Raw genomic sequence first — 279,645 nt, 5'->3', positions numbered from 1 at the left:
CAAACAATAATCTCTTCCTTTTGGAAAGAGAAGACAGAGTTATCCTTTTTAAATGAGCATCTTTCAAAGACAGATGGTTTGGTGGACCAGGGTAAAACCATATAAAAAAAAAAAAACATACGCGACATGTTGCAGTATTTTTTCCTTTCCGTATATTTGCATTTCAGTTCAACCATCAATAATCACTGTGACTTGTTACTGGCATTTTAAGGAAACCCTCTGTCTAATAAAAGGAGAGAAAAAAAAATTGCACACAACTGGATTTTTTGTTGTTGTAATTCCTAAATGGTCTCGTTTTATTCATTACTTGCTGGGTTTGCCTTTGTCCCTATTCCGCTTTTTAATTATTATTATTATTATTTTTAAACATGCATGATTTACAATAATGTTACTTTCTCTCTGCATGGCTTGGGGGGGGGGCAGTCGAATTCTGCTGCTGTGTATTCAACCCAGCTGAGGTTTCCATCGCCCCCTTCAGATTACTGGAAGAGATAATCATGTCATGCCCAGGAAGCGGACATTGGAATGAGAGACTTCAATGGAGTTTATGGTGCCTCGATTTTCCCTCTGAGATGACAACCTCATAAGTTGCTGCATTTTTCGATGTGTTTTCAAAGCCTAGGGCCTAAACAGGTTGAAAGCGAAAATAAAGAGCTGCTGGATAGTAGAAAGGGGCACCTGTTGACCTACATTTCCTCTGAAGAGGAGGACCATGCTGTTTTACTCTCGGATCTGTGGCTGCAGGGAGAGTTGAGAATTCACTGCCAAGTACCCAGTGGCCTCAATGTGTGGCTTTCGTTGTTGTTGTTCCATGTTTTTTTTTTGGGGGGGGAGGGTCGCTTCCTCGTTCAACTTTGATCTGCCAGGCATATTAACCTTAGAAGAGTGGAGCTTTTTAGGGAAGAAGCACAGCCCAGTGGGACCTGGTAGGAACAAAGCAAGGCTCTTCAACATTTCTGCGGGGGGGGGGGGGGGAGAGAGACTTTGGCTGGTTGCCTCCGAGGCGGAGCCTCAAGAACGCGGAAGGCGGAGCTATGAGCAGCTGAAAACAAGCTCCTTCCACTCTTGCTTTTGGCTCCTCCCCTAGATAGGATAGTACTCATTTCCTTGGAGATTCTGAGCATAGCTGTCAACTTTTCCCTTTTCTTGCAAGGGATCCTATTCAGAATAAGGGAATTTCCCTTTAAAAAAGGGAAACGTTGGCAGCTATGATTCTGAGTAGGTCAAATTTTCAGGTCAAACCCCAAGACGGAATTTTAAAACGCCAGGCTTGGTTTCCTTCCCAAACACCGCTGAATGGTTCAAACGGCATGTGTAGTCTTTTGTTCTTTCAAATTACTTCTTTCTTTTTCTTTTGAGGGGGCTGTAACATTGTTGTTCCAGATTTTGGAGGTGGTGGGGAGGGGAACATGATAGAACTGTATGAAGTTAATGTGCAGCATGTAGAAAACGGATCGGGAAATGTTTTTCTCCAATTCTCATAGTGCCGGAATTCGTGGACATTCATGAAACTCAGTGCTGACAGATTCGGGACGGGCCAAAAGGACTACGCACTGTGTGTAGTTGAACTAGTGGTTTGGTTCCCACAAGAGGCAGTGATGGCTACCAAAAAAAGGATTCGTGGAGGATAACTCTGTCAATGACTACTAGCTGCGATAGCTGCTTCAGTATGCTTGTGCATACCTGTTCATGGAAACCACGGGAAGAGAGAGATCTCTGTTGTACTCAGGTTTTGTGCTTTGAAGATACCTGGTTTGCCACTGAGAACAGGAGGCTGTGCTAGATAGACCAATGGCCTGATCCAACAGGTCTCCTGGGTTCTTACAAAGTAAGAGATGCTTCCTTTCCCCCCCCCCCCCTCTCCAATGAGAGTAGAGCCTGGGAGTCACGCAGTGAAATTGGCAGTAGATTCGGAAAGCCACACTCAATGCAGAAATCACTTAAAGGTAAAGGGACCCCTGACCATTAGGTCCAGTCGTGGCCGACTCTGGGGTTGCAGCGCTCATCTCGCTTTACTGGCCGAGGGAGCCGGCGTACAGCTTCCAGCATGACTAAGCCGCACGTGGCCAGCATGACTAAGCCGCTTCTGGCGAACCAGAGCAGCACACAAACACTGTTTACCTTCCCGCCAGAGTGGTACCTATTTATCTACTTGCACATTGACGTGCTTTCGAACTGCTAGGTAGGCAGGAGCAGGGACTGAGCAATGGGAGCTTACCCCGTCGCGGGGATTCGAACTGCCAACCTTCTGATCGGCAAGTCCTAGGCTCTGGTTTAACCCACAGTGCCACCTGCGTCCCCAGAAATCACTTAGGGCACTGGAATACCATGAGTGCTGGGTTTAAAATGAGATAAGATTAATTTGTGGTGGTTAGATCTAGTGGCCGAAAGCCATGAAAGCGAAGTGGGGGGGGGGGCTCTGATTCAGGACAGAATGCCTTTGAATACCAGTTGTTGGGGGGGGGGCAACAACAGCCCCTTATATTCACCTCTGTGGGTACCTGTTTGGTTGCAGAGGATCTGTCATAATGCGTTCAGAGTGGCTCAGTCGCTAGAGCCCGAGACTCTTGACTCTCAGGGTTGTGGGTTCAAGGCCGACGTTGGGCAAATGATTCCTGTGTTGCAGAGGGTTGGACTAGATAGCCCTCAGGGTCCCTTCGAACTCTGCAATTCTATGTTCTCCTTCTCAGTGCCACTAATTACCACCCATTCAAGGATACAGTCCACTATAGAAAAGAACCTGAATATGGTAAGTCCAAAGTTGTGTTCTACCTATTCTGGGGAGATGCAGCCAGGCATGTGACACTCATGGGGTAGCTACAGGTCATATGTCACTGGCAGCTGATGGGGCCAAAGGCAAGGAGATCAACAGTAGGTGGCGTCAGAGCCAACCAACTCTACTTCTGCCCCCATCCTCCTCTCTGCTGAGTTCTCCAAGGGAGACCCAGAGACTTCAGAAGGAAACTGACAGGCAGTGCCAGGCCCCGGGACAGGTTGTAAGTAAGGTAGTCAGGTGAGGACAAACCAACTGGTAAAGGTAAAGGGACCCCTGACCATTAGGTCCAGTTGTGGCCGACTCTGGGGTTGCAGTGCTCATCTCGCTTTATTGGCTGAGGGAGCCGGCATACAGCTTCTGGGTCATGCGGCCAGCATGACTAAGCCACTTCTGGCGAACCAGAGCAGCGCACGGAAACGCCGTTTACCTTCCCGCCAGAGTGGTACCTATTTATCTACTTGCACTTTGACGTGCTTTCGAACTGCTAGGTTGGCAGGAGCAGGGACCGAGCAACGGGAGCTCACCCCGTCGCAGGGATTCAAACCGCTGACCTTCTGATCGGCAAGTCCTAGGCTCTGTGGTTTAACCCACAGTGCCACCCGCGTCCCTTGGTACATTTGCCCAAATAGACCAGCATCCATGGTCAGATGTTGCTTTCTTGCTTTAGTTAGAGCAGAGCCACATCGAAGGAGGCAAGGATGAGATACAGGCTGCAAGGTTGTCCCTTTTTACCTCGGAATAAATATCTGCTTCACTGCTAGTTTGGGCTGCATGAACAATGGTGCACTGAATGGAGATCCTTCTAACATTTTGCAAGATGCTAGTATGTGAATGAACCATGTTTATTGGAGTGGGGGGAGGACGGGAACCGGGGCAGAGAAGAGGCGGGTGTATCCCGGCAGAGAGTGCTTGTCTGGCCAGGGCCCTGAAGCAGAGCTCTGTGCAAACCTTAAGATTTTGTTGCAGAGACGCCCGTCCTTTCCTATGCATCTATTGCAACGGGGACAGTCTGCCACCTAGTGCCAGCATCTGTGATTGCATGACTGCATTAAGGCTGCACAGAAATAGTAATCCGCTCCGAGCCTGTGCTGCAATGAAATGTTGCAATCTATGAGGAGCGCTTCTGGCTAGGCTGCCAGCCATACTTGCCTCCTGACAGTCCATTCCACCCCTCTCCTTATTTTCCTTTTCCAGATGACTGCTGTGCATGTTTAGTCCTTGTTAAGCTGTTCAGAAAATTGGTATCTGAAGAAGTGTGCATGCACACGAAAGCTCATACCAAGTACTAACTTAGTTGGTCTTTAAGGTGCTACTGGAAGGAATTTTTTTATTTTGTTTTGACTATGGCAGACCAACACGGCTACCTATCTGTAACAGAAAATTGGAGAGACTTTTTTGTTGCTACTTGGGCGCATTTCAGTATTCCCTTAAACATGCTGGCCTCTCCTGCTTGTGGCTTTGCTTTAGGGATGTGTGTGATGTCTATTTTGAACAGCAAGCTGCATCAGTTGAAGTCACCTGGCAAAGCTCTTTTTCCTCCTCCTGTACATCCAGCTCAAGGTTTTCTGGGAAGTGGTATGGGGGCTGTTCGGTCACTGCCAAGAACAGTATGCTGGCCTAGATAAGCCAGTTTGCTTTGGTTGGCTCAAGCAGGACTCTGGTATGATGACCTCAGGGTTGGACTACTGCATTGCGCTCTGCATGGGGCTGCCTCTGAAAGAGGCCTTTGAGGAGCGCAGAACATGGCCGTCCTGGCGGCTGACACAATTCGAGCCAAGCAGATCACACAACCACCAGTGCTGTCGAAACTGCGATTGACAATTCAAAAGACTGCTTTTGAGCAATAGAGCTCATTACAGCTCAGGACCACAATATCTTTTGGAATGCGCCTCAAGAGATGAACCTGCCCAGATGTTTAGACCTCCTTCTGAGGCCATTTTCTATGTCTCCCCCTCTGTGGGAGGCATGGAGGGTGGTGACACAGGAAAAGGGCCTTTTCAGTGGTGGCTCCCTGTCTCTGGAATGCTTACCTCAGCGAGATGTTGTTTGTGGCTACTAGTGTGGAGGTCACACCTTCCTGTGGCTGCTTATTATGGGGGTTGTTTTGTTACATTTTTATAGTACAACCTATTTATATTAATATATTTAAATGTGCTGTAAGTTGCTGGAGACTTTTGGTGACAAGCAACAAACAAGAAGAATAAGAAACCACAATAATTTGAATGGAGTCTCCATTGTCAGAGGTTATGACCCTTGTTACCAAAGGAGGCAGTTCCTTGTCCACTGTAGGAAGTGTGGCCTAGATGTAACTTTTGGTCTGAGGTGGCAAAGTTACACTTCCATTCTTACAGGGTCATTGTTGTCATTTTATGAGCGACAAAGAAAACTTTACTCATTAGAAAAAGCTTTGACAATATGTATTTTCTTTTAATCCATTGGTTGCACTTAAAAGATAAATAAACTCTTGAGCAATAAAGAAAATATTCTGCTCCTGACAAAAATAAGGCAGTACACAATATTCATAAAATACTATTATGCAGAAACATTATAATAAACAGGTACAACAAAGTTTGCACAGTTAAATTCGTTATTTTTTTGTGTGTTTTTGGTTGTGTTTCCTTTTTCTGTGTGTGTGTTTTTTTTACATAGTAAAGTGTCGTATATAATACATTCTCCAAAAATGTAGTGCACTATGTTTTCATTTTTAAAACATGGATGAACCCATCAGGGTTTTAAAGGGCGTTTTGGGGATTTTAAAGACTTCTTCACCTTTCAACTGAATGAAAATGCACACAAAATCGGAAAAGCGGTTTCCTCGCCTGCGACACTGTCTGGCAGAACCATGCATGTTTCGAACACTTAACTTGGCACAAGGAAGAAAGAGAAAAAACAACAGGACTAAGGGACAAACCGTGTGTGCATGCCAGCATTAGCCAAAAAAAGAGAGTCAGTTTCCTGATTTAAGACTTTCCCCTCTATTGCATTCCAAGGGGAAAGGAACAAAACAAACCCAACTAGCTGGAAGTCAGCGATGCTTTGGGGGCTAGCTGCCCCACCTCCCATGTCTGTTTCTCCAGCAGTTAAGAGTACTGGGTCAAATCCCACAACGGTCTATATAACAGAAAAAGCTGAAGAACAACGAGGCAGCATAAAAACTGAAAGATCCTCGAACTGGCAACAGAGAAGGAAACCAGGGCAAGTATACATAATTATTTCATGCATTTGTAGAATTCAGCACCTCGTTGGGCTCCACAGTTTGGCTGGTTGGTTGGTTGTTCTCTTTTTGAAAAGAAAAAGAAAAATCAAGGTTCTTAGCCCTCATTGTTGTGCAGAAAAAAACTGGGACTACCTGCCTGCTGCCTTTCCTTTCCCACTATTTTTTGGTGAGCTTTCTCTGTCCGTGGCTGGTTATCATGGTTTCCCTGTTCAGGGCCAAACACTTCAGGATAAAATGCTTCATAGGGGTGACATAAGTAGAGGGAAGCCTGTTTTTTGGTGCTTAACTTCCACAGAGCTTCCGCCGTGCCGCAAACGCTGGGAGGAGATGGGGCTCTCCGGTTTGCAGACGAGCTTCAGAGATATACAGGCTCATTTTCTGGCATAAAGTCCTTGGTCTATGCGCAACCTCAGAAGGATGTCCCACCTCGGTCTATGCCCAATCTCGTCACAGAATTTGGCGCAGCTTGACATAGATGCTGCTCGCTTAGAACAGGGAGGTGCTCTTGAAATACTGGCAAGAAGGTGGGGCGTCGGGAAGGATCTCCTGCAAGTGGGTAGGTGGGTTCGGAGATGGACAAGACCTTGCACAAATTAGGGGGCACACACATCAGTCTCCCTTCTGCCCATGCTGGCCACCGTTTGACCATCCCTGTGCTGGGAAACTCAGCGCAACAAACCGGAGAAACGAAAGACACACAAATATTTTTTGGCCCTGAATTACAGAGTCTGCAGTGAAGACTCTCAGGTGTGTGCGTGCGCACAAACACACACACACACCAACACACAACTTCAACTCCTGGTGGGAAGCCACCTTGTTTTCCCTGTGTGCTTTTTCTTCTCCTGGAAAGAACTCTCTCAGGTATTTACAAACATTATTACATGGAAGAAGATGCCAGTAAACCATTAATTGAAATGACAAGTGCAGGCAAATTCTCGTTCCCCCTTCCTCCCCCTAAAAGGGTGCAGGGCAGGTTGCAGTTGCAGTTGCTGCTGCTGCCGTCGCCTCAGGCAAACCCTCTCATTCCTCCTCTGTGTCTGCGCTCACTTGTTCTCAATCAGCGTTTGCACTTTGCAGACCAGATCTCTCGCGATCTTCAGGATCTCCTGCACGTTGTGGTGCTCTGCCATTTCTGCACAAAACACACAACAACAGAAGTAAGAGGATGGGGAGGACCAGTAGTGCGAGGAGCCAGAGGCAAAAGTGAGTGGAGGAAGCTGAGATTGCCTGGGAGTATACACTAGTGGCCAAAATTGTGGAAACCATTTGGAAAAAGTGCATTTCTGAGGTTTGTTGGCTCATAGCACCATTATTATTATTAGTAGTAGGAGTAGTAGTAATACCATAAAATTATATATCAATGGAAAGATAATTTAATGAAGAATGTAATGCAACAAAGTTTATTCACTTATCTGTATTCTATCAAAAGTTATAGCCATATAACCCGAAAAAGGAAGCACAACTAAGTGTTTGATATGCAGCTTTTTTTTTAGTTGATATGCAGTTGTGCTTCCTTTTTCAAACCTCAGAAATACACTTTTTCCAAAAGGTTTCCACAGTTTTGGCCACTAGTGTATATATCAGCTCCTTGTTTTTGTTGTTGTTGTTTAGTCATTTAGTCGTGTCCGACTCTTTGTGACTCCAGAGCACGCCAGGCACTTCTGTCTTCCACTGCCTCCCGCAGTTTGGTCATGTTTGTAGCTTCCAGTACACTGTCCAACCATCTCATCCTCTGTCATCCCCTTCTCCTTGTGCCCTCAATTTTTATATCAATTCCTAACGAGCTCAATTGACCAGTTAGCTAAGCTTTCACTAGAGGAATATGCAGCAAAACCTTGTTTGGGATAAGGCTATTCCAGCCCCATTACTTGCACACTTGCAACTTAGAGGACCAGAGCTGTCCATGTAAGATAGATTAATTTCTTCTTGCCGCAGTCAAGTTGCGGTTACCTGGCCCACCTTGCCGAGTCACAATAGTCCATAGCATAGTTTTCTGGACTAAATTTGGCAAAGGAGTTCTGGATGCTTTAACTGAAGCACTCCGTGCTCATGTAATGGCCATGCTAAAACTGCAGAGCACCCTTGGGTCGAGATGGCCTTCTAAGTGTTTCTTATCAGTTAAAAACGCTGAGCCAAAACAGCTGCTCTTCCAGCTCCTGTTCCCCAATTAAAGATATGGCTACTAAGCCCACACATAAAACAGATACGCTCCTTGCCTGCATATACCGATTCACATTAACCGCTGAGCTATCTTCACCTGGAAACTACAAAGAAAAACCCAACAGCCCCATTTTCGGAAAAGTTCCAGGTCAAGGAAAATGCTAGACTAGGACGCTGACCCTGCTGAGATGCAGAGGGTGCCTTTTTCTTGTTGCACAGCAACACTCCCATCACAGGAGCCCCTTCTGTACTCTGTTGCAGTTCATCCCAGAAACAAGTTCGCAGCTTTCAGCTTGAGATGAGAATAACCAGAAAGGAATGCATCACTTTATTTCCAAGGTGAAGCCTCGTACCTGCCATTGCTCGGGCATTTTAAGAAACAAAACAAACAACCAAAAAATGATTAGAAGAAGCGCAGTTTTGAAAGTGCAGCCTGATCTCTTGATTCAAGGTGGCAACAGGTTGTATCCAAAAACAAGAGAAATGTTTGCTCCTGGATCTCAGAAACCATCTGTGGCGTTTGCCTCCTAGGTGGGTCATAAGAAAAGGGTTAAATGAGGGTGATTGGCCAGTGGGAATGCAAGGGAGGAGTAAAAGTCAGAGTGGGAGGTTTTGAAAAGTCAGTTGAGGTTTGGGAATTGGAGAAGGAAGAGGAAGGAATAGGAAGTGGGTTGGTCGAGTTGTATTGTGAGAGAGTGAGAGGAATTGTTAGGTGGAGTCAAGATAGATAGTTGGGGATAATCAGTTTGAAGTTGTTAGGAACTAAGATTAAGAAACTGTCAAGAAAAATTAACTGAAACCATAAGCTTGTTCCTGCATTTTAAAATAAACTTGATTATTTGTTTATGTTAACAACTGACTGGACTCCGTGTGTCCTCGTGAGATACGGGGTGGTGGCAGCGGAAAAAGCAATCGCAGTGGTGGCACAGGGTCAATAAACCGTCAAACGTCCGGGGGCCCTGTGTGATCGCCACACCATCACACCAGATTTGGTGACAATCTTGAGTTGTTCTGAAAGGTTTGGTCTGCCACCTTGATTCAAAATGGTGTGTGGTGGTATCTGAACGCAGACAAAAACCTGCTCCTCTGTCTCAGGAACTATCATGCCCAACCACAGAGAACAGGTGGAAAAATAGGCAGCTTTCCAAAATACAGATGATCGGGACTGAATTCTGATCTGCTCCTGTCCTCCCTCTGCCCAAATCCCTTGCTTCCTAAACAAACAAATGAAAAGCTTTCCCTAAACGCCCGCAATCTTAAACTGAACAACATCGAAGTCCTTGAAAAAAGAATAGAAAAAGAGAGTGAAATTGCATTGAGCTCGGCTCCCTTACCATTAAAAAACTTGATGATATCAGTAAAGTCCATGTTGTTATCGCGGATAATCTCTCGGTAGGCCTCTACCAGTGCTAAGGCAATGAAAAGGACAAAATGTTCTGAAGAGATGTGCTTTGCTGCCCAAATAACTTCCCACACTGTAAAAACATCCTCGTACAACAATTCTGAAGAGAAGGAACAAACATTGCAGAGAGCATCCTGTTACTCAAGCGTACCATGGTCACAACAGTTTTCTTGACGACATTAATCCCGCCCCCACTCCCCTCCCCTGGGGAAAAAATTAAGACTAATAAAAATAATCTGTAATGGCATCTTTAGACTTGGAGGGGTCACCTGCCAGGGATGCTGTTGCTGCATCCTGAAACGGCAGAATCTGCACTAAGGGCTCGTTGGGGTCAGACTAGATGGCTCCCAAGATGCCACCCAACCCTTTTGGTCCCATGATCAACATGTGGCTCAAGCATCTCACCTCTCTTAAAATCCAGCAGGAACCAGCGGTAGCAAAAGTAGAAGTGAGTGTAATCCCCGTTCTGGTGCATCAGTTCAAAGAGTTCAGAATCCAGAATCTTTGGGGGGAAATGTGAAAACAACAACAACAACAACAGAGACAAAATGAGTTCCAGTTTTAAATATTTGACAACACAGATATCCGAGCGACAATACAGCTGTGCAATCAGGGGCTTGCAAGGTCTCAGGATTTTGAAAAGTGAAGATTTGGGAGCAGGCCACACCTACCATGGCCTGACCGTCAGGTGAGATTATTGGGCCTCCAACCCAGAGAGGGGAAGAGGTGGGGAGCTCAATGCAGAAGAAGGTAAGGACACAAGGCTTTTTTCGGTGAAGGGGCTGCAGCTCAGGGTCTGCACCAGAACCTGGCAACCTTTGGCACATGATGGGCTCCCAACTGGCCACCACATTGAAACAGAATCCCAGCCAGGTGCTCTGACTGGCACCACAATGCTCTTCTTCACACATTCTTCTCTCTCTCTCACTCTCTCTCTCTCCCTCTCTCTCCCTGCCACTCTCCTTTACAATCCTCTCTTTCCACCCTTTGGCGTCCATTCTTCCCCTCACACGAACCCCAGTCAACCAATGTTCATTATCTCTTCCAGCCAAGCGCATAATCTCTTCCAGATTTAAGTTTGCAGACACCTCCCTGCCCTAATGTTCCCTTCTTCCAGACCTGCCGGCCTGATCTCATGCATGTGTCTAAAAGTAAAGGTAAAGGGACCCCTGACCATTAGGTCCAGTCGTGGATGACTCGGGGGTTGCGGTGCTCATCTCGCTTTATTGGCCGAGGGAGCCGGCGTACAGCTTCCGGGTCATGTGGCCAGCATGACTAAGCCACTTCTGGCGAACCAGAGCAGCGCACAGAAACGCCATTTATCTTCCTGCCGGAGCGGTACCTATTTATCTACTTGCACTTTTATGTGCTTTCAAACTGCTAGGTTGGCATGTGTCTACTCAGAAGTAAGTCCCAGGGAGGCGTTTGAGCTGCGTTCACAACCCTGCTGCAGCACTTTCCCCCTTTTAGGGAAATGTGCTGAGAAATCAGAAAACTGTCTTATATCGGTGGCTGGGTATTGATCCATGTAGGTCAGAAGTGTATACAATGATTGGTAGCAGGATTTCAGAGAAGGGTCTCCTGTTTCTACAGGAGATGCTAGGGATCATTCCTGAGACCTTCTGCACATGCTCTATAGCCCCTGCAGTCAAAAACATCTGGAGAGCACCAGCTACACTAAAGCTTTGGGGGCGGGCTTTAATTGTGGGAAGCAATCATTGGTTTAGTGCTGCTGTTTGGGTGGATTGTATTTAATTTGGTTTCAGTCTTTAGTTTTGTGCCCATTTTAATTTTGCTAAACTGCCTTCAGCTTCAAATGGACGGAACAGGACAGCTAATTTTTTTTTTAACATAGGCATGCAAAGCCCCACCTGGATCAGGGACCTCATGTTTGCAAAATGTGTGTCCATGGCACCTCCGTTAGGGAAATTTTGACTCATTCTCTTCATGAGATGGGTGAAGCAACTGTAAGCCAACTCATCTGAAATCAAACACAGACAGAGGTTAATTTAAAACAAGAACAGTGAAGCAATGCTTTTTTAAAGGGTAAATCTGCTTTCTAATCAAGAAACAGTGTAATCCTATGTTTACTCTGATGTAAGCCCTACTGTGTTCAATGGGGCTCATTCCCTAGTTTTTAAGGTCTGCAATCCTAACCCCACTTGCCTAGAAGTCCCATTTAATTTAATAGGACTTACTTCCAAGTAGACATGTTTAGGCTTGAACTGTGAACCAGTACATCCATCAGTTATATTTATTTATTTGTAAAAAAAAAAAAAATGCTACTTGCCCATAGATATACAAAAATTCATACTCCATGCAAAGTATCTATTATATAATACACAGAAAAGAAATGCTTGATCTAAAAAGGAATGGAGGCAGAAAGAAGAAGAAATAAATAAAGGAAGACAGAAAAAAGGGAAAGGAGAGAGAAAAAAATAAAGAAAAAAGACTTTCAGTTCTCTGTCCTGCAGCTAAATATAGTATTCACTCATTAACACCCAACCATTCTGCCTTCTGTATACCAATATTTCTTCAAACTTCAATTCCAGATATTACAAGTTCATTTTCTCTCTCACGCAAAAAAAGTCCATCAATCAGTTGTATTTAGAATAAAATTGTTTCAGTTGGCCAAATCCAGCCAACTGGTGTCTCCATAACTGGGCAACTGCAGTGCATGGGCCAAAATCAGCAGAGCAATGGAAGTTCATCTTCATGTAGAGTACAAAGGAGCTAAACACACAGGCAGAGTTCTTCAGTAAAAGTTTACTGAGGTTTTTAAAAGCATGCAGGAACTTCCTGGATCCCCAACAAGGCAAAAACCTCGCTTTTGCAGAAGCAAAAACACATGGTATATACAGAAACCAAAATAGAGAAAAAGAAGACGACGAAGAATTCAGGCAGCACTCAGTGGCAGGTTTATATCTCTGCCTCTAAGCACTGACCTTGAGTTCTTACAGGACTCTAAGAATAACAACAGCTGTGGACATGCTTTGTCCAGAAAGCACAAGAATATTCTAGTAACTTCTAGTAAATCCCGGAAGATTCTGCATCCACCCCTGATAAATTGAATAATCAGAAAAGGTGGCTTTGGGATAGCTTACGTCATTGTAAGCTAAGGTAAACTATGGCTTAGCATGAACGTGCAACTGTGGTATAAATGAATATATATTTTTATATGGGGCTGCACAGATACCATGAAGACTTCTAACCTTTGTCGAGTATAACCATGAGTGGAGCCAGGAGGTCACACATTCCTTGGACGTACCCAACGTCTAAATGTTCCCAAACGTAACTGCAACAGAGGGAAGAGAAATGGAATCATACGCTTGAAACGTCTCTTAAATGAACTGCTTCCAATTAAAGGGCAAATTTGCAAAATGCAGCTTGGAACTTTGGTCGAGCCAAAACAAACTAGGATCTGGAGGAAGGTTCTCAAGAAGCTCCTCTGAACTTGGAATGTCCTCCTGAAAATTTGAATTCTTATTCTCCTAACAGGGTTATCGAACTATATTATCGTTATTCACTTCTGTAGCTCTCCCAAGCTCCGCCCCTTGCTCCAACAGGCTCCGCCCTCAAACTGTCAGGCTCCACCCCTGCTGAATCCCAGACTCCGCACCTGGGAGCATCCCGGTACCACTTACCTGCACATAATGTTCCGTAGTTTCTCCAGGTTCTCAGCAGTGAAATACCAATAATTCCGATCACACCTCTGTACATCTTTATCGATTCTGTGCAAGTTTAAGGCAACAGTGTCCAACATTTCTATCTAGAAGATACAAGTACACGTCACAGAGGTGTTGCTGAATAAAACACGACTTCTCTGTTGCAATCTGATATTTTGGAAACTTGAGTATGTTTTAAAAACACACACACACACACACACACACACACACCACTACTAAATTTTATTTATTATAATCATCATTGATTTATTAATTGCCTTCTGTGATGGGGGGAAGAGAGCACCACCCAAAAAAACCCAAGAGGTTCAAATGCATTTTTCATTGCATTTCATTCTTTCTCTACAGCCAACATGAGGACTAGTATCTTAGAATTCCTTTGGGAATTCTGTGTGGGACCTACTCAGTTCTGCAGTTCAGTGTGATTGATGCAGATCTGTCAAAACATAGCATATGAAGGTCCCCCCCCTGGACCAGGTCTAAGGTTCCCCAACTTTGAGCTAATGCAGGGGTTGTCAACCAGGTCCCTACTGCCCACTAGTGGGCGTTTCAGGATTCTAGGTGGGCGGCTGTGGGTTCTACGGCACAAGCTGAATCCTCCTTCCATCAAACACTGGTGGTTGGTAAGGAAATTTCACCATCAAGAACGATGCATTACTGGGCGGTAGGTACAAAAAGGTTGACTACCCCTCATCTAATGCATCCCAGTCCTTCATTTACATCAGGAACACGGCTTATTTCATTCTGTGTTCAAGTGCAAGAGCAACCCTTGTGAGGAGACAGCAAATCAACTGGACCCTTTTCTCCCATAAAAACACCCATTTGCTGAGCTCTTCAGCGGAGGCCCTGCTTCAGGCACCCTCGCTTATTGAGGCCACTGGGCACAGGGCCTTCTCTGCAACAGCACCCCAGTTATGGGCACATACTCCTCAACCTGCAGAACTTACAGAGTCATTCCTCTAAGCAACACTATATTGCTTTAGATGCCTGCTGAGAATTCTTCCGTTGAGGCCTGTCTATCCAGACTCAAGATTGAGATGCTTATATTTCTTTTCCAAAGTTTTGTTGATTTTTAACTTTGTTAAAATATGTTCAGCTTTGTTTTGCAATATTGCAATTTTGCAATATGCCCTGCCAAAAAAGAGGGCATTGTTTTAAGTTCGGGGGGGGAAAGAGAGGGCAGGAGATGGCAGGGCCCAATGAAACAGACCTAAAGGGTTCAGACTTTTTGGATCACCAAAATGCAGTATTCAGGGCTGTCCAAGAGAGTAGGATGGAAGAGTGAAGCTGTGGCTCTCTCTAGATGCTGTTGGGACTCCAAACCCCATCAGCCTGAGCCAGCAAGGGATGATGGGAGTTGTAGTCCGGCAACATTTGAAGGCCCACCAGTTGCCCATCTCTACAGGGTCCCTCTTACCTACCGTATAAGACGCAGAACACACAGATATGGCCTCCTCTGCAGGTTCCTTACAGTCCATCTGGGAACAGAGCTGTTCCTCAGTTACTAAGTCCTGAGGTTCCGAGCCCTTGGCTTGAGGATCCTGGTCAGAATCTTGCCTCTGTGGATCGGAGCCAGCTTCCTCCTCAGCCCCATCCTCAAAGCAGACACTCTGCCCGTCATCAATGCTGGACAGGATGCCCGACGTGACGGAGTAATTCCGGGAGGACGGGAGCCCAGAGTCGGGGGAGTCAAATTCTACCGACTGCTGCTGCTCCACGGCCACAATGACTGTTGGCGCATCGCTGCAGCCCCCGGTCAAAGATGGGTCTTCCTGAACCTTCAGGTCTCGCTCTACCGAGTCCATTTCATCGACGGATATAAACACCTGAAGGGCAAGATGTTTATCATGAAAGGAAGGAAGGATTAAACGAACACAGCAGGAAGGTGAAGGTCTGATGCACCACCTGATACAGTTGGAAGAACCGGACATGGAGGAAGGGGTGAATTTATTTCATGGGCACAAAACACCCCATGTATGAGATAAGGCAAGAGGTCCAAGGTCAGCCAAGCCAGTCGCTATGGCAATGGCCCAGTACCATCTATATAATAAGTGATTAAGGCATGTCAGCTCATTTGTCAGTCCATGAATCCCGCCCATGAGTCAGGGTCTGTGTTACGTTTTGGAACTGCTGGAGCAACAGAAACGCTTTCTACTTGTACAGTGGTGCCTCGCAAGACGAAATTAATCCGTTCCGTGAGGCTCTTCATATAGCGGTTTTTTTGTCTTGCAAAGCAAGCCCATTGACAGCTTAGCGGATTAGCGCTATTAGCGGTTTAGCGGCTTTTAGCGATCAGCTGTTAAGCGGCGGATCAGCGGATCAGCTGATAAGCGGCTTAGCAGCTTAGAAAAGGGGGGGAAAGGGGGGAAAAACCGCAGGAACTTGCAAGACATTTCGTCTTGCGAAGCAAGCCCATAGGGAAATTCGTTTTGCGAAGCGCCTCCATAACGGAAAACCCTTTCGTCTAGCGGGTTTTCCGCCTTGCGAGGCATTCGTCTTGCGGGGCACCACTGTATATATCTGTATCTGTATCTGCAAAGGCTACAAGCTTTATGTATAAATCAATGTCCAGAACTGTATTGCTGAAGCCTTATCCTCCACAGCAGTAAACTATTTTGGACCTTAAAACTGCCATGGTGTGGTGACTTGAACTTGGATGAAAAGTGGCACAGAAATATAATAAATCAAATCAAAATCAAATCAATCTGCTGGGGGAGAGGCTGCAAGCAGGCTGTGGATGGGCCTAGATGGGGGTCCAGAGCCAGAGCCAATGATGGGCAGGGTACCCTGTTCCCTCTCCCTCTCTGTGCCACCTCTTTCTCCCCATTCTCATTCCCTTCTTTTGCACCTGCATGAAACTAGGGCAATGGCCAAATGAAATTAGGCCTCAGGCCAACTGGGGCTCTCAGGCCTCAAGTTGCTGACCCCTGGTCTAGATCTATGGACCTTCGGTCTGACCCAGCAAGGCTCTCTGCATTATGGCACAGCAAAGAGGTATGTAGAACAAGGCACATTGCCTTACATCGTTGCTGATGGTGGAGTCCCTGTGGATCAACCGCTGGACGTGGCTGTCTATGCTGCTGCCAGAGGAGAACTTGGTGGCTGTTTGAGACTCCTTCTCCCGAAGCTTCACAATCACCTCGCAGGCTTTCCACTCGGCCATCACTTTCTGATACCTGAGCGCAATTTCCTCATCAACCTTCAGAAAGGAAGGGGGGAAAGGCTGTCAGGAAGTCATCTCTCGAAAGGCCTTGGGAAACTTCTGCAGGTTTTCATTTAAATATATATATATTCTTTATTTTAAAAAATCAAAAGTACAAAATTACAAGTGCATAGAGTGAGGTAAGACACACACAAAAAGAAGGAAACAAGAAATAGTATCCACGTAGAAAACAAGACAGAACAAATAAAAAATATATACTGTGTGCATTACAAAAAAAGGGGGGGGGCGGTTCTGAAAGGTTTTCACAACAGGGAAAGCTGAGGCTCTTCAGACGATGCTGGACTACAACTCCCATCAGTCCCAGCCTGCCTGGCCAGTATTGAGGGATGATGGGAGTTGTAGTCCAGCAACCTCTGGAGAGCCACAGGTTCTCCACTCCTGCCCTAGACAACAACCTTAAGCCTTGTTAACACCATTGAAATTAACTCGCAAGCTTTCTCAGAGGGCTTTAAATGAAGGCTTAACTTCTCCTCAGGTGCCTTTCAAATCTTCTGAAGTCTTCACTCTAGTCCAGGATCCACTGTTTCCTCAGCTCCACTGCAATCCATCACCACTGCGGCCTCAGCTCTTCCAAAAGTGACTGGGGGAGTCTTGCACGCCTCTCCTGCAGCAATTCTTAGCTTTTTCTCCCAAGTCAGGGATGGGAAGCCTGTGGCCTTCCAGAGATTGCTGGACTATAACGGGGCGGCCCGTCCCATTTCGCCGCCTGAGGCAAAACAGGAACATGCTGCCTCCTGCTACCTCAGCCCTGAGTCGCACGGTGGCAGCTTCCAGCAGAATCTCATTGAACACCACTGCCGGCACTTTTCCTCACTTCTGTGGTGGCAGTGGCAGGTCAGGCGCCGACCCACAGGATTTTGCTGCCTCATGGACCAATTGGCCACGCTGATGGGAGTTTTGAGCCCGAAACGCCCCTGAATTATAAACTCGTCTTGTCCATGCGCACCCGAGGTTCTGGTGGGAGAGAAGGGGGCCCAGGGTTGGGCAACATCGCCAAATGAAAGCTTTCAGAACCCTAAGAGTCACTCTTTGACTCGCCACTAATCTTATCTTAGCTGCAAGAAAAAGAGGAGGGGGCTAGCAGGCTGGGGAAAAGAGGCAAATTGTCCTCCTCCTCCAGACTTTATCTGCACACTTGTTTCCGGCCAAAAACCCCAAGGCCACACTGACCTTGCAGCCTGCAGCTGTTCCCATTTCTCTCCTGGGACAGAAATGAGAAACTTCAGGACTCTGCAGATGATCATTCATTTGTCATTAGCATCTTAACCTCCGCCAGTGAGCTCTGGGTAGATTCTTCCTGTTGCACATCTTTTGTCGATTATAACCATCATTTGTCACTCCCGCCTAGGGAATAATTACATTTTGGTTCGCTGTAGGGAGATGCTAGAGGGTTGCATACACATTGTGCTTTCACTTATATGTTGTTGTTGTTATTGTTGTTGCGAGCATTACCTGACATTTTCAGAAGGTCCAATTAACATTATTTGGTTTTCAGGAGCAGTTCACGTGCTTTTTATATTTTAAACAATTCATGTTTTAAATCGCAACCCTGGAGATAAATATAAGCACAAGCTGGGTCTGCACAGCGACCCACACTTTTTGCTATTTTCATGGGTGCTGCTCAGAAGCAAATCCTCTACCTTATCTCTTGTGGGGGGGGGAGGCAAGACATCACCAAACCCACCCTAGTAGTCTGGTGTACCCTCAGGAAAAACAATTTCTATGTTACCTCCGGGGGGGGGGGAGGGTAAAGGTTTTGATGCCAAAAAATAACACAATTCTCCTGTTGTTTATGTGGTTTTCTAATCAAACACAGATTTACCAAGCTAAATGTTATCCCATCACAAAAATAATGCCAGGTTTGAATTCCCCACACCCAAAAACCTACTTTTAAGACTCCTCACTGAAGCGGGTGGCACTGTGGGTTAAACCAGAGCCTAGGACTTGCTGATCAGAAGGTCGGCGGTTCAAATCCCCACAACGGGGTGAGCTCCTGTTGCTCAGTCCCTGCTCCTGCCAACCTAGCAGTTCAAAAGCACCTCAAGTGCAAGTAGATAAATAGGTACCACTCCGGCGGGAAGGTAAACGGCGTTTCCGTGCGCTGCTCTGGTTCGCCAGAAGCGGCCTAGTCATGCTGGCCACATGACCCGGAAGCTGTATACCGGCTCCCTCGGCCAATAAAGTGAGATGAGTGCTGCAACCCCAGAGTCGGTCATGACTGGACCTAATTGTCAGGGGTCCCTTTACCTTTACCTATAGGTTTCGCTCCCTAAAACGACATACCCTAATACACAACGAGGCGGCTTTGTTAGGCCTGGTCTCTTCAGGGTACAGTCTTGTTCCTGGACTGTAACCCTTCAGACTGGAAGCAGAAGGTTTCTCAGCCCAACTTAGAGGTGCTGTGAGCTGAACCTGGGGCGTTCTCTGTGCAGGGCTCTGAGACTGAGCCAGCAAGAAGCCACAATGAACTCCACACCCGGCTAGCATTAGCGCCAAAGTGATGTGCCAAGGAAGGCAGGGGCAGGACAAATTAGGAGGAAGGAGACTTGCCAAAAACCATACAGCCAGGTTACCTGCCTGATGTCAATAGGCAGGGAGTTCCAAAGTGTAGGTGCTGCTTCTCTGAAAGATTGGGGGATAAAAAAAATGAAAGAAGGGTGGTGCTGAAAGGCTACAGCCTTTGGGGTTGGGCTAGATGACCCTTGGGGTCCCTTCAAACTGTATGATTCTAACCCCTTTGTATCTCTGTGGTTCCCGTCCCTTGGGGGGTATTACCCAAGGGGTTGCCTAAGTGGTAAGGGGGCAGTGGGCGTAAATGACTCTCAGGCTTTGAAAAGCTGTTATTGCTGGATCGATGTCATCCATCTTGTTGAATTAATTAATTTAAATAGGTTTCAAATGGATTTTGAATAAATGTGCAGCTAATTGTCAGCGTTTTGTATTTTATTGCATCGTTATCTTCCTTAGTGGGTTGTGCAGAATAATGCTTTTAATAGGATTGTTGTTGTTGTTTAGTCGTTTAGTCGTGTCCGACTCTTCGTGACCCCATGGACCAGAGCACGCCAGGCACTCCTGTCTTCCACTGCCTCCCGCTGTTTGGTCAGACTCATGCTGGCAGCTTCGAGAACACTGTCCAACCATCTCGTCCTCTGTCGTCCCCTTCTCCTTGTGCCCTCAATCTTTCCCAACATCAAGGTCTTTTCCAGGGAGTCTTCTCTTCTCATGGGGTGGCCAAAGTATTGGAGCCTCAGCTTCAGGATCTGTCCTTCCAGTGAGCACTCAGGGCTGATTTCCTTCAGAATGGAAAGGTTTGATCTTCTTGCAGTCCATGGGACTCTCAAGAGTCTCCTCCAGCACCATAATTCAAAAGCCTCAATTCTTCGGCGATCAGCCTTTTTTATGATCCAGCTCTCACTTCCATACATCACTACTGGGAAAACCATAGCTTTAACTATACGGACCTTTGTTGGCAAGGTGATGTCTCTGCTTTTTAAGATGCTGTCTAGGTTTCCCATTGCTTTTCTCCCAAGAAGCAGGCGTCTTTTAATTTCCTGACCGTGTCACCATCTGAAGTGATAATGGAACCCAAGAAAGTAAAATCTCTCACTGCCTCCATTTCTTCGCCTTCTATTTGCCAGGAGGTGATGGGACCAGTGGCCATGATCTTCGTTTTTAATAGGAAAGGGATGTGTTTATAGAACCAAGGGAATGGGGCACCAATATAGTTTGAGAACCACACTGCCTTATCTGGTGAACCTGCACCAGAGGATGCATCAAGGACCAAGCCTCCCTAAAGAAACTGAGATTGGCCTTTGTCTGTTGGTGCACACAGCACAGGATTGCTGCCAAAAGTTCTTCTGCAAGCCTTTGTAATTCAAAATGCCCAGGGTGGAGCTGAGAGTGCAATGGAGACACTTTGCCGTTGAACCTCCCTGTCTTAACAGCATCTTCAAGCAACACTTCTTCCCCCACACCCACAAAAAAAGACCAGGTCAGTTACCAAGCATCTAAAAATAACCTGAAGTACTCACCCGACCCATCTCCTTCTTGGTCATGCCAAACTTGTAGTGTCCCAGCAAGAACGGCCACACCTCCTTCCGAATGTCATGCTGCACCCCACCATAGTAAACTTGCCGGAGGAGCTCCAACTCCTTGTAATTCTGAGCCAAAGAAAGGCGGGAGAGAGATTTGTTTTTTTATTATTATTATTATTATTATTATTATTATTATTATCATTATGAAGACTATTACAATGAGTTAAAGTAGAAAAAGAATACATAAAACATTTTAAAACAACATGACAGTAAAATATAATTAAAATTGCTATATAACATATACGCAAATGGATGAACTTACCGTTTCCCTCAAATATACATTGATTACTGGATCACAATGGTTTCAATAAATACCGTACGTTCCAAATATCATTACATTTTCCCACACATAATCTTTTGTCTGCAAGTGATCTGTTAATGGGCTGCAAAAGTTGTCACATCTTCCATCCATTGACTGAAAGAGGCCATATTTCCCTCTTTCCAATGTATCAGTATCAATCTTTTTGCAGATGTAAGGGCACAGAGAATCCATTTAACTTGCCCGGTTGCCAAGCCCCATATATTAGGTATATAATTTAAGCTAATGCTATGTTCTGGAAATTTTTAACTCTTTCCTCATTATCATAACAAAATAAAATAAAATCCTTCCAATAGCACCTTAGACATCTTTGTTTCAACTACAGCAGACCAACACAGCTACCTACCTGTAACTCATTATCATACTTATACAAGCAAATATTTTCTTCCAGAAATTTGCCAGCATCTAACACTGTATAAACAAGTGTTTCAAAGAAGCATGGATGCAGAAAAAAACAATGCAATGACCCCAAACTGAATGTTGAAATCCCGCACAGAGCAGGAACGAACTCCCTGCGTCATCAGCAGATGTGTGTGCTGAATTCGACTTTAGAATCGTAGAACTGTGGAGCTGGGACACTCAGAGTCATCTAGTCCAACCCCCTGCATTGCAGGGATCACAACCACCTCTCCACCTGCCGCACACCTGGCTTGATCTGTGAGGCAGGTAGGCATGGTTTAGAGATGGGAAGGCCTAAGAAAAAATGTGGGAAATTTGGGGGGGGGGTCCTAATTTGAGCAGTGGGCCCAGAAACGCCCCCCCCAGAAGGGGGTGTGTGGCTAGTATTAATAATATTAATTTATATTAATTTATAATTTATACAGTCGTACCTTGGGTTACAGACACTTCAGGTTACAGAGTCCACTAACCCAGAAATAGTACCTCGGGTTAAGAACTTTGCTTCAGGATTAGAACAGAAAATGTGCGGTGGCGGCAGCAGGAGGCCCCATTAGCTAAAGTGGTACCTCAGGTTAAGAACAGTTTTAGGTTAAGAACAGATCTCCAGAACGAATTAAGTTCTTAACCCGAGGTACCACTGTATTTATACCTCGCCCATCTGGCTGGGTTTCCCCAGCCACTCTGGGCAGCTCCGAACAGAATGGTGAGGCCTAGTGTGTCAAGTTTCATCCTTACTCTAAAGCAGTGTTTCCCAAACTTGGGTCTCCAGCTGAACTACAATTCCCATCATTCCTGACCGGCTAGCTAAGGATGATGGGAGTTGTAGTCCAACAAGAGCTGGACTCCCAACTTTGGGAAACACTGCTCTAGAGTATTTCTGGAGGACCTGCGGGGTCAATGACTAAAAGGCTCTTCGGTGGAGGCTCTCTTCCACTCCTGGCTGTCTGGGGCTATCATTTTCCTGCCTTCCTTGGGAGCATCATGAGGCATCTGATAGAAAACAATATACAAGAGAAGATGGGTCTTAATCTGATTCAGCAACATAATAAAAAAGGGGGGGGGGCGAACCCATCAACACTTAACCTGATTGCATCTCATAATGGTTTCTTAATGGCCTGTTATCATCAAGTGCATCTTCAATGGGCTAAGGGCTATTTAAGCAAATTGATTTCAGAGAATCTGCCGGAGGACTAGGAGCCTTACGGGTTCGAGCACCAACTCCATACATCACGGCGGCGTTCATGGAAGGCCTGTTAGCATTTCGACTCAGGACGCCATGGGCCAGAATCTTCCTGCTAAGACCAGGGGAATCCTGCCAGATCAGACGACAACAAAATCCGCCCACTGCCGTTTCCTTTGGTGGCCAGCCAGAGCCCGAGAGCAGGGCACAGAAGCAACAGACCTTTCATGCCATCGACATCTTCTCCCCCGGCAACTGATGCTCAGAGGTACACTGCCATGGCTCATGGAAGTTTGATTTCTGCTGTCAAGGTGGGACTCGTCATCAGAGCCCTCCTCCCACTCTGTGGATTTATCTACTTCCCTTTTAAGGCTGTCTAAGCCAGTTTGAAGTTTTCTTCTGCGGGACGCAGGTGGCGCTGTGGGTTAAAGCCTCAGCGCCTAGGGCTTGCCGATCGAAAGGTCGGCGGTTCGAATCCCTGCGGCGGGGTGCGCTCCCGCTGCTCGGTCCCAGCGCCTGCCAACCTAGCAGTTCGAAAGCACCTCCGGGTGCAAGTAGATAAATAGGGACCGCTTACCAGCGGGAAGGTAAACGGCGTTTCCGTGTGCGGCTCTGGCTCGCCAGAGCAGCGATGTCACGCTGGCCACGTGACCCGGAAGTGTCTCCGGACAGCGCTGGCCCCTGGCCTCTTAAGTGAGATGGGCGCACAACCCCAGAGTCTGTCAAGACTGGCCCGTACGGGCAGGGGTACCTTTACCTTTACCTTTTAAGCCAGTTTGAAGTTTTCTGGGTTGTTGCTGTTTACAATTGAGTGTGTATGAATTTTACGAAATAGATCAATAAGCCGGTGGTCGTTGGCCGCTTCCAAACTGTCTGCAAGGGAAAGTGGCCCTTAGAGTTAAAGTCTCCCCACACCTGATTTTATAGATAGATGGACAGAACGGAAAGAGGGAAAAGCTATTTGTGCGCATGTGCACTACATATGGTGTGTTTCTGTGTGCACATGCTTGAGATTCTTATTATATCAAGCAGCAGAGCATTTCTATAAAATCAATCAGTACAGAGGGCGGCCTCCTACCTTCTTGTCCTTCTGATATTTGCTCCAGACCTCTTTCGTCAGTCCCCCCGCGGCACTCGTGGGTTTGTCCGGAGGGATGATGGTGTGGCTTACCAGGGCAGACAGGTGTGTCCGGACGGTGGACAGGTGGCGGCAGTAGGCGAGCCCTGAGTTCGAGGGGGAGGAGAAAGAAAAGGATGGTTTAGTGGAGAACTGAACGACCTGCCACTTTATGAGTGCTTCACACGCTTTTTAGAAAGTTCTTTAAAAGGGCAGGATCTGGTGTATGGGGGTGGTGGTGAGGGTTTTAACCCTTTTCCCCAGTGCAGGTTAAGGACTGTAGGGCACCATATGGGGGTTAACCCTTCCGACGTGCAGGTACGGACCGCAGCGCATGGAGAGGGGGAGAATTGTAACCCTTTCCCCATTCAGGTAAGGACCACAGTGTGCTGTAAGGGGAGGGTTGCAACTCTTTCCCCATGCACGTTAAAGGACACAGGAAGGCACAGAAAAGGGGGAGGGTTTTGATCCTTTCCCCAGATGCTGGTTAAGGACCACAGTGAACCATGGTGAGGGTTGTAACTCCTTCCCCTCCCAGGATATGAACCACAGTACATGGGGCAGGAGAAGGGCTTTTAATTCCTCCCCCTTTAATAATAATTTTATTAGTTTTCAATTACAGTCCAATAATAGCCTCATTTTAACAATACCAATTTATAATACAATTATTAATATCAATTGTTCAAATACCAAATTATGTAATTTAGATAAAGTGCCCCCCCCCACGCAAATGCTGGATTAGATGGTTTGATGATTTTCTTTATTTCTGCGTTCCAAAATCTTATTAATTTCAATTACATTCCGGTCATCATCATAATCTCTCATACAACACCTGCAATATTAATAAACTTCTATTCGTGTGGACACATTAAATGATGTCTACAACTACAAGTGAGGAACTCAAAACTAAATCCTTGTTCTTCCAGTGTATGGCAATTATTCTGTCCGTGGTGTTTCTTCCTGGCCCTGTAAGATGTTATGTCTTTCTTTCCCCTGGCTGTTGCTGTTATCCGTCATGCCTTGGGCAGAGCTGATATCCCATTGTTGTTGATTTAAGAGGGGAAGGGCTTTTAAGACCCTTCTCTATGCATTGCAGTACCACTGAATAAAAAGGCAAAGGTAAAAGTAAAGGACCCCTGGATGGTTAAGTCCAGTCAAAGGCAACTATGGGGTGCGGCGCTCATCTTGCTTTCAGGCTGAGGGAGCTGGCGTTTGTCCACAGACAGCTTTCTGGGCCATGTGGCCAGCATGACTAAACCACTTCTGGCGCAACGGGACACCGTGATGGAAACCAGAGTGCACAGAAACGCCGTTTACCTTCCCACTGCAGTGGTACCTATTTATCTACTTGCACTGGTGTGCTTTCAAACTGCTAGGTTGGTAGAAGCTGAGACAGAGCAATGGGAGCTCACCCCATCATGTCAATTCAAACTGTCAGCCTCCTGAATGACAAGACCAAGAGGCTCAGTGGTTTAGACCACAGCACTATCTGCTCCCCTAAATATCACCCTTGAATATCACCCCATGTCCCAGCATGTTATTCACTCCAGGAAAGAACTTTCCATTGGTACCTGTTCCCCTCACAGAGCTACAATTCCCAGAGCAGTTTAACCATTAATCCCTGGGGTCCTCTAGGAATTGTAGCTCTGAGAGAGAAAGAGGAGTCTCTTTCAAACATTGGAAGACTTATTTCCAAGCAAAACACGATACATCTCAATTGGGACAGCGGACGTACAACGCTGCCCCCCCCCCACTTGCAAACATATACTTACATCCATAGAAGGCTCTGGAAATAATCTGTTTCTTCATGCTTTGGCATAACATTTTTAGAGGCGTCCTGTTGAAAGAAATATCCAAAGGCTTTAAACTGACAAATGCACATGTTAAAATTTATTTTTAGAAGAAACTTCTCAACAGCCTGGCATAAGCTTTCGTAGATTACAGTCCGCTTCATCAGATGCATGGTGCAGCTCCTGAGTTTATCATTGGAGGTGTGTGTGTTGTAAACAGTGAGGTTGAAAAGAAAGCACAGAGACAGTGCTGATTACACTAATTTTGTTTTTCTGTGTTCTCAACAGTTTTGTGAATTAACCCTCGTCAATCACGCGATTGCCGCCAAACCGTGCACGCTAGCAATGAGGGATGGAGGAGAGATTACCGTATTTTTTGCTCTATAAGACTCACTTTTTTCCTCCTAAAAAGTAAGGGGAAATGTGTGTGCGTCTTATGGAGCGAATGCAGGCTGCGCAGCTATCCCAGAAGCCAGAACTGCAAGAGGGATCACTGCTTTCACTGTGCAGCGATCCCTCTTGCTGTTCTGGCTTCTGGGATTCAGAATCCCCCCCCCCCCTTGTTTTCCTCCTCCAAAAACTAGGTGCGTCTTATGGTCTGGTGCATCTTATAGAGCGAAAAATACGGTAAATTCAGTACGCACTTAAAGCACAGATCTGTAAAATCTGCACTTCCCACAGCCGTATGCAAACTGAAATGCACTTATTCTTTGATATTTGCACTAACACAGAGAGCCCCCTCCAAAAGCAAGGTCAACAGATGGGCAGTTCATTTCACCTGTCGTGGATGCAGGTGCAGCAGCTGGGAACGTCGTAAGGGGAGCTGCCGGTTGAGCACGAGAGGCAGGAGGACCCCTGGCTGCACGGGTCCAGTTGCCACGACAACAAGCTGGCCCCAAACCCCTGCATCTCTGACGTGTCGCCGATATCTAGGCAAAAGAGAGAAATGGAGGGGAGGTGGGGGAGAGGGAGAAATATTAAGCGCTGTATGAAGCATCAGAGCGTCCTTTGGGCTGAGATTTGGAGGGGAGGGAAGAGGAGAAATATGCTGCAAAGATTTGCAGTGTTCTTCCCCTCCGATACACCCCCGACCAACACCAACAAGTTGCAACACTCTGATTTCTCCCTGCTTCTGTTTTGCTCCATTTGGGGCAAATATAGCTAGAAAAAGAAAAAGAAAACATTGCGACCCTGATTCCGTAAGCCACAGAGAGTCAGCATGGTGCCTTCCAGGTGTGTTGGACTACAACTCCCATCATCCGCAGTCAGATGGCTCGTAGTCGGGGATGATGGGAGTTGCAGTCTGTGGCATCTGGAGGGGACCAGGCTGGGGAACCGCCACCACTTTATTTCCCCTCCCTCTTTTTAAACCGGATGATGCCTTTCATAAACAACTGGCTGTCAGCTCATCCATGATGTCCATTAAGGCAAATGGCTTGGGCCCAAACCAGGCAGCCGTACCGAAAACATGCAAGCAAGATGCGGGTTGGCGAGGTTATCTCCCCACGGCTGCGCTTTCAGATTTTGGCGGGAAAGGGTTAGAAAATAAGAACGGAGGAGGAACTCCAAAACATGCAACTTGGCTAGCCGACACAACGTGTATTCACGATTCCAAAAAGTGGCCTGTTTCAGGGTGGGGTTAGAGCAGTTAATGGATTCAGCTATTATTGCAACAGAAAGTGTTAACAGAAAGGTATATGGGTTGGATTGGAGAATGTGGTTAGTATTATCCAAAAAAAAAGAAGCGAGAGAGAGATGTTATGTTCATGCTATAGAAGCCAAACTCCATTAAAGCAAAAGCGAGCAGGGAGGATAAAAAATGCTCTTCACCTTAATTCTTCAGGAAGGAGCTGAACAAGCCAGTATTTATGGCAACTTCCCCCACCCCAAATCCATTTGGCCAACCAATCTTAAAGGGGTGGGGAGTGTGGTTTGGGTTTTTCCTCCCCTTCTCCCCCCACCCCTCCACAAGACAAGAAAAAGACAGCTTTGGAAGGTCTTTATTGATTAAAAGAAACCATATCCTTTTAAGGTGAACCCCACAGAACCTAAGAATTCAGATGAAAGGTACCAGAACTGGTGAAGAATTAGAGTGAACAGCATCTTCAGAAACGAGAGCTCATTTTTGTTTGTTTTTGCTTTTTGTTTTTGTTTTAAATCGGGTTTCCGCAAATCTTCCTGATCAATGGCCAGATTTTCAGCCGCATGCAAGAAATGTCAAAAGGGGGTGGCAAAGAACTCAAAAGCAAAATGGAGAGCGAGGTGGGTGCAAGAGTGCTGTCATTATGCTGTCCAGAAGAATGATCAAGGCGCCAGGGGTAGGCTGGGAAAGGAGAGACTCTGGACTTCAAGGTCTTATGGCATCTGCTTAAGTAATGTGCATTGCTTGGCAGAACAACCTGTCAGTTTTCTCATCCTTGGTCCCAGTATTGCCTCTTGTAGCAGGGAAGAGGAGGGAGACAAAACTAGCATGAGTTGGCTCTGCCTGTCATTGGCTCTGGCGCCACCCACTGTTGGGCTCCTTGCCTTCTGTCCCATCATTTCCAATGTGCACTGGGCTCCTCTATAAACATTCCCCGTACACTGAAAACTAGGAAGTCAGGGAGACTTAGTCTTCTTCCTGACATGCTAATTTTATATGTGAATGGATTTTCTTCCCCTTATCCCTAAGAAATCATGTTCCTGACACTATAGATTTATTTATTTATGAGAGAGCGAGAGAGAGAGAGAGAGAGAGAGAGAGAGAGAGAGACTTTGGGGAAATTTCTTTTAAAAAAATATTTATTTTGCTTGTTTGCAATCAGATTTATATCCCGCATTTTCCTCTCTCCAAAGAGAGATAAGCAAAGTGGCTATAGAAAGCCTGCAGGACAAAACAAATAATAACCCAATTTTAAATGAGGTACAAGTATGGCAGCCCTGGCTGCCAATGTTGCTACTTTTCGGGTGTTTTGGAGTGTCCCACTCTCAGCCCTATGGAGGGTGTGTGTTCTGGATGCCACGTGGCTCTTGCGCACATGCACGTAGGTGTGTGGAGCTACTGACATGTAGGTGCACACGGGGGTTAGACTAGATGACTCTCGGGGTCTCTTCCAACTCTACAATTCTATGATTCCATGCCCTTCCCTGCTTGCTCATCCAGACAGCAAATGTTGCTGACCGAGTGCGCTGGAGTGACAAAGCATCAGGCCTATGGAAGACAAAGCAACCTCATTCCTGGGAGTGGGGGGGGGGGAGGGGAGAGAAATGTGGCCCTCCAAGCTTCTCCGTTTGGCCCTGAGAACTCAAGCCAGGCCACACCCTTCACTGGCCCTACTTCACATCACCCCTGTGTGTTTTCTGCCTGGCTGGGATGTGTCTTCGAACTCTTGACCATGCCTGTTACTTGCCTGCATGCAGGAGGGTATATCTGTAGAAACTAGCCCACTGTACAACAGGTAGCATGACTGCCTGTCGCTCCACCCCATTTTACCTCTGGCCACGCCCACCACAAGCATTTGGCCCCCAGAAGGCTTCCCAGAGGTGAATGAGGCCCTCAGGTTACAAATGGTCCTCCATCCGTGTTGGAATAGGATGGGAGGACAGAGGCTCGGGCTTTGATCTGGTGCCCCAATTGCCTTCTTCACCGTTTTGCATCTGCCCAGATACCAGTTGTCAGAGCCAGACTGTGGACAGATTCAGACATGCGGTAATGGTTTGTTATGGTTCTGGACAGTCAAGAGTTAACACTCCAAAAGCGTTCTTATTAACTGGGTGCACTGCCCACATGATCCAGGCATTTCCCTTTGATCTGTGCTCTGTGGGGGCTGAGCTCTCTCTGGAGAGCAGTCTATCTCAGAACGTGGGCAAGGTAGTTTCGTTTTTGTTAGAGACAGAAAGCTGCGAACACGCAGCTAGATTCTGCAGGTTTTCTTTTCTGTTTGTTATGCTTCTAAATAAAGAGTGTTAGAATAGAAGCACTGGTGTCCAGCTGAGTTATTGAAGACACTATGTCGACACAGGCAAGCCATTTTACGCTGCGTGTGAACTCTGCTATTATCCGGCAACTGAGAAGAGTGGCAGCGCGCGAGTGGAAGCTTGTGGGCACCATTGAAGGTTGTTGGAGTGGCAATAAATTCAGATTTATTGCAGGGCCGTTGCAGCAGACTCAGTGGGTCAAAGGATTTACGACCCACAAACTTTAACAATGGTTTTCCTGGAGTGGAAACTGGAGACCTGCGTGCCACCATCTTTGGCAGGGGTGGGGAGCTTGTGACCGTCCAGATCTTGCTGTGCTACAACTCCCATTGTTTGCTATGGTGGTTGGGAGTCCATCTGGAGGGTTGCAGCTTCACTGCCTACAGTATAAGCCTGGGTTTTGAGTAATGCTGGTACGAGAAAAGGCATTCGACCCGCAAAAAAGACTCGACTCTGAGTATTTCTATCAGGCCTGACCAATCTAGAAGCTTCACATAGGCTGCCAATCAGGAGGCCCGATGTTACACCCGCAGTTCCCTTGTCCACCTGAAGAGGCCTTTGCACACACCACCTTAGAGGCATGGGCAGGAATTTGGAGGGGCAGATGTGGGGACAGCAAAGTAAACCCTACAAACATAACAAAACATAACATAACATAACATAACATAACATAACATAACATAACATAACATAACATAACATAACATAATGAAAAAGGAAGGAACAGGCAAGTTGCTCTCTAAAGAAATTAGAAACAAACACAGACATCTGTCATCTCAGGTTCGACAAATGAGAGAAACCTTGTTTTAAAAAATGAAAACTGGGATTGTAGGGATTATGGGTTGCCCAGCAGGATGGGGGCAACTACCCCCTTCTTCACTGCCACCCCACTGTGGACAGCCATGTCTTCAAGCTTTTCTGGTTCAAGGTTCCTGAGTACTGAGTGCAGACTACCATCTAAGCCAGCCTTTCTCAACCTGTAAGTCCCCAGATGTTGTTGAACTACAACTCCCATCACCCCTAGCTAGCAAGGCCAGAGCTCAGGGATGATGGGGGTTGTAGTCCAACAACATCTGGGGACCCACAGGTTGAGAACCGCTGATCTAAGCAGAGAAGAGAAAGGAGTTAGTGACTGTAACGGAAACAGGGGACAAAAGAGCCACTGGTCTCTTAGGTTTCCCTTTTCCAAGACGGCCTCCTTGCAATTCCTCTGAGCCGGAAGGAGGCGCATCAAGGCTGCAGCAATGCCAGCACCGTTGCACGTTGCATGCGAGTGTGAGAAAGTATGTTTTGCTCTGGAGCTGCCAGGGGGTGGGGATGAAGAGGGAGTGGGGTTGCGGGGGGAGAAGGATAAAAACCTTTCATCCTTTTAGGATCTGTGAGGTTCCGATTGCAGATCATGGATAGCATTGCGTGCAGCTTGTCTTCGTCGTCCTCGTCATCGTCGACGGAGGCAGAGCGGCTGGCAGCTAAGTGGTGGTAGTTAATAGTTACTGCTCAAAGAAAATAGTGAAAGAGGAATAAGAAAAACAAAACGGGCATTGGGATCCACCAGTCAAGTTTTGAAAGGACATGTCTGAAGCAAAGGGAACTGGGTCCTCCCCTCCACAAGGGGGCAAACACAAGAGACTGACACCATGGATTGGTAGGAAAGGCCACCTTCCAACCAAAGGCCCATTCATCCATCACTAAGAGCCGAGCATGAAGGGCGCAACAGCTGGGGTTGGTGCTTCCAAAAGTTGTCGAAAGATGGCTTGCCTACTCAGCCAGTCAAGGAAGACTGCACACAATTGTATGCATTCCCCCACCCTCAATGTCACAAACAACCTTCCAGAATCACAGATTTGTACAGTTGGAAGGGACCATGACGTCCTTTAGACCAGTGTTTCCCAACCTTGGGCCTCCAGCTGTTTTTGAACTACAACTCCCATCATCCCTGACTAGCAAGACCAGTGGCAAGGGATGATGGGAATTGTAGTTCAAAAACAGCTGGAGGCCCAAGGTTGGGAAACGCTGCTTTAGACCAACTCCCTGCAATGCAGGAATCTCAGCTAACACATCCATGGCATGATGAATCATTGGACTACAACTCCCATCACCCCTAGTCACTAACCATGCTGGCTGGGACTGTTGGTTTTGGGAGTCCATCTGCATCTGGAGGGTTGCAGGTTCTCATTCCCTGTGGTCGATCCTTCCATTTTATTTTATTTTTATTTTTAAAAAGAGAGACGCATGCTGCCAATGACTGCATTGAATGCTGCAACTCACAATTTTCTGTGCGTGAGAATTTCTCATGGAAAATCACATGCAATGCCAATTTGCTGGTAAGTCTCTCTATCTCTTTTTTTAGACTAATTGGGTTTTTATTGTATCATATGTTGAAAACTCTTAATAAAATTGATATAAGAATAGAAGGCCACAGGTTCCCCACCCCTGACCCTGATGGTAGTTCATTAATTATTATTTTATAACGGCGCTGTATTTTATGGTGTGATCTATTTTTACGTTGCCTCGAGGGCAATTTAAGTCAAAAAGCCACGGTGCAAATGTTCTAAATAAGATTAAAAACTTCAAGGAAATCCCCAATGTCGCCGCTACCAAAGAAATTACCGTCATCTACGTAAAATGAAAAATCAAAACAAAGGAGGTTCTTACTGTTGTCATGCCTATGGCCTGGGTAAATGATCCTGAAGACGTAATCTGCAGCCGTCTCCATAGCCACCGGCATTTCTTCCAGATCCACAGACCTGTTGTGGGTGTTCCGTTTCCGGAGTTTGGGGAAAACTTTGCCCTACAATGTAAAACAGGGCAATCCGACAGGATGTGACTCAGAGAGAGGCTGTAGTTCTAAATCCCTCTCTCATGACACTAGATCTCAGGGGATACCCGACAAAGCAGTAAATCCAGAGCAGGCCAAAGGAGGACTTCCTTGCAAGATGTGGAAGTCAATAGCCGGAAGAGGTGGCAAATGGAGCAGGGCAGTCTCTTTATCAATGGCTAAGATGAAACCTCCATGTTCAGAGGCAGTCTATCAGTGAGTACCAGTTGCCAAGGAGCAACAACTATCGGAGAGGGCAATATAACCTTCAAGGCCTGACTGGGGGCTTCTGAAGAGCATTCGGCTGGTCACTATGAGAATAGGCTTCTAGCTTAGATGGCACTTTGGTGCAATCTAGCAGGGCTCTTTTTGGCCTCTCATGGAGAAGGAGGAATGGTCTATCTTGCTCTGGCTATTTTTGATGTGCAACAAGGGCGTGTCATCAGTTATATAGCCATAATGGCACCCCCCACACACACACACACGAACACACAAAGGTCTGGGAAGGCTTGGATATCCTGGGGTTTGCCGATTGCATCCTCAAACAGTCCAAAGTGACTAACTGCGGGTGGTGGACTGGACTGGATATCCTGGAAAAGGGCACAGCTGGGTGGCTGGCTCCCAAGCAGCAGCGCTCCACCCTACAGTGGAGCAGTTCTCAGCAGCTGCTTGCCAAAATACAACCTCCCCCTTCATGAAATATAACCGAGTACTAGTTGGTTGGGCGAGGTACATAGCCGTCGAGAGCTGGTAAGCATATGGTTGGTTGAGACTGGAAGAGAGACCCTGATTGGACACAGCAGAGTGGGGAACTGGGCAGGTCGATGGGGCCGCCCACCTATCAATTGCCGCTTGAAATTAAACAGTGCAGGTATAAGCAAGCTTTGAAGGCCCAACAGGGAGTTGATTGCTGGGGCTGCAAAGCACCTCACACAGCTTATGGGGACTCTCTGCATGGATCCCTACAGGTGCCGCTGATAGATGGGGAGCCTGTGACTCTACAGATGCTGCTGGACTACAACTCCCATCATCCCTCTCCATCGGCTAATGCTGTGGCTGATGGGAACTGGAGTCCAGTGACAACACAAGGGCCGGAGGTTACCCATTACTGTCCTGTCAGGTCCATATGGAAGGCGTTATTTGCCAGGCTAGAGGTCTCACCTTTCCCTGCTGGGACCACAGTGGAGGCTCCAACTGTCCACGGGGCAGAAGGCCATTTTCAAGGCAAGAAAGGAAGGCAAGGAGGTGTCCGCCAGGCGGGAAGTGAAGCGGGGGCCGCTGGATGCCATCTTGACTCACCAGAACCAACGTCCCCCCTCGCTCTGCTGCAGGAATGAATATGCCTCAATGTTAGCTCTGTTTACGTAAGTCAAGAGGAATCTAAGTAGAGTGGTTAATGTGGGGGGAAAACCTGGCCATTGTGCACATTCCTACCAGGCTTCAGGGAGAATGTGCACATAACCTTTCCATGAATCACATTTCCTGGTCAATATTCATAAACCCAAAAGGCTTTGGAGAACGTGCATATTGCGACTGAATTTTGTACATTCTCTTATCATTGTGCATAATCCCCAACAAGTCTTGGAGAATGTGCATAATAATAATAATAATAATAATAATAATAATAATAATAATAAAAATTTATTTATATCCCGCCCTCCCCAGCCGAAGCCGGGCTCAGGGCGGCTAACAACACTAAAACAGTGCAACATTATAAAAACATTATAAAAATTAATTAAAATCAAAATTGATGGCAACCATAAACTAAAGTTTTGTAAAGATTGCCGAAGGAGGGAGTCAGGCTGTGCCCTGGCCAAAGGCCTGGTGGAACAGCTCTGTCTTGCAGGCCCTGCGGAAGGATGTCAAGTCCTGCAGGGCCCTTGTCTCTTGTGACAGAGCGTTCCACCAGGTTGGAGCCGCAACCGAAAAAGCCCTGGCTCTAGTTGAGGCCAGCCTAACCTCTCTGTGGCCTGGGACCTTCAAGATGTTTTTATTTGAAGACTGTAAGTTCCTCTGTGGGGCATACCAGGAGAGGCGGTCCCGTAGGTACGAGGGTCCTAGGCCGTATAGGGCTTTGAAGGTTAAAACCAGCACCTTAAACCTGATCCTGTACTCCACCGAGAGCCAGTGCAGCTGGTATAGCACTGGATGAATGTGATCGCGCAGCGAAGACCCCGTAAGGAGTCTCGCTGCGGCATTCTGCACCCGCTGGAGTTTCTGGGTCAGTCTCAAGGGCAGCCCCACGTAGAGCGAGTTACAATAATCCAGTCTGGAGGTGACCGTCGCATGGATCACAGTGGCTAGGTCAGGGAGAGAGAGGTAAGGAGATAAACGTTTGACCTCCCCAGGGTGCAAGCCTGGGCAGTGTGTATGGAGGATCTGGGCTGCCCAGACAACAAGACCCCACCTCTCGCCCTCAATGATGTGCATATTGTGACTGAATTTTGTACATTTCTGGGCAATATGCATTTTCTCCAGTCAATAGGAAGGTGTGTTGTGGGCCGTGTAAGATTAGGCAGCAGACCAGCAGCAGCCTGAGGAGTGCAGATTGCACACTGCTGAACAAGAAATTGGAAAAGGTGGCATGTGTCTTGGAGAATCTGCATACTGACCGGAGAAAGTGCATATGGTCCAGAAACCCTCTGGAAGGTCCCAGATTTCCCATGACAAAGGGTGTGTGATACTTACGTTGCTGATGGCAGTGGATGCACACGATTTGGCTAAATGGCACAATCAAGGCATAGTCCCAGTAGATGCTGAACGCATGTAATAAGATAAGCAAACAGAAATACAAGAGGTGATCATTTCTTCAAGGCCCTGTCAACCCAACATAAATTTGTTTAATTACTAAAAAAAATAAAAATTGTCCAGTAGCACCTTAGAGAACAAGTAAGTTTGTTCTGGGTATAAGCTTTCGTGTGCATGCACACTTCTTCAGATACTTGTTTAATTACTGTTTGATTGATTTGCTTTTGTCAAGGCAAAGCACAACACACAAAATTAGTATCAGCACAAAGCACCCGCTTTGAGGCTAGAGGGGTTTTGCACATGCCCCTCTCTGCCCTCTGCCCAGGTGAGAAAGAGGCAGTATCAGGGTTCAAAGACACATCCTAGCCTGGGGAGCAACAAAGCAGAGCCAGGGAGGGGTGTGGCCTGCAAAGAGATCTGAAGGCCTGTGTCAAAGTGCGACCCAGTAATAAATCACACCATTCAAAGCTGAAGTTATCTCATAAAAAAAGATGTATTGCTTTTTTATGTATTGCTTTCTTTTTTGGTTTAATTGGGTGTTTTTTTTGTTGTTACTTATGTAACCTTTAAAATTTTAATAAAAATATTTTTAATAAAAACACAAAGCTGAAGTTATCTCTTTATTAGCAAAAGCACGATCTTCCCAGACTTGGCAGGAGATCAAGCAGCTCATTCCTAGTAATCTTACTCCATGAAAATCAGAGACTAAAGGCCTCCACCTCCCCACACCTGTTTATGTCTCCTCCTCTCCAGGACCTTCCCCAAGCAATCAGAGACTGTGCCTGCATGTAGCCTGCCACTGCTCCACCCATTTCAGCCCTCTTCTGGTTCTGGGAGACCAATGGGAAGGGGGGCTCGTTGCAACAGGAAGGAGAGACACCAGGGTCTCTTTACCAGCCAGACTCCCCTCTGCCTCTTGTCTTCTCCTGCTTCAGCTTCTGCCTCTGATTCTGGACTTCCCTCTGCCACCAATTCTCCCCGCTCACTAAGCCCTGTTACCCCTCATCTTCCGAAACCACCTCCTCTCCCCAGTCTTCTCCCTCTTCTCCCTCACTGTCAGCCCACCACCACTCCCTGGGCTCTGAGTCTTCTTCCCTTGGGGGTTCCCCAGCTGGTTCCTTTCAGCGTTCCTAGGTGTCCAGCCAGTCTGTGACAGCCAGGCACAGAGCCCCGGGAGGACCACATCTGCACTCCCCTCCCAGGCCTGAGGTTCCCCACTGGTGCATTACAGCGAATGGGGCGCTTGCCTCAAACAAGCCCAGTCTGCCCTCAGCCAGCCCCCCGCCTGCCAGACTTCTTTCTTACACCCAGCAGTTGCAAGGGCCACTACTGCGTCTTACCTTTTCTCAAGCTCCGAGTCCCCCAGCGTCCCGTTCATGAGCTGGTTCGGCGTCCATTTCAGAGTCAGGGAATTGGCCGACTGGTGGAGAGAGAGGTAGCCTGGGATGGCCTCCATGTCATCTTTCTGTTTGGGAAGCCAGCCAAATAATAAGGAGAGGAAATGGTTTAGGACAAATGTAGGAGAAAGAGAGCAACGTTGTGCACTGCAAAAACGAGAAGAGCCCTGGTCAGCCCAGACACTGAGGTCCAGCTCCAAGGGCCTTCTGGTAGTTCCCTCCCTGCAAGAAGTGAGGTTACAAGGAACCAGGCAGAGGGCCTTCTTGGTAGTGGCACCCACCCTGTGGAACGCCCTCCCATCAGATGTCAAGGAAATAAACAACTATCTGACTTTTAGAAGACTTCTGAAGGCAGCCCTGCTTAGGGAAGTTTTTAACATTTGATGTTCTATTGAGCTTTCATATTCTGTTGGGAGCCGACCAGAGTGGCTGGGGAAACCCAGTCAGATGAGCAGGGAATAGATAATAAATTATTATAATAATATTATTATTATTAGGGACACTGCTTCTGCGCATCCCATCCCCAAAGGGCCTCAAACCTTTCAACAGCACGGCTTTGAACTGGAAAGAAACTGGGAACAGGTGAGGCCCTGGGCTGCAAATCAGAAAGCAAGCAGAGAAAAGTCTTTTGCGCCCTCTCTCATAGCACTAGAACATTTTCCTCCAAGAATTGATTTAATCTTCTATTAACGCCATCCAAGCCATTAGTCATCACTGCCTCCTCTGGGAGAGAGTCCCGCAATTTAACTATGCCCTGACTGTGCGAAGAAGGACTTTATTTCATCAGTCCTGAATCTCCCGACATCCAGCTTCCGTAGATGTCCCACCAATTCTATTGTTAGGAGAGAGGGAGGTATAACATTTCTCTGTTGTTTGTCCTCAACTTCGAATGCACAGCCAGCTTCTAGGCAGCTGTGAAGGATCAGTAAGGCTGCGAGATGTCCTGCTGAGCACAGCAAAGAGACAGAGAGCGAGGGAGAGGAAAGGGGACCAAAAATAGGAGACATGTGATGTCAAAGCCGGGGTCTCCTTGACCCAGGTACCTAGATGTAAATGAAGCCAACATTCTGGTCTTCCCTTCATTGACTTGCATGAATTGGTGACTCATCGCAATGCTTCCAACCCTCTCTGTCCTGTTTGTGACTCATGTCTTTAAATGAATTCCCTTGTCAGTGTCCACTTCATATCTTTTAATTCTGACGTGAAGCGGCACATGTCCCCAGCTGGCTTGTGATGATGCACTTAACAGCCAAGATTCTGGAGAGATCGTGATATTGGCAAACGAGGTGAATTAATATATACCCCTCACCAGACTCTTTTCTCTCCTTCAGTACATTGTTGGGATTATCAAGGCGACAGGCTAAAAGTGACTTAAACTTGGGTTCATCTGCACTGCACATTTAAAGCAGTATCATACCACTCTGGACACTCATGGCCTGCCCCTAGAGAATCCTGGGAACTGTAGTTTGTTGAGGGTGCTGAGAGTTGCAAGGAGACCCCTATTCCCCTCCCAGAGCTACAATTCCCAGAGATTCCCATGGAGAGTTATTTGGGTGAAGGCCCAGCTGCTTAAAGGGGTATGATACTGCTTTAAAGGTACAGCAGGGCTGGGTAACATCTGGTTTTCAGCATTGCGATATATCAGTAGCTAAATACGTGATATGCTGATACAATGGAATCCTGGTTCTTGAATGGCTTAGTTGATGAACAAATTGGCTTCCAAATGCTGAAAACCCGGAAGTAAGTGTTGCAGTTTTCGAACGTTTGTCGGAAGCCAAACGTCCGACGCAGCTCCTGCAGCCAATCGGAAACTGCGCCTTGGTTTTAGAATGGTTTTGGGAGTCGAACGGACTTCCGGAATGGATTAAGTTCAAGAACCAAGGTTCCACTGTATATCACAGTATGGAATGTATCTCAGCTGCTTCTTTCTCTCCACCTTAGGGGAGGAAGAAGCAGCTGAGATACATCACCCTAGCCCTACTGAACAAGCCCCCATACCCCTCTAGCTCACGCAAGTCGGGGGGCAGGATCTGTATGGGGGCTTGCTGTATGGGGGCTGGGAACAGAAGCAGGATTCCTGGCACGGTTTCCTCTTTCTAACACCAATATGAAATGTCACCCCAGGCAGATGTGCTCCTCTGCCCCACGCCACACGATCCAAGCACTTACGGGCTGAACCAGGACGTTGTTCTTTCCATACAGCAAGTGCGTCCGGGAATTCTGGTGCAATGACTCGACGTAATCCCTAGCCGAGGCAGCAAAGCGATCCTCCGACATGCTTCCGCTGGAGTGCCGTTTCCGTATCTGGGGGGGGGGGGACACGTAAGGATACCGTTGCGTTGGCTGCAATGGGCAACTGTGAATAACCTGCTTTGTTGAGATAGGCGGCCTCACATTAATTATATTTTCATTGTTAAGTTGTGGTTATTCCTTGGCCCAGAGTTTCCCAAGCTTGGGTCTCCTGTTGGTTTTTGGACTACAACTCCCATCATCCCTTGCTAGCAGGGATGATGGGAACTGTAGTCCAAAAACAGCCGAGGACCCAAGTTTGAGAAACTCTGCCCTAACCCAAATGGAGTTTTGAAGGGCACGATCTCCTCATATCGATCTGCATTTGCTGCCACAACTTTTTGGGGGGGGGGGTGGGGGAGCACAGCAAGGAACGAGACTCAAGCAATCGCCTGATCCTGTCCCCGTGGTCATGCTGGTTCAATGGGCAATGGTGATACAAGACACCAAAGAGAAGTGCCCTTTTCTGGGGTGGGGGAAAGCTTCGCCCCATATTAGATTTCTGAAAGAGGAACAGCGCCGCATTTCGCAGCAAGGCCGCCATCTGAATTCCTCAGAAGGAAATCCTACTGATTTTGATGGGCTTCACTGTCCAAGGAAGAGTATTCAGAAGTCCAGCTATATTTTAATGTTCAGTTTTATGCTTCTGGAAGAAGAAGAAGAAGAAGAAGGAGGAGGAGGAGGAGGAGGAGAATAGCATACCACCCATCTGATTTGGTTACACCAGCAATTCTGGGCAGCTTCCAACAAATATAAAAGCATAATAAAACACTGAACATTAAAAAATTTCCCTATACATGCAAAAAGTGACTTTCCTTCAAGTAAGCCCAATACTTGCAGAGGGGGGAATTTTGTTGTGGGGGGAGAGAATCCCTTGTTGCATAGAAGCACAGCCTATGAATGAATGCACTACAATCCTCCTGCAGGAATTGGACTGGACGGCCCCTTGGATCACTTTTAGTTCTATGAATATATATATATATATTGCAGGTTGATCCCTATATGGAACAGCTGCACATTCCTCAGAGTCCCTTCCAGTTCTACAATTCAATGATTCTATAGTATTTCCAGTCTGAGGGGTGGGTGCCCCCTAAGGAGTCCCATCAGTGGAAGCCCTGCACAAGAACCTTTGCTTTTGCAATGGGCTTCCCACTCCCACCCCACCCCACTCTCCTCCCTCTGTGCCTCCCCTGCACCCCAAAATCAGCTCAAGAGGACTCAGGCGAAACCCCAGAACACTGCACAGGGGGAGGTTGTTCTGTCTGGCAAGCTGAAAAGCTCGCACGGAAAGCACGTTCAACATAGCACAAAGTTGAATTCCTCCCAATGCTTCCACACTGCATTTCAAGCACACCCTCCCCAGATAATTCTGAGAACCGTAGTCTGCCCCCCCCCCCGTACCCACAGAAATCCAATTCCCAGAGCCCTTAACAAACTACACTTCCAAGGATTCGTGGGGTAGAGCTGTGCTTCAAAAGTGCCCTAAACATACAGTGGGCATGCAGCCTAAATGGGTTATAACCATTTTTGGCCACACCCTTCCAGATATTCTGGACTTCAGCTCCCATCATCTGGCTGGGCCTGATGGAAGCTATAGCCCCCAAACATCTGAAGGGCCATGGGATGGAAAAGGCTGCGCTGCCACATCAGGGAGAAAAAAGGACCCACTCCTAACGCTGGCCGTTTGGACGGAGAGTCTTGCCGGCCGTGGGCTCCGTGGATGCGATGCCGTTGGACCAGTTCGTCAGCCGAGGGGTCTGTCCAGAAGTGGTCGGCTGTTTTCAGCTTGGTGTATTCCAGGGCACAGGGTCCAACTGAGAACAGACCAGAGAGAGAGAGAGAGAGAATGGAATTGGGAAACTCCTTTTGCCTTCTCAGGGGTGGAAGAAAGCCAGTAGCTTCTCCTCAGCTAAAGAGATCTAAGCCAGTGATGGGGGCTCCAGATGTTGTGGGACTCCCAACACCCATCATCCTTGACTACTGGGCCATACTGGCTTTGGCTGGTGGGATCTGGAGTACAAAGACGTCCGGAGGACCTCATCCCTGGTCTAAAGGAACAGGCAAATAAATTGTTTCCCAGGTTATCTCAAATTTGGGTACTGCTTGATTTCCACTGGCAGAAGAGCAACATCTTTACTTTTCGCTCAGGGAAACTCTTCAGGGTGGCAGGAGCTTCTCGGTGGTGGCCCTCAGATTACACAACTAATTGCCTGTGGATGTCTGCCAAATCCAGCATCTTGACCCTTGGCAAAACAGGATTTAAATACCTATCAGCCTTTATATCAGGGACAGCTAATAGTGGTGCCCTTCAGCTGCTGTGGACTACAACTCCCAGCATCCCTAACCACTGGCCATGTTGCCTGGGGCTGATGGGAGTTGGAGTCCAATAATGATGTCTAGAGAGTCACAGGTTCCCCAGACCCAGCTACATAGAACATATAACCCACTCCTCTTTTACCAGAAAAGGAAAATTGGGATTTTTAAATTGTTGATGCTGATGCCAAAAGCTCAGCTGTGCCTCAGATAGAGCCCATCGCTTCTCGAAACCTCCTCTCCCTTCCTCTCCCCGAATCCTTGCTCCTTCCTTTGGTGCAATAGCATCACGTTTCTTGACTCACGTTCATCATCTGTGCAAACGCCTTTTTGGCGAACCACATGGGGACTGTCAAAACAGCGCTCTTCCAAAGCACACAGAAATAACATTTGAAAGATGCTCACCCAGCAGGCAAGCCAAGATGGGCCCACAGACCGGATCTGCCAGCAGAGCTTCTCTCTCGTAATATTTGCTGGAAGAGAGCAACCACACAAAACGACCGGCGATAAAATAACATTTACCTTTCAATGAAAAAAAGGAGCACGGGCGTTAATGAAGTTTGCCGTGCGGAGGAGAGAGAGGCTCTTCCAGTTATTATTATTTAAACACAGGCCACGTTTTGAAAGGAGCGAAGCCTGAAACAAAAAAAGCAGGGCTGGCTTTCTTTCACAGGGGCCCCTGCCTTATATACCCTGGCAAAGCATTTGCTCCTTGAGCCTAGGGTTGCCTGCTCAGACTGGCAGCCGTTCTCCAGGCCAGAGTGGAGGCTGGTGCCTTACGGCGAATGGGAGGTATGCTCCACCAACCTCAGTTTGCCCTCATACTTCTTAGCTCAGCTGCTTAGAGCAGGCATAGGCAACCTCAGCCCTCTGGATGTTTTGGGACTACAATTCCCATCATCCCTGACCACTGGGCCTGTTAGCTAAGGATCATGGGAGTTGTAGTCCCAAAATATCTGGCGGGCCGAGGTTGCCTATGCCTGGGCTTAGAGCGTGGGTGCTGATAATGCCAAGGCTGCAGGCTCTATCCCTGCATATTCTTGAATCACAGGTGGTTGGACCTGACGATCCTCAGGGTCCCTTCCGTCTAAAAGGTAAAGTGACCCCTGACCATTAGGTCCAGTCGTGGCCGACTCTGGGGTTGCGGCGCTCATCTCGCTCTATGTGATGAGGGAGCCGGCGTACAGCTTCCGGGTCATGTGACCAGCATGACTAAGCCGCTTCTGGTGAACCAGAGCAGCGCACGGAAACGCCGTTTACCTTCCCACCGGAGTGGTACCTATTTATCTACTTGCACTTTGACGTACTTTCATACTGCTAGGTTGGCAGGAGCAGGGACTGAGCAATGGGAGCTCACCCCGTTGCGGGGATTCGAACCGCCGACCTTCTGATCGGCAAGCCCTAGGCTCTGTGGCTTAACCCACAGCGCCACCCGTGTCCCCCCTTCTGTCTACAATTCTACATCCCTCTGATTCTATGGTAGGAATGGTGGCATTTCACCACTAGAGGGAACAGGAGTCTTCACTCTTTCCCTAAGAGTGCTGATGTCATTCCCACCGCCCAGGAATATTTTCCTGGTTTTAAAAAAAAGAAGCCGTGGGCTGCCTTTGCAACTCCGTGGCCTGCCTTGGCTGCTGCCCATAAGGCAATTTTTTTACAAAAATGAAAGAGGCAGCATCAGGATTTGTTCGTACAGATTTGGGGGCACAGCACACAGGAGCCTCTCTTTAAGGCATATTGGTAACACGGAAAGGGAACTGGCGCAACGGAAGCCAGCTGCTCTGCGTCGACTAGTGAGAAGGAAAGCATCGTCTCTAGTTCCAGGGGTGCTGCTATTGATACTCAAAGATTATGCCCAATGCCAGAATAAAAGAAGTGTTTAAAAAAATCTAATCTAAAAAGAAACAGGAGCAAAGAGAAGAGAAGCAAAATGGAAAAAAGAAACAGAAGAAAGGAAAATAAAATAGATGATAGATAGATAGATAGATAGATAGATAGATAGATAGATGATAGACAGATGATAGATAGATAGATAGATAGATAGATAGATGATAGATAGATAGATAGATAGATGATAGACAGATGATAGATAGATAGATAGATAGATAGATAGATAGATGATAGATATAGATGATAGATAGATGATAGATAGATAGATAGATGATAGATAGATAGCTATAGCTATAGCTATAGCTATAGCTATAGCTATATCTATAGCTATAGCTATAGATATATAGATATTATAGATAGATAGATATAGATATATAACAGACAGATGATGGATAGATAGAGATAGATAGATACAGATTAGATAGATGAGAAAGAAAGAAAGAAGGAAGGAAGGAAGGAAGGAAGGAAGGAAGGAAAGAAAGAAAGAAAGAGAAAGAAAGAAAGAAGGACTCAGTCGAGTTGTGATTTTAATTTGTTTTAACTGTTTTTAACATTGCTTTTTAAATTAATATGGTCCATTCTGGAGTCTTAGGGTAAAAGATGGGCAATAAATCAAAATTATTACTAATGATGAGACAGCCTCCATTCATTGCTCTGCCCACTAGTGACACATGGCCTCTGAAACGTTGCCCAGAAAGGAATGCAGCCCTCAGGCTGAAAAAGGTCCCCCCCCCCCCAGCCATTGATAGCTTTTTTATAACGACGGCATGCGCCACTCGTGGCTCTCTTCCCTTTTGGAAAACAAAACAAAGCCAAGCTCCGGCACGTCCCTTACCTGCAATTGTCCACCACGTACTGCACAATCTTGTCCAGCACCCTTTCGATCAGAGCGGTGCGAACCCAGATGTGCTTGACGGCTTGTGGGGTCAGGGCAGGGGCTTTGCTCGTGGTGGACGCCTGCCTCTTGAGGGATTCCTGGCCAGCCGGCTGACTTCTCCTGCTATAGAGAAATAAAGAAAGCCCAAAAACTCTCAAAAAAGAGAGAGTTTAAAAGCTTCATCGCAAACACGGTTTAATTTGTCTGGAGAGGGACTGACAACTCTGTGCCCGCCCCAAATGCAAGGCCTGCATTCCCTCAAGGGGTCACTTCTGGGGGAAGAGCACCTATAAATGGCTGGTAGCCATTGACAGCCTTGTCCCTGATTTCGTCTAATCACCTTCAGAAGTCCTCCAAGCTGGTGGCCATCCCCGCCTCCTGTGGCAGTGAGTTCCACAGTTTATGCGCTCCATAAACTTCCTTCGATCTGCCCTGAATTGTCCGACATTTGGCTCCATTGGATATCTCCCTGTTCTAGCATTAGGCAGGTGTTTGAACCACACTTGTGATGTTGTTATGTTCACCCTGTGCTCGTGCGTTGACTGGAGCTACCATTTCCAAACCAGAAGGCCTAATTGGTCTGTTTTCGAAAGAGTGTCAAAGCAACAGCTGATAGGAGAACATGCTAGCAGTAAAACAAGCCTTACTTACATTAGTAAACTAATTTAAACTGGAGAGGATGGATGTGGGGGGTGGGCGGCAAGGAGGAGGAGAAAAATAATCCATCAGAAACATTTTTGCTCCCTCCTTCAATCTGCCGGACTATGGGGAAAGAAAATAAAAACCCTTATTTGTCTAGCTCAGCCTTTGGCAATATGGTGCATGCTCTGGACTACAACTCCCAGCAGTCCCTGGGAGCTGGGGCTGATGGGAGTTGTAGTCCTAAACATCCAGAAGGCTGTAGGCTGGACTACCCCACCTTATTCTCACTTGACATAAACTAGTAACCTGAGGAGAGAAAGAGGCGCTGGCTGATAGCTGAAACTCCTCACTATATTCTCCAGCTTTCTTAAAGGTGACCTGAAAAGGGAAAAAAGAAGGATGGATTCTTTTGAGGGTGGGTGTTTGTGTATGAGAGTGCACATGGGCACACTTGCACTTTTGGGGGTCATGCCTTTGGGGTCTGGGCTAACACAGACAAAACAGTCAGCACCTAGAACAGTGTGTTCCCAGGGAATTCTGGGTTAAACCGGAACAAGTCTCAGAGGAGAAGGGGTGCGAGAGAGATCGGCTCCCCCCCCCCATAACACCTTGCCAATTTGAGTAGCCTCCTAGAGCATTCACAAAAACAAAGGATGGCCTGATTTTGACAGAAACGATAAATATTGCTAAATAAACAATTGTTGTCCAAAATTGATGATACTGGAAAACTAATGGTACGGAATATAGCTATAATGGAGAAAATTATGCATAATTTGCGATTTTAGGAAGGACTAGAACACTTTTTAAAATGCTTTGGCATTCTTTTATGCCCAACCATCATTTTCAAGACAATCCTTGTCACCAGTTTAGCAATTCAGGAACTATACTTGATAATCTGATAATACAGATAGTCCTTACTTGGATTTTGTTATTTTAACCCCGTGTTAAAACCCGAGCGACTGTACTCATTTTGTGTGCCTATTTTATAGTTTTCTTTTTTCACCTTTTGATTTCTGTCTGCTGTTACGAGTTGTTCTCTCCATTTTATATACGTTATAAAATGTTTGTTTGTTTGTTTTTAAAATAAACACTCCCCCTCCCCTTTCAGCACTGATTTAATATCTGCTGCATAGCCATTGTGGAACCTTTTCACATCACCACATGGGCTATTTAAATATAAACTTGTTCAAAATGTGGCAGCACAGCTGAAGCAAATATTTAAACAGGGCAAGGAATAAAAGGACCCGAAAAACCTGTCTGAGATGACCTCTTAAGAGTGCAAGTAAGGTCTCTCTTAGCCTTGCAATGCGTGCCTAGAGCCAGTCTGTTAAAATGTGCTCCTGCAAATTGGCATCAAGGCCGGGGGGGGGGGGCATGAGAGTGCTGGGGTCCTTGGCCGCTGCGCAAGGATACCGCCCCACAACATAGCTGTCAACCTTCCCTTTTTTTGCGGGAAATTCCCTTATTCCAGCGCCGTTTCCCGCTGCTTTCCCGGATTGTTAGATATCCCGTAAACTGTCCCCGGGACAAGTGAGGCTGCTGATCCCTTATTTTCGAGGCTGCTGGTCCCTTATTTTCAAATCTGAAAGTTGACAGCTATGCCCCCCAATGCCAGCCCTTTGCAGTGTGCAGAAATCAACACGCTCCAGTCTTTCAGCTGAAAACACTGCAGATCTATCTCCGGGACTGGGCTGGGGGACGGGCGGGCAAACTCTGCAAAACAAGGTTTCGTCACTGAGCTGCGGACTCCCTTCGGAGGCGGACCTTAACCCTCACCTGCCTTCTACCTGCTGCAGCAGCTCCTGGGCTTTCCTGCACACGTCGCTGGCAACGTCGTACGTCTTGCCGACCTTGGTGAAGAGGGCGGCGATCTTGTCGGTCCGCAGGAAGCCGGCTGCCCGTCTCTTGAGCATGTGCAGAAGGCAAGCTTCCACCACCCCTGGGAGGAGAGAAGAAGGCAAGAGTGTCAAGGAGCAAACCCCACTCCGCTGCAGAGTTCTGTGGTCTCAGAGCAAACACAGGCTCCTGTTTAACAATAGGAGCAAAAGGACGGTGTAGTTCTGGTGTGGGTGTCCCCGGAAGCTCAGGGTGGATGGACTCAGTGGTCCATCAACCATAGCCAGGTATAAAATAAGAGCCTGGATGGCGAAGACTACAAGGCTACAAGATGGAGCTTCAGGAGGAGGAGCCAATTGCTTAACTGCATTCCATCCTAAGCTATGACCTGGGATGAGCTGGGCATACAAATGAAGAACTACCTCAGACTACCATCAGGCTCCTGTCGCAAAACACAATGACAGTGGCTGTGGTTCAGTGTTAGAAACTCAGATGTATAAGCTAGGTGCCAAATAGCTCCTTAAAGGTAAAGGTAAAGGGACCCCTGACCATTAGGTCTAGTCGCGGACAACAATGGGGTTGCGGCTCTCATCTCGCTTTATTGGCAGAGGGAGCTTCCGGGTCATGTGGCCAGCATGACTAAGCCGCTTCTGGCGAACCAGAGCAGCGCACGGAAACGCCGTTTACCTTCCCGCCAGAGCGGTACCTATTTATCTACTTGCACTTTGACGTGCTTTCAAACTGCTAGGTTGGCAGGAGCCGGGACCGAGCAACAGGAGCTCACCCCATCGCGGAGATTCGAACCGCCGGCCTTCTGATCGGCAAGTCCTAGGCTCTGTGGTTTAACCCACAGACCAAGGTTAAAGTTGTCAAAACAGAATATCTAGTTGCCATTTTGGGGCAAGACAGCTCTCAAGTCTTATTTTTTCAAATGATGGACTGACTATGATTGATTCTCTATTAAACATCCGGCTAGTTCAAGTGGCAACCTAAAGCTAGGTCAAGAACCTTGGCAACTTAAAAGAAGAAAAGTCACTTGATCCAGAGACATTGGCCTATTCTGACCTCTTTTTCTTAATGGTGATTGCTGCTGCTCAGGCTGCACAGAAAAAGCATTTTGGGTCCAGAAATTCATGCCCATTGTGCAGACAAAAAAGAGATAGAATTCTAAGGGAGAGGGTATTAGTGTGTGAAAACAGTCCAGATCCAAGGATTCCCCAGGCATGCACCTCCAGATGGTGGAGGTGTCAGGCTGGGACATCCTGGCACCCAGGCATCTTCACGTGGACAATAGCCAGGTGCAAAATGCGCCAAGCGCCAGGCTCATTTCAAACACTGCTGTTGCTTGCAAGCAAGGAAGAGCTCTTCATTCTGGCTAAGAGCAGGACAGGCTCAGCAAAGTCCAGAAGTCGAGATTCCAAGGCACACGATCAACGGAAGAGGTTCACAACCAAACAGAAGACGTCCCAATAGTGGACATGCCCCTCCCACCAAGCTTTTAAAGATGAGGCAGCATGAGCAGGACCCTCTTGCCCAGCTGGCCTGCTGTGTGCCCACATGTATGGCTCACCTGGGCAGGTGCATGAACTGATCCCACCTATGAAGGCAGCGCCTGGTTCTCAGTGAGAAGACAGAGCCCTGTCCCTTCCATTTCCTCCTTTTTCCCCCTATCTGAAGCTGCCAGGCCAGACCAGATCCGAGCGGGGCAGAAGGCTCCCATGGCAACGAGAGATTAGGGATTCAAACGCATCTGTTTATAGCCCACGTAAATTTCCAGTGTGCCCATTCCAAAGCATAAAAGGTAAAGGTAAAGGGACCCCTGACCATGAGGTCCAGTCGTGACTGACTCTGGGGCTGCAGCGCTCATCTCGCTTTATTGGCCGAGGGAGCCAAGTGTACAGCTTCCGGGTCATGTGGCCAGCATGACTAAGCCGCTTCTGGCAAACCAGAGCAGCGCACGGAAACACCGTTTACCTTCCCTCTGGAGTAGTACCTATTTATCTACTTGCACTTTGACGCGCTTTCGAAATGCTAGGTTGGCAGGAGCAGGGACCGAGCAACGGGACCTCACCCCGTCGCGGGGATTCGAACCGCCGACCTTCTGATCGGCAAGTCCTAGGTTCTGTGGTTTAACACACAGCGATACCCCCTCCCTATTTCCTTGTGGGTCTGCCCAAAATCCCTTCCTGGAGCAACAAACATAAAGGGCTCCCGCGGCAGACCAGGCGATACGGATTGAGATTCCTGAAGGACCCCAGCACTGCTTTTGATCACCCGGAAGCAAGAAGTGTTTAACAACTCTGAGGCACCGATAAAGAAGTCCGAAACGTGCTTGCAAAATTACTGGAGGCTGAATTTAGCTTTTCCACACACACCCCCACCCTTCACGATGAGTTCTCCTGCCGCTTCAGAAGATGCCCACGTATTGAATTCTGTAGTTACCAAGTGGACTGAGCCGCATCGCAATCTTGGCGCTTAACACCCATGGAATGTTTCATCCATGATCAACCCCAGTTGATCAGTGATTAAATTCAGAAAGGGAAGAAAGAGGCAGGGAGCACGGACATCTCAGAGACAGAATCCTCCGCCCCCCTCCCTGGTCGCTCCTCCATCCCCCACAGCCCTCCCAAAGAAAATGATAGCATAAAGCGGATTGCCTCTTTTCCAGATTGATCTGACCACAAGTGCTTGCCTTTGCCTGTGTCAATTACTGAGAGCAACCTCTGGGGAAAGAAACTCGCATTTTGCAGCCTTTTTTGGGGGGGAAAGGGAGGAGGGTGGGGGAGAAAAGCATTATCCATTGGGAAGATAGGCTTCATTTTGCTTTTTTTTTAAAGGAAAAAAAGGCTGAACATCTCAGACCCAAACTCGGAACATTCGTAGCACGGCAGTGGAAAAATACCAAGCCTTTGCATTCACACCCAGGCATGGCTGGAGAAAAATCACACATTTCATTCAAACATGTAAGGCGAGTGAGGGAGAGGAAACTCTGCGTCTTTTTTTGGGGGGGGGGGAATCTTTCTGTGACTTACACAGCTCCATCAATAAGCACCAAAGGCTCTGAGAAAATGAAGCATGACTCCGCAGGCTCTGTTTTCATTCTGTGTTCGTGAAAATTTGTGCTCATGGTTGTATTGGGGTTGGTTATAACGCCACTTTCCCTCCTGTTTGCACTTTAAAAGGTTTTGCACCCTGCATCGTATCTAATTGGAACGTGCCCTGAAGCTTCCTGCTGAAATCCGGTAACTTTTCATACCACAAAACGTTCCGGAGTTTTGTGTTCTGTCCCACTTTTGCTGCGGGCTCTCCTTCCTTTGGAGGTTTTTAAGCAGAGGCTGGATGGCCATCTGTTATGTGTGCTTTAAGCTGCGATTCTCTGCGCTGCGGCGGGTTGGACTAGATGACCCTCGGGTTCCCTTCCAACAATTCTATGATTCTAGGAAGAGCGCCCCTCCAGGTGACAATAATGGGGAAGACTCACAGGAATGACGTGCAGACAGGGCAGTATAAATCCAGTAGAGATCCACCACTAAGCGACCATTATAGCATCAATGACATGTTACTGAATACACATGCCCCCCCAAAAAAAGTCTAGAGAGGTCCTTACACCAGTGGGGAGAACTTCCTGCTTTTCTTACCCTGCCAGTCACAGCTCCCCAGTCTTAACCATATGGAGCTAACTGGGTTAGATGGGAGGAGGGTCTTTTCGGTGGTGACCTCCACCCACCCCAAATCATGGAATGCTTCCCCGAGTGAGGCCCTCCTGGTGCCGACATTACTGTCCAAATTTACTCCCAGAGATTCAGGCTGCATACACACAACACCTTTAAAGCATGTGGCATCCCTGGACACCTACTGGCACTGTGGTATGCCTGGGGTGGCACTAAAACATACGATCTGGCCATTCCCTAGAGTGGCACCTTTCTAGATGAAAGTCACCGCCTTGGAAAATCCCTAAAGCGGTCAGATACTCATGTGTCAGAAGCCGGAATCATGCATAGGTCAGCAATAAAACACTGAGTGAAGTTAACTCTTTATTCAAAGAAAGAAAACAGCGTGGGCCTAGTGATCACAGCAACTCTTCTCAGCAGGGAACTGTCCCAATGAGGCAGTCACGAGGAGTGAAAATCCCCGCCTTCCCACTGCTCTCTAAGGCTCCTCCTACCCAGTTCCTTCCCAAGCAATCTGAGGCTCCGTTGTCTTGTCTCTCTTTGCTCTGCCCTCTTCATACCTCTGCAGGGTCTGGGAGACCAGAGGGAAAGGGAGCTGGTCACAGCAGCAGGAGGAGAGCTCCTGGCTCCTGTTGCAGCCTGCCTCATCTCTGCCTCTTGACCTCACCCTCTCCGCTTCTGCCTCTGATTCTGGACTGCTCTCTGACATAGCCTCTTCCTGCTCATGAAAGCAAGAGACTCTTAATCTCAGGGTTGTGGGTTCGAGCAAAAAGTTACCTGCATTGCAGGAGGGCGGAATAGATGACCCTCGTGGTCCCTCCCAACTCTTAAATTCTATGATCCTAAACCCTGTCACCTCTCCTACTGCTGATACTTCTCCCTCGCAGTCTGCTCCCTCTTCTCCCTCTGACCACTGATCGTCGTCCCGCCACCAATCCCCTGGCTCTGAGCCTTCTTCCCTTTGGGGTCCCCCAGCTCGTGTCACTCACCACTTCTCTGCCTCTAGCCAGTCCATGATGCCATGCTATATACACAGTAACATCCCAATGATCTGGGCCTTGACAGAGGGGCAAAGTTAAGTGGACTCTACATTGGTGGCCAAAAGGCTAGTATTGCAATACTGGAAGGAACATAAATCTTGTTGCAATTCTTATCCACTATTGCAGCCCGTGAAAAAGGTACCTTTAGTGGCCGCCAAAAGAGAACAAACACTCGGAACATTTGTGTTCTGTACTTGGAATTATTTGCAAGATCTGTCCCACAGGCTCTGCTGGAGCCAATTCCCTCCCCCTTTTTCTTCTCTTCCTCTCTCCCTCTCGTTTATGACATCGGGTGAGGGGCAGGCAAATCTTCAGCTGAGCCAAAGGAGGTTTGCAGTCACCTGATCAGCGGGTTGTCAGGGGCCTGTACGGTGCTTTGCAAGCCCAGACAACACGTCGTTCTCCCATGTTGGGAAAACGTGACATCTAACATCATGGCAATTGCTTCAGGAACTGTGTTTTCGGTGGGTTTACTTTTCCAGGTGCGCTGAATCAAAACTCTCCCCTGTCCGTACTGCTGGCCCAGTCTTATGTCGCCATAAGCTCTCAACCGAGCCCGCCCCTGTCTGAGCACCCTTAAAACACCTTCATTTGCTGCCAGGGAACAGCCAATCTGCATGCATGTTAATTCCATTTCAGGGACACACACACACATACCCTGCCTGGAGATGGCTTCTGTGTCTGCAAGGCAGGCTCCAGATTGCAGCCAGTGCCTGTGTGGGCGGGAGAGACAGGATATATGGCTTTTTCACCTTCCGGGCTTCCCACACACAGCCTAGGCACGATTGCTGTCTTTGGCTTCCATCATGAGGTGGGGGCACAGAAGACTATCAGCTCCAACAAAATTAAAATTGGGGTGAAAGCGGGAAAGGCAGCTTGTCAGCTCAGTAGATTAGAACTGTCGGAAGGGCTGGATCCACAGAGGAAGGTCCCTGGGACCCTACAGAGGACCTACTTGCTCAGCATCCATCCTGATTTGCTTCAGGGTGTTTGCACATTTTCCCGTTGGTCAGTCGTTCACCCCACACTTCTCTGTGCCTTTCACTGTCACTTTCCAAACTGCAAAACATATATTTTGATGGGTGGGTGTTTTCAAGGCACGTCTGTTGCACTGTAGCCCTTTGAAATAACCAAGCTCCAGTATGGGCTTGGATCCCTCCTGGAAAGCACCTGACAGTCTGGAGGCGCACGCTGTCACCAACGCAAAGCAGGGTCCAATCCCTGGCATCTCCAAGTAGGGTTGGGATTCACTCTCAATTAGTAAAAACAGGATCTGCACAGGAGCACAGCAACTCATCTCCGGCAGGTCTTGCCCCCTTGAAATAGTTGCTGAGACTGAAGGTCCCCCACCTCCCCACAGCTGCCTAAGTCCCCTCCTCTCCAGGGTTTCCCCCAAGCAATCTGAGACTGTGCCTGCATGAAGCTAACTTCTCCTCTGCCCGCTTCATGCCTCTCCTGGTTCTGGGAGACCAGGAGAGTGAGGTGCTTCTTACAGTGGGAGAGGGAGACACCCATGCCTGTTCACCAGCTGGACTCATCTCTTTGGGCCTCCCTCTTCTTCTGCCTCTGAGTCTGAACTGCTCTCTGCCCCAGCCTCTTCCTGCTCACTAAACCCTGTTGCCTCTCCTGCTTCTGTCACCTCCTCCTCCCAGGCTTCTCCCTCTGACCGCTGAACACCATCCTACCCACCAATCCCCTGGCCCTGTGTCTTCATCCCATGGGACGTTCCCCACCTCCTGCCTCCCACCATTTCTCTGCGTCCAACCAGTCTGTGATACTTGGAGAACTCTGGAGGTAAAAAAACAACAGTGTCCTTGTTCACAACAATGAGAGTCCTTGTTTACTCACTGGCCAATACTCCTTATTCACTGTCCATGCCCTTCTGCAGAAGACTCCATTTTTCTGTCATCTCCATCCTGTTCTGTCATCTCCATCCTGTTAGTGCCATTGGTGGCACTAATGTTTCTGAATATCACTTGCTGGGAATTGCAGGGAGACAGAGTGCTGCTTTGCTTGTGGGCTTCCCATTGAAGCATCTGGTTGGCTACTGTAAGATGCTGGACTAGATGGGCCACTGGGCTGCCCTGGCAGGGCTCTGCTCTTAAGGAAAAGCTGGTAAATGTAAAGCCGGCAGTTTAACACTGGAGATCAATCCTGGATCCTCAGCCGGCTGACTTGATTAAGGGGCAAGAAAAGGAAGGGTGTCTGGGAGTATATTACATCCCTGGTCTCAGCAGGACTATCCTGCTATCCCAGCCTAACTAATGCCGAACATTAAGGAAAGCGAGTGGCCGTGGAATCAGCCTAGAGTCAGCACAACACCCGCGGAGACGGGAGAGGGAACTAATGAAATCGTACGTCAGCTGAGAAGCTGCCCGTCGGCTGAGATAGCACCACATGCATCAAAACAGAAAAGTGAAGCAAAGTAATAAAAACCTAGACTCAGTCAGGAGGGTTCTTCCTCTATAATTTAACTCCAGGTGACAATTATGCAGCAAAGAAGACTTAATTGGACTTTTCCTGCCGCAATCATGCTTGCTTCTCCCTTATTGCTTCAGGAAATCATTTCAACTACGACAGCCCAGAGCTGGCCTACGGCATGATTCTGTTTCAATGCAAGAATATTTCTGAAAAGCATGTCATCGCCGCCTTCCCAGAGCCCTGAATCCAGGAGTTCCTAGATCTTGACTCTCTGAACAGAGCTTCCCCTGCCTTTGAAACATGGCCCTTTTGGCACCTTCCATCCTGAGATAATAGCTCAGCATGTTCCAACTGGGAGATACCACATTTTAGGGGTGCACACTGTCCGCAATATTTTATCCAGACCCTGATTCAGCACTTCGGCAAACACCCCGCCTTCATCTGAGGAGCATCACAGGCTCTCCTATCAGGATCTGAGTCCGTCACCCCAAAAGCTCCCACATTTGTTATTGGGAAATAATATATATATATATATATATTTAATGGCTACAGCTTTTTTCCTCTTTTGGCAGAAATAGATGAAAATTGCAGGAATGCTAGCCCCTCCAAGTGGATAAAGTCTGCCAAATTACAGGCAAATAAATCTGGGGTCTTTTGTGCTGGAAACATTTAAAGTTGATTTGGGGTGAAGAAGAACTATCAATCAATCACCTTTATTGGCATAGGGACAATACAAAAATATATGGGTCAAAGCATAAAATTGGCATCTGTTCATAAGAGGTAATGCTTGAAGACAGAACTATGCAGACCTAATGAAGTTAAAAAAGTTTTAAGTGTCTTTTTAGGGGCATTATACAAATGTGATACTAGATGGCAATGGTGAGCATATGGCAAATTCAACTTATTTTTTAAAACGTGTTTTAAAAAAAGCATTTTTACAGCATTTTTTAAATATGTGCCTAGATTCCACCCTGGTAAAGATTCCACTTTGTGTCTGACCAGCCTATCAAGCAAAGGACATCAGCCTGGTATTTGGAATACATCCAAATCCAATACACTGATCCTAAGTGGTTTACAAATTGCTGGAATAAATAAAAATAAAACTACATTGCGCTGCCCCCAGTTTTGAAACGTTCCTTCCTTCAGGAGGACAGAGATGGCCACACATTTGTCAGGAGTTCCCTGTTCATATTCTCTATTTCCCCCTCACTTTTGGTGGTTTCTGGATGGACCAATTTTGGAGCCTCAAGTCTGTTTCGTTTTATGGTGCTGATTTATAGCTTTATAGTACTGTCTTGTTTATTTGCTTTATAGCACTGCTGCTTATATTCCACTGCACTCTTCATTGCGTTCTCTGATTTGCAATGATGTGACTTATTTATTTTCATGTAAAACTGCACTGGGGTCTCTTGTGACAAAATAAAAAAGGAGCATACAGGAACATTAAATAAATAAAATTATTTACACAGAGCTAGGAAGACGTAGAGCCCCACCCCACTCCATTATTCTGTTCTGCAGAGGAGCTTATTTGGGAGGAATTTTCCTCCTCATCACAAATACAAAGGTAAGATAACGGGACTTCTGGCTTGTCCGGCTGTCTTCCAGATTTGCAAAATGCTTATCTTAAGAAAGGGATGCCCACCCCTGCTAAGTTTTCCACCACATTCAAGAAGCTGCCATTTCCAAACCCTCTTGGTTTGTTGTTGTTTAGTCGTTTAGTCGTGTCTGACTCTTCGTGACCCCATGGACCAGAGCACGCCAGGCACTCCTGTCTTTCACTGCCTCCCGCAGTTTAGTCAAACTCATGCTGGTGGCTTTGAGAACACTGTCCAACCATCTTGTCCTCTGTCATCCCCTTCTCCTTGTGCCCTCCATCTTTCCCAACATCAGGGTCTTTTCCAGGGAGTCTTCTCTTCTCATGAGGTGGCCAAAATATTGGAGCCTCAGCTTCAGGATCTGTCCTTCCAGTGAGCACTCAGGGCTGATTTCCTTCAGAATGGAGAGGTTTGATCTTCTTGCAGTCCATGGGACTCTCAAGAGTCTCCTCCAGCACCATAATTCAAAAGCATCAATTCTTCAGCGATCAGCCTTCTTTATGGTCCAGCTCTCACTTCCATACATCACTACTGGGAAGACCATGGCTTTAACTATACGGACCTTTGTCGGCAAGGTGATGTCTCTGCTTTTTAAGATGCTGTCTAGGTTTGTCATTGCTTTTCTCCCAAGAAGCAGGCGTCTTTTAATTTCGTGACTGCTGTCACCATCTGCAGTGATCATGGAGCCCAAGAAAGTAAAATCTCTCACTGCCTTATTTCTTCCCCTTCTATTTGCCAGGAGGTGATGGGACCAGTGGCTATTCTTGGTACTTTCGCTTAAAAAGGGGAAACCAGCAGAAATGGGGTTTTTTTTCTACAAGGGTGGTGACTCGGGTGTATGGACATTCTGTTATGTTGTGAGCCACTCCTGCCAATGTTTGCTCCCAGAGAGAAAACTAGAGAGTGTGGTACTGCTCGTTATTTTCAGGATTGCTTTGTGATTCTCTCCTCCCCGCCCGATTTGTTGCTCTTTTCCTGCAATGTTTTAAAGGCCATTGTTTGACTTCTCGGACCATAGCTGGACCTCAAGACCCTGGGGATAGCGTGGGGGAGAGTAATGCAAACACAGAGGTCTCCAGCTTCAGAAATCAGGCAGCCAGAGGCTCCTAATTGCATTTGTAAGACAGAAAGGGGGGGAAATCTAATTATCTCCCCAGCACAATTTCTCTCCGCCTTCAGTAGAAGATTCACAAAAGCAGCCTCGGCAGACATCAGATCAGCAGACATGACAACCTTAATCTTCCCAGTTAACTCTTATGTAACTGCATCATATATATATCTTCCTATATACATAGAAATGTAAGGCTGTCGTCGCGCTGCCCCCATTGGAGGATTTGTAGTACCACATCACAATCCAGGATTTGCATCAAGATAAACCCAAGGGGCCACTAAAACTGAACTTAGTAGTTCTGCATGGGGTGGGAAGGGGAAGCTCTAGGGGTCAATAGCGAGATCACAGGGGGTTGGTAAGCAAAATGAGCAGGGGCACAGCTGTGTGTGTGTATGTGTCTGTGTCTGTGTGTTTCTACAGGTAATCTTTTTAGGTTTGCCAGGAACACAATTCTCAGCCACCAAAACAGGAATGTTTTTAGATTCTTCCTAAAAATTAATTATGAGGATTGCCCAGTCTGGCTTGTTAGAGAACTACATTGCAATGGCCTTTGTCTACAAAACAAGAAATACCTGATAAATTAAATGCTGTATTACATTAAATATAATAATTAACAACAGCCCCAGTGTGGTATAGTGATTAGAGAGCCATACTAGGACCTGAGAGACCAGAGTTCAAATCCCCACTAAGCCATGATGCTTAGGCCAGTCACTGCCTCTCAGCATAACCTACGTCACAGGGTAATTGTGGGGAATTAAATGGGGGAGAACCATGTACGCCACCTTAAGTCACGGCTATCTGTCATGGATGCTTTAGTTCAGATTCCTGCATTACAGGGGGTGGGGGTTCAACTAGATGACCCTCAGGGTCCCTTCCAACTCTACAAATCCATGTCTCCTTATAGTTTCTTAGAGAAACAGGTGGAATGTAAATGCAGTAAATGAAATCAAAATAACAGCCGCTGTCTTTTCATTTCAATACCCCATGTTTGCCAGAATATTCCTCAGGTTAGTGAGAGGGCTGCTAACTTCGCAACCTCCTTGTAGGCTTCGCTGAGACACCTGATTTGCCCCCGCAAATCCGCCCCTCGTTGCTTTGCAAAGAGAGACTTGAAATGCACACCAAATGAAGCCCCTGGCTTGTCACAAATTCTGGAGGCAGCTTTAAACCAGGCTGCTTTCCCTCTAGGCTGCCATCTCCACTTCCCTCCCTCCAATCTGTAAAACGGGTACAATAAATACCGAGCCACTTTTGCAGAGCTGCTGTAAACAAATTACCAAGATAATGCGCGCTGAAGTGCTTTGAAGGCCCTGGAAAACACCGGATAAATCCTTGAGTGAAGAACAATGCTTTATTACCATAACATAAATAAATAAATAAAATAGTGCTTACCTGGGCCCCTGCTGGCTAGAGAAAGGAGGTACAGAACAACATCCCAAAACCCTCCTAACAAAGGGAGTTGGTTAGGTGATACTAGTGTGCCAATCCGGTGTTACCACCTGATATAAAAGCTTGGAGACCTGGAATTTGCTGCCCCCCACCCCCACCCCACAGTTCTGAGGAGCATGCAATGGAGTGAAACAATGTCACATCCCTCCTGCAGTATCGCCAGACGATCAGCCTTTCGCTTATCAGCTTATCAAAGTATCAGCATGCAGAATCAGGCCACACCAGGCATGTCACTGCCCCTTTCATAAATACTTATCTCTTCCTTTCTCTGCAACTTTGCTACGGCAAAACTGCGAATGCATTTGGCAGGGTCTCCTAATGAGAATATATTGCCTTCGCCCGAGACCTGGGAGAGGAGACGGTGGAAGAAGACTGGAAAAAATTTAAGATTTATTTGCAAAAATATTGTAAATTGTATGAATGTTAAGCAGGATGTTTGATCATAAACAACTTGGCACCATTGAAACAGACGAAGTGAACTATGAAGATAAGTTAAATTCATGAAAAAATCAAATTTTTAGATAACTATTAGGCTAAGTTTAATGTTTTAAAGAGCAAAATAAACGTATCTAAAATTTTAAGATATAACATTGGAAAATTAGATTGTAAGGTGGGGATAAGGTGATAAATTGCTGGTTTAATTTCTATTAATTTGGAACGCAGGAGCGGGAGATGTGAGGAAGTCCAAAGAAGACAAGAAAATATGTTATGATATGTGATATCTTTGTATGTTTTTCTTTGTGTGTTGTAATCAAAAAACCCTTAATAAATATTATTTAAAAAAAAAGAGAATATATTGCCTTCGCATACTTCTACGATGAGCTAAACATGAAAACAATAGCCAGGGGCTACACCACAGGAAAATATTAGGTTTGGGGATTATATACAGTGGTACCTCGGGTTACATACACTTCAGGTTACAGACTCCGCTAACCCAGAAATAGTACCTCGAGTTAAGAACTTTGCTTCAGGATGGGAACAGAAATTGTGCTCCAGTGGCGCAGCAGCAGTGGGAGGCCCCATTAGCTAAAGTGGTGCTTCAGGTTAAGAACAGTTTCAGGTTAAGAACAGACCTCCAGAACGAATTAAGTTATCAACCCAAGGTACCAGTGTGTGTGTGTGTGTGTGTGTGTGTGTGTGTGTGTGTATTGAGCGATCAGTGAAGTTTTAAAGATATATACCCTGTGACTTGGACTTCAATGATCTCCTAAACCAGGGGTCAGCAACCTTTTTCAGCCATGGGTCAGTCCACCATCCCCCAGAGCATGTGGTGGGCCAGACTATTTTTTTTTTTGGGGGGGGGATGAACAAATTCCTATGCCCCATAAATAACCCAGAGATGCATTTTAAATAAAAAGGACATATTCTCCTCATGTAAAAACACGCTGATTCCCGGACCATCCGCAGCTGGATTGAGAAGGCGATTGGGCCGCATCCAGCCCACGGGCCTTAGGTTGCCTACCCCTGTCCTAAACCTTGATGGAGTGATCAGCGCCGTAGAGCAAGCGCAGCTGAATCTTTAATGCTACATTCACCGTCCTAGCCTTCTTCATAGCTCCTTATGTATTTTTAAAAACGATACACCTGTATACAAGTTCCCTGTGCATCTCTTGATCCTAAAACGATTCCTTGGCGGGGACGGGTTAACAGAGGTAAAAACAAACCATGCAAAACACGCACACACAAACTCCCAGTCGTGTAGCAAGGGAAGCCAGCTGGTTGCTCTTAAACACACAAACCCCGCCAGATTTGGAAACTGAGTTCAAACGAGAAAGGGCCTGTGATGGACTGGCTGGATGCAGAAAAGTGGGGGGGCATCAGCTGGGGAACCCCCAAGGGAACCCCCAGGGGAAGAAGGCTCAGACCCAGGGAATTGGTGGTGGGATGATAAGTGGTCAGAGGGAGAAGAGGGAGCAGACTGGGTGGAGCAGGTATCAAAAGCTGAAGAGGTAAAATGGGCCCTCTGGAACAATATGCACAATGAAACAGCTATCCTTCAAATTTCACTCTTTTCTGAATTTTGTGGCGCAGGTCTCCAAGCAACCTATGTTCGCGAAATGGCACGTTATTTGGGGAAAGTGTGCATGGAAATGAAGATATTTGTGAAAATAACATGCAAAAATACATACTGCTAGGGAAACTGGCTTGCAAAAATGTGGACATTAGTCAAAACTGGATATAAAAATGCCTCTGCTAGGAGAAATTTGCACTAAAATGCTGGTGACCTTTCAGGATTTATTTACCGTATTTTTTGCTCTATAAGATGCACCAGACCATAAGACGCACCTAGTTTTTGGAGGAGGAAAACAAGAAAAAAAAATATTCTGAATCTCAGAAGCCAGAACAGCAAGAGGGATCGCTGCGCAGCGAAAGCAGCGATCCCCCTTGCTGTTCTGGCTTCTGGGATAGCTGCGCAGCCTGCATTCGCTCCATAAGACGCACACATATTTCCCCTTACTTTTTAGGAGGGGAAAAAGTGAGTCTTATAGAGCCAAAAATACGGTATTTTTTAATAACAGATTCCTGCAAAATGTGAACAATGACAAATTGAGAGAACCAAAGTTGACAGATCCTTCCATCACTACTAAGAACACGCCATTCAAATGGCCTGCGCAGAACTGCTTTTCACCCCAGAAACTGAATAAAGCATGTTGCCGAACTTTGAGAATTACACCTGCCCCTTTTCACATATTGGGTCTTCTTGGAACACAAGCTCCATTAAAAAAAATTCACCCCCACCCACCCCCCATGAAAAAGGGAAGCTCGTTTAATACCAGAGTGGAGGAGGCGGGTCAGAGAGATGATTGCACTAATTGTCTCATTACCATTAGCGCCACGATCCTATTAGTCAGCTCAGAAAAAAACGGTTTGTTGATACACAAAGAACAATTAACCAATAATCTGCTCCTTGGCAGAAGAACACAACAGAGGGAAACAACCACGTCCTCAGGTGGCGAGAGGTATTTTAAAACATCAGGAGCACCAACAGCCGCTACTATGGCAACAAAACCGCAGGGGGAGGGGAAACGATTTCCAGATGTGCTCTGCAGGACCTGGCAAAATGTGGTGCATTCAAAGCGACAGGCCGCCACTCCAAGACAGAGCCCCCCCCCAATCCAGCACAATGTGCATAGCACCCCAGGGTGGGGGTCAAGCTTTTTTTGCAAACCAAGGCAGAAAACCTTGCAAGCAACTCTCCCAATCCTTGCTGATGAGAGAGAGAGAGAATACTAATAAATTGAGGAGGTAAAAAATTGCTGGCCTTTCGTGACGCCTCAAACCAGCTGCCAAGGGGAGCTGCTTCAGACAACCGTTTGATGGCTTTGGAGTAGAAGTTTGGCCCAGAAATCCATTTCCCTGAAACCAGAACCCCTGGGTCAACAGCTGAGGCATCGGCTGATGGGGAGCAGGTGGGGTTTGATCCTGCACTGCCTGTGCAGGCCAGTTCCCTGGGGACTGGTGTAGGCAGCCCATTCTGCAGGAGTTAACCCTCGCTCATCGGCTGGTAAGTGGCGCAGGAGTTAAATCTTGCTCTGTCTGGCAAGGTTCCATGCAAACCCCTTCCTCTCAGCTTCCACCTCCTAGCAAAGTTTCCCTTGTAGAAGTCCGCAGGGAAGAGGATGGGTGTGAGAATGAGCAGGATCTGCCTGCCATTGGCTCTGGCTCCAGCCATGGTCTGGGCTCCCTTCTACCCCAGAGTCCCAGTGAGTGTCCACAACCACTGCTGTCATTACCTCTGGCGCCACCTACTGTTGGGCTCCCTGCCTTCCACCCCACCAGGCCCAATTAACTGCATTATGCTACCCCCGGCAAACGGATATTTTATTTTAAACTTTTATTTATTCAGTTTCTATACCACCCTTCATCCGAAGACCACAGGGCTGTTTACAAGAGGAAAACACAAAAAAGACATACCAGAGGAACATACAATAACAAACAAAAAGAATAACAATGTCCGTTCTCCAGACTTTTCACAGAGGAGGCACATGAAGAAAGGCCTCAGATTATGATTGCAGGAGGCTGATCAGTTCAAATGAAATGATGCAAACAAATAAGCAAAATAAAAAATAAAAAATTGTATGTTTGTGTGTGTGAATTCTTACACATTTCAGGAAGTGGGGAAACAAGCCTACACAGCTTATTTTTAAAAAAACCTTTTATTAAAAAAAGTTCTCTCTCCTTCTCATAGGCACACTGGGAAAGAATTCCTTCCCTTTCCCTCTCAATACATTTCCCTCTGGATTTTGTGGTTTTTTTAATCGCCAAAGCCAATTCTGGAGATAAGCCTTCTCAACAGAATGTGGGCTTTTCAATTTGTCCACGGTTGTCTTCTGCATTTGAAAATTACATTCGGTTTAATTGCCGGTAATAGGCTTTTGCTTTCAGGCAGGGAGAGAGAGAGAGAAATGCGTGTACGGTTTAGAAAGGCTGATATCCACTTTGTGAAAAGGGGAATTTGAAAGGCAGAGGCTGCCAGAGACCTGGGTGTCAGCTGCACAGAGCAATTACGGCGGCAGTTCAGAGCCCCCTCTGCCGCCTCCAGATATGTCACAAGCCACGCTGAACTGACAAAACAGGGCCTATGCAAATATATTTAACACTGGAGACGTAAATGCCCCCTTTTTAACTCCCTGCGGCAAAGCAGACGTGGGAAACCTCTGGCCTCCTCAGATGCTAATGAACTACAGTTCCCATTATCCCTGGCCATCAGCCGTACTAGTAGAGAATGGAAACGATTCCCTTCAGCTCCAGTGAGAATGGCAGCATAACATTGAGGTTGATGGGAACATAGCCACTAGGAAGGGTTGGTGTAGATCAGAGGTGGGGAGCCTGTGGCCCCCCAGATATTGTAGGCCTTCAACACCCCTGGTCATGGGTCATGCTAGCTGGAGCTGATGGGAGCCATGGTCCAAAACATCTGGAGAGAACTAGGTTGAAGAAGATGGGTCATACACCAAGGGTGTGGAACCTGCGCCTCTCCAGAACTTGATGGCCACTAATTCCCATCAGTCCCAGCCATCATGACCAATGACCAGGTGTCATGGACTGGCCAGATGCAGAGGAGTGGTGGGAGGCTGGGGAACCCCCAGGGGAAGAAGACTCAGAGCCCAGGGAGTGGTGGTGGGATGACAATCAATGGTCAGAGGGAGAAGGCAACAGAGTTTAGTGAGCAGGAAGTCTATGGCAGAGAGAAGTCACGAATCAGAAGCAGAGACAGAAGCCAGAGAGCAGGGAGGCCAAGAGGCAGATATGAGTCAGGCTGGTGAAGAGGCCAGGGTGTGTCCCTCTCCTGCTGGTCTCCCAGAACCAGAAGAGGCGTGAAGAGGGAGGAGCAAAGACAGACATGATGTGGTCTCAGATTGCTGAGGAAGGACCTGGGAGAGGAAGAGGCTTAGGCAACTGGGGAAAGGCAGTGACCTTCTGTCCCCACAACTGCCTCACAGAGGCAAGATCAACCGGGTTGAGTTGCTGTGCTCACTAGGCATGACCTCCTGAGCAGATCTTGTTTGAAGGCTTAACTTCACTTATGCCATGTGATTTATTGTTGACCTGCTCCTCACACCAGGGATGGTGGGATTCAGAGGCCCACAATATCTGGAGGGCCACAGGTTCCCTAACTCTGATCTACACCAACCTTCCCTGTGGCATGAGTTTTCAAGCAACGCCTTTTCTGAGCATATCAGCGAGCCGTTTCCAGACTGGAGATGGTTGCTGGGACATCCACAGCTTACGTCCGCCACTACAGAGAAGGTCCTGTGCAGCTTCTCCACAACCCACACGGAAACACAGAGGTCGTACGCAGTTTCCTGGTCCCTGCTGGTAATAAGCAACGTGCTGCCATTATATTGTACCATCAATGGCTATTAATAGCACTTAATGGACTGTGCGATTCAGAGAATTTACCCTGTGCCAGCAGTAAAGATATTGCCAAAGGCTTGGTCATCTAATGACGACAGCAGTGTTTCTGTTGGCTCTACAAGATGGGACACAGAAGCGGAGCATATCCTGTCCCCATGGCCACATGGCCACATCGCTCCCTTAAAGGGCGTAACAGCTGCAAGTGAAGTAGCATGTGCCTCTTCACGCTGCAATGGACAGATCAGTCCAATCATTCCACTGCACAGCAGCAGCTGGCAGAGAGCTTGAGAAAAAGAAAAAGAAAAAGGTCACACAGAACAGAGGGAGGAAATTCGCCGCCAGATTCTCCAAGCTCGCACCAGCAAAGCCTTCCAGTGTTGCACATTGGTGGAACATGCTTGTCAGATGGTGGCGTTAAGAGTGAAGGAGGGGAGGATGTCATGCTCAGCTCTGACCCAGCGCCAGACACCGAGTCCTCAAAGGACGGATGAGACAGTCCACAGGTGGAGGACCCAGAGGAGCAGGCAAGGAACTGGAACCAGAGATACCCTCTGGTGGGTGACCTGCTGGGAAATCCTTGGGGCTGTCCGGGGATGGGCAGCCAACCCTTGTTCCTTGAGCATTGAAAGGTCCAAGCCAAGGAAGAACTTCACTGTCGGGGGCATTATGCCTCTGGACACGGTTTGTTGGGGGTCGCAAGTGGGAAGAGAGAGCTCTTGTGCTCAGCTCCTGCCTTGGGGCTTCCAGGTTGGGGCATCTGGGTGACCACTGTGAGCACAGGATGGCTAGACTAGATGGGCCTGATCCACCAGGGCTCTTCTTACATTCATCTATAGGTCCAGAGTCATCTCACAACTCAGGCGTAATGATTGTCAGCTCATGAGTAAAGAATCCCAAGAACTTGACCAGTTGCTAATTATTGAATAGACTTATGTCCTCACATCTTCCTCCAGTGGTGCCCAGGGCAGCAACACTACCAGCAGCTAGGGTTAGGGTGTGGACTTGGAAGCCACTATATAGAAGGTCTCCCTATTAAGCCTTCCAGAAACCACACAGGCCCCCGGCGCCTTGTACTTTGGGGCTGAGCTCCCATTTCTTATCCCCCTTCCTTGTGATATCGACTCTGGGCTGTTTCCTGATTGCTCCTGGATTATGTTTGGAAGCTAGATTGATTCTCTGTGCTTGAGATGGACTGGGATAGCTCTGCCGGTAGAGCATGAGGCTCTTAACCTCAGGGTCGTGAGTTGGAGCCCCATGTTGAGCAAATGATCCCTGCATTGAAGGGGGGTTGGACTAGACGGCCCTCGTACTCTACAATTCTACGACCCTGACTAGTTCAGACTATGCTGCACCTGGAACCCTACTCTCTTGGATAAATGCTTTTGTTGAAAGGCTTTCACCTCTTTGGAGCGAGACCCTGGCCCCCGAGAGCACCTCCTAGACAACAATGGAAGGGAAGAGGGCAGTTGTCTCCGAATCCCAGGCCTGGGATTTATCAGTAGCCCAGAGTCCTTAGGAGAGGGTTCCAGAGGTGGACCTTTGAGCCAGAGAAGGCAAAGTGTGGGTCACAGCAAGGGAAAGGCCCTGCTCTCTGCGCTGACCAAGTGCACAGCTGCCCTGCCCATATCACCAACCTGGGCTTATGGGAAGGACTGAGAAAATAACTCTTGTGTATTGTTTGGAACAAAGGCCTTGGCAGCTTGTGATGTTTTGAGCCAGCCAACTCTCTTCCTAGTTGGATATTATTTATTTAGGGTTTTTAACCTGACTTTCCATTCAAAGAGCACCCAAGGCTACCAGCAACTACAAAAAGAACAAGATCAGAAAATTACACGCACGCACAAAGAACAGAGCCTATTAGTCATATTCCACTCAAAAGCCCTCACTGGGTAAATATCAAATGAGCCAAAGCTCTGCTAAATGAAAGGAGAGGAAGGGTGTTCTCTAAAGCCTGAAGGATCCTGGAGCTTAACTAGAAAAGCACCAGATCAGCACCACGGACAGCTCCAGGAGACAATGCGGTTGCTTCCCTTCCAAAGGCCTCTGATACCAGTCACTGCTCTCATGCCTCCAGGGTTATTCTTGACTGCCAAACAAGATTCTCACAGCACAGGGGAAAACGGCTCAGATTTATTGCGGCACAAGCTTCAGGGGCTTACAGACAGACTGGAGAAAGTGGGCTGGGAATCTGCTAGCCTTTACGATGCTCCCAGACTTCATTCATAAAACTGATGGAGGGAAGCTGTCAAGCTCCAGCCCCAAAACGCAAAGGCAGCAGCTGTTCCTTGAAAAGCAAGGAAGAGGTCTTTATTCTGGCTGATAGCAGCTCAGGCTCAGCTGCAAGGGTAAGGTCCAGAAAACAGGACCCCAAGGAAGAGGAGCAAGGCAAGAGCTTTAGAACTGAACGGAAGCAGACTGAAGAAACCCCAACTGAAGAATCATGGCAAGAAAAATTGACGGACTATGCAGAACTGGCAAAACTGACATACAAGCTACGGGACAAGGATAACTGTGAGATGAGTGGGAACCCTTTACAAAGTATCTGAAGACGCAACAAAGTGAACTGGACTCCTTGGCAGGTTCTGAATAAACATTCACAAACCTTTTATTGATAATAATCAGCTAAATAGTTTGAGGATCTATACAACTTTGTAACATGCAGAAGACAGCAGTCTCAGAGAAACCAAAGACTGGAAGTGAGGGATGTCAGGGGGTGGGGGTGGGTGGGTTTTGTGTGGAAGGGTGGGGGGAGGGAGGAAAAACAGGGGGGGGGGGAACAAGGGTGATATGTTTTTGGATAATATGTCTTGTTTTAATTTTGAATAAAAAACCTTTTTTTCAAAAAAGAACTGAACGGAAGCTATACAGATGTCCCAACAGAGGACACATCCCTCCCACAGAGCTTTAAAAGAAGAGGCAGTAGACTCGCTCAAGGGACTCTCTCCCCCTACGGCTCCACCACGTACCTGCTGGGCAGGTGTGTCTGATCCCACCTATGTGGGATATGTGTTGATATGTGTTGGGATATGTGTTGATAGATACGATAGTGCAAGTTAATCGCTCGCCAGCTGCTAGCAGTTGCTAAGGTCTCCTAGTGAGGCTTGGGAAGGAATCCACTTCCCCGCACGGAATGTGAGAGGGTGCCTGTAATTAGTGTTTTTGAGCAACGGAGGTGAGGTTGGCTGTTGTGATCACACCTTGGCTAATTGAAAGGAGAACTGCAAAGCCTTTTCAACAGGTTTGGAAAAATGGCCTTGATTGGGGGGGCGGGGCGGATTATGAATTGCGTGTGTGTACGAATAGGCAAATTCTATGCTCAGGATCATTGGAATTTAAAATAAAAACTGCCAGTATTGTAATGCTATTATAGAAATCTACGGTGCCAACTGCACTTGGGAGTACTGTATAGGGTTCTGGTCGCCCCACCTCAAAAAGGAGTTGGAAAAGGTTTCAGAAAAGGGCAAGCAAACTGATTGAGGGGATGGGGCGATTCCTCTATAAAGAAAGGTTGCAGCGTCCGGGACTTTTTAGTTTAGAGAAAACACCAGTAAGAGGCGACATAATGGAAGTTTATAAAATTAAGCCTGGCGTGGAAGAGGTGGATAGAGAAATGTTTTTCTCCCTCTCTCGTAACACTAGTGGGCATCTGAATGAAGCTGAATGATGGAAGATGCCGGGCAGATAAAATGCAGCATTTCTCCATGTGGTGCATAGTGAAACTACGGAACTCACCGCCACAGGAAGCAGTGAGGGCTACCAGCCTAGAGGATGAGACACATTCATGGCTACAAAAGGCTTCTTGGCATGATGGCTGTGCTCTGCTCCCACTGTTGGAGGCGATCATGCTTCTGAATACCCCTTGCTGGAAACCACGGAGGGGGAGAACGCTCTTGCGCTTGGGTCTCGCTTGCAGGTTTTGCACCTGCATCTGACCGGCCATGGTGAGAACAGAACGCCGGACGAGATAGGACCAGCAGGCTCCTTCTTATGTTCTCATATTATCTATATCTGCTTATCTCCCCTCTCATCCAGCTTGTTGCGAGGCTCGTTCCCGTTCTATTTTTGAAAGCCGCCCCACACAAGAGGGTGAGTCACTCGCCTGCAAGCACACTTCTCCTTACCCAACAGTTTGGGCTCTTTTGATTGGGTCTGAGGTTTTGCCAGCCTCGCTGCCAGTCAGTGGGGATTCATTCTCCCATTCTTTATTGGGGCTTCCCGGGTGCCAGGGGCAGCGTTGATATACAGATCTGCCTTTGGAATCCCGGTGAAAGCAAGCTCGCGCCTCTCACTTAGTTTGCAAGAGGCTCCTTTATCATTATATTGGGGGGGGGGGTGTTGAGTCATGTTCTTATGCAGCTGCATTATTTTACAGTATACTTTCTGGATGCCTCACGATCATATTATAAAGCAGTCGTGTTCTGTGTTACGAATCAAGCACTGGTAGGATTTGTTTCTTTGCATTTTCCAACCTATTTCTTAATCAATAAAGAATCGGGTGTGGCCCAAGCAAATTTTTACTCTGAAAGGGTGGCCGAGAGAAAAAAGTTTGAGAACCACAGGTCTACAGTGAATGGCAGCAGCCCTAAAGCGTTGCAGGCAGGGGCTGCTCCCAGCATCTAAATGCAAACCAGAGAGCTAAGGTCCCTTCCCCAAGTGCTTTCTTGCTCTCCTCCACATAAGCATCACAGAAGAGGAAGTGATTCTCAGGGAGGTGGACAGGTGAGCTGGCCTGGCTTCACAGCATCAAGAAACAGCGTTAGAAATTCCCCAGGTGCCTTTTGCGATTGGTGTCAGTCCAAGGGCGACCACCAAGTTGGTGACTCTCGTCTCCATCTGGCTGGCCCCTCCGGTTTTCTTAAGCAGGTAAGCAGAAGAGCATATTTATTGCATTTACAGTGGTACCTCGGGTTAAGAACTTAATTCGTTCTGGAGGTCTGTTCTTAACCTGAAACTGTTCTTAACCTGAAGCACCACTTTAGCTAATGGGGCCTCCTGCTGCCGCTGCGCCGCCGGAGCCCGATTTCTGTTCTCATCCTGAAGCAAAGTTCTTAACCCGAGGTACTATTTCTGGGTTAGCAGAGTCTGTAACCTGAAGTGTATGTAACCTGAAGCGTCTATAACCTGAGGTACCACTGTATATCCCGACTTTTTCTCCAAGGAGTACAGTGGTACCTCTGGTTGCAAATGGGATCCATTCCAGAGGCCCGTTCGCAATGTGAAAAACCCGCAACGTGAAGTGCCGTATCTGTGCAGGTGCGTGGTGCGATCTGGCACTTGTGCACATGCGCGAAGTGTGATTTTGTGAAACCCAGAAGTAACTCTTTCCGGTACTTCTGGGTCGCCGCAGCAAACTTAACATGAGGTATGACTTTACACGGTTCACCTCCCTCCTTGGTCAGTTCCCTACAACGGCCCTGTGAGGTAGGCTAAGGGGCTGTGACTGACTCCAAGGTCACCCAGAGAGCTTCAGGACTGAGGGGGGATTTGAACCCCGATCTCCCAAGTCCTGGTCTGACACTCTAACCTCTACACCACACTGGCTCCCTAGAGCACTTCTGCTATGGGGCAGCTCTATAAATTAAGTAGGTAAACAAGCATGGAGAAAGCAAAATGTCACTTAGAGAAGGATCTGAAATATTTTCCTTGAAGCTTGAATTTGTTTTATTCTGGATTGTTTTATTTGATGTTTCAAAGTCTTGGAAACCATTTTGAGATTTCCCCCCTTTAAAAGATAGAGATATAGAAATGAAATGAATAATAATAATAATAAATTGCAATGTATAAAAAAGGACACCTAGACACTCTGTTGTGGTGACCGTAACCTAGGTTTAAGGTCCCATTTGGTGATTAAAGGTAAAGGGACCCCTGACCATTGGGTTCAGTCGTGAGCAACTCTGGGGTTGCGGTGCTCATCTCACTTTATTGGCCAAGGGAGCCAGCGTACAGCATCCAGGTCATGTGGCCAGCATGACTAAGTCGCTTCTGGTGAACTAGAGCAGCGCACGGAAACACCGTTTACCTTCCCGCTGGAGTGGTACCTATTTATCTGCTTGCACTTTTGATATGCTTTCAAACTTCTAGGTTGGCATGAGCAGGGACCGAGCAACGGGAGCTCACCCTGTCGCGGGGATTCGAACCGCCGACCTTCTGATTGGCAAGTCCTAGGCTCTGTAGTTTAGCCCACAGTGCCACCCGCATCCCTATTTGGTGATTAAAAGGTAAAGGGACCCCTGACCATTAGGTCCAGTCGTGGCCGACTCGGGGGTTGTGGCGCTCATCTCGCTTTATTGGCCGACGGAGCCAGCCTTCAGCTTCTGGGTCATGTGGCCAGCATGACTAAGCCGCTTCTGGCAAACCAGAGCAGCGCACGGAAATGCCGTTTACCTTCCCGCCAGAGCAGTACCTATTTATCTACTTCACTTTGACATGCTTTCGAACTGCTAGATTTGCAGGAATTTGGTGATTAGCTTATACTATATCTGAGTTTCTAACACTGTCCAGAAAGCTGCATTAAGTTTGACTGGGGTGGCCTGCATTTAAGCCTCAAAGCCGCACCCCCACTTTCCAGACAGATGCATTTGTTGCAGACAGCTCCCAGGCTCAGTGACCGCAGGCAATGAATGCCCTGAAGGCTGCTTGACTCCATCTCCTACAAGACAGACAAGAGATCAGGGTGTTGCATCGATTTTCGGGCCTCAGGAAGCACAGCGTCGCTCATTACCAGGGCTGTCAATCGACCACAATACTCTGCAAGTGTGCGGAATGTGGAACTGTGCACAGAATCAATCTGTCTGCAAAGCTCAGGCTTATTTGACTTTTTTTTAAAAGTGCTTATCAGGCTTGGTTTTAAATCAAGAGAGACCTGATTGATTTGCAAGTAGACAAAGCCATTTAATTGTTGATTCAGGCTATTCCCCTCGACTGATCCTATCCAGCAGAGAATTGGCTGCCTGGCTACAGAGGCTCCTAACCTGGTTGCGCTGTTCAATGGCAGGTCAGTGCAGGAGTAAGAAGCAGCCTTATCTATGATGTGATCATGGATGAGGGAACTGAACTGGCTTGTGTAACCAAGACCTGGGTGGGTGAATTGCTTTTCTGCAATGCAGTTCTCCAGCTAAGGAATGCATATAGCAGGGTAAAGGTGTTCACAAGAACGCATTAAAATGCACGTATTAGTGAAAATGACGTACAAAAATGCATCCTATTAGGGGGAATTGGTTGCAAAAATGTCTATATTGAGCGGAGTATATTAGGGAAATCTGCAATGAAATGCTGTGAATTTAAAGACTTAAAGAAAAAAGCTGGGATGGGGAGAGATTGCAACTGAATACAATAGGCAGGTTCATAATTGATCACTGACATTATTGATATTTACCCTAAGATTATTAAATAGTCACTGCTGTGATAATTAAGTACATTGGTATAATAATGTTTTCTAGAATAACGTGTTGATGTATGATTATGCTGCATTTCAGTTTTTACTCTTTTAGTATACATCTAATTGAAAAATGTAAAAAAGGAAAAAAGGGGGCAACATGCTACAACAAACAGACCAGATCACTTTGTCACAAGTGGCCAATAGTCCAGAGCAAAATGCACCTTGCGCCCGGCTACTTTCGAACACTGACCCCACTCATCTGACTGGGCTGACCCAGCTGATCTGGGCAGCTCCCAACAAAATATAAAAACACAATTAAACATCTTCCTGATACCGTAATTTGAATAATGTAATAATTTGAATGACGTTAAGAATAACCCTGCTGGATCATGCAAGTGGCTCATCTACTCCAGCATCCTCTTCTCACAGTGGCCAACCAGATGCCTGTGGGACACCCCCAAGCACAACCTGAATACAAAACCTGCACTTTCCCTTCCTGCAGTTTCCAGCTGCTGGCATTCAGAAGCATTACGATATATATGATACAATATCTTTATTGTCATTGTCCCATGCAGAACAACGAAATTGAAAAACTGCATAAAACTACATAAAAACTACAGAAAACTACTACAAAGCTACATAAAACATTCAGAAACCCCTAAAAACTCTGAAACCCCATTTTAAAATACACTATACTATAGAGACCCCTTATGCTGCGTTTATAACCAGAATTGCATTTGCGTAGAAGCTGTTTCTCAGGCGGCTAGTCCTGGCCTTTATAACCCTATACCTTCTTCCAGAAGGCAGAAGCTGAAAGAAATCATTTCCGGGGTGCGTACTATCCTGCGCTATCTCTGCCGCTTTCTTATGGCACCTGGCAGCATAGATTTGATCTAAGGTGGGAAGAGTGCACCCAGTTATTCTCTCTGCAGTCTTTACAACCCTGGATAGCATTGTTTTTTCCTTGGCCGTGCAGCTCCCAAACCACACACAGACTGCTGCTGGCATTCAAGTTAGAACATAGTCATTGTGGTGAGCAGCCCTTGATAACCTTGCCCTCCATAGATTTGTCCAATCCTCTGTTAAATCCATCCAAGTAGATGGCCATCCTTGCCTCTTGTGGCAGAGAGTTCCATAGGTTAACCATGCGCTGCGCCTCGCCGCCCTTCAGCACAACCATCCGACCTGCTGGGGATGCTCTGCATAAACTTTGCAAACACTTCCCATCTCTCCAGAGACTGCAAAAAGACATTCCTGGGGTACTGGGGAGGCAGATTGTAATACAACCCTTTTCCTAGGTGGGAAGGGCTGCCAAGCAACTAACATTTCAGGTGTTGTTAACAAAAAGCGAAATGAAAAAAGGTTGCCAATAAAACAGTCATTTGAAGCACAAGCCACAACTCCGCAAAAAAACGAACAAAAAAAAAAACCAGCCTCTGTGCCAGTAAAGAGGCCTAGCAGGGGGATCTTATTTTATTTCCTTAAAGTGGGGAATCAATCAAAAACCACTAGTGTTGAACAGCGGGTGTCAATCAAATGGAACAGCACTCACCTACCTCCGCACGGCGCTGAAGCAAAACATAAAATGATCCACACAAATAGTTGAGTAGGAGGGAATGTACTACATAGAAGGACCATGTGAAAGAGGTTTGTCCCAAATGGAAACTTTATCCATCTAGTGCCATGCTATATATCCACGATCCTCTCAACGAAAGAGATCAGAAACTGAACCTAGAGGTCTTTCAGGAAGCAGAAGGGGAAACCAACGAGGTGGAGACATGCAATGACCATCTTCAAATATCTTAAGGGTTAGTAGAGTGCCTGTACTTTCTAGGGGAGTTATTGTTATTAATTTGTTACTTGATTAGTCACTTTGCTCCTAAAAATGTCTGAAAAGTGACCTGCTAACACAACAAAAATACTAAAACCTAAAAAACAAAACACATGCTTCCATACAAATAGAAGACAGCGCCAGCAGATCCTGCCCCACCAAAAGAGGTCAGAAATACTTAAAAACCCTTCAAACTAAGGGCCAAGAGTGCCTTAAACTAAACTGAGAGGGCTCCAGGTGAGCCTCCACAGGGAGGACATTCCACAAGTGGGGAGCCACCACTGCAAAGGCCTTGCGTTGCCTCCCTCCTGCGGAGGGGCACACAGGGTATTCTGTGCCCACTGGTTCAAAACGGCTGGTGATCAGGGAGGGGCCATAGCACAGTGGCGGAACATCTGCCTTGTCTCCTAACAACGGCTCAGCAATAAAGTTCCTGGCTCTCTAAACTCTACAATCTGATTAAAGCCGGTGTATTCAACTGTGGCTAATGTAGTCATGATTTGCAACATGCATTCCAGGCACAGAACTTGTGGTTCTGTTGGGCTGCAAAGCTGTTGCAGCGCGCGCGTGCGCACACACACATACAGTGCATGGTAGTAAAATTACAAAGGACACCCTAGTTTACACCAGCTTGGAGCTCCAGCAATTTTGTTACTTACCACATAATACAGTGACGAAGCAACGGTTTGTCACTTGCTGCTTGATGCAATGATAACGCAACTGTTTTGTGCATGGCAACACAACAATTATTCACTTACCGCACAATGCAATGACGTGGCTGCTGTCTTCGTGCACAAACTTCCGGGTGACAGCTTCTTCCATGATCTGCTTCACCTGAACAGGAATAGATAAAGAAGTTTATGTGTGGAAAGCAACACTCGATGGGTCATAAAGACGCAGAGGGAGAACCTTAGAGAGTCCGGCAACAGGTTGGGCTGTTTGTCTAGGCAAGTTTTGCCCAAAGAGACTGCAGGTTTCCAGGCCTCAGGCAGAGTAAGTATCTTTCCCCACAACCTGGTACCTGATTCCTTCATGACAGGGGATGCCAAGCACTGAGCGCAGAAGTTTCACATGCAAATGTGCTCTGCTTCTCGGCTGCAAGACCCCAGCTCACTCGGCGGTGGAGCATCAGGCGGGCCTGAGAAAGCTCGGTTGGTAGAGCATTGTGGGTTGTGGGTTCGAGCCCCACGTCGGGCAAAAGATGCCTGCACTGCAGGGGGTTGGACTAAATGACCCTCAGGGTCCCTTCCAACTCTACAATTCCAGAAGTCTACAACCTGCTATTCCATGCAAAAAATAATAATCCAAGGATCAGTCCTCAACAGTATCTCCTGGTAGGGTGACCTAGACCCTGCAGAGCGGCTGCCAGTCAGTGCAGACAACAGTGAGATAGATGTTCTGATTCAGTAGAAGGCTGAGTTCTCTGTCCTATGTTCCCACTGACTCTATGAATGAGAGGAATGTATTGGCCATCTATCCCAATGGCACTGCAGAGGGTTGGACAAGATGACCGCTGGGGTCCCTTCCAACTCAACGATTCTATGATTTTATCCCGGTATTAACCGCTTTGACTGGCAAAGATCCTCCAGGGTCTTGGGGACTGATTTTCCCCGGGCCAATGTCGAAGGGGCCATTGCCAGGCTGCCCTCTGGTGCCCCCCTCATGCCAATGGGTGTCTCTGCCGATCCTTTATTTCCGCCAGATGACAGAGTGGTGAGCTCTTGCCACTAAGTCCTCTTAAGGGGGAGCAGTTAATTAGGAAAAGAGAAAAAGTAGCAGATGGAAAACTGCTGATTTTCCTCTGCTCCAAATCACCCCTCCAATCCTCCGAAAACAAAGCAGCTGTCTTGAGGGAGCTTTTATACCTGTTTCTGTCCAGCATGCAAGCCTGCTTTGATGTTCAGTCTAAGTGACAATCCCATGGCCCTCGCTGGTTTTTGCTGGGTGTTGCTGTGTCAGTGTATTAAAGAAAGCAGTGCTCTAACCCTGTGCGTTTGGCTGTTTTTCGACAGCAGCAGAACAAAAACAAACAAATAAATCTCCACCCTGCGAGGAGGAGCCAAGCATCCCCGAAAGATGTCTCACAGTGACCTTTCACGCCTGCCTTAGAACAAAGCCAAATGAGTGCAGGATCAGAGCAAATCGAACAGGAGGCCATGCAGGAAGGCACCGAGGGTTTCGTTTTTGTTTGCACTGACATTCTGCAGCAAGCACCACTGGGGGAAAAAGATGCTTCCCAGCACAGCTGGACAGAAAGCAAATTGAAAGAAGAATTATTTGCAAGCAATTGGCTTAAGGCAGAGGAGGGAAGGAAAACAAAGGAGCACACTGAACAGGCAAGAACCTCTGCAGGAAGAAGAAGAAGCGTGATGGCAGCGTTGCAAAGCTGCCACCCCCTTCGCTTGCTTTGGAAAACATTATTGTCTCTGGATCTTTGGCCAAGCCAAATGTGAGTGGGGAGCCACAGCCAGGTTTGCCTGTTTGCTTATTTATTCCTTCTTTTCCCAGCGTTCTGGCTGCAACCGCCATTCACCAGACAGCCAAAACTACGCCACCAGTCCACAAAAGGAATGGATCAGCAGACTTGAGATTTGCAGAAGCAGAACATTTTTTCAGAAAAAAATTCAGAGACACTGACTCCCGCCCCCCACCCCCCAAAAAAACCCCACATCCTATTTATGGGAGGTTGTGGTCTCTCCTTCCTTGGAGGGTTTTAAGCAGAGGCTGGATGGTCATCTGTCATGGAAGCTTTAGTGGAGATTCCTGCGTTGCAGGGGGTTGGACTAGATGACCATAGGGGTCCCTTCCAACTCTACAATTCTGTGATTCTATGATCAAATTCATTTGCTGGCTATGGAATGCTGGCTAAAGTCCCATCTGCACTACACATTTCAAACAGCATCATGCCACTTTAAATACAGTGGTACCTCGGGTTACATATGCTTCAGGTTACATACGCTTCAGGTTACAGACTCCCCTAACCCAGAAATAGTACCTTGGGTTAAGAACTTTGCTTCAGGATGAGAACAGAAATCGTGCTCCGGCGGCACGGCGGCAGCAGGAGGCCCCATTAGCTAAAGTGGTGCTTCAGGTTAAGAACAGTTTCAGGTTAAGAATGGACTTCCGGAACGAATTAAGTACGTAACCAGAGGTACCACTGTACTTTCAAACATGGCTTTCCCCCCAAAATCCTGGGAACTGAAGGGCACTGAGGGTGGTTTGAGAATCTCTATTCTGTCCACAGAGCTACAGTTCCCCAAAACGGTTAAACAATCGATCCCTTTTTCCTGGGGAATTCTGTTTTGGGATGGGAGCATGACAGCTGGAAGCTCCAAACATCTGGAGGACACCCAGTTGGCGAAGTGTGTTTTAGAAGGACATGAAAACACAGCTGGAGTCGCCCCCAAGTGCTTAACCAGTTCTGAGCCCAAGCGCTTGCTGCACAGGGCACTGAAGCCTGTCTAGGGTGTCTATCCGAAAAGGAGGAGGCAGTGAGGAGTAAAAACACTGCAGGATAAATCCTATGGGTTTCTCAAAAACAAGCCATTTGCCAGATGACTCTCGTTTCTTTGTTATGATAAGAGTTACAAGTTTGGTGGAACAGGTGGGTGCTGTGGACATTGTATGAAATAGCATCTCCCCAAAGCAGAATGCAAGACTGTTGGATCCTGAAACCACTTGAGAAGTACGTTTGCGGTGTGGGAATGTGGGTGGGCTGCCAAAATCTTCCCAGGTTCCTGCACTCGAGGGAACAGCGATGCAACACTTGGCAAGAGGCAGCTAGCTGCTAACCTGTTCTCCTCTCCCGTCGACCACGACCGGGCAACTTAAGAGGGGTGCAATGACTAGAGCCTGCCCACCCATAGCTGTCAACCGTCCCTTATTTGGCAAGAAACTCCCTTATCCCAGCACCGTGTCCCGCTGCTGTCCCATATTGATGATGTCCCTTAAATTTCCCGGGTTTCATGCTCGCCCAGCTCGGGGTCTTCTGCCGCGTGAGAGAGCACGTGCACGAGCTGCCACATCTCCGTCTCTCCCTTTTCCCCCTCAGGGGCGCATCATGAGGAGACGGGTGGCAGCGGGCGGGCAGGCAGCCCCTCTCTTGCAAGACTTCCGCCGCGCTGCCAGGGGAAGCCGGAGGTGGCAGCGGCGGGTGAGGAGGCGGCCTGAGGGAGGAGGAAGAGGAGGGGATGGGGAGGGACACAGAAGGGTGGTGCTTCAGCGGCTGCCATGGCGCCACAACCGCCTCATGCTAGGCTCGCGGGCAGCGTGGGCGAGAGTCTCTCTCCCTCCCTCCCTCTCTCTCGGGCGGGGAAGGGCCGATGGAACTCCTCACGCCAGGACAGCAGCAGCCCCGACGTGCTGCTTAGCATACCCTCCAACCAGTGCAGCATCTTAATGTAGTGATTTCCTCCTCTGCATCTCTTTCATAACTCTATTTTTATAAATCATTTGTCCATCCGTAGTTCAAATTTTTACTACAAGTTTTCTGCCAATCCTACCAATGTATGTAACTCTTTACAATAGCTTTTCAAATAAATGATAAACTTTCCCCATTCTTCCTGATTTCTAATTCTGCCTGTAAGCTTTGCCATCTCGATGTCGTTCATCAGTTTTGTCTGCCACTCTTCTTTGGTCAGAGTTGTAGACCCTTAGGATCATCTAGTCCAACCCCCTGCAAAACACAGTCAGTCGCAGCAAAAGCAGCATGGCTCCATCAGTGCCGGACTTCTGTATAAGCTAAGCAAAATCCCTTATTTTGGCTGCTGATCCCTTATTTTCGAGGCTGCTGGTCCCTTATTTTCACATCTGTAAGTTGACAGCTATGTGCCCAGCACAGCTGACTCACAGCCACAGAATGTGTGGGCAGGCTGGAGAGGCAACAGCGCCGTGTGTTGTGAAGGCCCAGCCAGCCATGGATCTGATCCAGGAGGACACGAAATCAGGACAGAAGCTACATCGCCGAGCAGAAGGCAGATAGCAGTCGCCAATACACTCCAGGCTTGGAGTTTGGTCCATCAGGGAGAAATCCATCACTGGAAGCCACAGAAGGATGGAAGAAGAAGCAGACGTCGAAGGCTCAAGTGCTCTTGGCTAGGGGCTGCAGAGGATTTTGGTTGGGCTTACTCTGCCATCAAGGAAGGAGCCAACAGTCACACAGCCAAAGTAGACAAGCTGGCCCAGAACCAGCACACTTGGAAAGCAAACACGGTTCAACCTGCATAAAGGTGAAAGGCTATTGGGAAATTATTTTATAATGAGTTTTTTTAAAAAAAAAATGTTTAAAGTAATGATTCCCAAGAAACCTGAGGCCTTTCTGTTAGGTGTAACTGGTCCAGAGCTTTCGAAGGAATAGTTTTAATTTGTTTAAGTATGCTACAACGGTGGCAAGAATAGTCTATGTGCAAAAGTGGAAAGAAGAAGTCCCAGCGAAAGAAGAACTGATACAAAAACTTATGGAATATGCAGAAATGGTGAAACTTGCCGGAAAAATAAGAAATCAAGACAACAAACTTTTTTTAAAAAAAAAAGAATGGAAATGGTTTATTGAATATTTATAAATAAACTGTAAACAGATAAGAACATTGGCAGGATTATTGTAATAATCTGCAGTTTTATAAGAATATATATTTAAAGTAGATGAATAAATGAGTAAATTAAGTTAATTTGGAAAACGCAGAAAATGCAAAAAATAAATTTAAGGAACCACAGAAAGAGGGGGAAGGCAGTCGAGCTTTGAAATGTTAAAATGATTGTAATATTGCTGAAATGTATAAAATTGAAAATCATAAGTAAAATAAAATAAGTTGAAAAGAAGAAGTCCCAATGAAAGAAGATTGGCTTATGAAGATGAAATAAACTGAGATGGCTAGACTGACTGATAGAATCAAAGAAGAAAATTTATTGAAGAATGGAAATATTTCGTGGAATAATTGATTTAAAAAAACCGTGATTATGTTAAAACATATGCAGGATTTAAAGTATAGCAACAGATGAGAATTGGTAGTTTAATAAGTTAGAATTAATATATGAGATGGGTAGAATATGAGAAATATAGCAGTTTTATATGGTAAGAAAAGAACACCATGGAAGGCTGGTGGGAAGTCAAGGGATATGAGAGATTTGCTTTGAGCGTTGTCTAAAAGAATTTGTAAAATCTTAAAAAAATTAATAAAAAGATTATGAATAAGAAGAAGAAGAAGAAGAAGAAGAAGAAAGCAACCACAGTTCAGAGATAGAGAACCTGCTTTGCAAGAAGACAATCCCAGGTGTGCAATGCCCATTCATCTCCAGTTAAAAGGATCTGCCTGAGACCCCAGAGAGCTACTGCCCTGTAAGTCTCAATAATCTATCTATTCTATTTATTGTGTTTCTATCCCACCTTTTCTCTAAGGAGCTCAAGGTTTATACAGATTGAAGTTGAATCCTGACAAGACAGAAGTACTGTTTTGGGGGACAGGGGGCGGGGTGGGTGTGGTGTAACTGTGCCACTAAAGGACCAGGTGCGCAGCCTGGGAGTCCTTTTGGACTCACCGTTGTCCATGGAGGTGCTGGTCAATTCTGTGGCTACCAGCTTCATCTGGTACGCAGGCTGAGACCCTACCTGCCCACGGACTGTCTCGCCAGAGTGGTGCATCTCTCGCTTGGACTACTGCAATGCGCTCTATGTGGGGCTACCTTTGAAAGTGACCGAGAAACTTCAACTAATCCAGAATGCGGCAACTAGACTGGTGACTGGGAGCGGCCACCAAGACCACATAACACCGGTCCTGGAAGACCTACATTGGCTCCCAGTACATTTCCGAGCACAATTCAAAGTGTTGGTGCTGACCTTTCAAGCCCTAAACAGCATCGTCCCAGTATACCTGAAGGAGCGTCTCCACCCCCATCGTTCAGCCCGGATACTGAGGTCCAGCGCCAAGGGCCTTCTGGCGGTTCCCTCACTGTGAAAAGTGAGGTTACAGGGAACCAGGCAGAGGGCCTTCTCGGTAGTGGCGCCCGGCCTGTGGAACGCCTTCCCATCAGATGTCAAAGAGATAAATGACTATCTGACTTTTAGAGGACATCTGAAGGCAGCCCTGTTTAGGGAAGTTTTTAATGTCTGACGTTTTATTGTATTTTAAATATTTTGTTGGAAGCCACCCAGAGTGGCTGGGGAAACCCAGCCAGATGGGCAGGGTATGTATGTATGTATGTATGTATGTATGTATAAATAAATAAATAAATAAATAAATAAATAAATAAAATTAGTGTTAGCATTAGGGTTCATGGCCAAGAGGAGATTTGAACCCATGTCTCCCTCTAACCACTACACTACACCAATAAGGCTGTGATAGATGGACAGACAGTCTAGCTTGCCATAAGCTAGTTTGCTACGCCTCTAAGTTGCTCCATCCTTGGTCAGATTTGTCTTTTTTCTGATAGCACAGGCCATCTAGAATGGCTCAGGCTGGAGACTCCAGAACAGCAGAGCTCAAATATTGCTTCAGAAACCAGTGGCTCAGAGGGACCAGGAGTCACAAGATGGAAACAGAACCTCCTTAGGCCAGGAGATACTGGCCTCCTCTTCTGCAGGGGCTTTTTGTTCCTTACGTCCATCTGGGGCTGCCCCATGGGCAAGTCCTTCACTGCCTCCGGCCTAGTTCCCTGAAGAAGCCTGACTTCCCTGCTGCAACCCCTCTCCAAGGACCATGACAAGCACCAGGAACGCTTGCAGAAAAAGGAACCTGAAGTGAAGTGGGCTTTTAAAGCCTGTTGAAAATCCTGAACTGATGGGGCCCTATAGAAAGAGGCCCCTGAACGACTAGGGCCACACCTGCCCCATACATCTGAAGCAGTGTTATAACCCTTTAAGCAGTCCTGGTTCCTCAAGCCACAAAAATCCTGGGGTCTGTCGTTTGTTAAAGGTGCTGAGGGGTGCTAGGAGACCCCTCGTCCCCTCACAAACTCCCAGAGTTCCCCCAAAAGAAAGAATGGAACTGTATCGGGTTGTCTTTTGACTTCGGAAAGGCGGGCAGTTTTCCCGGGACGCAAGCCAGTTCTCGGAGAAGTGGCAGGAGGCAAAAAGCTTGGCACGTTGACAAGCAGGAAGCGAGAGGGAGTGGAAATGGGCCTCTAAGTGGCATCGCTAAGGCAACACCTGGGCAGCCTTGTTGAACTACGGGGCGGCCCCCTCCCTGCTCGCTCGAACAAGCGGTGTTGTCTTAACCAGCTCCATTCCCTGTTTGCCTTGGCAGAAGACCCAGAAAGCACTGTCCTGAGATAATATAGATTTGTGCATTGGGGAAGGGCCAGGTTTTGAGGGGAGCGAGCAGAACAGAGGCAAAGGGCCAAGAGACCGAGACACCACGTGACAAGCAAGGGGACTCCATGTGGCAAGCCAGAGATACCACGTAGCAGGCAGAGACACCGCATGGCAACTGGAGACGCCACTTGGCAAGTCAGAGACACCTCATGGTAAACAAGATACTACATGTGGCAAGCCACAGACACCATGTGGCAAGCCAGAGATACCATGTGGCAACCAGAGACTCCATCTGGCAAACCAAAGACACCACGTAGCAGGCAGGGACACCACGTGGCAACCAGAGATGCCACATGGCAAGCCAAAGACTCCATGTGGCATCTCTGGTTCTGATTCAGTTCCAGGGGCAGACAAGAGCTCACTGCAGACTAAAGAAGTCAAGAGAATCCTTATGAAAGAAAGAAACGGGAGCAAAAATTGCTGGTGGCTGATTATTCACCCCATGCTCAGAACTGAAAACGATCCAGCACAAGTTTCTCTGTGTTTGGGAGTCTAGAGGATACAGCCATCCATCACTGCAAAGAGGGAAGCAACAGCAACAAGCAAAATGTCTCCCAGATGGGCACAAATCCACCAAGCATATTCTAGTCCAACTGAAACCGCAAATTGCACATTATGTCGGGGAGGACTGTGATAGATCACACTTCCCTGCCCTCTCGTCGAGGATGGGAGAATTACTCAGTGGTGGCAGACAGACACCCTTGGCATGCTGGCAGTATTTCTGATCATGGGAGGGGGGTGCCCCCCCATACCTGATTCCAGATCTAGAAACGTACCATGCATTAAAACCGCAAAAGTTTTAAGATGCTACAGGCAGTGAAGCAACACAATCCATTCTCTCTGAATCAGATGCAGGTTGTTGGAGACAGTTGGGCATTTTTGCTTTGCTTTGAACAAAAAACCTGTAAGAGACTTTCGCTGCCGCTCCCCCAAACTTCCGACCAGCTAGAGAATTATGATTCTGCCCTGAAAAACTGCCTAGAGATGCAGTTTGAAAAATGGGCACCATTCCTTTCATGCCCACACAGACCTGAGCACAGATGGGGTCTTACATTGGAGGCCCTGAACCCACTCCAAAACAGGCAGAAATCCATTTAATTTAGCTAATGGCTTCGTAGCTAATAGGATCTTGCTGCCCTGGATATAGGGAAGCCTCTATTAAAATTTCAGCACCTGGAGAACACAATGAAATCAGGGAAGAAGAAACATGGAGGTGTTTCTTTCCTGTGTTGTGAAGAGCAAGCGAGATACTAGGGCAAAATGAGGAATAAATAAGTGGTTTTTTAAAACAAAAAAGCTTACTTGTTTTAATATGACAGATTATTATAGGCTATGTTTTACTCTTGCTTCATTGATTTTTGTGTGATGCTTTGATGATGATGATGATGATGATGATGATGATATACCATCCTTCATCACAAGATCTCAGGGTGGTTCACAAGATCTTTGACCACTTTATTCAGGGTGCTGGGAACTATAGCACTGTAAGGGTTAAACTACAGTTCCCAGTATTCTTTGGGGGAAGCCATGCTACCTTGCATAGAAAACAGGAGCAAACAGGAATTGGAAATAAAATCAGGGGAGCCCCGCAACAAAATCCCGCAGTGCAGAATGCCCTTGTTCATGATACTCCAATCCATTCTCCCTCCTGATTTTCCATTCCCTACCCACTGCAACCTTCAGGTGACAGGCCAGGACTGGCAACTTGAACCAAGCCTGGAAACAAATTGGCATCCAGTGTGAATGGTGACTTGCCAAGTCTCAAAGCTGCAATGGCAATAGAAGCCAAACATGATAAACTTTCCGGTTCAGGGTCCAGACTCTAGGCCAGCCTTTCTCAGCCTTGGGTTCCTAGATGTTGTTGGACTACAACTCCCATCTTTCCTAGCCAGCATGGCCAGCAGTGATGGATTATGGGAGTTGTAGTTCAAGAGCATCTGGAGAACCAAAGTTGAGAATGGCTGCTATGGACCTATAAGCCCATCAAGGATTTGGGGTCTACACTAGAGTAGATATGTGAAGGCCCAGAAGGATGTGGGAGAACACAGACCATTTTTTTAGTCATGACTCTCTGCTCAATGCCTTCACACCTCTAGTCTAGACTCTAGTTTGACTATCATCCAGCCTGGAAACCCCCGCCCCCCAACTCCCCAGTGATTTTGGTGGAGAAAGATAGACATGGTGTTGGGATAAGCAAAGATATAAAGTACCCAGTGCCACCCTGTAAAGTGAGTGCTGGGGAGCAGTGCTAGAAACTCAGTTATATAAGCTAGGTACAAAATGGCTCCTTAAACCAAGGTTGCAGTCGCCAAAACAGAATGTCTAGTTGCCATTTTGGGGCAAGATGGCTGTAAAGTCCCCAGGTATGCATCTCCAAATGGTGGAGATGTCAGGCGCCATCCTGGTGTCCAGGTATCTTCACTTGGTTGTAAATGGTCAATAAAAAGGTAAAGGGTCCCCTAACCATTAGGTCCAGTCACGGACGACTCTGGGGTTGCGGCACTCATCTCGCTTTATTGGCCGAGGGAGCTGGCGTACAGCTTCCGGGTCATGTGGCCAACATGACTAAGCCGCTTCTGGCGAACCAGAGCAGCGCACAGAAATGCTGTTTACCTTCCCGCCAGAGCGGTACCTATTTATCTACTTGCACTTCATGCTTTTAAACTGCTAGGTTGGCAGGAGATGGGACAGAGCAATGGGAGCTCACCCTGTTGCTGGGATTCGAACCGCCAACCTTTTGATCAGCAAGCCCTAGGCTCAGTGATTTAACCCACAGCGCCACCTGCGTCCCTTTAAATGGTCAATAGGTAAAGGTAAAGGTACCCCTGCCCGTACGGGCCAGTCTTGACAGACTCTGGGGTTGTGCGCCCATCTCACTTAAGAGGCCAGGGGCCAGCGCTGTCCGGAGACACTTCCGGGTCACGTGGCCAGCGTGACATCGCTGCTCTGGCGAGCCAGAGCCGCACACGGAAACGCCGTTTACCTTCCCGCTGGTAAGCGGTCCCTATTTATCTACTTGCACCCGGAGGTGCTTTCGAACTGCTAGGTTGGCAGGCGCTGGGACTGAGCAGCGGGAGCGCACCCCGCCGCAGGGATTCGAACCGCCGACCTTTCGATCGGCAAGCCCTAGGCACTGAGGCTTTAACCCACAGCACCACCTGCGTCCAAATGGTCAATAGTCAGGTGGAAAAGGCACCTGGCTAATTTCAAACACTGCTGATGAGGGGGAAAGCTGTGTGGAAAAGTGGTGGGTGAGAGTAGCTCCCTGGCCAAAAGAAGTTTGACTACACTGGACCCCCTCCCTGCACAAAGACCACCTCTTGCACTCTTCTGGGAGTTGTGGGTCTGGGAGTTGAGTGGTTACCCAGGGTCAAAGTTGGATCGCCCATGTCGATCTGTTTCAGATTTGCAGAAACCCATAAATTAGCTGGAGAAAGACCAGCGAGCTTCACAACACTTCTCATCAGGACAGGCTTCCCCACAGAGGAGGTAAACGTCGGGAGGCAACTGAGCCAAATTTCTCGAGACATTTTACAGGCCTGCCTTTGTCTTAAAGTCAAGGAAATAAATTGCTTCCCAGTGGGAACAGCAAGCAAGGCCGCCAGAAAATCCAAGCCAGCAAATAAGTTCTTAAATGTTCCCCCAAGGACGAAGATTTACCTGAAACGGATCGGTCTGAGGCAGAGAAACATATTGCTCAGGAAAAGGAACTCAATTTTAGCAGTTTCCCAAGCAGGGCAAGGGCAACAATTTGCCGCACGCAAAAGCCTAATTTACTGCTTTGCCGCAAAAAGATGCAGAGAATTAAATGCCACGAGGGAAAGGAGGAAAGCAGAGTACACTTTAGCAATCGAAACACAACTATGTGGACAGGAAGTTGTTTAAGCAAAGGTGGGCTGGATGTTCCCACAAAGGAAGCTTCCGGACTCTTTTGAGGGGGTAGGTTTTCCATCAATAACAGGCACTCGGGGCACTACTGCCCTTCCAATGCCCACTGCTAGCGTTTGCCCTGAAACCACTTTTTCCTAGCGGTTGGCTGCCATTTAAATTTCCTAAAAATGGCCGCCATGTAGTGCCGCACCAAGGCATTGTGGGAAATCTAAAAGCTCCTCGGGTCCTTTTGCATGGCGGGTTTAACTTCTATAATGTTGCTTTCTTGGCTGGACGGAGGGCAAAGACGAGTGTGTGATAAAATTAGCTTACTCTGCAACAAGGTAAAACTCACATTTATTGCTCCACCCACTTTTGCACATGGCCCCCCAATTGACCTCCCAGAAGGGAGTGTGGCCCCCAGGATTCCCCAACATTCCTGTTTGTCAGGAAGCGGGGGTGCGTAGAAAACGCCTCAATTGCTGGCTGTGTTATATAAACCTTTATAAAACCCTCCATAAATGTAGAGGGGGGGAGGGAGGCAGAGGTCTCCTGGGAACCTGGGTGCAACTCTGCCCAAATCCTGGACCGCCCTGGGCCTAGGAGGACCCCAGAGATTTGCGCATATTCGGCAACTGCTTCATGAACTGCTGACAGCTGCCATCAGGCAAGCCATCTCAGCAGCCTGGAGAATCTTATTAATACACACAGCCTTGATTTCATTGGTCTGACTCGCTGCCATGGGCACAGCTGGTTTCAGAAAGGGGATGCGTACAGGCAAATTCATGAAGGGGGAGAGGACTAAGAATGAGCCATAATGGCTGCGTAGAACTTCCATGTCCAGAGGCAGTCTACCTAGAATCACAGAATCGCAAGAGTCGGAAGGGACCCTGAGGGTCATGCAGTTCAACCCCATGCAAGGCAGGAATCCAAGACAGACCTCTGCTTAAAAACCTCCAATGGAGGTAAATCCACTACATCCTGAGAGCGCCTGTTCCACTGTCAAACGGTTCTTGCTGTCAGAAAGTTCTTCCTGATGTTTAGTTGGATTCTCCTTTCTTATAACTCGAAGCCATGGGTTCAAGTCCTACGTCTGAATTCCAGCTTGCTGAGGACACCACCGGCAGAGGGCTGTAGCTTCTTGGGGTTTTCTCTGAGGCATCTACAATAGTTGGCCACTGTGGGACAACAGACTTGATAGGACTTTAGTCTGATCCTGCAGGACTCTGCTCTTATTAACAACGATAGCTAGAAATAGAGTCTCTGTGTTGAGGAGCAGTCTACCCCTTAACTGCGTGAGTTCGATAGATTTGGCTTTACAGTGGTACCTCGGGTTAAGTACTTAATTCGTTCCGGAGGTCCATTCTTAACCTGAAACTGTTCTTAATCTGAAGCACCACTTTAGCTAATGATGCCTCATGCTGCTGCCACGCCGCTGGAGCACGATTTCTGTTCTCATCCTGAAGCAAAGTTCTTAACCTGAAACACTATTTCTGGGTTAGCGGAGTCTGTAAGCTGAAGCGTCTGTAACCTAAAGCATATGTAACCCGAGTTACCACTGTAAATGCAAATCAAATCAAATTTCTTGCCCATCCCTAACTCTTATAATATGGGTTGCGGGGGTCAGGACAGGGCTACTGGCTTCTTGCACTGTTTATGTGCTTGCCGGAGGTATCTAGTCAGTCACTCTGAGATGCTGGACTGAATGGACCTTGGCTTCCTCCCAAGCAAACTCTTCTTATGCCTTTAATCTCGATTTTCACATCTTCCTGGAGAGATTTCTGGCTTGCACGAAGTTGCCTGGTGTAGGCTATGCATTGATTAGCTGGATAAGTCGATCCGAGTTTTGATTGATTGACTGAAAAGCGCCACCTTAATAAAAGCTCCGTCAGGAGAGCATGAGACTCTCGACCTCAGGGTTGTGGGTTCCAGTCCTGTACTGGGCAAAAGATTCCTACATCGTAAGGGGGTTGGACTAGATGGCCCTTGGGGTCCCATCCGACTGCACAATTCTAGGATTCTAAACATATTGGGCTACTAAGAGTAGACTCACTGAAAATATAAAATCTAAGTCAGTCATGGCCATTAATTTCAGTGGGTCTACTCTGAGCACATCTAAGCACTGGATACAACCAATAACATCTTTAAGATAATCATATTGCAATCCCTGATAAATCTGTGAGTGGAAGGGACTTGTGTGACTCTCACACAAACAGCTTCTTCTAACTCTGCCTTAGGAAGATTTGGAGCTCTCTCTTTCACACACACACACACAAACACACACAAATGGATGTGTTTTGGGGGGAACTTTTTTTTTTTTTTGCACCAGCTAAAAAAATATAACCTCCCCGGAAAAGATAATAATTCTTCTCTCCCTCCCATTTCAGAACCTCCGTTTGTCATTCATATGCTAATTTATGCAGCTCTCAGATCAATTAACTGATGGATTAGAACCCAGGCAGCTAATTCACAGCAGATCCCTTTAAATCAAGCTGTCGTGGCTACTTAACATGCATCAGGGGACACAGGGCTAGATGCGGCTCTTGCAATTTTTGAATGAATTCATGTCCCCGTCCCCCCCTCCACCAACACACTTCGATGAACACACACACACACACACATCAGCAAGGCAGAAGCATCTGCGTCACTGAGGACAAGGCAACTGATAAAGGGGGGGGGGAGGCGGAGAAGAGGAGAGAGAAAGCATGGAGATGAACCCTCTAGAGCCAGCTGCCCCCCCACCCCAAAAGCAAAGCATCCATCGCCATCCTAGAAGCCCCCTCCCCACCAAAGAACAGATTGCTACTCTGTGCAAGACTCACTAAAGGTGGGGGGGGGTGTTTGTGTGGAAATGAGCTGGTGAAGACTTTTGGTGCTTTCAGCCAGTATGCCAGTATGCACACACACACCCCTCAAAAATATGTATTCCAGACCCTCTCTTTTTACCATCTCTCTCCCCACACAAATAAGCAACCTTTGCCTACAGGGGACAAGGCTTTCCAAAGGCATTTGGGGAGGTGTTCTCAGAGTCTGCAAAGTGAATCAGCCAGTAAAATGCCTTTATTGTCTTGCCTCTGGCCAGGTCACAATCCCCAACGGTAGGGCTGGGAACGTCCCCTGCCTGAAACCCTGTTGCCAGTCAGTGTAGGCAATACTGAGCTAGATGGAGCAATGGTCTGAGGCTGCTTCCCTGGTTCTGCTCTGCTAGTCAGCCGGTCAAGTGATCTGCTTGGTGTTAAGGCAGATCCCAGGTTTAGTGCAACACTGGAGCAATCTTCCTCCCTGAGAGCAATGTTGTTTTAATCTGTGAGATCTTGGGGGTTCAAAGCAGCCCCCAACACCACAACCTCTGAGCTGGCAGCTCCTGCGCCAGTCCAGACTTACAGAGGAGTTCTTCCAGCTATGTGTGTCGCGGTGGTGGGAGAACGGCACTCTGCACACACCCAGAGACACTGTATCAGGCTGGCGACTGGTTACACAGCTGGTAGTAGGAAGGGGGAGGTCTAACTGAAGATGCACCGGGAAAACTGCTCTCTTCACAGAGCCGAGCGCTTGACAGCTGAGCCTGACAAACCCCAGGCTCAAATGCAAAACATCCCCAGCAGCTTCCAAACTGGGAGCAGGTTTGCTTGCCGGGTGTTTCAAAAGCAGAACCTAGGAAGAAAACAGATTCTAGAGTCTTAGGCCCCTAAGTCAAATCCAAGCTGTGGTTCTGTGTGCTCTTTACCAGAGAGTCAGTCCCATTAAATACATAGTAAGTACCATTAAGAATAAGGTTTAAGTCTCGCCTGCAGAATATATGTGAGAGCATGCACTTTGGGGGCACACACCCCATTCAAAGCACACACACCCCGCAAGAATCCTGGGAACTGTAGCTCTGCAAGGAGTAAACTACAATTCCCAGGATTCACATGGGGAGGGAGGTGCGCTTTAAATATATAGTGTTCACTGACAGACACAGAAAGAAAGAGTGTGTGTATGTGTGTTCATTTGAAATCCAAACACCTGCACCCAGTACATTGCAATATTGAAAGTGTGGGCAAAGGGGGAAAGGGGGCCTCTGAGCTTGAACAGAGTGCTTTTCCTTCGCCATTCGATAAACAGCATATACGGTATACACACGTTTTTCCACCTGATCCCCAATTCTGGGCTGAGAAAGCGAGGACGGGGTGGGTGCTGACCCCTCCGATCCACTCCAACCCCCAGGGGGCAGGCATGGCTGCCCATGAGACCTTTCTCAAAGCACCTCCTTGGTTCTTCAAAAACAAACCAAGCCCCCTTTCCGCACCCGAGATGAGCTCCGGCACCCCTGAACGAAACGCTCCCCAAATGCCCACAAACAAACCCCGGAATTGGGGTGAGAGTTGGATAGGGAATCTATCTGGGGGGCGGGGAGACCCAAAATGCAAAGGAAGACTCCAGAGGGAGAGAGATGGGGAAAATGGAAGATGGGGGGGGGGGAATCAGTCTCTTGGGAGGGACGACCCCCCCAAATTTTTTTTTTTTGCAAAAAAAGTGATCAGGACCCACCCACCCCTCTCTCTCTTACCTCCTTCTTCACATTCCAGAGTAATTTTTCCTTCACTGCATCTTCAGGGAGACTCATGGTGCTTCCTGGGCTGAGCGAGGGAAGGTGGCCAAAGGGAACTCTTTCCAAAAAAAAGAAGGAAATATAGAGATCGATCGATATAGAGGTTAAAAAATTAAAACCCAGGCAGCGATTGCAATCCCTGCGGCCGGTGCAAAAGGAGGGCGATGGGCGCTTCCTCGATCCGGCCCCAGCAGCGTCCCCCGCGCGGCCCCGCCAAGCCTGCGCTCCGCTCGGCGCTGCGGTTGCAAGAGGGCATTCCCTCCAGCGCCAGCCATCTTCCGAGCCCGCCCCCACATTGACGTCAGCCGAGCGGGGCCCGCCTCCTTGGCGGGGGGGGGGGTTCCTCGCTGGGGTGGAGGCGGGGAGCCGGGAGCCGGGAGGAAACGGGAGGCGCTGCGGGGGGGGGGCATTATTTGGTAACAATGTGCTTTTGTGAGGGCGTGTCGCGGGGGGTGGGCACGTTGCGCCTGCCTTACTGGGAGCTTGGGTTTCGCCGGGGGAGGAAGGAGACGAGAGGGATCCGGAGCATGGGTAGAGTTCTCGGACGCGCGCTCACGCAAACACCCGCCGCCTGCCGCTTGCAAGGGTTTGGGAAGCTGCTCCTTCAATACTAAGGTCTTCATGGAGGGAGGGAAGGTTCATTTTCTGTTTTTTGTCTTCACAACAGCCCTGTGAGGTAGGTCAGGGTGAGAGTCGGAGGGGACCCTGAGGGTCATCTAGTCCAACCCCCCTGCAATGAGCAAGCAGTGAGCAGTAAGGAATGAGATAGGTTTTAGGTTATGCTATGCTTCTAATAGGTTGTGTTATATTCTGGATTATGTATGTTTTAATAGATTATGTCTGAATAGGATGAGAGTGTTGGAGATACGTGCAAATGTGTATGTGAATCCGGTCTTGGGTGTTTGATTTTCGTCGTTGTGTATACTGTGTATATACGGACAATGACAATAAGTTTATCTATCTATCTATCTATCTATCAATGCAGGAGGTAAGGTAAAGGGACCCCTGACCATTAGGTCCAGTCGTGGCCGACTCTGGGGTTGTGGCACTCATTTCACTTTATTGGCCGAGGGAGCCGATGTACAGCTTCTGGGTCATGTGGCCAGCATGTCTGAGCCGCTTCTCGCGAACCGGAGCAGCGCACGGAAGCGCCGTTTACCTTCCCGCCGGAGCGGTACCTCTTTATCTACTTGCACTTTGACGTGCTTTTGAACTGCTAGGTTGGCAGGAGCAGGGACCAAGCAGAAATTTCCAAGTCTTGGTGCTTCAAGAACTCAGGGGTATAAGGCCCAGAACGCAGCATTGCATTGAAAAAGGGCTGTAGCTTATATTGTTTTGCACGCAAAACAATCAGGTTCAGTCCCTCGATTCCCCAGGTAGGAATGGGAGAGGCCCTCACCTGCAGCCTTGGGGAACTGCTGACAATCAGTGCATTTAAAAAAATAAAAAATTATTGAGAATATTAAAACTGAATACTGGCAGGGAGTTCCACAGGACAGGGCCTGCCACACTCAGGGCCTTCATGGGGAGAAGTGCACCCCCACCAGCAGCAGAGGAACAGTACCTGGGTCACCTGCAAATCAGGTAAGCGCCTTTGTTGACATCTTCCTGCTTTGCTTTGCTTCTGTTCCCCCTGGAGGGAGAGGAGAGACTTTTTCTGGACCATCCCTGGAGGACTCTGGACCCACCCACCACCAATTCGTAACAGTGGCCTTGACCCCAGACTTCTGGGTGAGTCGGGGAGGGGGGCTATTGGTTTGATGTGAATGGTTGAGGGCTGAGGTTTTGCTTATTTGCAAATTAGTGGGTCAGTGTGTAGCTTTGTTTATTGTTTTGAGTATTATTAATGCTGCTTCCTGCTATTTATATGGCTAGTATGGTTATTCCCATCACCAGCCCCATGGATGTTATGTTATATGAAATATTAATGTATTATATGATTCTCACCCCTTTCCCCCCTTATGTAATGTAGATCTTTTTCTTTTTTTGCTGCAAGTCGCTTGAAGAACTTTGAGCGACAAGCAACCAATCTCCAGGGTGCAAGCCTGGGCAGATCTGCATGGAGGTCTTGGGCTGCGCAGCTGTCAAGCCCCCCCCCCCCCTCTTCCTGGCTGATGTGGGCCAAAGGAAAGCAGAGCAAGATGTTTGGCACCAGCTTGGCTGCAGGAGTTGCTGGAAGGAGGCAGGCGAGACAAGTACAGTGGTACCTCGGGTTAAGTACTTAAATCATTCTGGAGGTCCGTTCTTAACCTAAAACTGTTCTTAACCTGAAGCACCACTTTAGCTAATGGGGCCTCCTGCTGCCACCGTGCCGCCAGAGCTCGATTTCTGTTCTCATCCTGAAGCAAAGTTCTTAACCCGAGGTACTATTTCTGGGTTAGTGGAGTCTGTAACCTGAAGCGTATGTAACCTGAATTGTATGTAACCTGAATCATATGTAACCCGAGGTACCACTGTAACTAATAAGTAATAATAATAATATTATAATAAATAACAATAACAATAATAATCCCCATCAGAAATCTCAGTGATTGAAATGGGGCATAAGAAATAAAGGAAAAATAAAGAGAATATTTATTTATCTATCACTCTTCCTCTGTTTCTGGTTTTCAGTGCTCTTGCTTATTGTGCCACACGTAAGAAGGAGGTATTAGGAGGCTTTGGGGTTTGCAGAAGCTCAGAAAAACAATTGTAGTAGTAGTAGTAATAATAATAATAATATAATGCCCCAAGAGGAGAGGGGAATATGCCCTAAAACAGCCGATTGTAATCTAGTTGTTGGGATGCAGGGGAAAGAAAACTTGAGTGGGAAATGGAATGGAGTATCCTAAAAAGGATCCCTCCACACCCTGCAGCTTTGGGTAGCCAGTCCCATCTGTCTTGTATCTTTCGTAAGTTAGGAACGGAGCTTCCACCCTCAGAGGCAATCTACCCCAGCTGCTCAGACACGTTTGGAGAGGGTCTGTTGCTGCTTTCGTGCTCGCCCAGAAGTACCTGGCTGGCTGCTTTCAGAAACACTGGGCAAGATGCTGCAGAGGGGCTGAAAGAGCTTTCCTCCATTTATGAAAACACAGGCATGAGTGGAAGAAGTGATCTCTCTCTCTCTCTCTCTTTCTCTCTCTCTCTCATGACCTCATCATCCGGATGCAGACAGGCGTGAATTTGCTGCTGCAGAATTTTATTTGTTTCTTATTCCAGACTCTGATTGCTGCCCTCTTGAGTTAGATATGGGTTCAGAGGAGGACAGCAAAGATGGCAAGTGGCACGTTAAACAAAGTTATTTGCAGCAAAGTCAAAGGGACCAAAGAGGTTTAGCTCGGGAAAGATGCGAGAGGAGCATCTAAGCCCTTCCTTCTCCTGGCATTCCTAGCTATTTCTTCACCTATTCAAACTCCCAACCATCGATTTCTCTTTTTCTTAGGACTGACGCTTTCACTGAGAACAGCAACGTGGCTCGTGTGCTCAGAACAGGGGTCAGCAAACTTTTTCAGCGGGGGGCCGGTCCACTGTCCCTCAGACCTTGTGGGGGGCCGGACTATATTTTGGAAAAAAATAATGAACGAATTCCTATGCCCCACAAATAACCCAGAGATGCATTTTAAATAAAAGCACATATTCTACTCATGTAAAAACACGCTGATTCCGGGACCATCTATGGGTCAGATTTAGAAGGCGATTGGGCCGGATCCGGCCCCCGGGCCTTAGTTTGCCTACCCACGGCTCAGAACATAAAAGTCGCAGAGTTAATACAGGCGGGAGGGATCCTTAGAGGTCAGCCTTCCCGCTCAGCACAGGAATCTTGCAACTTCAGCAGCCCTGAGAAACCTCCAGCGAGGGACAGCCCACACACCACCTCTGGGGTCAGTCTGGTCCCCCCTCGGAGTCAGCAGGGCTCTGGATGGCAGCTTCTGGGAATTGCAGTGTGGCATTCAGGGCCTGGTTGGAGGTTTCCCACGGGCATCTGGTTGGCACAGAATTGTAGATCTGAAAGGGGCCACCAGGCTCACCTAGTCTAACCCCTGCCGCTGTGAGAACAGGAGGTTGGAATATTCTGGCCAGAATTGGGGCATGCGGTATGTGGTCACATGGCTCTGGGCCCCCTCAATCGCGAACTTTCTCAATAAACATACAAGACGTAACCAGCTGTACTTTTGAATAAATAAGGAACCACTACTATGCTATAGGACGTGGGTGGTGCTGTGGGTTAAACCACTGAGCCTAGGACTTGCCGATCAGAAGGTCGGCGGTTCGAATCCCCGCAACGGGGTGAGCTCCCGTTGCTCGGTCCCTGCTCCTGCCAACCTAGCAGTTCGAAAGCACGTCAAAGTGCAAGTAGAGAAATAGGTATCGCTCCGGCAGGAAGGTAAACGGCGTTTCCGTGCGCTGCTCTGGTTCGCCAGAAGCGGCTTAATCATGCTGGCCACATGACCCGGAAGCTGTACGCCGGCTCCCTCAGCCAATAAAGTGAGATGAGCGCCGCAACCCCAGAGTCAGCCACGACTGGACCTAATGGTCAGGGGTCCCTTTACCTTTACTTACTATGCTATAAGATCCACTATCCTATAATATTACCTATGAGCCTGTTCTACTGACGAAGCCTAGGATGGCGAAACAAGGCTAATATTCAGGAAATCCTCGTCTTAGACTCTGTGACAGGATTCTGTGGAACTGTAACAACCCTTCATGTGGATTATTGGATTCTACGAACAGACAGGTGAAATAAACACTTATACATGTATGGACCTTATGCATGAACTGACTAGAGAGTGAACTGATCTACTGGGTCTTCTGCTTTTTTTGGTGAACGTTATGAAACTTCCATTGAAATTTGATACAATGAATAGTATTCCTTATTTATTCAAAAGTACAGCCGGTTACGTCTTGTGTGTTTATTATGTTTTATGTAACCACAGGTTTGTTGTTGTTTTGGTAAGGACTTTCTGTCAGTAAGAGTTGTTTGACAGTGGAATGGACACCCTCAGAAGGTTGTGGCCTCTCCTTCTGCTGAGGTTTTCAAGCTGGTTGATCATACACCTGTCATGTGTGATCTAGTGGAGATTCCAACATTGCAGCGGGTTGGACCAGACACCCCTTGGGATCCCTTCCATAGGACTCTATGGTTCTAGGATTCTTTGCCTACACTATTCTTTGCCTACACTATGCAAAGGAAGTGTGCCCCTCTCTTTCCCCTCCCCCCCTCTAGTTGAAAAACCAACCAATTCAAGGAATCAACCACAATTCCTTTCAATGGGCAAAGGGTCTCAATAATGCCAGTTCTCTTTTTAACTGGCAGCTGCTTGCTTTCCTAGGGGGTTGTAACCTGCTTAAAGTACTTCACAATCCAGAGTAGTTGAACCAGGAAGCTGTAAATAAAACAAATGGGGAGGAAGAGGGGGAAGGAATTAAGTGCTGTGTCAGTTTCAGGATGCCTAAGGAACATCAGTGACAAACCTAGACAGCATCTTAAAAAGCAGAGACATCACCTTGCCGACAAAGGTCCATATAGTTAAAGCTATGGTTTTCCTAGTAGTGATGTATGGAAGTGAGAGCTGGACCATAAAGAAGGCTGATCGCTGAAGAATTGATGCTTTTGAATTATGGTGCTGAAGGAGACTCTTGAGAGTCCCATGGACTGCAAGAAGATCAAACCTATCCATTCTGAAAGAAATCAGGCCTGAGTGCTCACTGGAAGGACAGATCCTGAAGCTGAGGATCCAATACTTTGGCCACCTCATGAGAAGAAAAGACCCTGCTGTTGGGAAAGAGAAGGGGACGACAGAGGACGAGATGGTTGGACAGTGTTCTCAAAGCTACCAGCATGAGTTTGACCAAACTGCGGGAGGCAGTGGAAGACAGGAGTGCCTGGCGTGCTCTGGTCCATGGGGTCATGAAGAGTCGGACACGACTAAACGACTAAACAACAACAACAACAAAGGAACATCAGTATCAAGGAATGCCCAGTGGGGAGAGCCTTGTTGTGCTCCTGTCCTGCTTTCCAGGTTCCCAGAACTGCCTGGACAGCCACTGTGGCAGCAGAAGAATCTTCCTTATGCTCTTAAAACAAAGTGATTTTTACTTCCAGTTGCATTTAGACTCCCCACATCTAAATGATTTTCACCATCCATTTCTCACCAGGATATACTGTTCGTGTGAGAAATAAACGGCCATCTCTCTTGGAGACGAAGGTGGAATAATGTTGCCACCTCCATGGAATGCTCAAGTGATGCGCAACAGCTACCGGATCTTTTTCACCTGATCCCTCCAGCTTGGCATCTGTGCAGCCAGGGTATAACATACATGCGTGTTTTTGATCTCATCCCCTCTTGTTCTTGAGGGATGCAGAGCAGGTAAAGGGATGTGCTGTTGCACCCAAGCAACAACTATCAGTGCAGGAGTGCACAGCTTAAAGCTACACTGGACTCCTCATCGAGCCCGTGATCCTATACAGAAGTCTCACAGTGTTCAGTGTTTCTCAGGAGACAGATGAGGTGATCAGGCACTCCCATTTCTTTAAGAACTTGCCATAGTTTGCTGTGGTCGATATAGTCAAAGGCTTTTGCATAGTCAATGAAGCAGAAGTAGATGTTTTTCTGGAACTCTCTAGCTTTCTCCATAATCCAGCACGTTTGCAATTTGGTCTCTGGTTCTTCTGCCTCTTCTAAATCCAGCTTGCACTTCTGGGAGTTCTTGGTCCACATACTGCTTAAGCCTGCCTTGTAGAATTTTAAGCATAACCTTGCTAGCATGTGAAATGAGTGCAAATGTGCGGTAGTTGGAGCATTCTTTGGCACTGCCCTTCTTTGGGATTGGGATGTAGACTGATCTTCTCCAATCCTCTGGCCACTGCTGAGTTTTTTCCAAACTTGCTGGCATATTGAGTGTAGCACCTTAACAGCATCATCTTTTAAAATTTTAAATAGTTCAGCTGGAATACCATCACTTCCACTGGCCTTGTTATTAGCAGTGCTTTCTAAGGCCCATTTGACTTCACTCTCCAGGATGTCTGGCTCAAGGTCAGCAACCACACTACCTGTGGTGTACTCCCAGCAAAATGGGGTGGGGAAATGGGTCACCACCAACAGGGAAAGGACAGTTAGTGAAAATCCAGAAGGTTGCAATGATGCACAAACTTACAGAATTCATGAGAGCGAGAGATGGTAAGCTGAGAGAGGAAAATTTAAAGATAAATGGAATCCTCTAACTGGATTTGGAAAGAGTAAACGCATAATAAATGTGGATGAATAAAATTGCTTTTCTGCATGGTGAAATATTAATAGTTCTACATGACAGGTGTTTATAATGTTTATATTTCACTATTTGGTGTGGTTGCCATATGTTTCTTGAGAATTAATAAAGTTTAATGAACAATAATAAAAATGCAGAGGGAATTTTGTTAACGTTCCTGAATGGAAATTAGATCCGAGTCCTGTTTCTTGTGGCAAGCTCAAACCACTTCTTCTAAGGCTGGCGTTGCCATCTGTTTGCTATAAACTTTCCTTACAGCTTGAAAACAACGACAAGGGAGCTTGGCTCTTCAAAGAAGCTTTCACTTCTTACTCTTTTTTTTTAACACTTCTCCTCCTGCCAAGGAAATTATTGCTATCTAATTGCTAGCCAAAAGGAGAAGCTTCCAAGTGAGCAAACACACTCTGAACCTCTGCACACTATCTCTGAAAACAGTCAAATATTTACGTTAGAAATAGTCACTAAAATATCATCAATCAAAAAAACACAAAAAAGTATTTAAAAATAAATTGCTTTAAGAAAAGTATATTTGGCCCTATGTCCTTTTTTTCCCCTTCTTTTTTTTGGTGGGTGTGGAAAAAGTACTAACTTTAAAATGCAAGTTTTGAGGGCAACAGCTTACAGAGATGTTTCAGCACCACCACTGGAAGTTTAATAAATAATAATAATAATACCCTGCCCATCTGGGGTTTGATTCTTTGTTTAGGACTCGATCAGCACCAGGGCTTTGTATCCTAAATTATCCTAATGTATCCTAAATGAGAGCCAGTGTGGTGTAGTGGTTAAGAGCGGTAGTCTCGTAATCTGGGGAACCGGGTTCGCGTCTCCGCTCCTCCACATGCAGCTGCTGGGTGACCTTGGGCCAGTCACACTTCTTTGAAGTCTCTCAGCCCCACTCACCTCACAGAGTGTTTGTTGTGGGGGAGGAAGGGAAAGGAGAATGTTAGCCGCTTTGAGACTCCTTAAAGGGAGTGAAAGGCGGGATATCAAATCCAAACTCTTCTTCTTCTAAATTGGGTGTCAATTTAGCATAACAAAACTGGAAAGATTATTTTATTTATTGAATTTGTTAGTCGCTTATCTTGCCCAGGGCAACCCAGATTGTGTCATCACTGTTATGTCATTTTAAATTCACTGTGCTTCTCTAGTATAGGGTATTGCAGAGCAAACTTGTTGGATTTCACGGCCATTTTGGCCTCTGCAGTTTGCTTCAATTTCCCTACAGTTACTCTCCCCCTGTGTACATATCTTCCAACTGAGGACAAGCATTCATGTGGCCTCAGCAGACCACAAAAGCTTATGCCACAATAAACCTGCTAGCCTTTAGGGCATGGCCAGTGGTCAAGGGTAATGGGAAGTCCATAATATTTGGCAAGCACCACACTGGCTAGCCCTAATATAAAGGCTAAGTTGAGCAACCTTTAGATCCAGTTTTCAAAAGGGCCAAGATGCTGAAATTTGGCAGACCTCCTCTGAAAGCAACTGGTTAGCTCAGCTGGGAGCCACCACCACAAAAGCCCTGTCATCCTGTTCAATGAAGGAATCATCAAGAGGTTCCCAGAGCAAAGCAACCATCAAAAGGATGACATTCTTCTGATGTCAGAAGCACCTGGATCTGAGATCGCCTGGGAAACCCTTTATTAAATACACATTTCAATCATAAGATGGGTCCTAAAAAACCTGCACATCCCAAAGATGTGTATCGTCAGCAAACAACCAAATTTGTTTCTGCTTGGTTTTTTTTAGCTCTCGCAATATCTCGTGGCTTCTATGCTGTTTGCAGACACTGTTGACAGGGAATGTAATTTAGTTCTTAAAGCAAGCTAGGAAAGAGCACTAAAGCACCAAGGAGACAATCGTGCAGCCTCGAGCAAATCACATTTCGCTCTTTTAATGGGATTTACTTCTGAGTAAGCTGGCTGAGTAAGCCAGGCATGAGCCGCTCTGCCAAGTACTTTGTGCAACTGTTAAACATGCCATTTCATCGCCAATCTCTAAACCGGGGCAGGCAACCAGCGGCCCGTCACATGCTGTGGAACTGAATCTCCCATCATTGCCCCATCCCTGCCTCTGGGGATTTTAAAGTGGGTTTTTAAGGATGTGGAATTGAGAACCAAGGAAGCTGGTCCTCAGGAGACACTGAGCCTTATTTAAACCAGCTAGCCCGCCAAAGTTTTGGAACACATAAGGAACAGAGGATGCGGTCTTAATAGGATTCAGATCATTGGTGCATCAAGCAGAGCATTGTTGACACTTTCCGGTAGCAGCTTCTCAGGCAGAGAAAATCCCTAGCCCTAACTGGAGATGCCAGGGATTGAATTTGAGACCAGCATCTAGCTAGCTCAGTTATTTTGCACTGATTGGAAGTGGCCTTCCAGGTTTTTGGAGGGTGAACATTCCTCGCTTTACCAGGAGATGCCAGAGGTGGAACCCGGGACCTTCTGCATGGCCAAGCACATGTGGGAAACCTTTGACCCTCCAGATGTTGCTGGAATACAATCCCCATCAGCCCCTAGCAAGCACAGCCAGTGGCCACGGATGATGGGAGTTGTAGTTCAGCAACAACCTGGCTGGACAACAGGTTCTCCACATCTGCCTAATGAGAACAGGAGGGTGCCTGCAAAGACAGAGGACCTCTATATGCTGCTGGACTACACCTCCCAACATCCCTGGTTGCTGGCCATTCTGGCTGGGGCTGACTGGAGTTGGGAGTCCAAATAAACATTTAGGAGGGATATAGGCTCTCTATCCCTGGGGGTTGGTACTGGATTTCCTCTGGAGTTTGAAGAATTAAATATAGAAAGGACTTGTGCATTGTACACTCAACTAGACAAGTCCCAGACCTTGCAAAAGTGAGGACAGAACAGGTATTTCCGTCCTGGTCATCAAAATTTCATGCACTTGCAATAAACATACAGGCCACCTGCAGCAGGCAGGCAGGGCCTCGGGTGAATTTCTGTTTAAAATGATTAGAGATCCCACCAATGTATAAAACGTTTTCCATCTAAGACCCACGTTTGTCTTAACGGGAAGAAAATTTGTGTTGAGAGGCTTGCATTCTTTCCTCCTGGGAAATGCTTATGAAAATAGCTCAAAAATAGGGAGAGAGGGGGCAGGAGAAAGAATGGTTGAGTTATGAGTAAGCAGTGATTGCACTCGGCTCTGATGTATTTTGAAGCTCCATTCTGGCACTGGGTGATGCAAAAAAAGGAGAACACATGACAGATGTTGAATTTGCCAGAAGACATCTAATTCTACAGCATTTTTGAAAGACACGGGGGGAGCGGAATATCCCTATTGGAACATTAAAAATAATCAAGGGGCAATTGCATCCATTTTTTTTTGCAAGTGGAAGGTTGGGTATTGCATACAGCAATACCGTAAGAATCCCCACTTTTTTTACTTTTAAAGAAAATTATATTGGCAGCTGTTGCAGTGAAGTCTTGAGCCCTCCCAAATAGGGGTGTGCATATAATATGTAAAATAAGTAAATAAATACATGCACAGGGTCATGCCCAAGCCGAGAAATCTAGCACAGGTCTCAGAATCAAGCCTCAGTTTTAAAACACCATCCCAACTTCATGTTTCTAGCCCTCATGGATATCTAGAAAAACCTTGAATGTCTCCATGCTCTTCCTAGTCAGCTCCACAAGCAACAGGTGGGCAAGACCTACAGCTGCGAGGATATGGGATTCTTGTGCCTTTCTTAGTAGTAATAATAATAATAATAATAATTTATTATTTATACCCCGCCCATCTGGCTGAGTTTCCCCAGCCACTCTGGGCGGCTCCCAATCAGTGTTAAAAACAGTACAGCATTACATATTAAAAACTTCCCTGAACAGGGCTGCCTTAAGATGTCTTCTGAATGTCAGGTAATTCTTTATCTCTTTGACATCTGATGGGAGGGCGTTCCACAGGTCGGGCGCCACTACCGAGAAGGCCCTCTGCCTGGTTCCCTGTAGCCTCACTTCTCGCAATGAGGGAACCGCCAGAAGGCCCTCGGCGCTGGATCTCAGTGTCCAGGCTGAACGATGGGGGTGGAGATGCTCCTTCAGGTATACAGGACCGAGGCCGTTTAGGGCTTTAAAGGTCAGCACCAACACTTTGAATCGTGCTCGGAAACGTACTGGGAGCCAGTGCAGATCTCTCAGAACCGGTGTTATGTGGTCCCGGCGGCCACTCCCAGTCACCAGTCTAGCTGCCGCATTCTGGATTAATTGCAGTTTCCGGGTCACCTTCAAAGGTAGCCCCATGTAGAGCGCGTTGCAGTAGTCCAAGCGTGAGATAACCAGAGCATGCACCACTCTGGCGAGACAGTCCGCGGGGAGGTAGGGTCTTAGCCTGCGTACCAGGTGGAGCTGGTAGACAGCTGCCCTGGACACAGAGTTAACCTGCGCCTCCATGGACAGCTGTGAGTCCAAAATGACTCCCAGGCTGCGCACCTGGTCCTTCAGGGGCACAGTTACCCCATTCAGGACCAGGGAATCCTCCACACCTGCCCGCCTCCTGTCCCCCAAAAACAGTACTTCTGTCTTGTCAGGATTCAACCTCAATCTGTTAGCCGCCATCCAACCTCCAACCGCCTCCAGGCACTCACACAGGACCTTCACCGCCTTCACTGGTTCTGATTTAAAGGAGAGGTAGAGCTGGGTGTCATCTGCATACTGATGAACACCCAGTCCAAACCCCCTGATGATCTCTCCCAGCAGCTTCATATAGATGTTAAAAAGCATGGGGGAGAGGACGGAACCCTGAGGTACCCCACAAGTGAGGGCCCAAGGGTCTGAACACTCATCCCCCACCACCACTTTCTGAACACGGCCCAGGAGGAAGGAGCGGAACCACTGTATAACAGTGCCCCCAGCTCCCAGCCCCTCTAGACGGTCCAGAAGGATGTTATGGTCGATGGTGTCAAAGGCCGCTGAAGCTTGCTCCTTCCCACAAAAATGTAAAAACATATATATAAATTTTTCCATGATTGTATGCAGGTTACAAGAAAATTAGGCCTGTGTGATACAGAATATTGTTTATTTGTTCTGTGCCAGGAGCACACAGATGTCATGATCCGAGTTACCAGATATATAACCCATTGCACGTTCAGCCAAACATGGGTTAACCAGAAGCAGCGACTTACCTTGGGTGAAAATTAACCACCATCTAACCACCGAGGGTTAACAACCCGCTAACCGCTGCTATCAGTGACCCCACAAATTCTGGTCCAGCCTATATTTGTGGGGAAGGAGCCCTCCTCCCTCCTACGCACCTCAAAGAACCTGCTGGCCTGGACCACGCAGGGGGAACCTTTTGGCCCTCATGGCTGCTGGCCATGCTTGCCGAGGCTGATGGAAGTTGCAGTTCCGCCACATCGGGAAGGGCAAAAGGTTCCCCACACATGGCCTGGGGAGTCTGCAATGAGGTCTGATTAAATAAGGAGGTATAGAGCACAGCCAGCAGTCATCACGGAGAATTCAACTCACATGCTCTTTGGCCACACCACCAAGGGGTGGCCAGGATAGTGGTGTTTGCCAGATATTCCGGACCACAGCTCCCATCATCCCCTGCTCCCATACAGTATGAACCAAGGCCTATCCTGGAAGCAGGGCCAATGGCCAGGGGCCAGTTGTGGTTCAGCAGCATGGAGCCAGTAGTGTCCCCCCCCCCACCTGGCCTAATATCTCCCTCCCCCCATCCTTGCCTCCATCTCCATCTTGCATACAACACTCATTGTGGTGTGGCTTCACTGCCACAAACACAATGCAGTATAAAAATGTGATTGTTTTCCCCAAACTGAACTGACTGGCAATCGAGTAGGGCGTTGCCCCGCCGGCTTTTCACTGTATTTCTATAGCAAATCTGCACTTTGAGCAAACAGTATAATGGATATGTCCCTCCACCACTGCCACCAATGTGCACTTTGTCTCACTCTACAAGGGGTCGTTTCAATCTCATGGCAAGAGCCATCTCTCTCTCTCTCAGCAGTCCGCTATGAAGGGAGGAAAAGGGATGGAGGAGCAGGGTGTTGGAGGTAGAGAGGGTGGCCTCACCCACTTTGGGTCATGGCCCGCACCCCCCAACAAATCAACTCGGAGTGAACATAACTCTGGAAAGCAAAAAAAAAAAAAAAAAAAAAAGGAACTCCTGCCCTCTGATCTAATGATAATGCCCACTGACCAATAGCAGATGTTTAGGACTAGAAACAGCACTTTGAGGCAGGCAAACTTGCTGGATGAGACCCCCTCCCCATGCACAAAACGCGTAAGCTCCTCAACCGGTTTGTGGGGCAAAATCGAAAAAGGCTGAATTTTGCCACACCCCCATTTCTCTTCTGCCTCTCCATCCCATGCAATCCTTTCAGGACCAGGGTAGAAGGATGGGCTCACTTTTCACCAGAAACCAGTCCCAGTTGGCTTTCCCATTGTTCCTTGGCAATACGTAACAAAATATTTAAGTCAGGGTTCGGGGCTGAAATTCTTCCAGCTCTGGCAAAGAGCATTCTGTAACGGATGTGTGTAGTGTTTGCCCTACGTAAGGAAAACTAGTGTTCGGCTTTCGCTTAGCATCCTCAGCACCTAGATTCTAAAAACCTAACAAACCAAAAAAGAGGGTTCTCCAAGCAGAGTCTGAGACCACCCAGCCCAAGATGGGTCCCCTCCTGCAAGAACCACTCTCAGAGGGGAAGGAAGGAAACGGCAGCTTCTTCTCGAGCCAGAAATAAGTTGTTCAGCAGCTTCTAGAAGAGAAGTTAAGTCTCAGAAGAACAATTACAGCCGGTAAGGTTTTGGAAGCTGGCATTGTGGATTGCAGGCCTTCAGAGCACCTTGATCTGTTTTGCCGGAATCAGAAGCCAAGCGCAGCTCCGGCGCGATGAAGGAACGCCGGCTTGGGCGCAGGGCAGGGACCGTTCCGAGCACAAAATCGTTCTTGGGGAGGCAGGGTTGAAAGTAGTGGAGGCGCAGAGGACAGCCCCCCTGCTTCGAAGCCAGCCAGACCCTTGTGGAAAGGGCGTCATCCCTTGCGAGCTCCCCCCTCCCCACACTGCGTGGGCTTAGTGGCCTATCTGCCGGTCGTCGTACGTGCTGTAGCGCTTGACGTGGATGCGCCGGACGCGGTCGCGCAGCTCAAAGCTGCCGTCATCGTCTTCGCTTTGGGAGGCCTGGGGGCGGCTCCGGCTGGTTGCCTCGAGCAAGGAGTTGTCGGGAACCCGGGGAGTCTCGTACAGCAGGACGTTCAGGGTCTCCTCGTAGATGCGGGCCTCGGGGAACTCAACCTGGAGGGAGAAAAGAGTCGAGGGGGTTACTGGGAGGAGCAAACGCACCAAAGATCACCCTTCTTCACCGACGTTTGTGGAACGTTTTCCCCAGGGAGGCTCGCCAGGCACCTCTGTTACGTATCTTCGAGCGTCAAGCAAGAATCTTCCCTTTTATCAAGGCCTTTGGCTTTTTACCTATGGCCTTTTAGAGTGAGTAGGATGCTTTCATGCATTATTATTTATTGAACCGCAATACCTCAAGGACCGCCTCTTTCCATATGAGCCTACTCGGACCATGAGATCGTCTTCTGAGGCCCTTCTTCGTGTGCCTCCTCCACGAGAGGTCTGGAGGGTGGCAACACGAGAACGGGCCTTCTCTGCAGTGGCTCCCCATCTGTGGAATGATCTCCCCAGGGAAGTTTGCCTGGTGCCTTCATTGTACACCTTTAGGCGCCAGGCAAAAACGTTCCTTTTTAACCAGGCCTTTGGTTGATCTGATTTACATCCTATACCCTTTTAAATGTGGTGGGTTTGGGGGGGGGCTATTGGGTTGTTGTTTTTATTTTTATTATGTATTTTGTGGTTTTATATCTTGATTTTATTCTGTGAACTGTGCTGAGATCCCCTGGTATAAGGCGGTATATAAATTCAATTAATAACAACAACAACAACAACAACAACAACATGCCGCCCTTCTGCTGTAGATCTCAGGACAGTCCACAGATTAAAAATACAAGATAAAAACACAGAATGCAAACAAGAACAAGAACAGAAAATAACCACCACCACCTATTTTAATGTATGGATTTTTAAAATACAAGCTGCTTTGACTTGCCATAGCAAAGAAAAAAAGCGACAAGCAAATTTAATAAATACTAATAACGGAGGCCAGAGGGAGTAAATCCTCTCAGCTATTTCCCCCTGCCCTGCTGCTGAATCTTATTCAAATAAATACAAGCCCAAGCTAAGGGCTTAGTTGCTTCCCCACCCCAGAATCCTCAGCTGCCTCCTTTGCTCCACTGTGCCAGACAGCAAGAGTGGAGCAGGGGTGCTGAGGGCAGGGAAAGAGGTTGTAGTGTCTGCCTTCGCCATAACTAGGAGCAGCAGAATCTCGCAAAAAGGAAGCCACCGCCGATCACAGTGACGAGATGCTTACATGCAAAAAGATGGGAGTACTTATTATTGCTTGCTATAGAAGAACAGCTATTGGAATTAATGGGTTTGGCTGAGATGGCAAAGCTGGCATGCTTAATTAAGAGAAAAATCACTGTTGACATTTATTAATGATTGGAAACCCATCAGGGGCTTTCTGCACAATAAGGAAAAAGAACCGGTGCGGTATCAGTTTTGAAGAATGAAAAAAGAATTGGCTATGGGAAGTGAAAGAGTTGAATGTTGTTATGAATTAAAAATTTTGCTCAAATTTTTAAAGCTCATAGACAGAAAATTGGAAGTTTCCTCCTTTTATTCTCCTCTTATCTATTTTCTTTTAATTTTCATGTTTAAAAATGCTTGATATTTGTTGCTTTTTTTGGTACACTGCTTTTTTATTTTTATTTCTGTATACTGTGTTTTCAAGCTTTAATAAAAATTCAAGGAAAAAACCAAAAAACGAAAGCACAAACATGTCAAATTGGAGCCCTCGGCTTTCCCCTTCCCCAAGGACTGGTTAGTTGACACTGATGTGTGAAATTTGGCACCCTGCTCTGCTTTTTTGTTTCACATGACATCCTCCCTGCTTCCGACTGTTGCAAGTCAAACGCAGTAGGGACAGTCAAAGCAAGACTGCCCAGAATTCCCTTGACTGCCTTTGGTCTATTGTTATTTTAACTTTTTGTAAGTTTTATATTACTGTTTTACATGTTTGTTGTTTTATATTTTTTATGTTTGCTTTTTACAATCAAGACGTGCACAAATCTTCTGAAATAAATTAATCTGGCAGGCCGTTGTGAGAACAGGAGGCTGGACTAGATGGGCCCCTTGGCCTGATCAGCAGCCTTGTCTTATATTCTTATTGGATTATAAAGTTATATATGGTCCAATACATGTGCTTTGGACCATATATAACTTAATAATCCATGTGCTTTGAGAGGGACGCAGGTGGCGCTGTGGGTTAAACCACAGAGCCTAGGGCTTGCTGATCAGAAGGTTGGCGGTTCGAATCCCTGCAACGGGGTGAGCTCCCGTTGCTCGGTCCCTGCTCCTGCCAACCTAGCAGTTCAAAAGCACATCAAAGTGCAAGTAGGTAAATAGGTACTGCTCCGGTGGGAAGGTAAACGGCATTTCCGTGCGCTGCTCTGGTTTGCCAGAAGCGGCTTAGTCATGCTGGCCACATGACCCGGAAGCTGTACACCGGCTCCCTTGGCCAATAAAGTGAGATGAGCGCCGCAACCCCAGAGTTGGTCACGACTGGACCTAATGTTCAGGGGTCCCTTTACCTTTACTTACATGTGCTTTGATATAGGCTCTTTCCCTGGCCTATGGAGGCACCGTAAAATCCTCCCCTGAAATTTGCCCAGAAGAAGCCACACAGAAAGGGATGTCCGTGTTGATAGCCCCAGGCCCCAACAGAAACCACAAGGTTAAAATACCTTGGTTTGCTTCTTCTCCGTAGCATAAACTATGGATGTGCAACAGACTTCGGCCAGCTTCCTCCCCTGACCGTAGAATGACCAACAACAGATCTCATCCCCGATCACGTCTTTGATGAAGAGGACTCTCCCGTTGAAGCTGAGGGAGAGCTTATCGAACAATTCTATGTTCTTCAACAAATTGTCATCGGAAGTGCTGAAACAATGTTTTTTTAAAAAAGAAGAATGACGTATGTGGATCATCGGCTTGTGACAGGCAGGGCCTTTTTGGTGGCGGCTCCCCTGTTTGTGCAATGCCCTCCCTGGGGAGGTATGTCGCCCACCCTCGTTATTGACTTTCAGGAGGATGTTAAAAACATTCCTGTTTCCCCCGGGTGTTTGATGGCTGAAAGACACAGTTCCTGGCAACCCTGAAAGCACTGGTTGAATGTTTTGACTGTTTTTGGAATGCTTTATAAAGAGAAGTTGCCATGATGTGTTTTCCGCCCTGGGCTCATTTGCAAGGAAGGGCAGGATATAAATTGAGTAAATAACCATTTTTTCACATCTGGATTCTGCCTTCCCCCCCCAAAAAAAGAGCTCAGGTGTCCCTCTCACCATTTTAATCCTCACAATAACCCTTTTAGGTAGGTTGGGCTGAGAAGATGGGTGACTGACCCAAAGCTGCCTGGCAAGATTCACAGCTCAGCAGGTATTTGAACCTAGGGCTCCCTAGTTGGAAACTTCAACCCCATTACACGATGCTAGTCTTCACATGCTAAACATCCCAAGCACAAGAACCCCGTCCTCACATTCTTTATCTGAAGGAGACCAAGTGAGCAGTGGAAGATCCGCTTGCCCCAGGTACTCAACAAGAACAGGCTGAGCATTTCCAGTTAAAATAAAAATTAAAAAGAAAGAAAAGAACTGGTAACAGGTATGGCCACGACTATAGGCAGCTGCTGCCAGTCAGAGTGGACAATGCTAGGATTGATGGGCAAATAAAATAAATAGGAAGCTGTTTATCACAGATCAGCCTATTAACTGCCTACCCTCCCCGGTATATTAAATTTAAATTGGGAGAGCTGTGCTGTTTCGTACAGCAATTAAATCAAACCTTTCCAAATAATAAAAAGAGAGAGAGGTTTGCTCCTGCTGAAACCAACATGGAATAAATATGAAATAAGCCCGGGTTCATCGTCCTTCACATCTACTACCAGAAACAATAAATTCAACACTGTGGGGAGGGTGTCAGATACTTATCAAAGTACTGTGAGAACAGGGTGCTGGACTAGACGGGCCACAGGCCTGATACAACAGCCTTGTCTTATGTTCTTAGGGAGACAGCAGAGACTTTACCTTGTGTAGGAATACTTGTTGTTGCTCCTGTTATACAGCAGCTTCACCACAGGCTGGAAGGAAGAGGTGAAATGTCAGAAATATAGAGCTGGAAGGGACCACAAGGGTCATCCAGTCCAACCCCCGGCAATGCAGGAATCATTTGCCCAACGTGGGGCCCAAACTCACCACCCTGAGATTAAGTCTCGGGCTCTACCGACTGAGGAAGAAGACGGCTAGGTCACGCTGCCCAGTCAGGGCCTCTCCTGGGCAAAGGGGTCTCTGGTGAGCCCCCTTCGTATGGTACTTTTTTGAGCCTATTTGTCAGTAGCAGCAGCAGCAGCAGCGGCAGCGGCAAACACACCCAAGGGCAGACAGGAGGCTCCCTGTTTCTTCAGAAACAGTAAAAGGGAACTTTTTTTTGTCTTAGGGCCACATTCCCTCCTGGCTAACCTCCTGAGGGCCACATGCCAGTAGTGGGCAGGGCCAGAGGCAAAGTAGGCAGGGCCACACATGCAACTATTGCCTTTGTGTAGTCCAGGGATAGGCAAACTAAGGCCCGGGGGCCGGATGTGGCCCAATCGCCTTCTCAATCCGGCCTGCGGGTGGAAAAAAATCAGCATGTTTTTACATGAGTAGAATGTGTGCTTTTATTTAAAATGCATCTCTGGATTATTTGTGGGGCATAAGAATTCGTTCATTCCCCCCCCCCCAAAAAAAAATATAGTCTGCCCCACCACATGGTTTGCGGGACGGTGGACGGGCCCACAGCTGAAAAAGGTTGCTGACCCCTGGTGTAGTCGGTTAGTTTCAACACACACTGACATGCCCCTCCCTGTAGTCTCCCCCAATGAGAATTTTTGCACTTCAAAGATATGTTCCAGCCAAGAAAAAACACTTGGGGGTGGTGAGGGATGTCTGGCCTGGCGGGAGCTTAGAGGGGTCCGAAGGGAGTTGTTTGGCTCCAGGGTCTGGGTTTCCCCACCCCTGGCTCCAGGGCACTGTGGAAAGTTAAAATGGTGGGGATCCTTTTGACCCTCTGGATGCTGCTGAACTACAACTCCCATCATCCTTGGCTACTGGCCACACTTGCTGAGGCTGATGGGAGCTGTGGTTCAGCAGCATATTGTCAGTCAAGGGCTCCACTGAAGCCTTCTATCTCCCCTTTCTGAGTCTTCCTGGGGTACCCCAACCCACGAATTCCCCATCTCTGGAAATTCAAGAACAAGACCTGGAAGGAAAAACACCCACTTTCATGGCAGATTCGATGAGCCTCTCCTCTTCTTTGGGTGATGTGATGACCGGGATGTTGCAGACGGGCTTGTACGAATCTTTCTTGTCCTGCGGAAGAGAATTGCAGGCACACAGGCAGGTGAGTGCAGGTTCGGTGTCCCCTTCTTTGGGGGACCACAGAATCGTAGAGTTGGAAGGGACGCCCCCAAAGGTCATCTAGCAAAACATCTAGCAAGGCAGGAATCTCCACTTAAAAGCACCCAGGACAGATGAGCCTGCAAAAGTCAATACCCAGCCTGAAAACCACGCTAAGCACACTTGCGAGGGGATAAGAGTTTCAAAGTTTAGCACTCTCTAAGATCCAATTGAAGAAGGTGGTTAAAAATGCACTTCATTGCCCTCCCCACACAGTTGCCGACTGTGTAAAACAGGTGTGGAGGAACCTATGCCCCTGCTGAACTACAACTCCCACCATCCCTAATCATTGGTTATGTTTGCAGGGGCTGATGGGAGCTGAAGTTTGGCAACAACTGGAGGGCCTAAGGTTCCCTGCAGCTGGTGTAAAAGAGGAATGGGGGACTGGAACCACACCCGCAGGTCTCTCACAATGTCGGTGGCCCTCAAAATCAGTGCAGGAGCTGGTCTACAGGGAGACATAGGAAGTACCACATTTTTCACTCAATAAAACGCACCAGACCACAAGACGCACCTAGTTTTTGGAGGAGGAAAACAAGAAAAAAAATATTTTGAATCTCAGAATAATTCACTTACAGTGAAAGCAGCAATCCCTCTTGCTGGTCTGGCTTCTGGGATAGCTGCGCATCCTACAATTGCTACATAAGCTGCATACACATTTCCCCTTACTTTTTAGGGAGGAAAAAGTGAGTCTTATAGAGCAAAAAAATACGGTACTTGCAGGAGAGACTTAGGACCTTAGGAAGCTGACTTATACTGAGTCAGACTATCGATCCACCTAGTCTAGTACTGTCTACACTGACTGGCAGCGGCCCTCCAGGATTTCAGCCATACCAGGAGATGCTGGGGATTGACCCTGGGACCCAGGTGCTCTATGGCCCATTCCTATGGCAGAGGCTGGGCAGCCATCTGTCAGGGATACTGCAGTTGGGGGATTCCTGCACTGAATAGATGGCTAGTAAGAGCTGTTCAACAGCTGAATGGTCTCCCTCGGGAAGTGATGGACTCTCCTTCCTTGGAGGTTTTTAAGCAGAGGTTGGGTGGTCATCTGTCATGGAGGCTTTAGCTGAGATTTCTGCATTTGGGGGGGTTGGACTAGATGACCCCCTGGATGCCCCTTCCGACCCTACAGTTCTGTGATTCTATGACCCCCAAGGGTCCCCCTAACGCTACGTGCATGCAGCTCTCACCTGCAGGGCAGCCTGGCAGAGGTCTACCAAGCCCTGGATGAGGTAATATTTGGCTTCAGCCATTAGCTCTTTGACCTCCTGCCGGTTCTTTGGGAGGGCAACCGTGTTGTCTCGGAGGTAACTTAAAACTGTCCCAAAATGCTTCCCGCAGCGATCGATGAGGATCCAGCCTGTGAGAGCAGGAGAAGACAAGACAGCTGCAATCTGAGCTGGCATCCTGTAGGAGTGGAAGCTGATCGACAACAGGCAAGAAAAAGCTTGCGCCAGCCCCATCCCTGGTTTAAATGCTTCTTCATTGTTATATTAAAACAAGAACAGTTAAAACGCAGAAAAATCTATCACTGGAAAACAAGTAAGCGTCGACAGAATTCAGGCTACAATGGTACCTTGGTTTACAAACTTAATCCGTTTCGGAAGTCCATTTTTAAACCAAAACCGTTCTTAAACCGAGGTGCACTTTCCCTAATGAGGCCTCCCTCTGCCGGTGCTCTTCCACCATTCGGATTTCATTCTTAGATTGAGTTAAGTTCGCAAACTGGGACACTACCTCTGGTTTTGCAGAGTTCATAAACCGAACAGTTCTTAAACAAGGCTGATGTAAAACCGAGGTAACACTGTATATATAAAATCTGTTTAAAAACATACCAATAATTACAATAAAAACAGCACAGCACCAGCCCTTTCATTAAAAGCAGTTTCCAAAATCCTGTTGGAGCAATAAAGTCTTTACCTGCCGGCGGAAGGGCAGCAAGGAGGAAGCCAGTCTGGCTTCTCTAGGGAGAGACTTCCAGAGTATGGGAGCAGCCACCGAGAAGGCCCTCTCCTGCATCCCCACAAAACGTGCCTGTGAGGATGGCAGGACTGAGACAAGGGCCTTTGCTGAAGATCTGAAACCCCGGGCAGGTAGAATTTATTATATTCTGTTTTATTTGATGCTTTAATGTGTTGTAAACCACTTTGAGATTTTTTAAATTTAAAATATAAAGTGGTATAGAAATGAAATGAACAATAATAGCACCAGTAATACTAAATCTCATTGCAAAAAAAAAAGTTGCTTAAGACATGTGGCAACCACAATCTAGGTTTGGCTTTTGCACTCGAGCTTCTAACACTGGCTGCCAGCACTGGCCCCTGGCTCACCTTCTTTGTCCGAAAGCACCTCCATCCTGCCGCTGAACATGGCCTTCAGCATGGTGTCATGCCGTGTCAGCACCTGCACCGTGGTGTAGTAGAGGGACCCGCCGACATTGAGCCGCACATACTTGTTGCCCAGGGTGCCGCCTTTGAAGCCGCAGCCCTTGGGCTTGGCTCCTGACGAGGGACAGGCGGCTGCCAGGCAGGTGTCTCCGGACATCTCCTTCTGCAAGTAGATGACAACTTTGCAGAGGGTGGGCTTGACCGACTCCGCCGTGGTTGTGGGGGGAGGTTGGAGAGCCACGAGGTCACTGGCTGGGCAAGGAGAGTATTCCCAGAAGCAGTCTGGCCCTGGAGCCAAGAAACTGGAGAGAGAAAGGGAGAGGGAGAGAAAATGAGAGACACAGTGGATGGTCCAGAACAGAACTTTATTTCTCTTTGCACAGGGAATAGAAGCAAGATTCCGATAATTCTGATATGAGCCCATGCAGGTGCCAAGGTTTGGCTGGCTTAGTGACCTAGCTTTCTGGGCTCAATGGACGGGATTGTTATCTGTCCACAATCCTGGGAGCCAATATTAAAAGGTGAGTGGTGGCAGAACCCACCTATCAGTCGCTTGACATCATTATGGTGTCAGATGATTGACGGATGGGTTGCCAAGGCACTACAGAAAATGCTCCCGCCTGGTTGCTACCAGCCATGGCCCACAAGGTTGAGGGAATCTGGGGCTCAGGTGAGGATGACCAGAGCCTGCCAGGAGAAATGTACAGAAGTTGATTGTCCCCAAGGGACCCACATCCCAAACCATTTGGGATGTTGCCGGTTAACGGCAGTGCCCTGAACGGAAGCTGGAAACCAAATGGCACATCAGCCTCATTCCATGCAGCACTTGCAAAAAGCAAGTGGCCAGCCCTCATTGACTGCAAGAGGACGAGGCTCGGAAAAGTGCAGACAACGCTCGTTGAGTTCTCCAAAGGCAAAGCTTCCTAGCAGGGCATCATTCTCAAACCTTATCCAAGAGCCATCTAGAACATTTGCTAAAGCCAGGTTTCTCACGAAACCAAATTGCTAGTCCTTGTGATTACAATGAGGGCAATGAACCCACTAGCTCCAAGTTCCCAGGCTGGCTGTTGAAAGCCCTACTGCCCAAGAAAAGGACAGTGTGGTCTCACCAGCAGAGAATGTAAGAAGAGGGCAGAGGAATAGGCGCCCCGGCAATCTCCATGTATTTGTTGCCCAGTGACTGCAGAGCTGATGGGCAGCACATTCTGGCTTCTGCCAACAGCCAGGGGTCTAATTGCCACTGGGTGGCTGAAACCCCAGAGGAAGAGCAGTTCAAGCCCAGTGGCCAGTGGCCAAGCAGCAGCAGCAGCAGCAAAAGCAGGGAGCTAGCTTCCCCTCTTCCCACCAGAAGGACCATTGAGAAGAACTTTCTGCCTAAGAACCAGCACTTGTGTTTGCTTTCCACCTCCTCCAGCCCAATCCCTTTTCCTTTTGTGCTGAGTCTCTGGGATCGGAAGCCTGAGGGGCAGCAGGCCTTTTCAGGAGAGCAAAAATACTTTTGAACAATACTTTGAATAAAAACCTTACAGGGGTGCCGCAAGGACAAATTGAGATGTGTAATACCTAAGCAGCTGCGAAAAGTTCTATAAAAGCTGGCACTAGGCAAAGAGGGAGGGGAACAGGGGAAAGGTACCTGCCTTTTCTAAGCTGCAGTGGTGCAGAGCGCCAGCCAGCCGGCAGATCAGTAAACTGCCGTCTGGATGAGACCAAAGTCCGCAACTCAATCCTCGCATCTCCAAACAGCGGCAGGAACCTGGGGGCCCCTTCCCAGCCTTCCAGGATGACGTAATGGGCCTGACTCAAGACTGTCCCACACAATAGAAGCATTTCCTCTGCTTCCCCATGTCCTCCAGTGCATTTTTGCATTTGTGACACACACACAAACTGGAAATGACTGAAGGCTTAACAAGCTTCTATTTCCAGCAGCCCCGTTTCCATATCCAAGCGTGGCATGCAGATGGCATTTGGGAAAGGGCGTGAGAAGCCTGCTGTACCGAGAATGGCCACGGAAATATTCGATTGCAGGGGAATGCAGAGATAAGTGACCTTTGGGAGAATGCAGTGGTTATAATAAACAGCCTGTGTGCTGTGTCCTCCAGCAAACTTGAGTCATGAATGGGTCCATGGGCCGATAATGCAATTACGCAGCCCAACACCAGACATTTTTCTTATGAGAACAGGAAGTTGCTTTGTACAGAAGTAAACCACTGGTCCATCTAGCACAGTATTGTCTACACTGACTGGCAGTGGCTCTCCAGAGTTACAATCCCTATTGGGGATTGAACCTGGGGCCTTCTGCATTCAAAGCAGGTGTCCTGTCACTGAGCTGTGGTCCTTTCCCTAAAAATAAAAGAAGAGTCTAGTTCTCATGCTTCTGGATAAAGGACTGAAATAAGTAAGCATTGCACTGAGACACTCGGAATATCCAAGAGCTGATGTAGTTGGTACAGAACAGGCACAGGCAAACTCGGCCCTCCAGGTGTTTTGGGACTATAATTCCCATAATCCCTGACCACTGGTCCTGTTAGCCAGGGATCATGGGAGTTGTAGTCCCAAAACATCTGGAGGGCCAAGTTTGCCTATGCCTGGTACAGAACATATTGATATGTAGATTTTAAATATTAGGCTTCAGCCTTCTGACCCAACATCACCCTCCCCTGAGGGGAAAGAATCTCAGCCAAGGCAGCAAGGAAGGCAAAAATTATATACAAATAGTAGCTTCATTCACCAAGTGCCAACGCTCACGTAGGAAAAACAGAACAAAACCAGGCTTCATCTCACACACCCATGTTGAAAAGGGAAATCGGAACCTTTCAAACTTACTTTCTCCACACCGGGATTTTCCCATTCTGCATTGTTGCCTATTTACTTAACTATCAAGGACCCATCCATTCATGTGATTTAATGAATGGCTGAAAGGGAGAGACAGATGTTAGGCTAACACTGTAAAAAAGGTCAGTCAGTTGAGGGAGCGTTGGGAAGAACCAAGGCAGTAATGGTTACAGGCTGCAGGAAAAGAATGTGTGAAAACTTTAAAAGAATATTAATTAAATCAGGGATGGGGGATGTTTTTTAAGTCAAGGGCCACATCCCCTGTGAGCAATCCTCAGAAGTCCACATGGCAGTATGGGAAGACCCAGATGCAAAAGGTGGAGGAGCAAGTAATGTAAATTTGTACTGTGTACACCCCCCTCTCTTTATCCTCCAGTCAGGGAAGCAAGAAGCATTCTTCAAGGACACACACCCCAGCCCAGCAAAAACACTTAAGAGTTGGGGGTGAAGCAGGACTGGTGGAGGATGCAGCCCCGACAAAGTTTCAAGGACCAGAAAGAGAGGCCTGGAGTTGTCACAGATAGATCCCAGGGCTGAGGTTTACAAGTTTAAAAAAACAGAGATCAGGGAATGGGAATGAATTGCAATAAGGTGCCCAAATGCAAAATATCTTCACTGTGATGTTTTCAAAAGGGAGGGTGAATGGCAGGTCTTCTTTCCCTCCAGCGCTCCATATTTATTTGGCCCTCTTGCAGGTCGGTAACAGCCAGCAGAAATCCAACAGGTGCAGCCTCCCCAGCCTCTCTCGGCCACACTGTGGGATTTCTATCGACCCCAGCTCTGCAGCCACCCGGCTCTCTTGCTGGTTTAAACAGCCAGCCAGGAAAGAAACCGGTGTCGCCTCTCCCTATCAGCGCAGCACCTGTGGAACTTCCTGCTCCCTCTTTGTTTGTTGTTGTTGTTTAGTCGTGTCCGACTCTTCGTGACCCCATGGACGAGAGCACGCCAGGCACTCCTGTCTTCCACTGCCTCCCGCAGTTTGGTCAGACTCATGCTGGCAGCTTCGAGAACACTGTCCAACCATCTCGTCCTCTGTCGTCCCCTTCTCCTTGTGCCCTCCATCTTTCCCAACATCAGGGTCTTTTCCAGGGAGTCTTCTCTTCTCATGAGGTGGCCAAAGTCTTGGAGCCTCAGCTTCAGGATCTGTCCTTCCAGTGAGCACTCAGGGCTGATTTCCTTCAGAATGGATGCGTTTGATCTTCTTGCAGTCCATGGGACTTTCAAGAGTCTCGTCCAGCATCATAATTCAAAAGCATCAATTCTTGGGCGATCAGCCTTCTTTATGGTCCAGCTCTCACTTCCATACATCACAACTGGGAAAACCATAGCTTTAACTATACTTACCCCTTACCCCTGTTTAAAGGAGCAACCAAGCAGGAGAAAGCAGCCATTCTTTATTTCCGCCTCCCCAAATATTTACCTCCCTTTTCCTCCATAGCTGACCTACTTCTGACCCCCCCCCCGCTTCCAATAGCCAATCAGCTCTCTCGGCCAAATTTACTCACCCACCAGCCAACTTTCCGCCCTCCCGCCCCACTTCCTTGCCCGCTAAACGCAAACACAACGCCACTTTCTCAAGCGGGCCCGCCCGCCTCCCCACTGGCCCCTCCAACCCCCGCCTGTTTACCTTACCCGACTGGCGAGTCAACCGGCGCTGCTGCTCCACGAAGGCCTCCGCCTCGCACTGGGAGGCGACGGGGGCTGAGCAGAACCGGCTGCGAGCGAAACCAGCCGGCCGGCGCGCCCCTCAAGCTTCCCAGACCCGGCCGAAAGGCGGAGCTGAGGAATGAGCAGCTCCAGCTACAAGCCGCCCTTCCCAGTCAGGCGCCTCGGCCTACAAATCCCAGCGTGCAGCGCGCGCCGGCAGCCGCCCGCGGACGGGACTACGCTTCCCAGCATGCACTGCCCATTTTGTTCCCCTCCTCCCTCGCCAGGCAAAAGCTTTGAGTCCAGAGCTGTCGATCGCCCTTTTTTTTTTTAAAAAGACCAAAGTAGTAGAACATGAAACACCCCACGCGGGGTGTTCATAAATGTGCAATTATTTGAGGTTTGTTTCTGATGCAAGGGACAAGCATGATTTTAAACAGTTTAAAATCAGGAGTGGGGAGCCTTGTTCATCTCAGGGGCCGCCATGGTAGTAGCCAGGATTTATGTTTTAATTGGGAGGGGGGTAGAATCTTAAGTTTTCTTGGCGGGGATACTGGAGTGGCTTGCCAGTTCCTCCTCCAGGTGCATCACGTTTGGTCAAAATTCTCCACTATGACCTGTTCATCTTGGGTGCCCTGCTCGGCATAGTTCATAGCTTCTCTGAGTTATTCAAGCCCCTTGGCAGTGATCCATGAAGGAGAAGGGGACGACAGAGGACGAGATGGTTGGACAGTGTTCTCGAAGCTACCAGCATGAGTTTGACCAAACTGCGGGAGGCAGTGGAAGACAGAAGTGCCTGGCGTGCTCTGGTCCAGGGGGTCACAAAGAGTCGGACACGACTAAATGACTAAACAACAAGAATCTTAAGTATTTTAAGTTGTTAAATATTTTAAGTATTTTATTGATTTACTTGGTCGGGAAGGCAATTGCACCCGCTTCCCCCCTTGGCTAATAATAATAATAATAATAATAATAATAATAATAAATGGTGTTAGCCGTCCTGAGCCCGGTCTTGGCTGCGGAGGGCGGGGTATAAATAAAAATTATTATTATTATTATTATTAGCCAAGGGGGGAAGCGGGTGCAATTGTCTTCCCGATCAAGTAAATCAATAAAATACTTAAAATATTTAACTTAACTTAAAATACTTAAGATTCTACCCCGTCCCCCAATTAAAGCATAAATCCTGGCTACTCCCACGGCGGCCCCTGAGATGAACAAGGCTCCCCACTCCTGATTTTAAACTGCTTAAAATCACGCTTGTCCCTTGCATCAGAAACAAACCTCAAATAATTGCACATTTATGAGAGCGCCGCGTGTATAAAGTATTAAACAATTGATTAAAATACAATGGTTCCCCGTTTCTCTGCAGACGTCTCTGGCGCCATCCCTCGCGCTCCCCCTCCTTGCTTTTGGATGCTTCCTAGAGAAACTACACTTCCCGTGATGCCTTCTCTCTCCTCCATCCCCCCCGCCTCGCTAAGTGGTACGTTCCTTGTGGGCGGGGCGGCAGGAGGAGGAGGCGGAGCCAGTGGCGGCGGCTGCTGCTGCTGCTGCTGTCGCCGTGGCAGCGGAAGGCCGCGCTGGAGGAGGGAGGGAGGGAGGGGCAGCGGGGAGCCACCTGGCGCGTCCGCAGGGGCTGCAGGTGAGCCGGGCGACGGGGACCCCATAGGGGTGGCATTGGGAGGCGGGGCGAGGAGGGTGGCAGGCAGGTAGCCCATGCCTGTGAGTGCCAGTTGCTGGGAGGACAGCAGGCAGCCCGTCCGCCAGGGCTACTTACCTGCCTTTGTGCCCATCCTCGTGGGCTTCCCTGGGGCACCTGCCTCGCTTGGCCAGCAGGCGATGGGGCCTCGGGTGGCGCTTGGGGTGGAATATGAGCCAGCAAAAGCTCGCCTTTAGCAGCTGCAGTAGCTAGAGACGAGCCTCCCTGTTCAGAGGGAATCTATCTCACGGGACCAGCTGGTTATCTCCCGCTTGGACTACAGTGGTACCTCGGGTTAAGTACTTAATTCGTTCCGGAGGTCCGTACTTAACCTGAAACTGTTCTTAACCTGAAGCGCCACTTTAGCTAATGGGGCCTCCTGCTGCTGCCGCGCTGCCTAAAAACGGCCCTAAACGGCCTCGGTCCAATATACCTGAAGGAGCGTCTTCACCCCCATCGTTCAGCCAGGACACTGAGGTCCAGCGCCGAGGGCGGTTCCCTCGCTGCGAGAAGAGCCAAGTTACAGGGAACCAGGCGGAGGGCCTTCTCCGTAGTGGCGCCCTCCCTGTGGAACGCCCTCCCATCAGATGTCAAAGAGAACAACAACTACCAGACTTTTAGAAGACATCTGAAGGCAGCCCTGTTTAGGGAAGCTTTTAATGTTTGATGTATTACAGTATTTTAATATTTTTCTGGAAGCCGCCCATTGTGGCTGGGGAAGCCCAGCCAGATGGGCGGATTATAAATAATAAATTATTATTATTATTTTGGGGTGGCTTTTTTTGTGTGGGCTTCCGATTGCCAGAGGGTTGGACGCTGTGGCGAAACAGGATGCCGGGCTAGGTGGTCTGGGGAAGCAGGCTCTGTAGGAAGGGTTAGGTTGGGTCGCAGCCACGGGTGGGAATAATGGAGCATCCATGTTCAGGGGGAGTGGCCCATCGGATAGAGCTGTGAATCGGCTGTTTGGCAGGGCTGCCCAAGCCCCAGTCTGATTTATCATCAGTAGAAACACAACAGAGCTGAGCTGTAAAAGGAAGGTTTCATCAGCTGGCAATTTGTGTGGGGTTTTTTTTTAAAGAGTTGTCTTGATTTTATTCAACTTATTCTTATGATGTGTTTCGTATTGTAACCTTGAGATGTGGTCCAAGAATACTTTAATAAAGTAAAGACACTCCCTCCCATCCTTCTAAACACACAAAGGTTTTGATGCTCCCTGCCACAAGGTCGGCTTCTATTTATTTATGTTATTTATTTCCCATAAATATGCATAATTACATAGCCAAAGAGGGGCCCGGTGGTGTGTCCCTTTGGAGGGAGTTCCACAGGTGCCACCAAAAATAGCTTCCTTCCTCCCCTGCTAGGCAACAACATCTACAGAGCTAAGGGTTCCCCATATTTGATTTATCTGAAGGGCAGAAGAATGGTAGGCCTTCGTTACAATTGTTAAATTGAGTTTAAAACCACATCCTGACTGGTGAAGTGGGTCTCGGCCCTGGAAAAATGTGGCAAAAATATTCTCAGAGTGGCTGAAAAATAAATCTCTCTGGGAAGCGTAGCTCTGTGAGAGGAATAGGCATCACCAAACAACTCTCAAACAACTCCTTACCAAACTACAGTTCCCATGATCCTTTGGAGGAAGGCACAACTTTTAAAGTGGGGTGATACTGTTTTAACTGTATAGTACAGATGAGGCCTTACTCAGGGCTTTATATGCCAATAGCACGGCCTTATCCTTCACCTGATAGCGTACTGGCAGTTCTTTCAGTAGAGTTGTTATGTGCTGTCAATAAGGCACCCCCTTCAACAGTCTTGCTGATCCATTCTGCATTGGCTGCGGCTTCTGAACCATCCTTAAGGGAAGCTCCACACAGAGTACATAAGGATACATTGAAATAGGGAAATGGGCGACAAGCCTATTGGGAACCCAAGCATCAAAGCCTATTGGGAACCAAGCATCAAAGCCTATTGGGAACCAAGCATCAAAGCCTATTGGGAACCAAGCATCAAAGCCTATTGGGAACCAAGCATCAAAGCCTATTAGGAACCCAAGCATCCCAATATCGAGGGATGCAATCTCTCTCTTTTTCCCTTCTCTCCTTTTTTTTAAAAAAAGTTTCTTGTGTTTGGTTATTTTGCACAGAAGCCTAAAAAGGATCCATCATGGCCAAAGATATCCTAGGCGAAGCAGGCTTTCACTTTGACGAACTGAACAAACTGAGGGTTTTGGACCCGGAGGTGTCCCAGCAAACGATTGAGCTGAAAGAAGAGTGTAAAGTATTTGTAGACAGTAAGTTCCCTCTCTGCTGAGCACAGGCCTGCATCTCTCACTCTTTTGTGCAACATTAATGTTTGGTCAAAGGGCTTGTTCACACACATTGCTTGACTGTTCACTGCTTGGAATGGTTTACTGGTGAATTCTGATTCAGAAATCAAGAACAGTCATTAGCAATGACAGCATCTTCCTAACTTGCCTATGTTTGTTTAATAACCATGGTGGGAGAGAGAGAACCCTGGTCTTGATTGTTTCTGTTCCTCCTTTCCAGAAATTGCAGAATTTAAGAAAATAGTGGGCAGCCTCATCGAACTTGTAGATCAGCTAGCAAAAGCAACCGAAAATGAGAAGATTAAGGTAATCTGACAGGGCAAAGTGATGTCAGAATAAGTAGGCTAGCCCTTTGTTGCATGCGCCTTTTCTCCGGTAATTTTTTTGTCCCCCAACAGACATGCAGCATCGTGCGACTACTGTTAAAACTGAACAGTAGTTCAGTTTCCCGGTTGGGAATTATCCAAGGCCCTTTTGAAGCACAGATTCATAACTGAAGAGGAGGCTTTCCCTCCTGAGAGAGCGAGAAGAAGATACCTCTCTTGAGATGATGCCTTCTGCAAGACATGCATTGTTTAAAAACCAGTTACCCTTTATTATTATTATTCAGAGCATTTATTTTCTCCTATGCACATTTCATTGAGTGACGCGGGTGGCACTGTGGGTTAAACCACAGAGCCTAGGACTTGCCGATCAGAAGGTTGGTGGTTCAAATCCCCGCGATGGGGTGAACTCCTGTTGCTCGGTCCCTGCTCCTGCCAACCTAGCAGTTTGAAAGCACGTCAAAGTGCAAGTAGATAAATAGGTACCGCTCCAGCGGGAAGGTAAACGGCATTTCCGTGCGCTGCTCTGGTTCGCCAGAAGCGGCTTAGTCATGCTGGCCACATGACCTGGAAGCTGTACGCCAGCTCCCTTGGCCAGTAAAGCGAGATGAGCGCTGCAACCCCAGAGTCGGCCACGACTGGACCTAAATGGTCAGGGGTCCCTTTACCTTTACATTTGACTGATGAAGTGAGGAATGTACGATTGCGTCAATACAATTTTGGGTGATGGCCCTGCTATTTTCAGATCACAGAATCATAGAATTGTAGAGTTGGCAGGGACCATGAAGGTCCTCTAGAATCTTTTGCCCAACATGGGGCTCAAACCCACAACCCTGAGATTAAGAGTCTCTTGCTGTGCTGGCTGAGAGACTTACAAGTCCGTGGCTGGGAAGCATCTTCTAAAAGCGTGCTTGGTTGTGGTCGCAGGAAGGCGTCATCCAAGTGGGGTATGTGTGTAAAAATACTTTTAAAAAGTTTTCTCCATCTGCAATATATGTGCAGATTAAAAGCAGCCACTTCATTAATCCATTGAAGCTCCATTCATTGTAGGTAAGATTTGTTTCATTGCATCACTAAGAATCAGTCCCCCCTCCACCCCCAAACTGGAGGGCTGCTAAGGTGCTCCGGGATCGCCCAGAATAACATCCCTCTTTCCGCAGGCAATTGGCGCCCGCAACTTGCTGAAGTCCATAGCGAAGCAAAGAGAAGCCCAGCAGCAGCAGCTTCAGGCGCTGATAGCCGAGAAGACAACACAGCTGGAAAGGTGCGAAAAGAAAAGGGATACAGGAAAGCTTTACCCATCTCTCATAACACCAGAAGCCATGGACCGCCAGAGAAACTGAATGTCAAAAGAATCAGGAGAGACAAAATACTATTTCACACAGCGCAGAGTTAAACTATGGCACATCCTCCCATAAGAGGCAGTGGTGGCCACCAATTTGGAGGATGATGATGATGATAACAATAACAATAACAATAACAATAACAATAACAATAACAATAACAATAACAATAACAATAACAATAACAAACAATATTTTATTATTTATACCCCGCCCATCTGGCTGGGTCTCCCCAGCCACCCTGGGCGGCTTCCAACAAAGTATTAAAATACAGTGGTCTGTTAAACGTTAAAAGCTTCCCTAAACAGGGCTGCCTTCAGATATCTTCTAAGAGTCTGATAGTTGTTCTTCTCTTTGATATCTGGTGGGAAGGCATTCCACAGGGCGGGTGCCACTACCGAGAAGGCCCTCTGCCTGGTTCCCTGTAACTTGGCTTCTCGCAGTGAGGGAACCGCCAGAAGGCCCTCAGCGCTGGACCTCAGTGTCCGGGCAGAACGATGGGGGTGGAGACGCTCCTTCAGGTATACTGGATGGCTTTAGAAGAGGTTTCATGGACCACAAGGCTCTCAATGGCTACTAGCCATGATGGCTTTGTTCTGCCTCCATTGTCAGAGGCAGTACACTCTGAATACCAATTTCAGGAAGCCGCAGGAGACGAGAGCTCTCTCATGCATGGGTCCTGCTTATGGGTTCCCCAACAGGCATCAGGTTGGCCACTGTGGGAACAGGATGCTGGACTAGATGGGCCATTGGCCTGATCCAGCAGCCATAATAATAATAATAATAATAATAATAATTTATTATTTATACACCGCCCATCTGGCTGGGTTTCCCCAGCCACTCTGGCAGCTTCCAACAAAATATTAAAATACAATAGTGCGTCAAACATTAAAAGCGTCCCTAAACAGGGCTGCCTTCAGGTGTCTTCTAAAAGTTTGGTAGTTGTTGTTCTCTTTGACACCTGGTGGGAGGGCGTTCCACAGGGCAGGCACCACTACTGAGAAGGCCCTCTGCCTGGTTCCCTGTAACTTGGCTTCTGGCAGCGAGGGGACCACCAGAAGGCCCTCAGAGCTGGACCTCAGCCGGTCATAGAATCATAGAGTTGGATGGGACCCTGTGGATTACCGGGTCCAGCCCCCCTGCGATGCAGGAGTATGCAACTGTCCCATTAAGGGATTCAACCTTGGCATGATCAGCACCACTCTCTAGCCAACTGAGCTGTCGTGTCTCTTTGAATGTTTTTACTTTGTGGGCGGCAAAAATGAGAGGATCTTGTGGGGCACCATTGAGGCTAAGATGCGCCCTGTAGGAGTCTTGCCACTACCTGCACAATAAATAAGCACAAATCGATACAAATAGTATTTATATCATATAGAGAAAAGTTCAAGAGCTTGACAGTTGCAGAAACGCATACAAAATCCCTCAAAACAAGGAATACTGTCAACCACCTGCTGCAGATCACTGGGTTGTTGTTTTTTAAAGTCCCTTTTTCAAGTTCATGCAACTGATTGACAGCTTCTGCTCCTTGGGAGAAAGGCGATGGCAAACCTAGACAGCGTCTTAAAAAGCAGAGACATCACCTTGCCAACAAAGGTCTGTATAGTTAAAGCCATGGTTTTCCCAGTAGTGATGTATGGAAGTGAGAGCTGGACCATCAAGAAGGCTGATCACCGAAGAATTGATGCTTTTGAATTCTGGTGCTGGAGGAGACTCTTGAGAGTCCCATGGACTGCAAGAAGATCAAACGTATCCATTCTTAAGGAAATCAGCCCTGAGTGCTCACTGGAAGGACAGATCGTGAAGCTGAGGCTCCAATACTTTGGCCACCTCATGAGAAGAGAAGACTCCCTGGAAAAGACCCTGATGTTGGGAAAGATGGAGGGCACAAGGAGAAGGGGCCGACAGAGGACGAGATGGTTGGACAGTGTTCTCGAAGCTACTAACATGAGTCTGACCAAACTGCGGGAGGCAGTGGAAGACAGAAGTGCCTGGCATGCTCTGGTCCATGGGGTCACGAAGAGTCAGACACGACTAAACGACTAAACAACAACAACAATTCCCAAGGGGTGTTTTTTTTGGGGGGGGTGTCAATCAGGGAGTTCCAAAGGTGCTGCTACACTAAAAGATCGATTTCTTGCAGTGCCGTAATGAGTGTTATTTGGCACCTGTAGCCATGCCAGTTCTGCAGATCGGAATGGTCAAGTGGGCATACAGGGGATGAAGTAATCTAGCCCCACATTCATGCAGTTGGCTGGTGGTTTCTAATTCTGGCTGAAATCTGAGAAAAACCAAACTTGGGAAGGGAGCTTTTAACCTGTGATCTGTAGCAGGTGGCCAATAATATTCCTTATCTGGGGAATGCTTTTGCACGTGCTTGTAAAACTCCAGTGCCAGCCTCTTGTGTTCATATAATGAGAGATACTGTTTGTATGTATTTGAGTCTTGCTTATTACACACTTTCAAATCTGAAAGCCCTTCGTGGCAAAAGCAGGGAGCCCGGGTGCCTAATCTGCAGCCTTCCAGGCATTGCTGAACTACAACTCCCATCATTCCAATGGCCAGGGATGGGAGGGAGGTTCTAGTTCAGCAACATCCCTCCTCACCTGTCCTTGTTCATCAGGAGCTTGGCAAAAAGGGCAAGCTTGTACCTTGTGCAAAGGAAGAGGTTGGTGAAGATGCCAGGTGGACCTCATTGGAGAGAGTGTTCCACAGATGTGGAGCCCCAACTAAAAAGGGAATTCTCCTATAGCGCCATTCTTGAAACCTTTCCCAAAGGAGGGACATAGATCTGGTCACTGAGCACACTGATTCAGACCGACGGAAAGCTGCCAAGGCTGTTCTCGTTGCGTAAAGCAAAATATGGAAGGTCAAAAGTTAGCGAGTCCTGACTAGAGCCCACTTTTTCAGACACGCTACGTGGGCAATTCCTGTCATCTCTTGACCCTTCAGCCATTTTGGCCAGCCGTGGCTGATTGGACTCGGAAGATGGCCGAGCTAACACATTTGCTCTGCTTTTTCTCTAGGTACCGCATCGAATATCAAACGCTGTGTAAAATAGAAGCAGACCAGAATGAATTCATCGACCAATTCATTTTCCAGAAGTAGAGAGAGAGAATGAGAGAGAGAATTTATGACCAGCACCAAACACACTGGGAAATCTTGAACCATTCCTATAGTCTAATGGGGTTTTTTTAGGGGGGGGAATGGGAGGGGGCAATTTTGACCTTTTTATTTTTTGAATTGACCAAGATCACCTCTCAAAAACGAAACAAAAAAAGTTTAGATCTTAAATACTCTTTTGGACTTACTTTAGGTCTGGCAATAAGATATTTCTAAAAGGTATTTAGGGACAGCTACAGCTATTGTATTTTTAAAGATTTTTTTTAAATGGCCAGTCATTTATATAGTCATCAGACTGTTCTGTGTTTTACACAACTTCCCATTGTTCTTTTTTTTTGGGGGGGGGGGGTTTATAAAAAAAAAGCCCTGTAAAATACTTTCAAGGAAATCAGGAAATAAATTATTGTTTTTAAAGACGCCTCATTTCCTTTTTAAGTTGCCCTTAGTACATTTGGGTGTGGGCTGGAAACATGATTGGGAGAGCATGTAAAATTAGCCTGGCATGGAAAAAGTAGGCATCGCTCGTGGTCCTTGTGACCCGACACTTGAATCTTGTACAATCTACTGCACAACTGTCCAATTCTGGACACTGCACTTTGAGGAGGAGATTGACTGGTGACCAAGATGATTAAGGGTCTGGAAACCGAGCCTTACGAGGCACAGCTGAGGGAGTTGGGTGTGTTTCGCCTGAAGGCTTGAAAAGTGATATTTGAATATGGCCACCATATCTACTGCTTCGGAAGGCAGAACCCCAACCAGTGGGTTCAAATGACAAGGAAGAAAGACCCCAATAAACATCAGAAGACCTTTATGAGGGCAAGAGCTGTTTGACAGTGGAAAAGGACTACCTCAGATGGTGGTGGACTCCCCTTTGTTGGGGAGATGTTGACCATCTGCCAGGGATTATGCGGCCGTGGTTCCTGCAATGCGGGGGGGGGGGGGGGGTTGGCCCTTGTGGCACCTTCTAAAACTACAGTTCTCCGATTACATCCTTCCACAATGTACTCACATTTTCCTCTTGTGGAACATCATTTTGCCAGTAAAGGTAAAGGGACCCCTGACCATTAGGTCCAGTCATGGCCGACTTTAGGGTTGCGGCACTCATCTCGCTGAGGAAGCCGGCATACAGCTTCCGGGTCATGTGGCCAGCATGACTAAGCCGCTTCTGGCGAACCAGAGCAGCGCACGGAAACGCCGTTTACCTTCCCACCAGAGCGGTACCTATTTATCTACTTGCACTTCAACGTGCTTTCAAACTGCTAAGTTGGCAGAAGCTGGGACCGAGCAATGGGAGCTCACCCCATTGCAGGGATTCGAACCGCCAACCTTCTGATCAGCAAGTTCTAGGCTCTGTGGTTTAATCCACAGCGCCACTCGCGTCCTTGCCATTTTGCCAGTGCAAGAAGTATAGTACAAAGTGACTTTGATACAACCCCTTGTCTACAGCAGGGATGTCCAACCAGTAGGTCGCAATCTACCGGTAGGTCCCTGGCTGATCACAGGATCCTTATCCTGTATGAAAAGTTAAGGGGGGGAAACTAAAAAAAACTGCAACCCCCCCCCCAAAAAGCTCAACAACTCTGGGCAATCCACCCAATGCACACTCCTCCTCCCTCCAATGACAATGGATAGATCACTGCCAGTTTTTTTTAATACTAAGAGTAGATCAGAGTCTCTTGGGAGTTGGAAATGTCTGGTCTACAATATTTGGTTTGCAAAGCAACAGCTCATTCCGACAAAGCTGCTCTTAATCCCCCGCCCTGGGGGAAAGGAGAAGCACACTGGGATAAGAATGAACCGAGGGGGTGTGTGTAATAGATTAGCATCCGTGCTCTTTCGACACACACCCAGAGGCGAAACAACCTCTTTTACCAGATCAGCAGGTTGTTTTGAGGGCAGGAGGTCTGTTTGGAAATGGCCAAATTCCACTTCCTCCTCGGTAAATAACGAGGGGCTTCAGTTATGTCAGGGATGGAGAACCTGGGGGCCAAAGAGAATTGGAATAATAGAACTGCCCAGTTGGAAGGGACCACAAGGGTCATCTAGTTAGTGCAAACCCCTGCAATGCAGGAATCATTCTGCCCAACATGGCATAACCCTGAGACTGAGTCACATGCTCTCCATCTGGCCCTGGGACTCTTCCCCAGAAAACATCCTTCACTGGCCCTGCTACACACCCTCCTCGAGTGTTGCTGCCTGACTGAACTATGTCCTTCACTCTGAAAAGGCTTCTTGCCTGTCTGGATGGATGGATGGGGGGGGGCGTGTTGGGTGACTGCATGTTCGCATGTGGCCCTCAGAAGCTTGCCCAGAAGAAAACGTGGCCCTCGTTCCACAACTCCCCCCCCCTTGAGCTATACATCCATCCACCTCACGGACACCAACACAAAAATTAAAAAACAAACATTTTATTGGCCCAGTTTGCAAGCTTCTGAATCCAAGGGCTGACTCCTTCCCACTCTTTTAGGAAGAATCCCCGCCGGCTTATTTCTTTTTCCTTTTATCCACCTGGTTATACCGGGGGCTGAGGAGCATCGTGAGAAGAATAAGGCAGGGAATCAGGAAGTAGGGGCTGTAAATGGCGCAGAGAGTCAAGCGTTCGTGCAGCGTCTGGGGCGCAGGGTGCTTGGACCGCGAGAAATCGTTGAACAGGACGTGGCTGAAGATGGGGAGCAGCGTGGTCATAACGTGTGTCGCGTAAATGATGGCTGGGATTCGGATCCATTTGCAGTTGCCTGGATTTTTTTAAGAGCAGAATTTAAATATTCTTCAAATCACACCGCACATGCACACACATGCTAATCCTGCTCAACAACTCTCCCTATATTATATTATTATTATTATTATTATTATTATTATTATTATTATTATTATTTGCCCATAGGTCTCAGGGCAGTTCACAACACAAAGTTACAAAATAAAGTCACAAAATACATAATAAAAATAATTGAAACAATTTACAATACTAATGTATGCAAACTAATAAAAAATGGCACTGCCCAACAAGCCCCTAACCTACAAATACCCAAACAAACATATAACATTTAAAACAATTTAAGACAGTCCCTCCCTCCTTTGCATCTCACCCAAGCCCCCATCCCCTCACAGCTCCTTCCAGCAGTGCCCCTTAGCCTTACAGTTCTTCTGCGTCCCTCCACCGCTGCTTTATTCAAACTTCTGCTGTGGTTTGAAACCACCAGTATAAACCCCGCCTTCTCTTCTGCTCCCTGCCCCACCGCAGCTGCATGCAATCCAAAATTGTGATGCGGTGCAAGAAGTCCTCCCACGGGGGCTGCATAATGACAGCCTTCGATTATTATGTCTATATGAAGATTTATTTGGTGTAACTGCGATCTACTCCCACTAAAAAGAACAACTGGCAGTGATCTACCCATTCTATTGACCAAAGTTGTTGAGCTTTTTTCTGGGGGGATCAATCAAGATGACATGGTCAACCAGGATCGACCAGGGATGCCCCTCGATCAACCAGTAGATTGGACATCCCCACGATCTACCTGTTGGACATCCCTGACATATAGCATAAGAACACATTAAAATTAACTACTGAAGTTAAAAATTATATATATATATAATTATCTGTCAAAATGCAGATCACCAATTGACTTCCATCAAGTCAATCAATGAAATTTTATTATTATTTTTATATTGAGATATTTGTATATTGAGATATTTGTAGAATAAATTCTTCCAACTTTTCTTCTTCTTCTTTCCTCTTTATTTCTTCTTCTTTTTTCATTTCTTCTTTTTTCTATTTTGTTCCTTTTTTCATATATATGTGCTTATTTGAAAATATTTTGCTTATATTTTTGTAACAATTATGCTAAATAATTTTCTTTTCTTTTTTTTAATGCAGATCAAAATGCTATTTGGGTGACATTAGCAAAAGCTGCTGAGCTATTGGCCATATTGTTCATGAGAACCTTAGAAGAGCCCTGTTGAGATCAGGCCAAAGGCCCATCAAGTCATAGAAGCATAGAATTGTAGAGTTGGAAGGGACCCCTATGGTCATCTAGTCCAACCCCCTGCAATGCTGGTATCTCGACTACGGCATCCATGACAGATGGCCTTTCAAGCTCTGCTTAAAAACCTCCAACGAAGAAGAAGAAGAGGAGTTTGGATTTGATATCCTGCTTTATCACTACCCTAAGGAGTCTCAAAGCGGCTCACAATCTCCTTTCCCTTCCTCCCCACAACAAACACTCTGAGAGTGGGGCTGAGAGACTTCAAGGAAGTGTGACTAGCCCAAGGTCACCCAGCAGCTGCATGTGGAGGAGCGAGCGGGGAAGTGAACCCGGTTCACCAGATTACGAGACTACCGCTCTTAACCACTACACCACACTGGCTCTGTGTGAGAAGGAGAGTCCACAGCTTCCGTTCCACTGTTCTAATGCCCCCTGCCAGAAACCTTGAAGAGCCCAGACAATACTGGGCTAGATGGACCAAGCTCCCTACATTCCTAATCACAAGTGCTTCCCCCACCCCACCCCACCCCAATTGGCGCACCAACCTTTCCAGAAGGCATAGGCTGCAATAGGGAAGAAAGGCAACTGTAGGAAGGCTTCGCAGACTATGAAGGCCCTGAACCAGGCTGGGGGGTCTTGCATCATGGGGTCCTTAAATGAAACCGTGTACCAGCTTGTCAATTCTTTCAGCTTAGGGAGAGAGAGGGGGGGGAAAGGTAATGTTAGCTGCAGCTAAACATAAAAATCTCCTGTCTCTTATTTTGACCACTGTTAATATGCCATCAGTACAAATGGCTCTTTAAAGATAAATATAAGCAAAAAGAATAGGAGGGAACAGTCACATAGCCGCAGGTCACAGCAATCTAGCAAGCCACGGTTTATTAGACCCTCCCCTCTTTTCTTGCCTACGGCTTGTTAAACCACAGTTTCCTGTTTCATTTGAACTTAATATTAATATTGGATTACAAACGAGGATATGAAACCAGGATCAGATCAGCCACCTGCCCAATCTGCAATCAGGAGATATTACCCACATTACTGGAGACTGGGAAACTGTGGTTTAATCTGGGACTACAATTCAATATCATATCACAAGGAATTATATTGTAACCTGGGGGGCAACTTTTGGCCTTGTGACGAGATCCTTCTGCAATATGCATTTAAGGCAGCACTCTGAACAGGGATGGCTTCCCAAAAGAACCATGGGAGTTGCAGTTCGTTTAGGGTGCTGAGAGTTGTTAGGAGACCCCCTGATTCTCCCCACAGAGCTACAATTCTTAGAGAGTGGTTTAACAGTCAAAGCTCTCTTCCCACGAAACTAGGAATTGTACCTTGGTGTGCGGGAATAAGGGGTCTCCCTAACGGCACCCTTAACAAACTACAACTCCCAGGATTCTTTGGGGGAAGGCATCGCTTTTCAAAGCGGCATGATACTGCTTTAAATGTATAGAGCATATGTGTTTTTGTTTCTTGCAGAAGAACGCCCTCAATAATAATCTTAACAGCACGATATTAACGGCATAATCTCAGGGATCTTTCAGCAAGCACTGCAGTCAAGAATTCAGGCACATTGACCTGAGGGCAAAAAGCTACAGGCGCAGAGCAAACACTCCACTTGGTTTTATAGCCCCTGGATTATAGAATCGTAGAGAGGGAAGGGACAATGAGGATCATCTAGCAATGCTGGAATATGCAGCGGTCCCATATAGGGATCAAACCTGCAACCTTGCAGGCCTGTTCAGGGAAGTTTTTAATGTGTGACATTTGAATGTATTTTTAATCTTTGTTGGAAGCCGTCCAGAGTGGCTGGGGAAACCCAGCCAGATGGGCGGGGTACAAATAATAAATTATTATTATTATTATTATTATTATTATTAGCCCCACGCTCTAACCGACTGAGCTATCCAGGCTGGAAGGAGAAAAGCCTTCTGCATGCTGACCACATGCTCTGCGATTGAGGTACAGCTCTTGCCCCTTTGGACTGTGTTGCAAGACGGAAGCTGCCGTCTTAAAAGGCACCTTGGAAAGAAAAACTACAACTAATCCAGAATGCGGCAGCTAGACTGGTGACTGGGAGCGGCCGCCGAAACCACATAACACCGGTCTTAAAAGACCTACATTGGCTCCCAGTACGTTTCCGAGCACAATTCAAAGTGTTGGTGCTGACCTTTCAAGCCCTAAACAGCCTTGGTCCAGTATATCTGAGGGAGCGTCTCCACCTCCATCGTTCAGCCTGGACACTGAGATCCAGCGCTGAGGGCTTTCTGGTGGTTCCCCCTCACTGCGAGAAGCCAAGTTACAGGGAACCAGGCAGAGGGCCTTCTTGGTAGTGGCACCTGCCCTGTGGAACGCCCTCCCAGCAGATGTCAGAGAGAAAAATAACTACCAAATTTTTAGAAGACATCTAAAGGCAGCCCTGTTTAGGGAAGCTTTTAATGTTTAATAGGTTATTGTATTTTAGTGTTTTGTTGGAAGCCGCCCAGAGTGGCTGGGGTATAAATAAATTAATTATTATTATTATTATTATTATTATTTATTATTAAAAACAGCACAGCAGACAAGGGCGATCCTTCGCTTTTTCTACCTAGAAGCAAACCTCACCCCACCCCGCGCCTTGCAGGAATAGTAATAAAAACTCCATTCCCCAAGTTTAACAAAGTACGGAAGAGATTGCAGCTTGAGCCACCCGTCCTCGGTTGACTTACGCTGCGGGGGTAAAATCCTGCCCCGGGGAGCGATTGCAAATCGACCAGCAGCGTGATGGGGATGTGAGTGAGGAAATAGAAGGCGAAGATCCATTCCAGGAGGCGCGTCGCTGCCCCAGCCGCCATCGCGTCTTTCTCTCTCGGTGCAAAGCAATGAGCGACTTCTCATCCGAGATCGACCCACTTTCCTCCCTCCTCCATTGGTTTCTCCAAGAGCGGGAGGGGTGTTTCCAGCCCCACTTTGCGCCCGCCCATTTTTAAAAGGGCTGCGGAATGCAAAGGGGCCGGGCCGCTTCTTGCAAAAGGAGACGGAGCTCAGCGCAGCTGCCTTGGAAAAGGGCTCGGGAGGCAGCAGACCCGGCGCAGGGAGGGAAGTTGTTGCGCGAAAAGATGCTGTGCCTTTAAAGCGCAGTCTGTAGTTCGCCTCCCGCAGAGTTGCAATGCCTAGCAGCCCTTTACAAACTACAGTACCCAGAATTCTTTTGGGGGGAGGGAAGAAAAGTGCTTTAAAGAGATAGCGTGTCTTTTTTCTTTTCATTTTAAATGCTTTTAAAACCGTATAACAAAAATAATCTACAGATATTAAAGAGAAAATGAAAAATACACACTCATTCATTCCTTGTTTGTTACTTATTCTGTACATCGTTTCGTAATTAAGTTTGACATGACCTCCGATCTTCTTTTAAATTCCCCCCCACAAAATTATAAACAAAACAAACAAATAAGCATGAATCATAACCTTATTAAAATTATACTTATTAACATTGTTAAGTGACTTCCTCGCTTCCCCTTGGTTGAATTTCCATGCACTTCCTTTTAACGGTTTTCCAAATCAAAGTTCTTATGAAATTTAACTAAAACATTAACATCCTTATATCCTTTAATTTTAAAATTAAACATATTGATTCATCACTTAACTTATATGAAATCTTAAGCCAATTAAATATCTGCAAGCTAATTCCAATTAATTTGACCTCCGATCTTCTCATTATGTTCCCGAATTAGATTCCTTAAATACACACTTATTTTCTTGGTTCGGCAGCACATATACTAAAATTGGAACGATAGAGAAGATGAGCATGGCCCCTGCCTGTCTGCAGCCTTCATTGCAGCTAAATAAGAATAGGATATTATTTGATAATAATTCATTGCACTCCAGGAGGCACAGAACTGTTGAGCTGGGGAGGGTGAAAGAAAACTTAAAGAGTGGTGGTGTGATTAATAGCTTAATGGTGCCCTGGTTAGGCTGAAAGGCAGCAGCTGGCCAATGGTCACCCAGGGATCTGAGCCCTGGTCTTCCAGGTCCTAGTTAAGACTCTAACCCAGCCTTTCTCAACCTTGGGTCTCCAGATGTTGTTGGACTACAACGGCCATCATTGCTAGCCAGCTTGCCGAGTGGTCAGGGATTATGGGAGTTGTAGTTCAAGAACACCCAAGGTCGAGAAAGGCACTTCTAACCTCTGTACCACAATGGCATCCCAAGGTACACACCAGAGTTTTAAAAGCATCACCAGTCACTTGGGTACCATCAAAACCACTGTGATTTCCTATTAAGTTCCCATCAGTGCAATGGGAAGCTGGCATAGCATAGCAACTTGGATGGAGCTCATCTAACCTGACATTCAGACAGTACGTCAATTCCTGCAATTAAGAGAGAGATCGTATTACTCTCTTGCCTGTGGTTAGGACCCAGAGCACACCGAAAAAAGGAAAACAAGACCTCACGCTATTTTCAAGATGTGTTCGATGAAGATGGGTCCATTAGGACGAACAGGGTACTGCCCCACCAACCTAAACTCAGGCAGGCTCCACCTGCCTGCTTCCTAAAAACCAGTCCATGGCATGGACTTCTCTCACAGTTTCCTCCTCCACTGCCTCAGTTACCTTTGTCAAACTCAGCAGTGCGGAGGATGGGGACAAAATGAGAATTGGTTCTGACTTTACCTGCTGTTTGGGCTTCCTGCCTTCTGGCCCACCAAATCCAATGGGCAGTTGTCACTACTGGCTGGAATAGCAAAGTTATGGGACGTACTTACCATGGACAATACAACTACTCAGCCGACAGCAATAACCAACCCCAAATATACTGACAATTTATTGGAAGTGTGTGGTGGGGAAAAACAACCCCCCAGATGGGTTTTTCGCCAATAGGATGTAACAAATCCTAAATGACCTGTGTTTAACCTCAATTGTTCCTTTATTAACAGCACACAAACCATCCTTTGATGTATTCTCCTTCTTCCTGTGATTTGTATGTTTCTAGTTTTACAACCAGACGGGCAAAGTTGAAGAGTCTTGGAGCATGGATGAGATGGTGATGTGTGGGAAGAGGTTTTTGGATGTGCGAGGCAAAACGGACAAGCTCCACTGTTGGCACTCCAAATCCAAAAGGTTCCAGAGGGGCACTTAAAATACGGTAAATGCCAGTTTAGAATAAATCCAGTTCAGAATAAATCATCCCTAAGAGATGAGGGTTAAAATGTTTTGATTGTTCAAATGGGGGGGGGGGGGGGAGTAAGACAAGGCAATGAAAGTGCCGTAGAATGTGCTTCAAAGTGCTGTAGGGGCAATGCACATGCCAGAGGAATTGTGTACAGGTTTTATATGAAAAGCACATTGCAGGGCTACAGCTCAGTGGTAGAGCATCTGCTTTGTATGCAGAAGGTCCTTAGTGCAATCCCTGGCATGGCCAGGTAAGGCCAAGAGCATTCCCAGTATGAAATCATAGTCTGCTGCTGCTGCTGCCAGTCAGAGTGGACAATACTGAGGTAGATGGGCCAACTGTCTGACTCTGTGTAAGGAAGCTTCCTTATAGGACGGAAGCAAGCAAGAGCAAAAGCTCCTTGACAAGCGAAATCCCTATGGTAGCCTGATGGGCAGTGAGGATGGAGAATAGTAGTAGCCCCACCCCCTTTCAGCTTCTATGGCCAGATCAGCCCCGACTAACCAGGAGGCCTTTAAGAAATAAACTCTACCCCCGAGAGGAATGGAGCCCTGCACAGGAAGGAAAGTCTCTACCCCTGCCCTAGAGGTCCACATCTTAAGTCTCCAGCAGCTGGCATGCAGCCTCTGAATGATCTGTTCATTTGACAACTCCATGTAGCAAACACAGCCCAAGTCCCACATCCAAGAACGTGGATTCAATATAAAGGAGAAGTCAGCAAGAGAATCCACAACCCGCCTCGGCCAGATGGAGAACAGAAGACTTAGTCACGGTGCTTCTTTTGTTTGTTTCAAATGTCACATTTAATGTTTCCACCACTGTACTTCAAAATCTACATTGTACAAAGTGACCCGCAAGTGTGCCACATTTAACAGACCAACCTCTGAGATTTTACCTTTCATACCAGTGTCTTCTTGGGCTCATATTTAAGTTAAAACACGTTTTCTCATTCATTCAAGTGAATTGAAATGCTTCAGTTGGTTGTTGTTGTTCTTGTTGTTGTTGTTTTTAATTCCTCACGAGCCACATAAAAAACAAAGATATTTCATCATCTTTGTTCGAGAAATTCAACGTTTGTCTCTTTCACAGCAAAATAATTACTTCATTGAAGTTAAAACTTCCAAAACATAACTTAACTAATAGTATTCAGTTCCAGCTCAGATCACTCTTCTTGAAAATACTCTGCTAAATACAGATAACTTACAATAACTTTAACAGTTAATTGTCCATGACAAACACCAAGGTTTCTTTTTCTTTCTCTCTCTCTCTCACTCTCTCTCAATATCCCAGACCAATGTTCAAAATTTAAGACCATCCATTCATTATTTCTTTGTACAGGTGAAAAACAGTCTTCAATTTTTCTTGCCTTTTTTAAATATAAAAGTTGGGAGGGACATTCAAGTTTCAAGTCTCCACACTGAACTTAAAAATAAAAATAAAAATCATGTGGAGGTAAACAAACCAAGTTGTATACTCCAGGAGGTAGAGGCCTTCAGTTTGTGTTCATATATATATATACACATATGCACAAAATAATTCAGTGTTTGAACAGAACACACACAAAAAAAGGAATTAGCCAAAACGTAATAAAAGTCATTTACTACTGTGACATTTCAAGACTTCCACAGCTTTGCCTATGGACACAAATACAATTAACGTAATTCGCTATGTGCTTTTTTTTTTTTTTGCATTTTTTGCTTTTCTTTTTCGCTGACTGTCCAGTGCAGAATTAAAAAAAAAACCCAAAACCCACAATGTTTCACAGACCTAAAAATGTGCAAGCTACTTCCTCTCTTGCGCTCTCTCTCTCTCTCCCTCTCTCTCTCTCTTTACACAGCAATGGATAGCAAGATTCTTTGACATTATTAGCCCCGGAAATGGAATTATTTACACACATTTGCAGATGCACGCGGGAGGTGGGGTAGAAAGGGATGGTTTATGTAAGAAAAGAGCAGAAAAAACTTCTAATAAAAATAGATTAAATATATATATATTTATATATATTTATTTATACCAGAGGAAGGGGGGTTAAAAAGGAAAGGGGAAAGGAGTCTCATCTCTCCCTAGTCACAAACTCATTCTTTCTACTCGCAACATCTGATTGGAAAACAGCACACAATCACCCCCACTAGTGAGAAGCTACGTAAAGGGTTCTTCTAAACTGCCAGATGACACTTGCCCACAGAAGCTGGGCTATTGTCATCAGGTGGGTTTCATGATTGGTCACAGTTTTTAAAACTTCTGTACTCCCTAAACTTTTTATTCTCTTGTTTTAGAAAAAAATCCCTAATCTTCAGGAATGGCTCAATATCAAAAATGACTTATCGACTTGGAAAAAAGAAGAAGAAGAAAAGCCCCATCATTTATTTATTTTTAAAGCAACTTCCCCACCAATTTGGTTCAAACCCTCTGTTTGTTCAGAGCCAAGCAAGATTACAGCTGCGCTACAATTCATACTTTAAAGACAAAACATGTGCAACTCTGGATAAAATAATTTTTTTCTTCTCCTAAAAGCACAACCCCACCCGTGACAGGAATTTTAAAAGCCTAGTTAAACATTTCTAAGTCTTATTCATATATCATACAAGGATAGTGGTTGTTAATTTAAAACTTCATTAGTAAAATTACAGTACAAGCATGATTAAATGTCCAGAATTGCAAATCCCAGAATCCAGTGGAAAGCTACATTATGTCTTCAGTAGTACATCTTCCACGTTACTCCCAGACCAGTGGAGATGGTGGCATCTCAGATGGCTGAGCGACCGTGGAACTGGAAGGCAGAAAGACACAGAAGATCAGCGTTCACCTGCAAGAGGCCACAGGAACACAGAGAAGGCCACGCCGCATGCTAGCATGGCAGTGGCACTTGCTACATGTCTGTGGGGCAGGGCGCGGGGGGGCAGGAGAGCCTTGGCAGCCAGAATGCACATACTGCGGAAGAAATATCGCCCCCTGATTCGAGAGGTGTGACTGTGGTTGCTCAGAAACAGAGAGAGAGATAGTAAGGCCATATGTTGCAAAAGAAGGATCTGCCTCTTAGGCTGTATACATTCCATACACTGAAAGCACATCCATGCCCACCAAGAGATTCATCTCAACTGTAGTTTGTGAAGGTTCTTCTGAATTCGGTGAGGTGCAAATTATAATTGTCAGGATTATTCAGAAGGGAAATGTGCTTTAAATGTCCCTTTGTATGAACGCTGTGCTCTTGCCTTACCTATTTCCCATCTTGGCTCTTGCAACCTTCCTCTCACATCTCAGTTCCCCTCACAACTCTCCTGTCAAGAGCAGGCTTACTCAAACTCGCCCCTCCAGATGTTTTTGGCCTGCAACTCCCATGATCCCTAGCTAGCAGGACCAGTGGTCAGGGATGATGGGAACTGTAGTCTCAAAACATCTGGGGGGGCTGAGATTGAGGAAGCCTGGTCAAGAGGCATTCAAACCCCTTGTTGATCAAGGTGTGTAACTTAATTCCTTCTACTGGCTTCCTATCCCCTTCTCTGCTTAACACCAATTCCTTTTCCTGGATGAGTGGCTGATTACTGCTTTATGGAATGCTTTTTGGAATGCTTCTAGCACACCTGATCAAGTCAAAGATTGTAGTGCCCTGAAAAAAACCCAAGGGAACAACTTGCCAAGTGCTCCCTGTTCCTGTTCAGTGGGGTTTTGCATGACAGCGGCTCTTGCTGGACAAAACCTAATCATGGTAAACATTAAAGCACTCAAATAATACGTTAGGTGCATGGCTAAAGTTGTTGCAGAGCCCTTAATTCAAATATAGGCTTCATTTTAAAAGTTGCTGCACCACTAAAAAAAAAAAAAAGGTGAATGAATACCAGATGTGATTACATACAGTTACCTAATAAAGCTCTTAAAAGCAGCAGATTGCGGGTTGATGCACAGAGGCACTCTGTTTCCTTTCTGCTGTTCCAAAATGAACTGATGGATTATTTCTGAAAAACAAGAAGTGATCGGGGATGAAAGGAAGCAAACCCGACTTCACACAAGCTGATAAGAACTGCATAGTACATTAGGGTTGTACAGGGGGGAAGCATGCAAAAAAGTCAAGCAACACCACTTGAGAAACACAAACATTCATCAGAACAGGATGTACTGCAGGAGCCCAAAGCTCCTCACCTCCTAACTCAGTTTGGTTTTTCTCAAAATATTCAGGAGTTCTACTGTGTTCTTTCTTTCTTTCTTTCTTTCTTTCTTTCTTTCTTTCTTTCTTTCTACTACTGAACAATCACACAAAGTGTAATTAGAGTGGTCACCTGCTTAAAGGAAACTTAAGTTGATTAACACCATGAGTCATGGTCAACTAAGTAAGGAAATCTCTACAGTAATTAAAAAAAAAACCTCTTTGCTCCGAACATGCCTAGGAAAAACAGCAACACCTTGTGGAGCAGAAATTTGCAAAATGCCAAAACATTCTCATTTTGCATGTATTTCAGAACTCACACATAAAAGAGGGGCACTTTTCATACATATGCTGTAGTAAAGGATGCTCTCAACATTATGCTCTCCAGGCACAATGTGCACACATATTATGTATGCCCTGCTTTATACATAACAACAAAGCAGTCAACAATAACCAAGAGGAATGAGACATTCCTAACCTAAAATACTGACCTTTAACCTGCCGAACAGAACTGAGGTTCTTTTCAAACGTATCATCGAATTTGGGATTCGTGATGGGTTCAAAATCACTGGTGTAAACTCTTCCAGTAGAGGTGGAAAAACAACATTTACACATACAGGTATGATATCGCAAACGCCCTTCGTCAAGATATGGATGAGCTAAGGCATCCTTAGCGGATATTCTTTTGGACTGGAATATGAAGGGAGGGGGAGAAAAACACAATTAATTATTTTAAAGGGGGATTTTTATTTGCTCACACGTATTCACAACATGCAAATATAAAACTAATCATTTTTTCTAACCTCTGTGTAGTACTACAAAAACCACTAGGAGGCAGTGTTTGCTTGAAATAGCGCTGCGAATAATTCAACTTTTCCCCACGTGGCGACAGGTGGCTCATAAGTTAAACCATATACTCTTCCGCACCCCACCCCACCCCACCAGAAATGCCTTCTGGAACAGTAGTTCCGATACTATTAAATAACTTTGTTGCAAATAGCCTCCAAGACTAAATTGAACCCCTGGACCCAAAGTGAATCTTATTAAGAGCGCTAGCTGTTTATAGATAGGTTGGATTAATATGTAAAACATATTAGGTGGGGAGAGAAAGAGAGAGCGAGAGATGGGGAGACATAGACATCCGTTTTATAGAGAAAGAAGGCATTTTCTGGGAGTCTGTACCTGTGAGGTTCCACTCGAAAATCTTAAACTCATCAGGCCTGTCTATTCTCCTTACCTCTTGGAAATTTTGAAAGTTCATGCCTTGCCAGAGGTGTGAGCCATTAGGGCACTGAGTGCAAGAGCTAAAGGACTCTTGTCCTGTGGCTTTTTTGCCTGCAGCCCCTGAGAGGATAGACCCCCCGCCCCGCCAAGTGCACTCCTCCAAAGGGAGTGTGGAAAGGGGTTGCCTTTAATATCCCGTATGGGAAAAGACATCCTAGGCAATCTGGATCTTCTGTGGAACCTGTTGCCCCACCCCTCAGAAAACAACACAGAAATTCTCTGAGGCTGAAAAAGAAGTCGAAGCTACAAAAGATCTTGCTGCCTGGGACTGCGGTGCTGCAGCTGCTGCTCTGGGCAAAGAAGCCCCTTCCCAAAGAGAGTATGCCAGCTAGCACGGGGTTATTGCTCAGCAACCATTTCTGATACAGTGGTACCTTGGGTTATAGACGCTTCAGGTTACAGTGCTAACCCAGAAATAGTACCTCAGCTTAAGAACTTTGCTTCAGGATGAGAACAGAAATTGCGGTGTGGCAGTGGAGGGAGGCCCCATTAGCTAAAGTGGTACCTCAGGTTAAGAACAGTTTCAGGTTAAGAACGGACCTCCAGAACGAATTAAGTTCTTAACCTGAGGTACCACTGTATTGTGATTGTAAGTTTGTATTGAACTGCATCAACTGTTTTGATGAATATGGTTGTTGTTGTTTTGCCTTGTAGGCTATTGTCTTTTTGGTACAATTATAGCAATAAGAATTGCTACTTTTTAATGCTATTATTTTCATATTGTGAGCTGCTTTGTGCTGAATGTTGTTGTTGCAAAACCATTGTAAAAGTATTAAAAGCAAAGCAAAGCAAGCCTCCGATGAGTTTGGTATGCCTTCTTGCCCCAGAGCTTCCCATACTGCTTGGTTTTGAGGGAGTGTGGTCTGCTTCCTAAGGGCCTGTTAACTCTGGAGCATTGTAAAGCAAAACAGCGACAGAATTCCTCTTTAGGGAGCCTCTGCCATACCTCTCACCACAGGCAAAAAAAACCCCAGGCATGCCAAATATGCTCTTCCAGGAAGGTCTGAGCAAAGAGATAGGGCTTTTTGGAGGAAGGAGTAACTCATCTGCTGTCAGCATTCCACAGCCACCCTCAAGAGTCCTCTAGCCACAGGCTGCCTCTCAGTATTGCTAAAATGAGGGAAAGCCAAGGATGCTTCATGGAAAGTGAAAAGTTGAAGCCAAGAACAAAGGGCTCGAGACCAAAGAGGAAAGCACAGAGCCCTCCACACAAGTGGCAAAAGGGAAGTGGAAAAAACCACTTGCTACAGAAAGGCAAGCGCCCACATGGTGCCAATCAAGTGTTCTGCCACCAACACTTAAGCTGAAGAAGGGAGCCCAGGATGAGTCACCAAACACCTTTGCATGATAGAATCCCACTTCCCTTCCGAGGGTGGCCGGTTGTAAAGATAGAAAATCCACAGCCGGATAGATGAGTTGAAAGGAGCTCAGATGAGCTCAGGCAACAGAACTGTTTTAAAAGCAGTGTTTGCTTGCAGAATGAAGAAGAAGAAGAAATGGAGACCCATGAAGATTCACAAGGGGCTATGGAAATCTGCAAATTTGACATGCACCTGTGTTCCAGTATGAAATGGGGAACTATGTCCACACAGCTTCATTGAAACGGTTTTTCACAGAGTGAGGACTGCGACTCATGCATGTGCTCTGTTTAAGCCCAGTGTCTCCTACTCTCCTTTCAGTGATATTGGAGCAGTTTCCCCCTTCACCTTCCCTCAAATGGGGATACTTGTGACCAAACAGTAGTTGTCACAAATCAATGGGTACAGGGTGGGCTTTTTGCAGTTGTTTGTGTGCCTCTTTCAAGATGGCTGGGCTCACTCCTTCGCACAAGGATGTGCTGATCATGCCCTGGAGCCATCTGGGCAAACCTCCTCGGGCAAGCTTTAATCATCCAAGAGGGGCAAGGGCTGAGGGAACATGCGGCTGGCTGCATAATTACAAGCACCTTGTCCATGTGACCAGGCTGCATCAGCCACCTCACCGGAGACTTCAGTGAATGTGGACATGGTGTCAAGATTGCTATGGAGCCAAGCGACCTTAACCCTCTGTGCACACACAAATATATTTTTTGATTTCCACCCATTCCCCACCCTTTCAAAATGCAGAACACGAAGCACCAACTCACTGGATCAAAGACCAACATCCTACAAAGGAGATGAACAGCTTCATGTGTAGCTTGGCTGGATAATGTATACAGGACAGGAAGGGATGGCTGTGAAAAGAAAGAGAAAATGGGCTGAGCCTCATCTGATACATGCAATTCACCCTTAACATAAAAACCCAGTGCAATTGTGCTACTTGTGTGAAGCCCAAATCTGAGCACAGCGGGACAGAAATGGGACAATGTGCTAAGCTCCTGTCCCCAGTCACCCTCCAAAATGTGGGAGAAGCGAGGTCTGCAGCAGAAAACCTCCATGAAGGGTTCTCAAGCAACTCAGATCCCCAATCATGCAGATTGTAACTCATGTGGGAAACTTTGCATGGGTAGTAGGGGTTCCCTGCTCACACCTTGCCCTTTCACAAGTGAGGGCAAGGCAGGAGGAGAGCTTAGCATGCCAATTTTGTCTCTCTGTGCTCACAGGAAAGTTTCACATATGAACAGAACACCTACAGACACCTAGAGAAGGGGTGGCTAACTTGCAGCCACCCAGATATACTACAACTCCCATCATCCATGGATATGCTGTCTGGGGCTGATGGGAGCTAGACTCCAGCAACATCTGGAGGGCCACAGTTTCCACATCCCTCTGCTAGAATCCACACAGGTATATAAGAAGAGCTCTGTGGGATAAATGCAAGTGTCTCATTTCAAAAACTCATCAGGCCAATCCCACCTTCATTTTCGCATAGCAATATGCATTTGCTTTTTCACAGAGCTGCTAGAAGACTTGATTTTAACTTTCTTAAATGAAGGCAAGCAGGGGAAGAAATACAGGAGACAACCCTGCTAAAACTGAAAAAAGAAAAGGGAAAGAGCTCAGAAAAGCTCATCTTGTATCTTTTAAAGTTATTGTTAAAATAGGCCTATTATCTGGAGCAGAATGTGGGTTCAAAACCCCTCAGTATTTTGTTTCATTCAATGAAGCAAGTTTCTAGGTTTTCTAGGTTATGGAAATGTGTACACAAAAGGAGATAAAGAGGACAGGTTTTCTAAGATTTAATCACTGCAGTTCTCTTAGAATTGTGAGGGTAAACTGGAATTAACACAAAAGTGAGAAATTGGGAAACTGAGGTTGGCTGTTGAACAAAACTTAAATCGTTATAACAAAAATGACCTTATTTCTATAATGAGTTAGATGGACTGGAGAAGCCAGTCAGGTGTTTTTGTTTGTTTGTTTGTTTTTGTTTGTTTGAGTGGCAGCCCTGCTAGCTGGAAATCCAAGGTCAGTTGATTCCTGCATTCCAGAAATCTGTCAGGTCTGGAGCATCTCCTCCCATTTTTGTTCAGTAAGGATTCCTGAAGCATAGAATCCGCGTAAGTATTCATATATATCCTCATTCTGAAGGTCATTGATATTGTCCAGTAATGCTGTACATAATTGGTAAATTCTATATATTTAAAGGTATGTAAACTCATCAACTTGCTGAGTGAACTTTTTACAGTCTCTTTCTCCCCCACCCTCAGACACGCATCTTCAGTGGGAAGATAACCTGAACCAAACCTACAGGGGTGTTAAAAGGTCATTGAAATAATGTTCTAAGGGCTTCACGCAAGTTATCTATCTACTACCTACCCACCTACCTACCTGCTATGTATTATTATTGTTCATTTGGAGGACATCCCTCCTTCCAATCACAATACTACTCTTCATTGTCAGCATAGTCTCTCCATGCACGCACATGCGCACTCAAGCGTACACACACATAGCATCCAATGAACACAGACATTCTTACTTAGAATCTCCCTAAGAAACATAAGAACAAGGATTATGCTATGTAGTATTTTAAGACCACAAAACCCAGGTTTTCATTTATTTTAATTTTAAGCTTACTATCTTAGTCACTCATAAGTTTCTTCAGAATGGATTTTGGTTACTCCCCCCCCCCCTTTTTACATACCCATGCTTGAGCTCAGGAAATGAAGTACTGTACATTGGTGCCTTGGTTCTCGAACTTAATCCATTCTGGGAGTCCGTTTGACTCCTGAAACCATTCAAAAACCAAGGCATGGCTTCCGATTGGCTGCAAGAGCTTCCTGCACTGAAGCGGAAGCTGCGTCGGACGTTAGGCTTCCAAAAAACGTTCGCAAACTGGAACAGTTACTTCTGGGTTTGCGCCGTTCAGGAGCCAAGCCATTCGAGAACGAAGGTACCACTGTACCTCTCCAAAGCTACTGTTGCTATTCACAGAACCATGTTTTGGGTGAAAACACGCATTATGGGTCAAGTTACTTTTGCTTCTTTCTTAATGTATATTAAATTCCGTTCACAGAACAAGCAAGTAATGCTGCCCTCTTTTTGTATAAAGACACTAGTATTTATTACATTGACAAACTGATTTTCAGCCAAGATGGACACACACCAATGTATTAGTTAAAGCCCATCACAGTTTAAGGTACAACCTAAGCCCATGGTTTGAGGGAGAGGTATATGAGGGGAGGAAGGCAGTGGCTGGCTTACTAGACAACCATTAGTTGTGGTCACCAACACACCCACCCCACCACCCTCTGGCAGACAATGGGCTTGGGAGAGAGGCATGGTGTGATATCACAAAAGGAACAGCAGGCGCCTCTTTTCCAGGCAGTGTAAAGACTCCTGCTACTTACTACCTTCTCTTCAAGTTTGCCAATATTTTTGGGAACAAGGATCTGCAGAAAGCCACACAACCTGTTTGCTGGGGGGCCAGAGCCGCTTGCTCCTAGCAAAATTATTTGTGGAGACTTGTGTGCATATGGCGGAAAGAGAATGTAGCCCCCAGGGCAGAGTTTGCAGCTCCTTGTTCTAGCTTCATGTTTGGTTCTTGCATTTTGATCTGCTCTTGCCAGAGCCACTTTATTCCTTCCGCTGAACCTTCAAACCCTCACACACACACCCAAGTCATTATTTCAATGACCTCCCTAGAAACAGAAGACTCTTCCGCACAATGAAAGATGTTTCACTAAATACTGCCAACATCTCTTAGGGCCATATGAACTACAGGAGACCAGGGACTACCCGTTGGAGATTATGGTGCGGAAGCATTTTGGACATTGGCCCTCCGTTCTCACCCTTCCTTTCCAGTGGCTCAACCTAACAGTATCCACTGTCCGACAAAAAGACTAGTAGAAGCTATGCTCTTCTGAGTCACTATGCATTGGATCAAGGATGCTGAGAGATTTCAGCCTGAGGGTGCCTGATCTTAAAATTAGAATGAGAGCACAAGGGGGGAGTAGGGGAAACAGCTCCAAAATTAAAAGTAATTTTCACAGACAAAAATAGCCCTGACCTCTTTATGCAAATCTAAAAGCCTTGCCATTTTCTTTTTTAAAAAGAACATTGCCTAAAATTCTGGGCTTTGAAGCTGTTTGTTCTCCAGCACTTCCTACACTATCATTTCCTTAGCATGGTGCTTTTTCTTTTTTTAAATAAATCATCTGCTTTCCTATGCAAATATAAAAAGCAAAGCTTATTACAAGAGGTCTAGAGTGTGCAGGTGCTGGGAAAAAACCATTAGGAGCAAAGAAAGGGAGGGGGGGAGGAGATTATATAAGAGTTTTCCTATTAATGGAAGATGATTAATTGTTATTGGTATGTGGGAGGAATATGCTGTATGCCAACCAAGGACTAAAACATACTCTGCCTGAAATATGATGAAGCAATCAAGCCTTTGCCTTATCTATTTATGGGAGAACATTAATAGAAAAGGTTGTGCTACAATAGCTTTACAGAAGCTGGCAAACTGTATTAAATGTTTCATGAAAGCTGTAGGGGAAGCTCCTTGGGCAAGACATCTTACACCTGCCACAGTTTATCCCCACCCCAAGCCAAAAAAGGCAAAAAAGCCAAGTGAGAATGAATGCTCTGCAGGGATGCAGAGGATGGCTATTGATTTATATCACATATTCAAACTGCTATAAAACCAAGCGTGTCTTATATGAAGCTGCATTGTGTAAGTAAAAGGGAAGGGTTACAGCTCATTGGTACAGAATCTGCTTTGCATGTTGAAAGTCCCAGGTTTAATCCCTGGTATCTCATCTTAAAGTTGGGTGGGAACCCTGCCTAAAACTCTGACCGAGAGGGACGTATGGTTCTGACTAAGTACAAGGCAACTTCCTATGTTCCTATGTCAAGCCACTAGTCCACTTAGTCTGGTACTGCCTCCTCCGACAGACAGGGTCTTAGGCAGGACCTTTTGCCCAGTTGTCCTTTCAGGGAATTATTTAACAAGTGTGTGCAAAAAATGGGATTTACCACTCAGCTAGCAGGCCTCATATCTCAGGAACTGCAAAATTGACCTTCTGCTCCCATTCATTGCCTCTCCATTGTATTCACACACACAATGATTGATCCATTCTATTATGGTTGCCTAAGGAAACAAAGTCTTTATCTACAGAGAGGTTTCCTGCCCTATTTTTCTTCAAAAGCTCTAATAAACTTATAATTCCTTAGCTGTATTATTTATGACCCTGCATGCACAAAATCATAGCTCTCTATACCCAATTCTATCAGAATTTCAGTGAATTCTGTTTTCCCCCCTCTTTTTTAAAGGACACAGAGCTTGTTTGAGAGCTGGGAATGTTCCATTTGAGCTTCACATTTATCAGAATTACTTGTGCAAGTTAACATCCTCTGCTAAAGTGATACATTTTCTTGAATGAGGCAGCTGCTCCTCTACAGATTTACAAGTCACTTTATAGTCTCCAAGCATTATATTTAATTTCCTTATATCTTCTGCGGATATGCCCAAGACACAGATGGTGAAAGAAATTGAGGTTAAGTGGCTTGTTTAAGTAATTGGATTGTATTCATTCTAATTTAGCCTAAGTGTTATTGTTCATATGCTACCATCAATGCACACGAACTCAGAACTTTCTCGTGGTTTGCTATGCATGGTTCACTAGAACCACACACTGCCAGCTATACCCCAGGTCAAGCAGACCTGCCTGCTTTCTCCAATAGAAACCTATTGTAACAGGCAACTATGTCTTGAATCCAGGAATAAAGAGTTACACATATGTTCTCGTGCCATATATTTAGGTAATTCACTTTGTAACTGCTGCCTGGAACCATTTCCTGCTCCTCAAGTGTCCTTGGTTTAAAAGGTACCATGCATTCAGAAAAAAACTAAATACTGCAGAAACACAGAAATGAAAGAACCTGTGAGGTCACCTAGTTCTCTAGGTCAGAAACTACTTTTACTGGCCAAGAGATGGGCTGTGAAGCACAAAGCCTCATGTGATGCGACATACACAGGGTATGGTTGGAAGGCATATGCTTCAGCACAACTAAAGCTCTAAAAAGTCTGGTCAGTGGTTGGGCTGGGAAACCACACAGAAGCACTAGGGGAAACACTCTGAAGATAAGGCAGAATGTAACTTAACTGAACTACACCCAAACTCTATTTTAGGATACTTTCTTATTTTATAATCTTTATTAAAAATATGCTGAAAATTGACAGAGAATGGAAATACCAAGAGCTAAGAGAATGAATGGTATACCAAAATACGGGAGTCAGCAATTCTGAATAAAATGTTTATGCATTTTTTTGGTGAAATAGGGTAGGTATAAAGTCAATGCACTGAACAGGAATTCGACCACTTAAAGTACTCTGAAATAATAAACATGGTTAAACATGAGGAAACCTGCTCCTTTTATTATAATGAAACTACCACAAAGTACACTAAAATTGTAATGGTTTGGATTAAAAATACTCAACTTGTTATCTTGACCTAGAGTTTTGTATCTTAAATTGTCTAATGTTTTGTAGAAGGATAAAGTGTTTTTGAAGAATGTATGTTTGATAATTTATATGATTAATATGTCTGAACTTCGATGTCCCACTTTTCTAAAATGTATTGCCTTTTGTCCAATTTCACTAAATGTATTAGTGATACAGCATAGTGTTTCATTGAAAAAATAATTAATGAAATGATTCCAAAAAGAGGATTCCTGGCTGGCCTTCAGTTATTTATCATTCAATCTTGTGCCCACTTATTGCAATGAGTATTAAAATCTTACATTAGAATAGGCCCAGATTAGCACCTCCATAATGTGCTTGCAGAATGGGGCTTGCTGGGAGATTCAGAGTCATAGTTTTTCATCCTACCTGTTTATGAGGACCCCTGAGTATGTGTGCCTTGGCGCCTTCACAAGCTGTCCTCATTGCTTCCAGTGACGGTGTTCCTAAGAGATCCGTGATCAAATCCAACTGTAAAGATGGAAGAAATTGTCCACAATTTTAATCTGGATAGAAGCATATTCTTTTCAAATAATGAGCACATACACACATTCATGGGTAAGTTTGGGATAGAGTCACTGCCGGTTAGTTTAGAAATACTGAGCTAGATGAACTCAGTGGTCTGACTCTGTATAAGGCAGATTCCCATTTTCCTAAATGAATACACAACTTTGCACAATCAGCCTCTTCCCTTCTATTCTCCACTTTCTGGTACTATTTGAAACTGTGGCATGTGTACATGTTTACACATGTATGGGATTTATATCTTGCCTCAGAACCACAAATAAACCCACAAAGATAAAAGACAGTAAAACCAGCAGATTAAAAGCCAACAAGAGGACATAAATTTCTATTAAAAACATGAGAGAACAGGGGAGACTTCACCTGGCTCCTAAAATTTGACAAGAGATGGTGCCAGGAAAACACATCCAAGCAGACCGTTCTACAGTTTGGGCATTGCCACATTGGATGGTAGACATCCACCTAGTCTCAGAAGGCTTTGTAACAAAGAAAGGCTCCTTAAGATTATCTTAAGTGGCAGGCATATTCACCTGGAGATGTATTGCAGCCATCAATGTTTATTTTAGGTGCCCAATGGGCTTCCTGGAAATAGTAACCTTTAGAGGGGGCTGGACAATCTTTTAAGGCAGGCATCCTCAAACTCGGCCCTCCAGCTGTTTTGGAACTACAACTCCCATTATCCCTGACCACTGGTCCTGTTAGCTAAGGATGATGGGAGTTGTAGTCCCAAAACAACTAGAGGGCTGAGTTTGGGGATGCCTAATTTAGGGATTCCTCAGGCCCCTTCAAAGAACTTCCAAGAACTCCATTGCCTGGAAGGTTAGAAGGATCTGAAACTCTCCGAAAACAATAGGGCTGACATGTCCATAGTCCCACAGGGTTGCGTCCACCTACGTTCTATTCAGACAAGACTATTTGAAATTAATAGACCTTAGTTAGTCATTTCCATTCATTTCAATGGGTCTCTCTGAGTGGAACAACCATGTGATACAACCCACGGTGACGCAAACCCCAAAAGAACAAAATACCGTATTTTTCGCCCTATAGGACGCACTATTTCCCCTCCAAAAATGAAGGGGAAATGTGTGTGTGTCCTATGGGGCGAATGCAGGCTTTTCGCTGAAGCCTGGAGAGCGAGAGGGGTCAGTGCGCACCAACCCCTCTCACTCTCCAGGCTTCAGGAAGCTATCCACAAGCCTTGGGAGCCCGTGGGAGTTCCCGCAGGCTCCCAAGGCTTGTGGACAGCAGCCTGCAGCACGAAACCTGGGGAGCGCAGCGGAGCGCACCCCAGGCTTCGGGCAGCTCTCCACAAGCCTTGGGAGCCCAACGCGACTTCCCGTCGGGCTCCCAAGGCTTGCGGACAGCAGCCTGTAGCCCGAAACCCGGGGAGCGCAGCAGAGCATGCCCCGGTCTTCAGGCAGATATCCGCAAGCCTGGGGAGACCGGCGGGAAGTCTGGGGGGGAAATAAAAAAAAATTTCTTTATTTCCCCCCAAAAAAACTAGGTGCGCCCTATGAGCCGAAAAATACGGTAAAAAAATTCCTTCCAGTAGCACCTTAGAGACCAACTAAGTTTGTTATTGGTATGAGCTTTCGTGTGCATGCACACTTCTTCAGAAAGCTCATACCAATAACAAACTTAGTTGGTCTCTAAGGTGCTACTGGAAGGAATTTTTTTATTTTGTTTTGACTATGGCAGACCAACATGGCTACCTACCTGTACCCAAAAGAACAGAAAGAGAAAAGCTGTATAGAGAAAGTGCCAGATGCACCTCTGTGGGGAGGAAAATACAAATGTTGGGGCTGCCAAAGAAAATCCCCTTTTCTGGGTCACCACCACCCAAACATCTGAGGACAGCAGGAGCACCAGGAGGGGCCCCTCTGCTGATATTAACACTTGAGAGCATCTGTAGGGAAGGAGGCGGAGTTTCAGGTATTTGGGGCCTAAGTTGCTCACCATTTTGTAGATACTAAACCAATGCAAAGAGTGGTAATTTTGCAAAGGTTTTGCAGAATGTGATTGTATTTGGCAGTTCTCCTTTATTGCCGTTGCCCCAACAACGTATTGCACTGATTTTGGTTTTTGGCGAATGATGAAGATGCATCTCTTCACCCTGGCCTTTGACCTGTGTTTACAGGACTCCCCCTATTCCTGTGACTGCAATTTGTTTTAACTGATTATAATTCTGAATTTTAAATGGCTGCAAACTGCCCTGGGACTTGTTGATGAAGGATAAAAATAATAATGAAAATAATAATGGGCATAGCAACCTACCTCACAAAGTGTTCCTGTGAAGGTAACAGACTTCAAAACGTTTTGCACATTAAGCGTGCTACATCTGAGCTTGATTGGTTAACAGCGATGATGAGTGCAATTAAAGTCAGGATGCAGCCTGAAAAACTGATTTAGGGCAGGTTTGTGTAGCCCAGTCCTGCTACTTTGACTGGCAACAGCTCAGGAACAGGTCTTTCCCAGTCTTGCTACTCAATATCCTTCAACTGGGGATGATGAGGATTGAGTCTGGACCTCTTGCATAAGGAGTGTGCATCCTACCACTGAGCTACGGCAGCAATCTTTCTACCACAGTGTTACGGATACTGGCCTGAATATACCATTGGCAGAATGCAAATGGCAGCAACCAAGTCACCATTTAGGTGGTAGGTTTAGCTTCTCAAACTGTGTAGTGGGATTCAGTGCTGGATCTACAAGTTTTTATATAGTGGGCAAAGGTCTGCTCTACTGCCCTCCAATCCTGCAGGTAGGGTAGGGGATGACACAAAGTGGATGAAGTCTTTCACTCCTTCATGTCACATGCAATTTTCTTTCTCTCAGCTGCTGAGGCGGGACAAACTGGACTCTATTATCTGAAGAACTGCACTTCCTTATCCCGTGCAGGTTGTCTGAAGCTATGGGTATACTTTGTAGATATTGTAGACTTCATATGAATGAAATCCAGTTGTGAGTCGAACGTTTTGGCTCCCGAACGTCACAAACCCGGAAGTGAGTGATACGGTTTGTGAATGTTCTTTGGAACCTGAACGTCCAACGCAGCTTCCACGGCTTCCAATTGGAAGCTCCTGCAGCCAATCGGAAGCTACACCTTGGTTTCCAAATGTTTTAGAAGTTGAATGGACTTCCGGAACGGATTCCGTTCAACTTCTGGGGTACCACTGTATTGCTAAACCTCAAATTCCATTTAGCCACAGCATGGTCTTCTTCACCAGAATCTGGCAGAAACAATTTATTGATAACACTGTGTTTACTTTGTTACATACGATCCCCAGCAAATTGTCGCAAAATCCCTTCAACTCTGGAGATGACAGGTTACAGTGGAAACTAGCATCCTTAAAATATTAACCACTGGAAGACTGTGACACTGTCAGTATATTTATCCAAGCATTTTTATATTCTATGAAAAACTTCAGAATAGCATTTCACTTTTTCTCAACCAAGTTTTTATTTTTTATTTTTTAAAAGCACTTCTAGTTTGCAAATTATCAGCCACCCACACCTGTCCTCGCAACTCCTGGACAAGATGGGCGGCCTTGGGCAAGCTTCTCTCTCAACCTCCGTTCCCCATCTGTCATATAGGAAGGATGACAATCTACCTCAGAAGGTTGCTGTGAGCATGAATCAGATCAGCAAGCTGCAAACTTGTTATGTGCAGGCAGGAGCTAAAGGACCCAGGAAAAATAAGAACCAAGGCTGTCGGCTCAGTGTTCTACAAGGGCAGAAGAACCATTGCACAAATGTTCAGGAACCCCTGTTTATTTAAAACATTTATATTCTACCTTTCCACCAGTTTAGGTCCCTCTAATAATTAAACAGAATTCCTTACTATAATAAAAATGCAAAGCCAAAGGGGCAGCCACCATTAAAGCTATGTATACATTTTAAAAAACATCCTATCACAATTAAATGCTGCCAAGCGCTTAACCCAACAAAGACATTTTTAGTTAGGAACATGGGAAGTTGCCTTTTATGTACAGAGTTAGACCAACACTCCATATAGCTCAGTATTGTTTACACTGATTGGCAGTGGCTCTCCAGGATTTCAGGCAGGGGTCTCTCCCCAGTCTTAGCTAGAGATGCTCACTGGGGATTGAACCTGGGACATTCTGAAAGCAAAGAATGCCATCTACTGCTGAACAATGGTCCCTGGCACAGAAAAGAGGAAGAAACCTGAGAAATATACCTGGGGAGGAAATTTTTCAAGTCTTGGTGTGACCACACAAAAGGACCATCACAGGAAGCCACCCCCCTCACCTCTGAAGGTGGAGAAACTTGGAGCAGGGCAAGCTCACATGAGAGGAGATGATACGTTCAGATGTGCTAGTTTGAGATTTTGAACTGTGAAGTTTAAACTAGTATCTGAATTGCATCAGGAAGTCATCCATTGTAAAGTCCAGAGAGAAAGATGGGACACTCTCCCTTATTTTGGACAGGGCTAAGCTGCTTCAAAGCATTACTTAAGACACTACAACTTCATTTATCCAACTGTCCACCCACCCCAATGGAGATTTCAGGATGTTAAGAATGACCAGAATTTGACACGCACTGAATTCCATCCACTAGAAGAGTGAGAGAGCCGGGCATCACTTGCTCATCAACAGGGTTAGACTGAAATGCCTTCATACCTGCTGAATGGGACTTTGCGCTTGAAACAATATTCTCCGTCCTAGCAATTCTGCAAATATACAGCCTACAGACCAGATGTCGATAGCATTGCTGTAGTGACGGCTGCCCATCAGGATTTCCGGAGCTCGATAATACTGAGTGACAACTTCCTGAGTCATGTGACGAGATTCATCTAATTCTTCCACCCTGGCCAAGCCAAAATCACAGATCTGGAAAGAAAAAAAGAAAGAAAGAAAGAAAGAAAGAAAGAAAGAAAGAGGTGAGTAAATACTTGGTATATATACAGATATACAGATTTAAGAATGGTGGCTGCTTTGTGATATCTGAATCTGCCTTCCTCCAAATAGTCCACATAAAACCTGGTTTGAGCCACACACATATGAAAACCAGGCATATGTACCTATGGGATGCACATTTGTTTAGCTAAATTTTTAACAGTTCAGGATTACCAGGATCTGAAATATTTCAGCAAATGCCTGAAACTTCAGATGGTGGCAAGTTTTCAAATTTCACAGTTGCGTTCATGCTAAATCTAGCTCTCCCAATATAGGGATGAAATGTTCACTAACTGTTAAGTCTTCTTTGTGTTCAGACTTCTTAGGTTTCTCGTGTTTTTGAGATTTTTTTGTGTGCAATTAAGAGTTTGTCCTACCAAAGTATTAGCTGTGTTCATGTTTCTATATACAATCCCCCTGGCCCACCAACTTCTACAAAGTAAACTAGACTGTTTGGGAGCAGGATTCTATCCTAGCCTTTACTTTGACAAGAGTTTTCCCTGCATATGATTTTTTAATTTTTGTATGGAGGAGCATTCAGTCGTAGAAGCCCCCATCTGCAGAATAAATTACTACAATCAAGACGCAGGTATTTTGCTCCATAAGAATGAGGACGAGGAAACCCATAAGTGAGACCTTTGTGCACATAGTGGATCTTAGAAGCAGAAGGGTGTGCAGATCAAGTCAAATCATTGTATGATTGATAAATATCGGGATCAATTTAGCTTTTATGCTGGATCAGATGGAAGGACCAGGCTCATGCTGGATTCCTGGGCTGCATTCCTACACCCACTCACTTAGAAGAAACAGGATGAGTAGACGTGCACAAGACTGTGCTGTTAATCTGCAGAGAAGAAATGCTCTTGGCTTCTGAGCAGGAGGTGGGGAGAAATTATAGTCCTCCCTCTTCTTCAAGCCAAGTCAAAGCAAGGCATTGCTATTCCCCAATATTGTACAAATGTGAGAGTGGATTACAAAAACTCTTGTGTTCAATGCCACATTCATAATGGTAACAATGTACCGGAATGAAAGGAAACAAACTTTTCAAATGAAGAGGCACCTACTTGAAGAGAATCAACTCATACTTATCACTAGGGATTTTTCCTAGGAAGTTCAGGGTTCCTGGGTTTTGCTTTAAGCATCTCAGAGCTACAGACAACAACCGGATTATAGAAGTGACCCCCTATTTCTATTTTTGAAAGAAATAGCAACACCTTTTTGGACCTGGGCATGGCATGTGCAGTATTTTTTATATAGGTGTGAAAAAACCCACCTTAAGAACACAGTTGCTGTTCACAAGTAGGTTCCCTGGTTTAATGTCTCGATGCAAAATACCAGCCGAATGTAGGTATTTCAGACCTGCAAACAAAAACAAAAAAGAGAAGCTGTAAAAAAAAAAGGCCCACTATGCATAGAGTAAAAGGAATTAACAGATCCTGGAAAGACATGCAAGGTGTGTGAGTGACTGCGTGACATAAGGCATGAGCTACATCTACATACAAAATATGACATCATATTTACAATGTTTTGTCATAAGGTGTTGAGCAGTTACATTCTTCAGACTTCCATTACGATGAAAAACTGACCTAGCCAGGCAACAGATATCTGTTGCAAAGCTCTCAATGCAGAATTACAGTTCTCAGTAATAGTAGCATTTGATAAGGAATTTCCAGCTTACTAGCACACTCTATATCTCCAAGTTAACATATGTTTGGAAGGCTCTCTTTTGGGCAGCAGACTATTTGGAGGAGAATGTTAAGTTATCAAAGAACAGAGTCAACACTCCAGTATTTTTCCCACATTAAAAGTAACGCAAAGTTTTGTTTCTTGGGGGGGAAATCTGCTCCTTACTTTTTTTATGAAGGCCTAAAATTTGTACATACAAAGTTAGGAGTTTAAGACATATATCAAGGTGCTACTATTAAGACTGACCATGGCCAAAAGGTCCCTTACTAGACTAACTCCAACTGGTTAAATATTTTGGAAGCTTTGGGAGATATGCAAGTCAAAATCAAAACCATATATTTTCTAAGTATGCCCAGGCGTGGTGGTTTTCATCAGAGTATGCATAGCTGAAGATTATGCAGGTTTAGTTTTATTTTTTTCTCTGAACACCAAAGACTGGGTTTGTTCAACTTAATAAATTCTTCCAAGCTGAACTGAACTTCAAATTAAAAGATATGGAGTTGTATTCAACTAAGTTCTGCTCAAAGTAGACCAACTGACGATTATAAACCTAAGTTAGGCATGCCCATTCATTTCAATAGGTCTAACTCTGAGCAGCACTAACATCAGATATAACCCATTATTTTCACCAAGTTTAAATGCTGGGACATTTTAATTTTGGGAGGATAATTCATAGGGAATGAATTAACATATTAAAAATGGAGCAGGACTGATCCATAAAGTATACCATTGTTGTTAAAGGCTTATAAATCGCCCAACTTTCCCCACATCACCCTTTGCCACATTTTAACCAATACACCATCCTTGTCCTCCCCCCCCCCACTTTATGGATGGTCCCACAGCTGGATTCCACTGTCAGAGGTAATGGAGAAGGTGAGTTTACAAGTTGCAATGGGGATAAGGTGGGATAAGGACCCAACACATTCATTCTGCATTAAAAACCAAAAACAAGTTACCTCTTAAAATCTGGTAAAGAAAAACCTTTACATGATCCGAGCTGAGTGGCTGAGGAGAGACAATAATCTTATGGAGGTCGCTCTGCATCAATTCTGTAACAACATATCTTCAATTGCACTCATTAAGGAAAGTACAGACAAATGATTTCAGCTCCTCAACTTGGTGCAAGAGATGTCTGAAAAGCTGTCTCTTCTTGTTCTCTTTTTCACATGATACAGAGAGTTAGCAAAGGCCAGAGTAGCAGCTAGTGGCACTTTATTCTACAGTAATTGTTATTTTGATTTACTTACCTACTTAACTCCCCAGGTGTGGGAAAAACCAAACTTGACTTTAGGGAAATTTAGTCTTACTATACCAGGCATGGCCAAACTTGGCCCTCCAGATGTTTTGGGACTACAACTCCCATCATCCCTAGCTAACAGGACCAGTGGTCAGGGGTGATGGGAACTGTAGTCCCAAAACAGCTGGAGGGCCAAGTTTGGCCATGCCTGTACTATACGGACTCAAGTGATCCCCAAGAGCTGACAAACCAAATTGCTTCCTTGTTTTGAAACCATAAACACATTTTTTCCTCATGTATACATGGACTATAAAGAAAAATCTAAGAAAGATGCAATCTTTTAAAAAAACCACACATACATTGCTTTCAAATTGCTCACATTCGGAAATGTTATTCCAATGAACAATAAAAATGTAGCCCATTTTTCAAGTAAAGTAACTTCAACGTAGAGCTCATTTCTTTACATTTCTGCTATTTTCAGAACCATCAGCAGTGGAACCTGTGCAATTCTTTTTGCCGATAAATAACTCTACCAACTCCTTTTGTGTGTGTGAAGAGGCACCCTGAAACTAGGCAAACAATGCAATCTGGGTGCACATCTTTAAAAGTTCCAGTTTTGTTTCTTTCAAATTGGCAGGCTCACATAGAGAAAGCAAGATAAAAGGAACCATTTAATAGACTGGCACAGTTGCAGAAAACGCAACTGCTTGTTGGCGATATACGGCAGTAGTTCAGCATGACAAAAATCAGCACCCCCTTCCTGCTGACATTTAAAGGTGGAGATGCAAATGAGCATCGGAAGCACCACAGACATTTACAGAGGGATGGCAAAAAACCAAATGTACTAAATCGAAATTGTTATCAGGGACCCAGCCTGCTTCTCTCATGCATCATCAGGGTGGGAACACAGCTGAAAAAAGCACCTGAGAACAGCCGATAGCTGCTGCCTGTTTGCCTGAGTCATACCTGCTTAAGCGGTCTGATTTTCCCCACTGTCAGCAATAAAGTGCTTGGATGTAACTACAAAAAAGAGCAAGATGGTATCCCAGTTTCACCTCCCATATCAATGTAATTGTCAGGTGAATTCTCTGATCCACAAGTTTGGCTGTTGACAAGAGTCTGGGAGGACACACAGCCTGAAGCAAAACCAGTGCGTCAGGATTTTCAGGAAACAGGTTATGCCTGCAGTGACAGAACTAGAAGAGTTCTGGGGAGGGAAGCAAGATGGAAGAAATCTGTTCTGGGTTTAAAAGGTCTTAACCTTTGTGGCTTAAAACGATGTGGCTTAGAACCCAAATACCTGCTCGACTATCAATCTGCCAGCCCACTGAGATCACCATCTTCCTCCAGGGTCCCCCACCATCTGAAATGTTACAGGTCATGACCAGAGAGAGCCTTATCAGCAGTGTCTCCTCATCTTTGGAATGCCCTCCCCAGGAAACACCTTGGCTACCAATCATTTCTGAATGCCAGGCAGAAAACGTTTGTTTTCCCAGGCTTTTAAGAACAGCTTGTGTTAGCATATATATAAAATCAAAGTTTTTATTTGAATGGATTGTTGCTATTTTAGTTGGCTGCATCTGTATGCTTTTTCTTATTTTCTATTTTTAAACATTGTACTTTTATTGTCTCTTACTACTTTTCTGTAGCTGCCCTGGGACCATGCATTCAGGATGATTCAGGATATCTATCTATAGATATAGATATAGGTATGCAACATAAAAAAGCACTTCCTTTGTCATTGTACTGCACACTTCAGAAAAAAGCAGAGTGAACCTCCACAAATGAAATATAGGGTACATGACAGTCACATAGTGTTTTCTAGATGAAGAAGCCCGGCATGTTACCTGACATACCACACCCACGCTATTTCATGCAACCCTTGAAGAGAGCCAAGTTGTCTATGCTTGTCTAAGGAGTTTTGTGTAAAGCGTCGCTTCTTTACATGTAGTCCAATTAGTGCCCGAATGACAGAACCCACTACATGCTGGCTTTTATATTATATGTGAATGCAGTCACTGCTCTCCCTTTGAAAAGCCACCCATGTGGCTTTTGCTGCAAACGGAAATCCCGTTTTGCCTGCAGCACTGTCCCATCAAATTAAGCTTGCAAAGCTGCTTCCCCGGTTCCCAACTCAAAAACAGTAGGCCTGTGATTCATTTCATGATGCTCAGGAAAGTAGGTTTTCTATCTCCCTCTTTTTTGTTCCTTGCTCACTACTCTGGACATTTTCAATGGCCGTAATAAAAATATTACTCGGCTGTATCTGAAGAAGTGTGCATGCACACGAAAGCTCATACCAAGAACTAACTTAGTTGGTCTTTAAGGTGCTACTGGAAGGAATTTTGTTATTTTGTTTTGACTATGGCAGACCAACACGGCTACCTATCTGTAACTATTACTAGGCTGTTACTTCTGCCAATGATGGCTGCTAGTTTTGACAACTGCATGCTATCTGCAGAATGAGAAGCAGCATGCCCCTGCACACCAATTGCTGGGAAACCACCATAGGAGAGAGCTACTGCCTTCTTTCTTTCCTGCTTGTGGGTTTCTCGTAAGTTGGCGACTGTGGGGAACAGGAGCCTTTGGTCTGATATAGCAGGGCTCTTATGTTCTTAACCACCTTCGCAAAGCCTGGTCTTATGGAGAAATTTAAGAAGGGCTTACAGAATCTGCTCAGGAAACATGATCCTATTGTAAAATCCCCAACCATATTAGCATCCATTGCATTTTTCCTCTTTTCCATACAGATTTTCCCCACCCAGTCCCATCCCCCCTGCCTGCCAATACACACACTATTCTAGAAAACCAGTTACAATACTCTGTGCTTTATTATGGTATGACATCCTTGTTTGGTTCTCCCACCTAAATCCTCCTCAACCTCAATCCCGAGCATTAATGTCTCCCAGATGTCTCAACTAGTTGCCATGCCAACTAAAGCAGCTTAAATTAAACGAGGGCCTGGAATGGCACCTGCACAGCTCCAGGTCTGCTGTGCATTAAAACAAAAACAACCCCTCCAAAAAACAGCTTTTGATAAGGGCTCAGAGGTGCTATTAGCTTCAACAATAACTATCTCATAATTGTCTCTGGATAATTTAACAAGGGCCTCTAAGCAAGAGCAAAAGCAGGCCTCGCTTGATTTTCCGGTTTCACAAGTACAGCAACCTCTTAAGCAGCTGGTGTCTGGATAGGTCAATGTCATTTGCCTTCTCCAGTGCTTATAATTGTTAGTAAGGCTTGGGGGGGGGCTCTAAATTTAATGTTGAGCCATAAATATCGTGGCCAGAGGACTTGCGAGGTTGCTCTAGTTTTTATACCCCCAAACAGAACAGCACTCCTGGATGGAAAATGCTGCTGACAGTAATAATTATTGAAGGAGCTGCATAAAATTAGAAGTATGAAACACACCAATTTGCTTCAAAACAGTTATCAAAGGCACAAAGCAGAGGACAGGAGAAGGGCCTTAATTTGTGCTGACTGAGAGACTTGTTGAAGCTAACAGACTATGCCATACTGACAAGCAACCCTAATGTACAAGCCTGACACATCACAACAGTATTGTTTGCAGTCCCCTTCCCTGAGATCTGCAAAGCTCAAAGAAATTCTTCCCTAAGCATGTTCCCTTTTTGCAAAATGTGGCATCTTATCACAGGGGTGTAGACACAAGCACACTGCCTGCACCAGATTCATAGCAGTGTCAGACTAGCCTTTAGAAATCCTAAATCAGCTCTCCGGCCATATCCAACTGTTGCTTGCAGCCTTCTGACATATTGTGGCAGATTCCGCCTAAGGAAAACTGCTCCATCTTTCTTTGGATGGGGCAATTCTCATTCCAGCAGCCAACTGCCCAGAAAGACCCAATGCACCCTGCAAAAGAGTGGACTATGCAAAACCCTGAAGAATATTACTTGCCTTACAGCAGTGTTTCCCAACCTTGGGCCTCCAGCTGTTTTTGAACTACAATTTCCATCATCCCTGACCACTGGTCTTGCTAGCTAGGGATGATGGGAGTTGTAGGCCAAAAACATTTGGAGGCCCAAGGTTGGGAAACAATGCCTTACAGAGTGCAATGGCACCAACTTCATGCGTCTCAAATTTCAGCTTTGAGTAGAAAATACATCTCTACCATGTTCTTAAAAGTCTAATTTTATGGATCATAAATTTTGTTTATATGTGAAATATAACAGAAAAAGTTCACGAGGAAAACTTTCCCCCCCTAATATAGTCATCATGTATCAGACTGCAGACCACGAAGACAAACAGTTCCTGTCAGTTCTCTTTAGTACAACAGTAAAAATCAGCATTGTGTGGCTCTTGGGACTGATTCTCATGTTGCATTTGTTTTCAGCTTGGTATGGGGAAGTGTTTCTATTTGGTAATGTAGAAGCAATCTAGCCAGCACATTTGTTTTGTCACATTTTTGACACTGCTCAAGAAGATCCACGCGTACAAAAATTATACATGGGATCTGACTCCTGTTCACCCACTTCAGCTTGTATATGTGTATAGCAGTTCAGCCCACTAACTTTCCCCCATGCTCCAGATTTACGTCTTCAAACATTAGAAATTACAGGAAAGCCACCCGAAACAACTTGCATTAATACGAAGAGCTTCAGTACAGATCTGACTCCTGTGCTTAGTAAGTAGAAGGCTCAGGGGTTGATTGTGGTTTAGCCTGATGATATCGTTGCTGCCGGGCTACTGAGCCATACATACTGCTGATGAAATGTGCACTTTGTGTAAAGCCCAGCACTCACGCGGTTCAGGCAATTTTTAACCACTCTCAAATGGAAGAGCCATAACACTTCAGTACCACTGCACCAAGTAACTCTGCGGTTAGACCTCCTGCGCTTCTAGATGTGAAACATCACGTAGCTGGAATAACACATAGGCCTGAAGCAATATCCAATGCTCAAGACACTGTGAGTGAAAACCACCACCGGCAGAACGATTGTATCACCCTAGGTCTCTTCATACAAAATTTTTCAAGGAGGCAATCATTAATCAGGGTAGAGCAATTTCAATAATTAAGAAAGAGGCTAGATAAATTAAGCTTCCAACTTTCTATTCCATGTACAATCGCACATACCAACTGAGCATTATAAAAATTAAAATGGACTTTTGAAATGGAATGTGGCTGCACTACCTGGGGCATAATCTAAAAATTCTAATCAAGTAGCCCACGTGCCTTTTATACTACAGTATTTATATATGCTTGTGGGATTGTGAGATTAACGATTTCTGTTTGGCTGTCTCTATGTTTGTTAATGGACACTTTGTAACTGTAGTTCTCTGTACATACTCATGCAAGGGGACTGAGCAAGTTCATTTACTTAAAGACTAAGGTCCCTAAAACTTTGCAGGAGCAAAGGCCAATAGATGCAAGTTAGTACAGTGTTTCTACATGACATAGATAGTATCTGGCTGAAAGTCTAAATTGTCATGATACAATTATAAATAGTATTTTGTATTATAGTGTTTAACAACAAGAATTGCATATTTCTGTTTCTGGTTGATTCTTTTACAAAGAAAAACTGGTTTGACAGAAGATCATGGCTTCAATTTGTATATGCTTTTATTACATCCAAATATCTGAAGATCAAAGTAATGTTTTGTAAATAATAAATAAATTTATTTTTTTAAAGATCATTGATTTTTACCGACTCAGTAGAACACAATCCCTTTATTATTTGTGTGCTTGCGTGAGCACACACACACACACTAACATGCTAGCATCTTTTCTCAACAATAATAATAGTATCAGCCCATCCATCTTGCAAGAGGATGTTTTTTTAGTATCTCTCTCTACGGAAATAAAAGCCTTGTCAGGAAAGGCTATTTTATGATAGCACCATAGAGCCCTCAATATAGCTTCCTCTTTCCACACAGATGGACAGAAAAAGGAATAAAATAAAGGGATTCACTTTATCACAAGAGCTCAGTTCCCCTTTGGGCCTTTGATAAATGCACTGGGACCATCAATAGGTGACGTTGGGAGCTCTTGGCTTCCATCAGGCACAAGCAGAAGTACTCATTGCTAAAAACAAAAACAAAAAACCACCACATACATCTTCAGGTAGTCCTAATCATGTAAACAAGCGACAACAGTGACAAGCTGAAAGCGCCACGCTTTCTAAATGGGTAGCAGGCCACCCTGACAGTTGGCTACAAGTTTAAGCGTATCACAGAACCAGAGTGTACATCAAAAGCTCAAATATTAGGGAGCAGGGATCTGTAGCCAGCTGGAATCCTGCCCAGAAGCTCTTTGTATTGCTTGGCTATGCCTATGGTAATGGGGAATGTGCCATCAATGCCAGCTCAGAGATGGATTAACTGGAGGTGGGGGCAGGAGAAGAGATAAAAAAAATCCAAAAATAGCTTTTCCAACCGTGCAGGACAAATTGCTAGAACCAATGTATTACGATTAGGGTTAACACCATGGGGAATAGAATGTGAATGAGTGAAATATAACTGGAATTGTGCTGCCAAACAGATTCTCTTGCAAATAAATAATAATAATAAATCACATACACAAACCAAAAACAATTCCCCCCATTTCAAAAGTAAAGACAAACAATGAGCAATATGCAGCTCAGATTTTTAAAAGCTGGATGTTGAGCCCTGTTGTGAAGCTTGACCAAGTGATTAATGAACACGTCAGTGGTGAACACCCCTTGTACTTGTGAAAGCACACAGGTCGACTAAGATCTTCTGCCAACAGCCAGATCATGCAAGCCACAGCTTTGCCCATTTCTCTTTCAAATGCTTGCTGTATTATGGGATGGCATTAAGCTGAACATCTCAAAGTTCTAGCCATTAAGTTTTAAACCTTGCACTTCATAATGCCTGACCTAAAGCTTCTCTTCTTTTCTTGTGCCACACTTCTCAATCTCTCCCTCCAGTTCAAATAATTTTATCTCGGACTCTCATCTTTAAGCTGTTCCCTATGCCATCTATCATTATGTGCTTAGAAGAGCAGCCCCTCCTGCAGTTTGCCACATGTAATGATCCTCAGCCCACCAAGAAGAATAGTAAAATGCAACTAGATACCTTCCTGTCATCTAGCAATAAACTTGATGTTTTCTGACTATGTCTAATTTGGACTGGTAGTGGGACTTCAACACCTCAAGTAGAGTTTCTTTAGCTGGAGATGTTGGGCACAAAACCAGGGACCATTTGCATCCAAATCATGTGCTAAACCAATGAGCCATGCCCCACCATCTTAGTTTTCTTTCCACCACCATTTGTCACCTACCAATCCACCCTCATCCTCACTTGTCAACCCACATCCATTTTACTTCCAATATAAATTAAACCCCCTGGCCTGGCCCTTTAACACCTTTATAGCCCCAAGCAGAACACTGCAAACCTGTGTACATGGAAGGAGACTAGAAGCAAGCCACCATGCAAGTTTCATTACTGAGGGTTGCACAGAAATGTGAAGAATTGTTAACACAGAAGTGGCTAAGGTTAGACAACAGTCCACAAAAACGAATGCCCTTGGCCTAGTTTATATTTCAACGTTGATTTGCAAGTGTCTTCATTCCACTATCAAGTTTTTAGGGTTGTTGTTTTTTAAGTTTACTCAGGCTCTGTGACAATTAGAAATGCCTCTCTCTGAATCAAAGTGTTCCTGCTAGAACTAATTACTATCAAACATGCTAAGCAATGACAGCCCTTTGAAGAAATAGCTGGAAGTCACCTTACAAAAACAGACTCAAACACCTCATTGTTGTTAGGGAAACCAAGTCTTAGACAAAGGGTGAAACTGCAACTGATAACATCCAAAAAACAACATGATGGTACAAGAATCCATTTGGGATCAATACCACCACATTTTTTTCAAAAGTACTTACATATTTAAAGCTTATTGAAAATTGTTAGTATTAGAAAACAAAACAACTTAAACGATTAAAAAATCCATTAACTGAAGCTGCATTACAAGGAAAGGAAGGCACACATATTTAGTATGTTACAGGGTAGGGGAAGGGTGCAGTTTCTTCTGTCTCTCCATTACAATTTCTTTTAGTGGAATGGAAAGAATGATGAACAACTGAAGCAAAGAAACTGATATATAGATATATAGATCAACACCAGCAGTTACAAAAGGGGTGGGGAACAAGTGGCTCTCCAGAGGTTATTGAACTACAACACCTATCATCCCTAGCCACTGCCAATGCTGCCAGGAGCTGATGGAAGTTGGAGTCCCAACAGTATCTAGAGGCCTGCAGGTTCTTTGGCACTGTGTTACAAGAAGCACTAACCAGCAGTTGTCCTACCACCTCTTGTTTCCATTGAACTATATGAAAGAAGGGAAACTTGGGAGGTGGCCAGGGGAAAAGGCAATGCTTCAGAGACACATTCAGCTGGCATATCTGCCCTCAGCATCTTTCCTGCTGGAGTTCACCTTGACAAAAAGCAGGGGTGCAAAGAACAAAAGACAGAAGGACAAAGCACTCAACTCATACCCTTGCAGGTGCCTCACAGAATATTTGCAGCTCTCTACAATTGCCTCATTTCAAGTTTTATCATGTGGGAGATGCTAAAAAGGGACAAGCCTGCCAATATTTTATTGTATCATATTCATGCCAGAGCTTCAAAACCTCACTAAGAAGAGATTGTGTATAGATTGACTTGAAAGGTAATAAAACAGAGATAGCATTGCCTACAGTACATATGTTCATTTGTTTATTTATTTTTGTCCTGCTATGATCTCTGGGTAAACAGTTCTTATTTTTGTATTTTTAGCAACAGAGCAAACGGTATGCATCATAATACCAACACATATAAATAACATGATCACTAAGGAGAAGGAATTATGAAGACTTACAGTACGCACAATGGAGGGATGAAAGAAGTACGGGGGGAACCTCAAAGATCACTGTTGGAAACTGTGCTTTTTAACTTGTGCATATATATGAATTAAGAGTAGAGAGTGAGAAGTGAGGTACCCAAATTCACTGATGACACCAATTTGTTTGGAGTGTTAAGAAAGTCCCAGGGTATAGCCTGAAGGCACCTGAGGCCACCAACTTGCTGAAACTAAGGAGGTGACCACCTGGGAACAACATATACACTGCCTTTGGCTCCATGGTGAAAGGAAGGTGGGATATAAACAAAAATAAAAAAGGACTGTGAGGAGTTCCAAAAGGGTATCTCCTAACTGGATGACTGGGCTGTAGTAAAATGGCAAATGTGATTCAGTGTAAGCAAGTGTAAAATGATGCACAGTGGGGCCAAAAAAAATCCCTTACTTCCCATATGTGCTTAAGGGGTCTGAACTGGCAGTGACTGACCAAGGAAGGAGATCTTAGGATTTGTGGTGGATAACTCAATGCATATGTTAACTCTGTGTTTGGCAGCTGTGAAAAAAGCTAATTCCATGTTGAGGATTGTTAAGAATGGATTGAAACTGCCAATGTCATAATGCTGTTATACAAAACTATGGTGTGACTGCATTTTGAATACTGTGTTCATTTCTGGAATACAGTGTTCAGTTCTGGTCGCCGCAGCTGAAAAAGGAAATTGTAGAGTTGGAAAGGAACAACCAAAATTATTCTGAGCTTCTGGATTGACTGGAAATTAGCCACTGATTTGCAAAGGGGCGGGGGGGGGGGAGGACAGCTCCATCCTAGACTTGTTTGTAGTATAATGCCACAGTGGGCTGTATTAGTCTTCTTTACTGTGAGCCAATGCTTCTCACAAGTTTCTGAAGTACAACAAAACCCTGTTGGACCTGACATAAGCAAACCATGAAGGAAATAATGAACTTGTTTATTATTGTGCGGGGAGTTGTACTGTTTCGCCACCTGCAAGCCCAGGGATGTGTTACACTAGCATATGGCCATTAACTTACTACTGGACCTATGGTTGCCACTGACCCTTTTTGCTTGGGAGTCCACAGTTTGCTACATTTGATGCATCACATTTTGCTGCCTCTGCTTTTTAAGCTCCCACAGTAGCTTGAGCAAGTTCGGTGGAATGGAGTTGGGACAGAAGCATGAAAATACACACAATGGCATTACTTTCAGAATTCAGAGTGTCTAGTTGCCCAAAGAGACAAAGCTGGAATAGAAGTAGATTCACTTTTTAAAGCAAATAATTTCCTCTACTCCCTTATGCATTCCAACGATCAGGACAGCCACCGCATGAAACTCTTGACAGCCAAAGAAATAATTAGTGACCTTATCTGGTTGTTTATTTAAATTTACGAAGGCTGCTTTCACTCTGGTCAAGAATCTGAAACCCACATAGAACCACCTTCTAAGCTGTAAGATCCTAGCACTATTCCTTTGTACCAGGTTGTGAGTTAATTTCAGTTTACAGTTCCATGTAATTGGTTTAATCAGCAGGGGAAATGCTTACATTGTCTAATATATACACCTTATTGCAGCTCTTGTTCTCATTGGACTGCGTTGATGATAACACATGTAGCAACACAGAACTAGCAGTGTTTCAATGTGAACTGTTAAAAGTGAATCCTAATAGTTTCACTTTAGCTACATCACTTGGAGAGTCTTTTAAATACGATGGAAATGCCTGAACAGATTAAGGTTTTGATCTCTTACACAAACTAAGATTTAAATAATTAAAACTTGAAAGGGTTTCCCCACCCAACTTGTAAATTGAGGAAACTGGCATTTCCAATTTTGTACACTGACATGCTTACAACATATCATTGCTCAACTTCCTTGCTCAAGCTCTTAGTGCATGTGGTTAATAAAAGAAAGCCAAGCTTCATTACACCATTGGCACTGCTTTCTTCGTACCATGCCGAAACTAGTTGACAAAGCCAGCTCAATGAAGTGAAAAACAAAAAGGCAGTAAGATGTCAGGGTCTCTGGGAAAAGTATTACAGTATTACTTCCATCTGGCTGCCTATTTCCCTACACTAAAAAAAATAAAATAATTCTTGCCCAACACCCTATAGGCAAGCATTCGTGACAATACAGGCAATATTTTATTCATCTGCCTCAGGCAAACATTTGCCTAGAGTGCAGATGGCCAACTGGCAGCTGCTCATGGACTGGGTTCCCCCTGCAAGATGACTTTATAAAGCCCTGAGACCTACCTGCAACCACACAGAGAGGGCCAGGGTAGAAAAGCAACTGGATCCTATGAGTGAGGACAGATCCCATCTTTTCTGTGATGTACAGGATTATAGGAAGCTGCCTTATATTGAATGAAATAAGATGACTGGAAGCATCTCTCCAAGGTTGTAGAGAGCAGCCCTACCTGCAGTTGCAGGGATCTAATCAGGGTCCTTTTTTGCATGTAAAATGCATGATGTCTGGTGCTCATCCCCTACTAAAACAAAGTCGGTTTACCCTCATCTCTACCCGATCCCTCTGTGGCCTCCCTTTCCTGAATTTTGGGCTTAGCTCCTTAAGTCAGAGATCTGTCTTCTGTTGCTCTGTAAGGCATCATGCACACAGTGCTTTATCAATATAGGTCACCAGCCATAGGCCCCAGAAACCTTCCCAGACACCCACCAGATCCTGCCCACCTCTTCTTTCCCTGCTGGAATTAAGCTTGCCGGATTACAGCACATGGGGCATTTTCAGAGAGAGGGAGTGCAGCTGAAGGAAGAAGCTACTCTCTCCCCTCCCCAGCTATTCCACCCCCACATAAACACACTGAAGACACCTCTCTCACACCATAATTAGGCTTCAAAGAAGCCTTTTTACCAACTACAATAGCCTTTCTTGAAGCTGAATTACAACAGAGTAGAACAATTTCAAGGGGTTTCCAGCTGTGACCTCCCCACCCCCCAAATCCCCCTTCCCTTGTTGCAATTAGGCTTGAGGGGGGAGCCTCCCATATATATAATTAATTATTATTTTTTAAAAAAATATTTTATTAAATTTTCATAGTACACAATATACATACAAGATCCCTTCACCAAAAAATAGTACACAAAAAAGCCAGAACAAATACACCAAAAAACCATATAGAAAAAAGGAAATAAAAAAGAAAAAAGGAAAAGAAAAAAACCAACCATTCAATACACCTTTTTTATATATAACTAACTGGACTTCCTCACATCTCCTTTACCCTGCATTATTTATATTAAAAATATCAGCAAATTATTACCTTGTTTCATACCTTATTTTGTACTTTCCAAATATTATACTTCTAGATTTAAGATAATTTTTATCATTTACTCATACCTTAAATTTAAACATATTGTTGCCTTAAATTTCGACCTTTTCTTACTTATAACTTAATTTTCTATTTTACAAAATCTATTTGCTGGAACTGAGATTTTCTAAATCGTGCAGATACTTAACATTCATACAACTTATATTGTTTTTGTAAATAGTCCTTAAACTTCTTCCAGTCCTCTTCCGTTGTTTCTTCTCCCAAGTCTCGGATTCTGCCAGTCATTTCAGCCAATTCCATATAATCCATCAATTGCGTCTGCCACTCTTCCAGTGTGGGCAAGTCTTGTGTCTTCCAATACTTTGCAATAAGTATTCTTGCTGCTGTTGTCGCATACATAAAGAAACTTCTGTCCTTCTTTGACACTTTCTGGCCGACAATGCCCAAGAGGAAGGCCTCCGGTTTCTTAACAAAGGTATATTTAAATACCTTTTTTAGTTCATTATAGATCATTTCCCAGAAGACCCTCACTTTTGGGCATGTCCACTAGAGGTGAAAGAATGTCCCCTCAGCCTCTCTACATTTCCAGCATTTATTATCAGACAGGTGATATATTTTTGCAAGCTTGACTGGGGTCATGTACCACCTATATATCATTTTCATAATATTCTCCTTCAAGGCATTACATGCCGTGAATTTTATTCCGGTGGTCCATAACCTTTCCCAGTCCTCAAACATAATGTTATACCCAATATCCTGAGCCCATTTTATCATGGCTGATTTAACAGTCTCATCCTGTGTGTTCCATTTAAGCAGCAAGTTATACATTCTCGAAAGAACCTTAGTCTTTGGTTCCAACAGTTCTGTCTCTAATTTCGACTTCTCCACCTGGAATCCTATCTTTTTATCCAATATAAAAACCTCTTGAATTTGAGCGTAGTGTAACCAATCTTGCACCTTATTCTTTAATTTCTCCAAGCTCTGCAACCTCCATTTGTCTCCAATTTTTTCTATTATTTCCCAATATTTCAGCCAACAGGCCTCCATATTGAGTCTTTTCCGGGCCTTAGCCTCCATTGGTGATAGCCATCTCGGGGTCCATATATATAATTAATTAAATGGGTATTTTATAGTACCCGTGACATTTTCTTAAAATTCCAAATCTTTCCCCAGGCTCAAAGGGTGGGGGCTGGGCTGGAGGCTGATCTAAAGCAAATCATGCTCCACTGGGTTGAAGCTGGTTGTTCATCGTATTTGTTTCCTCCTCCCAGGCCCCATAAATTAGAAACTCGCCCCCAAACCTTTGATTTTCATCATGAGTTAAGTGCAACAGAACAACACTTCCATCACCTCAAACCAACATCTCAAATGGGAGTCAAGCTAGGGTGTGGTTATAAGCAATGATTCATAGTGGAGGAGGGTAAAACACCCCAAAGAACGCCATCTTTTTAGAAATATTTTCCAGTGTCCATTGTGGGAAAGAACATATCTCTGTACAACAGAGTTTGCATTTTCTACTCAGAGGCCCTAGATAAGCTGCACTGGGTAGATCACAGAGGACTCAGGGAAGGCGATCCTTTCTAACATTCTGTAGGGCCCCAGCCATCTGCCTCTATCTAGAGGTAAAAGCAGCTAACCAACAGCAAAATGAGCAGACCTTGCCTTTCTCCAACAAGGGATACCTCAAGCATGCAATGCTGAATCACATTGAGGAACAGGATAACTTCTGTCTGTGCCAAAAGCATTAAGCATAGCAATGGGTGGGTTTGCCTATATTATCTAGGACTTGTGCCTTTTTAGCATTCTTCTCTGATGCAGTGTATGTTGCTTGCAAGCACAGATTATCTCTCTTTCAGTACACCATAAGGTCACGGCTGGAAAAATCCTTGACACCTAGTCTCTAAGCACCAGCACTGCATCTCCATTTTACCCAGTTTTTATAGGGTTGGTTCCTGATTCTTTTGGTGCCGAAGTATTTAACTGCCAAGAATTCAAATATCTGATTTTGGCTCCTAGGAATTTGAATATATTTTTAGTCCTTTATAAGGGTTACCCACTCCCACTTAGAGGGATTTAGCAATTAGGTTTTCAAGGAAATATTAAAAGAGTTATGGCTTTCCACCACTACAATCGGTGTGCCTCAGTAATAAGTTTTAGGTCTAAATGAAAAGTTTCACAAGAGCCTGCTTTGTAGTAAAAGTTTGACCTGCAGCAAATCATTTGATTAGCCCCATTCAAACACCTTCTGGCCATTTAACGCAGCCTACCTACCTTCTTGCCTTGCAATGCATACTCTCAAAAGTGATCTGGACAGTTCCAATAGGAACATCTGGATGCTTCGTCACCTTGCTTATTTCCACAGTTGTCATCTTATACAAGCTTTTCATCTCCTTCCAAGCAAGGCTTATACGAGCAACATGTGTGTTGTTATTATGTATTTTAAGAAGCAATTTGAGCAATGAGGTTTGCTTCCCCACCCATGCCTTTCCCAGTGTTAAGTCTTAAGAGTAAGAGATAAAAGATGACAGAACCAGCAAAGATAAAACTAGTAAATTACTATCAGCTATAAATCACCCAAGCCATTTCTGAGTTCCTCTTTATTACTCTAGTAAAGGAAAGACCCTTGCTCTGAAGAGGTATTGGCTTTAAAAGAGCATGAATGTCAACAAGTCTGGTCAGAACTGGAGCTGTGGCACTCGTATCGTGTGCAGGATTCACTTGTGGTACCGTATTTTTCTGTGTATAAGACGCTCCCATGTATAAGATGACTCCTATTTTTTTGGGACTGCAACAATAATTTTTTTTTTGGGGGGGGGGGAAATTGACCAAAGTTGTTGAGCACGCTCGACGCCAAAAGCCCACCTGCCCACTTGACAAATCCACAGACGATTGCACACATGCCTCGCCGCTGCCGTAAATCAATCGCCCAATTGCCGCAGTAAATCGTCGGCAGGCCAATCTCCTGCTGGCTGTTGCCACCAATCACCCGTTCCCCCTCTGCTATCCACGTATAAGACAACCCACAATTTTTGCCTATTATTTCTAAGGAAAAAATATTGTCTTATACATGGAAAAATATGGTTATTGATTATTGTTACAGTCTCAAGCCACCATTAACCCCCCCAAAAAAACTATGTTTTAAAGTATGTGGCACTTTGTCATCAACCTGGCATTCTTAACAGTTCAAAGATTTGTAAAATCTACCCAGAAATGAAAGCTTTTTTTGGGGGGGGGGGGCACAAATGATATTCAACACTGTTCTGTCTGTCTACTTTGTGTCTTTTACTCACCCAAATAAGACCTGGCAAAGCCTTTTCCAAACGTTTTGTAGCAATTATCTTTTCATCTGCTCTAATGTTTTAAGTTAACTCTAAATATAGTAATAGATTAGCCGGATGAGTCTAGGCAGACTGTTGCCATTAAGATCTTTAGCACTGTAAGCTGGTAAACTCCCTAAGAGGAACAAAAACAATTCTTATTTAAATCACTGTCCTTGGCTAGGTGGATACCATCTACATCCTCTTTGAACTGACAAAAGGAATATTAGCAAATTCACTTTCTGAACAATGCAAGTATATAAGAAATTGGGGGTGAGGTCCTTAGGAATATATCATTTCTACATGCACAGCATATCCACAAATAATGCAAATACAGAAAAAGTTATTGAAGCCAACAAGAAGCAAGGATCATAATTTATTAATTACATGTCCTCTTGGCCCATATACATTATCTGTTATAAGGCCAAGTTCTTAGACACCTGGGAGATTTTAATTTGAGGAGCTGAGGATCAAGTCTGAGCATTTAGCCCCTTTACACTGGAAGATCCACAAGCCTTTTTTTATTGTACCATTTTGAACCTAAAACTTCATATATAAGGCTTGGCGCCAAACTAAATGTGATTACTAAACGAGACCTAATCAAGAATCTCCTGTAGGTTAAAAACCCACACTGATTAGCAGGGGTAGGTGACAGCTGTGTTAGCATGTAAGCATGTGTGAGTGACAGAATATGAATCTGATCAGTATCTTGGCATCAAAGGTGATGCCACCAAGCAATTTTGTTGCTTAACCACACACACACACACACACACACCCCAACACCACCAAAGGTGGAAGGAGTGGAAAGATAAACGGTTTATCTTCAGCTGCTATTGAGTTTTTAGAAGACAGCAAGAGATCCTGATCACAGACTTCTCGTATCATACGCAGTTGAGGCTTTAAAGGTCAGCAGTGAACAAAAGCCAATTCTTGGCAATGATCTTAACCAGAAGCATCTTATGAACCCAGGATAACCTGCTGCCGAAAACATCTAAAATATAGCCAGAGTACCAACAGTACTGGGTCACTGCCCAAGTAATGTATCATAGACTGCAAAGCCAGGCAACTACAGACTTATGCTCTGTTATACAATATGAACTAAATATCACCCCTTTATTCCATACAGTATTGAAAATCAGAATACTCTTTGGTCATAAGCAAGCATTAAAAGGGTTTAAAAAAAAGAAATCTACACTTTGACCATAACACTTTAAAACCATTGATAATGTAACTTACTCCACTCTGCATGTGCTTCAAGGCACAGTCACATGTTTCAAAACTATTATGTCAGCAACAATGCATTACAAAATCATTTATCTGCAGCCATTTTGGGGGAACTCTCCTACACATTTTCAGTAGATAAGGGGGGAGTGGTGCACTCTAAACCCTTACCGATGGAATTATTCATTCATGTTATCTAGAGATGACCACAAATACTTACACTCACACCCGCCTCCCTAACTCCCCCTCTGATCAGCAACCACATGCCATATGGGCTATGACAGCTGGCCTACCTACCACCTTTCCAGAGGCCAGAAAGCTCAAAGATTAAGAAATTCAAAAGCAGCAGGCATTTTTATAGGCTGGAGTTAAATCAACACCTACCTCATTTAAGACTGTTTATTTAGTGTTTAGGATACATTTCTTCAAAGTAGTCAATGTGTGGTGGCTGGAGTATGTCGAGAGCAGAGAGCACCTACAAAACAAGGGAGAAGCTGATTTGGTTACATGTAATACACCAGAAATCCTCACTTTAGAGAAGCAAATGTGAAATCAAAGACAAGGCTTTCTTTTCAACTCACAACTACGCTGCCTCCACCTTTAGTTGAGGGGAGAGATGCAAAGTTGAGAGGCCTTCACAAAGAAAAAGGGCACTACTGATGTCTGATCAAAGAAAAAATTGCAGAACTGATGTTTCCAGCAAATGATGGTCCTTGTACTGCTATGTATGTCATAATCCTTTATGTCTGCTTTATTCAGATTTTCTCAACCCACAGACTATATGCACAATATCTTTGCTCATAACTTCTTAGGCAAGGTCTTCTCCAAAGTTTGCAACTTTATTACACTTAAGTATTTGCAACTTAACTTCCTCCTCTTTGCAACAAATTTACTTCATTTTATTTTCATATCCCACCTTTCCTCCAAATGAGAACAAGGTAGCTTCATGGGGACACGGAAAAGGACCTTCTTGGTGTCTCCTCCAAAATTCTCCCTGCCTAGAAAAGCTAGATGGGCTCCCTCCTGGTCCTTCTGCTGGCAGGTGAAGATCTTGTTCCCAACAGGATTTTGGGAACTGACTGCTTTTAATAAACACCATGCTGTTTTTATTGTAATTATTTGTATGTTTTAACATATTTTATACATGTACATAGTTTTAATTCTAGTAATGATTTTTTATGATTGGTTTTTCTATGTTTTTAGCGATTGTTGGTTTTATCTGTTTTTATCTGTAAGCTGCCTTGAGTCCCATCAGAGGAAAAAAGGGTATAAACAACAACAACAAAAAGCAGCAATGTACATGGTAATGAAAAAAATATAATATATAATAAAACCATAAATCCATTACAACTCCAATCAGCATCAAAATCATCAGGTTTCAAAGACCTGGATAAATATTACGACCTGTCATCTAAATACCTCTAATGTGGAGGATAGTCATCTCTCAATCAGGAGGAAGTGCCTTAAATTGGGTGCCACCACCAAAAATGCCCCATCTTTTATGACTGTCCTGCCCACCACACTAGCTGGCGGGGACACAAGCAGGGCCTTTCAGACAGATCTTAGGGCTTGGAAAACCAGGTACGAGAGAAGGTGTCCTGCCAAGTATTTAGGTCCCAGGCCATCTAGGATTTTACAGACTTACGTCAACCCCTTGTGTTGGTCCTGGTAGCTTACCAGCTGTCAGTGCAGTGCCTTCAGAGATATGACCCTGTAGGGCTGTACCCACTAACTAGCAGGCAGCAGAATCTTGCAGCAGCTGCTTTCGGGAGAAGTGCCACATGGAATGCACTGTAATATGGGGAATCTATGGAAAGTTATCAGAGCATAGATGGCTGATACTGGTCTGGGAATGGCTGCAGCTGACAAACAAACTGTAGATGGGTACAGGTGCTCCTCACCATTGTGGTAGCTTGGCCTCCAGTGACAGCTTGGACTACAAACCTGCTCTTTCCAGAGAGTGCTATTCCACCTGAACTGAATACAGCAGGTATTCTAGTGAGTTTTGTTGGTCCTTATAGTAAGGCATTTGAATACCGTTTGGGGTTACCAGATTATTTCTAGTTATGCTCCCTCCATTTGAAAAGACTACTGATGCCTACTTTTGGGAATGACTGAATGCAAGCATTCTTTGCACAGATTAAAATATCACAAAGCTAGGAGATTTCAGGAAGAATGCTGAAGGTTTGCAAAGCCCTTGGAGTAAGGAATAATGGCCTGCCAGACCTTCACTCCCTATTTCTTCTCCACCATGATTAACCAGTTTGTCAACAAAAAAAATGTTTTCCGTTTAGGTGGTAATCCTAGTCATGATTAATGTGGTGACAGAAAGCTCTTGATCTCGGCTAGTGTGTGTGAGGGTGCATGTTGCCAAGGAGTGGCTCCACATTTGTCAACTATGATTCACAGAGCGCCAGAGCTGCATCTACACCAGCTCTTACATCTGGCACTCTCACTCGACACAAATGAAGCGTGCAAGTTCTCCATGGCAATTGCACAGATATAAGAGGCTGCTTTTCACTAATGGGTAGTGCATTTTGTGAAAGCTTATAGGAGAGAAAACTTCTGTTTGGTTATGCTCTGCATTATTAATGTAAACAATCACACTATACCAATCTCCTCCCATCCCTGCCTATAAGTGGCGGTTGATGATACAATACAATTGGAATATGTGCAGAGCTTTACAAGCTAAGGTTTGCAGGAAATGCAGCTCGCCCCTCCCTACCCCCAAAATAAGGCATCTCCATGTTAATGGTGTTTTTATTTCTATAGGTTCCTATGATTTCTATTACACCAAAAGTCTGGAATGTATTGCTGAAGTCTCTGGTCCCCCTTTTTGTCTCTTGATTTAATATATCTAACCTGTTTTCTGTAGTGACTTTGTTCATGCTTGATTTTGCATTTAACAAATAAACAAGGTAAAAAGTTTTACACACAATCCCTACTGGTTAAAAAGTTAACAAAGATATCTCCACTGTAACATAATTAGGCACCTTGCTCAGAAAAAGCTTAAAGTAATGATTTCAGAGTCATTACCGAGACACTAATATTGGCTTTATTCCTCTTCTAAAGGTGGGAGAGAAGAGACTGGGTGTAATATGCCATTTGCACACTTCGCTGGGGGCATCTGCTACTTGCCATAAATGAGGAAGCCGGTCAAGTCTAATTCAACTGCTTTTAGCCTGATAGCGAAGGCGTGACCATAGTCCTTAAAAAAAACCTGCCTCATTGGGGCGGAGGAAGGGGGTGTGGTGGGTGCGGGTCACCCCAGGTGTCACCACTGTGGGGGGTGACAAAATGCCGGGTGACACTCACCGCGGGGCCTGCAGCACGCCCGAGCCACGTGTCTTTCCGGGGAGAGATGCGGTGGCTTGGGTGCACGCAAGCTCCACACTGCCCAAACAGTCCACCCAGGCGCCCAAGCAGCTTCCTCTGCCGCTGAGTCTCATTGGTATTTGAATTTTGTATTGAAGTTCATGCAAAGCAAGCTGCAGACTACTTACATTGTCATGCTTAAAAAAACACAACATCTTCAATTCACGGAAGACCCTTTTGCAAGAGACCAGATTTTGGAAGACGTTGGGCATCTTTTTGAGTGCAACTCTCTTTCCATCTCGCGGATCTGTTACTGACCTGAAGAAGAGGAGAAGAAGATTAAGCATATAATCTGACTTTAAACAAACAAGTTCTTTCATTCCACCCCAAGAATACCTATGCTAAAAAAAAAAAAAGATGAATCTGGATGCTCAAAGCAGAAAATCAAGAGAGGCATGTAGAATTCTTAAACAAGTCTCGCTGCATTTTATTCTGTATACAAAGTGAATTCAATCCACGCTTCAGGCAACTCTGCGTGTTATTCAGCAATGAGATTACTATGCATTCAAGTCCTCGCGTCTTCCATCAGTAAAACTATTCACCTCAACTGTACACTACTATTTAATGTCTGGTCAATAAATGGCAGTATGTGATTACTTACATTTTCTTCTCTTTAATTACTCTATTAGTTCTAGGACACCTTTCCCATTACAAGACTTTTCAATATTAAATTGCCACAGTACATTACTTTTCAACATTGCCTGCTAACAAGATTAATTTTGTATGGAACTATTGAAAAAAGTTGCTCCCTTGGCATCAAATTAGACCATAGTGCATATCTTCTGGTGGGGTGTTCTACATGCAGTTTCTGGTCTGCATTGTGAGGGAGGGCCAGGCGAAGACACTGAATCCCTTGTCTTCCTTGATACTTCATGGCAGCTAATGTCCCCCCATGCAAAACATAGTAAAATCCTACCTATCTGCAATGATTACAAAATATTTCAGGAAGAGGATAGACACTAATATATGGCTTGCTACTTCCAAGAACTATATGAAGTGGCCCAAGACAAGAAAGCCACCAAACTCCTAATTCAGGCTAACTATGCTGGAACATAGGAAGCTGCTTTACACCAAGTCCATCTAGCTCAGTCCAGTGTGATACTTTTCTGCAGGAAAAAAAATCTATTTTGTAAGTTCATTATTAACAATGAACAACATCAACTTCAAATACAGTGTTAGACAAGATCCTAAATTACACCACTCTCTAGGGCAGGTTTTCCAAACTTGGGCCTTCAGCTGTTTTTGGACTACAACTCCCATCATCTCTACCTAGGAGAACCAGTGGGAATTGTAGTCCAAATATAGCTTGAGACCCCAGTTTTTGGGAAAACCTGCTCTAGGGCATCAGAAAATTTTCCGACGAAGGCTGAAAATTTTCCAAAATGACTACCTTAATTTGCACAGGAAAATTTCCCAGAAAACCCACACCCCTGAGCCTGGGTACTGTCCACAGTGATTGGCAGCAGTTCTCCAGGGTTTCTGGTAAGAGCAGGGGTCAGCAAACTTTTTCAGCAGGAGGCCAGTCCACTGTCCCTCAGGCCTTGTGGGGGGCTGGACTATATTGAGGGGGGGGGGGTAATGAACGAATTCCTATGCCCCACAAATATCCCAGAGATGCATTTTAATTAAAAGCACACATTCTGCTCATGTAAAAACACCAGGCAGGCCCTACAAATAACCCAGAGATGCATTTTAAATAAAAGGACACATTCTACTCATGTAAAAACACGCTTGATTCCCGGACCGTCCGTGGGCTGGGTTGAGAAGGCGATTGGGCCAGATACGGCCTCCGTGCCTTAGTTTGCCTACCCATGGGTAAGAGTCTGGAGAGGCAAAGGATAGAACCTGGGATTTCCTGCCAGCAAAGCATGTGCTTTATAAATATTGAGAAAAACTCATATGTGTACCAAAGATGAGCCACACACAAATGTCAGCAAGTGCCACATTTTATACTCAGGTTCCCCTTGATAACCAAATCCACATGTGAATATATTTGCATATGAAAACTGATTCAGAAGCATGCCTTTTCATCCAAGTATCTAGAAGCTAATGCTTAACACATTTGAAATATTTTTCTCTCCAAAAATCTGAGGGCTAGCTTCCCCAAAAGTTTTTTGTAATACTTCTCCACCAATGTACATATGTAGATTAGCAATTTGTGTGCAGCAAGTGCCGTACTCGAAGTTATGAAAAACTCCAAGCTCTACAATGAATAGTTATATACTGATGAAACAAGACACCTGACTACTTAAACTGGGATAATTTCAACATGTGAGAACTAGTGTCTGTACTTTCTAAATAGCAGTTCCATGTTTAAACAGTAACTTAACCCACTCCCCCCCCCCAATGGTTTAATGTTGGGGTTATCTTACATAAATGAAGTTATTTATTTAAAACAAACAAGCACAAGTCCACTCTTCTTTTAAATTTTGAACAGACACAAAACCTGCTCCCCAAATATAGGGCTGTAGTTTGTTAATATTGTAAAGTTAACACAAAATCACAAAGCAACATTTCTTTTAATTATTCATTCTAAGACCAACCATGCTTGTAGCTGGAGCAATATAACCTAATGAATGTGAATGGCAGTGCAGTAATTTCATGCCATGTTGAGCTTGTTCTCTCTTAACTCGGGGTAGCAGCTGCTTTGGTTCAGCACAAATAGTACCAGAAAACAGATAAGTGCTGAAGCCTGTTACACAGGAATGCTTTTATTTTCTTTGTTGCTGAAAAGGCTTGCTGTGCTGAGCTCTTCGGCCAGTTGTCTCCATCTGTATGAGCTAATGAGTTATAGGCGGTAAAGATAACAGCCAGTTCTGACAGCACCTTTCACTGCCTCATTTTTGAAAGAGGTCATTCTAACAAGTCTAAACAGGGCAGTTTCTCTAAAAGTTAAAGAGTTCTACAACATAAATGTGACTATTAGACTGCTAATAATATCAGACTGTGCGTCTTATGGGGGAGGGGGGACAGAGAGAAGAAAATGACTGACTTTTTAGAGCACAGAAAATTAATTTGAGCAGCACTCAAGGGGCAAAAAAGTAACATGACTCCTGAAAGGCTAATTGGTTTGCAATGGCATGAGCTTTAGTAGGCAATAGGCTGAATCATCAGATGCTCATATATCTGCCATGACACACTGAAGCCTACGGAAGCTCAGGCTACATGACTATTTATACAGCATCACCAATTGGCCTTTTACAGAATAACATAAGCAAAAGGTAGGACTCAGGCCCCTGTACAGAAGACTCTACAATATGAATTTCGACAGAGAAGAGGAAAGATAACAGAAGTAGTGGGACAAAGGCACTGGGGAAGTATACGTGCCAATTTCAAACCAAAACATTCCTGGGGAAAGGTGGATTTTGAGGTTTTTAACTATACATTTCAGAATACTAGTCATGACGTTCTGCAGCAGCAAGAAAGCCAAGGGCTGCAACACATTAAGTTAAATCCTGATCACAATCCCACCTTCCACCTGTTTCAGGCTTCTGAGACGGGTAAAACTGTGGGAAAAATAGGGATGATGAGATGGGAATAACCTGTTTATTTATTTATGAAAAATATTATGAAGAGCAATTTTTGCAATCATATCACACCTTTCAGCAAATAGCATTCCCTTTGTTCCCTTCAGAGTTCCCTCTGCTCTGCCTCCTACATTTCAACACCATATATATTAAACATTTTAACTACAGTGTTTAACCATACAGACAGTAAAATTAGGACATAGTATCAAAAGATTAATCTTCTTAGTATAAGCTCCTCATCATGATGTGAATATAAAAATGTTACAAAAGAAACCTGCTGCGCCATAAACATGCAGGTGTGAAGAGGAATACAACAAAAAGGAATAGGGAACAGCGTTCACAAAGAGATCACACTCACATTGACCTACATAAGAAAGGCTAAAGCAGTGAGAGAGACAGGGAGAATGTTCATCTAGTTGCTGCAAAACACATTAGTTGAAAACTAAAGGAGGAGGAGTTCACAACAGACCATAAGGCATGCAGATTCTTAGACTTAAGCAATGTGCCTGAGCACCGGCTTCCTATTTAGAGTTCTAGGATGTTTCAAAGTTTGCTTTACGCAGATGCAGACACATACCATATTTACGCAAATCTAATGCGCTATTGAATCTAATGCACACCTTGATTTTCAAAAAGTTGAAACCAAAAAAGTATTTGCTGGCGAATATAAATGCGCCATAAAATCTAATGCACACCCTAATTTTTGTAACGTAATTTGGCCAAAAAGTGTGCATTACATTCAAGTAAATACGGTATGTGTGACTACATGGAAGCCATAAATAACTATTTGTTCATTGTATGCCAAACTGGTTACTGAGCCTATATTTAACTGAACAGAAAGCATGAGAGAGAAAAATGCAGTGTTTTGATTCCATAGCCCCACAAAAGGAGTGGTGGGACCTTTTTCTCTGCCCATAATTTAGAAACATGAAGTCTAAAAATACTTTTGGAGCTCCAAATTTTATAAAGTCAGAAAAAGAACCTTATATTAAGGCAAAAGTATGGAAAATAGTTCTTATAAACCACCTTGGCAAAGTTTCTCAAGTATTCTGGGTTTTACTCTTTTCCAAACAGTAAAATTATAATCTGTAAAAATAATAAGCATTTGGAAAGCTCCAAAATCCATACTCAGAAAACACGTTTTTTATTTTTGTTTTTAAAGTTTACTTGGTAGCTACAGTGTCTTGCATATTGATAAGAATTCCAATACTTAGTATAGTGAGAGAGCTTTTGGCTCCAGGGGCCCGCAGGCCAACTATGACAGGTGGTGGGCAGGGCAACCCACCTCCAATTCTTTCATCCTGCAACATTGGGGGTTGAAAGGGGAAGCGTGTGAAAGGGCTTTGCAATCCTCCCTGCGTGGCTCTTTCCACCTCCTATAGAAACTGCTTCCCTTTAACCAAGCCACATTCTCAACACCCATCAACTGAATAACTGGGAACCTACTTTAAGCTCCCCAATATTCCATCAAGGCCCCCCACTTACCCACCCCACACCTGGGGTGTTATGTAGGATGTTAGATAAGGCAGATGGGCATGGCTCCCCCCACCCAAAAGTGCAAAGGTCTGGTGGGCCATGCTTGTCCTGAAGGCCAGAAGTTTCCCATCCTTGAATTAGATCTACCAAAGTGGATAAGCCATTCCACCAATGCAGACCAGTCAGTATGCCTATTTATGAAGTATTCAGGCTATTTATCAGCCACTTCTGAGCTGTTGGGAACCAGAGCCACTTTCCTGTGTTCAGTGTTGATAATTCTTGCAGCTAACAAACTTTTCAGTAACTTCACATAACATCCCAAGTCTTCTTCCATGACATATAAGAGCAAGGTTCATTTAACTGTTACTTGAAAGGTTTCTTCTGTAATTTATCAATCTCTGAGTACAAGAGCACCACATACAAAGAAAACCTCACATTATCATCATCACATTTCCTTTGTCTGAAAGTTCAATGAGAGCACAGAAAGGAAACCAAATATGCCTCCTCAAGGACATACAGTACATGATAATATCCTTGTTTATTCTGGCTTCATCTCCTCATTTAGATACATACATCACATGCAACCAGTAAGCATGGACTGGAGGAATGAGGAGAAATATTTACCTAATATCATATCAACCTTATTTGACCAACAGTAATAAAAGTGATTAGTTAGCTGTTAAATCATCTATCAGTGCTAAGCTATCTTGAGGAGGGGTTGCCCATCTAGTATCATTCAAGAAAAAAATACTACCTCCAACATAAGCAGTAGGCATAAACTATTAATGCATTTCAATATGCATGTAACTACAGTTTTCACTAAGGCATGCAAGGCTGAAGAGTATCAGCATGGTCTAATTACTGCACAAAGTTCAATTTGTCTTCAGCAGATAAGCAATCACATTTGGGAGTAGCAATTTCTCTTTTGTCTTGGTAGTTTAACAGTCAGTGAGTAACGTAAGTAGTGCACTCCCAGGAATAACTACTATGTGCCAAATTTCGCAGTATATGCATACTGAACAGTCACAACAATTTTTCCATTATTTCAGCCAGAACCTAGTCCTTAAAAGAAAGAAAAAAGTGCATGTAAAACCTATTTCCTGGAAATGTAAAGTTAGGAACAGTGTGCAATTTAGATGTACCACTGAGACCCCAAATACAATCAGATTCTCTAAGTGTGTTTAGGATCTTGCTCTTAATCAGGTTTAAAAGCGGTAGCACAGATTATCGCAAGTGTGTCTGCATGCACAGTGCACATGTGTGTATGTATGCAAGAGGGGCCTAGAAGCATGAACTAGGCCTAGGAGAAACACTGTTAATAAAGCCTGATAAAACTACCAATCCCAACAACAATTCCATATGTTCTGTTCTGCTTGAAGCATTCAGATTTTATCTGTAGTTTTGCAAGCATTAATGTATTTGAGGAAAGTATTTACCGTACATGCTGTCCCCATGCTGCCACACTTGGGAGACAGTTCAAAAGAGTTCCTATTGAGACATTTAATAGCTAATGCATTGCAACAGTACTTTAACAGCTTCAGTTGTGGATTTCTAACCCTGAGCACTGAACTGACAGCTTGCCACATGAACACAGCATACAGTGCAAAAAAATAAAAATCCAGCAAAGTATCGTACGTAGGTGAGAGAGAGAAATGGAGAAAAGGCATTCCTCAATGAAGTCACAAAACGCACACAGAGTTGGTTACTGAACCATTTAAAAAGGCTTGGTCAACTGACAAACTAAACAGTGAATCTTTGACCAGTATTTTTAAACCATTAACTTCATTAGAACAGAAGAGGTACTTTAATCATCAGCCAGCTTGCACTGTTATAAAAACAAATATATGCAAACATAGCCAATGAAGTGTACCCTGGCTATATTAAAAAATGACACCAACTAGTGCACCTAGAATTATTCATCAATTTCCACACTCCACAGTGGATCAGTCAATCAAGTATCAGAAAACAATCATGGGCAGAGTTGACACAAACTCCAATACAGTATTATGTTTCTTTCGTATTAAATAGAAGTGGTTTCTCAAAGTAAGTGAGATCTAGTCTCCCTCCACTGCTGTATCCAGGCTAAGTTCTTCTCACAGGTTACACAGGAATCTTTCATATACATTCTAGAACTCAAAAAATGAAGAACATAAGAACCTGCTGGATCAGGTAAATGGTTCACCTGGTCAAGCATTCTGTTCTCAGTGACCAAACAGATACAACAAAACTGGGGTGTGGGATGCCCAGCCCTCCAGGCCAGCTCCCCAAAATAGAGCCCCTCCCCATAGAAGAATGAAGAGGTTCCTCTTTTACACAAAAATATGGGGTGAGGGCTTTTCTCTACAGCAGGAATGAAGAACATCCTTGGCCTTCTAGATGCTGCAGACTCCAAATCCCATCAATTACAGCCTGCATAGCCAATGGAAAACATTGAAGTCATCCTGCAGAATCAGACCAAAGGTCCACAGACTCCTGCTCTCAACAGTAGCCAGAGAGATGCTTCCAGCATGTCCAAAAACAAGAGGGGAAAGCAGCAGCCCTATGCAGTTTGACCCCACCAACTGCTATTCAGAGGTAACCTGTCTCTAGACATGGAGTTTCAATTCGGTTAATAGCTGCTGTGAACTGCCCTGAGATCTATGGGTATAGGACAGTATACAAATCTGAATAAGAATAAGAAAGCCTAATCTTGTTCTATGACTTTGTCTAATCACCTTCTAAAACTATCTGGAAGATTAAAAATAGTCCCTCAGTCCTAGAAAGATGTATTTAAATATGCACATATTACATTAGTATCCTTGGGCAGCTGAAGCAGCTGACAAGTCACAGCATTCTAGGATACATACCAGCAGCAAAGGAGTGATAGAGGGGAATGGGTATGTGGCACTGGCAAGAGAGCTGGCAAGAGTCATTGCCAAGTACATACCATTTTTATGTGGTGAAACAATCAAATGTTAGGCCATAAATTCTGGGCTACAGAACTACACATCCTTACAGACAATGAAGGGAGGGAGATGGGTCTGCAATTGCTAGCTACAAACATCATGTATCATTATTTTGGATAAGGTTGGTAATTTAGAAGCAGAGCAGCACCATTTAATTTTATTTTTTTAAATACACCATTTGGAAAACATTTGTAAGATGAAACATTAAAAAATTGGGTATGGGTATGCTAAAAACATGTACACAAACACACAAATGATTACTGCATGGAAAAGGTCTGTGTAACATGCAGTCACAACAAGCCTACCAGTGCTGAAAATGACCCAGGCATGTGCCTGACTGTATGCACGCACAGTGTAAACGTGTGGATGTGTGCATTTGCATCCAAGTCCCCCTCCCAAGGGTGCTTTGCAAGGCAGAAGAGTCCATTAAGGCTACATGCAGCTACAGTATAAAGGCCTGTTTACCCCTCCTTCACATGTGCTCCTGCTGCACACTTTACAAGCATGCCCCCAGACTCTGTAGTGCCAAGCCATGCATGGCCTTGGCTGACCTATGGTCCATGGACAAGGCATGCCACCCACTATGGCAAGAGCTAGAAAGGAATGAGCAGAAAGACACATGGAGAGCAGTTCCAAACAAAGCCCCCTACTCTGACGCAGAGCAGTAGCACTTGTGCTGTGCCTCTGTAAAACTGAAGTATTCACATGCAATGAACCGTGCTATGAACAGGTGAGCAGCCTTTATCATATTAGAATTAACAGCCTGTGTCCAATAGGATAACAAGACTTTCCAGAATGACAAAATAATTTAGGGAGGGGGAATCTCAGGCTTGAATTTCAGTGCACCACCTCCTCCATCTGGCCTTCTGCAATCTCCTTATGGCTCTGATATATCAGCCTATCCAAAAGCCATGGGAAGCTTCAGCCAAGTTGAAGGTTCAAAAGGTAAGATGACGCTGATGGACAGAAGGCCAACTTGTAAGCAAGGATATGTGTGTGCCCAGATATGAGAATGAAACCTCTTTTGTGGATAATAGTGCATTTGTATTCATGGTAGAGAGTAACAAGTGGCCAATTAAAACTTTGAAAGAGTGAGTCTTAGTTAGAGGGTATTTATTCTATTTCTCATTTAATAAACTACATGTACATTTATACTACTAAATTTAAGGTGAAAACACGTATGTTGTAACAGATACAAAAGCAGCTTTAAAATGTACTTCCTGCTCTAACCAATGGAAAAATCAATAATGTTTCTATATTTGTGGGTTAGACAAAAAAAACCCCAAACAGACCACGCTCATAGCAACTTTCTGCTGATATGAGGGAAGGCCAGGTGACATAAAGGTTTTGAAGATTTGATGTCCAAAATACATTTCATACTGGGTAGCTTTTTTAAATCACAGCACAGACTAATAATAATAATAAGATCCAGTAACTACAGCACAACCATAGTAATGTATCTGTGCAAGTGGTAACTTGATATTTTAATGATCCATAATAAAGGAAGTTAGTAATAATAATTTGACTTCCCTTTTAAGAGAGAAAGTCCCTTAGTCAGTTTTTCAGAGATCTGCCTTCCTGTTAAACAGTATACAGTAAGTCATAAGGTGACAGTTTTATTGGTAAGCACAGAATTTTTTAAGGCTCACACAGTAGACTGTCACGGTGATACAAATTTCTGTTCATTGTCATTTGAATTTTAAAGTTGTGCTTTAAACATTTGATGTCTGACACCGGGCTTTATGTAATTTGATTGCTGTTAATTCTTAACAATTTTATGTTTCAACCTGTGGTCTTAAAACAATATCAGCCACCCATGGGTGTAGCCAGGATTTATGTTAGGGGGGCAGGATTACTGGGGAGAGGCAGAACCCAGCTCTCTGTGACACGGTTTGCCAGTTTTTAAAGTATTTTTATTTATTTACTTGATTTAGAAAGGAAAGCTGCCCCCCACCCCTCTTACCTACACCCATGCTATCACTAGCGATGTGGGGGAATATGGGATGAAAGAGCTGTAAGATGCTCAGTGGAAGAGAAGAATCTTTGCCATTTGCTTAAAGACAGAAAGAGATAATAACAACAACAACAACAACAACAACAACAACAACAACAACAACAAAACAACAAATTATTATTATTATTATTATTATTAATACCCCGACCTTCTGTCCAGGCTTCCCCAGCCACCCTGGGAGGCTTCCAACAAAATATTAAAAGACCGTAATGCATCAAACATTAAAAGCTTCCCTAAGCTAAGTGCATCAATTGTGGAAGAAAAAATTCAGAAACCAGTTGCTGCTGTAGAGAAAAGCTCACATTCACCAACTTAACCCCAGACAGAGGTGGGACACAGTTCAGGGCCTCCCATCCCCAAAGATCTTAGTGGTCAGGCACTCTCAAAAGGCAGCAAGTGGTCACAGATGCACAGAAGTGGTCATCACACGAACATGGTAAGTGAAACAAAGTGAAGTTAGAATCAACTTTGGAAGTCTAAAAAACAGAGATGCCCTTATAAGTAACAGGGTAGTTTTTCAAAAAAAATAGTTCTCTGGTTGAAGGAAAATGTTTGCCTTTTGATATAGTACATATATGGATACCATAAAAAATCAGGTCACAAATACCCAAAAGAAACCTGTGAAAGCATGAAGTCTCCTAGGAGCTAATTGAGAGAGAGTAACTTTACTTACTGTTGTTCTCAGAAGAGAACATTTCAATTCCCTACCCAGCTTTGTTAGGATGTTGCATGACTCTAGCAACAAAGTGAGCAGCAGGCTGGGAACCCATCCATCACTTAGTTCAGACTCAACAAGGGTGCTCTTTTAAGGAACTACAGAAGCCTGCTAAAGGTTTTCACATATGAAGCATAGCTGCAGCTGAGTGATAAAAGACTAAAATCATTTAACTTAAAATATTTTTAAAATATTCGAGATCAAGGTATTTGAGGTAAGAATTAAAGGAGCTTCTATAGTCACAGAAAGAATTCATGCAAGACCCCACATACAAAGCTCAAGGAAGGTGTGGAATCCAACAAAAGGACACCCACAAATTACAGCATGCATGTATCAGACTTTCAGTGTCCTCAGGAGCTTTTCTACCAAACACATTTACTGTATAAAACTAGGTACAAGTGACACATGAGTCTCTGGATCAACACCTAAGGCTTTGCAGGGGATTTATTCGAGAAATGTGAATGTTTTCTGATATTCATGATCTTTAGATTTCTTCCAATATGTCAGAGTGACTACTATTTAAAGAATCATATAACTGCAGAGCTGGAAGGAACTCAAGGGTCATCTAGTCCACCCCCCTGCAATGCAGAAATCTCAACTAAAGCATCAGGGAGGCTACAGCTTCCTCCTTACATCAATTATTATGTCATCAGGTTGGACCCTCCTTTCCTTTTGGGTGATGGCAGGCAAAGTAGGTGTTCAGCAGTTTCATGTTCTCTCTGTTACCCAACAGCATTCCTCTTTTTTCTCCACACAGAGGACCTACTTGCTTGTTCTTTCTCTTGCTTTGAACAAAGCCGAATAAACCTTTTTGATTTTTATTATTTATTATTAAATGTGATTTATTACAATATATAGTGATCACAGGCTTTCTCCAGAGTTCCTTTGCAGGTTAAGACAGGATAGGGAAGGAAAAGAACAGCTGTAAGACAAAATTTCAAAACTCTAGCTAACACTATTTACATAGGAATGCAAATGAACCTAGCTGCTTATGGTAAGTAAAAATTGTGCCCAGCAGACCATGCAGCCTTTCTTCTAGAAAGATGGGAGCAAGATCAAGGAAAGGATAAAGACGAGGCTAGGAAAAGAGAATAGACTGCCTCAAAACAGATCCTTGAGTACCTATAGGTTTGATGGAGTTGGTCAATCACAAGCTGGCCAAGAGCAGCATTAGTTCCCAGTAAAATAATCATATCTAATAATCAGAAGCAGTGTTTGAGACTCCAGTTGCTCTAGGCGCATTTTGCGACAGGGAATTTCATTAGCACGAACAGTTTCTGAGCTCTGGGTGCAGTACTGCGCCTAAGATTTCAGATTAAAACTGCTGAGTGGAAGGTAAGGAGGATCTTTTTTCTGCTTCACCACTTCTAGATACTCTCTGAACACTGGAGAAGAGACCCTCTTAAGAATATTAGGGAGGTGGTCCAGGGAAGGACTAGACCAAGGGGAAAATGAACATAATATTTTAACTGCAGTTCATTCATTGTCAACTTTGTATCCTTGTTATAAAGAAGTGTGCCTAGACATTCCGTTGCTACGCCCATAACCTAGGTTTAAGGTGCTATTTAGCTCCAAGCTTTCATATCTCAGTTTCTAACACTGATCAGAAGAGGGGAGAATCCTTTTCACTTTTGAAATTGCAACTTTGCTTTTGACATACACACTCACATATAGAAAAGCAAGACAACTGCAGAAAATAGCACATATTCTTTCCTGGGCACATTCAAAATTTACATAGTTTAGACTTAACAACAAGCTATGCTTTTTTTTTTTTGTAGGAACGAGTCTGCAAAGCCTCAGGCTCACGTACACACATCTTGCTGCACATGTGAGACAGTCAAAAGGTTTCATTCTTTTTGTAAATTGTTTTGAGTTATTTTTTCTTACAATCAAGTGGTATATAAATTTTATAAAATAAAACAAACAAAAACCCAAGCACCATTCCCTGTTTCATCCAAGCTTAAAGAACACAAGGATCAGACACTGGTCCTGCTCCTTTGCTGTTACAGCTAAAGTGTAAACGTAAGTATTACCATGTCAACTCTTAAGGGTAGCTACCACACTAAGACAGAACGAATACGAGAGCCATGTGCTTAGTCTAATACAGCAGTAGCAAGACAACTGCCACTGTCTCCCTGCAGCTGTGGGAATCAATTGCATGGAGCCTGCCCCTGTGCTCAGCATCCCAGCAGCAGGAACAAATTTACTACATCTGCCCTTGGCCTTGACAACTTTAAAATACACTCAAAAAAATCCAATACAAAATAAAATTAAAAACAAAACAAAAATTAAAAATAAACCCAATTTAAGCTAAAACTGAATTGAGCACACTCTTAAAACTCTTAGGCATAACTTGCTATACTACACTGATCATTTCTGTTCAGAGTTTCCTTGCAACTAAAGCACATAGTGCTGTTCTGTATGTTACGTATTGGTAAGCATCTTCTAAGAGAAAACAGGTAATTTCTTGGTCAGGGTAGGTTCCTGCACCAGACAAAGTATTTCTCAGAAATGTTTCCCTTGAGCCAGCATATAATAGACATTTCAATACATAGTGGATTACATTCTCCACCTTTAAATTACAGGTGCAAATCCCTGGCGAAGCTGGTATCTGTCTGAATATGTAATCCAACATGACATAATCTGTAGGCAGAGAAAGCATCCCATTGTGGGACAGGGTGAACTATACAAAAAATGACGGTGGCCTCCCAAAGCTATCCAAACATACCACAAATTAAATGGCACAATCCTATGAGTCTGCCATATTTTACAATCCATCTACAGAAAAGCATGGAAGGGTGAAACACGAGCCAGGGCAACACAGTCTCAGGACCACTGTTTCTAGCACATGTTCAGATTACATGAACTGGAGGATGTAAACAAAGATGGCAGGATGATTAATATAGGGAGGCAATCTCAGTCTGAAGTTTGTTGATCCCAGGCTGTGAAGAGGTTTTATAAGTTAAAAACAATACTTTGAATTGGGTCCAAAAGCACACTGTAGCCAGTTGCAGTTGACAAAACTGCAATTGTTGTTACCTGCTGTAGGACCTAAGGTTGCAGGGCAGATAATAAATAAAAATCAAAAGTCATTCGTCAGGAGATGGGCTGTAGCACTGTGCACAGCTGAAGCTGTCAAGTCATCTTCAAGGGCACCCCAACATTTCAGTTCTCAAGCTTATATGTTAAAACAGGGTGGCAAAATCCCTGCTCTTCATGAGGGAACACAGGCTGCACAGCAGATGTAGCTGACAGAAAGCTGCTTTAGAGACCTCAGAAACCTGCTTATCAAAGAGCAAGACAGGGTCCATCCAGACTGACATGCCTTGTGCCTGCTAAGCAAAGATTAAGAGAGAAAGAGAGAGACCAATGAGATCTTTTGCTTAAAATAGACAGTTCAGCAGTGCCGACCAGGAGAGATATATAACACCAAAGACTCTCTCATTTTATTTGAAGACTATTTAGTGGTCTCTTTCATGATAATCAGCAAAATTATAGCCATGAAATGTACGAACTGCTGCTGGAGGGTGGGCTTGCTTATGGAAACTTGTGTTAGCAGTTTACTTAACTCTCGCCTCATCTATTGGTTTCCAATGATTAAAGATGACCCCTAAATTCAAGTATGAAAGTTAGAGTCTGGGTTTGGTCAAGAGTTGGAGGGAGAGGCAGCCCAAAAGTACATACCCCCTGAAATTCAGTCATGTCCAAACAGTTACCGGGTACTTCAGTTTCATAACACCATTGTAAATCCTGGTTTGTTCTCAGACAGGTAAATTAGAAAGTCTGCATTCCCAAGAACAAAGGAAAACAGCTCCAGGACATGTTTGGAAAAAGGTTGTCCTTCTGTAGGGACTGGAGAATATTTGCAACTACACAGATACACAAACACACACAACCCTCTATGAGAATGTTCAGTGACATGCTGCTGGTCCAGCTAGTAAAAGGAACTTTGGAGGGGAACATATCGTTGCCCTGTTACCTGTTTCCTTTGTGTTCCCTTGCAATAAATTCCAGCCCTCAAGAGCCGGGAGTAAGATCACAGTGTGAGCAGCCCCCTGCTCTGCAAGTCTTTTGCACCCTGCTCCATTTAGCTAAAGCTGGGAGACAGGCTAATGTCCTAGCAGCTGGAATCAATGAGTGGCTGTTGCTCAGTGAAGCCCATGGTGCTCTGGGTCTCTTTTCTTCAGGTCCTAGAGCCTGGAACAATGAAAGGAGGGCTGGGCAAAAATATAGTGCAGCCCCCTCAATAGAGCTACTTCTCTAACTCAGGAGAGCCCATTTGAAACCATCCTTTTATAGAAGAGAACAAAAGAAAACATGGAGTGTTCTCAGCAGAACTGAAGCCCTGCAGTATGGTTGGTCAAGAGCAGTTGGGTGAGTTTTCCTGTGGAAGAGTCAATTGGCAACTGAACCTAACCTCAAAGAATACTGAATGCCTTCTTGTCTCCATGATACAACTGAAATTGTTGGCAACTTTTTTTTTTTGCCTTATCCAGAATGACTTCAGTGAGAAACAAGAATGAGAAAAGAAAAGTGATTGGATTGACTCCCTGCTTTTCAAACACACAACACTGAGGAGAGAGCCACACTATATATTTAAAGCACATTCAATGCACATTTAAAGTTCACTTTCCAAAACATAGGCACTCTTTTTCCATCTTTACTAAAAGACAAATGATTATTCTAGAAGGGCATATCTGGCAAGCTGTAATACATTTACCAGGACTGTTGGGTTAACATATGGCCACATACTCAATCCAATTTAAAGTATGTTCACCTGGAGGGCAGATGAGGATTTTTTCTTATCAGATCAGCGATTGCTGTCACTCTGGCTCTCTGCATCATAGGTCACAGAAATACTTTAACAAGCCTTCCTAGAAACGGGCATTCATTGCTCCTTGGCTAAGCATACCCCATCTACCACCTTTTATCAGGCTCATCACAGCTATCTGCCAATCACCCAATTCCACCACCCTTCTGAGTAATACCCCTCCCCACCTTCTCACTATATAGAAGGGTCTGGTGACTTCTGTTTCAGTGTATCTGAAGAAGTGTGCATGCACACGAAAGCTCATACCAAGAACTAACTTAGTTGGTCTTTAAGGTGCTACTGGAAGGAATTTATTTTGTTTTGACTATGGCAGACGAACACGGCTACCTATCTGTAACTTTTATCAGACCTTCAACATATCTAGCCTGATTCAACATATGCTCCAGTCACTGATGGATGTCAACTCCCACTACACCATCCTTTTACTTGCAATGTTTAAACACTGTCAAGACAGTGCTCAAGGGTGCACATGTGCCTATAGAAACCTCCCTGGTGCCCTCTGGGTAACTCCTCCCCTCCAATGAAATTCGGCTTTAAAGCAGCATTATGTCATAGCCAATATAGTAAGCTGCAGAGCATGGTGCCCATGACAGTTTATCCAGTTTGATGGATAAACTGGATGGACCTCAAAAAGTTGGCAACCCCTGACTTAAGTTGATCCAGCAGGTGTCCCACTCTGGTTGCCTCTACCTTCAGAAGATTTCCTGCTTTATTTTATTGCTGATGGTTTTGATGCTGGTTTTACTGTTATTTTATTGGCATAGTTGTATAAATGTTTATATTGTACAAAGTCTCAAAATATTTAGTAAAACAAATTATGATTAGCCCAAGGCTGCCAAGTGAACTTCATAGCTGAGCAGGGATTTGAGTTTGGGTCACCTTTGTTCTAAACCAACTTTGCATCACTGCAGGATGGGTTAGATTCATCAAATCCCAGATCAGAGCTTCTCAAACTTTATACACCCAAGGCTCACTTGGGATGGCTAAAAATATTGAGGCCCACCAGTCACAAAATAGTAGTGCAGTGGCAGGACCAGTCACAGAATAGTGGCAGGTGGCAGTAAGGCTTAGCTAATCAGCTGGCAACTAGACATAACTTTCTACTAACATCCAACACCATTTTGGAAATTGCCAAGTTCTTCACCACAAGCAATTTCCTTGTGTCAATGAGTTCCGTAAGTCATTTTTCTTCCAGCTAAGTATAGACATTGGCTCTGGAAATATTCCACCTCCCCAATTTAGGCAGAATTTCCTGATTCACAGACTCTAAGGGAAGAAATATTTTCATTTAATTATTTCCCCTCCCTGCACCATGCATCAAAAAATGTTTTTACCTGTCTCCTGACATTTCTTTCACACTTATCTTGTAAATATTCCCAGCCACCCCAAGCTGCCAGCTTCTTTGATCTCTCCTTCGTGGTCCTTTTTCATTCACTTCTTTTTGGTAACAGCTTTCTTCTCTTATCCCAGTGTTTCCCAAACTTGGAAACACACCCTCAAACTTACCGTATTTGTTGCCGGACCACCTTTAGTGAGCATGCAAGGAGTTCCTTTTGTTGCAGCACTGCTGCAACAAAAAGGCTATGGGGTGACTAGAGGGTGGGGTGGGGTGGGCAAGCAAGGAGGCCAGTGAGACTGAAAGTGGCCAATGACTACATGAGGAACACTGTCCTATACCCAACAATGGTATCATCCAAGGGGCAGAATGTTGCTAGGAGTTAGTTGCTATTCTAATCAATTTCTCCACAGCGAAGCAAAATAGTTGTGCCTGACAGCGGGGAGGAAACATGACTGTCTTAACAAGGACTGTCCGTTATAACATCTTATTCAAGCTTTCATTGATACTCTCTTTAGAGTTAACACTGCATTGGGGGAGGGACCCTTGGAGTTGAATAAAACAGGGTCAGTGGGTTAACCCAGACTCCTACTACACTCAGAATTCAGGTTTATATTGAGTAACAACTGGTCTCCCAGGAGGCTCAAGTGACTACCATGTTGAAGAGAAAATGTCACGCCAGTGATTACACCCCCGCAGTGCTGTGTCTCTCCTGTTCTCCCTCACCTCCTCACTTTCTAATCCACTTCATTTAGTACTTTAAATTCCTGACCAATTGGTTAAAAAAACAAGTTTGTGAACACCTCATGACAACGATAAAACAAAAAAAATAAAGAATGTTCTCAAAGAGTGGAGAGAGTGGAAACTTGATTGAGTGCCTGCCTCCTTGTGTTTTTATAGGCAACACCTGGTCATTTATACTGAGGAAACAGAGCACAGAAAACATTTTCAAACAAATTGGACTTGATAAACAACAAAAGCAATTAAACATTTACCTAGCCAAGATTGTTTTAAGATGCTAATTTAATATCAAATACTTTCTCTCTCACCTGCCTGTTCCCCAGGCAAATCCTTAAATCAGAACCAGGCAATCAGTATAACCCAGGGTCAGAAATGACCTTCTATTTGATATTTTTCAGAATGGTAAGATAATTATTGTTCAAAGCAGAGTTATTGTGCATAGAGAAAATAATAATCTCTTTCCATCATGATAGATAAGATAGATAGATTAAAAACACTACTTTTAGGTCACCATATAGATACATTCTAGGTTAAATAATACTTCAATCTTACAGAAACTACTGGAAAATGTACTCTGTGTTGGAGAAGTTAAGAGAACTTTGAGCACATTAAAACAACAATTATTTCAATTATTAATTCCCAAGATCCAGAGGTTGCAACAGAAGTAATATGAAACCAATCTAAGTTTGTGCCATAGATATCCCCCACAACCCTTTACCAAAAGAGATCGGGTGACTTTATTTTTCTTAAAACAAAATAAAAAAATTCCTTCCAGTAGCACCTTAAAGACCAACTAAGTTAGTTCTTGGTATGAGCTTTCGTGTGCATGCACACTTCTTCAGATACCAAACCTGCTTGTTCTTGATACTAAACCTGCTCCTTTCCCTTTTTAAACCAATACATTTACTAGGCCACAATACTTTTACTAGGGTAACATCATATACCGGTAGTAATGCTATTTATTTGGAAATAAAAATTTTCGCATTTACAGAAGCTTCTATGTCTGGAGAACATGCCACGCAAAAACCAATAGATAAAGCTATCTCATTGAGCTACTGACCTTTTTAAAAAACCCATTACACCACCTAAAATTAATCTCTGGTTTTGCTAACCTAACAATTGTTATAGTTTTCTTTACTGCTGTTCTCTACCTAAAGAATTTTGTGCATTTCACCTTAGGCTGGACGCAGATCCAGAGAACTGCTGGATTTTATATTTTGAAAAATGGGTAGTCAGCAATGATATGTTTCTTCTTTCCAGCATCCCCAGGCGTAACCTGAAATCTGCATAACACCTAATCTATGGAGTCAGCTATCTCTTTCCACAATCCATCTTAAAACCAAGGCTAATGCAGACTTTATGGCTTTTTGCAACAAGCCAGCTCCCCTCTCCCTCCCTCCCTTCCTCTTCCATACCCCCTGCTTTTGTTAACACCTAGCCTGATGAAGAGTTCTGGAAAACCTGAAAGCTTGCTCCTTATTTTGTGACATTTTGGTTGGCCCAATAAAAGAATCACCCTGCGATGGAGTTTGGAATTTTACTTGCCACACGTACTCTGCCAGAGGTCATTTACAAGGTTTGACAATGCAGATGGCTGGACAGAAGTTTTGGATCAGCCTAGAAACTGCACCCTCAAATCCTGAGGGAGTAGGAAACCACAAAGTGATTTTCCTTCTAAGCTGCTTCCATTCCATCTTTCTATCCAAACAGTTTTTTTATTATTCCCAAATCCTGCTGCTTCTTCATTCTTTCCTTCAACCTCACCTGTAATTACCACTATCATGCTCCTGTTGCCGCTTCTAAAGCCTGTTCCACATGATCAAGGCACAAAGCTCTATATGCTATCCAAATATACAAATGTGGGCATGTGGGACAGGGAGAGAGAGGATTATAATAAAATTGGGTGAAATACTGGACGTGGGACCTGACATCTTTACTGTCATGCATCCTCACTAGTCAAACTAATACCCCATAACACTCCAAATTCCTGATCACGGGTTTTCAAAATCAATCAATCAAGAGTCACAATAGTTTCAAACTATTTTCCTTAAGCAAATAAGAAATGTTTGATTAAACAGGATCAATAGTTGATTAGAAATATTGGTAAAAAGAAACCAAATTAACTTCCCTGGACAAAGAGTTCTACATTCTGGTTGCTATGACAGGAAAAGCCCTCCATACCAGTGTTCAAAATTCACCAGGTGCCAGGCACATTTTGCACCTGGTTATTGAACACCTGTGACCAAGGGAAGATGCCCAGGTGCCAGGATGCAATCTGACATCACCATCTGGAGCTGCATGGCTGGGATTCCTTGGATCTTGATTGTTTTCACACACTAGCAACACATCCTATAGAATTACATCCAGTATATTTTATCTACACGATCAGAATGAATTTCAGAAACCAAAACATTGTATTGAAAAATATGACTTTTTTAGCTGTCTGGCCCCCAAATGGCAACTAGGCATTCTGTTTTGGTGACTGTATCCCTGGTTTAAGGAGCCATTTGGCACCTAGCTTATATATCTGAGTTTCTAACACTGCCTTACATATCCCTACCAACCATACTTCAGAAGGTGGTAGGACGTACAGTGGGGGGAGGGGCATAGTCTTACCATGCATATCAGGGGCATATCAAGTTTTTTGGATACAAGTCTCCTGAATTCATGAAATTATATTCCTATCTTGTTATGGTGGACAGAAGGGGTTGAAAATGTTGCCTCAAAGGCAAGGAACAGCCATTTTAAATTTGTCTGTATAGATTTGAAGCAATCCCTTTCATTATGACAGAATTTACTTGCTCCAAGTAAGGAATGACTGTTTGCTCTGTAAAAGCACTCTAGGCTGGTGTCACTGCCAAATAGATGCTCTTTTCTATGACTAAGTACAGTGCACGAGGTAGTCATAGCCTATTTGTACTCCCTGATTCCTGCATAGGGTTTTTTCTACAATACTAGGAATGCCATGAGAAAATGCTTCTCAGTTGAATGACAGCAGACAACTTGCCTTGAACAACCTCTCCTGAATAATATACCTTTTACATTTTGAAGCTCTGGTAGGATATGAACATTAACACATCTGTAAAATGTATGTGTCAGTGATGGTCAAACTTGGCCCTCCAGCTGTTTTGGGACTACAATTCCCATCATCCCTGACCACTGGTCCTGCTAGCTAGGGATGATGGGAGTTGTAGTCCCAAAACAGCTGGAGGGCCAAGTTTGGCCATCACTGGTATAGTTCTTTAGAGCTGAAAAGTAGTCTGGGTAAAATGGGCCTTTTCTGCGGTGACACTCACACCCTCTCAGGGGCAGGTGCGCCAACTCTAGTAGATGGAGGTGCCATCAGCCCCCTCAATATTCTTTGCAAGGGGCTAAGCCCCCCAAATATTGATGTCAGTGGTTTGAAGGAGCTCTTTTCATTGTAAGGCTTTTATAGGTGAATTGAGCATGTGTTTGGACCCTGGATGAGAACCCAGAGGCTTTGAGGGAGAATGTGTCATAAGCAAAATAAACTGATATTGATTTATATATATTAGTAATTCTGTATTAATTTAACTGTGTATTTTTGTAATATTTTGTTTAAGTTGACTATTGTTGCTTCAGTTTTCTGTACACTGCTTAGAGATATTTTTAATATATTAAGCGATACAGAAGTAATCAAATAAAATGGTCAAAATAAAGTTCTAAAACGTAACACTTACACCAATTACATCAATTAAATACAAACCACTGCCCCCCATCAGTATTTCAGTTCAACTACTTTTGCTGTTGCAAAAATATTTTCAGATGTTTAACATTTTGGCACTTTTAAATGTGAGTACAATCCAAAACATACTTAAATTCCATTTTTAAATCAACGGAAATAAGCATTCAGACACAGAGGCAAGTGTTTACTTTATAGTGATCTTAAATGAGACTGGAGTCAGATTTTGTATCATGCTGAATCCAAGTACCTTAGCCACTTAAAAAAAACCTTAATTTCCACTGCAGCTTTAGATCATACTCCAGCTGAAGGTTGTTCATCAAGAAACTGTCCTTACCCATTTCTTTCTATATCCTGCCTATAGAGATGGGATGAATATATTAACAGACAAAGGAAAAACAAAAGAAAACCCATGTCTTACAATTATAATTAGACATCTGGGACCTGTAAGCTGCAATTTCCCTAGCTAAATATTTTTCTTTCTTGCCACTGAGGTGGCAAATCCAAGGATTTTGGATTGATCACTAGCAGTGTGGCCATACAAGCAACTACAGAGAGCCGCTTTTTTTCTTAAAAGAAAAGCTGTCTACCAAAAGGATGCAGACCTAGTTAACACATTGCATTACACTTTAAAATAAAGGTAAAGGTAAAGGTACCCCTGCCTGTACGGGCCAGTCTTGACAGACTTTAGGGTGGTACGCTCATCTCACTCTATAGGCCGGGAGCCAGCGCTGTCCGCAGACACTTCCGGGTCACGTGGCCAGCGTGACAAGCTGCATCTGGCGAGCCAGTGCAGCACACGAAATGCCGTTTACCTTCCCATTGGTAAGCAGTCCCTATTTATCTACTTGCACCTGGGGGTGCTATTGAACTGCTAGGTTGGCAGGTGCTGGGACCGAACGACGGGAGGGCACCCCGCCGCAGGGATTCGAACCGCCGACCATGCAATCGGCAAGTCCTAAGCACTGAGGTTTTACCCACAACGCCACCTGCGTCAACAGTTTAAAATAGTTAATACTAAAGTAGGATTTTAGTCTCTTTAGCAAAAAAAATCATCCTCAACAACATGCACACATTTGACAAGCGCTCACACCTTCAAAACTTGGAATTAGTTTTAATACAACCTGTTCACACCATTTGATTCATGGACTTAGGATCTGCTGGGACTGACAGAGCTGAAAGATGTCTAATGCATGTGAATATGTTGTTACAAAAGTTGGGTGCCTCCCCCTCTTTCTGCCAAGCGGTGGCAGGAGCCCATGGGGTCCCAGGCACCAATACAAGGTCTGTGTTCCTTTGAAGGATGGAAGACCCTGAGGAGACTGTTGGGACTTTAAGAAATATGGTTTATTCACCTATTTACACTTTCAGTCTGCATGGAGGGAGTCCAGATCTTATGGCATAGCCATTTCAAGAGCCAGCAGCGCAGGCAGCCTTCAGCCTGTCTGTCCAAGATGAATCTCAGCCTTTCCTCCTCCTCTTTCCTTCCAGCAACCCTTGCCCCACCCCAGCAGTTACCCTGGCAACCGCCCAAATCCCCAGTCTCTGTCCACACCTGGGACAAGGGGGAAGGAGTGAGTTTGTTTGTTTATTGACCGACTGACTTTACATACCACCCTATACCCACAGGTTTCAGGGCAGTTCAAAGAATAAAATCAAAATATAAAACCACAAAATACACAATTAACATCATGTAGATGTTAAACAACATAGGGGATAGGATTGAGCCCTGCGGAACCCAACATTGAAGGTTCCACTGGGCTGAAAAGCATTCTCCAAGCAACACCCTCTGGGAACGACCATCCAAGTAAGACTGGAACCACCACAAAGTGGTGCCACTCACCCCTAGTTCAGACAGCTGCTCCAGAAGGAAGAAGAAGAAGAAGAAGAAGAAGAGGAGGAGGAGGAGGAGGAGGAGTTTGGATTTGATGTCCCGCTTTATCACTACCCTAAGGAATCTCAAAGCGGCTAACAATCTCCTTTCCCTTCCTCCCCCGCAACAAACACTCTGTGAGGTGCGCGAGGCTGAGAGACTTCGGAGGATACCATGTTCGATGGTACCGAAAGCCACTGAGAGGTCAAGAAGAATTAACAGGGTCATGTTTCCCTTGTCTCTCCCTAGAGTCTGGACAGGGCAACCAAAGCAGTTTCTGTGCCAAAATTGGGCCTATCCTCTCGCTCCCCATTGAAATGGATCCAGAAAATCAGTTTCTTCCAAGGCTCCTGGATCTGGTCTCTTGTACTGTTAATGTCCCACATTTGCTCTTTTGATAGTCGCAGCACAGCCAGGTTGTTTTGCATTAGCTTAGCCTAGGAATTCCTTTGCAGCTTTCATTCTCCCTTCATATCACAAGTAACAGAAATCCTAGCATTTATTAATTTCTAGGGTGTAGGGGGATCCCTCCCCCAATCTATAAAACCATTGAAAAAATCCCCTACCATGAGTCAGTGTTAACAGGAAACACAAAATAAATGGGTTAAGCAACTTGCACTGCACACTATACTTCAAAGGTAACCTTCATTCACATCTCACTCAGCTGCCAACTGCAGCCATCTCCAGAGCTTCTTTTCAACTGAAGATAGCATTAAAAGGCCCTTTAGAATGCATTCTAATCAACTCTGCAAGCTTATGCACCATTACCAGTTATTCTTTTTTTAATAAAAAAAAAAAATCAGCGCTAAAAGCAAAAATGACTCTAGGAAGGAAAGGAAATTAAAGGGATATTCTCACAGCCAACATCTTCTAAAAATGTTTCATTTGCTCTTGTTCTAGGAAGCTTCAAAGCAGAAAGACTTTTCTAAATCAAGATTTTATTTCTTTCAAAAGCTCTTTTCATTCTTAGCTTTCTAATTCGCTTTATGAATCACAACACACTGAGTACTATATCTTTTTAAAAGCAGAAACTCTTAAGAGAGCAAGTTACTGTGAATAGATACAGATACAATTTTTATGTATGTTATTTCACTGGACTTTTACTTTTTTCCTTGATTTTTTTTTCTCTGAAAGTCAAATAATGGACTTACCAATCATTAATGGCACACACCTAGAGAGACTCAGTAGGTAAATAAGGAATTGTTCAGAATGGGTGTACCAGCTCCTGCAGCAGCACATCAAAATATACTGCACAATTTGGATGTGGGCACACTTTCAAGATTTGCCATCTGATATGCAAGCAGGTGGCGCTGTGGGTTAAAGCCTCAGCGCCTAGGGCTTGCCGATCGAAAGGTCGGCGGTTCGAATCCCTGCGGCGGGGTGCGCTCCCGCTGCTCGGTCCCAGCGCCTGCCAACCTAGCAGTTCGAAAGCACCTCCGGGTGCAAGTAGATAAATAGGGACCGCTTACCAGCGGGAAGGTAAACGGCGTTTCCGTGTGCGGCTCTGGCTCTGGCTCTGGCTCTGGCCAGAGCAGCGATGTCACGCTGGCCACGTGACCTGGAAGTGTCTCCGGACAGCGCTGGCCCCTGGCCTCTTAAGTGAGATGGGCGCACAACCCCAGAGTCTGTCAAGACTGGCCCGTACGGGCAGGGGTACCTTTACCTTTACCTTTATGCAAGCAGTGTGCAGGTCCTCCAATGCAAATTAAAGCAGTAAACTGAGAAGAAGCCACTCAAAATTTTAAGAGTGCTGCATGATGGCTGTTTGAATTGGTACTATCCACAACCCACAGAGTTGAAACTATATTTCAAATTCCTACGGTCCAACACCTGACCTTTAGGGGGTCCCCACCAGATTTGGGGGAGAAGGGAAAGAACTTTCCAGGAAGTTTTGAGCCTCCTTTGCTAACTTCATATTTTAACAAAACTTTAGAGAGCCAGGAGACCACAAACCTAAGGTTTTGTTTCCAGTTCATCCCATGTACAAAAGAATAAGTGTTGGGCAATGCAGTATCTCACAGAGATTAGTCAAAGGCTCCTGCCCATTATGTCACAACCCAGCTGAAGGGAAAAGCCTAGATTCAGGATGTTCAAATGTCCATTTCCAGCCATATCTCCACTAAAAGCAGCTTTTTGCTTATTCTGGGCATTGGCCCTCCATGCAAAAGAGCCCAGGTTTACATAAAAAGAGTATAAGGAAGACTCTGGCAACAAGAGTAGATGATACTGGGAGACGTCATCCAAAATGAAGGTACCTTATTCCAAGTCAGACTGTTGGTCTATTTAGGCCAGTATAATTCATTCTCATTGACAGAGGCTGCTCCATATTCTATTTACATCATTATGCCAGAGATTGAACCTAGAACCTTATGCCCCAGAGGACCCTCATAGGGAAGAAATGACATAAAAAAGAGGGGGGAAAGGTAGTGTATCTGCCCAGACTTCATCTGAACTTGGGTGGCAGAAGAGAAACAGAAGTTCTTTCCAGGTTACCAAACACAGTATGGTTGGATGCTTCTGGATCTCATTTCTAGGCAGGGCAGAGTATAGGTTGAAACTTGTAAGCAAAGTGGTTTGGAAAGTAGCAGCACAGGTTAAAGCAACTTCAAAATGGATATGAGACACCCCACAATACAGTACAGATACAACATGATGTCACTTGCTTTAGACTACGCTTGATCTGCACAATATATTCTGACCAAAGCATTTGTTTACTTGAATCCCTAAACGATAAGTAGTTTGGAGGTGAAACTATGACATTAATCTTGTTCCAAACATAGGCTGCCATCCTCATGCTATTTAATTGTTTGAAGTCCTGTTGAAATGTATGCTTTAACAGAAAAGTTTTAAAAATCCAATAATCCTTATTTGCAGATCTCAATACCTTTACCATTCCCTCCATCCAATTTGCAGATTGGCATTTTTTTATGCCAGCTGCAAATTCAAGACAACTGACTTATTTAATCCAATACAGTAGCTTAAATGAACACTCCCCAACCATCTTCTTCCCCTCCACAGTTGAAAACTCTAATTCTAACCCATATTTATCTTTGTATGAGACACCAAGGCAATTTGACTTAAAAACAAATGAAAAAACTGCATACACTGTCAGCTATTTCCTCCGCCATTCAAACCCTACTCCCCTGCAAAAACCAGAAACCTAGCAGAAGTTTTCCTAATGCTACCTGGATCTGGCAGCTTCAGTCAAAGGATGCTCTGGCATGAGAGCATGAGATATTGAAGTTATCTGAGATACCACATGATTTGTACTTGTACAAATTGGAGCTATCTGGGTGACCAGAGTCAGCAGTTACCTGGTGTGGTTGCTAGGATAAAGAAACATGAGCTCTAGACAAGCATATAGTAGCTAGGAGCCAGCTGTTCAGCAGATGCATTAATCTTCAGCAAACAGATTTCATTCCTTATTCATCTCTTTATTAGAGGCCTCAAAGAATATTTCCAAGGAAGCGCACTGTGTTTAGGATGAGGCTTCTAAACACTGCACAGTACTAATAGGTACTGATAGCTAAGGTACAGTACAGCCTATGAATTACTTGCAAAAAAATGAAATGCAAAGACAATGTTTGGAACGTGATGCTATCATTTTCCATCTTCATAAAGGGATAGTCTGGAAAGGAGACCACACAATTTCTCACTGTGCATCACAGATAAACCAATTCCAAGGTAAGGAGCTACAGTACGTCTATTTTTAAAAAATCTTCAAGGTCTTCAAAAGGTACATTTGGCTGAGTGGCCAATAAATTAAGTAGACCACAGTTGAGAGATGAGGATCAGGATATGTGATCACAAACTTACACCTGCAGCTTCTCTTGCACATAGATTCCTTCTGTACTCCTCTTGCCAACCCTAAGTATGTTTAGCTGTTATGCCTGTACTAGCATTAATCCTATTTCGGTACAGCAGGGGAGAAGGGGGAATTCAGGCACGAGAGAGAAAGGGAACATGCAATAATATGTATATAATGCTTTCAAGTGTTTAGAATGCTTCAATCAAATCAGCATAAACCTAGACCAAAATTACTGTTTAGTTTTATGCGAACAAGCTGCTCAGTTAGAAGCATCTGTTTCTGCGTTAGTTCAACAAGGTCAAATAGTAGTTCGTTTATAATGTAAATGATGCTTCATTGAAGCAAATCAAGATCAAACCATGGTTTCTGATCCTGAATTGTTCTCGAAAACCAGAGTTTAAGCCAACGGTTCTCAAAGGGTGTGGGGCACAGGTGTGGCAAGAGAGGGTGGCAAGTGTGGCAGGAGAGGATGGTAAATGTGGTGAGAAGATTCAAGAAGAAGCAAAGAAACATTTAAACACTTCAGCGTAGTATAATATAGCATAGTATCAAAAAAATTATCAAATTATTAATTTTGCTTATTTGCAGAATATGGAAAAATATGTTTTCAAAATGAGAACAAGAGCATCAAGTGATACTGAGGACAATCCTAGTTGTGATCCAGAATCGCCATTCAAACAGAGTGCTGGAGTATAGCACTGGCTATTCTTCTACAGAATTTAGCTGCAAAACAACAATTTTACTACATGTAATTCAATTTAAAAGTAGTGAATAAATTCTACTGCCTCACTAACAAAGCTGATCTTATTAACAATAACTTTTTTTTAATGTAACGAATTCTGAACAACAAAGCTCTAATCACAGAGTTTAAAATCTAATGTTACTTGGAACTGGACTTTGAGACTTGCTGACATAGGATTTTCAGGCATATTATTAAATTACAAAACCAGTTGCTTAACATTTTAGCATGACAGTCATCATCCAAAACAAGGGATTTAAACCAACTGCAATATCCAAGGGATTAAAGCATAGTACAGTGGACGCTCGGGTTGCGAACGTGATCCGTGCGGGAGGCACGTTCACAACTCACAGCGCCTGCAACCCACAGCACCGCGTCTGTGCACACGCAGGTTGCGATCTGGCGCTTCTGCGCATGCGTGAGCACCGAAACCCGGAAGTAACCCGTTCCGGTATTTCCGGATTTTGGCACGTCCGTAACCCGAAAACGCGCAACCTGAAGGGTCTGTAACCTGAGGTATGACTGTACAGTGGTACCTCGGGTTACAGACGCTTCAGGTTACACATTTTCAGGTTGCGCACTGTGCCAAACCCGGAAGTACCGGAATGGGTTACTTCCGGGTTTCGGCACTCACGCATGCGCAGAAGCGCTAAATCACTCTTTGCACATGCACAGAAGTGCCGAATCACGACCCGCACGTGCGCAGTTGCTAACGTGCCTCCCACACAGATCACATTCGCAACCCAAGGTTCCACTGTATACACAAGATGGCAAAGTGAAGGCAAAACAGAAACATGTTGCTATCCTCACCTGATAAAATAGCCTCCAGGAGACAGTTGGGGCTTCACTGAATTAAAAGTCAACAATTACATATCCAGGAATTTAATAGCCAAAACCTGAAGTTCAGACCCTACTCCTTTCCCGGAAGCAGTGGAAGAGTTACAATTTGTATTAGAACTCCAAGCAACTCGCTGTTCAAATCCTTCAGAGATACCAAGTCTACAAAATGGATTTGAGAGATGCCAGGACCTACTGCTTGACATTTCAAATGTAAGTCGTAGTACTTTTAACAAGTGAGAGCCCTTTTAGCTGCAATGCTAAAATAAAGGATATATGAGCATTTATGCCTTAAATATAATGACAGATTCCAGCAGGTGATTTGAATAGTTGAAATAATGAGGACAGTTGATTATACAAATTGATTATACAATAAGACTTTCTGGTTTTTCATCATATGTCAGGGCTGTGTATTTGCCATACACATGGAGAAAGTTTGGAAGAACACCAGCTTTCATATAAATAAATAAATAAATAAAAGAGCAAGTTTCTAGGTCTTATGGTTGGACAGATCAACTTGGAAGTATGGCCAACGCCAGATTAAAAAAAACTAGAGCTGAGACATGAGAAAATTTGATCTCTCTCTCATTACCCTACAAAAATAAGGACACTGCAGAATTTCTGTTACCATTCACCACCCAAAAATGCCCAGAATGCCCAGGATGCTGTGGAGATTGCAGAATGGTGGCCAGCAGAATTGCCAACACAGCTTCTGCCACTTGGGGTGGGGAGTGAAGAAGAAGCTGTGTTCTTGCCACTGCTAATAGGGAGCTCCACTCCTGAGATTTTTGAAGAATTGATCTTCTCCTAACAGAGAGTAAACACCATGTTTGGAAGGGCAATCCCAACAGCCAATTCACCTAATTAAAGTTTTCCACTCACTGGTACACACTTGTAAGTGATTCCCATATTAAAATGTAACACATTAACATGATCTGCTTTCTCTACAAGTCACGCACTATGAATTTCTGGAGCCATTTGTAATTTAAATGGTAGTCCTTCGAAGTGTCTTTCATACAGGCAATTTGGAAAGCAGGCAATTTTCAAGTTCTTAAACTGGAACATCTGTTTCCAAGAGTCATTTCTGTCAGAAAGAAATGTGGCATGTAGGCTGTCCTCATGGGGCCACTACCTCTCTCTATACTGGGGGGGGGGGGAGAGATGGTGGTACTGTACTTCAAAAAGCATAAAGTGTTAACATGCCAAATTTGGCAATGTGAGGTAACACATACCACTGGGCTAAGAATTGACTATGTTTTCACTATTAAGCAATCAGAGATGGTAAAGCACAAGTTACTGACTTAAGAATTGTGTTTAGTTGCTTCACCATTGAGAGTACCAATTACAATTTATTTTTTACACAGTATTGGGAAACAGCTCAAAAAACAAGTAAGGAGCAGGTACATATAACGCCAAGCAGGAGATTCATGCCATCTCCAGCACCTATGTTTACATTTGTGCAATAGTATTTAAACTGGATTTAAATACATGTGGTATATCTCTTTCACACACCCTTTTAGTCCTATCAAAGGTTATACACAGACGAGCAGTCAGTAGTAGTTTTAACTCCTGTTGCACATGGGACAACATTCCCATGATCCAAAGGTATTTAATACTACCACTCGTGATAATAACATAGCTGTCAACGTTTTCCCTTTTTTAAGGGAAATTCCCTTATTCTGAATAGGATTCCTCACAAGAAAAGGGAAAAGTTGACAGCTATGGATAATAAACTTAAAGAACAATAGCACCATATGTACACCCATTCGCCATCAGCACCTCGGTTTTCACTCCTTAACAAGATATGTCTGTAGCCAGTTTTCCAAGTTATCACCATCGGTATAACATACATTTCATTATTATCACTGCGCATTTGGGGAGTTCCTGCCTCCATTCTTCTGAAATATATATATGACTTACACGTTATTCCCTGAGCAGTGACAATATTTGGCTGTTTAGATATTTGACCTTAGTTGCACAGTGGCTGCATTTCATTTGAAGATCCTCTAAAATCAGTAACCATGGAGACCAAGTTGAGACAAGTTCCACGTACAAACCTCCCCCCACCCCTTTTGTCAGTCAAGAAAGATTCCCAGAGCATGTTATACAATGATTATAATGCATCACAAGATAGACAGGTGTCCTTTAGGGGGAAAATAAAATTCAGAAGGGACAAGGGGCTTTGGCAAGCAGCAAGGAAGGTGTCTAAGGTCCCTGGGGTGTCTATAGATGCCATTCTGTGGGCCTCAAACATAAGATATTAGCAATTCATGTGTGCGTGTATGGCATGGACTCTGGTGCTTAGCTTGTCTTTCCCCAAAAAGGGGCCAAAATGAGCTGTAGGTAGACTCAGAGGCGCACCATTCATAAAAAATTCACCACAGACATAGTTTAGCCATTGTAATGATTAGATAAGGGACTTAAACCAGTTCGCTGTTATTTAGACCTCTAAAGTAAAATTAAGCATGAACCTGTCTTCCAAGGATGAGATGGCAAAGCGATGTTACTTTTATAGCGACTAGTATCCAGATTCTTAAAGTATAAAAGTGCAATTCCTCTGTCATCTCAATAGATGGTTTTGGGCCATGGACTTTTATACCACAATAAATCTTTCAGTTTCATGGTACCTTAATGACTCTGTTGCATTTACAAATAAGATTCCCAGAGAACAGTAGCAAAAAAAGTAAGCAAGGTATTCATTTGCTAGTGATTAATTAAGGGGCATCAGTACAACAAGCCCTAGGGGAAGAATTCCAAACAACTAGAAGTACTGGCTTGTTAGTTCAAATCAATATAGGAAATTCAGCATCATCCACAGTTTTCTGAGGGTCTTTTGGTCCTTGCTGTTCCCTTAGGGTTGCCAGGGTCACAATGCTGCAGTATCAACAGAAGTCACTTCTGGCAGAATACTCCAGGCCCAGGGGATCTAAACTCTAGAAACCCTATGTGATGGGATGATGAGCTGCTTGTGCGTAAAGCTTAGTCCCTCAGAGTTTGCTCAACTTAGCAAGGCTCTGTTTTTAGCGGAGCCCTTAAGCATGGCTCCCTCAGTCGCTGGCAGAATCCGACAGTGGGCGTTTACGGAATCTACTCCAGCATAAAAGCTCCTTGACGGAAACGCGTCGTCTAGATTCTCGGCGCGACAGTTTCCGGCGAGGAGTGGGTGTACCTATGGGAGGACCTGAGACTTCTCCGCTGTTATCGCTGGAAGACTCCCTGAGCCATTCCTTCGTCTCTCTCTCTCCCTGATCTCCCACTCTCCCCCTGCTGCTGCCTTCCGCCGCTGCTGAGTCTCTCCTGACTTCTGAGAGCCCCTCCACCTCCTGTCTTTCCGATGGCAGTTCCCTGACACCCTATGCCCCCTTGGTGCAGTTCTCCAAATGCCCCCTTGCCCATCTGCTTTATTTCTGAATATAGCCTCTTTGGTCTCTAACTTCTTTCAACTTCATGCCTCCTCTACCCATTATTTTCTCAGTTTTTGGTTGCTAAAAGCAAAGGTCTACTTGGTCTCACTTTAACTCCTTGTCACTTGATCAGCCTACCTCCAGATTTTTAAAATGTTGCTCTGTTGCAAACCTCTCCATTTGACTCAATTCTCTGTTCCCTCAGGCCCCTTCCTCCCACCAAATTATATTGTGTACTGAACTTTCTCCCACATTTCCCTCCCTTCATTTCCTACTATGTACTTAGCCCACTTACCTCTATCCTGTCCAGCTTTCTGATCTCCTGGAACTTCTTCCCAGTCCTCTGTGAGGGTTTTCATCTTAGGGAAACCCAACACAAAGTGGTTGCTGTTAGCAGACACACATATTTCTCCTGGGACACCTAAACTTGCTCTTGAGAAAATTTTGATTTCATTCTCCTTTTTAAAAGCACAGTTTGCAAAATTCAGCCATTATAAGCCCAATACCACATTGGAAAGCAGTGGGTAGTTATCTCCATTACTCAGTCGCTTTTACAACCTTTTCCTTGTAATTTATTCTTGCTGCTTGCTAGAGCTTAAGTTATATATTTTTATGAATGTTAGCCACAGACATCTACTCTTTGTGTGAATTCACCCTGCTTGACATAAATAGCTTGTGTTTATAGTGCAAGTACCTCAGCTCAGGGGACCTACTTCACAAAATTGAATCTAATTGCCACTTCAGCCCACAAGAAAGGCGAACAACCCGTCCAAAGCAGCAAGCTACAACCTTTTTACAAGAGGAGACCTCAAAGAACTGAACAATCAGAACAGTAAATTCACATTCACGACACAAGGACAAGATGGGGTGCAATAGCAGATAAAATTAAGCGGTGCAAGGCCTACCCAATGAATAGGGAAGTCTACAGCCATTAATATGCTATTTTAGGCACCATTCTTTACTGACAAGAGATAAAATTGTTATATATATGGTAAACTCTAACATGTCCTTGCCTCTAGTCTAGCAGAGAAATGCCCAGTTCAGCCATGAAGACCCAATAAGTTAGCTTGGGTAAGGCAGCCCCCCTCAGTGTCCTTCCAAGAAGGCACTTGATGCTGCACTTGAATTAACACCACTCCATACTACTTTGGATATTACAAGAGGTGTCAACAACTCAGTAATGTGGAGAGGAATGTTTTCCAAAATGGAAAATTATCCATTCTTTTATTTTTCCACAGAAAATTTTCCATTTCTTAAGTCCATCAGTTAATGATGAGCAGGTGTTAACTGAAAATACAATTGCAGTTTCCACATTTTTAGCATTGTTTACTAAATACATGTCAAATAAATATTCCAAATTGGATCACTCTCTAGTGTGAACTGTTCCTATGCAAATTAGCCTAATTCAAAACAAATCTAGAAAAACTACATCACTTCAGGAACAAATTTACAGGGTTTCTAATAACTTTCCCTACACTTTCAGCATACGAGTCCCGTATAACTTGAGACCAAGCAAGTCAAATGAAGCACCAAGCAAGTCAAATGGTGGTCTACCAGAGGCTCAGTGAAAGTCTAGCTTTTGCTGCCAGGGACTATAAAATCAATAGGATTTGTCAAGTACCTGCCAGGTCACAGTACATAGCTTACAGACTAAGTAAGTGAGGAGCTACATTTAATCATGTTCCTCGCAAGCAACTGAACACTTTTCCAGTAAATTTCAGAAGAAATGTTAACATCATAAGGCCAGCCTTAATCATAATTTGCAAACTGAATGTGTAGCCTAATAAGTACTTTTAAACAATCCAAAATAATGTGGCATTCATATCTCTGGATGAGACATTGTCTTCAGTAATAAATATTCAAGTGTGGATTATGCTTACACAATGGTGTATTTATGGAAAATGAGCTTAACAATGGAATTACTGAGTACAAGAACTAGATGATACATACACACACCACTAGCTTAAAGTGACTTACTCATGTCACAGCCTGATATTTACTATATTTGTTCTTCCATGTACTATGGAGTTTTAAATTAGAATCCAGAGTTCTTCCAATTGATTTTCTTGCCTTATGTGTACCCAGAATAATCCTTTAAGCAAACTCTTCCTCACAATTTCAGCCTCAGGTAGGTTAGACGGGGAAAGTAAAATCTACCAGGGTGCTGCAAAACTGCACCCCCCCCCAATACACAACCTTCACTGACAGAATCATAGAACTGTAGAGTTGAAAGGGACCCTAAGAGTCATCAGGTCCAACCCCCTAGGTGGGCTTGAACCAACAACCTTCTGGTTAACAGTCAGAAACACTGACCCATTATGCTACAGGAGGGCTCAGTTAATCATTTCTAATTCTAAAGTTGCCCATTAGTTTAATTTGAACATTTCATTTTATAAGGTCATTGTGCAATAAAATGCCACAAAATAAAGTGACTAAGGGTTGCAATCCCGACATCACTTACCTGGAAGTAAGCCCCATTGAATTTAAAAGAACTTACTTCTTAAAAGACATGAGTAGGACTGCGTTGTGAATTATTGTTGGCAAAGCATTCATTTAAGGTAGCCAAGACCAAGAATGAAACATTTAAGAAAGGGTTTAATATTATTAAACAGGAGTAATCCACATTAAGAAAAAATCAGTGCAGAGACTTCCGGGTTAGCGCGATCGGCTAATGGCGGATTCCCTCCGAGCTCCGGAGGGAATCGGCTCTACTGAAGACGGGTCCTACCGCGCCGGCGACGCGGAGACCCTCAGAAACCGCAGGCACGGAAGCCTGCGGACTTGGTGACTCGGTGGGCACCTTTAAGCGCCCTCCCTGACCCACGAAGAGCCTTTTTAAAGGCTATGGAGAGGGTACGGGGAGTGGCGTGGTGCTGAGAGTAGACCGCTACTTCAGTGGAGCGAAGCCACGAGCCATGGCCGGACAGCGCTGACTTTTTTCCCAAAATTCGGACTGGAAACAAATAACCCGTGAGTAGAATGGAATTTGGACTTTAAAATCTATACCTTTGAATTCGGTACAACCGGGGGATGTGCTAAAGGGAAGTCCGCACCCCCCCTATCTACAAACGATCTAAAGCAAGGATCGGTGGACTAAGGTGGAGAGTATTGTTTTTGGTGTTAGATAAAAAATATTTCCATGAGTTTGACAGAAGAAGTCTTTGTGCTGGAGAGAAAGTGAGGAGTTTTGGAAGCTTTTGTGTAACCCCCCCCCCTCCCGAACCCGGGAGCGTCCTGTGTGTGAGCCGGAGGAAAAAGAACAAGGAGTTTGACAGCTGTCAAAGGAGCTGTCAAACGGGCGGCTAAAATTTAAGAACTTTGTTATTTAATAACTCTCTGAACTAAAAGTGTTGCTTTTGAACTGAGGTGGCTGGAAACAACGTAGTCATAAACAACAAAGTAACGGGCTGTTGGAAAAGGACTATCAAGCAACTGTAATCCCCCTAGGGGGAACTAGAGACATTACAATGGCTGCAGAGGGAAAATTACTGGCAGAAATAGAATGTTTTTTCTCGTGGGAATCCTGCAAGAGCAGAGTACGGCTATGAACAAAGAACTTATGACCTTGAATCCCAAAACAAACGACTCTGCTGAATGCATAAAGGATTTGTCTGATAAGGAATCCGCAGCTGAACCAGAAAAGACTTTTTTGGAACCGGTGGAGAGAAAAGAAGGAATGGAAAAAGTACAGGAAAATATCAATCAGAAGCCCATATTGCCAGGAAATAAAGAAGAAGATCCTTGGATTACAAATCTGCGAAAGATGAGAAAGATGAAGGAGGAAGTCCCGGGAGCACTTGGAATATTGGAATTCAAAAGAGTAAAGAAATATGATTGGGACTTCCTCTTTGAGTATGGGAGATCAACTGACTTTTTGCAGCAACTGCTATTAAATATCTTGGATGGAAGAAAATATGATGTGACTGTGACAGAATTCCTTCGAGACCTGAGGACCAACAAAAAGGACTACCAACAAAATCGGCAGAGAGAGACTGACAGAGACTTGAAGGCCTCTGATGTGAGGAATCCGGGCTAGGATAATTGTTTGGGAAGGGATGGAAACTGGGGTAGGGAGGGAGGGGAGAACAGAATTTCAAAATTTTATGATTTTTGTATTTGGCCATTATGATATATAATTAACAAAATTACAAAGGGAGAAATTCATGGAAGGGTAATTAGGTCGACCTTAGAAAAAAAGATTTAATGTTTAAAAGAGAATTGGATAAATTAAATTTGGATAAGTAAAAAGGATTAAGTTTAAAAATAACAATAATATGTTAAAGATGTGAGATAAGAACTTGCTGAACTAATTATTGGAATTGGGATGTATGAAGAGGGGGTGGGGGGAAGTCAAGGAAAGGGGGTAATGAAAATAAGAGTCTGAAAATATATATGTTTTGTTTTTGTTTTTGTTTTATAAAATGTGAAAACCTAATAAAAAATTTTATAAAAAAAGAAAAAATCAGTGCAAATGTCTTGTGTCCCCGTCTCCCCCACCCCCAGCAAGGTAAGTTACTGTCACAGACTTCCTTTCTTGTTCCAAGCCAGAGAGCCAGGCAAAAATGGCATAGAATAGAAGCATGGCCCGGAGAAGGGGAATGGCCTAGGCATGTGGTTCGCAGGCCTAAAGTTCCCTGCCCCTGTTCAAAGTAAAGCTAGGGGATCACTGATTTTATTTGAAAACAGAAGAGATGCTGAGTAACTACTACAGATGTGTAGTAAATACAGAGACCCTCTAACAAGACTCCATGTTGATACTCAGTGGAAGCCTCTGCAAGTTATCGTCTTTTTAGATTCAGGACTAGGCCATGATACTGGAACTGAACACGGTTCAACCTTGGGCAGTGGAAAGGACATTTAAAGAAACTGTAACTGTCCAAATTCTTTTTGTATTCCTCACACCCATACTTGAGAGCTAAGACATTCTGGCTGGGCTGCTTAGTGCATTTGTGATACAGCTATAAAGCAAGATCATCCCAGGGTTCGAAATTAGCAGAGCACCAGGCGTATTTTGTGCCTAAAGTTTCTCCATTTGCGAGCACCTCAAAATGTCTGGGTGCCATTTTTTGCACCTGACTGACACTCAAGGATTACTCAAATGTATGTGATTTGAAGCCTCAAGGTATATGTTAGGGATAGACAATACGTTAAGGAGTTTAACAATAAAGAATATAGTGTTGCCGACCCGCCACCCCAGTGGTGACTAGACATTCTGTTTTGGTGCCCACAACCCAGGTCCCAGAAGTCATTTGGGTCCTAGCTTTTCTACCCCTGTTTCTAACCCTGGATCACCCCAATCCCAACACATAAAAACCAACATTGTGGGAGTTGTCCACAGTCATGCAGCACCTGCTGCCCACAGCACTCTGCTTGAAACTATATTAGTCACTGGGTCATGAAAAAAGGGATCTGCAAGTGTTAGTTGCTAACTCAGAGAGCTGTGTAGCAAATTTAGTGCTAGTGGCAATGGGAGCTACTTTGAGGTATGGCGCAGTGCATGCAGGCCCACTGTCTTCTTTCCCTCCTCAAAGAAACCACCTAAAGTCCCTTGTTGACCAGGGACTCTATAAAACTTTACCTATAGCCATACAGTTTATCCAAACGTTTTCACAAGGAGGGAATGGGGCACATTTAAACACTTCAATCAGTATACGTGTTGTGGGGAGGGGGACAGAATGCACAAGAATGAACTCAAAAGGGAGGGGGAAATCACATTTGAAATATAAATACCTCATGAAAAACTAATTTTGGTTCCCAATATAGTTACAAGCTGTTCAACTATAACATTTGCAGAAGAACTGAAACAAATCTTGGATTCTGTCTCACTTCTGTGTGTACTGCCAACATACAATTACCCAGACACAAACAATATCAAGACCTGAAAACGATGTACTAGAACAAAACAATCAGGTTAGTCATAAGACTGACCTGGACAATTTTTTCCGAACACTGACTCATCAAAAGAGACTGGTCTACAACCCCTGGAAAGAATTTTTGGGGGTGGGGGTAGGAGAAATGAAGAAACAAATGAGGCCTTCCATGTTTCTTCATTCTTAAAGTTTGCAACTAGAATAACATGCTTGCAGTTTAACAGATCAACACTTCATTGTATGACCTGACAGTAGGCAGCAAGGGCTTGTAACACAAAGTAACTTAAATTAATATACTAGTCTTTGTTCATAAAAACCCAAATATTTCAGCATTCGTCTTCTGAATGTTTAGGCCAGTTTGCTATTAATCAGGGCAGCAGAAGTACAGTGTGTTGTACTCATTGTAAACCCTACTCAGAGCAGACCCATTGAAATTAATAGGTATGGCTGAGTTCATTAATTTCTTTTAAGTCTACTCTGAGTACGATGAAACTAAGCATCTGCTATGAGATACTCTATAAATCAGGCTGCTCCTTATTCAGCCTTTTGCATGAATGTTGTTTGAAACTGGTTCGTGACTCAAACAACTGATGCCATTGTCTAAGAAGCTGCAGTGTCCCCAACCCAGAAATGATTCTTTCTAGGATTAAGGCATGCAATGAATACCTTTCCAGTTTGCATTCGTATACTTAAAGGCATTATATACCTGATTTATTCAGCAAGGCTGGTGGGGGACACTGAATTTCTGTACAGTACCTGAAACAGGCTCCCAATGTTCATTAAGTAAAAACTTGCAAACAGGCAAACACAGCTTTTCAATTAGGTTACATTTATGTTAAATGGGATTCTGATCTATCCTTGTAGGATGATGATGGAAGTCACAGCCCCCAAGGAATTTAGACAGGGCATTCCTTGAATACCAGGACAGCCTCATAAGAATGTGGCATGAATAATTCTTAAATAGCACAGCCATCAGAATTAGGTTCAATATATACACTGCTTTATCATGTGCTCATTGAGGCGCTGCACCATTTGCCTCAGGCACTCCTATGGTTTCCCTCCAAGCAACAGAGGATCAAGCTGACAGACTCAGTTAGTCAGGAAATCCCTGTTCATCTGCACTAGATGTGCCAGACAAAAGTACTTGCTACACCATCATACAGACAGACAGAAATTCAACACAGCGATTTAGTTTTAAAGTAGTACTCCATGGGTTTGTCTGCAGGCATTTAAATAGTTGCTACTTGTGCTAACCTCAAATTTAGTAGCATCTATGCTAAACACAGGAATTCATGAAGACATTACGGCAAGATCTGTCTTCAACTTTGAAGTATCGAAGTACCTGGTAGGGCTGTCAGATGAAATATTGCTTCAGAAAATCTGTACTGCTTTTTAATGCAAAACTGTATCAAATAGCTATGGCTTTTTTTCTTACCTGCCCTTCACCAGAGGCAGGTTACAACAATATAATGTACAACTATAAAAACAAATAAAACCATTCCAATATAAAACAAGGAAAACCATTCCAAATGGATCAGAACAGTATAAATTCAACAAATAACTGAACCCCACAAAACAAAACACCTTACCTGTCAAAACCAGGAAAAAGATGTGCATCTTCAGCATATAGTAAAATTGTACTATACAATGAGGATGCTAGACACACCTGTGTGTGGAAGAAATTCCACAAGCAAAGTCTGCCACAGGGAAAGCTCTCTCCCAGGACACCAACCCCAGAACTTCTGGAGTGGAGGAACTATCAGCAGAAACCCCTCTGAAGATCTCAACTTCAGAGAAGGTGGATAGGGATGCAGACAGTTTTTCAGACAGGCTTTAAACACTAATATAAGCACCTTTAACTGGGCTCAGATATAAATTGGCATCCAGTGCAGCTGTTTTATAACACAAGGTTTGACTTGATATTCTGATTTCTTGCCCAATTTGCTTACAAAAATGTACACCCAAATATCTTTTCCTTGCTCACTTTTGCTTCCCTTTTTATCTTCTTCCAGGTCATTCGTTATCTTTCTACTTATCTGACTGAAAACAGAAGGCTGGATTTTCCATAATACCACAGAAACGCAAGACTGTAACAGGAGCATAATTTATTTATTAGAAGTCCCGTTACATTCTGATAGCTATATCATTCCTTTGGGTGCTATAAAACTTTTTTTTTTTCAAATTTTCTGCTTTGCTCTAATTTTAAATTTCTTCATTCTGACAACATTCCTATATTATCTGTAATGATAAAAAAGAAAAATCTTAAACTATTGGTATAGAACACAAACACCCAGGCTTCTACCCATTATTTAAAATTTACAGTTAACAACTGGAAGAATGGAGAAAGAATTGTGGGGGGGGGGGGAGACTAGAAAATCGTCTCAGATGCCAAATCGGTGCCCATAGCACAGAACTGATCTTTTCCCAACACAGAATTCACACAACACTATCAAATTATTGTTTTCCACAGCAAGAAGAAACTATAAATTAAGAGCTTGTTCACTGCTCTATTTCAAAACTGCTTTGAATAAAACTGTCACCAATGAGCAAACTAGTAACTGTGCTCTACCTTTAGTGACAGTTTTGTCATTCCCTTCTTACCATGTTAGAAAACAGATCTAAAAATCAGGTAATCTGTAACAGGGAGAACATTTTCCAAACATCCAATATGAAATTGCATGTTACAACCTCAAGAAATGCACCAAGGAGAAATAACCAATTTGAGCACATATGCAATATTTTTGGTCATCTGAAACAAATTAGTAGCACAAGCTGAACCTGAACAAAAACCAGTCTGAGAGCCTGCTTGCAAATCAAGAATTATTAATGTAGCCATTTTGGATTTGACTTCTTTGCTTTTTAAATAGTTACTGTAGTCTTCGTGAGAAGCTTTGAAACTGATCATTTTGTTGCTCCGTTCCCAGTTGTAGTAGCCCGCCTTATCCTCACTAAGAAATCAAAGGGACATGTTTATAGTTAAGTTCTTCCCCAACACGCACCTCCTTGCTGCCTACACTCTTGCTGCCACAAACACCCTATCTTCCCCAAGTCTATTTCTTCCTAGTACCGCATGCTAAGTGTAAAACTACTTTGTATAAAATAGATCAATTTTATGGGGGTGATTGGGAATTGCATGCCTGGCAAACCTACTGTTAAAGCTTTAAACAAGGCAGCCCTCTAATCATTGAACTATAGAGCTTCTATACTTTAATAAGCTAGCACTGGGATTTTATAGCTAGAATTAATATTACTACAATGGAACAAACTGCATAATTCTAGTTCCCAGCAAGTGGGGCAAACTTTGTAACTCTCAGACATTCCAGTTCAATGGGTTTTTCTGTATCTTTCTGCAAGGCCTCTGACAGCTGAGAGAAAAGAAGGCAAGATCAACAAGCTGCCGTTTCACTCAAAGCCTACTGGGTTCAAGAGACAGAAAACCACGGCTTAAGCTATGGACAGCAATTCTCAAACTCCCACCCTACATAACCCAGACCTGAATGTTTCTAGAAGCCTCGGAGACCCCCTTAATACGGGTGTCCTTTTTGTTTTTTACATTCTACAAATAAAAACACGTACATAACTCATGTTATCAACTTTCTTCCCTGCAGTGTAGGCACTGTCATCAAAGCCACCCCCATATTATGAAAATCAAAGGCTCTAGGCCAGAGGCTTGTTATGCCGTTAAATAATCTGGCTGTGGTCAAAATCAAGAGCAGGGTCAAGTGTAGTTAATCTTAGCTGTTCAACAACCTTGCTCTGGACCACATAAATGAGTTGTGGCCAACTAAGTTTTACTCAGAGTAGAACAAATGGACCCAAATTAGTCACTGCCATTATTCGTAATGGGTCTACACCGAGTATGACTTGATACAGCTCTCTGTGCACCCACAAAGAACAATGGCCATTTTCATTCCACAGGTAGATTTTGCACCCTAGAAGGAACCAACATATTCTCTCAACATGTGCATGCTGTCCATTAGGAAGCACTGCTTCAACAGTAGTAGCAAAAGAAAGACCAAGCCCTCCCAGGAAAGACTCCCCTGGACTAAACTGAGGCCAGAGAATGTTCAGGTCTGAGAATCAATGTTGCTTCAGGCACAGTTCTTCCCACAGACAGCTAGCTGACTTGATAACACTTAGAAGGAATACCATGCTGGGAATGTTCTCACCCACTGTTCAGTTGCCTTTCCCCATCATCCTGAGGGGTCTTCTACCCATAGAAAGGATGAGTTCTCAAAAGTTCCATAGGAGGTATTTGGTTCCAGTAAAGGTGGAAAAAAGATATGCTGAGAAAAGAAAAAGAACTCTGGAATAGCTACATTTTCCTTTGCTGCAACTGGCTCTTCTGTAAAACTAAAGCAATTATAATCTGAAAGTGGAGGCAATGTATGTATTTCTGTAAACCAAGAAAACCTTTAATAAAAACAATAAAAAACCTAAATCAAGCTAGGATATTATTATTATTTGTAATCCAAGTCCATGTAATAATAATATTTAAAAAGGTGTGTAATGCTGAGCAACTTTTCTGCAAGCACCCAAAGCTGCTTAAATTAATTCAAAAAATATGTTTAGCAGATGCTTGCAAGGCAAGGGGAACTACTCTTCACCAATCTACCTCTGAAAGACTATTTACATATTGACTAACACCCATGAAATCTGATGATCTCCCTAACTCAAGCATATTTCTGCAAACAATATTAGGGAGGAGAACGTAGCTAAGTAGTAGAGCACACACACTTTGCATGAGAAAGATCTCAAATTCGATACCTAGCATGTCAAGTTAAAGGGATCAGGTAGCAAGTAACAGAAAAGACCTGCCTGCGATCCTGGAAAGTCACTACTAGTCAGAGAAGACAAAATTCAGCTAGATGGACATAGCCTGGCCTAATATAAGGCAGTTTGCTAGGTCCTTAAATTAAATCAAACTTCAGCTAGTTTTTAAATTCCTGATCTACCGTGGAATCTTCCCATACTGCAATATGGCCACCATGCTTTCATTGTGCAACTTAATCAATTAGAAGTTTACCCAGAATCCTGAACTGATGTGTCTTGGCTAGAAATGTCATTATTCAGCATTTTTGACCATACTGACTTTTAAAGTGCCAGATCAGAGGGCAATTCTCTACAGGGAGCTCTGTACTGAAAGGAACTTTATGTGCTACAGAGCTTCTACTTCATGGTTTGACTAAGGATATGTTACTATTACTCTCCACAGAATACTGGGTGCTATCCAACTAACTTGTACTTGGAGAAAAGCATTGAAACTAATAAGTATAAATTAGGCGTGTTCAATAATTTCAGTGGGTCCACACTTAGGACTAACTTTGAGTACAGCCCATTGTGTCATGCACAATGTTTAAAACCTGTTTTCTGTTCCCAACAGAGAACAACTCACCTTCTGAAACAACAAGACTCCCTAAAACAAACACTGGTTCTTCATCAGCCCACCAGTGACATAACTAAAGCAGGTCTGTGGGAGAGTTTCACAAGAACCATTAGCATTTTCCCCCTACCAAACTCTGGAGGACTCCTCTTTTAAATGGGAATACTTTGGAGAATATGTTTTTCAAGAGCTCTCTACAGTCTAGCTATCAACACTAGACTGCTTTGGTTAAGAGTCAGGATTTACAGTAACATGGCATTCAGGGAAAGCTACCAATAACACTTTTAAAAGACACAAGCATGAACTCTCTCCCTCACTTTCAGCAAGCAACTGAGATTGAGGATTCTGAGCCAATTAAACAATGGACTGTCAATTCAGTGGAGACCTTAGTTACAGCACTGTTAAATTCTTGCTGTTACATTATTAAAGTTCCCCACTTTTCGCCAAGCTTTTATAAATTCAGTGGCTAGTAAATGAACCCAACACATGCTTACTTGTTGTCAGTTTATTCTGAACCACACAAAATGTAAGAGACTAGTTTATAATGCTGTTAAATCCACTGGGATTCTCTTACTGCCTAAGCAACTGAATTACCATTGCCTCAAAATCCACATATAGCCAAAAGGGAGGTGATATCTGTCAATGATAGCCAACTTATCCGGCAAAGCCAAGCAAAAAGAGCAAGAGAACACAATGGGGCACATGAACAATCAACAGTAACAGCAGACTATGTATGAAAGTCTGCCAAGACATCATGCTTTAACAGCTTATGGCTGATGAACTATATCAGTGAACTGGAAAAACAGAAGTCAGCCTGCATCAAAGAGGCTATGAACACCAGCCATTTCAACTACAACCTAAAAGCCTACAATGGGGATACCAGCACTCAGACCACATTCTAAATAATTGGGTTCAACATTATCCTAAAATCGCTCAATGGGGAAGAACATTCCCTCAAGAATCTCATTTAATTTTCCACATTCCCACTTCCCCCAATTGGTAGCAAAATGGAAGAAGCAGAGAAAAAAGACAATTTGCATCATATTGTGCATTCCAAAACTCCTTAATAAGACAGTAAGCATTCAGCATGGACCAAGTATCTGCATAAATTGGCACCCCTTCATTTGGCTTAGAATTACAGTGGTACCTCGGGTTAAGTACTTAATTCGTTCCAGAGGTCCGTACTTTACCTGAAACTGTTCTTAACCTGAAGCACCACTTTAGCAAATGGGGCCTCCTCCTGCTGCCGCACCGCTGGAGCACAATTTCTGTTCTCATCCTGAAGCAAAGTACTTAACCTGAAGCACTATTTCTGGGTTAGCGGAGTCTGTAACCTGAAGTGTATGTAACCCGAGATACCACTGTACCACAATTCTACACTAAAAAAATAACATTCTGCAACAGACAGATTCACCAGCTATATCCTTTTAAACATTATTCTACATGGGTGGGCTACACTGGATCAGAAATTTCCAGCATCAAAAATTGTTTGCTTACATGAACAAGCCAACTTTACACTACTCTCAAACACATTTGCAGCTGAACTTTTAGTGTTCAGCTCTAATTTAAAAGACAGACCTCAACAGAGTTCAGAATTATCACTTACACAGCATTTCAGTTACAAGTTTCTAGCCACATACACTACAAAATTTAGCATGTGTTGTGCCTCTGAAAAGATGCGAAGTAAGATAATGAGGGCCTTTTATAACTTATTTGAAAAACTGGTGGTGTTAACTTTGCATTTAAGAAAACTCACTGTATTTTTAAAAAAGCAACCAAAACATCTTTTATGGGCTTCCACTCCTCCATCAATTACTTTACCTTAACCAAGTGCTGACTGAAAGTGTAACTAAGGCTGCAACCTAAATAGATATAAAGTCCCATTCAACTCAGTACTTCTTTCTTAGAATTATGCTATGAATGAGCTGCTGTAATTTTTATATCGTTCTCTTATAAGAAAAGCTACTCAATTTGAAAATGTTTTATTTCTGTTCCTGTCAACCTGAACACACTCCTTGCCAATTATTCTAGATTTTGATCCTGCCCAAAGCATCTACACTAAAAATAATGCAATCATATTTTTCAATAAATAGCATATAACTAGAACTGCAAAAATGCAATTCACAGGTAGTAAGTCTTACTAAATTCAATGAGAGCTACTTCCAACTAGACATCCCTAGGATTCACTGTTAAGATTCTCATTCACAGCATTTATTAAATAGTCTGCAGTAAAGTATAATCCAAGAAGAGGACAGACAGCTATAAATCTTAATTTTTAATTCCAGAAGTGGTATAAGAAACACAGAATATACACTTGACAGAAATCAAATCATTAACTTGGGAGCATTCACTAATTACAAAAAGATTCATCTTAGGCCCTTAGCCGTTCCCTGCTTAAGTAACACTTCTATGCTGAAACCTGTTTAAGCAATACATTTGTATGATACTATCAGTTACCAGTCTAAATCCAACTGTGCCTTAGCTGTCAAAACCACTCTACTCCACAGCACTCTATTACAGCACATATTAATCCAGTGAATCATAGCATTAATACATGCAATGATTTTAGTTCAGCTAAGTGAAAACTACAGCATGACAGCTGAGGCAAGCAAAGCATTCCTTAAAGTACAAAAGAGGATTTTTTGCTGATTCAAGAATTGTTATCCTGGTGGTAAGAATACAATACAAACAGGGGGTAGCTTTTTATTGGATCAATTTCCTGCACAAATGAAAACCTCTCCCCTTATACATTTTGTGCCTCTTACATTCAATGGGCCACATGACTGTTTAGCTCAATGCAAGAAAAGTTACAAATACAATCCAAATCCATTTTATAAATGTCTACATAGATTTTTGGTTAACACTCTGCTTTGATACCAAGACAGGGATAATTTCCCTCTTTTAAAGCCATTCTTAAACAAGGCCAAGCAGAGAGTCATTAAAACATTTTGTTTCCTACACAAGGCTCCTAGGGTTTTGTAGCTATGACAGCCCATGCCAAAGCAAAGCAAGATGGAAAAAAAAATCTGAATGAAGTGCAAAGTCCTAAGATAACTTTTAGGAAATACATTGTGTGATACTGCAGGGGAAATGCAGACTCTAGTCACCTGCCAAAACCAAGAGTCCAAAAGAAATTGCTTCCAACTCCAGTCACTGGATTGAGAAACCAACTTTTCTCCATTTGCATTTAAGACACACATGAATGAAATTCTATTACTATAAAAAATGGCATTCTGATGCAACCCAAGCTACTGACCTCTAAAACACATAATAAATGCTTCGGCAGTAGCAGCAGAATGTTTTGGAAAATCTAAGCAGCTTGTATTTGTCTCAAGGCAATGATGTCGGACATAATCCAAGCCAATTTAGGTTGCAATTTTACACTCACTCACCTGGGGCTGCAAATAAGTCCCACTGAATGCAATGGGACTAACTTGCATAGGATTGCACTGTTGAGCTGCAGCTATAGAAGAAGCAAGAGCAAACCACCTACTGCACAGGAGTAGGCAAGGACCAGCAAGTACCAAGAATGCCAGCTTCCACTTTTTTAAATAAAAGTTTTTTTGCCCTCCAATAGGCGAGGGGAATAAAGTTTGGAAATGTAGACAAGGCCCTAAATGGTAAAAATCCAAGAAATCCAAATGAATTAAAGTTATGAAATACAGATGTGCAAATTCACCTTACTATTTCTCCAGGAACTGATGCATTTTTTCAAGGTACACAAGTGACAACCTGATGACAATCATTACAGCAAAAAGGTAGCAACATTTTGTTTTGATACCTGCCACAATAACAGAAACACTTCATTCGTGTTAACTATGTGCCACTAAACACACATACAAGTTGAAGCTCCCCAGCTCATACATTTCTAATGCACTTTCTAATCTCCTTTTTTCTGGTGGGGGTAGACACCACCTGCTACAGACTTGAACAGGCACCTGTTGAAAAGTAGTGTGTTGGCATTCAAGTTCAAATGGCAACAGGAATATGCTGTGGCTTGGAAGCCACCAGAGTGCAAGAGCTGTTTGCTCCCCATACTCACCAAACTACACCAAAGGCTCCATATCCAATAGGCCTGTCTGGTTCAATATCCAGTTGCTGTTGTGGATGATGCGAGTGCTGATGATGGTGCGCTTTGACTGCAGCAGCTGCTGCAGCTTGTACCTGAGCTGGGGCTGCTGCTGCTGGTCCAGGGGCTTGACCTGGTGCCGGTGATGGAAAATATGGCTGCTGCTGCCCTGGGTTTAACATGGCTGCAGCGGCCGCAGCTGCGGCTGCAGCAGCAGCCGAAGAAGCATGTTGCTGTACGGGATGTACTGCAGCCGCAGAGCCTGGGTGCAAGTGGTGCTGAGAGTGGTGGTGGTGATGGAGATGAGGAGGGGGGAGATGAGGAAGGTGGTGGTGGTGGTGGTGGTGACCTGCTGCTGCTGCAGATGTACCGCCATTGTAAGCCGCCATCATTTTTGCGCTGGCTGTGGCACTACAAAGAGACATTCAAGGTGATGCCCTCTCGTTGGATAACAACTGGGTCAAGCTGTCATTTGGCCACAAAAAAATGAAGTCTGCTACACTACCACAAGCAAGTTGCCCACCTTCAAAAACATGGAGCTCAACAGGCCTTTATGTCTTCATCAAGTCAAGAAAAATGGAGTGCGCATGTGAGCATGCAATAAACCCCCTACCCCCCAAGATGGCCAGTGCAGTTGGTACTAGAACGCCATCCTTCTTATGTTTCCTCTGTGCCAGTCTTGAAATTTGTCAGTCGCCTTCCCCCCCAGAAAAAGGATGAAACTTCACCCCCCTAGAAAATGTTAGGAGTACTGACAAGCCCACCCCTTCCATTCCCACATCCTTTTCATTTATCTCTTCAAAATGTGTAGGAAGGTCTTCAAGGCCTTCTACAAATCTACTCTCTGTTCTGTGTATATATCCATCCACCTTTAATATTAAACGTGGATATGAGCAACTTCCACTATAAGGGGAAGGAAAAAATCAAGGAAGGCTGTATAAATGGGAAATGAAAATAAATCCAAAAATTGAAAAGGGGATGAAAAAGGTGGGATGGAAGTGGGAGGAAGAGTCAGTGAACGATATTCAAAATGAGGCAGGGAGGGGGAGTGAATAAAGAACAAATGAAGCTCACAGAAGAAACTTAAAAATCATGTGCAGAAAGCAAAAAAGTCAGGTAACAGAAGTTATCAAGGACAAGGAATAAAAGGTTTCAAGAACTTTTGGAAGGGGGAAAAAAACAAAAACAAAAGAAGAATGAAAGAAGATAACCAAGAGAAGAATGTGGTAGGAAAAAGTAGTTTAAAGGAGAAAAAATCTGGGAAGGCTAAAAAAAATGCAGTTAAGGGAGAAGAATATGGAAATTAGGAGAAAGAACATGGAGAAAGAATGAAAACAGGGCTGGAGCAAATGATGCTTCAATATGGGGGAAAGAATAAATGTGTGATCAAGCCACAAACAAGAGATGAGAGAATCCAAACACGTCGCAGTAAATGAAAGAAATGGATGCTTTTCCTGTAAGGATGGGAGACGGAAAATACAAGGAAGAGGATGCAAAAACAAGCAAGAAAAAGTACAAGGGGGACAAGGAAATGTTAGGGAGAGGAAAGCATTAAAATGTGAATGAGGATAAAATAATCTAAACTGGCTATTTATAAAGAGAAACAAAAACACACTATAGGAAGCAAACGTATAAATGTGGAGAGAGCCCTTTAAAAAGTGGGGAATGCTTAGGGATGTGATTATTTTTATTTTTAAAAAAGGAAAGCACTGTAGGTAGATCAATAAAAAGTTAAGAAATAATAAAGAAGCAAAATAAAGAATGAATGTTTCAAAGTGAAGGGTTCCCCCCCTTAAATTAAAAAGATTATGGAAGCTGAGATGAAGGATGATGAGAGAAACAGGGAGAGAGACGGAGCAACTAATGTACAAGAAAATACGAGTTTCTTGAAGAGAGAAAAATGTCAATGGGTGTTGACAGGAAAAGCTAAAGGAGGAACTGAACTGAAAGGTGTGTGGGGGGGTGAAACTTATTTATCAAACAGATAATTAAAAGATGCAGGAGTAAGGACTGCAAAAGCTGGGAGATAGGGAGAAAGAGAACGTGGTAGAGAGAGAGAAGAGAGAATAAGGGAGGCCGAATGAAGAGAGAGAGAGAGAGAATGTGGCAGGTGCCAAGAAAGGAGAGAGAGGCTATGGAAGGTGATAGAAAAGAGATAAAAGAAGGAAACGCGGAAGGTGGCGGTGAAGGGGGACAGCAGGCAGCAACGCTAGCGAGCCAAGTCAGCCAGCTTCAGTTCGCTTCCCACCCACTCCTCAACCCCCACTGCCTCCCTGGGTGGGTCTGAGGTGGGCGCCCTTGCCTTGACAGCCTGACCCAGAGCGGGCGGGGGCTGAGGAGAGAGACAGATAGGAAGGGAGGACGGGGGGAAAGGCGAGGCAAGCTGAGGGACCGGGGCGGGGTAGGGGGGGGCGGGCACACGGTTGGCGGCGACGGCGGCAGCTACAGGCCCCCCCGCCCGGCTGTGTGGAGAAGCCACAGGCGGGATGGAGATGAGGAGGGATGGGGGGCGGGCGGGCGCCGGCCGGGGGAGGGGGTCGCGTGTGGGGCGCCTCGGCGGGGTCTCTTCCGATGGGGGGCGGGAGGGATGAGGGGAGAGGTCGGGTGGGGGGGTCACTCAGGCCCCACAGCGCCGCTCCACGTCGACGACGACGACGGCGCCCCCCCACTCCTCTTCCTCCACCTCCTCCTCCGGCAGCCGTGGCCGCCTCCTCGTCTTCCTCCGTCGTCCCCTCAGGCCGCCGGACCGGCCGCGACTCCTCGCCGCCGCCGCCGCCACCTCCTCCGCCTTCTCCTCACGGGAGCCCCAGAGCGGAGCGCAGAGCGAAAGAGCGGCGGCGACGGAGGCGCGCATGCGCGCACCCCCGGCCTGCTTTCGCTTTACTCTTTTTTCCTCACCCGCCTTCCCATAGCCCGGCGGCGGCGTGTGTGTGAGTGTGCGCGAGCGCGCGCGCGCCTCCCTCTCTCTCTCTCTTTTTCTCTCGCACACTCTCATACACAGAAACACGCTCGCGCTCATCCTCTCCGTCCCGTCGCCTCTTCCTCCCCAACCAATGGGACCCATCCCCTCGAAGGCCGCGGCGGCCAATAGCAGAGCAGCGCCCAGCCCACAAGCGGGACTTGGGATTCGACTCCTCTCTCGCTCCTCTGAAGAGATCAAAGAGGGTGGGTTGGTGGGTGGGGTCATAGGCACCGCCCACCGGCCAATCACACGCTCCTCCAGGTTGTCGCCCCGCCTCTGGTCCCGCTTTTTTTTTTTTTTTTTTTTTTTTTTTTTTTTTTTTTGCCGATGAGACCCCGCGAGACTCTCTCACCTCACGCAACCTTCACCTACATATTCAGACCGTGGAAAAGGGGCGGGTGGCGATCGATTTGATTGGCTGGCACCGCCGCGATTTAAAAGGCACTAGCCAATTAGGTAGCGCGGCTCTTGTAGGGCTCGAAATCCTGTTTCGTTTTTGTTTTTAATTTTAAACACGCACAAAGAAGGAACACGCTTCGAACGTGTCGCTCTCTCGTCTCCGAGTTAATGAGTGAAGAATTTTTAAAAGGTGCTCGAAGACTTTAGAAAGCGTTATACCGGCAGAGTGAGGCAATTGGTCACTAAGTGAAGATAGACAGCCAGGTTGACGAATCAGAAGGTCAATCTCTGACAGTAAAGGCAGCGCCATCGAGAAACTGTCCTCCACAGGGACCAGAGTTCCGATAATAGACTAATTAGAGGGCGGGACTGTGACCTGATGAACAGAGAAGGAAGCCAATAAAAGTGATGGGGGCGGGGTGAGACGAGGACACTGCAGGGTGAATGGGGAAGGAGGAGATGGGGGTCAACTTCGGGCCTCCGAACGTGGGAGGGACTTAAGGTTTAAGTGAGACAGCGAATGAAGGCTTGGCAAGGCGAAGGGCCTCATTGAGGAGAGGTTTGTCGTGGGGGGGGGAGAGTAGGTTAATACATATGCTAACTTTTAATGCACCTTAGAGGAATAAGCAAGATATTGTTTTATTGGTTTTTTAAAATGGTTTGGGGGTTTGATCTATTTATTTATAAAGGTAAAAGGTAAAGGTACCCCTGCCCGTACAGGCCAGTCTTGACAGACTCTGGGGTTGTGCGCCCATCTCACTTAAGAGGCCAGGGGCCAGCGCTGTCCGGAGACACTTCCGGGTCACGTAGCCAGCGTGACATCGCTGCTCTGGCGAGCCAAGCCGCACACGGAAACGCCGTTTACCTTCCCGCTGGTAAGCGGTCCCTATTTATCTACTTGCACCCGGAGGTGCTTTCGAACTGCTAGGTTGGCAGGCGCTGGGACCGAGCAGCGGGAGCGCACCCCGCCGCAGGGATTCGAACCGCCGACCTTTCGATCGGCAAGTCCTAGGCGCTGAGGCTTTAACCCACAGCGCCACCTGCACCCACAAGTTTATAGAACTTGTTAATTCATAGTCTGCTCTTCAATTTTTAAAAATGGTTTGAATATATTATATATGAAAAGATATTTAGATAAAATATAAGGAAAACCGTAGAATAAACTCTCTTTTATTTTTGGCCTGATTGTCATTTAATTTGAAGTATCATAACTGTTCATGACAGGCAGTTGAACTGATATGCTAGTTCTGCCCTTGTAACTGGTGCTGTTTTACCTCCTACCACAAAGCTACATTGAATCTTACTGACTACGCCATCGTACCATCTTCTTGGTTTGCTTTTTAATATTAATAGTGTCTTTACAAAAACAAATATTGAACAATTGTAGAATGATGGTTTCAAGTGTTCAAAGTACTTTGTGTGTATTTTCTAATCATCACCTTTACTACTACAACTCTGCCAGTATTAATATGCCCTAATATTGCACATGAAGGGACGGATGTGAAGAGAAAGTGGCTTGCTAAAGAATGCTTGGCGAGATCATGGAAGTTGTAACTCAGAGCAGGGATTTCCCAGTCAAGAGCTCATTCATTCTCTTAGCCATTATTCCACCCCAACTCATGATCATAATAGTTCTTGATTCACCTTGTTGGTGGCACTGAAGAAGCAATGTGGGATTGTATCCAACTCGGATTTACTTGTTGAAATGGATGGACCCAAGTTAGACCTGTCTGTTCTTCAGTGAGTGTACCCTGAGTTAGGTATAGCATTGGATGCAACCCTTGATTTCTCAGCCACCATGGCATTCTTGTTGTCTAGTCTAGATTAAAACCAGATCTACAATATGACTCTCTTCTATGCAACTGCTTAGGGTAAAGTAAAGACAAAGAAAACCAAATCCAGAGCTGGTTTTCCTCAGCTAGAATGCCTGAGGACACCTAGGTTGAAATTTACATTCAGCTTTGAAGCTCACCTTGGGCCAACTATTGTCTCTCTATCATAAACTACCACACAATATTATTATAAGAGAGGAAGAACCATATTTGCCAGCTTGAGATCCCTGGAGGAACAGTGGGTTAAAAATCATGGAGTCACAGAATTGTAGTTGGACGGGACCACAAGGATCATCTAGTCCAACCCTCGGCAATGCAGGAATCACAGCTAAAAAATCGCTGACGAATGGCCATCCAACCCGTGTGTTAAAACCCCAATGAACAAGAATCCAGCTCCTTCTGAGGTCGTCTGTTCCACTGTCTAACAGACTCTTAGAGTTTTATTTGTTGAGACCATAATTAAGAACCGTGAAACCATGCAATTAAAACCATACTGTGCAATTAGTCTTCATAGGCTAACATAATAGAAACAATATACAGTATTTCACATTCTGCTTCAAATGTTCCTTGGCTGCTTCCTAAGCAAACACGAGTTGTCAATATTTCTTTTAGCAAGAAATAGGTTAAATATTTTTTGTTTGTTTGCATTGTTGTTTGCATTTGCCATATTTCTGGATTGCATTCCAACAGAAAACTGTCCACAGGGTGCTTTGCAACAACTTAAAAATACAAATAAGCAACCCACACAAAATTGAAAAAAAATGAGACAAACCAAACTAATGGAATAAATAGATATTTAAAATGCAGAGGGAAGCAAAGTCATTTGCTGTCAAATTATCATACTGGAGTATCTGGAAAACAAAAATGGATTCTACACACCCTAACTTTGGCCAAAATTTAATATTGATGAATTGGAAGGATAAAGATAGGATCCTCTTTAATCAGTGGATTGATGACATGACAACACTCACAACATAAGAACGGATTACTTGTAGCCATAGACTTTCTTTGGATAAATATATTGATATTTGGAATGAGTTTATACAGAATAGACAAAGTTACTAATTATCAGGGGCTGGACTGAGGAGGAATGGTGGGAGCCGCCACCCACCCTCTCTGCACCTTCCTGTGGAGGGCAGTATAGATTTAGAACAGTGGTTTGACAAAAGGGCCATCAAGGAGAAAAGCTGGGAAATATTAGGGGAGCAACAGCAGGAAGGAGAAGCCCTGGAAGAGAAACAAATAACAGACTCAGTGTCTCTTTAAAGCATTCCTGACCCCTCCTCTCCCAAAACCAGACAGGCCATGAGAGTAGCAGAACAGAAATCTCAGAGACAGAAAGCACTGACCAGCCAGTGCAGGGATGATGTAGATTAGGAGGGACAGAAGGGGTGGGACTTTATTTGGAGCATTATGTAGTAGAGAGAGCGTTCCATGGTTTTTTTCTAAAAAGAAATGCTTAGGGATACTCCCATTTTCCTACTCATATTGAAATACTGGCCCTCAATGAGGTCAAACTTAGATTCACAAAACTTTTAGGGGTTTTCCTGCTTACCCCCAGGAAAAAAAAAAACACTGATTAGGACAATATTATGTATGTGTGTAGGGATGCGGGTGGCGCTGTGGGTTAAACCACAGAGCCTAGGACTTGCCGATCAGAAGGTCGGCGGTTTGAATCCCCATGACGGGGTGAGCTCCCATTGCTCGGTCCCTGCTCCTGCCAACCTAATAGTTCAAAAGCACATCAAAGTGCAAGTAGATAAATAGGTACCACTCCGGCGGGAAGGTAAACAGCGTTTCCGTGCGCTGCTCTGGTTCGCCAGAAGCGGCTTAGTCATGCTGGCCACATGACCTGGAAGCTGTACGCCGGCTCCCTTGGTCAATAAAGCGAGATGAGCGCTGCAACCCCAGAGTCTGTCATGACTGGCCCTAATGGTCAGGGGTCCCTTTACCTTTACCTTTATGTTTGTGTGTGTGTGTACTGTATGTATATGTGTACGTGTGTCTAATATTTTAAAGTGTGTCTAGAACACTTTTTATTATTAATGTCATGTGTTGCTGAGGAAGGAAGGATGAGCTGTAAAACGATTAAATAAATGGTCCCCGACTGTTGTCCTCTCTGGCAGGGGATGATGGAAGATGAAGTGAAATGACACTTTGTGAGCCACAAGTTTCTCACCAACAACTCCTCTGCTCTAACCACTACACCACATCCCTGGGCATGGGGGGGGCAGTTTAACCACTGGTCACGAGTGCAAAGGTTTGACCAAAATACCTTCTCAAATCAGAGCTGCAGTGAGCGCCCTTTCAAATTGCTGGTGCCTGCTGACTCTTTCTGACCATGGCTTCCAGCTCAATGTTTTAATCATGTGCAGGCAAACAAAAGCAGACTTGCCAGATGAGCAGAGGAACAGAAAAGTCACACCAAGAACGGGCGCTGAGCAGGACCCATTAATTGGCCAGTGGTGGTGGTGTGCGGTTGTGTTTGAGGACCATGAGGCTGCTGTCCCCTCCCAGCAAGCCTCTCTTTTCAAAACAGCACAGCATCCAGGATTTCAAATGCCTCAATCATATTTTATTCATAAATGCGGGTGCCGTTATAAACATCCCAAGGGTGACATTGAGAGATCTCCCGCCGGTCATGAATTGGCCTAATATTTCTGCATGCATGCTCTCTGGGTTAAGTCAGTCGCAGGAGCCAAATCAATACCAGCCTCCCTGGAAGTAAATAAACAAACACCACCACCCACTCCCTAAAGCTCCTATTGCTGCGAGCAGCCAGATGTCTATGGGATGCCCACAAGCAAGATTTGAGTGACACTCTCCACTCTTGTGGTTTCCAGCGACTGGAAATCAGAAGCATTTCCTACCTCCAACTATTTTCCAGGGATAGTCCCAGATATACCAAAGCTGTCCTGGTTTCTGATTTCATCCCGGAATGTCCCACTTTTCCTTAGGACATTCCTATTCTCATCGGATAAATGTCGTATGGAATTATCCGACCACTGAGCAATGTTTTTAATGTTTTATTATGGTTTCATATATGTTGGAAGCCACCCAGAGTGGGCGAGGTATTATTATTATTATTATTACAGTGGTATCTCTGGATGCGAACAGGATCTGTTCTGGAGCCCCGTTCACATCCTGAGTAGAACATAAGATGCGACTGCACGTGCTCTGGTCACGTTTTGCCGCTTCCGCGCATGCGCGTGACGTCATTTTGAGCATCTGCACATGCGCAAGCGGCGAAACCCGGAAGTAACGTGCTCCGTTACTTCCGGGTCACCACTAAGAGTAACTTGAAAACGCTCAACCTGAAGCACATTTAACCCAAGGTATGACTGTATTTAGAATGTCCCTATTTTCATCAGAGAAATGTTGGAGGGTATGAAAAGCATATTAGGGTTTGTAGCTGCCAACAATAGCCTTATGCTCCATGAATTTGTCGAATCTTTTTTCGAAGCCATCCTTTGCCTCCTTGACCAATTGCCCCTCACCCTATATCATCTGTCCCAGGGGAGAGGGACCTTTATCACCCTAATGGCTTCTTTTCCCCTCTGGGTAACCTCCCGTGGGTCACATGCCACTGGTGGGCGGGGCCAGAGGCAAAAGTGGGTGGGACAGCTGATGTAACCTTTGTACGATTGGCTACTTCGGACTGTTGCCTCCCAGTAGAAGGGTCTCCCTTGGGAGGTGGTGGGTTCTCCTTCCTTGGAGACTTTAAATCAGAGGTTGGATGGCCATCTGTCAGGGATGCTTTAGTTGAGATTCCTGCATTGCGTAGGGTTGGGCTGGATGACCCTCAGGTGTCCCCTGCCACGCTGTGATTCTACTTTCTACATGCTCCCCTCTGTAACCTCCAACCAGACAAGCAAGAGGCACTATCGGAGTTCATGTTCCAGCCAGATTATAACACTCAAAGCAGAGGCCCCGAGGGGTGTGGTCTGGGAAGATTTCAAAGGGCCAGATAGGAGGGATTGAGGGCCACATTCAGCCTTGGGCTCCGAGCGTCCTTGCTGCTGGCCTGTTCAAAGTATGTGATCATATTGCAATTGACCCAGATTTTCTCTGATGGTTGTTTTGAGAAGCAAGAACGGTGCTGTTCTATTACCATTTTTCTCTATTACAAATTTTCTCCGTTGCAAGTTTTCTCAATAAGATTACAAACGATTTCAACAAATAAAACAGAAGATGGCCAAAGTACCCAGAACAAGCCATTATGCTGAGTGGGAAATGAAGAGGTGTTGGAGGGAGGGAAAGGGGGAGAGGGTTTTTTTTGTTTTGTTTTGTTTTTAAAGCCTATTTGCAAAGCTGCCACCATCAGTGATCATCATGATCACTCAGAACGCAAATGTCTGAGAAGATAGCAGCCTTTCAGTCACTGACAAAAATAACCGGCTCATTTGCATTTTTGTTCCAATTTGTTTTTGTACACAGGAAGGAATCTTAACAAAAAGACACCTGCTGGAAAAAAAGATGTATATATATTTTTCAATGCACTTGGGTTTTGCACCACCTGTCAGCTCGGTATCAGTTAATGGATTACCTCTGATGCCCTCATGCCAACTTCAGCTGGGACAAACTTATGCATGCAGCTTTAAGGGGGAAGACAGAGCAAGAGAAGGCTCATAGCTCAGTGCTGAAGCATCTGTCTGGTCCCAGGCTCAATCCCCAGTATCTCCAGGTAGCATCGAGAAAGATCCCCTGCCATAAACCCTAGAGAACCGCTATATGTTCTTGCAGGCAATACTTTGCTAGGTAGAGTAGACCAATGGTCGGACTCCTTTCCCCCCCATTGCTGGTGAAAGGCTATAAACTTTTAATTTCCTCCAGGCACTTTCATTTGTCGCAAGAAACCCCCCCCCCCCGCCCCCAATCATTCAGTTTGTACAAACACGACACACACACACGACATACGCGACGTTTCTGTTATAAATTCATAGTAAATCAACCATACATCGGATTTACACCAGTCCACTTTTATTTTACTCCATGAAGGAAGGACTATCAAAGGGGGATGGTTTGATACAGGACGGCCATAATCCCTTAACCGTACCAGCACATACACAGGAGCCCTACCAGCTGGCATGACAACCTTGATGGTCCCAGACAGAAGACCATCAAGGTCACAAAGGACTTGCATATGGGAGTGGATTCAACATGCACTGGAACAAAGGACAATGATCAGATCTTCCCTCTGGGGACAGGAAACTGCCAGCTCCCCTTTGTCCTCTGGAAATGACTCATGGGGAGGGGGAAAGGAGGAACCAGCCAGGTGACAAGATACTCAGGTTACTTCCACAACTCCTCCCTCAACCCCTCCTTTTTGTGATGTGTCAATGATGTAGTCATTATGTAGTTGTGATGTAGTTCTAGGGGTGTAGTTTGGGGGATTAGTAACTATAATAATAATAATAATAATAATAATTTATTATTTGTACCCCGCCCATCTGGCTGGGTCTCCCCAGCCACTCTGGGCGGCTTCCATAAAAACCAAAAATACACTAAAATATCACAGATTAAAAACTTCCCTGAACAGGGCTGCCTTAAGAAACTAATAAAAGTTGGGGTCTTCTTTTGTTCTGGGCTTCCATTTTGTTTCACCTGGTGGCAGGTGGGAGTCCTGTCGCGACAGTCTTCAATAAAGACCACGCCTACTGGCTGCTATTTTGCTCTGGTATTCCTGGCTGGTGTCCTTGTTTTTTTGTCCAAGGGAGCCCTTGGATTTCTCCGTTAACACATTGTACAATGAATTTCAGGCGCAAAAGACTCAGCAAAAGTTCTTTCTACCTGCATTGCCATTTCTCTTCCAAGGATGCCCGACTCAAAAGATCTGAGTTGCTTCCAAGCACTAGAAGGCTCAAGGACGGGGTCAGCAAACTTTTTCAGCAGGGGGCCGGTCCACTGTCCCTCAGACCTTGTGGGGGGCCGAACTATATTTTGGAGAGAGAGAAAAAAATGAACGAATTCCTATGCCCCACAAATAACCCAGAGATGCATTTTAAATAAAAGGACACATTCCACTCATGTAAAAACACGCTGATTCCTGGACCGTCCACAGGCTGGATTTAGAAGGCGATTGGGCCGGATCCAGCCTCAGGGCCTTAGTTTGCCTACCCACGCTCAAGGAGGACATCTGACATACTCTGGCCTCCTAGAGTAGCCCTAGCCACAGCTGCTGGTTGTAGTGGAGTTTCAGAGGTTGCTTGCTTGCTCGGAGGCTTCCTACATCTCCCCCATCAAACTACGAAAATAAGCTACCAGCCTCAAATCCCATCTCCTGCAACACACAAACCAACTGATGCTGGGAAAACAATGACCCTGACAAAGGTGGGGAGGGCAACACACATCCATGCAGATGTTGGGAGAATGTGGGGCGAATGTATGATGAGGACATGATTTTGTTTCAACAAATAGCAGATGTGGGGGTCGGGCAGCAGCCGGCAGATGTGTTGCTTTTAATGCAAAAAAAAAAAAAAGTCATTAGGCGGATGTGCCTTGGAAATCAATGGCAAATTACCAGCTCTTTCAGCTTTCATCCAGATTGAAGCTACTCTGTCATTTTGCTTTACCAGCCTCTTTCGTTCCATAATCACCACATACACAATTTGTTTTCAACATTAGGGGGGGAAATCAGCATGGGTATTTTTTAAATGTATGTCCTTTCTCCTGTTATGATATGTCTGTCTCTGGGTCTGATTAAGGGAGAACGGCTTGAGAGTTGCAGTGGGAGGGGGGGAATCTATCAATTTTGGTTTCTCTTGGTTTCTCATTTTTCCAACCTTGAGTTCTGTTCTCCATCTTTCCATATATTTGTGCTTTTGCTAAACACGCACACGCACACCACCCAGTCCTCATGAAAATTCATCAGGACTTTAGTGTGAACTTCTCCTCACATGCAAATGCTTATACTATGCAATTTTACACATTTTTGCAAAGCCATTTCCCCCCAATCATGGCCTTTTTGCATGTTATTTTCATCCACAGAGGTATTTTTATGCACGCACTTTGCCCTCGCGCATGGATTTTTGTGCACGTTGGCAGACAGGAGAACTGTGCTGGAAAACTCAGGAAGAGCAAATCTAGAAGGAGGGCTGCGTTTCGGTCCGATGTGTTGTTACAGAAAGTGCCGCTTAGGTTAGACCTGCCTTTAAATGCAATTTGAATCGAATTTCTCCCCCATTTCTACTTGGGTACAAATTTTGCTTCTGGGCCAGTGAAGATGGCAGTGGGTCCAGCCACAAACTGGGAACCAGGAACCTCAGCCCTTGTGGGTGTGGGCAAATGTGCCTCCCCTAGCCTGTTCCCGGCCTTCAGGATTCTCCCCATGCTGAACACCTTCACCAGCCACACTTTATTCCCAACCTTGGGTGTTTTCTTGCTTGGCTGGAGAGGCTAGGCAGCTGGCTGGAGGGTGTGTGTGTTTATAGAAATCAGCCTGCCATAAAAAGATAAAAATATAGATGTGTTGCTCCACCTACCTTTGCCCCTGGCCCTGTTGTCGTGTGACTATTCCCCAGAAGGAAATGTTTACATCAACTTGAGATGGATGCAAAGCTGTGGGTTTTTCCAAAGGTTAAAAATGGGTTGTGGACCTGGACTCAGGACACCCTTGACAAACACCCCTAGCCCACCAACAGGAGGGCACTGCAAATCAGTGTAACATAGTCAAAGCCTACACAGAAGTAGCCCCAAATCTCAATTCACAGCTGAGCCAAAAAAGCTGCATGTTTGACGTCAGGAGCCGGAATCAGGAGTAGGTCAGAAATAAAAAACATTGGGGGCAAAATGGCAGACGGCAAAGGAGGCGACATGAAGCTGAAGCGGCCACGTTTTGACGGAGGACCCGAAGAAGGAGGCAGAAAAACCTGTGAAAACTAAGACTGTTCCTTCCAGTAATGGAGGGGAAAGTTTGAGTCACCGTGTGGAGAAGTCAGTAGCTGATGAAGGAACTGACGACCTCGACGCAAAGCCTGCTCCTGCCAAAATGTCTGAGTTCGGGTTTGCCATTGGCACACAGGTTTTGAAGGAACCAACTGCCTGAGATATCCATCAAGCTCGGAGCAAATACAGTGGTACCTCAGGTTACATATGCTTCAGGTTACATATGCTTCAGGTTACAGACTCCACTAACCCAGAAATAGTGCTTCAGGTTAAGAACTTCGCTTCAGGATGAGAACAGAAATTGTGCTCCAGTGGCAGCAGCAGCAGCGGGAGGCCCCATTAGCTAAAGTGGTGCTTCAGGTTAAGAACAGTTTCAGGTTAAGTACAGACCTCCGGAACAAATTAAGTACTGTACTTAACCAGAGGTACCACTGTAAACCTAAAGAGCCTACTCTAAGCCTAGCTCCAAAAACACTTTCTGTAGCAGCAATCTTCAACAGAGATGAAGATATGTAAAGTATTGCACATGGGCAAAAAAAATGAGAGGCACAAATACAAGATGGGTGACACCTGGCTTGAGAGCAGTACATGTGAAAAGGATCTAGGAGTCTTGGTTGACCACAAACTTGACATGAGCTAACAGTGTGATGCGGCAGCTAAAAAAGCCAATGCAATTCTGGGCTGCATCAATAGGAGCATAGCATCTAGATCAAGGGAAGTAATAGTGCCACTGTATTCTGCTCTGGTCAGACCTCACCTGGAGTACTGTGTCCAGTTCTGGGCACCACAGTTCAAGAAGGACACTGACAAGCTGGAACGTGTCCAGAGGAGGGCAACCAAAATGGTCAAAGGCCTGGAAGCGATGCCTTATGAAGAACGGCTAAGGGAGCTGGGCATGTTTAGCCTGGAGAAGAGGAGGTTAAGGGGTGATATGATAGCCATGTTCAAATATATAAAAGGATGTCACATAGAGGAGGGAGAAAGGTTGTTTTCTGCTGCTCCAGAGAAGCGGACACGGAGCAATGGATCCAAACTACAAGAAAGAAGATTCCACCTAAACATTAGGAAGAACTTCCTGACAGTAAGAGCTGTTTGACAGTGGAATTTGCTGCCAAGGAGTGTGGTAGAGTCTCCTTCTTTGGAGGTCTTTAAGCAGAGGCTTGACAACCATATGTCAGGAGTGCTCTGATGGTGTTTCCTGCTTGGCAAGGGGTTGGATTCAATGGCCCTTGTGGTCTCTTCCAACTCTATGATTCTATGATTCTAGTTGTGTATTGAGATCTGAGTGTCGTGAGAAGAGGGAAGGTATGGTATTAAAAGAACAGTTTCCTTTTTTTAGAGTGGCGTATTGCTATTTTGGGTGCCACTTTTAAAAGTTTCTAAGTTGCGCACAAAAAAGCTGAGTTTAAAAGTACAGTGGTACCTCTGGTTAAGTACTTAATTCATTCTGGAGGTCCGTTCTTAACCTGAAACTGTTCTTAACCTGAAGCACCACTTTATCTAATGGGGCCTCCCGCTGCTGCCGCGCCGCTGGAGCAAAATTTCTGTTTTCATCCTGAAGCAAAGTGCTTAACCCAAGGTACTATTTCTGGGTTAGCGGAGTCTGAAACCTGAAGCGTATGTAACCTGAAGCGTATGTAACCCGAGGTACCACTGTAGAGGTCATTTATGTTTTGTATACAGATTTCAAAGCAATTGCTCATTTTGTAGCTTCGTGCAATTAATTTCAGAAGCTTATGGAAAATAAAGACATTGGAAGCGGTACCTTTTTAAGAATTTTCTTTTACAACTATTCTTATATGAAGACACAGGAAATGTTACTGTCTCTTTAATCCGTTTAAATTAAATGCTGCTGCGCTATAAAAAAAAAACCCAGAAGAAATCAAAATCACTGGTGTTAGTGAAATTAACTCTTTATTCAAAGAAACCAAAACAGTGCAGGCCTGGTGATCCCAGCAACGCTTCCCTGTAGATCTTGCTCCAAGGAGGTAGATGCTAGAACTGAAGGTCCTCCCTCCATCCCAAGCTATCCCAGGCTCCTTTGTCTTTCTCTCTTTGCTCCACCCTCTTCACACCTCTTCTGGTTCTGGGAGCTTAGGGTAGAGAGGAGCTGGTTGCAGCAGCAGGAGCAGACTCCCTGGATTCTTCAGCAGCCAACCTCACCTCTGCCTTTTGGCCCTTGTCCTCTCCAGCCTCCTCTTCTGCCCCTGAGTCTGGACTGCTCTCTGCCACAGTCTCTTCCTGCTCACTAAACCCTGTTGCTCTTCAGCTTCCGGCACTTCCTCCCCCGAGTCTGCCCCCCTCTTCTCCCACTGGATCATCGTCCCACCACCAATCTCCTGGCTCTGAGCCTTCTTCCCCTGGGGTGTCCCTTGGGGGTTCCCCATCTGGTGCCTCCCACCACTCCTCTGCATCCAGCCAGACTAGGCTGTGGTGACTGGAGCCCATTGAGGACTGGTTGGGAAGAAGGTGGGGAGCCTAACAGCAGGGGGCGCCACAGCCAACGACAGGCAGAGTCAACTGATTCTAGTTTTGTCCCCATCCTCCTCCTCCCTGCTGAGTACTACAAGTCCAGTACTGAGGCCAAGGAGCAGGAAGCTGACCAGCCGCTCTTTGGGCTGGATGTCAGTAGGCAAGCAGAGGAGAGGCTGTCTCTGGGCTCTCTGAGGCTGGTGGGGCACAGCCCCATTTGCCCTGATGGGCCAGCCTCTGCTTCTTATACCTCCTGCTTTAAACAGACTGATGATGCATGGGGAATCCAATGCATAAGTCCTCTTCTCCTCCCCTCGAAAGAGTTAATTTGGTGACCCAAATATGGAGACCCATTTTGAAGTTGCTGGAAATTGCTTTTTAATCCTGGCTCTCGAGGATTGTCTCCGAAACCATCTGCCACGCGCCAAGGGTGGCGGTGGCTGGGTTGTTGTTATTCCTGAAGACTTTCAGTCCTGTCGAGAGTCCTGTTCTTCAAGGCCTTTGTTCAGCAAACAAAGGCGTCAAAGTGGAGGGGGGGGGGAGACGACTGCAAAACCATCATCGGCTGGTGGGTGTGCACCCTCTCCTGCACGCACAAGGAAAGAAGAGGGAAAGGTTAGCATCCATTTTGAAAATGATCACCTGACTTTGAGCAGCATACTTAGGTCCTAGTCTGTCCCAAACACACCACAGATGTTGGCCACATCTGTGCCATGCAATGGAAGCCACATGATACCACTTTAAAGAGTTGTGGCTTCCCCAGAGAATTTTGGGAAGTGTAGTTTCATAAGGGGGACGCAGGTGGCGCTGTGGGTTAAAGCCTCAGTGCCTAGGACTTGCCGATCGAAAGGTCGGCGGTTCGAATCCCTGCGGCGGGGTGCGCTCCCGCTGCTCGGTCCCAGCGCCTGCCAACCTAGCAGTTCGAAAGCACCTCCGGGTGCAAGTAGATAAATAGGGACCGCTTACCAGCGGGAAGGTAAACGGCATTTCCGTGTGCAGCTCTGGCTCGCCAGAGCAGCGATGTCACGCTGGCCACGTGACCCGGAAGTGTCTCCGGACAGCGCTGGCCCCTGGCCTCTTAAGTGAGATGGGCGCACAACCCCAGAGTCTGTCAAGACTGGCCCGTACGGGCAGGGGTACCTTTACCTTTACCTTTACCTTTAGTTTCATAAGGCTGCTGAGATGTGTTAGGAGACTCCTGTTCCCCTCTCAAAGCTACAGTTCCCAGAATGCTTTTAACAACCAATCCATAGCTGTCAATATTTCCCTTTTTTTAAGGGAAATTCCCTTATTCCAAATAGGATTTCTCACAAGAAAAGGGAAAAGTTGACAGCTATGAACCAATCCCTCTTTGCAGGGGAGCTCTGGGAATTGTAGCTGTTGGAGGGGAACAGAAATCTCCGAACAACTCTCAGCACCCTACTGTTTCCAGGACGCTTTGTGGGAAGCCATGGCTGTTTAAAGTGGGGTGATACCGCTTTAAATGCAAAGTGTTAAGTTGTGGGTGAACATATCAGACGACACAGCGATTCTTCAAACAGCTCTTCTTTATTTGTAAACTGGAACAGAACTGAACTGAAGGCCTCAGTCAGCCTGCTTATATAGAGCTCCAGTACCTTGTTACTGTAACAACTTTCTAAAACTATCCAATCACTGAACGTCACTTTTGATCCTTCATTTGCATACTAACTATCCAATCACTGAACATCACTTTCGATCCTTCATTTGCATAACTATCTACAGTATCCCCCTGCTGGCCCAGGGTGAGAACTTCAGTACATAACACAAAGTGCAGACGAGGTGAAGAGTCATTGGGATTTCGGGCCATTTCCATCACCCATGAAGGGTGAGAGAGAAGAGGATATTTCTGCCCAACTAGTTGCAATCCTATGCATGCTTCCCTAGGAGTAAGTTCCAATGAACACAGGCATAGGATGGTGCTACAGATGTGTATGTGTTTTTTAAAAAAAGTGATTGCAAAAATGGTTTGTTGCCCAAGGTGTGGTGTTGTCCAACATGGAATGTTGTTCTTATGGAAGAGAAGACAAGATGGATAAATTAAATTTTCAAAATGAACTTCAGCTGGTTCTATTCAGAGGACTTCATTTGGAAGACAGAGGCGAGGCAAAGACCTGCCTTTTCCTGCACATCTCTCAGAATAATACTCCCAGAAGTACAAACATACACACAGAGTATGAAATGTTATATTGCAGCGCATTATGAACCGAATTAATAAAAAGGTGGAGGGAATTCAGGTGAGTATTATGCAGTCGTAAAACAGGTAGAACCTTGGATCTTGAGGAGAGAGCTATTCAGCCCATACACCCCCTGTTGTTTTTACCTGAAATGGAGACCTCCTACCACATCGTAAAAATAACACAAGTCACTTGGCCAAATTACACAGCTGTGTGCTTTATGACTCTGTGCTTTTTGATTATGGGGCACAGGCCCACACCTTTTTTCCTGGAGCAGCTTTGTAGTACAAGGTGCAAGCTTCAAATGCCTAACTTCAGGATTCTTAGATCCCTAGCTGGTTTCTGCCAAACCAGCCCCAGTTATAGGTTATGTAAAACTAAGCTGATGTTTGCATAGCCTTTGACATTTCTCTGATGAAAATGGGGGCATCCTATTCAAAGATGATGATGGTGGTGATGACGACGACGACAACAACAACAACAACAACAACAACCTCAGCCACTGTGGGCAGCTTCCAACATATATAAAAACATAATAAAACATTAAACATTTTTTTAAAAAAACTTCACAATACAGGGCTGCCTTCAGATGTCTTCTAAAGGTTGTGTAGTTACTTATCTCCTTGGCTTGGGAGGGTGTCGCATAACCCCATACCTTCCAACATTTCTCCAATGAAAATAGGGACATCCTAAGGAAAAGCTGGGACATTCCGGGATCAAATCAGAAACTGGGATGACTTCTGTAAACCTGGGACCATCCTGGAGTACAGGGACACTGAGAGGTCTGTGTTAGCCACAGGTCGACTTTATGCTGTAGCAAGTGTGAGCTGCAACAAAATGCTGCAGTGCAGAATGTTCTTGTTCAGTGTGTCATCCAGTCATGCCTTCTTGCAAGACAATGTCGTCCGCCAGGAGTAATCAACCTTAAGCTTCTTTATTCTTTCGACCATCAGTCTTACCAGCCTATTTGTTTCTGAACTCCACTGCCACATACATACCAAACTCCACGGACTTCACACTCCAATTGCAAACCTGGGCTGCCACGAGGGAAGGCAGGATGATGGATTCGATGGAACCTTTTGGTCTGGCCATTGTCAATGATAATATGCTGGCAAAAGATATTTTCATGCTGCCACTCTCTTGGCCTGATCTAGGGCTGCCATGCGTCCGTCCAAGATTTCAAAGGTGGAATTGACGTCTGGGTTGGTGGGTGGGATTTCTGAAATGTGGCGCTTATGTAAGTCAAACAAAAAATCGTGCTTCTTTGGGCATTATTGCAAAAAAAAACAACAACCCAAACCCTCAACAATTTTTGGGGTTTCCTTAAAAAATGTTGGTTTTTACTTTTTGCAATATGGCAACCCTACCCCATCATGAGACCCTTTCTCAGAATGTCCAACTAGGCACTTCCCTCTTAACTTCTCTGGTCTACTCTGAGCTAATCTATAACCATTGTGATGAGATGCCATGGAGAGCCTTATCCCCCACAAATTGGTTTAATCCTCTTTTCAAGCTGTCCTCCTCCACCGCATCTTCTGGAAGCAGATCCCAGAGTTTAACTCTGAGCTGTGTGAAGACGGCCTTCCTTTTTCCCCTGTCCCAAATCTTCTAACCAGTGGCATGCGGTGAAATTTTCCAAAGGGGAAGAGTTCGGGTCAGAGGCGCCAGCTTGCAAGGGCAATGAGGGGGCACATTGCAAGAGTGATGTGGCGATGTCCTGATGTCATGCACGTGAACATCGCGCCTCCTTCCCTAAGTCAGGCAGAAACATCCCAGGCTTTGGGAAGGAGGCACCAGGGCACTGACACGAGGGCTGGAGCCTTCCTGCCTCCTTCCCAAAGCCAGTCAGGCTTTGGGAAGGTGGTGGGGAGCTCTTGGGCCCATTGGAGCATCAAGCCTCCCTCTTTAAGCTGGACACAAGCTTCCTGGGTTTTGGGAAGGAGGCAACAGGGGAACAATTAGGGAACTAGCCTTAGTCCCCCTAGTCCACTGACCATACACTACTGCTCCCAACATTTCGCTTCATTGGATGACTCCCCTCGGTTCTAATATTAAGAGAAGGGATGCAGGTGGCGCTGTGGTCTAAACCACTGAGCCTCTTGGGCTTGCCGATCCGAAGGTTGGCGGTTCGAATTCCCACATTGGGGTGAGTTCCCGTTGCTCTGTCCCAGCTCCTGCCAACCTAGCAGTTCGAAAGCACACCAGTGCAAGTAGATAAATAGGTATGACTGTTGCGGGAAGGTAAACACTGTTTTCATGCGCTCTGGTTTCCATCACGGTGTCCCGTTGTGCCAGAAGCAGTTTAGTCATGCTGGCCACATGACCCGGAAAGCTGTCTGTGGACAAACGCTGGCTCACTCGGCCTGAAATCAGGATGAGCGCTGCAACCCCATACAATGGTATCTCAGGTTACATACGCTTCAGGTTACACGCTCCGCTAACCCACAAATAGTGCTTCAGGTTAAGAACTTTGCTTCAGGATGAGAACAGAAATCGTGCTCTGGCGGCGCGGCAGCAGCAGGAGGCCCCATTAGCTAAATTGGTGCTTCAGGTTAAGAACAGTTTCAGGTTAAGAATGGACCTCCAGAACGAATTAAGTACTTAACCTGAGGTACCACTGTAGTCGCCTTTGACTGGACTTAACTGTCCAGGGGTCCTTTACCTTTACCTATTATGAGAGCAACCCCCCTCTCCGTTTTCAAAACCCAGGCACATCGAGTATGTTAAAAAAAAGTTTGTGTTCTTCTGTAGCAACTTCATGTGCCTCTTTCGGAGTTACCCCTACCGCCATCAACTTTGCAGACTGTGTAGATTCTGATCTTCCCACTCCTGTTTTCACCACCCTGTCCCCTTTTGGGATTTGCCGCTCTGCAAGAACTCCAGTTAATTAAACTGCATCTCAATGTCAGATTTTATTTCGGGGGTTTTTATTATTATTATTTCAGCTCCCCCTCCTTTGAGAGCCAACAGAAGTTCCGTCATGAACTCTTTTCCTTTAAATGCCTTTCTTGCCAAAGAGCTTCTCAATGTGAAAAGAGATGTCTCTATATCTGTAACAACATTTAAGTTTCACTGTGCAGGGAGGCAAGGTTAAATAAAAAAGGGGGGGGGCGTTTGGCAACAGGGGAGATTGTGGCAAGGATAGTTCTTCATTTAAATGCGCTCCGAAGAAACAGCACAATGACTTTGTCGCAGTGCTAAAGTCAATGTTATGCATCTTGTTTGCATATCTGGGTGTGAAATTAGAATCTTTATACTCTCTGAGGCTCAATTGTCTCCCTTTCTGATCTTCCCACAACCGAAAGCAAAAGAGCCACCACGTTAACAGCAGCTGTATAGTGGTAAACCTTTGGAAGGGCAAACGTTCCTCAACACAGTTCCCATAGCCACACACCCCCACAAGCAGATTTCGTAACCACGCCTCCCAATAAGCACCCAAAAATGTAGGCGGTTGTGTCGATCCATTATTATATGCACACGTCAAAATACGTTCATAGCATAATGACCAGTTTTTATTAGGAGCTACATGAGCGCAATGCTGCCTACGCAAAGGGCTTTGCATGCACAGTGACATTTTAAGCTTTATTTCTAATCGGTACATGTCTCGATTGTAACTGATGACTGACAGCCTGTAACTTTTCAGTCCGCGAATGTTTTGGGTTGTTGCTTTTGTCCTGCTTTTAATGCGCTGTAGCACAAGAGTGTCCAGTGAAACTAGGGACATCCTGTTCTGCATCAGGAAACATCTCCCATGATTGAGCTCCCACACACATAAATGTCATATATGCATCTCCATCTGTCGCCTTGAGCCACTTGCAACTGTGGGATGTAATCCACTGGGAGCAGTCAAATACAACATTCCTTGTTTTCCTAGAGTGGACATGCAAGGGGATGTTGGTCCAGCCTGTCGAAACTTCCTGTTCCTCCTGGGCTGGAGCATCCTTCCTTGCATGTGACTAGAGGTGGACGTGACCTTACCTCTCCAGGTAACAAAAGGACAAGTCACGCAGCACTCTCTCTTTTTCACTTCCTTCTTCGTTTGACCAGCTTCTTAGCTAGGAATGCTCTGCTAGCTCTCAGCTAGCAGAAGCACTGGGATTATTCCCCCATATGGGGTAGATCCACATGTACATATTTGTAACTAAGCCTGCCTTCAGGAATCCAACTGTGAACTGATGTGAGTAAACTTCTTTTATTGACTTTAAATGAGATTGCCGTGTCTTTACTCTTTTAAGAGGGATTAAAGAGAATTTACAAGGAACGTACAATTCAATCTGACACAGACTGGATTGTATAATAGTGAAAGGCTTACACGAGCCTGCAACCAGCTATCTGATGTGCATGTAAGAAAGGGGAATGTCACTCTGCTACATGAAGGAACTTGCTGGTGCAAGTTAGGAAGGATATTAATAAACAATATATCCTCTCCTGCCATCCTGAACATTCCCACAGCAACCGCTCAGCTTATCCTACCTCACAGGATTATTGTAAAGGAAAAAATGTGTGAGGGAAAGGATAATGTACAACACCTTCTGCAGATAAATGGAATGGAATAAAATTTTAGCAGTAAGCTGCCTTGAAGTCCCTGTCAGGGAAAAAGGTGGGAAACCAACAACAACAGAAGAAGAAGAAGAAGAAGAAGAAGAAGAAGAAGAAGAAGAAGAAGAAGAAAGAAGAAACAACAACTGTGGAATTGAACAGGAAGTAAAAATGCTTCAGATTGCAGGGTAAGGCTGCACAGTCTTTACCCAGTTACTTGGGAGTAACCTCCATTTAACACAGTGGGACGTACTTCCCAGTAGACAGTGTAAGGCTCCATCTGCAATAAAGAAGTAGACACTCCACATGTTTCCTAAGAAATGGCTGGCTGCTGAAGCAACACAATTTAAGTAATTAAAGTGGATTGGTGACCTTTTCCTTCATATGCCAGCTTCACAATTTCCTTCATTGGGTGCAGGACTCCATTTTGGCACTTACACACCACTTTTAATTGTTCTCCGAGACATGGAGGGGAGGAAAAAAAGAAAATGGGGACATTTCCAGGATAAGACCAGAAACCGTGATGGCTTCTGTGATTCTGGGACTATCCCTGGAAAATCAGGACACTCAGAGGGCATGAGAGGGCAATAATGTGGTCACATTTGGGAGGTAATGCAGAACTGTTAATAAAGCTGAATGATGTGTGGATGGTCCAGTATAAATCCACCACAAACGCAGGATTATTGTGTTGGTTACATCTTGCAGACTACATACCCTCCGACATTTCTCTGAAGAAAATAGGGGTGTCCTGTTTAATAATAATAATAATGATAATGATATTTTTTATATCCCACCCATCTGACTGGGTTTCCCCAGCCACTCTGGGTGGCTTCCAACATATATAAACCATTAAACATTAAAAAACATTAAACTTTTTTTTTAAAAAAAGACTTCCCTATACAGGGCTGCCTTCAGGTGTCCTCTAAGCTTGTATAGTTACTTATCCCTGTAGCTGGGGCGGGGTGTGTGTCCCATAACTCCATACTCTCCAACATTTCTCCGATAAAAATAGGGATGAGACTACACCTGCAAACACCCCCAGACCCTCCAACTGCCCCTATTTTCTAGGGACAGTCCCGGATTTACAGAAGTCGTCTCAGTTTCTGACTTGATCCCAGAATGTCCTTATGATGCCCCTATTTTCATTGGAGAAATGTTGAGGGGTATGGAGTTATCCGACTCCTGCGCCGTCTGAAGGCAGCCCTGTATAGGGAAGGTTTTTCAATGTTTAACGTTTTATTATGTTTTTATGTATGTTGGAAGCTGCCCAGAGTGGCTGGGGCAACCCAGTCAGATGGGCGGGGTATAGATAGTAAAATTATTACGCTGAAATGGGACGTCCCTATTTTCACCAGAGGAATATTGGAGGTTATGACACCGGTTTGGAGGGGCCCTTGCTTTTTTGATGCAGCTCAACAGTGGATAGAAAACTAGAAAATCCAGCCCAGCCAACAGATCAGATTTCAGGGGCAATTTGGCAAGAACTTGTTTCTTCGCCAGCCGGTTTGTTTCTTCACCTTTACCTTCCTGAACCCAAGAGAATCCTGCAAAAAAACCAAAAACGATTCCTTGTCCAATCTGACCAACCCAATTATTTAGCTTGCCAAGTTTAATTTTGGTGTTATAAGCTATGAGCAGAGAAGGCTTGCCAAGAAAGTGGTCGGGGTTCCTGGTTTCTTGCAGAGAGAGAGACACAGAATTTTAGGGCCTTTCCCAATTTTTAATAAAGGACAACAACAACAACAACACTTCGCTTTTGGCTGCAGCTCTGGCACCCAACATTTCGCATTGAGTGAAATCTGAAGAGTTCAGCATTCTAGAGGAATTTGAATGGCAACCAAAGCCCTCTTCAGTGAGAGTGTTGAAAGCATTTCAGATGAAACTGTGAAATGGGGAGGGGGGGAGGTTTGGCTGCAAAACAGGCACAGCTGGAGGAGAGGAATGAATCCCAAGAGCATCTGATAGCTGAGGTGTCACGCGGTGTCATCTCTCGCTCGCATTGCCTGCGCTTGGGCCTGAATCGGCCAATTGACAAACTCGGGCGTGCAGAGATTAATTGGGCAAGGCTTTCCCTGGCGCCGCTGCCCCAGCCTCCCTTATCAGGGGCAGACACTGCGATGGAAGGCAGAAGAGCATTGCAATAGCCAGAGCTGGGCTCCCTTCATGCCTGCCTCTTTAAAGAAAAGAATCAGGAGCTCTTTATCTAAATGCAAATGTGATCTGAGCTCTCTGATGAGGGCATCATTATACAGTCATCTATTCCACAAGCTGCGCAATTAGCAGATTTCTTTCTTTCTTTTTTTAAAAATAAAAACTCTGAGTCTACTGAGCTTTGCTTAGGAAGTTCTTTGGCGCTGTGCGGATGCTATTTAAGTCGGAGCGAGGAAACTTGTGTCACTAGAACATGTCATACAGGCAGATTATACTCACCCCCACCCCAGTGATTACTTTTTTATTATTTAGTGGACTCCCTATTGTTAGGAGACCTTGGTAGCCTGACTTCTGTCGCCTAGGCTCTGGCAACCTCTAGGCTAGATTACTGCAATGTGTTATACGTGGGGCTGCTGTTGAAGACAGTTTGGAACATGCAGGTGGTGCAGAATTCAGAAACCGGGTTGCTCACCGGGGAAAGACAGCCTGAGCACATAACACAAATTCTGGCCCATCCACACTGGCTTACAATTAGTTTCTGGGCCCAATTCAAAATGCTAGTTTTGACCTATAGAAGAGAAGAAGAAGAGTTTGGATTTGATATCCCGCTTTATCACTACCCGAAGGAGTCTCAAAGCGGCTAACATTCTCCTTTCCCTTCCTCCCCCACAACAAACACTCTGTGAGGTGAGTGGGGCTGAGAGACTTCAGAGAAGTGTGACTGGCCCAAGGTCACCCAGTAGCTGCATGTGGAGGAGCGGAGACGCGAACCCGGTTCCCCAGATTACGAGACTACCGCTCTTAACTACTACACCACACTGGCTCTCTATAAAGCTCACGACCTGAATACCTGAAGGACTGCCTGTCCCCACATAAACCAACCTGGACCCTGTGTTCTTCATCTGAGGGCGACCCACCTGCATGTCCCTATTTCCAGGGACAGTCCCAGATTTATAGAAGCTGTCCCGGTTTCTGATTTAATCCCAGAATGTCCTGCTTTTCCTCAGGACATCCCTATTTTCATTGGAGAAATGTTGGAGGCTATGCCATCCACACACAACCTTATATCGGGGTGCTTTGCTCCATTAGAAAGAAAGGAAGAAGCGGAAATGTCCTTAATTTTTAGAATACGCCGTTCTTAATCACAAAATCATGTGAATTAATCATTGGCGAGTCTGTGTTGATCATTACCCTGCTTGGTTTATATTAACAGGAGCCATGGAGTTCTCTATTAACTGCACAAGCTGACGCTAGACCCAAGTGGGCCTTTCAAAAATTGTTTTTTATTGCATTTATGCCTCCACCTATTTCTCCAAGGAGCTCAAGGAGGCATACGTACTTTGCACCCAGGGCCAGATTTAGGTTTGATGAGGCCCTAAGCTACTGAAGGTAATGGGGCCCTTTATAGGGACGCGGGTGGCGCTGTGGGTTAAAGCCTCAGCGCCTAGGGCTTGCCGATCGAAAGGTCGGCGGTTCGAATCCCTGCGGCGGGGTGCGCTCCCACTGCTCGGTCCCAGCGCCTGCCAACCTAGCAGTTCGAAAGCACCTCCGGGTGCAAGTAGATAAATAGGGACCGCTTACCAGCGGGAAGGTAAACGGCGTTTCCGTGTGCGGCTCTGGCTCTGGCTAGAGCAGCGATGTCACGCTGGCCACGTGACCCGGAAGTGTCTCCGGACAGCGCTGGCCCCTGGCCTCTTAAGTGAGATGGGCGCACAACCCCAGAGTCTGTCAAGACTGGCCCGTACGGGCAGGGGTACCTTTACCTTTACCTTTACCTTTATATGTCCAGCTGTCCTTTGTCAACAACAAACTGTCGCTGTTTTTCGTGTTGAACATATGCTATATGGTAATTTATGGACCCATAAGAATGGCACCAGCAAAAGACACGGACGTGACAGCGGAGTGGGACTGAGGGCCATAGCTCAAGCTGAGAGCACAGGGACCCATGTTCAATCCTTGGCATCTAAATGGATCTCAAATGAAGGACTGGAAGAGGCTGTCACTCAGTCAGGGCCGATGAAGGTGGTCCAGAAGGAGCAATGGGATGCATTTAGAATCATAGAATGGTAGAGTTGGAAGGGAACCAGAGAGTCATGTAGTGCAATGAAGGAATCTCGACACACAGTCCCCCATCCAATTTGAAACCATGCCGGATGCTGCTGAGCTTTGCAAATGTGCTACCAGTTTTATCGCATTTCTATAGCGCTTAATATTTCAAAAATTGAAAAAAACAGCCACAAACCAATTTAATATTCAAACAAAAATACACAACCCAAAACGAGTCAAGACAGCACTATAAAAACCACACCAAAGCATATGAAAACATTTGTTGCATAAAAGCCAATGAAACTGAAATTCATGAAACAGCACCCAGTCTTATGGCTTAGGGAAAGCCTGGGCATAAAAAATGTAAGCTTTTACTAAATGTCAGAAGCAACTTAGAGTTGTTGCTTCATGTATCACAGAGGGGAAGGTACCCCCTGGTATAGGAGCAACAGCAGAAAATACCCGTTTTTGGGCCACCAATCTAAGAAAAAAGGGCTCTGTTCCAGTGCACTGCGAGATTTTATTGCTGGTCCCCCAATTTAAGTGTTGACAAAAACTTAACTTGTAGAGCAGAGCTTTCCAAAGTATCCCCACGACACATTAGCATGTCGGTGCCCCACAAACGCTCCTCACATTCCTCCCATGGCTGGAAAGGGGTCAGTTTAACCACTGGTTTGCTAAGAAAGCAGAATTATGGTACTATGTCATGTCTAAAAAGTGTGTCACCAACGTGAAAAGTTTGGAAAGCTCTGTTGTAGAGAAAGGGAAAATAAGAACGCCCAATTCATGCATACATTCTTCTAATACATGGAATCATAGAATCGTAGGGTTGGAAGGGACTCTGAGGGTCATCTAGGCCAACCCCCTGCAATGCAGTAATCTTTTGCCCAATGTGGGGCTTGAATTCATCACCCTGAAATTAAGAGTCTCATGCTGAGCTATCCCAATAGAATCCCAAATTAGAGGGCCTTTTGCCCATCACGGAGGCATCACAGCTCACCTCCCCAATCACATCTAGGATTAAAGCATGAATTGCTATTTCGCAGGCCCCTTTTCTGTGGCATTGCAGGCAGATATCCAACAGACAAAGCTTTACTGGAAAAACTTCAGCTTTTGGATTCCCGTTTATCACACAGTCTTGGAGAACACGGGATTTTCCTGCAGAAACTGCTGTCAAGAGCAGGCCTGCGTCTTGCTCGCCAGAGGGCGCCCTTTCACTGCCTGAAGCACGCCTGCGTCCCAGTCGCTGATTATGTACCACAGAGATAGAAAAAGATTAGAGCCACGCACGGACTAAAATTCGTGTTGCACTGAGTTTTTTTCCCATCCAAGATTTAGGTGTGATTGAGGTGAAGCTTTTCGTTGCATGGAGTAAGCGTGATCATTCGCTGATGCGAACTCATTTAGCTACTGTTAGAATCATAGATAACAGAATCTAAGAATTGTAGTTACTTCTTTTGCAACCCACCCACAACAAAAAACATAGCAAGAAGAGACGATTTTGTTTTGCTTAACCCCCTTCTATGTGTACTTATTTCTCTTTTGTTTCTTTCTTAAATGAATGCTCAATAAATAATCAATACAAAAAGCAAGGTTTTATTTTGCAGAATGATATTCATAACAATAATTTTTCCATAGAAAACAAGGCCCGTTGGAAAGAATATTGTTGCTTTTGCTGTTAATAATAATAATAATATAATTAATAATAATATATTAATTATTATTAATACTGATGGTGATTGTGATTCCATACAAAATAAAACCTGAGTTAGAAAGAATTAATTCTGGATAATAATAATAATAATAATTTATCCACAAGCAGGCTCGACTTTAAACAGAGATTGGCTGGGCCTCTGTCATGGATGCTTTAGCTGAGATTCCTGCGTGGCAGGGGGTTGGACTAGATGACCCTCGTGGCCCCTTCCAACTCTACAATTCTGTAATTCTGTAATTGCTGATGGGTGCCCTGGGACCTAAACCCAAGCAGCTTCTGTGAAATTCTGAAGATCTTTCGTGATCTGCATACAAAGCTTTCCTGCGTACATTTAGAGCTCACGATTTCCCTCCAATAATCCCTTCCCTCCCCCTTCCCAATAGAGCCAGAATCCTTAGCACCCTTAGCAAACCTTAGTTCCCGGATTCTTTGCGGGTTTTGTGCTTGGAATGTGTGTTGAATGAGATTTACATATCTGCTGCGGATCTGCTAAAAGGAGACAGTCTAATCCCACTTCCCTAGAACAGGCACCCCCAAACTCAGCCCTCCAGATGTTTTGGGACTACAACTCCCATCATCCCTGAAAACTGGTCCTGTTAGCTAGTCATGATGGGAGTTGTAGTCCCAAAACATCTGGAGGGCCGAGTTTGGGGATGCCTGCCCTAGAATTAATCCACACTGAACTCAGTGAGATTTACTCCTGAGTAAACGTGTGCTGAGTAGGGCTGCTTCCAACGAGAACCCGGAAGCTTCGTATCCAGCAAATAGGATGTGTCCCTCTACAACTTTTTATCTCTACGTTGCCCGGAGAACGACGGCAGAGGTGTCCTGGAAAAAGGGACCGCGCATGCGGCAGGAGGAGGTCAGCTTCTTGGTAAGGGAGCTTTTGCAACAGGGAATGTGCATATATGCGTGTGACGGGAGCTGGGGTGCTTCGTGCACAGGGGGCCGTTGGAGACTGTATACTGGGGAAGGCCTGTAAGACAGATTGGGAGGTGAAGGGGAGGGTGGAATGCAATGCAAAGGTTGCAAACCCCAGAATGCAAGAGGGGCGTCACTGGATGATACCCAGCTCTACCTCTCTTTCAAATCAGAACCAGTGAAGGCGGTGAAGGTCCTGTGTGAGTGTCTGGAGGCGGTTGGAGGATGGATGGCGGATAACAGATTGAGGTTGAATCCTGATAAGACAGAAGTACTGTTTATGGAGGACAGGAGGCAGGCAGGTGTGAAGGATTCCCTGGTCCTGAGTGGGGTAACTGTGCCCCTGAAGGACCAGGTGCACAGCCTGGGATCATTTTGGACTCACAGCTGTCCATGGAGGTGCAGGTCAAATCTGTGTCCAGGGCAGCTGTCTACCAGCTCCATCTGGTACCCAGGCTGAGACCCTATCTGCCTGCGGACTGCCTTGCCAGAGTGGTACATGCTCTGGTTATCTCTTGCTTGGACTACTGCAATGCACTCTGTGTGGGGCTACCTTTGAAGGTGACCTGGAAACTACAACTAATCCAGAACACGGCAGCTAGACTGGTGACTGGGAGTGGCCACTGAGACCATATAACACCGGTCTTGAAAGACCTACACTGGCTCCCAGTACATTTCCGAGCACAATTCAAAGTGTTGGTGCTGACCTTTAAAGCCCTAAACAGCCTTGGTCCAGTATACCTGAAGGAGCGTCTCCACCTCCATCGTTCTGCCCGGACACTGAGGTCCAGCTCCGAGGGCCTTCTGGCGGTTCCCTCACTGCGAGAAGCCAAGTTACAGGGAACCAGGCAGAGGACCTTCTCGGTAGTGGTGCCCGCCCTGTGGAACACCCTCCCACCAGATGTCAAAGAGAAAAACAACTACCAAACTTTTAGAAGACATCTGAAGGCAGCCCTGTTTAGGGAAACTTTTAATGTTTGATGTATTACAGTATTTTAATATTTTTTTTGGAAGCCGCCAGAGTGGCTGGGGAAGCCCAGCCAGGTGGGCGGGGTATAAATAAATTATTATTATTATTATTATTATTATTATTAACATTGTGCAAAGCAGCAGAGGCAGCCCCCAAGTTAAGGCAATGTGGGCTGAGCGCGTTTCTATCCCTCTCTTACTCCAAAGAGCTCGAGGCTGCGTAAAGAGTGCTCCCTGTCCTGCCAACCTAGCAGTTCGAAAGCACGTCAAAGTGCAAGTAGATAAATAGGTACCACTCCGGCGGGAAGGTAAACGGCGTTTCCGTGCGCTGCTCTGGTTTCGCCAGAAGCGGCTTAGTCATGCTGGCCACATGACCAGGAAGCTGTACACCGGTTTCCTCAGCCAATAAAGCAAGATGAGCGCCACAACCCCAGAGTCGGTCACGACTGGACCTAGTGGTCAGGGGTCTCTTTACCTTTTTATTAGCTTCATGGCCTAGCAGGGATGTGAACTTGGGTCTCCCAGGCTGATGCTCTTGAACCACTGAGCAATGTTGGAGGCAGGGGTGGGGTTGCAAATCCGACACCCCCGGGCGTCTCTGGTGGGTGGGTGTAATGCAGCTGCCTTGGTGGGAGGGGAGGAGGCTATGGGTATGGGTGGGAACGTACCTTTGGACTTCAAGGTGTGAAAATAGCAAATTTAACCTCAGGCAGCACGGACCACGGTAGGCAGATTGTGCATGGAAGCGCATGGAATTGCACCAAGGTGCAGTAAACAACCATCGTGGAATGTGAGCATGTGCAAGCCTGTGGCACAGTGCGCTCACTGCGTCCAACATTCCTCCTCCGTGCTTTCCTGATTTATTGGCGGAGCGACTTGTAAACAAATCTGCTTTCACTAATGTATTAATTTTTAGGTGGCAATCCGAGCGGTAAATTTAAAGCTTTGATCGGTGCTTTTTAGGTGACAGTAAGCCAAGTTGTGGCAAATATGTGCGTGTGATTTCTACAGGTGGGAGAGAGAGCGAGAGAGAGCAGAAGCTGATAAATCTCAGGACTTCAGCTATTTGTTTGCAGGACATCTTGAATTTCAGAATTATTGTTTTCCAGGATTCATATACATTTTAGAGATGGAAGGTGTTTTGCAGGTTGTCTCGCCCAACAGGCATCTTCCTCCTTCATATCATCAGTGTTGTCCTGGTAGAACTCAGCAAGGGACAGGATAGGGACTAAACGAACTGGCTTTGCCTGTCATTTAGTTTGCTCCGCTTGTCATTGACTCTGGCGCCACCTACTGTTTGGCTCCTTCCCTTCCATCCTACCAGTCTCAATGGGCACCAGCTGCCAGGCAGCTGCAGTTATTTAAACTGTTCTTGTGTAGCCAGACATTTCAATGATCATTTTATACAGCTTTTAATAATTTTATAAGCATGCTTTTATATTGTTGTACACTGCCCTGATAATTTATGGGAAGGCAGTACAGTGGTACCTCAGGTTACATACGCTTCAGGTTACAGACCCCGCAAACCCAGAAATAGTGCTTCAGGTTAAGAATTTTGCTTCAGGATGAGAACAGAAATCGGGCTCCGGCGGCGCGGCATTAGCTAAAGTGGTACTTCAGGTTAAGAACAGTTTCAGGTTCTGAACCGACTTCCGGAACAAATTAAGTACTTAACCCGAGGTACCACTGTAAACAAATAGTTTTATTAAATACATAAATATAAATAAAACAGCTTTTAATCAATCAGTTATACATAATGTAAAACATCTTATAAATTGATATATAGGTATACATAAATGAAGAGTCACCTTCACCTTTCGATTAGAGATGCATGATTAATACCTCTTATACCATAATAAATAGCACAATTGTATTTTGAATTAAAGACAATATTTACTTACAGAACACCATACTTATATTCAGAGCATTATAAACCAAGAATTTATTTCCGATATCAAGCTTAAATTTTTACTGTACTCAATAAATTTTTCTCATTTTAACACAAAATCCAAAAAATTCCCCAGTCAGTTTAGTCACTGCTGTGAAATCTCAAAAGCTTTCTATCCATTCATTCATAGGTGGTGTAGTAGTCAATCTCTACATTTTTGCAAAATGTTTCCTATCGGCAGCCAAAGACATCATTTCTTTTTGCTCTGATATTGCTGACCTTTCTGAAATGAACCATATCTGAAGCGCTCTTTATTAAGGAGCAAGGCCTCTGCAACTCAGTGGGACTTACCTCTGAGTAAATATTTTGCCTTTAAAACTCCAGCTCCTCTAAGATCAGATTCAGGAGCAGAGCTGGTTACAGTGTCCTGGCAAAAAGGACAGGATAACTCCTGCCACACAGTCAAAAGCTCTTGAATTTGTGGGTGATTCTCATGAATATGAAAATGTATGAATAATAATATTTATACATACATACATACATACATACATACGTACATATATACCATGCTCATCTGGCTGGCTTTCCCCAGCCACTCCGGGCGGCTCCCAACAGAATAATAAAAACACCAAACACTAAAAATTTCCCTAAACAGAGCTGCCTTCAGACATCTTCTAAAAGTCAGATACTTGTTTATTTCCTTGACATCTGATGGTAGGGCGTTCCACAGGGCGGGCGCCACTACCAAGAAGGCCCTCTGCCTGGTTCCCTGTAACCTCACTTCTCGCAGTGAGGGAACCGCCAGAAGGCCCTCGGAGCTGAACCTCAGTGTCTTGGCTGAACGATGGAGGTAGAGACGCTCCTTCAGGTATACTGGGCCGAGGCTAATGAATGACTAAATTGCAGGCTGAATGACAACTGTTTTAGCTGTCGCTTCAGGGATGCAAACCTTGACGTTGGGGTCGCTTGTGCAATCTGACTAATACTCCTGCAATTCTGTCGCGCTTTCTTTGAGGAGCTGATCGATCGCAGGCGATGGCTCCCCTCCCGGGAGCAGAGCTGGTGAAGAGCCCTCTGCAGCTCTACCGATACCTGTTGCGTTGCTGCAAGTTGTTGCCAGGGAAGAACGTCCAGGAGCACTACAAGCACATGATCCGGCAGGTAAGGAAGAAGACTTAGACCTGTTGTTGTTGTTTAGTCGTTTAGTCGTGTCTGACTCTTTGTGACCCCATGGACCAGAGCACGCCAGGCACTCCTGTCTTCCACTGCCTCCCACAGTTTGGTCAGACTCATGCTGGCAGCTTCGAGAAGACTGTTCCACCATCTCATCCTCTGTCGTCCCCTTCTCCTTGTGCCTTCCATCTTTCCCAACATCAGGGTCTTTTCCAGGGTGTCTTCTCTTCTCATGAGGTGGCCAAAGGATTGGAGCCTCAGCTTCAGGATCTGTCCTTCCAGTGAGCACTCAGGGCTGATTTCCTTCAGAATGGATAGGTTTGATCTCCTTGCGGTCCATGGGACTCTCAAGAGTCTCCTCCAGCACCATAATTCAAAAGCATCAATTCTTGGGCGATCAGTCTTCTTTATGGTCCAGCTCTCACTTCCATACATCACTACTGAGAAAACCATGGCTTTAACTATACAGACCTTTGTTGGCAAGGTGATGTCTCTGCTGTCTAGGACTTAGACCTAGGATCATAGAATTGTAGATTTGGAAGGGGCCACGAGGTTCATTTTAGTCCAATGCCCTGCAACACAGGAATCTTTCGCTCAATGTGGGACTCAAACCCTTGACCCTGAGGTTAAGCATCTCATGCTGTACTGACTGAGCTATCCCAGCAAGTCTTCCCAGGATGCTGAAAGCTTGCTTTGTCTAGCTCAGTATCACAGCAGCTCTCCAGGATTTCAGGCCGGGAACACGCCCAACCAGATCGCCCTGTCACCTAAACGTAAAGTCAGGGCTGTTGTCCTACTCAGAGTAGGCCCATTGAAAATCTCAGACAGGGCTAACTTGGCTCCCTTAGTTCCAGCGGGTCTCCTCCTAGTTGGATGCAACTCCAAGGCTGTAGTCCTCATGCCTTGAGATAAAGGATTGGATTAAATAAGAACCTCGGAAACGGTCTTGTTCAGAGTCAGCAGAAAAAGGGAGAAGCATGTCTGCGAGGGGCTGGAAAAGATGGATGTCCAATATGATGTTAGCCTGACACGTTTTGCCTTGCATGAGCCTCCTTCAAGGGCTTATCTCACTAATTTCCTTATAAACTTTGGGTGGCCTTTGTGCAGCTTGTGGAGAAATTTGCAAGACTGGATGCTTCCTGTGTGCATATACTGAGTCAGACTGTTGGTCCATGCAATTTGGAATTTGTAACCTAGACCTTGGCTGAGAGCAGTTACAAGGCCATTGGAGAGAGCTGCCACTGGGGAAACAGAGGAGGCTGCTTTAAACAGAGTCAGACTCTTTGTCCCTCAGTATTGCCAACACCAGCTGGCAGCAGCTCTCCAATAAGGGTACTTTGGATAAGGAGCGTTCCTGGCCCTACCGGAATTGAGCTAGTGCCCAAGATCACTAGGCCTGAACTGGGTGTTAAGAGATACTTAAAGGTAAAGGGACCCCTGACCATGAGCTCCAGTCATGACCGACTCTGGGGTTGTGGCACTCATCTCGCTTTATTGGCCGAGGGAGCTGGTGTACAGCTTCTGGGTCATGTGGCCAGCATGACTAAGCCGCTTCTGGCGAACCAGAGCAGCGCACGGAAACGCCGTTTACCTTCCCGCCGGAGCGGTACCTATTTATCTACTTGCACTTTGACGTGCTTTCGAACTGCTAGGTTGGCAGGAGCAGGGACTGAGCAACGGGAGCACACCCCATCGCGGGGATTCGAACTGCCAACCTTCTGATTGACAAGTCCTAGGCTCTGTGGTTTAACCCACAGTGCCACCCACATCCCCCTAAGAGATACTTATTTTCTAGTAAATGCTCTCTGGACTGAGTGCTCCATTGTCCTTTAACTGAACGGGTCGCTCTCTCCCTGCAAATCGTTTCGCAGAGTTTTCACGTCCATGCTGATGAAGACAACCCAGAGCGGATCCGGCAGATCATCAAGAGATCCATTGAAGATGCTGATTGGGTGATGGAAAAAGTGAGTATTCCTTGCAGTTTTCTGGTTCTGTGAAGAGGGATTGATTGCCAAACTGAGCTCTCTGAGAGGAACACAACTCTCGGCACCCTTAAAACTACAGCTCCCATAATCCTTTGGGGGGTAAGCCACAGGTGCCTGAAGGTGGCTTCTGCCTGGATTCTACGGAGGATCTGCAACCAAAGACTTACAGTGGGGGTGAGTTTGTGGAAATGGCAAAACTGATGGCCATCATTGGAGGCCAGTCAAATCTGAGAATAATTAAACAGTGGGATGGAGTGAAGGAATACATGAAAAAGTATGGTTCCGGAACTGGAATGTTAATAGATAATGTGTAAAACGTGCAGGGGTAAGCAAGGATCAATTGAATAAGAATCAGTTGAATAATTATTAAACTACAACAACACAACAAGATGGAAGAAATTAAAAAAAATATTGAGATCACACATGGGTGAAGGGTAGTGGGGGTATAGGGGAATTTATAAAAATTTCTAATACAATATTTCTAATTGTGTTGCATTTATATATAGCAAAGGGAAGTCTATAGCAATTAGGTATATTTTAATCTAGTCAACTTTGTAATAGGCTTATGTTACAAAATGAATATGGATTTTGAATTTGATGTTTGTAATTCTTTTTCGGTTTTGGAATAAAGTTAAAAAAAAAAAAAGACTTACAATGGGGGTGTGTTCCTGTCCAAGATGCCAGCCAGCCATCTTTGCCCTTTTCCAGCATGCTCCATTCCGGACTCCACTCTCTTCCCATTGAGGAGAGACAAAGCTGGCCAAAGTCACTCCTAGCCACAGAGGACAATTGGGCACATGGGGACAAGGATGTATCCCGCAGCAGCCCCAAGCTATGCCATTGCTCTTTCAGAGGGGCTGCGACCCCATCCAGCACAGGTAACCTGCCTGCGTCCCAGAAGTTTTGCTTATTTCCTGTCTGTTTCCTCCTTTCCCTTTTAGTATAAGAAAAGAAAGTAGGCCAGAAAGAGTTAGATGGAGAGAAGACGCCTCGTTTCTTGAATCAATTTGGGTTCAGAGGACCAGAGTGGATCAGCAGCCCTCGTCTTTCTCCGGTTGCAAAATGTACGATGGCGAACTCTACCTCGGCCTCCCTGGGGTGAGCTTTTCAAAGCTCTTTGCTTTCAGTGATCATCCATTGGCACAGACAAGCAGGATGCTGTCGCGATTTACCAGATTTCGGTTTCAGACTTAAATGCTGAACTCCTTTGACAATGGAGTCAAGGCTTTTAGCTGAAATATAGGGAAGGCTTGAATCTCGAAAAAGGAGTCGTTTGAGATCAGAGGATGGAAAGTTGTGTCTACAGGATTCTGCTTAGGGCTGAATGATGAATGTCACTGTGTTTTGCTGGAATTCAGATAAACAAGACACCCTTGGATTGGAGACTGTTGCTTGCTATCAAATCTTCATTAAAAACAAGTGCATGATAGCCACACTTCTGCTTACTGCCAATAAATCAGGTGCTGTTCACACGCTGAAGAGTCAAGGAGCTCTTTGCTGATTTAAATTAAAACACCCACAGACTGTACAAAAAACCCCAATGTATGTGCCATTTGTAATTCAGTTTTAAGAAAGTGTGCCAGATTACATTACATGAAATTGCTTTTTTTGGTAGCCAAAAGGCAAGGAATTCATATTTACTTTAAAATGATATGCCTTGCTTTTCATTTCATCTGCGCCTCAAAGTGTCCTACAAAGATCTAAAATGTTGAAAAATAAAACGTAGGAACCCCAAGAGTCATCTAGTCCGGAATCCTTGACCTCCGTTTACAAACAGACTCCACCACCTTCCTTAATCCTTTTTGGGCTGGGAGGTTTGTCTCCTAAGTTGTTTTTAAAAGTAAGGGTGTTTTTTGGTGACTCGGCAAACCACAAGATTCCCCCGAGCATGTTCCCCAGTGTCCCTTTGACTCCCATTTCTGTCAGCACTCACCCCCCAAGTTTGCTGTTAGAGGGAGTGATTTATTTCTTTTTTTACTCCAGTTGCCTACAAAATATTTAGGGTGGTTAAATAGGGTGGCTAAATCAGTAGCAGTCCACACGACCGTGTGCTGATATGGAACCACCCATCCTTAGAAGGAAAAAGGTATTCTTTCGATATTCGTAGATCAAAGTTCCCAGTTACCGCTTACAACCACATACTAAAGAGTGTAGCCAATTCTGGCCACACACTCAAGTGTAGACCCATGAAATGAATGGGCATGGCTACTTTAGGTCCATTAATTCCAGCAGATCTACTCTTGAGTGAAACTTCGTTGGATACATGCCTAATGGAGTTTTTTCCAATCTCATGAGACTTCAGGAGTCTGGAGCATTGCAAATTCACCCCAATAACAGGTGGATTTAAGGGAATGCGAGGAGTTCACCCAGTCCGAGAAGGCTTGACAAGGGATGCTGCAACAGTGACAATCAACAGAAAGCAAAACTTTGCAGGACGCTGCTGAAATTTTAAAGCCCAGAGTCCACCACTGCCAAGTATCCTGTAGCATTAAGCAATAGTCTTTTGTTCTAGTTGAAGATGCTTTCATCTGCCTGCAGAGGGCAGCACAGGAAGCCCTTGGCATCTTCCGTTTAGCATCTTCTGATTTCTGATGCCTTAAAAAAATAAAGTTTGCTTCCTTAACTGGAAGAGGTTACAGTGTAGCCTCTGCAACCAGAAGCCAAATTTAATCTCATGGATAATGAACACCACAGCAAAAGAACCAGCGGTCGACCATTTCCACCTCATTTGTGATTTACCAGGGCGGCATCTATCTTTAATAGGAATGTCTACTTTTTGGTGTTAATGGTTGGTTGAATCACTGCTACAATAACACACGAATGTTTTGTTGGTTTATAGCAGATTAGGGACTAGGCAACCCCAGGGAGAGTACAAATGAATGAATCCAAGCAATCCTAAACTGCTCTAAGTACATCGTACGTACTGAATAATGAGCTGTCGTCTTAAGTCGACGCAATCCCTCGAGGCATTGGTTGCTGCCCCGATAATCTGGCAGATTTGTCCTACTCCTCCGTTGTCCCTGCTCAATTGAATTAGGCGGCTTAGGTAGGACTCGCCATGCTCTCCCTACCCAAGGGGAAAAGTGTGAGCTGCATTAAAACTCGGCACCTGCGTAGATTCTGCGAGCTGTGCGGAAAGCTTGTTGATTCTCAAGTGTCAAAGGCTGACGCCCTCAATGTTTGCTTGTATCGTTCAAGGAAAGGGGAAGGGGGTTGCGCAAGGTGATGGATGTGTCAGAGGTCATAGGCGAGGTCATGGATGTGTCAGAGGTCACGGGCGAGGTCACAGAGGTATCCTAACAGGAGCTGTTGGCCCCAGCTTCTGTGGAAAGTCTCACGCAAAGGGGTTTTTTTTAGCCACAACCGGAAGATCTTGAACACGAAAGATCGGGAGAAACAGAGTTTTGAAATAGAAGGGAGGCAATTGGCAAGTGAATGATTGAATCCACTTCCAGGGGCAAAACTCAAATTAGGGGATTGTCATGTGAATTCGGACCACCCCAAAATACAGTTTTTGAGTCCACACGATTGGGTCGACTACAAAGCCCAGTCAGGTGGCTGTTCTCTACCTTCGCTGGCAATTGATGTGTGGCAAAATTCTCTATGCCGCTTGATCGACTGATATTTATCCCTCCCTTATCAATACTATTGCTACCTTCTAGCAGCGAACACAGGTGGAGGGTGCCTGATGTTTGCAGAAGGACAATATAGATCAGTTCCAGGAGCACTAAGCCACTGACTCTTCCAGGTTTCTCTTTTTAATCCTCAATCAATCAATCAATCAATCAAATAAATAAATAAATATTGGGGATATTTTCTGCTGCACAGCATCAAAGCTTAGGGATGGAGGAGAAGTTTGGGTTCATTTGCCTTGAAAGGCAAAACCCACCTGATTTGTAGTTTCTGATACGATACGCAAACCCGAAACGCAGCCATCCTTTGAAAACGACGCTTCTTTGAGTTTTGCTATGCGGTTCTCTAGCCAGGTAATGTGTTCAAATTTTTTGAAATCAGCAACGCTACCCTAGACCAGGCTCTGGGTCATGGACACCAGGAAAAACCGCTGAAAAGTAGAAGAAGAGCTCAGCACCTTCTGAGGTCACCCGTTCCACTGTTGAACCAGCTCTTACCATCAGAAAGTTCTTCCTAATGTTTAGTCGGGATCCTTTCTTGACGCTTGAGCCCATTGTTCCATCTTCCCAAAGTTGGATGGGCTGGCTTGTGTTTTGATGTTCATTTTTTTAAAAAACAACAACAACAATAAAATATATTTTAAAAAGAAAAATAAATGCCAATTTGGGATTTTTGTGTGAAAATGGGAATTCCCCATCCCCCCTTGTTTGTAGCACCACAAAAACAGATGTCCTTTTTGTGACACCAGCCACTGCCCCTGGCTAATTTGGCTGCTGGGTTTTTTATTGGCTGGGATTGTTTAGCAGCCCGAAAATGTTTTCGTTTGCAAGTGAATGCAAAAACAAGAACATTCCTCGATGGGCGCATCAAACACTTGGTTCAAGCTGCACATAGCAGATGCATTCGTCGTTCACGGGGCCTTTTTCTGCGCTTATTATCAGCCAGCCTTTCAGCTTTCTTATTATTGGATTACATTCCCCACCCACCCACCTCCGGTATCTTACCTGCCCATCGCACGAGCTTTTTAATGAAGCTGTGTTAACTGATGTGCACCTGAGTCATCAAAAGCTCCCGTAAGCTGGCATTTTATCAAATGGGGTGGGGTGGAGGGACAAGCAAAAAAAGCAACCTCCCATACATACCAATTCTTTCACTCTTCTTGCACTTGGGAAAAACACAGCCTTATTTTTCTTGGCTAACTGTTCTGGTCTCAGGTTCCACCTCTACGGGGGATGTCAGGGGGAGGGCGGGGGGGCTTGGTTTTGTGAACCATCTTTAAAGATGAAAATGCAAATTTGAGACCGAAAGAGCTAATTGCCTTGCTTTTAGTAGCCGCTTGACAACTTAATGCTCAATATTTTTTTTTTAAAAAAACCCTTTTAGAACGTTTACAATTATCACAGTGGAGACAGAAAGTTTGGACAATAGCACTTCTGGAAAAACTGACCAAGGGTGTTAAAGCATTAGCTGGGGAAAAAGAGAAGAGGGCAACTTTCTAGTGACATGATTCCCTTTCATCACACACTCAGCAGAACATCATTAGCCTGGATAGCTAATAATAATAGTAGTAGTAGTAGTAGTAGTAGTAATAATAATAATAATAATAATAATAATAATAATAATAATAATATAACAATAACCAGTGCTTTTTTCTGGGGGTAAGACGGTGGCGCTGTGGTCTAAACCACAGAGCCTAGGGCTTGCCAATCAGAAGGTCGGCAGTTCAAATCCCCGCGACGGGGTAAGCTCCCATTGTTCAGTCCCAGCTCCTGCCAACCTAGCAGTTCGAAAGCATGTCAAAGTGCGAGTAGATAAATAGGTACCACTCTGGCGGGAAGGTAAACGCCATTTCCGTGTGCTGCTCTGGTTTCGCCAGAAGCGGCTTAGTCATGCTGGCTACATGACCCGGAAAAACTGTGGACAAAAAACCAGCTCCCTTGGCCAGTAAAGCGAGATGAGCGCCGCAACCCCAGAGTCTTTCGTGACTGGACTTAACTGTCAGGGGTCTTTTACCTTTTTTTTTTTACTCAAGGGTATGCAATACCAGAGGACGCAGGTGGCGCTGTGGGTTAAAGCCTCAGCGCCTAGGACTTGCCGATCGAAAGGTCGGCGGTTCGAATCCCTGCGGCGTGGTGCGCTCCCGCTGCTCGGTCCCAGCGCCTGCCAACCTAGCAGTTCGAAAGCACCTCCGGGTGCAAGTAGATAAATAGGGACCGCTTACCAGCGGGAAGGTAAACGGCGTTTCCGTGTGCGGCTCTGGCTCGCCAGAGCAGCGATGTCACGCTGGCCACGTGACCCGGAAGTGTCTCCGGACAGCGCTGGCCCCCGGCCTCTTAAGTGAGATGGGCGCACAACCCCAGAGTCTGTCAAGACTGGCCCGTACGGGCAGGGGTACCTTTACCTTTACCTATGCAATACCAGCACCGTTTTTCTAGAAGAAAAGTACTGATGATGATGATAATACACTAATTATATGCCACCCTTCTGACTGGGTTGCTCCAGCCACTGTGGACGGCTTCTAACAAAAGTTTACATTCCAGGTCCAGCAGGTGCCATTCTTAGAATCATAGAATTGTATTGTTGGAAGGGACCCTGAGGATCATCTAGTCCAACCCCCTGCAATGCAGGAATATGCAGCTGTCCCATACGGGGACTGAACCTGCAACCTTGGCGAAATCACATTCTAGGCAGGTGACTCCGCCATCCACGCAGCCTGCCCGATCTAGACCTCGTGAGCTCCGGCAAGGTGGCCCTTCACATTCTGGTTACCCAGATTGTGAGGCTCAACATGTTTCATAGAATCCTGGAATTGTAGAGTCGGAAGGGACCCCGAGGGTCATCTAGTCCAGCCCCCTTTCAATGCAAGAATCTGAAGGTAGGTCCTTGACCTTGTTGCGCAACAGAAACCAAAGGGCCTGCAGGAAGCCACGTGGGGCTGTGGGTGTGGCAGTTGCCTGCTCTGGTGTTGCTTTCGCTTTTGAGTGGAAAAGCCAAGTGATGATGCTTCGGACAAGTGGCGTTTACTCAGAACCTCTGGGAATTCCCCCCAGCAACCCAGCCGGAAAGTAATTTCTCCCCACACCTTTTTGTTTGGAGAGACGATGACTCCTTCCAATCCACGAAGCTTTGGGGTTGTGTAATTTTTTATATAACGCTGCTTTCCACTGCATCTGTGGCTTGGATCTGGAAGGCTTCTCAGAACTCTGGCATTTTTTTCAGGCAATGGAAAAGGACAGGAGGAAGAGCCCTGCTGCTGGATCACAACAATGACCCGCCTGGCCCAGCTTCCTGGACTGGGGCAAGCACTAACTAGGCCTTGGGAAGGAGCAGGGGGGGTCTTTAGGACCCTGTCAGAGCCTCCCACCTCCTTCCCAATGCCCAGCACCTTGTTCACCAAGACATCCCCTTGGGCTCAGCGCATATTTCATGCGCATCACTTGCACAGCCCTAAATCTGCCCCTGATGTATCTTCGAGCTCTTGCTTGCCTAGGTGTGTGAGTTATAACTTTTTGACTTAAAAAAACAACAAACCCAATTTCCTATACAGTGGTACCTCTAGATATGAACGGGATCCGTTCTGGAGCCCCAGTCGCATCTAGAAGCAAATGTAACTAGTGATGGCACGTCTGCGCACACATGTGTTGCTTTTTGCCACTTCTGTGCATGCGCATGACGTCATTTTGAGCGTCTGCGCACGCACAAGCGGTGAAACCCGGAAGTAACGTGCTCCGTTACTTCCGGGTTGTCGCGGAGTGCAACTTGAGCGCGCTCAACACGAAGCGCATTCAACCCGAGGTATGACTGTATCCTAAAGGGATGAACTTTTGCTTAGAACAGGGGTCAGCAAACCTTTTCAGCAGGGGGCCGGTCCACTGTCCCTCAGACTTTGTGGGGGGCCGGACTATATTTTTTGGGGGGAAATGAACAAATTCCTACGCCTCACAAATAACCCAGAGATGCATTTTAAATAAAAGGACACATTCTACTCATGTAAAAACACGCTGATTCCTGGATCGTCCACAGGCCAGATTTAGAAGAAGATTGGGCCGGATCCGGCCCCCAGGCCTTAGTTTGCCTACCCATGGCTTAGACACACTGAAAAAGGGACTAAGTTGAGAAAGAAGGTCACCCCGAAATGAAAATTGGGAACCATCGTATCTGTAACATTTCTGCTTACTGTAACTGACTTCAAGACCTTGTCAGAAATATTGAAACCTTACAAAAAGGCCTTGGGTTCAGGAGAAGCACTGGAAACAAGAGCCATCCGCCCTCCAGATACCAAGAAGTTAATCAGTGCACAGAACATGCAATCAAAGATTTTATGGTGCTTGCAGCAGAAGCAAAGACAAACTGCAACCTCGATTTATTCTAAGCAATAAGAAGTGATGTACAACATTTTGTACAGTACAAAAAAAACTGTACAAGTATTATAAAATTTGCAAGCTCTAATCTTCCTGCATTATAACACATAGCTATAATTGTTATGTATAATTACATAATACATTATGCTGTTGCATATACAAGAACTGATTTATTGATTTTGGGATGAGCTTTTTCCCAAAGATTTTGAAATGACGGTTCATTGCTTTTAGGCAAATGTTCATCTAATCTAAGCTATAGCAACATGAGGTTGCAAAAAAGGTATATCCCTAGCAAGTAAATTAACACTTGTCACCCCACTCCTTTACTCCTGCCCCCTCCCCATCATGTGGCCCTCATAATGTTACCCAGAAGGGAATTGAGCAGAAAGAAAGATTACCTGCTCCTGTTCCAGACCTTGATCATGCCCCCTCTTTACAGTGGTACCTTGGGTTAAGTACTTAATTCGTTCCAGAGGTCCGTTCTTAACCTGAAACTGTTCTTAACCTGAAGCACCACTTTAGCTAATGGGGCCTCCTGATGCCCATGCACCGCTGGAGCACAATTTCTGCTCTCATCCTGAAGCAAAGTTCTTAACCTGAAGCACTATTTCTGGGTTAGCGGAGTCTGTAACCTGAAGCATATATAACCTGAAGTGTATGTAACCTGAGGTACCACTGTACTTGCCTTTTCCTCTAAAGGCCCAGATGTTGTAAACTTTCCTCGTAGGGGAATCATTCCACCCCCTTGATTGTTTTGGGTGCCCTTTCCTGAACTTCTTCTACCTCTGCAATATCCGTAATGAAGCAAGGCATCCAGAACCCTAGGACAGACCATTTGTGTGGTGTAGTGGTTAAGAGCGGTAGACTCGTAATCTGGGGAACCGGGTTCGCTTCCCCTCTCCTCCACATGCAGCTGCTGGGTGACCTTGGTCCAGTCACACTTCTTTGAAGTCTCTCAGCCTCACTCATGTCACAGAGTGTTTGTTGTGGGGGAGGAAGGGAAAGGAGAATGTTAGATGGTTTGAGACTCCTTAAAGGGAGTGAAAGGTGGGATATCAAATCCAAACTCTTTCTCTTCATAGCCTGTACTGGCTACTTTGGTGGGCTGCGTCTCCTGGGGGGGGGGGTCCAAGGGGGAGCCAGCCAGCTAGCCAGCCAGCCAGGAAGGGCTTTCCTATCTCCTGCAATTAGAGATGTTGAGAACTGTTCCTGGGTTATTCCGCATGCCGAGCATGTGCTCTGCCACTGAGCTAGGACGTGGCCCCTCCTTCTTTTGAACGTGCAGACAGAGGTTCGGATGGGTTTTCCAAGCTGAGTCAACACAATGACCGGCACCCCCATCAAAGGAAGAAAGTGAGTTTCATTTTTTTGGTCCAACCCCCCCCCCCCGCCATCCTGAGTCAATGTTGCTTTTAAGACGAGCTTTGATCCTCTAAATAAAATAAATGGGTTCTTGTTGGTGCATACTTGAAAATACCCTTTTGGAGTCCCAAAGGGAAGGCTAGGATTAGTAGACGTGAGACAAGTCATGGTTATGAAAGCAAGAGTTGTCAGAGGAATAACCCGCTTGATGCCAGATATTATTTCTGGTGATTTAGAACGCTGTTTTCTTTCCAAATCGACTTCATCTGCTGGAAAAAGCAAAGGTTGTTGCAAAAAAATTAAATCATCCATTTATAAATCTTAGAATTCCCGAGTGACACCAGGTACTGCCCGCTAGCAATAATTTTATGATGATCGACAGTTACCCCCCCCCCCAAAAATGGGGGAAGACATCTGCGAAATCGTAGTGTGAACCAGTAGCGAATGCGTAGCAAAAATATGTCTCATTGCTTAAGCTGCCAAAAGTGGAATTATCCCCCAAATAAGGGGGAGATATGAGGAGGCTTGGGTGGGGGTTAGAGGGGGAACGAAGTGAGCAGACGTGCAACACCCCCCCCCCACAAAATATCCCAGCTCAATGAGGATATAAAAATAGTAAACCAGATGAGCATGGTTCACATGGGTTCATTAATTTTGGTGGGTCTAGTTTGACTAACACTCATTCGTGCATGCATTAAATTTATTATTCCACCCTTCCTTCCAAGGGCAGCAAACCAGGTAAAGCAACACTAAAAGCATCTTTTTAAACACAATTCTGTTACAAATACAGACTGGGAAAGATATCTGCTTTAAAAAAGTTTACAGCAGGGGCCAACAAGACCACAGAGATGGCCCCCATCTAATATTCAAGGAAGGGGACTAGGGTTAGCGCCACGATGCTCAAGACCTGATTCCGTCACTGTGCGGAATGGACTTCCTGAAGAAGAAGAGTTTGGATTTGATATCCCGCTTTATCACTACCCTAAGGAGTCTCAAAGCGGCTAACAATCTCCTTTCCCTTCCTCCCCCACAACAAACACTCTGTGAGGTGAGTGGGGCTGAGAGACTTCAGAGAAGTATGACTAGCCCAAGGTCAGCTGCATGTGGAGGAGCGGAGATGAGAACCCAGTTCACCAGATTACGAGTCTACCACTCTTAACCACTACACCACACTGGCTCTCTAGAAAAGGTGGCAACTGTGGGAAGCTCTCGCCTGTAGAAAGCAGGGATCGATTGGGTACATAAGGGGTGAGACAATCGTTCAGGTGTCCTGGTTCCAAGCTGTCACGGACTGGCTAGATGCAGAGGAATGGGGAGGGGGAGGCACCAGGTAGAGAACCCCCAAGGGAAGAAGGCTCAAGGACAGGGGATTGGTGGTGGGACAATGAGGAGTGGTCAGAGGGAGAAGACTGGAAGGAGGAGGTGTTGGAAGCTGGAGAGTCAACAGGGCTTAATGAGCAGGGAGAGTTTGTGGCAGAGAGAAGTCCAGAAGAATAGACAGAAGCTGAAGCAGGAGAGGAAGGAGGCAGAGATGAGTCAGGTTGGGGAAGAGTGTCTGCACTACCTGCGGCAACAAGCTCCCCTCCCGCTGGTCTCCCACTACCAGGAGAGGCATGAAGAGGGTGGAGGAGAAATTAGCTCCATGTAGGCACAGTCTGTGGGACGCGGGTGGCGCTGTGGGTTAAACCACAGAGCCTAGGACTTGCCGATCAGAAGGTCGGCGGTTCGAATCCCCGCAACGGGGTGAGCTCCCATTGCTCGGTCCCTGCTCCTGCCAACTTAGCAGTTCGAAAGCACCTCAGAGTGCAAGTAGATAAATAGGTACCACTCCGGCGGGAAGTTAAACGGCGTTTCTGTGCGCTGCTCTGGTTCGCCAGAAGCGGCTTAGTCATGCTGGCCACATGACCCGGAAGCTGTACGCTTGCTCCCTCGGCCAAAAAAGCGAGATAAGCGCCGCAACCCCAGAGTCGGTCACGACTGGACCTAATGGTCAGGGGTCCCTTTACCTTTACCTAGGCGCAGTCTAAGATTGCTTGGGGAAAACCCTGGAGAGGAGGGGACCTAGGCAGCTGTGGAGAGGCAGAGACCTTCAGTCTCAGCAACTGCTTCATGGGGAAAATAGCTGCCGGAAATGAGTTGCTGTGCTCATTAGGCCAAACACTCCTGTGCAGATCCTGGTGTGTTTTTTTCTAATTAAGAGTTAAGTCCACTTACTCCGTGTGATTTACAGCTGGCTGTATCAGTTGTATCAGGTTTTGTACACCAAAACCAGTGTCTTCAACTCAGTCCAGTAGTGAATTGGCAGGCAATGCCAAGTCTCCTGCCATCATCATCATCATCATCACTGCCACCACTGAGCTTGCCTAGGCCATGAGAGATTTAGCCCAGGAGCTGAAGAAAAGGACATCTAACCCCACCCCAAACAAAGCCTTGAGTTGACATGCGATCACCTCTCAAGAACAAGCTGTATATTTCTCTCTGTTTTAAAAATCTTCTGCTCCAATGGTTCGTTGCCCCAAACGGGCTTCCTTGGTAAGCCGGCTGACAGCCCCGCTACCCCCAGCTAAGAAATGGCAGATGTTTCAGCGTCCATCATCTGTGAAATCAAATCATTAGGACCTTAGATTTCGCCTCATTGAGCCTCTCTTTGAGTCGAGGTGAGTCATCCCACAGGTGTTCCTCGCAATTTGCAACGCCAAAACAAAACACTGGGAAACCCCACCCCCAAAAGCAACTGTGTTTCTTTCGCCACCATAACCCCCTACTCATCTTCAGGGTGAGAACCCAAATCGTCAGCTGGCCACTTCCTCGTTGCTTACTGGGCGGGTGCAGAGCTTTTTCCTGGGTGGTGGAAAGTGGAGTAAAAGATGAGGAGGTGAACAGATGACTTTCCTTTCTACAGTCGGTCCCTCTCGAAAAAAAAAGCACGGATCCTGCCAAAAGAGGCACAAACACCCTCACCCAGACTGCAGCCAGGGTGCTAAGTGAGACACTCTGAACTTTTGACATAGACAGATTGAGCGTGGGCTGATCATGTGAGACAACCTTCCTTAAAATTTTCTCTCTTTAATTAATTTTTTTTAAAGCAAGTCTGTTCTCAGATAGCAAAGTGTGGCGGAAGTGACACCCGAAGCAGAGAGAGGAGATAGGATAAGGTTACCAGATTCCCCCCCCCCCCCCACTGAATCTGGGGACACTTTTCAACTTCAATGGATTTTGTAATGGGGACTGGTTTGTAAATCTGAGGACTATCCCCAGGAAATGGAGACATCTGGTAACCTTAAGTTAGGAACTGTTTCGGTTCCGTAATCCTTCAGGAATCGCAGGAGGAGTTGGTCAGAGGCCTTCGTTCCCCTTCAGCAGCCCTCATCTCTTAAAGAAGAAGAAGAAGAAGAGTTTGGATTTGACATCCCGCTTTATCACTACCCAAAGGAGTCTCAAAGTGGCTAACATTCTCCCTTCCCTTCCTCCCTCACAACAAACACTCTGTGAGGTGAGTGGGGCTGAGAGACTTCAGAGAAGTGTGACTAGCCCAAGGTCACCCAGCAGCTGCAGGTGGAGGAGCGGGGAATCGAACCCGGTTCACCAGATTACAAGTCCACCACTCTTAACCACTATACCACGCTGGCACACTATACCACGCTGGCACTAAAGGTCCTGCTGTCATCTGCAATATCCTGGCCGTCTACGAGAGATTCCACGTGGAATTATTATTGTATTATTGCCATGGGGAGAGGCCCTCTGGCGCTAGAGCCTGACAAGGGTGAGATAAAATAAATAAATAAAACAGAGCGTTTATGGTGCAAAGCCTTACAGGATTTCAGCAGGCAGCTGCAGGACCGGTACCTGTCGGAAATGAAGCAGTATGGCCACCTTGAAACTTTTGCACACGCTGTCGAAAGTGAGATCACGTAGCGCTGCCCCGATACCATTGTGAGCAAAAAGAGAGAGAGAGGAAACCACCACAATGAAATGGCAGGGGGCGGTGTGTCCCTTTTCGCCACTCGAGGCAAAACAGGAAGTGTTTTGGCACCAATCTCTGGCAAGATCTTGAATCTCACAAGAGCTCTTGCAAGAGATCTTGAGAGATTTTGGTGAGATCTTGCTGGAATTCACGTCAATGCCCACATTGCTTCTCTGGCAGTGGCGACAGGGTGGAGGGCACCCCCAGAAACACCCCCTCCCTCTGCCTCAAGGGCTTCAGCCTCATGGGTGGGCCTGGCCTGTAAAAGGGTCAAGTAACCCAAAGGAGCAGAGCAGAGTAACCTAGAGGGACGCGGGTGGCGCTGTGGGTTAAACCACAGAGCCTAGGACTTGCCGATCAGAAGGTCGGCGGTTCGAATCCCCACAACGAGGTGAGCTCCCATTGCTCGGTCCCTGCTCCTGCTAACCTAGCAGTTTGAAAGCATGTCAAAGTGCAAGTAGATAAATAGGTACCGCTCTGGCGGGAAGGTAAACGGCGTTTCTGTGCGCTGCTCTGGTTTGCCAGAAGCAGCTTAGTCATGCTGGCCACATGACCCGGAAGCTGTCTGTGGACAAACGCCGGCTCCCTCGGCCAGTAAAGCGAGAAGAGCGCCACAACCCCAGAGTCAGCCACGACTGGACCTATGGTCAGGGGTCCTTTTACCTTTAACCCAAAGGAGCACAGTAACTATGACAAAGGATCTGAGCCTCTGAGCATCTCACAACCAAAGATTGCTCTGGCTCTGCATTCCAGGTAGGAGCGATTTGTGAAGGGCCAAATACGATGAAAGCGTGTCAAGAAACAGATGGTGCTTTGGTCTCAGAGATGAGGACTGTGGGGGCTTTTGACCACTTCATCTTCCAGCAGGAACTGGTGTCCCCAGGACCCCCTGGTGGGGTGCAGGGCAGGGAGCCCAACCAGCGGGTGGCGCCAGAGGCAGTGACCAGGACAGCCAACTAAGTCTCATTTTGTCCCCATCCCTGCTGAGTTCTACAAACCATGTGCTATTGGTGAGCTAAATGTGCACTTAGTTAGTAAATGATAACATAAACAGTACTGAATTGTTAAATTTCATTTTTGAGCTGCAGAAGAAAAATTGGGACGTGTGGGAAGCCGGCTGTGATCTGCACATTGGTCCAAGAGGGGTGGATCAGGTGTGTTTGTGATGTGCCAGGATCCAATCATCTCTACCAAACTCGAATAGTGTTGCTGGCTTTATCCTACTCCCACCACCCAACTCCAACCCTTGCGTGTGTTCTGTGGGGCTGACTCCCATGCAAGACTCCTAGTCAATTTAGGATCGGAGGGAGCTCCCTTACATCTGTAGCTCAGTACACTGACTGGCAGCAATCAGTCAGTCTCCCAGCCCTGCCTAGAGATGTTATTGAGGATTGAAGCCGGGAGGTTCTGCGTGCAAGGAAGATGCTCAACACCTGAATGTTATAAGAATTCTAAGGTCTCGAATATAGAATAAATGTTCATAAATGTACAAGGCAAACACATGTACATAATAAGTATTTAAACCATGTGTCTGAAATAGTACAGGAGAGCAATCCTGAAGTCATTTTGACTCTCCCAAATTGACCTCAAATATTTCTCTGAAAGGAGGGAAGAAATGGGGAAAGCCTTCCCTTTGTCTTTTCCTTACAAATCCTGTCTTAAGGGCGTATTTGTGTATGAATAGGGTGAGCCTGTGACCTGGACTCAGGAACTAAACTATTAACCATCACAAAAGAATGGCCAGGCTGCCCAATCAGTGACCATTAACAGGTATCCTGGCAAACAGGATTTCTGCTGTAGACCACCTCCTTCTGTGACGTATATGATGTTTTGGGGGATGGTCACGGACTACAGGGTGGGCAACTTCAAAAGTCTATAAAAGGGCTTGCACACCATTGTTCTGTGTTCTCTCCTTCCTTCTGCGTGTGGTGAGTAGGGGACCCTGTTGCAACCGTTAATAAAGATCAGGCTTACTAGCCGCTTTACTTCTCAATATACTGTGTTTGGCCTCTGTTATTTTCTCCTACCGATAGGGAACCCACTTAAGGATTCTATACGGGCTCTTGGATACCCCATAAGTGAAAAGGAGCAGTTTTTTTTCTTATAACATGAGCAACGACCCTTCCTCTAAGTTTGCTCTGAGTTTTAATATGTTTGCTCTGAAAAGAAGCTGTCCACCCCAGTCTTTGCATTCCCTTCTTCTCCAAGTCTTGCAGAAAACCACCATTGGAATAACTAATGCATCTGAAGTGGATTATTTTTTTCTTTTCTTGCTGGGGGGGGAAATGTGCCAACTCATCTCCACCCATGATGACTTTCTGGAAAACTTTGAGGTGCGCCATGTGACTTCTGAACAAGCCTGCAATTCGGAGCACCTGAAAATGAAAACGAAAGCTCGTTTTTAAAAAGGCATCTGGAACTGGCGTTGCATTGTGAATTTCCTCAGACATTGCGTGCATCTTCACTTGCCCGTTTTCCTTGGCATACGTGCCAGCAGCCTGGCACTCAGCACTCCGGCCTGAGTTAATCATTTGTCACTCGTGGCAAAGACGGCAAGACCAGGCTCTGCCAAACACATAGAGTGAGGAACCACATAATGAACGGAGCCCCACAGAACTTTTTCAAAAGTCATAAAATTTATCCATAAAAAGTCATAAAATTTGTTTGTAACAAACAAACAAACAAACAAACAAACAAACAAACCTCAGAGCAGTTTACAAAAAGATAAAACCAGGAAAAAAATACATAAAAAGATAAAGGTAAAGGTAAAGGGACCCCTGACCATTAGGTCCAGTCGTGACCGACTCTGGGGTTGCGGTGTTCATCTCGCTTTATTGACCGAGGGAGCTGGCATACAGCTTCTGGGTCATGTGACCAGCATGACTAAGCCGCTTCTGGAGAACCAGAGCAGCGCACAGAAACACCGTTTACCTTCCCGCCGGAGCGGTACCTATTTATCTACTTGCACTTTGACGTGCTTTCAAACTGCTAGATTAGCAGGAGCAGGGACCGAGCAATGGGAGCTCACCCCGTCCCGGGGATTCGAACTGCCAACCTTCTGATCAGCAAGTCCTAGGCTCTGTGGTTTAACCCACAGCGCCACCCGCGTCCCCATAAAAACATATAGGAGGTTAAAATACAAAAAATCCACACAAGCATTTATAAGCACCTAGGCAGGCTTATCTAAACAAGGACATTTTTAGTAGGTGCCGAAAAGAGTACAGTGAAGTTGCCGGCTTCATATCTAGAGGCAGGGAGTTCCAGAGTCTAGGTGCCACCACACAAATAGATTATTACGAATGTGAAATGGTTATTCTGTGGCACCTGTATTAGTGCAACATGAGATGCGAAGTACAACATCACCTTTCAAACCAGTGGTGCCCAGTGCCCACTAAAGACTGGTTGGGGGCAAAGTTGGCACCAGAGCCAACGGCAGGCAGAGGGAGGCCCATTTTTCCAGAATTTGGCACCAAGGAACCTGGACTTCCCTAGTTGCTCTGAAAACTAGGGCTTCCTTCTTGCCTCATCATCAGTACGGCCTTGAGCGACTGAGTATATCATGACTTGCGGGGCTGTGTCCTTATTCTGCAGTCAACAAACTTATGTTTACAGGAGACAAGGCCGACCCTGGAGGCTTTGCTGCTAAAGGCAAAACAGGAAATACCAGCCCTGCCTCCTCCTCCATATGCCTGCCATGCGCCCATTGTTGTGCACCCACCCACTGCCACCTAGTGTGGACAATGGGCAGGCAATGGGCACATAGCAGAGTTAAAGGAGGAAAAGGCTAAGAAGTGCCGGCTGATGCCTGAATATTGACCACAGTGACCAACACCTTCCTTGCATCCCGTTTGGATTACTCTAATGCACTCTAAAAGCACAGACATCACCTTGCCAATAAAGGTCCGTATAGTTAAAGCTATGGTTTTCCCAGTAGTGATGTATGGAAGTGAGAGCTGGACCATAAAGAAGGCTGATTGCTGAAGAATTGATGCTTTTGAATTCTGGTGCTGGAGGAGACTCTTGAGAGCCCCCTGGACTGCAAGAAGATCAAACCTCTCCATTCTGAAGGAAATCAGCCCTGAGTGCTCACTGGAAGGACAGATCCTGAAGCTGAGGCTCCAATACTTTGGCCACCTCATGAGAAGAGAAGACTCCCTGGAAAAGACCTTGATGTTGGGAAAGATTGAGGATACAAGGAGAAGGGGACGACAGAGAACGAGATGGTTGGACAGTGTTCTTGAAGCTACCAGCATGAGTTTGACCAAACTGCAGGAGGCAGTGGAAGACATGAGTGCCTGGCGTGCTCTGGTCCATGGGGTCATGAAGAGTCGGACACGACTAAACGACTAAACAGCAATGCACTCTGCATAGGACTGCCTTTGAAAAGTGCTCAGAAACTTCAGCTGGCTCAAACAGCGCAGCCAGATTATCAACAGGGGCTGGTTATAGGGAGTAGGTGACCCCCCCCCCCGGTTGTAACAGCTGCACTGGGTACCAGTTTGTTTCTGGGCACAGTTCAAAGGGCTGGTTATCATCTACAAAGCCCTACATGGCTTAGGTCTAAGCTGGCTGAAATACCACATTTCCTCATATAAACCTGCCCAGGTTTTGAGATCTTCAGCAAAGACCCTTGTCTTGGTCCTGTTGTGTATTGAGTCAAAGGATTTTATATCTGTATTATTATTGTCTGTATTTGCATTAGGGTAAAGTAACTGCCTTTTGGTTCCAGAGGGTACAGCTACTATTGGTTCATTTAAGCTGCTGTATTTGGATCCTCTGTCTTATTGGTTGCCTCCAAAAGGCAGGACTGTGATTGCCTGTTATTGTTCCCTCCAAAATGTATCCCTTCTAGCTAGTTCCCTGTCCCTATAAATGTAGCTCTCCCCTCCTCAGGTCTTAGTCTTGTTGCTTTAATAAAGAAGTGTTACTAGAGAGCTGTCTCCAGCATATTATATCAAGAGAGCTGAAATCACAAACCCCACGTCACAACAGGTCCTGCCACCCTCACAGGCACGCTTGATGGGGATACAGAAGAGGGCCTTCTCGGTGGATGCTCCCTCCCTAGACTCTCTTAATCCTTCCCTAGAGAAGCCAGACTGGCTCCCTCCTTGCTGTCCTTCTGCTGGACTTCCTTATTCCTACAAGCTTTTGGGAACTGACTGCTTTTTGGGAACTGACTGCCGCAGTGCTCTTTTTATTGTAATTACTGGTTTGTTTTAAACAGGTGGTGTTAGTTTTAATTCTCCCAATGTTTAATGATTGATTATAATTATTGATTTTGTTATCTTTTCAGCGGCTCTTATTTTTTAATCTGTAAGCCATCTTGAGTCCCTGTCACGGAAAAAGATGTCGTGTAAATAAATTCATCATCACCATCAAATGCAGGAGGTGGTTCTGCCACCTCCCTCAGTGATCTGGAGCTTGCTGCCCAGAGACAACTTCCTCATCTCACCCTGGCAAGAGGGTTTCAAGGATCTACCAGGAATTTTAGGTTAGAGCAGTTAAGGCAGATTCATGGGCTCTGTCTCACCCTAGCTCAATAAATTCACCTTAATTATTTACAATTTTTGTTTAACCCGCAAGAAAGAAGGGCTTTTTTGCTGACTAGGTTCAATTCTAACCCTTCTAACCTCCTTTGGGGTAGTTTGTGGATATGGCAGAAGGAGATAGGATCTGCCCATGTGATGGCCACCTGATGGAAACTCTAGCTCACATGGCCCTTAAACGTAAAATGTATGATGCTCTCCGCCAACAATTTTTAGACCATCTATGTATTCCAACATGGAAACCAGAGACAGAGGTTATACACTTCTTATTACAGGGCAGAGATCAGGAGCTCACCAAGCCAGTAGCTACCGGTAAGTTCCTCTATTTGACTTTTTGTCGCCAAAGGACGCTACAGGATCCTGCCCTTGCTGGAGACCCACAGAGATGAAATTGATTGCTCGGCTCTTCTTCCCTTTGGCAAATGACTGTACTGTTGAAGTGGCAATGAGATTGCACTGGCTTATTTATTTTGAATGTTTGTAAGTGATGCCAATAAAGGTTTGATGATGATAATGAATCAATTCACTTAAAAAAAAGAAAGAATTGGACTTCTTGCGGTTTGGAAAGCAATGGGGAAATGCGTTGACAAATGTGAGGTGAACAAATGACTAATGGGAAAGTGTAAATTGGGATGGATGCAAGACAGATGTTCACTGTTGTGTAACCGTCCCACAAACAAACCAGAACAAATGCTCAGTACCAACTAGATACAGTCTAGCCTCCACCTACCTAGGAATGGAGGAGAAATTCAATTCAATAAGCACTTAAAGGCAAGCCAGCCTAATTTGCAGTTTCCAGAACAATCTGGATGAGACTCTTAATCTCAGGGTCGTGGGTTTGAGACCCATATTGGGCAAAAGATTCTTACGCTGCACAAGGGTTAGTCTAGATCTCCCTTGTGGTCCCTTTCACCTTTACAATTCTGTGATTCTAATGTTCTAATGTGATAAAAACACACAGCTATCCTTTGAAATTCACACATCTCTGAATTTTGCACCACAGCTCTCCTGCCAAGTGACAGGTACAAAAATGCATTATGTTATCTGTACCTATGCATTCATTAGTGAAAATGACAACAACAACAAAAACCGCTGCATTATATTACGTCGCTCTTCCAAAATATATTAAGCTTTGCCATTTCCTACTGCTGTATAATAGGGACGCAGGTGGTACAGGACTTGCCAATCAGAAGGTCGGCATTTTGAATCCCCGCGACGGGGTGAGCTCCCGTTGCTCGGTCCCAGCTCCTGCCAACCTAGCAGTTCAAAAGCACATCAAAGTGCAAGTAGATAAGTAGGTACCGCTCTGGCAGGAAGGTAAACAGTGTCACGCTGGCCACATGACCCGGAAGCTGTACGCCGGCTCCCTCGGCCAATAAAGTGAGATGAACGCCGCAACCCCAGAATCGGTCACGACTGGACCTAATGGTCAGGGGTCCCTTTACATTGACCTTTTACTGCTGTATAATAAGTTTTGTGCAACCAAATCTGGATGAGTGATGAACAAGGCAGCCTAAGTTTACTTCGTAGGTTCCATGATGCCCTGTATTCTTTTCAAAGTCCTCTGTAAAAAGTGGTGGATAAAGTTTATTTCCTTCTCAGTTTTCAGCTATTGATATCTCTTGGCTGCTTCAAAGGATTTACCACCAAAAGAAGAATTGGGGGTGTTGGGAATGTGCCTGTATTTTTCTTCTTCTTTGAAATGGAGATCTGAAGACCACATGCACTCCAAGGCCCATTGCACCCACTGTTTTAACAGAGCAGGGTGTTATCTCAAGGCTGCTCGCTCCACAGCTTGTTTTTCATACCGCCCTTGCTATGTCTCCCTGATAAGTTGAGTCACGAAGAATGCAAATAATTTTGAAATTGGCACCAGCTGAGCAATGCCATCAGTCTGCGTAGCTCTTGCCATTTCAATGTTCCAGGTTCATTGAGAGCACCCAGCACATTGCATTGGATGGAGAAGGACACAGCTGTCTCACGTGGGGCTGGAAGGGGGCACAGCTTCCACCCCCACCCCCCCACACCTTTCCTGTGGGTCTCATATAGCCAGCTGCTCAATTTGCAAGTCCTTACTTCCCCAGCTTGAATTCTGCACGCTGGACAGCACAGCAAAGATTCAGCATGTTGGCGAAATCTAGACCATCCTGTAATACAGCCTTGCAAATTGTCTAAGTTTCTAGTCCATGGCTGTTGCTTTCACTTGTCTGCTTGTGTTTAACAGTGGCTAGACAGAAAAGAAAAATAAAGCAGCTCCTTTGCATTTTAAGAACGCTTCCCTCCCTGCTTACCTGCAGCCATCCTCCCTTGCCACACAGGCAGGGATGAGCAAATCCATCAATTTCATTTTCTCTATGCTACCATCTTAAGTTTGGTTCTCCACATTGCCACGTCACTTTGCTTTTTAAAAAAAAATCCTCATGAAAATTAATCAGCATTTTTCCATTTTGCCCTACAAACACCCATTTTTGCAAAGCAATTTCCCCTAATATCGTGCATTTTTGCAAGAATTTTCTTGAACAGACACATTTTTTACACACATATTATATGCATTTTTCATGGACGTCACTTGGCGGGAGACCTTGTGCTGCAAGATTTGGAGGGGTGCAAATTGCCAAAGATGGCTGTACTTGCGTATCGGTCCCCAAAGTGCCAATTCGGTACATTCCCCTTTAAATGTGAACTGCATCAGATCTCTCTGCATACTTACCAACGTCTCCTGAATAGACACTTGAGACGCACACAGAGGGCAGATCCACTCCACACATTTAAAGCCCATCCAATGCACATGGCTTCCTGCAAAGAACCCTGGG

General features: G+C 45.2%; 6 protein-coding genes across 17 annotated transcripts; 2 read left to right on the top strand and 4 right to left on the bottom strand.

The window, feature by feature from the left end:
- Positions 1 to 6,068: 6,068 nt before the first annotated feature.
- On the bottom strand, positions 6,069 to 89,585 carry SGSM2 (small G protein signaling modulator 2). Of its 8 annotated transcripts, none has more exons than XM_079955446.1 (25): positions 89,207 to 89,585; positions 73,241 to 73,316; positions 46,068 to 46,230; positions 44,598 to 44,669; positions 43,608 to 43,772; positions 41,288 to 41,355; positions 40,238 to 40,383; positions 38,450 to 38,584; positions 36,224 to 36,348; positions 34,824 to 34,891; positions 33,297 to 33,460; positions 31,973 to 32,108; positions 30,676 to 30,810; positions 26,139 to 26,289; positions 25,343 to 25,407; positions 23,532 to 23,677; positions 20,493 to 20,621; positions 16,261 to 16,437; positions 14,660 to 15,064; positions 13,200 to 13,324; positions 12,768 to 12,850; positions 11,427 to 11,536; positions 9,961 to 10,057; positions 9,488 to 9,562; positions 6,069 to 7,125 (listed from the first exon to the last, which is right to left on the bottom strand). In XM_079955446.1, exons 1-25 carry the CDS (start codon positions 89,261 to 89,263, stop codon positions 7,037 to 7,039), a joined length of 3,162 nt encoding a protein of 1,053 aa, XP_079811572.1. In that variant the 5' UTR covers positions 89,264 to 89,585; the 3' UTR covers positions 6,069 to 7,036. The 8 variants fall into 8 exon arrangements, with proteins under 8 accessions (XP_079811572.1, XP_079811569.1, XP_079811568.1 ...); XM_079955443.1 differs by having other exon boundaries at positions 9,488 to 9,655; positions 30,676 to 30,786; XM_079955442.1 differs by having other exon boundaries at positions 9,488 to 9,655; positions 43,608 to 43,769.
- An 11,922-nt stretch (positions 89,586 to 101,507) lies between these two features.
- Positions 101,508 to 116,148, bottom strand: TNFAIP1 (TNF alpha induced protein 1). Its single transcript, XM_079955842.1, has 7 exons — positions 115,933 to 116,148; positions 111,412 to 111,770; positions 110,272 to 110,441; positions 108,905 to 108,994; positions 107,675 to 107,727; positions 106,337 to 106,532; positions 101,508 to 103,763 (listed from the first exon to the last, which is right to left on the bottom strand). Exons 2-7 carry the CDS (start codon positions 111,623 to 111,625, stop codon positions 103,542 to 103,544), a joined length of 945 nt encoding a protein of 314 aa, XP_079811968.1. The 5' UTR covers positions 111,626 to 111,770; positions 115,933 to 116,148; the 3' UTR covers positions 101,508 to 103,541.
- Positions 116,149 to 117,460: 1,312 nt separating this feature from the next.
- Positions 117,461 to 125,175, top strand: IFT20 (intraflagellar transport 20). The gene is made up of 5 exons (XM_079955934.1): positions 117,461 to 117,592; positions 119,790 to 119,936; positions 120,193 to 120,278; positions 121,456 to 121,559; positions 124,662 to 125,175. The coding sequence occupies exons 2-5, from the start codon at positions 119,810 to 119,812 to the stop codon at positions 124,741 to 124,743; spliced, it is 399 nt and encodes a 132-aa protein (XP_079812060.1). The 5' UTR covers positions 117,461 to 117,592; positions 119,790 to 119,809; the 3' UTR covers positions 124,744 to 125,175.
- A 1,978-nt stretch (positions 125,176 to 127,153) lies between these two features.
- Positions 127,154 to 131,803, bottom strand: TMEM97 (transmembrane protein 97). The gene is made up of 3 exons (XM_079955923.1): positions 131,447 to 131,803; positions 129,287 to 129,431; positions 127,154 to 127,493 (listed from the first exon to the last, which is right to left on the bottom strand). The coding sequence occupies exons 1-3, from the start codon at positions 131,570 to 131,572 to the stop codon at positions 127,243 to 127,245; spliced, it is 522 nt and encodes a 173-aa protein (XP_079812049.1). The 5' UTR covers positions 131,573 to 131,803; the 3' UTR covers positions 127,154 to 127,242.
- A 2,862-nt stretch (positions 131,804 to 134,665) lies between these two features.
- Positions 134,666 to 225,886, bottom strand: NLK (nemo like kinase). Of its 2 annotated transcripts, none has more exons than XM_079955676.1 (11): positions 222,810 to 225,886; positions 175,694 to 175,823; positions 172,610 to 172,665; positions 155,267 to 155,373; positions 153,898 to 153,983; positions 152,349 to 152,558; positions 147,559 to 147,660; positions 141,440 to 141,526; positions 138,522 to 138,720; positions 137,743 to 137,842; positions 134,666 to 136,659 (listed from the first exon to the last, which is right to left on the bottom strand). In XM_079955676.1, exons 1-10 carry the CDS (start codon positions 223,259 to 223,261, stop codon positions 137,745 to 137,747), a joined length of 1,527 nt encoding a protein of 508 aa, XP_079811802.1. In that variant the 5' UTR covers positions 223,262 to 225,886; the 3' UTR covers positions 134,666 to 136,659; positions 137,743 to 137,744. The 2 variants fall into 2 exon arrangements, with proteins under 2 accessions (XP_079811802.1, XP_079811801.1); XM_079955675.1 differs by having other exon boundaries at positions 137,749 to 137,842; positions 222,810 to 225,885.
- Positions 225,887 to 251,841: 25,955 nt separating this feature from the next.
- LYRM9 (LYR motif containing 9) lies at positions 251,842 to 259,703 on the top strand. Of its 4 annotated transcripts, none has more exons than XM_079955936.1 (4): positions 251,842 to 251,904; positions 255,824 to 255,969; positions 257,853 to 257,945; positions 258,908 to 259,703. In XM_079955936.1, the coding sequence occupies exons 2-4, from the start codon at positions 255,844 to 255,846 to the stop codon at positions 258,923 to 258,925; spliced, it is 237 nt and encodes a 78-aa protein (XP_079812062.1). In that variant the 5' UTR covers positions 251,842 to 251,904; positions 255,824 to 255,843; the 3' UTR covers positions 258,926 to 259,703. The 4 variants fall into 4 exon arrangements, with proteins under 4 accessions (XP_079812062.1, XP_079812064.1, XP_079812061.1 ...); XM_079955938.1 differs by having other exon boundaries at positions 251,849 to 251,904; positions 255,827 to 255,969; XM_079955935.1 differs by lacking the exon at positions 251,842 to 251,904 and adding an exon at positions 251,935 to 252,151 and having other exon boundaries at positions 255,827 to 255,969.
- Positions 259,704 to 279,645: the final 19,942 nt, after the last annotated feature.

The sequence above is a fragment of the Podarcis cretensis genome (genome assembly GCF_951804945.1).
Source record: "Podarcis cretensis genome assembly, chromosome: 15".
In the NCBI taxonomy this organism is placed as follows: domain Eukaryota; kingdom Metazoa; phylum Chordata; class Lepidosauria; order Squamata; family Lacertidae; genus Podarcis; species Podarcis cretensis.
The sequence above is the reverse complement of the archived record's forward strand: the minus strand, read 5'-3'. Positions and strand labels throughout refer to the sequence as shown.

What these genes read in the sequence shown, in the direction of transcription:
- SGSM2 (XM_079955441.1), bottom strand. Translation starts at nt 89,263, where the DNA reads ATGAGTCTCCCTGAAGATGCAGTGAAGGAAAAATTACTCTGGAATGTG. An exon ending in ACAACGTCCTGGTTCAGCCC is followed by an intron (nt 36,349 to 38,449) that starts GTAAGTGCTTGG and finishes CTTCCCAAACAG; the next exon opens with AAAGATGACATGGAGGCCAT. An exon ending in TTCCAGAGCCTTCTATGGAT is followed by an intron (nt 23,678 to 25,342) that starts GTAAGTATATGT and finishes CCTCGAACTCAG; the next exon opens with GGCTCGCCTACTGCCGCCAC.
- TNFAIP1 (XM_079955842.1), bottom strand. Translation starts at nt 111,625, where the DNA reads ATGTCCGGAGACACCTGCCTGGCAGCCGCCTGTCCCTCGTCAGGAGCC. An exon ending in GGTGCTTTCGGACAAAGAAG is followed by an intron (nt 110,442 to 111,411) that starts GTGAGCCAGGGG and finishes CTGCTCTCACAG; the next exon opens with GCTGGATCCTCATCGATCGC. An exon ending in TCTGCCAGGCTGCCCTGCAG is followed by an intron (nt 108,995 to 110,271) that starts GTGAGAGCTGCA and finishes TCTCTTCCGCAG; the next exon opens with GACAAGAAAGATTCGTACAA.
- IFT20 (XM_079955934.1), top strand. Translation starts at nt 119,810, where the DNA reads ATGGCCAAAGATATCCTAGGCGAAGCAGGCTTTCACTTTGACGAACTG. An exon ending in CCGAAAATGAGAAGATTAAG is followed by an intron (nt 120,279 to 121,455) that starts GTAATCTGACAG and finishes CTCTTTCCGCAG; the next exon opens with GCAATTGGCGCCCGCAACTT. An exon ending in AAGACAACACAGCTGGAAAG is followed by an intron (nt 121,560 to 124,661) that starts GTGCGAAAAGAA and finishes CTTTTTCTCTAG; the next exon opens with GTACCGCATCGAATATCAAA.
- TMEM97 (XM_079955923.1), bottom strand. Translation starts at nt 131,572, where the DNA reads ATGGCGGCTGGGGCAGCGACGCGCCTCCTGGAATGGATCTTCGCCTTC. An exon ending in CAGGATTTTACCCCCGCAGC is followed by an intron (nt 129,432 to 131,446) that starts GTAAGTCAACCG and finishes TCTCTCCCTAAG; the next exon opens with CTGAAAGAATTGACAAGCTG. An exon ending in AGCCTATGCCTTCTGGAAAG is followed by an intron (nt 127,494 to 129,286) that starts GTTGGTGCGCCA and finishes AAAAAAATCCAG; the next exon opens with GCAACTGCAAATGGATCCGA.
- NLK (XM_079955675.1), bottom strand. Translation starts at nt 223,261, where the DNA reads ATGTCTCTTTGTAGTGCCACAGCCAGCGCAAAAATGATGGCGGCTTAC. An exon ending in ACAGCAACTGTGTTCTTAAG is followed by an intron (nt 152,559 to 153,897) that starts GTGGGTTTTTTC and finishes TTTTCTTTCCAG; the next exon opens with ATCTGTGATTTTGGCTTGGC. An exon ending in TCAGGGGTCCTCATAAACAG is followed by an intron (nt 141,527 to 147,558) that starts GTAGGATGAAAA and finishes TTCTTTTCACAG; the next exon opens with CCATCCCTTCCTGTCCTGTA.
- LYRM9 (XM_079955935.1), top strand. Translation starts at nt 252,043, where the DNA reads ATGCAATGCAAAGGTTGCAAACCCCAGAATGCAAGAGGGGCGTCACTG. An exon ending in GAAGGCGGTGAAGGTCCTGT is followed by an intron (nt 252,152 to 255,826) that starts GTGAGTGTCTGG and finishes TTCTTTGAGGAG; the next exon opens with CTGATCGATCGCAGGCGATG. An exon ending in ACAAGCACATGATCCGGCAG is followed by an intron (nt 255,970 to 257,852) that starts GTAAGGAAGAAG and finishes ATCGTTTCGCAG; the next exon opens with AGTTTTCACGTCCATGCTGA.